The sequence below is a fragment of the Myotis myotis genome, unplaced genomic scaffold (genome assembly GCF_014108235.1).
Source record: "Myotis myotis isolate mMyoMyo1 unplaced genomic scaffold, mMyoMyo1.p scaffold_m19_p_3, whole genome shotgun sequence".
NCBI lineage: Eukaryota > Metazoa > Chordata > Mammalia > Chiroptera > Vespertilionidae > Myotis > Myotis myotis.
In genome coordinates, this window is record NW_023416335.1 from 211,939,511 (window position 1) to 212,194,236 (window position 254,726).

At 54.9% G+C, this 254,726-nt stretch overlaps 6 protein-coding genes, 2 long non-coding RNA genes, 1 other non-coding gene and 1 pseudogene across 22 annotated transcripts in view; 5 read left to right on the plus strand and 5 right to left on the minus strand.

Moving 5' to 3' along the window:
• KIAA0930 (KIAA0930 ortholog) overlaps positions 1-4,086 on the minus strand; it is a 41,930-nt gene extending 37,844 nt beyond the window's left edge. The window contains exon 1 of one of the 2 annotated variants that reach the window (XM_036297867.1): positions 3,793-4,086. In XM_036297867.1, the coding sequence (XP_036153760.1) occupies positions 3,793-4,000 (208 nt within the window). In that variant the 5' untranslated portion in view covers positions 4,001-4,086. The remainder of the gene's footprint in view (positions 1-3,792) is intronic. The other variant, XM_036297866.1, reaches the window with a different exon arrangement.
• An 11,862-nt stretch (positions 4,087-15,948) lies between these two features.
• On the plus strand, positions 15,949-24,774 carry UPK3A (uroplakin 3A). Its single transcript, XM_036302142.1, has 6 exons — positions 15,949-16,108; positions 17,646-17,801; positions 19,037-19,316; positions 20,715-20,797; positions 21,557-21,689; positions 24,469-24,774. The coding sequence occupies exons 1-6, from the start codon at positions 16,057-16,059 to the stop codon at positions 24,626-24,628; spliced, it is 864 nt and encodes a 287-aa protein (XP_036158035.1). The 5' UTR covers positions 15,949-16,056; the 3' UTR covers positions 24,629-24,774.
• An 8,132-nt stretch (positions 24,775-32,906) lies between these two features.
• FAM118A (family with sequence similarity 118 member A) lies at positions 32,907-68,382 on the plus strand. Of its 9 annotated transcripts, XR_004965905.1 has the most exons (10): positions 36,413-37,541; positions 42,578-42,633; positions 43,313-43,568; positions 46,825-47,046; positions 50,938-51,066; positions 52,020-52,305; positions 53,678-53,707; positions 54,457-54,534; positions 59,121-59,575; positions 61,086-68,382. XR_004965905.1 is itself a non-coding variant. In XM_036298326.1 (9 exons), exons 2-9 carry the CDS (start codon positions 42,587-42,589, stop codon positions 59,138-59,140), a joined length of 1,068 nt encoding a protein of 355 aa, XP_036154219.1. In that variant the 5' UTR covers positions 32,907-33,078; positions 42,578-42,586; the 3' UTR covers positions 59,141-59,617. The 9 variants fall into 9 exon arrangements, 8 of the variants coding, with proteins under 8 accessions (XP_036154219.1, XP_036154221.1, XP_036154218.1 ...); XM_036298326.1 differs by lacking the exons at positions 36,413-37,541; positions 61,086-68,382 and adding an exon at positions 32,907-33,078 and having other exon boundaries at positions 59,121-59,617; XM_036298328.1 differs by lacking the exons at positions 36,413-37,541; positions 61,086-68,382 and adding an exon at positions 32,907-33,078 and having other exon boundaries at positions 43,316-43,568; positions 59,121-59,617.
• SMC1B (structural maintenance of chromosomes 1B) lies at positions 62,192-121,947 on the minus strand. Of its 2 annotated transcripts, XM_036298319.1 has the most exons (25): positions 121,839-121,947; positions 119,803-119,991; positions 115,712-115,824; positions 115,420-115,623; positions 111,822-112,060; positions 110,281-110,536; positions 109,222-109,362; positions 104,612-104,694; positions 103,835-104,042; positions 101,473-101,658; positions 99,865-100,044; positions 96,494-96,640; positions 95,068-95,205; positions 94,661-94,777; positions 92,818-92,924; positions 83,895-84,036; positions 82,892-83,037; positions 79,004-79,157; positions 72,207-72,305; positions 70,097-70,253; positions 69,440-69,594; positions 68,255-68,406; positions 65,980-66,049; positions 63,436-63,546; positions 62,192-62,293 (listed from the first exon to the last, which is right to left on the minus strand). In XM_036298319.1, the coding sequence occupies exons 1-25, from the start codon at positions 121,945-121,947 to the stop codon at positions 62,192-62,194; spliced, it is 3,705 nt and encodes a 1,234-aa protein (XP_036154212.1). The 2 variants fall into 2 exon arrangements, with proteins under 2 accessions (XP_036154212.1, XP_036154213.1); XM_036298320.1 differs by lacking the exons at positions 65,980-66,049; positions 68,255-68,406.
• On the minus strand, positions 108,316-108,422 carry LOC118652195. The gene has a single exon (XR_004966464.1). It is a non-coding gene; the product is annotated as a U6 spliceosomal RNA (small nuclear RNA).
• On the plus strand, positions 108,724-108,878 carry LOC118652181 (annotated as a pseudogene).
• Positions 121,948-122,129: 182 nt separating the features above from the next.
• On the plus strand, positions 122,130-134,374 carry RIBC2 (RIB43A domain with coiled-coils 2). 2 transcript variants are annotated; one of them, XM_036299952.1, is made up of 7 exons: positions 122,130-122,386; positions 123,153-123,234; positions 124,580-124,924; positions 128,633-128,751; positions 130,950-131,177; positions 132,904-133,070; positions 134,266-134,374. In XM_036299952.1, the coding sequence occupies exons 1-7, from the start codon at positions 122,273-122,275 to the stop codon at positions 134,342-134,344; spliced, it is 1,134 nt and encodes a 377-aa protein (XP_036155845.1). In that variant the 5' UTR covers positions 122,130-122,272; the 3' UTR covers positions 134,345-134,374. The 2 variants fall into 2 exon arrangements, with proteins under 2 accessions (XP_036155845.1, XP_036155844.1); XM_036299951.1 differs by having other exon boundaries at positions 134,147-134,355.
• A 798-nt stretch (positions 134,375-135,172) lies between these two features.
• On the minus strand, positions 135,173-162,792 carry LOC118651241. Its single transcript, XR_004966138.1, has 5 exons — positions 162,579-162,792; positions 160,919-161,508; positions 139,432-139,643; positions 138,582-138,926; positions 135,173-137,144 (listed from the first exon to the last, which is right to left on the minus strand). It is a non-coding gene; the product is annotated as an uncharacterized LOC118651241 (long non-coding RNA).
• Positions 162,793-162,835: 43 nt separating this feature from the next.
• On the plus strand, positions 162,836-232,001 carry FBLN1 (fibulin 1). Of its 3 annotated transcripts, XM_036300227.1 has the most exons (17): positions 162,839-163,055; positions 175,430-175,535; positions 177,623-177,755; positions 179,804-179,975; positions 183,767-183,826; positions 185,053-185,154; positions 185,667-185,804; positions 186,927-187,064; positions 191,207-191,350; positions 192,644-192,772; positions 193,431-193,556; positions 195,758-195,877; positions 196,622-196,753; positions 198,416-198,539; positions 213,609-213,751; positions 216,013-216,144; positions 231,686-232,001. In XM_036300227.1, the coding sequence occupies exons 1-17, from the start codon at positions 162,974-162,976 to the stop codon at positions 231,823-231,825; spliced, it is 2,121 nt and encodes a 706-aa protein (XP_036156120.1). In that variant the 5' UTR covers positions 162,839-162,973; the 3' UTR covers positions 231,826-232,001. The 3 variants fall into 3 exon arrangements, with proteins under 3 accessions (XP_036156122.1, XP_036156120.1, XP_036156121.1); XM_036300229.1 differs by lacking the exon at positions 186,927-187,064 and having other exon boundaries at positions 162,836-163,055; XM_036300228.1 differs by lacking the exons at positions 213,609-213,751; positions 216,013-216,144; positions 231,686-232,001 and adding an exon at positions 206,620-207,063.
• On the minus strand, positions 229,354-237,250 carry LOC118651242. Its single transcript, XR_004966139.1, has 3 exons — positions 237,151-237,250; positions 230,539-230,648; positions 229,354-229,655 (listed from the first exon to the last, which is right to left on the minus strand). It is a non-coding gene; the product is annotated as an uncharacterized LOC118651242 (long non-coding RNA).
• Between the last annotated feature and the right edge of the window lie 17,476 nt (positions 237,251-254,726).

Sequence of the window (254,726 nt, forward strand, 5' to 3'; positions counted from 1 at the left end):
TTTGTGTGCGGCTCCTCTTCCAGATCCTGAACCCTGAACCACGCGGGACGTGGAGGGAAACATTTACAACACACACCCTCATACCTCAGCCTGGGCCCTTCCCCAATCCAGCCTATGCCAGGCAGCTGTGCACACCTGTATGGCCGGGCTGCCAGCGCCAGAGGACAGATGTGGGGGGCCTCACCTCTGCTAAGAGCCTGGGCTCGGACAGATTCTGGCGTTACCGGCCATGGACCCAGAGACGCGTTACTTCACCTCTATAACTGTTTCCTTATCAGCAAAGAAGAGTGCCCTATACCGGGTAAGATTATCTTGAGGACAAAAGGAAATAGTGAACATAAAACACGCCTTTCGCCCCACAGCCTTACAAACATAGATGCCCCAGGCTATCTAACAGCAGGTGACAGCCCAGAAATGCCCACCCCACGCAGGACCCAAAGACAACCAGCGTGATGGAGGCCCCACCCTCACACGCTCCGGTGGCCAGGCCATGGCCACGTGGCCTGACCGAGCGTCAGTGTCCTGCTGCCCCTGTTGGAAGGGAGCCGCCGCACAGCACGCCTGGACTGATGTCCCGGGCCCATGAGAAGGCCCAGGCCCCAGAAGGAGGGTCAGGTGACAGCCTCCTCTGGTCCAGATGTCTGCATCGCACATCTGGGCACTGGCCCCCTCATGCTTCCCAGCTGAGATCCGGAAGGCCCACAGACGCGACCTTAGCCCGCCGGCGTGGCTCATCCGCTACCTGGAATGACAAGCAGCTTCCTGTGGACAAACACCGAGATCCTGCCAGGAGGACCACAGCCCTGGCTGCTTCCAGCAGGGCCTTGGCTCCAGCACCGTCACCTGCGCGCCTGGCTTCTCCCCCGCTCACTGTGCCTCCCGCCAGGCCGGGGTCAGGGCCGCTCCGCTCCCGCACGGAGCAAGTACTCCAAACTGCGGTGCTGTTGAGTCAGGTTTGGCTCTACAAGGTGCCTTTCATCCTGACAGCCAGCTGCAGGGGGCGGTCCCTCCTCCCGGCTCACAGACACACACTGTGACTCAGAAACACAACAGCTTGTCCAGCGTCAGGCGTCTCCACCACAGCCGCCCGGACACTTTCAAAACAACCGCAGAGAACACGGCACAGTTCGGAATAACCTGCGCTTGAGTTCGACAACAAAAATCCGTGAGGTTTCCATTCATTCCCAAATGTAACAGGTTGCCACAGCTGTAGCGTGGAGACAGAGGGTTTCCTGAGCCACTGGATGGATGTACGTGGCTCGGGGCCTGCGTTCTGGGGTCGGGCTGGGTGCTCTCTCTACTTCAGGCATGAGGTCATGACTAAGCTTGCCCCTTTCTGAACATCCCATTTCTCATCTGAGGAATGAGAGACGAGGAACACGAACCCTTCTAGGAGGTTAGGGTTCCGTTCTCCTTGCCATCCATACCCTTCACTTCCCAGCCCAGAAATCAGTTCTCGCGTTTGCTGGCTAAATATTTACTGGGCCGCTGCTCTGCACGGGCCTGTGCGGGACACGGAGGAGACTCAGACTGGGCAGTGCCCGGCAGGGGTCCCTTGGTAACTAGGGGAAAGCCACACAGAGCATTACGGCGCCATAATCACCCTGAGCGAACAGCGGACACGTACCCAGTCCACGGGCACAGGCAGTGGGGCAGGGAGAGGCAGAAGGGCTCCCGGGGGCATCGCTGGAGCTGAGGCTCGAGGGGAGACCTGTAGGCGTTTGCAGGGCAGGTAAGTAGGGGTGGCCTTGCGGGTGGAGAAAACGGCAGGCCTAAGGGTGCAGCGCATCAGAGCAGGGCCGAGTTCAGGCGAGTATGGGGCAGGGTGAGGGGTAAGACAGGGGTTCCTGTGAGGAGGGAGGACTGGAGGCCGGGGGAGGACAGAGTAATCGCATGACCAGCAGGCTCTGCCCTCGGCCCATGACCAGGGGACAGTTCTCACCAGGTGCAGCACAGTAGGTGCAGCAAGGCCTGGCTGGGGCATGGGGGGAGGGGGGGTAGGGTCTGGGGTCAGACTGACTGAGGGTCAATCCCAGCTGTGCCATACATAGCCTCACTGGTTGTCCCCGGGCAAGTCTCTTGCCTCTCTGAACCTCAGGCACCTCTTGGGTGACATGGAAAGAAGATTCCAGTAGCAAACTGACAGCACACAGGAGGCACCTGGCACAGGGTAAGGACTCAGCGAATGCCAGCTGCTGGAGCAAATTGTTACTGCTCTTAGGGGATGGCCTCGGGCTCCTGGGGGTGGGGACTAACAGCAGGGAGGTGCTCAGGGGTCAGAGGGCAGTGGGAGCACCTGGACAGGGGAGAGGGGAGGGCTGCCCGGAGCTGCTGAGCGAAGGGCTGAAGGGCTAGAGCAGATGGTCCCTCAGACCCCTCCCATTTCAGACATTCTGGGCCAGGTGACAGGTGGGCCTTCAGCCTGGCACACAGTAGGTGCTCAGCGAATGTCTGCTGAATGAATTATCGCGGAGACTTCCATTTCTGCTCAAAACTACGTTGCGACACTTTTCAGAAAAGAAACCTATGTCCTTGTTCACCCCCACTTTGTAGGCACCCCACCCTCACCCCCACCCCCACCCGCACAGGAGCAAAGCTTCACTCCAGGGCGGCAGCGGGGACCTGCTCCCAGAGCAGTGTCTTAGCCTCAGCCTGCCTCTGACACAAAGGACTGGCATTCATTTCCTCTCCTCACCCACCCTCCAGGGTGTGGCCTGCGGAGGGGCCTGGGCCCCCGGGGCTGCCACGTCCCTGCTGCCTTGTGACTGTAAGGGGGCTGCGGGGGCTCCCTGGGACTCAGTTTCCCCAGGGGTGAATGAAGGGCGAGCTGGCGAAAGCTCCCAGGCTGGCATGCCTTCTCCACGCTGCTGTCGCCTCCTCAGAAATCCCCAGCCCAGACGCGGGACGAGGGTGGGGTGGGGGCGGCAGACAACGTGCTATGAAGTCATTCCCGCATGGAGAAGGGAGGGGTCTTTCCGCAGAAAATGGCAAACCCCACACCACGGGGGGGGGGGGGGGGGCTCCTCCGGATCCATCGGCACCGATGACCTCACACCCGCCAAGCCCGAGACCCCCCCACACACACACCTGCAGTCAGTCCCAGGCTCTTTCCAACAACACGGGGCACCCCCCCCCCCCCGCACGTCCGTGACCTGGGCCCTCCTGGGAGCAGAACCGCACCCCGAGGGGCCGCAGGCCCTGCTCCCTCTGCCGCGCGGGTGTGGGGGGGGGCGTTCAGGGGACCACAGCCCAACAGGTCCCCGGTTACAGCGAAGGGCCAGGCAAGAGCAGGAGGACAAAGGCTCGGGAAGCCGGGACGTGGCCTCCGTGTCGGCTGGAAGGTCGGCCAGAGCCCGCGGGGCCCCGGCTCTGCAGTGATGGGCTGAGGGGCTCCCCAAATGCAGCGTCCACACTCCCTGCGGCTTCCCCGAGGCCCCGAGAGGACTTCCTGGAGCAGGAAGGGGCCTGGCAGCGCCACGGAAGGAAGAAGACGAGCCGAAGGAGACACCGATGACCCGGGAAATGGAGAGAGCGACGGGGAGCAGAGCCGGGAGCCGCTCGGGGGACCCACGTCGGGGACGGAGGCAGAGGGGCACGGGATGACCCGGCGCGGGGACCTGGGGCGCAGGAGGGGACACGACACGCAGGGCGCCCCGCAGACACGCGCAGGGACAGAGACAGACAGAGACACGCACGGGACGGAGACGCGCAGACACCGGAGGCGCGCACAGCCCGGCCCGGCCGGGCCCCGCCGCCCCAGCTCCGGCCCCGCCGCCCGCCGGCCGCACTCACCGAGGCCGCAGACCTCGCGGCGCAGGCTGAGGCGGCCGCGCTCCTCCGCAATGGCGCGCAGCATGCGCTGCAGCGAGCGCTCCTCGGCCTCGGCGCTGCCCGCAGGCTCGGGGGCGGCGGCGGCGGGCAGGACAGGTGGCCCGACCCGGAGCCCCGCGGGCGCGGGCGCCGAGGCGCAGGCCCAGCCCGGCGGCCGCGCAGAGGCCATGCCGGGCCCCGGCTCATCGCCCGCGCCGCGCCCGCGGGGACACCCGGCGTGCCCCGCCGCCCCCGCCCCGGCGCCGCCCGCCCCGAGCGCCAGAGAAGCCACAACCGCCTTTGTGCGCGTCGCCGCCGCCGCCGCCCGCTGAGCCCAGTGAGGCGAGCGCAACTCCGCGCCGCCTCCGCCCGCGCGCCTCAGGGCCGCCGGCCGCCCCGCCCTCTAGGCCTCGCCCCGCCCTCCATGCCCCGCCCATCCTTCTAGGCTCCGCCCCACACCCTAGGCCTCGCCCCGCCCTCTAGGCCTCGCCCTGGCACTCTAGGCCCCGCCCCACACTCTAGGCCCCGCCCCGTCTCCACGCCCCGCGCGGACCACCAGGCCCCGCCCACACGGCCTCCGGGCCACTTCCCGACTCACCTCCGGCTTCCCTGACCCGCCCCCGATTCTCCAGGCCCCGCCCCTTCCTACCAGGCCCGTCCCCTGCCCGGCTTCCTCCGCCCCGAGTCCGCGCCGGCCGGTCCCTTCCCCCGCAACCCTCCCACCCGCTCCTTCTTTGGCCCCGCCCACTTCCGAGAGGCGTGCCTCCGCCGACCACTCTCTTCCTCAAATGGTCCTTGCGATCCCGCCTCGAACCCCAATCCAGGGTCTCCGGACCTTGCCTGGCCCCCGCACCCCGGTGGCTACTCACCTTCCCCAGGCTCTGGCCCCACGGCCTTTTCTTAGACCCACCTCCGCTCCTGAACGCCTCCAGCAGCTTGAGCCCCGCCCATCACAGCTTCCCGGCCTCCTACCCCGGCCTCCTCCTTCCTGCTGCTGCCCCGCGCGAGATTGGCTTTGTCACCCTCCCACCCGTTGTCAACCTCCCTCTCGCCACCAAGTTGCAAAGACTAGTTTCGCTGAGAACTTCCTGGAAGAACCCAGAAATGGGTCACACCCATCCCCCATGGAGAGGTCTCAGGGCCAGCCCTAGGCACTTCGGCTCAGCGAATAGAGCATCGGTCCTCTACTGAAGGGTCCTGGGTTCGAATCCGACCAAGGGCACATACATTGGTTTCAGGCTCAATTCCTGGCCCTAGTCGGGGTGTGTGCAGGAGGCAACCAATCCATGTGTCGCTCACATCAATGTTTCTCTCTGTTTCTCCCCTTCCCTCCACTCTCTCAAAAAAAAATGTAATGGGAAAATATCCTCTGGTGAGAATTAACAAAAAAAAAAGAGGTCTCAAGGCAGCACGATGGCAAAGCCATCCCCGCCCACACTGACTGCTCCACCTGGCATAGCGCAGGAGTGGCCAAGGGCTATGAGCCTGTTACCTCAGTTGTGCTTTATGGGGGTGTGCCCTGAGGGTTGAGTAGGGCTGAGGGGGGTGAGGGTGAGGAGGTAGGAGGTCAGCTGGGCATGTGATCCCGATGAAGGTCAAGGTCCGGCCTGGCATCCATCCATGTACTGGCATCTGCAGACAGAGGAAGACCTCGGTGAAGCAGCCAGAGGCCTCCCCCAGATCGCACCCCTGGTGGCCCACTGCAAGGACAGGGGGCGATGGAGAGGGAGGGACAGAGCTGGGTCCCAGCTACCTGAATCTCCAGTCATCCCCACAGGCACACTAGCCTCCATTCCTCAGACCCAGCAAGGACAGTCCTGCCTCCAGGCCCCACCCTGTCCCTCCTCCCATTCCTTGTAAAACTCACTTCCTCAGGTTTGGGAGACCCCTGTGTCACCTCCTCAAAGAGCCTTCCTGCTTCAGGCCTCACCTCTCATTCTGTGCCCATGTCTGGGTCCCGAGTGCTAGGCTTGGGGCTGGGGACTGGGGTGGGGGTGGGGGGTGCTCTGTAAAGAAGCGCGGAGTGAGGGGGGAATTAGTGAAGTGAATGATGGGCCGTGGGTATATATCTCTCTCCTCTAGGCCTGTGTCCCCACCTGTAAAATGGGGCACAGGCCTGAGGGTTAGGCCTCCAGTTCTGAGTCTGCACAGCTGAGATTGGAGCTGGGGGAAGTGGGAAGTGGAAAGGTCTGCGCAAGGCTCAGAGGCCGGCATGTCCAATAGCCAGAGCCCACCTGTTTCCCAAACTCATGAGTCCCAGCTATTCCCGCATCCCTCCCTCTGCTCAGCTGTTCCCCTTGCTTCACATCCTGTCTTCACTACTGTGCTCACCGTCCCAGCCGCGTTCCCTGGGCAGCCATCTGATTGGGTCTGGCCCACGCACTGTGTTCCTATCCGCTTCCCAAACTCCCTTCCTGCACCCGCTCACCCCATGGCTGCCTCCATAGACTGTGCCATAGGACCAGCATCGGATCAACGAGCCCATATTTCCTGGCACCCGGCCCAGGACAGGTGCCAGGACATATCTGCTGAATGAATACATGGACGTCACTTGGGCCCCCTCCTCCCTCCTTTTTATTTCAGTGCACGCCAGGTGATGTCCCATAGGGAATGTTTTCATGTCAACAGGCCTGGAGTTCTGTTTGGGACTCACGGGGCATGAGCAGGGTTCCTGGGGCCGCAGGGCATGCTCTGTTTCTTGATCTGGGTGCTGATTACATGGGTGTGTGTGGTCAGTTTGTAAAAATCAAGCTGCAACAGCGATTTTTTAAAAATGTAAATTCTTTATTGTTGAAAGTATTACATATGTCTCCTTTTTCCCCCATTGACCTCTCCCCGGCCACTCCTCCCTGCCTGCAATGGCAACTTATGCACTTCTCTATACACAGATAAAAATGATTTGGCCCTGGCTGGTATGGATCAGTGGTTAGGGCATCGGCCCGCACACCGAGGGGTCTCGGGTTTGATTCCCGATTAAGGGCACGTACCAGGGTTGGGGGTTTGCTCCCTGGCCCTGGCTGGAAGAGACAACCAGTTGACGTGTCTCTCTCACATCAATGTTTCTCTCTCTCACCCGCTCCTTCCTTCCTTCCTTCCACTCTCTCAGAAAAGCCCTGGAAAAATATCCTCAGGAGAGGATTAACAAAATAATAATAATAATAATAATAAAATGATTTTAAAGCCTTGATAAAAATTCTGGTTTAGCCACATTTGCCATGACAATGAAAATGTTTTCTTCGAAGAAGTGACGCGCACATTGAAAGACCGCTGAGAAGAAAGGGTGTGGGCAGACTAACGGCCCCACAGGTGTCCACCCCCCCCTCCCCCCCCAATCCTGTGAGTACACGCCACCTTACATGGCAAAATGGGGTTTTGCAGAGGTGACTACGGGGATGGCCTTGGAGATGAGAAATGACCCTGGGTAATCCATGTGGGCCCAACCTCTCACCATGGGACCTTGGAGGGCCTGGGTCAGAGCGGGCAGGCGCAGAGGAGCCCGCAGTGTGACTTCCCTGGGCCCGGGCACTTCTGCCCTTATGGGACCCTTCCTCCGTTAAGAATAATATTAATAAATAATTAACACCATTTACAACTGCTTCGATATGAAAACAGATATATCAGAGTTGTATGCTAAGATGGGTTCTTCTACATAAAAGTCCATTCTCCTTCTTCAGACTCCTACGGAACTTGCGAAAGTCCTCCGTGGGGTGGGCGCGTTCCCATAGAGCCAGCACCGCCCTGACTCCGAACCTCCCACGGGGCGCCGCCAGGGGGCGCCAGACACCACGCGCGGCCCCACTGGGCAGCCGGAATGGGAGCTGAGCAAGGGCAGCGCATCAGCAAGCTGGGTCCTACTCTGGAGGCTCCAGCACACCCACTGGGGTCCCCCGAAACCTACTCCGTGCACCTCACGGCCCTTCTACCCATTGAGGTACCACGGCCTCCAGCAAGTCTTCCTGGGCGGCAGGCTGGGCAAGGCGTCTTCCCTGGGCGCCCACAGCCTCCTGGGGCCCCGACCACACGGTCAGTCACTGTTTCCTTCTCTGAGGACAGTGGACAGTGAGTCCCCCGGCTGGGATGGGCCTGGGCCGCCCAGGGCCACTCGCGAATTGTTTTCAGGTGAATGACTCTGGGAGCGGGGAGCCCCACGCAGCTTTCCTGGGTCACTCTCAGCCTTGCGTAGGGCCAGGTGGCCACAGGCGCTCAGTAACGGGGCTCCCACCCGTCCCGTCCTCTGTCTGGACCCCCCATTCCTCTGGAAGCTCAGGACTGGCCCTCCCAGCCTGCAGGGGAGACTCATTGTCAGTTTGTGACAGTAGTAAAGTGCTCAGATGTTGGAAATTATTTTCTTACAGTCAGTGAGTCGGAGGGATGCCACTATCCCTGTCATCATCGGTTTCACGCCTGTGTTTTTATTTATTTATTTATTTATTTATTTATTTATTTATTTCCATCACCAGTTATCCTCCACCCCCTCCTCCACTTCCGTCCACCCCCTCACTCCTGTGTTGACCTTGCGGGAGGGGCGGGCCTGGCCGACGAGGTCAGAGGTCGTGTGCCTGGCCCACCAGCGGTTTGGGAAAGGCTGGATGTGAGCACTGAGCCTCCGGCTCCCCAGGGCCCCCTGGGGGCCTCAGGCTCACACCCGCACCGTGAAGGTGGTTCCTGGCACAGACGGGAGCGGTTCTGCCAGGTGCACACCCTGCTCCAGCTCGCCCCGCTGCGTGACCTGAGGTGAGCTCCGAACTGCTCTGTGACTCAGTTTCTTCTTTTGTAAAATGGACTAGGCCCGTGGTCGGCAAACTTCGGCTCACAAGCCACAGGCGGCTCTTTGGCCCCTTGAGTGTGGCTCTTCCTAAGCCTTAGGAGTACCCTAATTAAGTTAATAACAATGTACCTACCTATATAGCTTAAGTTTAAAAAATGTGGCTCTCAAAAGAAATTTCAATCGTTGTCCTGTTGATGTTTGGCTCTGTTGACGAATGAGTTTGCCGACCACTGGCCTGGGGTATCAGAGCTGGGCCGCTCCCCCCATTCTCAGGGAGACTGAGGGGACAATGGCTGCCCAGCACAGAGGGGTGCTGTGGGCTGGGACTGGGAGACGGGCCCAGGCTATCCTCTCTTCCCCTTTCGGGTTGGAAGCCAGGCTTCTACTCTCGCTGGCCCCCCAGCTTTCCGGAAGGATGCGTCCTCAGCTGTAAAAACAGGACTGTGGGGCCTGCTTCCCCCAGGGTCGGCCATGCACGTCTTGGTTCCAAACCCCTGGTGCCAGGCACAGCTCCTGGGACCCAAGCTGCCCCAGGGAGGTTGTGTTCTGGGCGGGGACACAGGTGTCACGCAGATAAGCCTCGGGCAACCCCCAACAGGTCAGGCCTGGAAGCTCTAGCACACCGGCCCCCAGGACACCCGGCCCTCGTGCCAGGCTCTGTCCTTTCTCTGCGGAGCCCGCGGCTCTGAGATTTGGGATTTCTGCTTGAGCCGCTGCCCATTCCCCAGGGCTCGGCCAGTGGGGCCCGGCTGGAGACTGCAGGGGTGGAGAGCGAGCTCAGGCCCTGCTTCCCTGCTTCTTTGCTGGGTGCGGCTGGCCTCTAGTAGATTCTCTCCTTGCCCCACACACAGACCTGGGGTAAACGTGGGTGCTGCCCGCCCGCCAGGGCCGCCGCCGCTTGCTGGCCTCCTGAGCCCTAGCAGGCCCCAGCGCCGCCTTTCCTGCGGGACCGGCATCCCTCAGAGCCCAGCAGGTCTCCGCCCTGGCGCCGTTCCTGCCCGGAGAGGGGAGAGGCCGAGCCTGCTCTGTGCTCTCAGAGCCTCTTCTTATCCGGTTGTGGCTTCATGTGATGCGGTGTGAGGTTATTGGACGACTATCTCCCCTGTCCCTCATACGCGGCGCCCTGAGGGCAGGCTGTGCTCTGTCCCTGGCTGTTGGAGGGGTTCATTCCCAGCACACAGGTGGCTCTCAGGAAAGAGGCCCACGGTGTTCATGGAGCCATGCGAACAGCTGGGGCTGAGCTAGGATGGGGACGGAACGGGAGGACTCGCTTCAGAGCTGGGCTGCTGGCAGGTGGGCAAGCGCAGGCCCTGGCGCCCAAGGGCAGGGCCAGAAACCACCAGGTCAGAGCCGCTTCCCATCTGCACTGAGAGGGGCACCGTCTGTGCGGGGGTGGAAGGGAGGGTGGCGGGGGGGGGGCCAGAAACAGGGACAGGAACAGTGGCCTGTGCCGCCCCTGCGGGGCCTGCTGGTGGCTCCACCGGGTGGGGGTGGCTCGGGCTCACACGGGCCCCTGCAGGCTGGCTAGAAGTGCCTGGGATGGACGGGGTTTCGGGGAGCAGCAGGAGTCCCAGGATCCAGCCACTACCCACGGCCTGGGGGTGCCCTACCTGCCCCCTCCATTTCCAGCGCCCACGGCCCCCAGCCCCACTCAGAACCTGAGGCCCAGACGCAGGGAGCGGAGCCCACACAGACTGGCAGCCCCGAGGCCGGTTCCGGCCCTGCCAGGAGTCGGGAAGTCACGCAGCTCAGAACCGTTCTCTCCTCTGTAAAGTGGGGTGGGGCCCCGGGGCTCCCAGGCTGCTGTGGGGTGAAGGGGAGGGTGGAGGGAGGACTCGGGGGCTGACCCACCCAGGTGGGCCGGGGTGCGGGCCCCTGTGGTGGAGGGAGAGCCGTTCTGAGCATTTGGGGCTGGGCGGGAGCGGCCCCATGCCCGGCAGCCTCCAGATCACACAGATACGGGGACATTAATGTCTAATCCGGCTTCATTCCAGAGATGGGCAAACCAGTTTGCCACCATTCAACCAGGAAGCCTCACCTGCCCCGAGGCAAGGGGAGGGGGGCGGACCCCCTGACCCTCTGCCCTTTGACCTTGACGCGGGGCTCCAGGAGCTGCTCCAGGCCCCTGCGGGTCTGTGCCCAGCACTGGGACTGGACAGCGGGCAGCACCGGGGGACGCTCGTTAAATTCACGTGGTAAATGGGTCCCCCTACCTCCTGCCACCGCTCGAGTGTCACCGGGTGGGGAGCTGCCGCCCGCTCCACAAACTCACAGAAGCCCCAGGACAGGCAGGTCCCTGGTGGATGCCACCCGGAGGGGGAAGCTCGCCGGGGTCTGACCGCTGCTCTGAGCTGCTGCTCCTGCACGGCTTGGCCCGGCCGCTTCCCCCTCTCTGGGCTGCAGAGCCTCGACGGTAAGAGGAGAAACAGAAGGTCTAAAGCCAATGTCCGGCCCGGCCAAGGCGGCTCCATGGTTGAGCCTAGAGCAAACTACGGCCGTGGGCAAACTACGGCCCGGCCCGCGGAGCCGAAAGAGCGGGGGGTTCTCTTGCTTTCCCCTCCGCTCCTTCACCAGCAGCAGTGGTAACATGTATTAGTTCACACAAACACTCCATCCATGCTTTCGTTCCGGCCCTCCGGTCCAGCTTAAGAACCCATTGTGGCCCTCGAGTCAAAAAGTTTGCCCACCCCTGGCCTAGAACTATGAACCAGGAGGTCACAGTTCGATTCCCAGCTGGGGCAGGTGCCCTGGTTGCTGGCTCCACCACGATCATGCAGGAAGGAGGCAGCCGATCAATGATTCTCATCCCTGATGTTTCTCTCTCTCCCTCTCCCTGCCTCTCTGAAGTCAATAAAGATGTATTTTTAATAACATAAGCTAAGGCTTTGTAAAGGGGCAGGGACTGGCCCAGGGAGAAGCAGAGCCAGGCCCTGGGGGAAGAGCCGGTGTGAGGGTGCGGGGATGGGTGGCTGCAGCTGGGAGCGAGGGGGGCTGTGAGCGCCACTCAGAGCTGGAGGGGGTGCGTGAGCCCCCAGGGCCAGCAGCCTGGGCTTGTTCTGTTTTCAAGTGACTGAATCTCAAGGGGCAGAAACGCTTGGCTTCCAGGACCTCCCTGATGTGGCAAACGCTGAGAGCAAGGGGTGGGGGAGGGGGTACCCCCAACTGCCCTGACTTCTAAGGAGGAGACTCGTGGAAATTGGCTCAGGCCGCTCTGACCCTCAGAGAAACATTTCTGGGTCAAGAATTTCCAGCCCATAAACCCCCAGGTTTGCATAGCCTTTCACACGCCAGAGCTTCCTGCTCCGCGGCCTCCCTCCCGCCCAGGCTTCTGGGCCAGGGTTCAGGAAGCCGGTCTGATGGACTGAGACAGACAAACAGACCGAAGTCACGCAGCTCAGGGCCCTGGAATCAACTTGATCAAAGAGGGGAAACACTTTCTTTGCAAACATTTTTTGAGATGTCCACGCAGGGGGGCAGGCCACAGTGGGAACACTTTCCACACGCCTCCTCCCCCCCCCCCCCCGCAGCCCGCATGGTGTCTCCCAAAGGACCCTGCCCCTTAATTCCTTTCTCCTGCGCTTTCCCCAAACAGTCAGCATCTGTGCAATGGGCACTTGCTCATAAATCCAAGATCTTATTTATTTATTTTTTAAATATATTTTATTGATTTTTTACAGAGAGGAAGGGAGAGGGATAGAGAGTTAGAAACATCGATGAGAGAGAAACATCGATCAGCTGCCTCCTGCACACCCCCACTGGGGATGTGCCCACAACCAAGGTACATGCCCTTGACCGGAATCGAACCTGGGACCCTTGAGTCCGCAGGCCGACTATCCACTGAGCCAAACCATTGAGGGCCAAGACCTTATTTTTGCAGACCGTTTTGGGCCTTAGCAGGTTATTATTTTAACACCCCTCCCCCCAATGTTCTCCCCATATTTGGGTGAAGCAGGGGAGCAGGGACCTTTTGCTTGTTTTTTCGTAGATCTGCCGAGTCTTGGAGAAAGGACAGCTCCCGGGCCTGCTCCCGCTCACGGGGCTTGGGGCTGAGCCGGCAGATCAGCTCTGCGGCCTCTGATAAACTCAGGTTTACACACTATCGCTGGACGAGAAATGTCAGTCCATAAACATGCTTGGGGGAACACCCCACCGTTTGCTCAAGAGTTTCTTATCTCGGGGCATTTTCTGTTCCCTGGAGATAGGATCTGATCTCCGCTCCTGGCACGCCAGTGCTGAGAGCCCTCCCCATTTCACAGGGGGGAAACTGAGGCCCAGAGAGAGGAACAGTGGGTTTCTGGCGGAGCTCAGAATCTCTTACTCCCAACATTTTAAAAAATTAAATGTTTTTATTGATTTCAGAGAGGGAGGGAGAGGGAGAAAGAGACAGAAACATCAACGATGAGAGAATCATTGATCGGCCGCCTCCTGCACGCCCCCTACTGGGGACCGAGCCTGCAACTCCGGCCTGTGCCCGGACCTGGAATGGAAACATGACCTCCTGGTTCTCAGGTCAACCGTCAACCATCAAGCCATACCAGCTGGGCCAACATTTTTACTTAAAAAAATTTCAAAGCTATAGAAACACTTGCAGAACAGCACAATGAATGCCCATATTCACCAACTGCTAACATTATGCTACGTTCTCTTTATCGCTTGCTCTCTCTCTCACTCCATATACAAGTGTGTGCCTGTTTGTTTCGGATACTGTGGCACTTCACCCATCAGACTCCGGCGTGTGCCTCTTTCGTAACCACAACGCCGTGGTCACGCCTGGGAAATTTGACATGGAATCAATACTGTCATCCAGTACACATTCCCCAATACGGATTTCTCTCACTGCCGCCCTGACTACAATAGTGTTTGTGACAGGTGACTAGTTTTTACCTGAGGACTGGTCGAGGGCCACGGGGGGCAGCTGGTCCTGTCTCCCGTTCTCCTTCGGTCCCCAGTGTTTTCCCTTGTGGTTGCCTTTGTCGGTCTTGACACTGACATTGTCCACGCATCCAGGAGCTGGCTGGCAGGAAGTCTGTTTCGCGTTGATTCGATTCAGATTTCACTTCTGGGACAAGAGCAGCGCTTCTCAGAGCCATGACCCCGGAAGCCCATGAGCTCAGCCCGTCGTCCGTCCCTTTATCGGTGATGTTAGGCTCATTTCGTCACGTTGGTGTCCCCAGATCCCCGCCAGCGTGTTCCCTAACATCCTCCCATCCTGGCTTTCACCAGCCTCCTGTGCCAGCGCCTCTGCCCAGCCCGTGACCCTCCGGCTCTCCTGTCCTTCCTCGGCTCTTCTTGACCTTTCCCGAGCCAGTCTTGGGGTCACCCCGCTCCAAGGGGCCTGGTGCCTGTCCCTGGGGAATGGGATTTCGGATCCAAGAGTGCGCAGCGAGCTCATTGCATCCACGCCCGTCCAGGAGACAGAGCTTGGAATTCATCGTTATTTTTTTCTAGCAACACTTCTAATTAAGAACACCTGGCCCCGCTGGCGTGGCTCAGTGGCTGAGCATCATCCCATACGTCAAAGAGGCCACCTGTTTGATTGCTGCCCAGGGCACAGGTCTGGTTGCAGACTCCATCCCCAGTAGAGAGCGTGGAGCAGGCAGCCGATTGGTGTTTCTCTCTCATGGATGTTTCTATCTCTCTCACCTTCTCTCTCTAAAAATCAATAAAAACATAGTTAAAAAACAAAAACAGAACATCATAGAGTTCTTCTCCCTCCTCCATTTCAATCTCCGTCATCCGCAGTGAGTGAGGCCTGGGTCCCAAGTTCCTTCAGAACGGCTCCGCCTCCCCCGGACTCTGTGACAGTCCCGTTGTCCAGAGAGCAGCTCCACCGAGGACGTGCAGGCAGCCAAGCTCGGTCCAGTCCTCTCGGACGGTCTCTTTCTCCTGTGTTCCTGAACGTGACTGTCATCAACGCAATGCACGGGGTCACTGGTTTCTATGGGGTTCAGTTCACCTAAGAATGAAAGGGCCTTTCAAGGAGGGGCACACGCATTTGTTGAGATCGATCGGGATAGCTATTCAGGGCCGTCGATTCAGGCAGGAACCCACCTCCTCTCTTATTGGGAGGCAGGCGATGGGCATGTACGTGACAGGGAAGGGGAGCCGTGGCATCCCCGGGGGGAGGCGCTTCTGCTGTGCAGACGACATAGCTCAACGCCTCAAGTTCTAACCACTGTTTCATTTCCGTCCAGGAGCCACCGGCCCGGTGCTTAGTCGTAACGGCCGCCTCGTTATGACTTTGCAGATTCTTCGGGAAGCGAGGTTGCGTGGGCCCCGTCCGAAGGTTACTTTGCCCTGTTCCCACACTCCAGGTGTGAGGTCTGACCCGCGGGCGCTCCTCTGGGATGGGGCGCTGGCTCCGTTGGCAAGGGGCTCGCTTGTATTCTGTTCGCAGTTCCAGTGCTAGTCCTCCCCATCCCTGCAGATCGACTTTTAGTGATAGATGTAAAATGTCACCTTTAAGGTGCGCTCGGAGAGGGGACGCGTCCTGGTGCTGGAAGGAGCCGCTAGTCCAGGCGGAGCTGCGTCACTGTTTTCCGGTGCTCCCCCTGGGCGGGCCTCTCCTGTTCCATCCCGTCTGAAGCTCCCGGTCTGGGCAGCAGGACCCCTGCGCTCCACCAGCTGGGCCTTTCCGGGGCGCCCGCGTGCGGCCTTGGCCTTGTGGGGAGCTGAAAGGGTCAGCCACAGACCTCCAGACCCGCACAGACCCAGGACTTCAAGGCTTACGCTTCCATGATAGCACTTAAAAAAAAAAGTTTTGAGAGAGAGAGAGAGAGAGAGAGAGAGAGAGAGAGAGAAAGAAAGAGAAACATCGATTTGTTGTCCCGCTTATTTATGCATTCACTGGTTGAGTCTTGTATGTGTCCTGATTGGGGATCAAACCTGCAGCCTTGGCCTATGGGGATGGGGATGGGGATGGTGCTCTAACCACTGAGTGCCCGACCAGGGCCCATGGCAGCGCTTCCCCTGGTTAACCTGGCTCCTCTTCACAAGAGCCAGGGAGGGTCTGACACTTAGTAGGGTCTCTATGAACAGTTGGAGGAATTAGCGTCCCCATTTTACAGGGTGGAAACTGAGGCTCAGAGAGGGGTGGCTTGCCTCCCCCCACCTCAGGTATCATTAGGCGAGAGACACGGTGAAAGCAGGCCCAGGCCTCTGCACTCAGTAGGCACTTTGGTAACAGCTCCCGCACAGACTGAGGCCTGATGCCTTCCGCAGGGCACCTTGCGGGCCGGGAGCCCGGGGCGTGGCGTGGAGGGGCGTATGTAAATAGCCCGCCAGGAGGCCGCGGATTGGCCGGAGCGGGCGGGGCGGGGCGTATGTAAATAGTCCTCCAGGAGGCCGCGGATTGGCCGGAGCGGGCGGGGCGGGGCGGGGCGCGGAGAGCTCAGGGCTGGCAGGTGTGCGGCGGGGAAGAGGCGCGGAGTTCGTCCGCTGGACCGGCCGCCCCGCTCCTTCGTGGCTCGTCCCGGGCGATGCCTTCGCTCGGGGCCTGGCTGGCCCTCGGCTGCCTGCGCCTGTGCCTGGGTAAGCGGTGATGAGAGGAGGGGGCCGAGCCCCGGGAGGGCGGCAGCTGCGCCCTGGGGCGTGTCCTGCGCCGGGACCTTCCCGAGGAGTGGGGAGAGGGGCCCGGATGGACGGGGCGGTGGGGAGGGAACTGCATTTATTCACCGGGAACGGCGGGCGCCTGCTCCTTGGCGGGCCCCGTGCCGCTCGGGGGCCCGGGATTAACCATAGCCAACACTGATTTACAAGCTTCCTCTGCTGGGGCTCCCAGGGCCCAGGGGTCGGGGGAGCCCTGTGGTGGGTGCCGCGGAAGACAGACAGGGAGTGGGGCTGTGGGGAGCAGAGAAGGCACTGGACTAGACTGGGGGGCTGCCTGGATGGGGGATGGAGGGATGCTCCCGGTGAAGGCGCAGCCGGGCGGCTCAGAGGGAGGGAGGTGGCATGGACTATCCTGGGAACCTCTCCATTGTCCACCCGAGAGGCTGGAGCTCGGGGTGAAGGGTGTGCCTAGAGGTGAGGCTGGAGACCCCGTGAAGCAAGGCCAGACCGGCCGGACCTCGCTGCCCCGCCAGAGGCAGGACTGCACTGAGGGCAGCGGGGCCAGGGAGGGCCTGGCAGCAGAGGACAGGGTCAGATGGGCACACCAGGGAGCAGGGGATGGGGAGGGCTTGTTACCAGGGCTCAGGTGAAGAAGGGGGGGCTCCATGACTGGGCTGCCGGGGAGGGGTGCTTAGGGGGGTAGTGGGGTTCTTGGTGACTGCAGGGCTGTGGAGGGAAAGAGGGGGCAGCGGTTCAGTTGGCCTGCCGGTGCCTGGCCAGGTGGCTGGGTGGGGTGTGTGTGTGTGTGTGTGTGTGTGTCTGGCTGGGTGGTGTGTGTGTGTGTGTGTGGCTGGCTGGCTGGGTGGGGTGTGTGTGTGTGTGTGTGTGTGGCTGGCTGGCTGGGTGGGGTGTGTGTGTGTGTGTGTGTGTGTGTGGCTGGCTGGGTGGGGTGTGTGTGTGTGTGTGTGTGTGTGGCTGGCTGGGTGGGGGGTGTGTGTGTGTGTGTGTGTGTGTGTGTGGCTGGCTGGGTGGGGTGTGTGTGTGTGTGTGTGTGTGTGTGGCTGGCTGGGTGGGGTGTGTGTGTGTGTGTGTGTGGCTGGCTGGGTGGGGTGTGTGTGTGTGTGTGTGTGTGTGTGGCTGGCTGGGTGGGGTGTGTGTGTGTGTGTGTGTGGCTGGCTGGGTGGGGTGTGTGTGTGTGTGTGTGTGTGTGTGGCTGGCTGGGTGGGGTGTGTGTGTGTGTGTGTGTGTGTGTGGCTGGCTGGGTGGGGTGTGTGTGTGTGTGTGTGTGGCTGGCTGGGTGGGGTGTGTGTGTGTGTGTGTGTGTGTGACTGGCTGGGTGGTGTGTGTGTGTGTGTGTGTGTGTGTGGCTGGCTGGGTGGGGTGTGTGTGTGTGTGTGTGTGTGTGGCTGGCTGGGTGGGGTGTGTATGTGTGTGTGTGTGTGTGTTAGGAGGACGCAGAGGGTGCCCGCGGTGTGGACAGTTCTGCGGGGTCAGGCCCTGTCCGCACTGCTTCCCCCAGGTGTGACCCTCCAGCCCCAGCTGGCCAGTGTGACCTTTGCCACCAACAACCCCACCCTGAGCACCGTGGCCCTGGAGAAACCGCTCTGCATGTTTGACAGCACAGAGGCCCTCAACGGCACCTATGAGATCTACCTCTATGTCCTGCTCGACTCGGGTGAGGGCCCTGCTCCCCTCTGGCCACGGCCGCAGCCACGCTGAACGGGTCTGACCTGTCCACGGAGGGGGGGGCAGGTGGAGGGGTGCTCCCTCCCTGTGAGGAAACCACCCCCGCACCTCACCAGCCTGCACTGTGTCTGCCTGAGCCAGCGCGGGGCTGGGCCCTGAGGGACACCCTGTGGGGGGCGTTATGACAGCACCGGCCTCGAGCACCCACCGCCTCATGCAGGTGCCCGGCGCCCCGGAGAGCTGATATTTACGGCTGCCCTCGAGCAGCAGGGTTTGAGCTGCATGGGTCCACTTAGATGCAGATTTTTTTCAGCAAATACTGTAACTGCGTTTTTTCTTACGACAGGTCCTTTCTCTTTCTGTATTATAAGAATACATCTGGAACAAGAAGTGTTAACTGACTGTTGATGTTATTGATAAGGCCTCCCTCCACAGAAGGCTATTGGTTAAGTTTCGGGAGTCGAAAGGGATATGCAGGTTCCCCCTGTGGCCCCCCCGCCCCCCATCGTTCAGGCATCACATGTATTAGGTTGCCCATCACAGAGCAAAGAATGAAGGCTCTGAGGGGCCGAGGGGCTCACCGGGGCCGCCGGAGCAGACGGCAAACCCAGGCTCTGGCCCTCAGGCCCAGCTCTCCCCAGGCGGCTCCAGGTCGGTGTTTCCCAGCGAACCTGCTGGCTCCGGTCCAGCCTTCCCCGGTCACAAAGGAACCCAGTGACCACCTCTTACATTTCTAGCAACTAACCACTTACAGCACCTCACTCAGGTCATCAACTTCACTTTTCCTGCGAACACTGACTGGCCGCCTGCCTGGGCCCGAGCTGTGGGCTGGCGGGCATTTCTCTCCCAGTTCCCAGGCCTCATCACCCGCTGGTCAGGAGGAGACGGAGGGCCGGTCAGGTCTGGCTGCTGCCCCTGAACCTGTGACCCTCCTTTTCCCTTTCACACCAGGCAGAATCCAGGGCTCTCGGCAAGGAAGCGACAGTGGCTGTCGGGTGGGAGGCTTACAGGCCTGTGCCAGGATGGGGTGCATCAGAGCTGCACACAGGGCCGGCACCTCCATTGTACAGGGAGCCCTGAGGGTGGGGACAGCCTGTGCGTGCCTGCGACTCGGGGCCCAGCACAGCGCTGGCTCAGAGGGTGCTCGGGGGGCGTTTGATGAATGACTGAGTGAGTGACTGAGCTGGGGTGGCCGGGACCTCACTCCCGGCACCACCCCCACAGCCGGCTCCAGGAACGCCTCCGTGCAGGACGGCGCCAACACCCCGCTCAGCTCCACGTTCCAGCAGACGGCAGGAGGGAGGACGGGCCCCTACAAGGCCGCGGTCTTTGAGCTGACCCCCTGCAGCGACCTGCCCAGCTTGGACGCCGTGGGGGATGTGGCCCGGGCCTCGGAGATCCTGAATGCATACCTGATCAGGGTGGGCGACAATGGGACCTGCCTGTCGGACCCTAACTTCCAGGGCCTCTGCAACCCGCCCCTGTCGGCGGCCACGGAGTACAGGTGGGTGTGGGCACCTGCGCGAGCCAGCAGTTGTGTCCCAGCCCCGTGTGTGAGAGGCCACATGTCTGAAGAGCCTACTACGTGCCAAGACCATCTCGGGTCCCATAAAGGGCTTCCGGGGTGTGCTGCTGGGCACAGGGCCCCGTGCTCGAAGAGCCCCCACTTGGCTTGAAATTCTTAATTTTGTAACAAGGGTCCTGAGTTATGCACCTGGTCCCGGCCCATCACCCAGGTGGCAGTCACCCACACAACCCCTTTCACTTGACGGGGAATGACATTGTGGTCCAGAGCGGGAGGGAGCCACCTGGTGGAAAGCTGGGGCCCAGCATGACCTGGAGGCCTGGCTGAAGCTTCGCCAGCTCCCAGCCCACCCTCTGCTTTTCCTGCCTCCCTCCTGCACACCTGGGTGTGGCCACCCCACCACAGTGGGTCCCTCAGCCATGCCCACAGATGGGGGCTCAGCCCCGACCCATGGCCAGGGGGCTTACCTGGTGCCAAAGTCTCTGTCGTTACCATGGAGATGCCTAGGTTGGGGTCTCCGTACCTTCCAGGCTGCACGTGGGGGCCAGGCCATCACTCACCTGCCATCCTCTCCCCTCCCTTCCTTTGGCCCCAGTCACCAGGCAGGACAGGAGCCCTGTCTCCTCTGCCCCCCTCAGCCTCCCTCCCTGCTGACCTGGACCTCTCCCTTCTCCTGGATCGCAAAGCTCACCACCTGGGGACACATCTGTGTCCCAGCCTCTTCCAACCCTGGAGAAGTGGGGGTTAGAGATTTTAAGAGTCTTATTTTTGCTTCTTTACATCTTGAGCTAGAGGCTGTCAACTTCCTAGTTCCCAGAACATCCATCATTTTAAACTGACCTTCAGTCGGCTATGGGCATTTGGTACTGTAGCTCCTGGTCTTCCTTTAGGATTCTAATGCTGGGTGGGGTTTTCTTCATGTAAAATGTAGGTCTTATCCCAGAGCCGTGGGCGTGGGAATGTATGTTATTATTCAAGCCCCGTTTGTGGGACCAACGGCCAGGCTGGGAGCAGTGGAATGCAAAAGTGCAAGGAGGACGAGGGTCAACACTCATCAGATACACTACACGCGTCATGTATGCCATAGAGGAGCAGAGGGGCTCCCGGAGGGAGAGTCTGGAGGGGACCCCTGATGCTGAGGGCTGCCTGGAGGAGGTGGCACCTGAGCTCAGGAAAGGGTCCCGGCAGTGATATGCAGCGAAGGTGCTGATGCAAAGCCCAGCACCGCCCTGTTGCCCAGAGCCCACCTGTGGCCTCCTGGATTGCCATCTAGAAGTCCCTGCTCTGTCCCCCACTCCAGCCACCCTAATCCCTCCCACCTCCAGGTGGCCGGGCTCAAGGGTGGATGGAAGTCATCCGAGCTCCGTCTCCTTTCAGGTTCAAGTACGTCCTCGTCAATATGTCCTCGGGCTTGGTGCAGGACCAGACCCTGTGGTCGGACCCCATCCGAACCAACCGGAGTGAGTGGTGGGAGTGGGCGGGGCGGGCGGGAGTGGATGGTGGTGTGGGGGAGGTTCCTCAAGGGAACCTGGGAAAGCAGACTTGGGCTGTCACTCTGAAAATGCTCCCAGACACAGGCAGGCCATTGGGTGATGAGGAAAATGCATTTTAAAACAACCGAGTCTTCCCCTGGACACTGTTTGACACTGGCCAGAGCAGGGGGAGCCCTGGGCACCTGCTCCATCGCCCAGGGCCCTCTGCTTCGCCTTTAATAGTTTGTAATCTGCATCCCACCCACCTCACCCGAAGGCTGCAGGCCTGTGTAACTGAAAGTTATGCACAAAGACAGTTAAAAGAGGGAGAGCCTGGCCAGTGTGGCTCAGCGGTTGAGCATCAACCTGTGAACCAGGAGGTCATGGTTCGATTCCCGTTCAGGGCACATGCCCGGGTTGCGGGCTCCAGCCCCAGTAGGGGGTGTGCAGGAGGCAGCCGATCCATGATTCTCTCTCATCACTGATGTTTCTATCTCTCCCTCTCCTTTCCTCTCTGAAGTCAATAAAAAAACTATTTTTAAAAAAGGAGGAAGAGACCAGACACACTCAAGAGAAAGTTGGGAATTGGGATGTGGGGACAAGCACCTCAAGGCAGGGGGAGACAGTCCCGGAACTGGGTCCCCCTCGTCCCTGGGACCTGCTGCCACCGGGGCTGGGAAGACGCTGTGCATCCTGGGAGGGCTGAGGGTGCAGCGTCTGGGGAGTCATGGGCCTGTGTCCTGCTAGTCACCCCGCACTTGGCGATCGACACCTGGCCCGGCCGGCGCAGCGGCGGCATGATCGTCATCACGTCCATCCTGGGCTCCCTGCCCTTCCTCCTGCTCCTGGGCTTTGCCGGCGCCATCGTCCTGAGCCTTGTGTGAGTACCCACAGCCGGAGGCAGGGCTCGGGACATGCAGACACGCTCCCCTGGGAGGATCCTCTGAGGCAGGAGGGGCCCAGCAGGCAAGGGAGCCGCCTTCCACCCTGGGCGGGGTGGGGCCTGGGAGGGGGGGGCCTGAGTCCTGGGGCTCCCAGGGTCAGGGTCAGCCTGGTGGGAGGGGTTTGCGGGCAGATGCCAGGTCTGACACCTACCAATGCACAAGCTTGGGCACGTATCCTATCTCTGGTGCCTGAGGATCCCCTTCCGCAGAATGCAGACACTAATAGATATTACTCTCCCTGGGGTTGTGAAGGTCACGTGAGAGGTTGTGAAGGTCACGTGAGATAATCCCTAGTCTTCAAGGAATCGCCCAGGAGTTGAACAAGTAGTGCATTTTGTTGTCATTGTAATTCATCCAACTGCAGTCCAGGTGGGGAAACTGAGGCCTGAGGGAGAAGGGTGGCCCAAGGTCCCACAGCCAGTCAACACAGGCAGGACCAGAGCCCAGTCTCCTGACTTCACTCCCAGCCGTGATGTGTGTCTGTTTGGGTCAGACTCAGCCTCCAGGGGACCTGCAGCAACCATCGGGGCTGCCTGGTGGCAGACAGGTGTGCGCACAGCCCATTGTTCCTGGGACGATTGAGCAGGGGGTGAATCATGGCAGGAGCAGGTGCTGTGGGAACCGGAGGCAGGCAGGGCAGATCCTGCCTGTGTTGTAGGCAGGAAGGGCACCTGGTGTCTGACTATGGGTCAGACCAGTCCTGGGTTCGGCAACTTCTGTACTCGGGCTCTGGCTAGGAACGAATTCAGAGCCAAGACCCAAACTGTAGGAGAACATCCCTCTATATAAAAGCCTAATATGCAAAGTGTCCCCTCGGGAGGTCGACCCTTGACCGGGAGACCGGGAGTTGGGAGTTTGCTTGCTCGCTATGATGTGTGCTGACCACCAGGGGGAGGTGTGGAACAATGAGAGGCCCCGGCTGGCAGCCAGCAGCCGCTAGGGACCCTACCCATGCACAAATTTTGTGCACTGGGCCTCTAGTCCTATATAATAAAGGGGTGATATGCAAATTGACTGTCACACCCTCACACAAGATGGCCACCCCCATATGGTCACACGATGGCTGGCAGGGGAGGGCAGCTGGGGGTGACCGGGCCAGCAGGGGAGGGCAGCTGGGGGTGACCGGGCCAGCAGGGGAGCAGTTAGGCATCAATCAGTCTGGGAGGGGAGTGGTTAGGGGGCAATCAGGCAGGCAGGCAGGCAGGTGAGCGGTTGGGAGCCAGCAGTCCCAGATAGTGAGAGGGACGTCCGACTGCCCATTTAGGCCAATCCCACCAGGGGTCTAGGTCCCCACTGATTGACTGGCCGGCACCGGGCAGGGTCATTAGTCAGTGCAGCTGGTCCTGAGGCAGCCAGGGTGTCACTTGTCTGGTTTTGCTGCTTTTGCAGCTGAGGCCCAGATGTTATCTCTAGGGAGGAAAGGTCAGGTGGTCTAAACCACGTGACCCATGATATGATTCGGGAGAAAAAGTCACCCTGGGGGTGAGGTCCCACCTTACAGTTGTCACTGGGGCTTTCCAACCTGGTGACCTCTGTACCTGGCCCATCGTCCTTGCTTTGCTTTGTCTGTCTGGCTGCCCAGCACACCTGGCGCACCAGGCGGGGCTCCTGGAGGAAGGAGCAGCAGGAGCCCTCTCTCCTCAGGACAGGGGTGGATGGAGGTCACACGCAGCGTGCTGCTCAGAGTGAGGGAGCCCAGGGGCTGTGGAGGTCCAGAGGGTGCCTGTCCGGGGGGAGTGGGCAGCAGGTGGGACAGCTCCCTGGAGTAGGTGAAATAGTGGGGCAGGTGGAAACCAGCCAGGCAGGAAAAGATGTGGGAAGGTCGGGGGTGGGGATGGGGCTGTGAACTTGAAAATCAAGTTGCCTTCTGACATTTAAGTGAATAAAAACACAGCCCTAGCCGGTTTGGCTCAGTGCATAGAGCGTCGGCCTGCGGACTGAAAGGTCCTGGGTTTGATTCCCAGTCAGGGTTGCAGGCTTGATCCCCAGTAAGGGGCGTGCAGGAGGCAGCTGACCAATGATTCTCTCTCATTGTTGATGTTTCTCTCCCTCTCTAAAATCAATAAAAATATATTTTAAAAAATTAATTAATAAAAACACAAATAATAGATGAGATTAGCCTGGGAGCAGTCAGGACGTGGTGATGTCCCTCTCTCCCTTGGGGCGACGTCCTAATCTGGCTCCAAGGCCCTGTTACGACTTTAGCCTGATTCTTCCCTTTGTCCCTGCTATCATCTCTGGCTCCAGCTGCACAGAGCTTGTCGCCTTTGCCCCAGACCCCCAGCCATTCCTATCATTGCCCGAAATGCCTTCCTGTACCCTCACTCTTCTCCTTTAGGGCCAGGTGAACTGCCGCCTCCTCCAGGAAGCCCCCCTGTGGCTCCCACCTGGAGTTGTCCATTCTGTGTGGTCATTGCTGTGGTCTGTCTCCCTGTACAACCCTAGGTCTTTAGGGATAGGGGCAATGGCCTCCAGTGTCCAGCTCAAGGTAAAACCTGTAGGTTGTTCACTTAGTTCCAAAAGGGTGACCCTTTCCTTATCCCAGGACGTGGCCCACAGTGAGTGCTCAGGAGAGACTGGTCGACTGAACGAACACATAAGACATAAGACGGCATCTGTGAAAGCAATGTCTCAGCAGGAAGGCCCCTGCGCAGCTCACGGGGTTCGGGCTGGCTCTGAACCCCTAACCCTGGCTCTCTCTATCCTCTCCGTCAGGGACATGGGCGGTTCTGACGGGGAAATCACACACGACTCCCAGATCACACAGGAGGCCGCCCCCAAGTCCCTGGGCACCTTGGAGCCTTCATACGCCGCTGTGAACCGTGGGCTGCAGCTGGACAGGGCCGAGGTGTATGGCGGCAAGCTCCCGGACTGAGCCCCGCACGGTGGCCTCAGGCTCCGCGCAGCCGGGGTCACCCCTGGCCCCACCCATGGCGGAGCAGGGCCAGGAGTCCAACTGCAGGAGCAATTTTGGTAAATTCTGCCCAAGAATTTGAGTTCAATAAATATTTACAGAAAGAGTGAGCCGATCAATGAATGAATGCACGTGTATTGAGCGCGTGGATTGTGTCTCTTGAGGGCGTGGCCGGGGGACTGATTTTCACTCAAAGCCAGGGTGGCGAGGGCAGAGTCAGGGCTGTGGGGACGTGGCCGTCCACCCTTGCCTGTGAGAGGAAGGCCAGCCCCTCTGTGACCGCCGTTAGGGCCCGTGAGCGGGCTGTGTGCCTAGCCATTGGATGTTGTTTGGGTTTGCTGGCTGCGAGGTACTGGAACCCTGGAACCGAAATGAGTCCTGGGTGCAGCCCTGCTGGTAACTCACCTTGTTACCTCCGCACTCATCTCTTTCTCTCTGGACTCAGTTTCCTCATCTGTGAAATGGGCTGATGTAAACTGTGAACTTCAAGGCCATGCAAGCCTGGGCTCCTTCACAGCTTTCCGGTCCCAGTGGGAGGACAGCAGAGGCTGCAGGACACAGAGGAGGGTGTCAAGGTCACTCAGGGGTGAAGAGTCTCTCCAGTCCCGGGTCTCTGCTCAGATGATTCAATTCTGTCTTCTGAGCCAGGTAGCAGGCCCGCTTCCCGTCGTGGAAGGAGAAGAGGTTTGTCAGAGCGGGTGGTTAGAGCAGGAGCACAGCCCAGCAGGCTGACGGGTGCTCTGGGGGGGCATGCGGGGTGCTGCGGGGGCACACGTGCACAAGAGGGACCCCCAAGCTGCAAAGGCAGGCAGCAGAGGCCGGGAGAAGGAGCTTAGGGGCTGGGAGGGGCCTGGAGAAGCCAAAGGAGTTGTGGGTCAGTCCGGGTGGTGGGAGCCACAGGAGCCCACGGGAGCGAGTCCCTGGGCCCGGGAGCAGGCGGAAGGAGTGGTGGGTGCTGTGCCCAGGCCACCTACTGGCTCCTCCAGACCGTCCCGTAGGCCCAGGAGGCTGGCCTGGGCACTGACACTCCCTTCCCATCCCGGGCCCCTCCCCAGAGCCCCCCCAGCTCTCCCTGAGATCCCGCAGCAGAGGGAGGCGGCGCTTCTCCAAGTCGGCCCTGGTTAAACACACATGCGAGCTTGCCTTCTGCTTTACAGAATGCCCGTGTTGGTTTATTTTTTAATTGGAGGTGAGAGTCGCAGGGCATACAATTACCCATTTAAAGTGAACAATTCGGTGGCATTTAGCACATTCTCAATGCTGTGTAGCTGCCATCGCTGTCTAGTTCCAGAACCGATTCCTCGCTGAAACCGGTTTGGCTCAGTGGATAGAGCGTCGGCCTGCAGACTGAAAGGTCCCGGGTTCGATTCTGGTCAAGGGCATGTACCTGGGTTGCGGGCACATCCCCAGTGGGAGATGTGCAGGAGGCAGCTGATCGATGTTTCTCTCTCATCGATGTTTCTAACTCTCTATCCCTCTCCCTTCCTCTCTGTAAAAAATCAATAAAATTTATTTAAAAAAAAACAAAAACCGATTCCTCACTCCTGGCAGTTCCTCCCCTTTTCCTGCCCCATCAATGGAACCCTGTATGTCAGCTCTCATTATTACTATTTTTTAGCCTCATCTGAGGATGTTTTTCTATTGGTTTTTAGAGAGAGTGGAAGGGAGGGGGGAGAGAGAAACATTGATGTGAGAGAGACACTGGGGTTCTTTGCCTCCCACATTCGCCCTGGGGCTGGGGCCTGAAACCCACTTACATGCCCTTGATCAGGAGTCGAACCTGGGACCTTTCCGTCGGGCCAGTGCTCTAACCATTGAGCACATGGGCCAGGCTCACCCCTCATTATTGTTCCTCCTGGATCACAGTGCCCTCACCCTGCTCTCAGCTGTCATTGTCTAAAGCAGTCTCTAGACCAGAGGTTCCCACTGGGGCACACACCCACAGGGGGGCAGTCTGATTTTTAAGGGGGCAATTCGAGAATGAGTGATTTTTTTGCATTTCTGATGGTCATAGGGGTCTCATATACAGCATATAAATACATATCGTGACATATTTATGCATCTCAGTTCTCTATTATATGTTTTGAAATTTTATTTGCTATTTTTTCACATCACTTCATATTATTATTTTTTAACAATTTCTTATTTTTTTAAAACAATTTCTTAGTGAAATGCCCTTTTGTTCTTTTATTTTTCTCTCTCATGGATGCCATGTTCTTTGGAAGCCTGTTTAGACCAAGTGAATGGCCTTTCAGGCTTCCTCCACGTGCATAGGAGTCACTTTTTGAATAATAAGAATTCTAGGTCGCAGGGAGGGAGCATCAGGAGTTAGAGATGCTTGGGTGGGGCGTGGCCACAACGAGGCTGGAACCACTGGTCTAGCTCAGTGGTCGGCAAACTCATTAGTCACCAGAACCAAATATCAACAGGACAACGATTGAAATTTCTTTTGAGAGCCAGATTTTTTAAACTTAAACTCTATAGGTAGGCACATTGTTATTAGCTTAATTAGGGTGCTCCTAACCTGGCCTTTGCTAAAAACGTCCTCAGTCTGATTGAGGAACATTTGCTGAGGTCGACCCCTTCCAACTCTCCCAGCCACACTCGTCTTGTGTACTTGCTTCGTCTCCTTTCGTCCATCCTCTCTGTATGTCCAAACCATCTCACATACCTTTCTCAAACCCCGACACTACATCTTCTTTCACTCCACAACCTTCCCTAAAATTAACTTAATAAACTTTACTTAAAGTTTTAAGTCTTAGTTAAACTATAGGTACATTGAATAAAACTTGATATCATACTTAATAACGATATTATTTATTGATAAAATTAAATTCCTTACAATTTACCTTACCATATCCATAAAATTAAATAGTGAACAATGACAAACACTAATGTGAACAATGGCCTTGCATCTCCTTGGAAAGTTTGGGCAAGTCAGGTTTGTATGTTGTTGCCCGCACGTGGTATTTTGTGGAAGAGCCACAGTCAAGGGGCCAAGGAGCCGCATGTGGCTCGAGAGCCGCGGTTTGCCGACCACTGGTCTAGACTGACTGGAGGGCAGGTTAAAGGTCGGACCCTTTTCTGTGGTACCTCCCCCTGCCCCCAGCTCAGCACGTGCCAGTAGAGGGCAGCACACCAGCCAGGCCTTCCCCCGCTCCCTGGCTGGCAGGGCCTGGGCCTGGCGAGATCCCTCCGGGGGTGCGACACAGAGAAGGCAGAGCTCAGACCCCTTCAGCCTCGGGCCTGGCAATGGGGACCCGAAGGCAGGAAGAACTCACGGGGAAGCCCGCCCTCACCCCAGCTCCCTGGGTGACCCCCTGACCCTGGCATCTGTTGGCTTCCTCAGTCCCAGAACCTCGCTGCCACCGAGACTCAGTGTCCCCTAACCCACCCCCGCCGTCTGCAGACCCGCAGCCCCTCCCCCAACCGCTGGTCCCTGTCACTGTGGCTGCCACCCAGAGGGGCGTCGGGAGAGTGGGCACCGCCCTCCTCAGTGGGCGACTGGGCAGGGGTGGGGTGGGGGGGGTAGGATGGGGTGGGGGTCGGGGGGAGGAAGTGGGGGCAAAGCCTTTGCCGACTTCCAAGCAGCTGTACCCAGCCTTCGCAGAAGGAGCCGAGCTGGCAGGCGGGCGGGTGGAGGTGCTGGGCTGGCCGCTGAGGCGTCTAATTATAACGCCCACAGAAGCCATCTCTGCAGCTCCGGCCCAGGTGCCGAGGGACGCCTCCTCGCGGGCGGCCCTTCGGAGCTGGGCTCTCCCCCGCCACCCAGATGCCGCTTCCCGTCCTCCCACACAGCCGCCGCGGCTCATCTCCGTCGCCAGGCTGTGTGACTTGGGGCAAGGAGGTCACCTCTCTGGGCTCCCCTGGCCTCATGGGGCCGCCTCCCGTTTGGGGTTATTCCAAATAGAGCTGCTGTGAACAGCCCGTCCCCCTGTGGGCACTGCTTTCACTTCTCTTTAAAAAAAAATGTTTTTATTGATTTTTTAGAGAGGAAGGGAGAGGGATAGAGATAGCAACATCGATGAAAGAGAAGCATCATGGATCGGCTGCCTCCTGCACACCCCCTACTGGGGATGTGCCCACAACCCAGGCATGTGCCCTGACGAGGAATGGAACCAGTGGCCTTGGTTCATGGGTCAACGCCCAACCACTGAGCCACACCAGCCAAGCTGCTTTCGCTTCTCCTGGGTAAATACCCAGGTGTGGGATGACTTGGTTGTATGGTATGTGTATGACTCATTTTAATTTTATTTCGACAGAAACATCCAGGTGAGAGTGAAACACTGATCGGCTGCCTCCTACCTCCCTGCCCCCTTACCCTCCCCCCCCCCCCCCCCCCCCGCCAGGAATCAGCCCACAACCGAATTGAACTGGTGACCGGCCTCTTGGTGCATGGGATGATGTCCAGATGAGCCAGGGCGGCTGGCTCTTTTTTAAAATTTTTTTTATTAAATACCCATTGGTTTTTAGTGAGTGAAAGAAAGAGGGAAAGACAGAGAGAAACATCGATGTGAGAGAGAGACATCGATTGGTTGCCTCCTGCAGGAGCCCGGACCAGGGCCCAGGCCGGGGAGGAGCCTGCAACCGAGGTATGTGCCCTTGACTGAAATCGAACCTGGGACCCTTCGGTCTGCAAGCCGACACTCTATCCACTGAGCCAAACGGGCCAGGGCCTGACTCATTTTTAAAAAAAACTGCCAAATTGTTTCCCAACGTGATTGTATCATTAAAAACAACAACTTGGTTTTGAAGCGATCATCGATTCCAAGGAAACTGCAGAAAATGTGCAGGAGGGTTGGTGTAGCCTTCCCCCAGCCTCCTCACCGCTAACAGCTCCTGTAACCAGCGCCTCAAGGCCGCACAGCCGGGAGCCAGCGCCCGTCCGCCCACAGCGCTTCCTAGTTCCGCTTACAAACACGCCGTGTGTTTCTGTGCAATCTTCTCGCCGCTGTAGGTTGTGTCATCACCACCGTCAGGTACAGGACTGACCCTTCACCACAGGCTCATTGCCACACCAGCCCCTTCCCCATCCCCTCCCTCCCCCCCCCCCCCCCCCCCCGCCCCGGCCATCACGGATCTGCTCTCCATCTCTATAATTTCGTTATTTCAACATGTTACAGGAATGAGATCATACAGTCCTTATTCGCATCCATGTGTCTGCACAGCTTCCTTCAGTGGTGTTCTGAGCGCTGCCCGCATCAGTCGTACCTTCCTTTCCATGGGTGAGTGGGGTTCCATGATAGAAACGCCCCACACTTTCCCCAGCTCCGAGAGACAAGCCGGGTGTTTCCAGTTTTTGGCGACTGTGACTGCAGCGCCTGTGAACAGTTGTGTAAGGTTTGCGCATGAACACAGCGTCCATTGTCCCGGGATAATCACCGAGTGCGATTGCTGGCTCGCACAATGAGCTTGTTTACTTTGAAGGGAAATTGCCCAACTGTTTCCTGGCTGGAAATCATTTTACAATCCTACCAGCGACCCGCGGGCGGGCCAGCTTCACCAGCGGCACCCTCACCAGCACTTGGTGTTTGGTTCCAGTCCCTCTGACAGGGGGGTGGGCCGCTCCACGTTCCCCCCCCCCCCCCCGCCCCCGCCCCGCGGCCTGCGGGAGCTCAGCTCGTCCCGTCCAGGCAGGGCTGGGATGGCCATTGGGTGGTGTGCGCTGGTCTTCTCACTGGGGCTCTGATGTGCGTAGCCTCACTGTATACTCATGTTGAGCATCTTCTCGGGTCCTTATTTGCCACCCATGTCTTCTTCGATGAATATTGTGTTCGAATATTTTGGCCAGTTTCTTAAAAATTGGGTAGCCTGTCGTATTATCCAGTTATGACTTTGCAAACATCTCCCAGTCTGTGTCTTGCCCTTTTACTTCCAAAGGTGTCCGTCTCTCACCCAACTTTCTCTTTGCGGACTCATCACGCCCAACACACGTGTGTCCTCTCGGCTTCCCCATCCACACTGACAGCTGCTAGCACAGTGGGTGCTCCTGCCCGTCCCCGGGCCTTAGCAAAGCTGGGTGGGGTGGGGTGGGGGTAGGCGGATGTGGATTGGTGAGTGGAGACCTCAGAGCAGCCTGTTGCAGACTTGCAGCGCCCAGTGAGGGGGGCTGAGCTGGAGTGCGGGTGGGGCTGGGGTGGGCTGGGGTGCGGGCCGACCCAAGATTGGAGAAGGGGGGCCAGACAGACTTTTCCAAGGGGCACAGGTCAGGCTGCCCTCCTCCCTTCTCCGGCCAGCAAAGCCTTGGGCTACCCCCACGCACCCACCTGGCTACCCCATGCAGCCGCCTGCTGCCCAGCGCCCGCCTCACAGTCCTTTCAGCCATCCGCCTAGCCCAGTGATGGCGAACCTATGACACGTGTGTCAGAGGTGACACGCAAACTCATTTTTTTGGTTGATTTTTCTTTGTTGAATGGCATTTAAATATATAAAATAAATATCAAAAATATAAATCTTTGTTTTACTATGGTTGCAAAGATAAAAAAATTTCTTTATGTGACACGGCACCAGAGTTAAGTCAGGGTTTTTCAAAATGCTGACACGCCGAGCTCAAAAGGTTCGCCGTCACTGCCCTAGACTGTGGGGCAACAGAAATGTGATACGGGATGTGTGTTTGTGTGTGTGTGTGAGTGTATGTGTGTGTCCAACAGGCTTAATTAACCCCCTTCCATTAGCATGTCTGCAGCATGTGTGTGTAAGGGGATGTGTGCACCGTGTGAGGCTGCGTGGTGTGTTGTGTGTGGCGGGTGTGGTCCAGGGCACAGGGCAGGGCGTCTGTGTGTTGGGAGGTGGACGGAAGGCTTGTCAGCTGGTCCTCTTTGGAGCAGCCCTCCTGGGGCCGCCTGTGACTCTGTCCCTTCTCTCTTTTCTGACAACGTAAAGCCCCTTCCGGAGCCACACAGCCCCTGCCAGCAATTCCAATGCCACTTTCCAGCCTGGCCCCGTGACGGTCAATCCTCTCTGTTCTTCAGTCCGTCCAAGGGGAACAGTAATACCTATTGCATGTGGTGAGTGAGGAGGAAGCTAGATGAAGAATTTAGCACATAGTAGGTGCCCACTAAGCACACACACAGACACACACAAGCATGTCCTTCCACACACACACACACATGTGTCCCTGGGCAGCACACACATGTTCACTCCTCTGTTCATTCAGTACACTGAGCACGAGGTGCTCATGCCAGCTGGATGGGGGCGGGGACGCCGACACCTACACCCTAGCATTCAGCAGCGTGTGACACACTCCCAGGCCAGTGCCCGGCCGGCCCCTTATCTCCTCTGAGAATGCTCAAGGCGGCCAGGTGGCAGAGCCTCTCTCTCAGTAACTTTCCACAACCTGAGAGAAGCTTCGTCTCACTGGGACACGGGGGAGGGGCATTGTCCCTAGGGCGCCCCTTCTGCTGGCCTTGTCCTCCCTGGGCTGAGTTTTCGGGTGGAGGGGTGAGCCTTCCAGCCTGTGCTGGGGCTGAACTGATTAACCTCCAGCTCCACCACCTGGGATGTCCCGCCCGGGGCCCCAGTGCACCTTGGCCTGGCCTCTGCCAGCACCTACCCCACAGGGCCATGCTTTCCGAGGTCCCTGCTGGGCCATGTCCCCTGCCGGTCTGGGTGCCGGCACTCAGCACGGAGCGGGTGATCATGAGCTAAACTGTATTGCGTTTCAATCCTGCGTCCAGGGCACGGCGAGCTGTATGCAGTGGTGGTTAAATGTGGGGGCTGGGCATGGCACTGCCTGGGCAGCCTGGCAGGGCCTCAGTCTCCTCCTGTCAAGTTAGAATAAGGATGGCACCTTCCTCAGAGGGTTGTTCCCAGCACTAAATGAAGGAACACGTGCCAAGCGCAAAGGGAAGAGCCTGGCCCCACACAGGAAGCCCTGTTCTGCCTTGTGCACTCCGGAGCCACTGGCCCTCAGTGTCCTGGGCTCCAGGCCCCCCAAAGTTTACAGGCTGCTGAAACTGCCCAGCACAGCTCCCCTCACAAATGGGGGGCGTCCGTGTGAGCTGGGGGATGTTAACAGCCAATTTATAAACGGGGCCGGGATACATGTGCTCAGGAGAGAGGAAACAATCCCGAGCTCTGCCGGCTGGGGCGGGCCAGGGCAGGAGGGCGGCCCAGGAACGCTGGGCAGAGGAAGTGGCTTTTGATCCTGAACAGGAAGGGCTGTTCCAGTGGCGGAGAAAGGGAGGAGGAGGCGACGGGGATGATAGGATCACTAGGGCACACTGACCCACGTGCCCGCCCTGTGCCAAGCCGGCTCATGTAGACCTCTCAACCACCCCAGGAGGCGGGAGCTGGGGCACAGATGGGCGGGGCGGCAGGTCAGAGGGCCTGACCCCATTATCAGCTTCGGAGGAAGAGTATTTGTTGACGAGGGCTGCACACTAGGAGGACACCCCGGCATTCATAAACAGGTGGGCACCCATCCTGCCCCGTTCTTGCTTCGGGGGACGCAGGTGTGGACTTGACGGACAAGACCCGGCTCTCACCGGAAAGGAGAGAGAAAACGAGTGTCCTGCATCCGGAGATAAGAACTCTGCAAGGAAGTAGCGCGGGCTGCGGGAGGGGATCAGCGATTCGCGGAGGGCAGGGGTCTTCGGGCAGCAGGGCGGCTCGGGTGCAGGAGGGCGGCGCGGGATGCTGCAGAGGGGCGCTCCCCATAGCAGCTGATGCCCGCCACGTCCCTGCCAGGAGCCCCCCCTTTGCAGCTGAGGAACCCCATTTGCGCGGCCAGTGGGGGACGTGGGGCGCCCACGCAGGTTCAGAGGGCGGGGCCTCTTCGCCCGCGGGACCCACCTGAGCCTGTGCCCGAGGGAGCGGGGCCTCCCACGGGGGCGGGGCCGGCGGCTCGGGGCAGGGCGCGCGTTCTGGCCCCGCCCCCCGCAGGACCGTTGCTTTGGGGGCGGAACCTTCGCGCGGCGGGGGCGGGCGCGCGGGGAAGGCTTTGTGGCGGCGCCGGGGCCCGCATCGTGGGAGTCGCAGCTCAGGGCGGCGCGGCGTCCGCTCCGCTGCCTCCCGGGTGCGCGCGCAGCCCCCGCCGCGCAGCCGCCCCCGCGGCCCCGCCCAGCGCCAGGCGTGCGGCCGCCGGGACCGCGGAGACCGGACCGCTGAGCTGGAGGCGGCGGCGGGGGCGCGAGCTCCGACCTGCGTCCAGGCGGCGCCGCAGGTGAGAGGCGGGCGGGGCGCCCGTCGGGCCCCCTGACACTCCCGGGGTCCCCGGCCACTTCCGAGACCCCGGCGGACTCCGGTTCCCAACAGCCCCGCTCCCCCCCCCCCCCCCCCGGGACACCCAGCCCCCAGCCTCCTCGGGGCCCGCCCCGGCTTCCTGGCCTGCCGGTCCCCGGCCACTCCGGCGCCTGCCGCTCTCAGGACTCCTCGCACCCCAGACCCGTAAGGCTTTTCCCCGGGACGACTTCCCACCACCGCAGGGCCCGGGGTCCCCCAGGAACCCCCTCCGGATGCGCTCAGGACCCTGAGACAGGCCTCCTCAGAACCCCCTGGGCCGCGGGGGCCTGGGTGCCGCCCGTCCTGAGCGCCCGGCTGGCCCCCACCCCCCACCTGCCCCGGGTTCCGGCCGGTGGGGCGCCCTCTCCACCCCGGCGGGTCCCAGGGCGGGCTTCTCAGCCGAGGCCCCGGAGCGTGGGCGTGTGTGAGTAGCCGCGGGCGTTGTGAATTCCCGGTGATAAAATACAGGCGGAGGCGCTAATAGGCCACCCGGTGACCCTTGGTTACCCCAGGAGCAGGGGCCGGGCTCTCCGCGCCCACATTCGCATGCGTGTTGACTGTTGCGGCGGCCGGAGCGGGGCGGTGTTTAACTTTTAATGCTCCTTGGCGGTGAGGAGTCTAGAGTCGGAGCCGACGGGGCGGGGGCGGGGGAGGAAGCAGGTGAGGGACTGGCAGGTGAGGGTGCCTGGGGCTTGCCTTCATCTTTCCCTCCTGGCATTAACATTGTTTCAATGCCCGATGGTTCCCAGGACTTGGTGCTGGACTTAGAGGCGACTCAGTCCCTGCTCAGGGCCCCCTTGGGGGAGGAGGGGAGGGGGGGAGGGGGAGGAAGCAAATAGGTAGTTTTTAATATGATGATGACAGTGTAGCTAGCGGCCTGAACTCAGGGGGGAGGGGTGGGTTCTCAGAAGGCTGTTCAGGAGGGCTCCTCCCAGGGGAGGAAGTGACAGGTAAGGGGCGGGCTGATGCCTGAAGGTTGCCAGGGCCATGCCAGGCCGAGGGGACAGGGTGGCACGGCAGGGAGGCAGCTACAAAGCAACCGGGTTTGGAAACCAAGAGGTATGTCTGGAGCATACATCCATCCTGGGGCGAGGTGGCTGGAGCCATATGGTCTCCCGTAAGGAAAGAGGTTCTCAGGGTGGAGTTAGAGGGGCTTTTAAAGGGCGGGGGGGGGGGGCAGCTTTGTTCCCGAGGCCCCCATGCCCTTGGACCTTTCCTTTTTTTAAATATATTTTATTGATTTTTTTTACAGAGAGGAAGGGAGAGGGATAGAGAGTTAGAAACATCGATGAGAGAGAAACATCCATCAGCTGCCTCCTGCACACTCCCTACTGGGGATGTGCCAGCAACCAAGGTACATGCCATTGACCGGAATCGAACCTGGGACCCTTCAGTCCAAAGGCCAACGCTCTATCCACTGAGCCAAACCGGCCAGGGCGGCCCTTTCTGGAATTACGGCCTCTACCATCCCCCTGAGCCAGTGACGTTCCCTGGGCAGGGAAGGGAGAGGAGCTGGTCGCTGGAGGGGGTGAGGGAAGTGTTCCGAGGAGAGACCACAATGGGAGAAACTGGGAAGTCTGGCCCAGTGCAGGGTTTGAGGCGGGCGAGGGAGTCAAGACCAGAGCATGGAACCTTCTGGAAGCCTGGAAAGGCTTACGGTTTAAGGGAGGCCGTGGGAGGGTTTAGGAGGGAGTGAAGATGGTTTTTGTGTTGTTGTTAATCCTCAACCAAGGATATTTTTCCATTGATTTTTAGAGAGAGTGCAAGGGAGGGGGAGAGACAGACAGAAACATCGATGTGAGAGAGAGACATCCATTGGTTGCCCCCTGCATGCGCCCCAACCAGGGCCGGGGATCGAGCCTGCAACCGAGTTACGTGCCCTTGACTGGAAATGAACCCGGGACCCTTCAGTCCGCAGGCCAACCCTCTCTCCACTGAGCCAAGTAGGCTAGGGCGGTGTTTGTGGTTTTGGACACTCACTGTCCGGGCGCAGGAGGACGGTTGGAGGGAGCAAGACCACAGAGAGGCGGCAGTGACCTGGGCAGGGCGGTGGCAGTGGGGCCTGGCTTCCCCTGGCACAGCTGCGCTTCAGGGTGAGCTCTCTCCTGCCTGAGCCTGCGGAGTTCTGGGCATGGCTGCCGGAGCTTTCACCCTCCTGGTCTTCATGCCAAAGGGCAGGTGGTCCCCCAGGGCCGCCTCAGGGGTGACCATCGGGTGTCCCAGGGAGCCCAGCACCCACGCAGGAGGTGCAGGCGCCGCCGGGGCTGGATGAGAGGCTGATGCTCAGAAGCAGCAGACCCTGAGGGTGTGGCCGGCGGGTCTGAGGGCGATGGAAAGCCCTTGGAAGGCAGACCTGCAGCGTGTCCGTCCGAAACGTCGCTCTGGAGGCAGTGTGGGGCCAGAGGGCTGGAGGGACAGCTGGGGGGCCCGGAGCAGAGGCAGGGGGTGTGGCAGGGAGACTTAGGAAGACAAAGCCGCAGGACGAGGTGGAAGTCTGGACTCGGGAGGGAGGGGGAGGCCAGGAGGGTGCTCACGGGAGACTGAGCTGATGCAGGGGTCGGGCCTGTGCTCCTCGCGGCTTTCACGCGTGTAGAATGTGACTAGCGTGGCCGGGGAGCAGAATTGTCAAATGCAAAGGGTTTGGTGGGAAGCAGGCGGTTCTCGGCTTGTTCTTTTAAATGTCATCTCTTTTCTCCTCCCACAGTCCTGTGAGGTGAAAGTATTATTCCTTTTGTGCAGGTGAAGGAAGCAGGGCCGATGGTAGAGCGAGGGGTGTCGGGTCGTTGAACTTCCAAGGCTGGGCTCTTTCAGGGAGACCCCACTTCCTGCCCCCAGGAGCCTGAGGGTCTTGCCAGGAGCGAGCAGTCCCGAGGGCAGCCTTGCTCCCGCCCAGCCCCCCTGAGTTGTTCCCTGCTAGGGCCCGTGACAAACGCCAAGAGCAAACAAAACTGTCCGACTCCTCGAACTCTGACATCTTCCCACCGGCTTCTCTCAGGTTTTGGAAAATGAATGGGTTAGGGCCTAACCATTAGGCAGCAGGTGGAACTGCGGATCACCCCCACTGCGGGCTTGTTACTTTAGGGTGCGTGTTCCCGAGCAGTGGTGGAAGGTTCGGTGGTAAAGGCAGAAGCTAGGGCCGTGGGTGAGGTGTTGGAGGCACCGTGGACCAGGGAATGAGCGCCCAGCGCAGTGCAAGTGACAGAACAGGAGTGAGTGGCCCCTAGTTCCGGGGGGACCTTGACCCAGTCACTGCCTTGGAGCCTCAGTGTTCCTTCTGTAAAAGGCATTTGGCATCGCATGGTCTCCAGGATCCTCCAGCTCCAGGAGTCTGTCCCTTTAAGTTGAGTCGGAGGTTTGCTTTCTAGAATCTAGAGCATCGCTGGTTTCCCGTGGGACGGATGAGTGCCGGCCTCTGAATTGGTGTGTTTGACCATTATTGGCTTATCGCTAGGAACACATCTATTTGAATTATGCAACGTGTCGGCGCTGATGGACAAACTGTAAAGCAGTTAATGATTTATCGGTTGGCAGGGTTCCCAGTAAAATGCCAAGTGTATTTGTGTGCCAGTCTGAGCCGCGCCGACATCAGGAGAAAACGTGCAGACTGTTTCCGCGGCGGTTGGCCTCCGAGAGGGTTGAGTGGCGCGGCCAGGTGAGCGGTGGCAGAGGCCACTCCTGGGTACGGAGAGGGTGGCTGGGGGGCCAGGCGTGTAAAATGCTCAGGACTTTCCCTTCACCCCAGGCAGGGCGCCAAGTGCCATCATTAATGTTGCTTTTTGAACTAAACTGTGACCTTTACATTTTTTATTCATAATTTTGTTATTTTCTTGGTTTGAGCATTTATTCCCAAGCAACTCTGGAGGCACTGGTTTCAAGAAGCAAGTGAGCACATTTTGATTATTACAAAATGAACATTCTCTCTGCCCCCATCATAATTCATTGACTCAATAAAAGTGATCGGTTTAAGTAGCATGTGTTCAAATTAAGGCTTTGTGTTTTCTGTAAATTGAAGGAGTTACATTTTATCAGAACTGTGGTTAAGTTTTTTAAAAATTCATTTTCCACCTCCATTTATTCCCCCTACATCCTCTTGCACCCCTCCTCCCCCCGCAAGTGGGTGCATTAATACGCAGTTCTAGTGACTGCGTGGGAAAGTGAGCTGCAGCGAGGGAGAGCGCTGGCTGCTGAGGCGGCCGCAGGAGCAGGTCAGCATTTATATTCAGCTCTGCGTCTGCCCACAGCGCGCCAGTGGTGTGTGCCGCGGGCTTTCCATGTGACAGATTTGGAAACCGAGGTTCAGAGCGGCCTCCCGCGGGGAAGTGGCGGGGTTTCCTCGCCTCCAGACCTGTGCTCTTCCCCGTGTCCCCGTGGGGCCCGCGCTGCTTCCAGTGGAGAGGTTGCCGTCCCTGGCAGTTCTGGAAGCTTCCTGTGGTCCCTCTGCACCTGTTTCCCGCGCAGGTGCACCTACTCATGCTCATCGAACTCCCCTGAAACCATAACCACAGCACAGGGGACGCTGGTGGTCGCGGGTGTGCTTGTCAGACGCACGTGAAGAGTTGCTCTTGTTGCCGTGATTTCTGCTCCTGTGGCCCCTCCCGAGTCTGCATGGAACCAGAGCGCCTCGAGGGCAGTTGTGGGGATGCAACCAGAGGAACGGGGGGCATGGTGTGAGGGACCTGCAGTGTCAGTGTTTGGGGGGGCTGGGAAGTGCCTGCTCCATGGTTCCCAGGCTTCCAGACCTGCCAGGTGGTTCGAATACAGTTGATGGGTTTTGGCCCCTTTAAGGACATTCCAGACCTCAGGAAGGACACCGGTTACATGGGTTACACTTAAACTGGTATCTCCAAGTCTCGGGGCTGCTGGGAGTAGCACATTTATACTGCGTAGCAGTCCCTCATTTCTGATGTGGGTCACTACTGTTTTCTTGACATTTTTGTCATCCTTCTAATCGTCATGGCTGTGGAGACGGGGGTGGCGAGTGCATCCGACACCCCCCAGGGCCTTAGCTGGTTGTAGGTTCTGTCCCTGGCTGGGTGGGGGTTGGGGGGGCTGGGTTGTCAGCTCTGGTGCTGGGGCTCACCACTGGCTCACCCTCCCAGGAGGGCAGAGTTCCAGAGTGCAGGCTCTGGAGTCAGAGCTTATCAAACTCTTTGTTGTGATGGTGGTGTTAATCCTCACCGAGGATATTTTTCCATTTTTAGAGAGAGTGAAAGGGAGGGGGGGAGGGAGGGAGAAACATTGATGTGAGAGAGACACATTGATTGGTTGCCTCCTGCATGCGCTCTGAACAGGCCTGGGAACAAACTTGCAACCCAGGCATGTGCCCTTGATTGGGAATCGAACCCATGGCCCTTCAGTGCCCAGGCTGACACCAGGGCAAAGCACTTATCAAACGCTTGCTTGCTTGCTTGCTGATATCCCATCGGCCAAAGAAGTCATATGACCAAGCCTAGAGTCAGTGGGTGAGGGGCCTATATGAGGGTATGGTTACCAGGGGGCGCAGTGGTGGGGGGGAGGTCTTTAACAGGCTAGCACAGTGGGGTAGGGAGTGGAGGGCGGGGCTTGTTTTGCCAGCTGTAAATGACAGCTGGTGTTTGTAGTTTACTCTCTCATGCATCGGGACTCAGTTTGAGGAGCATTTATTTAGTGCTGGATGCTGGGAATTCAAAGAATAAGGCAATCTCCGGCTACTCGGAAGCTAGTTCATAAAATACTCCTAATCTCACAAGTGAAGCAGAAGCGTCCTGCTAAGACTCATTTGGGCTTTTAGGTAACACGGGCAGGAGCTGCTCACGCGGGTCTGTGCCGGGGCCCGTGGTGCTGCTAGAAAGCGCCACTGGGTCCGTGGGAAGAAATGGGCTGCTGTGATGACTTGGTGTTGGCCCTGCAAGCTGTGGTGACAACAGAATCACCAAGGAAACCAAAAGATGCAGCTTCTGGAAGTCCCTGGAGGCGTTTGTTATGTTATCTGGAACCCGACTGGCCTAGAAGAGCTGGATGGGCGCACACGCGGGCTGGCTGTACGTGCTGAGCTTCTAGGGTCCCGTGCTCCGGGCTTTGGGTGTCTCCTGCTTGGCCTTGTGTGCAAACAAGGAGAGGTTTGGAGTGCTTTCTAGGGTACGGAGATGCGGCTCTGTGATTGTGCTGCTGTGGAACAGGAAATGAGGTAATGTCTTGTAAGGTCCTGTTGCACGAACCTAAATGCCTAAATATGGGCAGCTGAGCCCTCGCTGCAGTCGCGGAGCTGCGGGATAATCGGTGCTTCCAGGCGGCCCCTCAGCTGCCGGGAGACGTCAGTGCGAGCCTGGGGAGGTTCCGTGTGAAGCTGGGCCGGCTCCAGCCTTCAGCTCAGGCCCAGGGAGAGGTTGGAGCCCTTCCCCAGCAACCAGCCGGCGAAGCTCGCTGCAGGGGCTCAGTTGTCAGAGCGAGAACTTGTTCTTTCGGGAAACTCTGAAATCACTTGATGAGGAGTTAAGTCCAGCCCATAAAAGTTTCCATTGTTCGTACCTTTTTGCAGATGTGTACGTGCAATGTTCAGTTTTCAGTGTGTCGCTATAACCATGGATATATGGAGGATCAAAAGCAGTTGAACAATAATTAAAAGAATTAGAGATTTTTATGTTTTAATTAATCAATTTTTTAAAAATCAGTCACCTGAAGATATGTGTATACACACACATATATATGTATTTTTTTTTTTTACTGATTTTAGAGAGGGGAGGGAGGAGAGAAACATTGATGTGAGAAAGAAACATCTAGTGCAGGGGTGGGCAAACTTTCTGACTTGAGGGCCACAATGGGTTCTTAAACTGGACCGGAGGGCCAGAACAAAAGCATGGATGGAGTGTTTGTGTGAACTAATATAAATTCAAAGTAAACATCATTACATAAAAGGGTACGGTCTTTTTTTTTTTTTTTAGTTGTATTCATTTCAAACGGGCCGGATTCGGCCCGCGGGCCATAGTTTGCCCACGGCTGGTCTAGTGGTTGCCTCCCATACGTACCCTGACTCTGGATCGAATCTACAACCTGAGTATGTGCTCTGACCGAGAGTCAAACCCCATGTGACCCCTGGTGGGAGCGGGTGGCTAGGGCCCCGCACCTGCCTGGCTGCTACCGGGCAGCTGGCTCGCTGGGGAACGGGTTCCTCACGCTTGGAGGAAGTCGCAGACGCCTTTTGGGGAAGCTCCGAGTCCTGCCCCTGGGTGACACCTAGTGACAGAGTATAGGCGTCTTCAGGGGACATTTGTAGGCTCCGTGTGCTCTGAAGCGTAATGTGCCTAGAAACGGATCTTGGAAGATTATTTTAGGTGACCTGATTCTAACTGAGGAAAAAAAGATGACACATCTAAAAACGGTGGTCCGCGCCCCCCCCCCCCCCATGCTGGTTAGGATACTGCAGAGAGGCGCTTATGTACCCCGCTGCCCGCCGTCTGGAAGACAGCTTGGTGGCGCGAGCTGGCGTGTTTCACAGGCTCCCATCCTGTAACTCAGCAGTCCTGCCTCTCGGGAACTCCCCATACATCCCTTCAAAAGGTGGGGACACTTCGTGCACCGGGTGGTGGTTAGAGTGTCTGGCAGCGTCCTGCATGAGGGTTGGAGGCTGGGGATGCAGATAAAGGAAATGATGGCATGTCAGGGAGGCAGGGTTCCAGGGATGTGGCCGTACACTTACACCTATGCATCATGCTCATAACATACAGGAAGTGCTGTGGTTCTAACGCATGGAAAGAGGAGGGTGTGAACAGTGGTCTCAATGAGCGTGCAGTTTAAAGTGCAATGTGTGGCGGGAACATGTACCTGTAATAACAGCTGTTGCTTGTGGTGGGATTCAGGGCTTTTTTTAGACGTTATTTTTCTGTATATTTTCTTGTTTCCAGTAAATAGTTCTGGAATTAGGGGGGATGGGATTCTGGGAAAATGATAGAATGTGGAGATAGTTTGGCAATGGCGATCTAGCTGGTTAAGGTCTTGTTTTGTGTAAGTGGAGAATTGACTGTTTATTGATTTCAGAGTGAGGAAGGGAGAGAGAGAGAGTGGGACAGACAGACAGACATTGATGTGAGAGAGAAACATCGATTGGTTGCCTCCCTTATGCGCCCCGTCCGGGGATCAAATTTGCAACCCAGGTGTGTATGTGCCCTGTCTGGGAATTGAACCCGCTACCTTGTGGTGTACGGGATGGCGCTCCAACCCTCTGAGCCATCCGGCCAGGGCTTGCCCTCTGACTGCGATGATGTCTTTGGACTGGATGTCAGTATGGCTACGGGAGGCCTGGCATCTGGGAACTTGCTGAGGGTCACGAGCCCCGGCAGATGCGGTACCCGGTGCCGGTGCGGGGAGCACACAGCTCCCGCCTGCGCTGCGCTGCGCCTCGCCGGCTCTTCCTCCGGTGGAAGCTCCTCGGGAACAAGCCCTGGGGGGCAGCGTGAGGACCCAGCACCCCTCCCCAGGCGCTGCAGGCCGGCCCGCGTTCCCGTCCGGAGCAGAGGCCGGAGCCGCAGCCGCAGCCCGGGGGAGGGACGGCGGCGCAGGAGCCGCTGACTCGTGTTTTGTGCTGACGCTTCTCAGGGGCCCAGTGTTAGCGAACGCCCGGGACCCCTCCTCACCCCCTTCCCTCTTCCCGGCACTAACCACACAGCTCCATCTGGGAAATGGAAGTCGCTTCTGACTAACTTCTCTCTTCAGGATTCACAGATGGATTCACTGGAAAAGACAACACACAGAAGTGAACAAAAGTCCAGGTAAATCAAGTGAACGCCGCTGGTGCAGGTTGGTAGCTCTGTCACCCGCAGCGGCGAGAGGGAGGGGAGAAGCTGGGTCTGACGGAGCCACAGGGGCTGGTAAGCCTCCGCGTCAGCATCGGCAGTGCCCCGGGACGTGCCCAGGACCTGGTCTCCCAGGAGCAGCAGGGTCGGGGGGGGGGGGGGGGGGGGGGCCCGGCTCAGACGGTGTGGCCGCGGGGGGCAGTCTGCCATAGACCCAGGTTACGCCAGGTCGGAGGCGCTGCTCTTGCAAAGCGCGGGGATAGGTGAGTGGCAGAAAACCAGCATTTGCCAGGATTTTCTGTCACGGGAAGCAGGGATCATTTCGCCGCCATCATTGTTTCCGAGCTCTTTGCGGCTTCGGAGAATTAAATGGCTGTGCTTGTTGTTGAGAGGGCACAGCACTTACCTGTGCGCTTCCCCCTGGGACTCGAACAAGGTGCTGCTGCCCCCACGTCCCCTGTGGGATGAGGATGGAGCGTGCAGGACAGACGGAGAACACAGTGCTCCTGCCGCGGCAGCGGGACGGGCGACGTGCCTGTGCGTGTGTGCATGTGCCAGGCCGACAGGGCCCAGCACCTGCGCGTCCCCGAATGCGCTGCCTCTGTTCGGGCGCCGCCCTTTCACGCGGACTTTCATTCTCTCCTCCGTTTTTAAGCAGAAAGTTTTTAAAAAGCCTCGTCCAGAAACAGCCGCAGGAGCTGCTGCTGGTGATCGGCACGGGCGTGAGCGCGGCCGCGGCCCCCGGCATCCCCGCGCTCTGCTCCTGGCGGAGCTGCCTGGAGGCCGTCATCGAGACCGCGGAGCAGCTGGACGTGCTGCACCCCGGGGACGCGGCCCAGTTCCGCAGGAAGGTGACGAAGGACCGGGACCTGCTGGTCGTTGCCCACGATCTGATCCGGAAGATGTCACCGGTGAGTGCTGCTCAGGTGTCCCGGGGTCACTTGGCTCTGGGCCAGGTGGTGAGTCTAGCGCCTACGTGTGTCTTGCTCAGAAGCGTCAGGCTGAGGAGCCGGGAATCTTCCCCTCCCTCAGAATCCCGCCTCGAAGCAGTGACGCCAGGGACAGCCGGGGGCTCCTGACACAGCCATGTTCCGTGGAGCCTGCCTGTGGGCTGTCGGGTGTCGTCTGGCTGCGCTGGGTCGAGCCTTGTGGTTTCCTGTCACTCAGTGAGGGGTTGCCTTGAGGTGCGCTTTGGGCCGGGGCTGGCCAGCCGCATCTCTGCAGTGACAGTGGTTCCTAGAAGCACTTCAAGGTGGGAGCAGTGCTGGCTCGTCTGCAGGTGGACGTGACCTGTGACCTGGTGGAGAGAAGCACTTGGTGCTGCAGGAGGTTGTGGCTGAGTGATGCCTGGAGTCGGGGTCGGTGCAGGAGTGGGGTCACCCTGCACAGGTGTGTGGCAGGTCACCATCACACGGGCCAGCTGCAGCGCAGGCGCAGACCTGGGAAGCAGACACTGCAGGGCCAGGACAGGTCCTCTCCTCACCCGGTGTTTACTGGAGAAGCACAGCTGTGGTCTGGGAACTGGGTCAGGAGGAGGAAGGGGAGGAGGAGGAGAACGAGGCCCAGCACAGGAGCAAGTGGGGAAAGTTGGCATTGGGAGCGTTTAGGCTGCCGTGGAAGGAGACCCCGCCACGGGCTTATGTGGGATTACACTTCGTTTCTCACATAGAAACCTGCAGGCTGCCCGACTGCGGAGCCCAGCTCCTTTTCCTGCTGCGCCAACACGGACCACTTCCGTTTCCACCATGTTGGCTAGTGTCACGCGGCCACACCCATTCTTCCAGGGTCTGGGCAGCGTCCCCATTGGTGTCTGTGCCGGATGTGGGTGTTCTGTGATGAGCAGCGAGGTCCCAGGACGGGTGGCCCTCCTGCTGCCTTTCTGTACGTGCAGCTCCGTGGGCTCCAGTGCTGTGCACAGAGCTCAGCAGTGGCACAGAGACTGGCCCGAGAAGCCCAGCGTGGTTCCTCTCTGGTCCTTTAGGGCCAGATGCCGGGCCTGTCGTGGGCAGAAGGGGAGGGGTCAGTGGGCTGAGAGGTGGCAGGGCTGCTGGGCAGACCTGCCCATCCAGGGGAGGGTGTGCACTTGAGGCGAGGCCAGGTGGGCTGCCACTTGTTTAGTCTGGGAGGTGAGCTTCATTCTACTCTTCTCTTTACTTTTGAAAACTTCATAAAAAAGAGTTGTTGCCAGGCGAGTTCAGCAGGCTGAGAGCAGGCGAGGTCGGTGGGGAGCTGGGAGTCAGGGCTGGGATTTGCCAGGGAATTAGTTCCAGCAAAGCCAGGGCAGGGCAGGGGGGCTGGAAGCTCCTCAAGGTAGTGGTTGTAGTGGTTGTGGGATCTAAGCTGCTCCTGGGAGAAGCCTGGCAGCGAGGGAGGGAGAGACCAGGCCAGTGGGGGCAGGTGCCTGGCTGCAGGTCGGATGGGGTGGATGTCCTGGGAGCTGCCGGGGCTAGAGAGCGGGGCAGGTGGAGGGAGAGGCTGAGCAGAGGTTCTGGAAAGGGTAATGGTGAGGTTTGGAAGGTGGCCATGGTGGGATGGGACCAGCTCATGGCAGGAGAGAGATGGGGGCGTGCCGAGACCTTGGTGCAGTAGGATCCCTTGGCACAAGCTGAAGGAAGTACAGCGGGGAGGCGACAGTGACCGGGAGCCACCCACACCCTCTGGATCAGGGAGTGGGAGAGCCAGTTTTCAGGTGGGCAAGGCGGTGAGGATGGAGGTGTGGGGCGTACTGAGGGCAGACCCCCCCAGGAACAGTGGGAGGGTTTTCAGAATTGGGGTGGGGGTCAGAAAGGGGAGTGCCCAGATGTGCTGTGCCAGCACGGCCAAGGGTGAGCCTGAGGAGAGGCGGTGAAGGATTAAAGAAGAAAACAGAATACAGCTGGGGCCCGGTGGGTCTCCTGTGCTTGGATGAAGACACAGAAAAAACCGAGCCTCCAAGCCGAGGCTTTATTTTATAGTCAGAGCACACAAAGCAAAACACGGGAAGTGGTCAGCATGTTTACAGTGTTCTTGTGGGTTTCACCTTGTTTTGGCAGCACTTGCTGCACCTCCCACAGCCCATTAGCTACCTGGGAAGGAACTAGGGAGGGCTGTAAGGTTAAGCTTACTTATGCTAAGAGGGCTCTGCCCTCCAAGCTGGGACTTGTTTGTGGCCCTGACTTAGGTCAATCCGAGGCTTGACCCTATGGCCGCTCCCTCCACCTGGAGCCACGGCCTCGGTGGTGATCTGAGAGCCTGTGACAGCTGACATCAGCGGGCTCGGAGGGCCGGGACAGAGGTGAATTCTGAGGGACAGCGGAAGCAGAGGCGATGGAGAGGCAGAGGGTGGGCGAGTGGGTCCGTGCCAATGCACAGCCCGGCTCCATTGCCCGTGGCTGCCCTGTGCGGGTGGCTGGCGAGGGGTGCTCTTCCTGGGAGTGCATCCTCTTGGCTTCCGCCCCTGCTTAGCTGACCCTTCCCAGCACAGCTCTTCCCAGGAGTCGTTTGTTTTCCTGTCGCCAGTTGCTTACCTCTCCTCCCACACCCATCCCATGGGTCCACTGCGGCAGCTCTTATCACGGCCACAGCACCCTTGGTGCTACCCCAGGGCCACATGCATTCTCATCCTGCGGATCCTCCGCCATGTGTGCCATTGAGACACACCATTCCCTAGACCCCAACGAAGGGAACACCCGTTGTGGGCAGCTCTCGGAGGGAAAGTCTTTCCCTTGGTCTTCAAGGCCCCACATGGTCTGGTGCTGGGTCACCTCTGGCCGCACCTGCTGACAGCCCCTCATTCCTCTCCTGCGCGGCGGCTCCTTGCTCACCTTGGACCCACCTGTGCTCTACCTCGGTGCCTGCGCTTGTTCCCGCCTCCGGGGATACTCTCTCCAGAGGCCCCAGTGCCAAATGCCCCTCATCACAGAGGCCCCCCTGCCTGCGACCCACCTACCCTGTGCCCAGCAGCAGCTGCCCCTTTCCTCTTCTCGGCGTCACTTTCCCCAAAGCACTTAGCACCATTGATGTATCATGTGTTTGTAAACGGTGTGTGTCCCTCCTCTAGAGTGTAATTAACTGCGAGGTCAGGGTCCCTTTCCTCCTCCCTTCCCTCCCTCGCACCCAGAGTATTGCCAGGTGGGGCTCATGTTGCCGAGAGGTGATGTGGTTGTAACTCCGTCCACCTTTCTGTAGCGGACGGGCGACACCAAGCCCAACTTCTTCCAGGACTGCCTGATGGAGATCTTCGACAACCTGGAGCAGCACCTCCAGCACCCACAGGTGCTGCAGTCCATCCTCAGCCTGATGGACCGGGGCACCATGGTGCTGACCACCAACTACGACAACCTGCTGGAGATCTTCGGGCAGCAGCAGAACAGGCCCATGGAGTCCCTGGACCTGAAGGACAAGACCAAGGTGCAGGCTGAGGGCCCGGGGCAGGAGTGGGCGGGCGGGAAAAGGCTGGGGGTAGGTGTGAGGTCCGTCTTTGCGAGAGGCCCGTCTTTGCGAGAGGCCCTCAGCTGTCCGCTCCTGTCCACGGCGAGATACGGCCCCACTTGGTCCGGACTGTGCGCCTGTCCCTTCGCAGGCAGCCGAGTGCAGGCCTTCGCCCTCCCTCCCCGGAGCTGCTCGGGGCTGCTCTTGTCTCTGCCTTCTGTCCTGCTGACCTGGGGTTTCTCCTCTGCGTTCATGCATTGATCGTAGGAAGTCGCTAAGGAAAGCAGAAGCATGCAGTCCTAGTGCTATGAACTTTGGTTAATTTGTTTTTAAAAAATGCCACAAGGTGGGATTGCAATATATAGAAGTTATTATCCTGATCCCCTTTCCCCCCCAAATATTTTACTGTGAGCATTTTTCTGTCTTTGGCTTTTTAAATTTTTTAAATTTTTTGCCTCTGAGATCATATTTCTTTGGGGCATTATCTCGCCATGGCTGCTGCTCTATATCCTTGGCTCTGGGGGTTCTGCTCAGCGAGTCTGCAGGTGGCTCTCCAGGCTGACGGTTGTAGAATTTAGTTGTAATTTATATGTGGTCGTGGGAGGAGGCGAGCAGTGTTTATCTACTCTGCCATCCTGACCAGAACTCCATTAAGCTGTTTTTAAAAGCATGACTTTAAAGGACAGTATAATTGTAAAACTAAAGTATAATTGTTGCCTTTCCTCTCTTACTATTAGCATATTTTCACGCTGATAAATAATGCAGCAATGAAAATCCTTATACTTCTATGCCTCTCTGTTTATTTCTTAGCATAAGTCCCTAGAAGAGGTTCAGGGTCAAAGGGTATGACCTTTTTTTGTTAATCCTCACCTGAGGGTATTTTTGATACTGTTTTTCAGAAAGAGTGTAAGGGAGGGAGGAAAGAGGGTGGGGAGAGACAGAGAGAGAAACATCGATATGAGGGGGACCCATCGACTGGTTGCCTCCCCCATGCACCCTGTCCAGGGGGTAGGGAGGGACCTGCCACCCAGGTATGTACCCTTGGTTGGGACTCGAACCCAAGACCCTTGGGTGCACTGCCGCCACTCTAACCACTGAACACGCTGGCCACGGCAGGGTGTGACTCTGTTAAAGATGGTGATATAAATTACTAAATGGTTTTCCATCAAGGCTGCCAGTTTCTAGTCCCACCAGCTCCCTGTGGAGTGTAGGCAGGTCTTGCTTTACTGTGCTTGACACGTTTGCGTTTTTTACCAGTTGAAGGCAGGACCCCCACCAGCAGAAAGAGGACGGCTCGCTTATTGTGGCGCTCGCTTTACTGCGGCGCTGCGGAACCAAACCCACAAAATGTCCGAGGGACGCCTGGTTCCCTTTCTCATGTCTTGCCAATACTAGTTTTACTCAAAAACAAAATCCAGCCGAAACCGGTTTGGCTCAGTGGATAGAGCGTCGGCTTGCGGACTGAGGGTGCCAGGGTTCAACCCCAGCGGGTCCAGGGGTCCCCAAAGGCGTGGACGGAGTCGGCGAAGAAGGAATGACACGGAGACAGTGTTCAGTTGATCAGCAGGCTAGCCAGGATCTCCAGCCAGGATCTCCAGCCAAGTTCTGTGTCCATGTTGTCTTGCTAGGTTCTCCAGCCAGGTTCTCCAGGTTCTCCAGCCAGGTTCTGTAGCCATGTTCCCTCGCTAGGTTCTCCAGCCAGGTTCTGTCCAAGTTCTCCAGCCAGGTTCAGTCACCAGGTTCTAGTCAGGTTCTCTTGCCAATTTCTGTAGTCAGGTTCAGTCCAGGATCTTTTGCCATGTTCTCTCAATCTAAGTTCTGTGTTCTAAGTTCTGTGTTCTAAGTTCTGTCTCTTGCTGTCTTGTTACATCTGTATTTATACCAGTTGATTCAATCCTATCAATCTCTATTACAAAGGTTAGGGCGTTTCCTATCTCCATTCCAGGGAGTAAAGATTAAGTAGCTTAAGCATGATTGTTCGTAGTTAAAGTGGTTAATTACCCGCCTGGCACTTAGTTGAGGGGTTTTATTCCCTCCCTAACTTCAGGGGAAAATCCCTACCTGGGGAAACAACCTTTCTCAGAGAGGTGACCTTGGTTAAAACACATAGTGCCAAGAAGGTGAGCAAACATATTAAGAACAGTATGCCATATATGCCAGGTCCCTTGAAACAGCAAGGATGGACCGGCTCCCGGCATGAGGGGTCCCAGGTTCGATTCCGGTCAAGGGCATGTGCCTGGGTTGCGGGCGCATCCCCAGTGGGAGATGTGCAGGAGGCAGCTGATCGATGTTCCTCTCTCATTGATGTTTCTGACTCTCTATCTCTCTCCCTTCCTCTCTGTAAAAAATCAATAAACTATATTAAAAAAAAAAAATCCAGTACATTTCACCCACAGGACGGGTGAGCATTTGGCTTTTTTTTTTTTTTTTAAATATATTTTATTGATTTTTTTACAGAGAGGAAGGGAGAGAGATAGAGAGTTAGAAACATCGATGAGAGAGAAACATCGATCAGCTGCCTCCTGCACACCCCCCACTGGGGATGTGCCTGCAACCAAGGCACATGCCCTTGACCGGAATCGAACCTGGGACCCTTGAGTCCGCAGGCCGATGCTCTATCCACTGAGCCAAACCGGTCAGGGCAACCTTTGGCATTTTTGTTTTCCTTTTCACTCAGGTGGAATGTAGCTTCATTGAGGGACTTCTCTTCTGGCAGCCGTGTCCTTTGGTGTGTGCTCACAAGGGTGCTAGTCTGACTGGGAGCCAGTATTGCTGCTGTGCTGTCTGGTTCGCTTCATGGGGGACGGCCTGGGCCCCTCCGCACACAGGAAGCTAGAGGTCGCGACTCAGTCAGGCCTGAGTTGGCTGAGAGCGCGGCTTGCACCCGAGAGCTTCGCTTTAGGAGCCTTTCTCCCCAGCTGGGCCGAGACAGCGGCCGGGCACACGGGCCTGGGCACAGGCTGTCCACCCCGCGTGGTGCTGCACAGCTTCCCGGTGCCCTTGCCCCCTCTGGACAGACCACCTGCTGTGCCCCAGCCACCTGGTCCCACCGGGAGGCCTGCTCGCTGTGTAAAGGTGTCTCTGGGATAAATGAGATGGCAGGTAGCGGAGATGTGGCTGCCCATCTGCTTGTTCTGGGTCAGAGCTGTTACTGTCCGTCTGTCTGTCTGGGTTGTCAGCGGCGCCTGCTGCGGAGAAAGCCCCGGCATAAGCGGGAACGTACACGCCCGCGTCTGTGAAGGACCGTTGCGCTGGACGTTGGGCGGACATCACGTAGGGCTCTGCCAGTCGTTTTCCCGTACGCTGCTCTCTGGGTGGGCACGTCAGATGCCCAGCAGCCCCTGAAACGTCCCAGGGAACAAGGAAGCGAGGTCCTCCCGCCCCTGGTCCCTGGTCAGTCCCAGCGGCCACTGTGATCGCAGGCGTGGAGGGTGTTTTCCACCCGTCTCTGCCTCCAGAGCCTTCCTGATGCGATGGGACAGGAGTGACTGCGCCAGCAGCGGAGTTACTCTAGGCCTTAAAGGTATAAGCCAGTGGTCGGCAAACTGCGGCTCACGAGCCACATGCGGCTCTTTGGCGCCTTGAGTGTGGCTCTTCCACAAAATACCATCTTCTACGCATGGGCCACGAAGTTTCAATCGCACTGTACGTTCGTGCCCGCACGTGGTATTTTGTGGAAGAGCCACACTCAAGGGGCCAAAGAGCCGCATGTGGCTCACGAGCCGCAGTTTGCCGACCACTGGTATAGCAGTGCAGACACCTCACTCTTTCCAAGTAGGTGTGAAAGACCACGAATCCAGGTTAGGGGTTTCCCTCACGCCGTTTCCAGTGACGCCAGCATCCTCCCTCTGTCGCTCCGATGTCTGGCAGGTCCTCCAGTGGGCACGAGGGCACATCAAGTACGGAGTGCTCCACATCCACGGCCTCTACACGGACCCCTGTGGGATGGTCCTGGACCCCTCGGGATACAAGGACGTCACGCAAGACCCGGAAGTGATGGTACGGCCCTTGGGACTCTGTTGGCAGCCGCCTGGCTTCCAGACTCCAGGCAGTCCTGCCCTTCGGGACCTCAGGGCTGCGGGGACGGGCCTGCCTCCCGCCCTGTGCGGTCCGGGGCCCGGGCCTGCCATGCGCACAGGTGCTCAGAGGACGCTTGGCGAGGGCTCCTTACAGCAGGTCCATCCTGACTCCGCCCCCAGCTGTCCTGCGCCGGCTCAGGGACGCAGTTGAATTTCTTCCGATTGATGTGCAGACCCGCAGGGTCTGTGATGCTATTCTGTGGCCACTGCTCTCTCTGTCCATCTGCTCCTCCCTCCCTCCCTCCCTCCCTTTCTTCCTTTCATTTAAATATTTTTTTTTTTATTTCGGAGAGGAAGGGAGAGGGAGAGATAGAAACATCAATGAGAGAGAAGCATTGATCGGCTGCCTCCTACACATCCCACACTGGGATCGGGCCCCACTGCAGGCCCGAGTGACTCCACGCAGTCTTTCTTTCCCTGTGCCCACTCCCCTGGGTTGCTGTCACTGGTCCCTCCTCAGCATTGCTGCCCTCACTCCCCAACCCTATTCTCCTGACGCCAGCCTCCTGCCCCCCCAAAGTTTCTGTCTGTGATCCACTGAGACGCGTTAATTCCAGGGTGTGGCATGTGCAGTTCTGAATGGCACATTTCCATTTCATGTCCTTATTTTGTGTTTTAAAATTGTACACGATTTTAGAAAATTTGCATTGAGTGGGCACTCAGCTCAGAATCGGTGGGCAGGGTGGGCTGCAGGCTGTGCTGACTTCGGTTCGTGTAACCTGGACGTTGCCTGGGGCCTGGAGACAGGGCTGCCTCTGCCCGTTCCTCAATGGCCCTGGGGAAGGCTGCCCGGAGCGGATGACTTAGAAGCGCAGTTGTGGGCCGGGTCCTGCTGAGCGCCAGCCGTGCGGCTCACACCCCATTGTCTCCCAGGAGGTGTTCCAGAGCCTGTACCGCACCAGGTCCTTCCTGTTCGTGGGCTGCGGGGAGACCCTGCGCGACCAGATCTTCCAGGCGCTCTTCCTGTACTCGGTGCCCAACAAGGTGGACCTGGAGCACTACATGGTGGTGCTCAAGGAGAGCGAGGACCACTTCTTCAAGCACCAGGCCGACATGCTGCTGCACGGCATCAAGGTCGTGTCCTACGGGGCCTGCTTCGACCACTTCCCGGGGTACGTGCAGGACCTGGCCACGCAGATCTGCCGGCAGCGGAGCCCAGGTACGCAGCCCTCACTCTCCACGTAAAGCCACAGGCCTGCCGGCGTTTCCTTTTTTTTTAGAGATAATCCACACACCACAAAATAAAACGGAGATGTTTTTTGAGCTCTTATTTTACACACCATTAAATTCACCAGCTCTTAGTTATTTCCCCAAACTGTCCCCGTGTGCTTCAATCATGGAGGACCGGGTGACAGCGCAGTCTGCGGGGCCGACAGCTGTGCGTGGAGCCGCACACATCGGCTCAGGTGCAGAGGCCACGCTTCAAGGAGCTGCCCGGGACGGAAAGCACGTCCGGCCGATGCTGCACGCCTGTCCTTCACAGAACAGCGGGCAGAGGGCGCCCAGGACGACGGCTTCATTCAGATCCTGCCTTTCCGAGCTCGTTAACTGCCTCTCCTTGGCCCTTCTCCTGGGAGGTGCTCACCTGCCGGGAGTGACCGAGGTTGCAGAGCGACTCCTACCTCGGTCAGCTCGACACAGGGCAGCTGCCGGCTTGGAGTCTTATAAATCATGGATGACGCGACTGGAAGAGCCTGTATAGGCTGTCCTTGAAGAGTAACAGGAAACGCAGGCCCCCACACGGCCTTGGGCGCAGCACGGGGACGGTGGCAGATGGGACCAGCAGTGAGGACTAGAGTCACCGAGACCATGGCGCCCTCCAGCACCTGAGTTTCCCCACCAGCCCTTTCTGTAAATAGCAAAGTGGGCCGCTTGGAAGAGCCGGTTTCTTACCGAGGAGCAGGGAGCTGCGCTGTGGCCCGTGGCTGTGAAGGTCACATTTGTGACCCTATTCCTGTTTACGCACGGTCCCCAGTGCGGCCAGCAGCTGATTATAGGTGTGGGCTGAGCTCAGAAGTGAAGGATGTGCCTGGCTGGGGCTCAGGTGCTTTGAAGCTGGAATGGGGTCCTGGATCAGCAGGGGAACCGTCCCCCTCCCGTGTCCCTGAGCAGGGCTCTGATGGCTCTGGAGAGAGATGGCCTTCTCGCCACCTCTGCCCGACCGCCACCTCTCGCCTCCGCACGCACAGGCCCCGGGCCCCGGGCACCAGGACCTGATGTGAGCCTGCATGCGCTTGGCTCCCGGAGCGCTGGGGGCCTTGCAATCTGTGCCTCAGGGACATCTGTACTTGGTTTGTGAGGTGCCTCTCCTGGCTGGGGAGGGTGGCACACGGTGAGGACAGAAACGGTGACCACGGTGCCATCCCTGCCCCCTGCAGCGCCGGGGCTTCATGTGTGGCCCCTGCGAGGTGGAGAGCAAGGACCCTAACCAGCCTGGGGCTGACGGTGGCCACGCTGGGCAGCAGCCTCACCACCCCTGCAGCTGGAGGGGCGCACGTGCCTCCGTCTCTGACCGTTTTCCTTTCTTCCAGATGCCGACAGAGTGGACAGCACCACGCTGGGTAAGGCGCATCTTGGTTTTGCCGACACGTTCCATTGCCTTCCTGCTGCTATTTGTAAATCATAGACACGTCCTCACGTTAAACACCGGCCTGAGAGGACACAGTAGTGCCGGGACAGGCCTGCCACCGGGAAGGGGCGACAGCGCCCCCCTCCGCCGGGAGCACAGTGTAGTGGAACACGGCCCAAGGACACTCCTGTCCCCCAGCCTGGCTTGGCATCAGCTGAGGGGTGGTCATGGCCCGTCCCCTTCAGAAGTTTAACTGCAAAGGTTCTAAGCTTTAGGAAATGTTCTATTTAACATGTGTTTGAAATGCAAATGCTTTTTCTACTGCTCCACTCTGCCTGCCTCTGTCTATACACGAGGCTGCCCGCGGCCTCCTGGGGTGAGTGTGGCTCTGGCCTGCACGCTGGGCAGTTTGTGGGTCAGAAGAGGCTCAGCTGGGAGCGGGGCCTCCATGTGCAGCCCCCGCCTCCCTACTGCTGGGCTCAGTGGCCCAGACACGGATCTTCCGAGCGGTGGGCTCAGTTCAGGAAGAAAGCGGTTCGGGATCACAGCAGCTCAGGAATGACAGAGGGACGTCTGTGTGCTCGGCTTCCCGTTCCCCTGCGTCTGCAGGACACGGCTGTGTTGCTGTCTCCCTTCCACGGCCTCCAGGGCCGCCTCCTGAACCCTTGGCTGAGCGGGTGTGGCCTCCGTGGAGGGCGTGGAGCAGCAGCTTTCTAACGAGCGTCTCCTCTCTCCTCGCAGGGAGTGGGTGCCAGGACTGCGCCAAGAGGAAGCTGGAGGAGAACGGAATTGAAGCTTCTAAGCAGCTCCGGCCCTCAGGTACCCAGGCTTCCTGTGGGCCCCAGGGGGCCTGCCTGTGGGTGGGGCCGGCGCTGCCGCTCACTGCCCTTGTCCGGGAGGAGGGAAGAGAGATGCCTGTCACTCCAACTGCCCGAGGGACCCACTCCAGACACTTCTGTTCATTTACATTAACGTGTTGCTGAAAAAAATACGTAGAGAACATGTGAGGTCAGCAGTGAATTTTCACAAGGTGAATACACCCACGTATCCCATCCGGTTCCAGACGCAGAGCAGTGTTGGGGAACCCCCCACCCCCCACTTTTCAGTCACCCCACCACCACCCAAGGGTGACTGCTGTCTTAGGCGCCCAGGTTTCCTGTTGAAGAGGGTCTGGTGCAGGGGTGGGCAAACTTTTTGACTCGAGGGCCACAATGGGTTCTTAAACTGGACCGGAGGGCCGGAACAAAAGCATGGATGGAGTGTTTGTGTGAACTAATATAAATTCAAAGTAAACATCATTACATAAAAGGGTACGGTCTTTTTTTTTTTTAGTTTTATTCATTTCAAACGGGCCGATCCGGCCCGCGGGCCGTAGTTTGCCCACGGCTGGTCTGGTGCAACCCCGTTCCCAATGCTCTGTGGGCAGCCTGTCTGGGCACTTGGTGTTGAATTCCATGAGGGTGTTTTTCTGGATTCTTATGTATGCCGTGCTCCATTTCCCCGTCTCTTCATTCTGGAACAATCTGTGGCTTCCTTGGTTATGCCCGTCTTCTTCCCCCTCTTGGATTCACACTGCTGTCCACTGCTGATTTCTTTCTTTCTTTTTTTTTTTTTTAATTAAATCTTTATTGTTCAGATTATTACATTTGTTCCTCTTTTTTCCCCCATAACTCCCCTCCTCCCAGTTCCCACCCCACCCTCCACCCTCACTCCCCACCCACTGTCCTCATCCATAGGTGCATGATTTTTGTCCAGTCTCTTCCCGCATCCCCCACACCCCTTTCCCCCCCAAGAATAGTCAGTCGATTCCCTTTCTATGTCCCTGATTCTATTATAATCCCCAGTTCATTCTGTTTATCAGATTATTTAGTCACTTGATTTTTAGATTCACTTGTTGATAGATGTGTATTTGTTGTTCATAATTTGTATCTTTACCTTTTTTTCTTCTTCCTCTTCTTAAAGGATACCTTTCAGCATTTCATATAATCCTGGTTTGGTGGTGATGAACTCCTTTAGCTTTTCCTTATCTGTGAAGCTCTTTATCTGACCTTCTATTCTGAATGATAGCTTTGCTGGATAAAGTAATCTTGGTTGCAGGTTCTTGCTATTCATCACTTTGAATATTTCTTGCCATTCCCTTCTGGCCTGCAAAGTTTCTGTTGAGAAATCAGCTGACAGTCGTATGGGTACTCCCTTGTAGGTAACTGAGTTTCTTTCTCTTACTGCTTTTAAGATTCTCTCTTTGTCTTTTGCTCTTGGCATTTTAATTATGATGTGTCTTGGTGTGGTCCTCTTTGGGTTCCTTTTGTTTGGGGTTCTCTGCGCTTCCTGGACTTGTAAGTCTATTTCTTTCACCAGGTGGGGGAAGTTTTCTGTCATTATTTCTTCAAATAAGTTTTCAATATCTTGCTCTCTCTCTTCTTCTGGCACCCCTATAATTCGGATGTTGGTACACTTGAAGTTGTCCCAGAGGCTCCTTACACTATCTTCGTATTTTCGGATTCTTTTTCATTTTGCTTTTCCGGTTGGGTGTTTTTTGCTTCTTCGCATTTCAAATCTTTGACTTGATTCTTGCGCTCCTCTGGTCTGCTGTTGGGAGTCTGTATAATATTCTTTATTTCTGTCAGTGTATGCTTAATTTCTAGTTGGTCCTTTATCACAACCTCAAGGGTCTCACTAGATTTCTTGAGGATCTCACTACATTTATCGGCGGTTTCTAGAAAGTTCTTGAAAAACCTTAAAAGTGTGGTTTTGAACTCTATATCTAGTAGTTTGCTTTCCTCCATTTCTGTCATTTGTGTCCTGTTTCTTTGTCTCCACATTTTTTATGCTTCCCTGTGTTGATAAAGTGGCTTTGTGTGCTAAGTGTCCTCTAGGGCCCGCTGGCTCAGCCTCCCCAATTACCTGAGGTGGACACTCTTGGTGCACCCCTTTGTGGGCTTTGTGCACAGTCTTGTAGTTAAGCCTTGACTGTTGTAGGTAATACTGGGAGGATTTGACCTCCAGGCCAATTGGCTGTGAGAATCAGCTGTGTCTAAGGTGGGAGAACTTCTGTGCTGAAGACACCCTTCTGGGGCAAGACTTGCTTCAGTGGGGCTTTGATGCTCACTGAGTCTGCCCCCTGAGTGTGTCCCTTATGGATCTGCGGAGATATAATTGGATGGCCCCACTCTGACCACTGGGAACACTGGCTCTTGGATCTAAGGAGGTACTGATCTAGCCTCTGCCTGAGGCTACACAGCAGAAGCCAGCTGTAAAGCAATGCAAGTTGCCCTGGGGCCTTGGGCAGCTGCAGTTTGTTAAGTAATTTTCAGATTACAAAGGGCCGGGCCTTTCATATGCAAAAGCCTTCATGCATGTGCACGGCTTGGGCAGGGCGGAGCCCCAGGGGATCAACTGGGAGGGTGGAGTGAGCAGTATGGCTGCTCTCAGTCCTGTCCTCAGAGGCCCCGGCAATCGCTGTGTGTGCCTCTGAGAGAAAGCTGCCCTGGAGTTCTGACCGATGCCAGACAGTCCCGTTTCTCCCGTATGAGTCTGGGTCCCCAGAGACTTGCCTGGAACTGGAGCTCAGAGCCTGAGACTCCCTCCCGATTGAAAAAGACAACCGTGACCTCAGCCGCCAGCCTTCTCCGCATGCACCTCTGCACCTTTGTATTTCACTTCCGCACCACACCTCCTCTGAGTCTCGGTGTGCTTTTCTCTTTCCTTCTAGTTGTAGAATTTCCACTCAGCCAGCCTTCCTGTGGTTCTGGATGTTGTCCATTCCGTCTTTTAGTTGTATTTTTGAAGTGGTTGTGCGAACCAGCAATCTCCGGTGTTTACCTATGCCGCCATCTTGGTTCTCTCCCACTGCTGATTTCTACTGTCCACTCCTGTAACGTCTTCGTTTTCATTTTCTGTCTCCATTTTTTTAAAATCTTTCTGCGAGATTTCCACAGTTACCTTCTAGCCTCTGGGTTCAGTGATTCTGACAGCGTGGTGGCTAGTTTCCAGGTGCTCTTGTGTTCTGAGTTGTTCTGCCTCAGCATCTGTTATTTAGGACTGTGATACCATCTCAGGTCTCTAAGAAAACAGAGGCTTCCCTCGGTACCTGACTCGCTCCATCTCTGAAAACCCCATTGGTGGGGAGGGTTTTCAGGTAACAGTTTATTTCTTATTACTTTATAAGGAATTTCAGTAAAACACTCTAAACACCACACAGTAACCCACAGGAACTTCTGGAGCTCCACAGCATGTGCCCTGTCAGTTGCCTATTTATTTCACATTTAAACTCCCCCCTGGGTATGTTTGAGCCACACTGCGACACTGCATTTCCTTCTACAACACAGGGACCACGTACTGTTGAATAGTCTGTTGTAGATGTAAAGGCTCATAATGATGCAAATGACACTCAACCAGAGGAAGTCAACAAGCACGGCAGTTGTTGACATTGGCTGCTTGCAGGGTAGGTGGTGGCCCAAGGTAGGACTGGTGGCTGGAGAGTGGACGGTCTTCTGTCCCTCGGGGGGTGGAGGAGAGCGGGCGCTGGGGACCTCGTGGAGGACAGTAGCAGCTCCCATGGCCTCTCCTCGATTTGGTACACATTCAGGGCACTTAGTAGAAAGTCACTGTGCGGCCGCTAGAGGGAGCGTTCCTCCGTGATAGCGTTTTAGATAAATTCTTTGTGGTCTTATGGGTTGTGAATTCAGCTCGTGGAGACTGAATAAAATCAAACAAGACTAGTGTCTTCGAGTTGTGTCCTTGTGGCCAGTGTTCCTTTCCTGCGGCGTCTTCAGGGCCGCAGATGTGTGAGAGGCCGGCCCAGAGGTGGTCTCGCCGGACCGTGGGTTTCTGCTGCTGCTGTGAACACACAGCCTTTCTCGCGTGGGGGGCACTCGGAGCGGGGTGCTGCAGGCGGCAGGCTTTCTGCTGGTGGACAGGGTGTGAGCCGGCAGCGTCCACAGCCTGCTTCTCCCAGCAGCTTCTCCCTGGCAGGCCTTGGTCTCTTTCTTGCGGGAAGCTGGCCTGTCCTGCGTGCGGGTGAGTCCCAGGTTCATCTTCGCGCTGCGGGCCATCCTGCGCAGGCGGGAGAGCTGAGGGGGAGCTGTGGGCTCCCCTTGCCACAGCCGCCTCCGTCTGCACTTGACCAGGCGCCATCACATGTGCTGACACCGCCTCTGCCCCTGCGAAGGGAGGAGCACCCACGTTCACAGGCGGTTTCCACGGCTCTTACAAAGCCCAGTGCCCCGGGTGGCGCTTCCAGCACAAAGCCATTTCTGGACAGTGGCTACTGCTCCCAGCATGGAGGCGTTTTCTGAGTCTTCAGCACATGAGAAAAACAAAGTTTTCTGGACTAGAAATCCTATGGCAAATACTTTTTCGAGCTGAACCTCACATCTTGTATTCCTTTCTTTCTGTTTAAACAGATGATGCTGGCGCATCTTGAAATCTTTAAAACCGACAAACCTGCAACTTGAAAACCAGCCTTCTGTGACCACAGTGCCGTAGCGGACGATGAGGAATGTTCGAGGACTCGCACGGACCTCTCACTTCTAACCGTCATGTACCCCCCGAGAGCCCTGTGGGGTGTGGCCGTGGAGTAGGGGGGACAGTCCCACTGTGTGTCTAACTGCTCGGGGTGAAGTGCACACCTCAGGTATCCTCCGTGAGGACTGGCGGACAACTACCTCAGGGCCCGACGGTGGGAAGGGAGGGGCCTGGTGCTCCAGGCTCCCCGACACGCCCGTGGTCAGGTGGGCTTCCTAATAAAGGGGACAGTGGAGACTACAAGCAACAGTAGTTGCCAAAGAGAAAAGAAACTAGACTCTTAAATTTTATAATTTTTATGCGGAAACATGTTACCATAGAAAAAACTCTTAAGGTATGTTTGTTACGTTAAGTAAAGAATGTTCGAGGTGTTGAATCTGCCAGTGAGAGTGATACGTCTTTTAAAAGAATGTCTGATCAGTAGGGCTTCCTTGGAATGCCGTAATTGTAACTTAGTTCCAAAGAACGGCTGGTCCGTCCCTGAGGCGTTAGAGCATCCTCACGAAGAACCAGAGGCCTCTTCTTTTTCACCGAGAGGGAGGGAGGCAGGGAGAAGCATCGATCGGTTGCCTTCCGTTAGTACGTTTAATAGGGATTAACCCTCAACCTTCTGCACAGGATGGTGCTCTAACCCACTGAGCCGCTGGCGAGGGCAAAGGGCCTTTCCAGTGGTGCAGTGCAGGGCGGTGCAAGTCCGCCTTGAGGCTGATAACTGAGAAGTTACAAGTGGAGCAGAGCAGGTTTTAAACTTGCAGTTAGAGTATCAATCCCAAGCTTTCCAAGTCTCTCACCTCCCAGCGTTCTCTGCCATGGCACGTGACGGGGCAGTGTGAGGCAGGCAGGCCTGGGGAAGGGGCTGCCGCACCCGTGTCTTGCTTCCCCGCTGGCAGGTGCTCAGCTGCCGGCAGTGCTGGGGCAGAGGGTGTGGTGGGCGGTTGCTCTGTGACTGTGGCAAAGGCCCTGCTCAGTCTGCTTTAGAGGCTGCCTACTTTCATGTGACACTTCTTGCCAAGCACGACGACACTCCCCACTGATGGCGCCGGAACTCCCACAGGCACAAAGAACTAGAAACGTTAGGTTGGGATGTGTAGGTAGAGATGAGCTGGACCTGCTAAGACCTTTGTCTGCTTTCAAAAGCATGAAAAACAAACCCTTTATGCTACTCTGGTCATAAAACTGTCACTTCAACTCTGTGCTCAACTTTTCTCCAGTTATGACAAGGCTTGTTTTAATTTATTCAGTGAGGATTTTTACCATGAGTTGCCACTCAACTGTGAAATCAAGTGATTACTTGAATGTGTTTAGTGTTTGAAAAGCAAACATTAGACATTGTTTTTTTAAAGACTCACAAAGTGCGATCAGGGATGGATGTGTCTGAAGGTTGGGCAGACATGGGAGAGTGACGTGGAAGGAGGGAAGCCTGGAAAAGTGAGGCAGGGCCCCGCTCACGACCAGCTCCAAGTGCCACTCTGAGTGCCATGCCGGGGCGGTCTTGCCGTGAGGAGTGAGCCTGTCTGTAGTCAGTTCTGCCGTAACCCTTGTGTAAAATGCAGACTTAAAGCAGCATGACTGATGAATGAGGAACAATTTGCGCACACCTGCTTTGCGTATGTAAGGCTCTGTCCGTGGGAAACTAGGTCAACTACCCTTCCACCACTGGACCCGACGTTGCCCACTACACAAGCCGACTTCTGGGCATTTTCAAGATAAAGTGCCATGTGTGCTATAATATTTGTGTGGTTCTTAACCATGTAATATGTGTAAACTAGCTGTTATCTGTTTCCTATTTTGTTTTTGGAGTGTGGTGTTCCAACCCGTGTCTTGTTGTGTGGTGGTTTGCATAGAAGCTGGTTTCAGGAACGCGAGGATGCTGCCTGAGGACCTGCCGCCTGAGTCCAAGTTATGAGAACGGGCAGCCCAGGAAGAGGAAGGGGCCACAGCTCTGATGGCACTGAAGGGACATGACAGTGTTAAACTGATGTCTTTCAAGGCAGGAAAGTCGGAGATTGAGGTGCTATTGCCGGCACTGAAACAAGGAACACAGGGAGACTGAGTGGTCTCTGTTCTCCAGTTCACAGAGGAGCAGGGAGCAAGGCTGTGACTGCACGTCTGGCACAGTGCATCCTGTTTATATGCGACGTGAGTGTAGTTTGAAAGTGAGTCCGCTACTTCAGGAGCTACTCCTTGGTGGCACCTGGGCCCACGCAGTCTCCACTAGACCAGTAGCACCTCCGAATGTTCCATTCCGTCCTGAGATGGAAGTAAAGTCCTGCTGACTGTCTTTCCCACCTGGAACAATGCACTGAAATGGCAAAGTCAGTTGTTACTTGGAAAGTCTGTTCATTTCCTTCTGAACAGAAATTACATTTAGAAAATGCAGATTGCGTTGAAGTGGACATAATTCAGTTTCACCTTAAAATTTTTGTTTATAAAACTGTAATTTGGAAACATTTGAAATTAGAGTATTTTTATTGATATTTTCATACATCAGTTCCTCTGAAATAATTTCTCAAAACCCAGGTTAACACCCTATAACTAGGATATTCAGAAACCAAGACTATCCTTTAAACGTTCCTTAAATGGACAAGGCAAGACCAGAGTGAAGAGGATGTAGAATTCAAAATTTTTCTGGCTGGGCTTCAAAATGGAACTTGAAACTATGGTAACAAAATTGTACCTTTTTTTTTTTTTTTTTTTTTAAATCGTTCAAAGCTAACTCTTCCAGGAAACTTTCCCTACGGGAGCGGGGCCTAAACACTCCTAACGGAAGTGAGCAGCAGCTTCTTTGCTGGTAACGGTTCAGCTTTCTCAGACGGCACACAGGCTTGCTGCCTCCAGAAGTTGGTGACTCAACAGTTTGAACGCTAGAGTGAGAACTGAACAGTGATGACCTGACCACAGCTAACTCATCCGCTCTGAGAGCCGGCAGCTGCGCCGGGGCACTCGGACCCTAGCGGGACTCTCGCTGTCTCCTGCTGCCTTCTTCGCCTTCAGTGTCTGGATACTGAGAAAGATCTAAAGTCAGAACTCGGCTGAACATGTAGTCATCGTGCTGAAATGAAGAGCAGACAGCTAAGTTAGTCCTTCCACGAAGGAAAAGGTGCTATTAAGCCTAAAACAAGAGCCAGTAGTGAATTTGGACTTGCATTTGAAAGGAAACATATGGTATGGCCACCTCAGAAGGTATCAATGGCATTGCATCAGCTTTATTAGCTCATTTCTGTATTACCTGGACAGGGTATCAGGATGTGCCACGCCAAAATATGGCTCTGGCATGTGGACTGTTGGAGCTACTGAGATGCAGGGAAAGCTCTAACACTGGCCACAAGTCCTGCTTTTCTAAATTCACACCTTCCCTACTCTAACGACTGCTGTCAACGAAAGGCACCTATGTGATCTGCAGAGCAAACGTGGCTTGGCCACCATGCTTTCCTGGTCGCCTTCCACCTCTGCTCCCCCTCCCCCTGCTCCTTTCCTCACTTCGGCCTGAGACTGGAGAGGAGCCCACGTTCTAGCCACCCCTTTGGGTTACTCGGCCATGATGCTCCCGCTTGCTTGTCTGTCTTGCCAGTCTGATTGACAGGCCCAGCCAGAGCCGCTAAGGTGGGCAGACTGTTTCGATTGTTTTCCTCCCTTACCCCGTGTGAGAATTTTCACTTCTCTACTGCAGCACATCTCCAGTGGGCCCCCAACAATTTGTAGGCACAGGAAGCGAAATTTTTATCTTAGCATCTCATTGTCCAAAAATGGAACGATCAGAAATCCTCCATTACCTCGAGTATTTTGAATAGCTTAAGAAAGATTTGTTCACTTCTAAAAGTTACTATACAACTTGGAACTTTCAGTCAATTTCTTTGCTTTTCCCTCTGGTATTTTTGGAAGATAAATGGTTCCTTATTAGTTCTACCACAATACATTTGCTTTTGCCTAAAACATTCAAACATTACAGAAATAGGAATACAGTATTACAGCTTACTTTGTGTAAATATGCTGTTATTTTATAAAGAAAATTCTGTAATTTTCAATTTGTCTTTTCAGATCTTAAATCTTTGTACTGTCACAGAAAAATACCTGAATAGTTACTTTTAATCTTATTTAATTAAAAAATAATGTAAGCCTGTAGTTATCACTGCAGAAACCCAGCAGTATCTCCAGTCTCCAGGAGGAAAGGACGGGAAGGGTGCTCATCTTTACCTCTGGGTAGATGCCGATCAGGGCGTCAGCCTTGGCATAGAACTCCTCCTTGAGGGAGATGATTATCATCTGAAACTGTTCTTGAGTCTGCTCTTTGATGTAACTTGCTACCTGGTAGGAAGGAAAAAGCACACATTTCACCAGCAAGGAAGGCCTCGTTTCTGGGCCCGGGGCCAGTGATCCTGCAGGTCTGTTTGCCCGTTTAGGTGACAGGAACTTACTTGCCTCCCTGGTAATTTGGTAAACCCACTCCAACCACAGAAATAGCTCAGAGTCTAAAATAAGAGGTTAGGAAAGATATCTCTAAATCTATGATCTAAAACTTTAAGAATATTTTTAAGGATAAAACTCTGCCTTATCTACAATATGGTATAAAGCAAGCCTTTATTAACAGTATAAGAACTACCACTCAGATAGTTTATGAGGGTGAAGAAGGACTGGTATTTTAACTTCCAACTTCCTATTTTGCCAACTCAAAGCCTGAAAGAGGGATCCATGGCAATGACGTATTCATGACTCAGTCATGTGGGGAGAGGTGGTTTCTTCCGGAAGGTCAGTTCCCAGGACCGAGCAGAACAGGATAGTCTGCACAGAAATGGGTCTTAGTGAGCACCTGCTCAGAGCCTGGAGGGTGGTGACCTAGGACCCAAGCCACAGCTCACTGAGACGCTTCCAGCTCCCGCTCTCCCTGCCTAGGGGGGGCTTCTCCGTGTGCCCTGGTCCTGGCTGCACCCGAGATGCTAAGGACGATACTAAGGACGCAGCACCGGAGGCAGGAATGGCGAGCTTCAGGGAGGAGTGAGTCATTAGGGAGCTGAACCCTGAGGAGGGAAACTGCTTTTGACTCAGAGAAGGAACTCCAACTTGAGGGGCACAGTAGTCATCCGATGCAGGACTGAGTCCCAGGATACTGACTGGATAGAAGAGGAGGGAGGATGCAAAGACGCAGGGCGTGCGTTTTGCCTGCAAAGTTGCCTGGGTAAGGGTTGGGCAACCTGATCACAAGCAGCGGTGGAGCTGCTGCTTAGCTGTTCATACTACAAAACTGCCCCGAGTGCGCAGTGGGGTGCCAGGAGCGCACACCCCTAAGGGAAACTGGGAGCAAAGAGGCTTTTAATACACAGGGTAGGTGATGACAGGTCTTATGTTAGACCTAGTACCTGGGGATACCATGAGTACGTCTGAATTTTGCAAGAAGATACGGACATCCTAAATGCCACTGAGAAGATGCAGCCTACCAAAATAAGATGTCCCCTCACCCCCTGTAACAGAAGAGGGGATACAAAGTGCCCAAATGCCTTAAAGGGGCGATTTCTCCCAAATGAGTCAGGCCTGGACTCCAGGTAGCTGATGCGGACTGGTTGGCATTCGAGGTGTTCTGTGTTCCTAGCATTCTCTCCGACAGTCTGGCAGGGCACAGCATGTGGCTCTTGCCTGTCTGCCACAAGGTCCAGGGACCAGTGTATGGGTCTGAAGTTGTGCTGTTCTATGTCCACTGTGACATGTCCAGAGAGCAGGCTCCCAGAGAGGTGGGTTAGACGAGTGCCCCTTGGGAATGCTGAGAGGCAGCCTTCATGCCACTCGAAGGTGCCTCAGACTGTAGCTCCTGGAAGCCCTAACTCCCAAGCCTTCCAGACTTGGAAGAGAAGTCGGGGAGGTCAGCTTCAGAGACTCAGAACCTGAGTGGCACCCCAAGATCAGATGCATCTCTCAAAGGGGGACTCTCTAACCAAGCTCACAGGACTAAGGTGTAAACCAATTTACAAATGAATAATGAGAAACACATCGGTCGGCAGGACCAGGGCAGCCTCCTGGTCCATCAGCAGCTGTAAATGCAAAGCCCAGCCGCTTCTGGAGGAAGGACGCGCCTGGAAGGAGAAGCAGGAGTCTCGTCATCTATCAGAAGTGGGTTTTCTCTGCAGGAAGGAGTCTGCGGGCCAGAGGGACCCCTCCCCTGGGGAGTGATGGGTCCTGCCAGTATTTGCCTCTGTCCTGCGTCCATGCGTCCATGGTTGAACCACTCTCATGTCAAGAAGTGCGGCCTGAGAGCCCCCCAGGTGGCTGTGTCCGCACTGATCCTCAAGGCTGGCCTCAGACCGGACTCTCAAGAGCTAGCTGTTTCCTTAGCTCCCTCGTCGTCTTAAATGCTGAAAACACGGTCCTGCACAGGCGCAGCCGCTGGATAAACGTTCATAAATATAAGGGGGGACAGTTTTGAACTTCAATTCTGAAATTTTAGTTAGAGATGTTAGTTTTGGACTTTATTAAACTGATTTGGTCCTGTTTGCCCCGGGACCTATTAGTGACTCTAAGGTCCCAACCTCTAGGTCAGGAGAGGCCTGCACTGCAATCTTCCCCCAACTCCATGCAGATTCCCCAACTGTGAGGCTCCCCTACATCTTGAACGGAACTTCCCTGAACCATGTTGCTTGTAGATACTGAATTTAAATTTGATTTTTAACCAACAGTTATCAAACAATTTTTGCTCAGGGTACACTGAATTCCAGGTGTCCTGTTGGAAATTAAGTGCAGAAAGAAACTTACTTTGCCGATGTTTGTATTGTCCAGGGCTGCATCCACTTCATCCAGAACAAAGAATGGAGCAGGCCGGAAACTGGAAGAAATGAGAGGTTACCGCTTCCCATTTGTTTTACAAAGACTCAGAGGAGAGGATTAACCAGATGCAGATACATCCTCTTGGATGCTGGTGTCTAGGTCACCAATGAGCTGAACATGGCTAAATCCAATGATCAATTCTCAGTCTGTGTTCCAAGGGTCCTTTGTAGGTAGTACCTGGGGTGGTGCTCCCGCCTGTTCCTCTGATGTCAAGGGTGACAGGGTCTCTCCCTCCCCCCTCCCCCTTTACTCACTGCTCCCTCCCAGTCTGGCCTGCGAACTCCTAGTCTCTCTATTGAACACTGCTGGTGCCGGTGCCCAGGGGGCTCAATGCTCAGAGTGCTCCTCTATCTAATTAGCTCCCTGGGTGGTTTCACCTGATCCCAAGGTTGTAAGTGACTCCACGTGTGGATGGCTTCCACACTTCTGAGAGTTCTAATCTCCTGAACCAGTGGTTCTCAACCTTGGCTGCACATTAGAGTCACCTGGGAATCTTTTTAAAATCCTGATTTCTGGGCCTCATCCTCCAGAAATTCTGTGTCTTTGTTATGGGGTGAGGCCACAACATTAGTAACAAAGAAACAATTTCCGGAGGACGAGGCCCAGAAATCAGGATTTTAAAAAGATTCCCAGGTGACTCTAATGTGCAGCCAAGGCTGAGAACCACGAACTCTCACTGCACACATTTAACAGCTTCCTCAGCGATTCCACACGGGTGTCTGATAAACAGCTCAAACTCATCCAAAATCAAACGCCTCACCTGCCTGTCCAAACCGAATCCCTTCCGTGGTGTCCCTGTCCTCAGTTAATGGCAGCTGTTTCACTCCAGCTGATTAGGCCAGAACCCTTGGAGCCATCCTGACTCCTCCATGCCCCATGCTTGTCTCTGATGACCCTTCTGCTCTCACCCTGGTCCAACACTAGTTCCCTAAAGGTTAGGGACTTAACCCATGCCTGACACTGCTGCACAGTCTCTTCTCCACCGAGGCCAGGCTCACTCTGGCCGTACAGGGCCTTTGCACTTGCTGATCGTTATGTCTACATTCTTGCTCCCCTAATTCCTTTGTATCTTTGCGCAATTGTTACCTTCTCAAAGAGGCCTTCCCGGATGACTCTCTTTAATATTGCAAACCCTTCCCTACTACTATCTCCATTCCTTGCTTTAATTTTTCTCCCTATAGCATTTGCTATTTGTCATAGTCTCACATTAGAGAATTCATTTGTTAATACACCTTATTTATCAACTGTCTTCCCGCCTAGAATGAAGTTATCTTTGAGATGGATTTTGCTTTGTTCTCTGCTCTCTCTCCAATGCCTAACCACCACCTGGCACAGTAAATATATGCTTATCTGTTGAATAAGTGGGGGTGGTGGGGGTGATATCTAGAAATCATCTTATTCTGGCAAGATTTACTCAACACAAGCTCCCAGTTAGACCCTGATCGGCTTTCCCTAAGCCCCCTGCACTAATGGCATTTCTTTCCTGTAATGGCCTATTCCTCTTCCTTCTTGAGATCAATAAAAACCAGCTGCAGAACTTCCATGCTATTCTTCTTGACATGAGATAGAGGCAGCATCGTCTCCTGAGATCTTCGCCTAGTGCTCTGGATGCTGAAAGTTAATTGCCTTCATGTTGGCTAACTTTTCCTTTATTGATTTTATGAACAATGCCACCATCAGTGGAAATGAGAGGTGAAACATTTTTTTCAGAAGAAACACTTTGCTTAACATTCTTTACTAAACAGATCTCCAAATGTGGACCAGGAAAATAATATACAAGTTGTGTGCTTTTGTTTGATTGGGGTTTGTTATTGTTTCTTTTAATTCTGATGTCACATCTGGCTATTCCAAATATTTATTTTTCTTCCTCCTTTCTATAAATCTAAAATATCAGTAGCTACTGATAATAGAAATTTAATAAAAATCTGTTAAAGACTGAATTTTCTCTTAGATTATCTGTCTAAATTGTTATAGACGTAAAATATCACCTGAATTGTCTGGCTGGAGAAAACAGTTTTGTATTCACATACTGCTAAACACAACTAAAGACAAGCAATTAACAGGATTCTGTAGGACAAGCATGTCAAACTCAAAGGCTAACATGAGCCAAAGAAACGAGGCCTGCGGCGCGACATGCCTGCTGTAGGAGGTCCATTTGGTTTCTGTGCTGATACAAAAGCCCCACAGCTCACGGTGACCTCACCTGTGCACAGCGAACAGGAGCGCCAGAGCTGCCACACATTTTTCTCCCCCTGACAAGTTGTCCATCGGCATGAACCGTTTGCCGGGGGCCACACAGTTATAGCCGATTCCCTCCAAGTAAGGCTCTTCTGGGTTCTCGGGGCTAAGAAATGCCTGAAACACACGTTACTTAATTAGCAAAATCAGAAAAGCAATTAGTATATTTTAACTTGGATTTGCAACAGGCTTAACTGCAAAAATATTTTATCGGTTAGGTTTTCCTCCATTTTTTGGGAAAAATACCAATGCCTATAATGTATTTAGCTCTACATGCAGTCACAGGCAACAGGGTTGTCTGGGTGGGAGAAGAGGAAAAGCATTCTAGCATACACGAAGAATCAGGCCTTCCACACTGCCATTCAAGCCACAGCAGCACATGCCAGTCTTTAAAAAGTCTTCATTCGGTTCACTCACTGGTCCATTCATTAACCATTTATGGAACACCTATTTGGGGCCATGTACTGTAGACTCAGATGAGTCCTGCCCTCAAAGAGTTAATGGGACTTTTATAGCCCTGCTTTACTGAAACTAAGTAAATTATTTCTGGTTGAAGTTCTAAATATCTGCTCTAGGGTCAGCTCTCGGGCATAAAGGAACATCATGGAAGAGCGAAAGCAGGTCCCCAAGGCCCAATCTACATCTTTATTCCACATTCAACTCCATAGTATTTGCTGTGGATTTCGACAACGGAAGGCGTGCTTCCAGCAGAAACCACCATTACAATGGACATAACTGGGTTGGAACCCAGCCTTTGGTTCTCCCCTTCCCTCTGTTACTCAGGTCACCTTCGTAAGCCCAGATCAGCCCTTTACCAAGATCCTCTGCGTGACCCCGCCTCACTTCAGTTCTAGGAAATGAAATTAGGACCAGACAACAATTCCAGAAATAAAGGGAACTTGGAAACCAAATGACTGAACCCACTCATTCTGCAGGGGAAGAAGCAGGACTAGAGAGAGCTGGACTTGTCCAGGCTGGCGATGCCAGAGTGGGGGACCGAGCACAGGCCATAATGATAACCAGTCTTCATCAGCTGCCTTCGTCCTGTCAGTGGGTCACTCAAATAATGTGGTGGGTTCTGTTTCCATCAGAAAAAAGCACTACCAATCACAAAGCTTTTACTGCCATTTTGGGGTAAAAAGATACTTACTTGGGCACTGTTGTTCCTGCAGAGCTTCTTGTAGATTTGATCAATTGAGACTGAGATGTGCTCAAAACACTGGCTGAAAAGATCATGTCTCCTTTTTTTCACCTGTTCAAACTCTTGCCTACACATTCTGGCTTCCTTTCTGCTGGCCTCAAAAGCTAAGAGAGAATCAGTGTTGTTTACTGTAGAGACCGTGGAGGGACTTCTCTTCAACTTTAAAGCATAAATTATTTTTTAAATTAGATTTTGATTGTCTTGAATAAAATCTACATGGGAAATAACTCAATTATTAACTCCATGAATATGGCTCTTATAACTGATAAGCCCTTTTTCTGATAGGGTGAATTTTAAAATAATGACAAGTTCTAATACAGTATCTAATATGCCTATTATGCTAATATAAAATATATTACCTGCTCGAAAATAACCAATAAACTTGTTTTTTAATTAAAGCAGAACACTTTTCAAAAGGGAAGCAATTAGTGATTCAGTATTGAAAGTACATATTAATATAAGACAACAAAGAAAAATATACATATAATAAAAACAAATGTACAATCCAGGGTGGGGCTGCTGAGAAGTGTTATAGAAATCAAAACCCAAACCCCCATGAGTATGATCTTGCTAAACCCCCATGAGTATGATCTTGCTAAAGTTCACCATCTGTGGACTCCTGAAACCTGTCTCGGACAGTCTTTAGGTTCTCCAAGGCTCTGAGGTTCGGGGCTGCTGTCCTCAACAGGACTTCTTCTTGCGAGGCTACTTGTTGCAGAAGGAGTTTAAGGTGGGCCTCAACTTCCTTATCAGATTGTAGAGCCTGTTATTGGCAGCGAAGAGCAACAATTAGCACGCCTTCTAGATCCCAACCGCTAAGGGATCAGGCACAGAGCCCTGTGGGGTCTGGCCCTGTCGCCCGCCCTCCCACACGGCCCTCTCCAGGCTGACATTCAGGTGCACTGTTTGTGCCCGCTCATTGGCTTCAGTTGGTGTTACAGACACTGCTCTCTTGGAATGTGCTTCACCTCCATATTAATCTGTCTAGAAAGCAACAATTCAGCTATCACCTTCATTTACTCTTTCTTTAAAAGTACTGACCATCTATTAGACACCGAGGATGCAACAATACAAACTTGCCCTTCAGGAGCTCTCTCTCTCTCTCTCTCTCTCTCTCTCTCTCTCTCTCTCTCTCTCACACACACACACACACACACACACACACACACACACACACGGCATCTACAGCATGTGGGACCCCAGCAGGCCAGCACGGGGACTGAGGGGCAGGGAGGGCCATCCCACCCACCTGGAGAGGATCACGAAAGCTGAAAGCCAAACAACGAAGAGCACTAGCTTGAGCGAGGAGGAAAGGGAGAAGGTGGTGGTGCAGGCCTGACCTTCTGGGAAAATGAGCTTCACCCCTCAGAGGGGGTGGTGAATATATGATAAAGATGACAATTTATTGGGAAAAGAATTATTTGAAAAACGTCGAGTAAATTGCTTAACTTAGGTACCTTTTTAAAAATAGATTATTTCATACCATATCCTAAATTCAATTTCAGATGAATTAAAACGATAAAGAGGAAAAAATATATTTATTCAATAATGAAGTAGGCAGGACTTTCTAAATAATAAAGCACTAAGTAGACTACAGGAAAGACAAAAGCGTTTTTCTGATTGCCTGAAGATACCACAGTGCGGCCAGAGCCCAACAATGTAACAAAGCATATGAAGAACACACGAGATGAAAAGCCGGAGAGGACACGGCTCTCTGCGCCCCTGCATTCACCGTTTCTGCCTTTCTCGCAAGCCCACGGAGCCATTTCTCCCCATGGGTCCGTGTGCCTGGGGCGGGGTGCGAGGGAGGTAACTGGTCAGGAATGAACATGTGTCCCAATTCAGGCCACTGTGATGAGGGGCCACTTGCTGCAGCTTTGCGGGAAAAGCCTCCTTAATGGTAAGAACAGCGCCACTGCAAAGGCCTCTCCCCCTGAAGGTCCTGGTTTTGGCTGGAAAGCCAACAATGGCTGCAGTCGCTTTGCCGTCCTGAGAGCATCAGCCTCAGGACAGCCAGACACCAAGAGCAGAGCGCCCACGCCCACAGGTGGCTGAGAGCGCAGAGCTGCCCTGGTCTGTGCTCCGCAGCTGGGAAGGACGCCACCTACTGGGCACTGCCTGGGACCTGCTAGGGGACAGTGAGGATGCTGGAGCACGCTGGCTCCTTCTGTCCACTGCAGGGCTTTTCAAAGACTTTCATGCTCATGGTGAATCTCCAAGAAGGGGGTAGCCTTTTAGAAAGCTGGCGACCAAGAAACCTTTCTTCTTTGGCAAGAGTTTCATGGTACAGTGTCCTACAAAACACTCAGAGATGCTGATACACACATTTAAAATGTAACCTATCTACACGATTTCTTTTTCTTTTTTTTTTAAATATATTGTATTGATTTTTTACAGAGAGGAAGGGAGAGAGATAGAGAGTTAGAAACATCGATGAGAGAGAAACATCGATCAGCTGCCTCCTGCACATCTCCCACTGGGGATGTGCCCGCAACCCAGGTACATGCCCTTGACCGGAATCGAACCTGGGACCTTTCAGTCCGCAGGCCGACGCTCTATCCACTGAGCCACACCGGTTTCGGCTACACGATTTCTTCATAAGCCATTAGGAAACCTACCCCCTCCAGCACTTATGCTCCATGGACTAAAACTTATTCTGCTTTATTTAAATTTTCAATATACTGTTGGTCATAGACAACGAAAACCTTCCAATTACCTTCAAGTCCTCTCTCAGAGAGCTGTAGTCTATCTCAATGGCTGCTTCTCTTTCATAGATGTCCATTGTGGCCTGGCTGCTTTCCGCTTCAGTTCCCAGCTGAAAAACACAGGAGACCTTTCCTTGTTACCGGAAGTGGCCGTCTCCGCTCATCTGTCTGCTCCAGTTGACTGTTGCCTCGCTCGGAGTAGAAGTGGAAATCTTGACGATGCCGCAGGGCCACGCAGGCCTGGCCCCAGCCATCCGTGCCAGTCTCCCTGCGCCCACTCTGCTCCGGCTGCACAGGGCAGGTGCACAGCCACCCAGGCCGGCCCACTGACCTCCACCTGGACAACAGTCCCTGAGATGTCTGTGTCCCTTCGCCACTCACCTACTTACCAACTACCTTTGCTTAGGCCACCAACAGCCTCTCCATCTAAGATGCAAACCTCCCCCCACCAATGCACTCAACTCTTTCCTGCTGTTTTTTTGACCTGCACCCACCATGAGTGTTCATGTTTACCGTTTTGTGTGTGTGCCGACCTGTCCCCCACTCGCATGTGGAGGAAGGGATTCGGCACAAGTGTTCACTGTGACTGCCTAGTGCAACCCCCGGCGACACTTGTTTCAGTTTCAACACGCATTAGCCTCTGAAGGAAGGAAGGGAGAGAAAGGAGGAACACAGAAACCAGCACTTATTCAGCTGCAGGCTTCCTGTCGGTGCAGCGCTGACACCAAACACCAAGATTCACAAATTAAGAGAGAAACCTGTGTCACCATTTCTTCCTAGATATTCTCTGAAAAACAAATGAGACTATTTGGGAATTCTGCCTACGTTTGATGTAATATATGCTAAAGCAGTTCACACAGAAGTTGAACCTGAATACAAAATGTGATACTGAATCCCCGAATCTCTCCATTCCATTTATGTAATTGGACATCGAATTTTGTATTCAACTTCCATGAGTCACCTGGTGACTTGCTACTCAAACCCTGGTCATGGGCCAGCACAATGAGCCGCACCGGCAGCCGTGAGAATTGCAGACTCCTGCGCAACAAGAGCCCGGCTGCTTTAGGCCCCAGAAAATTCAGAACCAGTCATCTGGTGTGGGCTCCGCACGTGAGCATCTCCTGTGAGAACCTGGCAGGGGCAGGTAGCTCTCTCTGCGTCTGAACACCTCGAGGGGAAGGGCCACCTCAGGCTCCAACTCCAAGTGTATGACAATCACTCTGACCCAGGGCTCCTGCTCACCCTCTGGAGGACGGTTTCCGCCGCGTGCCTTTGTTATCCTGGGCTCTACAGAATACCTTGTGCAGCATCCCCATTACACGCCACTACTAGACGTCCTGACGACATTTTATTTTAATTAAATCTTTATTGTTCAGATTATTACATTTGTTCCTCTTTTTTCCCCCATAACTCCCCTCCTCCCAGTTCCTGCCCCACCCTCCGTCCTCACTCCCCACCCACTGTCCTCATCCATAGGTGCACGATTTTTGTCCAGTCTCTTCCCGCATCTCCCACACCCCTTTCCCCCCCAAGAATAGTCAGTCCATTCCCTTTCTATGTCCCTGATTCTATTATAATCCACAGTTCATTCTGTTCATCAGATTATTTATTCACTTGATTCTTAGATTCACTTCTTGATAGATGCATATTTGTTGTTCATAATTTGTATCTTTACCTTTTTCTTCTTCTTCCTCTTCTTAAAGGATACCTTTCAGCATTTCATATAATACTGGTTTGGTGGTGATGAACTCCTTTAGCTTTTCCTTATCTGTGAAGCTCTTTATCTGACCTTCAATTCTGAATGATAGCTTTGCTGGATAAAGTAATCTTGGTTGTAGGTTCTTGGCATTCATCACTTTGAATATTTCTTGCCACTCCCTTCTGGCCTGCAAAGTTTCTGTTGAGAAATCAGCTGACAGTCGTATGGTATTCCCTTGTAGATAACTGAGTTTCTTTCTCTTGCTGCTTTTAAGATTCTCTTTTTGTCTTTTGCTCTTGGCATTTTAATTATGATGTGTCTTGGTGTGGTCCTCTTTGGATTCCTTTTGTTTGGGGTTCTCTGTGCTTCCTGGACTTGTAAGTCTATTTCTTTCACCAGGTAGGGGAAGTTTTCTGTCATTATTTCTTCAAATAGGTTTTCAATATCTTGCTCTCCCTCATCTTCTGGCACCCCTATAATTCTGATGTTGGTACGCTTGAAGCTGTCCCAGAGGCTCCTTACACTATCTTCGTATTTTCGGATTCTTTTTTCATTTTGCTTTTCCGGTTGGGTGTTTTTTGCTTCTTCGCATTTCAAATCTTTGACTTGATTCTTGCGCTCCTCTGGTCTGCTGTTGGGAGTCTGTATAGTATTCTTTATTTCTGTCAGTGTATGCTTAATTTCTAGTTGGTTCTTTATCATAACATCGAGGGTCTCATTAGATTTCTTGTAGATCTCATTAAGTTTATCGGCAGCTTCTAGACAGTTCTTGAGAGACCTTAAAAGTGTGGTTCTGAACTCTATATCTTCCATTGACAATTTTGTCCTGCTTCTTTGTCTCCGCATTTTGTTTATGCTTTCTTGGTGCACCCCCTAGGGGTCTTTGTGCACAGTCTTGTTGTAGTTAATACTGGGGGGATTTGACCTCCAGGCCAACTGGCTGTGAGAGTCAGCTGTGTCTGCAGTGGGAAAACTTCTGTCCTCTGGGGAGGTGCTAATCTAGCCTTTGCCTGAGGCTATCCGGCAAATGGCTCTGTGCAGGGCTTGGGCAGGGCAGGTAGCATGGGATCCACAGGGCGGGCATAGGGAGCAGTTATGGCTGCTCTCAGTCCTGTCCCCAGAGGCTCTGCCTCTCAGAGTCCCAGCAACAGCTGCAAACCTCGGAGAGAAAGCTGCCCTTGCGTTCCGACCGATGCCAGACAGTCCTGCTTCTCCCATTTGAGTCTGGGTCCCTAGAGACTTGCCCAGAACTGGAGCTCAGGGCCTGAGCCTCCCTCCCGATTGAAAACGACAACCGCGCCCTCAGCCACCAGCCCGCTCCACGCGCACCTCCGCACCTTTGTATTTTCCGCACTGCGCCTCCTCTGAGTCTCGGTATGCTGTTCTCTTTCCTTCTAGTTGAAGAATTTCCCCTCAGCCAGCTTTCCTGTGGTTCCGGGTGATGTCCGTTCCGTCTTTTAGTTGTATTTTTGAAGTGGTTGTGCGAGGCAGCATTCTCCGGTGTTTACCTATGCCGCCATCTTGGTTCCCTGACGACATTTTAATCAGGGACTCGCCATGACAGGCCGCCCATCTTTCTAGTAGAAATTCCCCAGCTGCAGAAACCTGACTCTGGCCTCCACCATGGCCCGTGTGATCCTGCTTCGGCGCTAAGACCTTCCGCAGGAGGCCTGGGCCTCCTCACTCCCCGGTCACGTTGCTCTCACAAAGCAGCATGCTTCACCAAGTGAGTGCAGAACTCCGGTGTGGCTTGACCAGCACAAAGTGGAACAAAACTACCCCTTTTTCTTTTTAGATAATTCAGTATTAGTCCAGCCTAAGGTCTTCACACCTCACTGAACATGAAAGTGTTTCAAGCTAATACAGCAGTAAATAACTCCACACTCCTGGCGGGCAAGGTGGAGAATGACTGGAGGTTTGCCAACTGAAAGAGCAACAGGACCCACAGCGCTCACTCAGCAGTCAGTCTCTAAGTCGGCTTCCTCCTCCCCTGCTCCGTAATGAACCTCTTCTAAAATGACCCTGCCTTTATTTTTATAAAAATATTTTATTATTATTTTTTTATAGAGAGGAAGGGAGAGGGATAGAGAGTTAGAAACATCGATGAGAGAGAAACATCGATCAGCTGCCTCCTGCATGCCTCCAACTGGGGATGTGCCCGCAACCAAGGTACCTGCCCTTGACCGGAATCAAACCTGGGACCCTTCAGTCCGCAGGCTGACGCTCTATCCACTGAGCCAAACCAGTTAGGGCATGACCCTGCCTTTAAACAGACTTTCTATTGCTTCCCATCTGCTTCTGTTAGCAGACCCATCCTTTCCATCTCTGCACCCGTAAGAGTGGACACATGACCCACAGGAGCCAGAATTCCTCCCCAGGACTTTTCTGAGGTCAGGAAAGCCTTCCTTCCCTCTGGTCAGAGCTCGGGGATTCAGCTGCAGCCTATGGGGAAACTGACCTGAGAGAATAAAGCCAATAGATGCCGAGCCAGAATGAGTTCTTGACAGTGTTCAAATTCCTGGACTGAGTCATGCATGAGACCACTTCCCCTCTAGCCCTATCCATTCACTTCCCCCACCCCCAAAGCCATTTGAAGTGGGTTTACCAGGTGTACCGGTTAATAATGGTGGGTTTTGTAATCAAAGAAAACAGGATCATTTCAAGAGAAACATCAAAAGTGCTTTATTTAAAGTAATGTCCATCGCTAGCTACACAACTCCCCCATCTTTCAGGTAATTTGTTGGATACCGTCCCAATAGAACTTTCCTTGTTTTGAGCAAACCATTCAGAGACCCAATTCTCCACTTCTTCATACGTTTTGAAGTGCTGCTCAGAAAGTGCGTGTGCCATCGATTAGAACAATGGTTCTCAACCTTCTGGCCCTTTAAATACAGTTCCTCATGTGGTGACCCAACCATAAAATTATTTTCGTTGCTACTTCATAACTGTAATGTTGCTACTGTTATGAATCGTAACGTAAATATCTGATATGCAGGATGGTCTTAGGTGACCCCTGTGAAAGGGTTGTTTGACTGCCAAAGGGATCTCGACCCACAGGTTGAGAACCGCTAGATTAGAACAAGTGGTCATCTGAAGGAGCAAGGTCTGGTGAATAAAGCGGGTGGGTTAATACTTCCCAGGCAAGATCTTTTAACGTGTCTTTAGCTGGTTTTGAAGTGTGTGATGGTGCGTTATCATGAAGCAAAATTACTTTGCCATGCCTTCTGGCACATTCTGGTCGTTTCATGATCAACGTATGGTTCAAATTGATTCTTTGTTGTCGGTAGCGATCAGTATTAATTGTTTCACCTGGTTTTAGAAGCTCATAATACACCACACCTTTCTGATCCCACCAAACGCAGAGCATTGTCTTCTTTCCAAAGTGATCTGGCCTTACAGTCGATATTAATGGTTGACCTGGATCAACCCATGATTTTGTGCATTTGGGATTCTCAAAATAAGTCCACTTTTCATCGCCAGTCACCATTTGATGCAAAAAAGTCTTTCTTTCGTGCCGTTGAAGCAACATTTTACTGATGGCTTCAGTTTTCCATTTGTGTTTCATTCAGTTGATGTGGCACCCATTTTCCTTCCTTTAAAATCTTTCCCATTGCGTGTAAACGATAGGAAATTGTTTGCTGAGCAACGTTTAATCTTTCTGCAAGTTGTTTTTGAGTTTGCAATGCATCTTCATCCAATAATGCTTGTAATTGTTGGTCTTCAAGCTTTTTTTGTTGACCTGGACTTCTTTGTCTTTCACATCGAAATCATCACATTTAAAGTGTTTAAATCAGCGCTCACAAGTATCTTGAGATGGAGCATGCTCACCATAAGCTTCCCGAAGTATACGATAACTTTTCCTTCAAAATAAAATAATGAATTAAAACTTCCCGCAAATGCTCTTTTTTCGGCACAAAATTCAACATTTTTAAGCGTAAAAATATCTATGATGTTAACACCTTCAGAAAGTTTGACATGAAGTTTTGAAGCTTGTTGTCAATACAACAAAATAGCATACATATCAAATCGCATATATATCAACATATGTGTAACTCCATCTATTGAAAAAATCCGCATTATTAACTGGTACACCTGGTATGTCACTTGTGGCCAGAACTTATTTTCTCCTTTCCTTACCTCCTGTCTAAAATGTGACCTCTGCTAAAATAGAGAAAAAGACTCTTGGAGTATATTAGCACATCAGATTTATGCTAGAAGAAGTGGTCAGTGTTAGCAAGGGAAGTATGGTTTCAGAGATGCTTCATTCTGAAGATTCCAAACGATGGAGGCCTCTTCTGGAGCGGAAGGCTGGGTGGAACCGAAGGGACTTTTTCTGAGGGCAGAGCAGAAGGGGAGGGATGTGGAAAGCAGAACAGAGAAGTGGTTCACTAACATAGTAAGAACTCAGAGATGACTTGAGAGGAAAAACAAATAACTATTTTTGGCATCTTCTGGATTAGCTAATATTAAGATAGTCTTTCTGAACTACACAGTCATACCTTTCCTAACATGGGAGACAGAACTAAGGGTGCATACTTCCAATGAACCTAGAGTGATTCAAATACAGTGAGAAAAAAAGCAAACCAATGTCTACTAGTAGACCTTGCTTTATCTTCTGATTCCTTGGGGGTCCATCCTTGCTCCCCTGCCCTCTCATACGTGCATGGATTCAGAGAGGCATGTTCTTATGAGAACCACCTTGAGTTGTTGGTGAAGGTGCACATGCAATGCTACCGAGTGCAGGGAACTGCCCTGCGGTGGCCTGCGTGCTGCCTGCAGTCCCCTGGGCACCTCCCCAAAGGACCCAAATTCCAACAGCGTTAACTCTCCCATTTCTCTTGGGCATCTCTACACAGGTCAGAAACTCGGGTCCATCGTGGGCTAAAAGGCCTGGATGAGCAAGAGACAGGGGAGAACTGCACCAAGTTCCTGGTCCTCGGGAGTGATGATCGATGGTTCTCTCTGTCCTGGAAGGAGGAGGTCTTCCCTGCCTGCAAAGGGGCTTTAGAGCACAGGGACAGTCCGCAGAGCTGGGACCCACTATGCAGCGCAAGGCATGACAGTAAGTTTGACACAATGTACTCATTCAGAAAGCACTGGCTAGAATACCTCTACTTCAATGATGTCATCTAGGGACCCCAACAGAAGAAGGATTTCAATGTCTTGAACTTTGCAATCAAGCAGCATATTATGCTTCTCTAGCCGTTTCTGTTCCAGAGAAGACTGAACGATCACAACTTCTTTTTGCCGTTTTCCCACTTCCCTGCAAATACAGATATGAAAACGTGATTACATTTCACTCGTCATGTAAAGTTGCACCAAAAAAGAAAACTGTGTTATAAGCTTACATGAAATTATTTTTTTCTATGAATGCTGTAAGTCCTCAAGTGATCTCACTGACCCTAATGTGATTAGTTAACCCAAGGGAGACTATTCAATAATGAGTATTCTTCCTTCAATCAGGCTAGCAACAATACTGTTTTTTCTGCTTACTTTAATTCTAAATCTGTACAAATTTTCAAGCTGCATTTCTATTTATGTATTAAACTGAATTTAATGGGGTGACATTGGTTAATACAATTACATAGGTTTCAGGTGTACAATTCTATAATACTCGTCTGTATAACTATTCTGTGTGCTCATCACCCCAATCAAGCTGCATTTTTCCCTGAATATACGCTCTATTAGAGGCCCAGTGCATGAGATTTGTGCACGGGGCCGAGGGGTGGTCCCTCAGCTTGGCCTGTGCCCTCTTGCAGGGACCCCTTGGGGGATGTCCACAGTTGAACATCCTTAGCACTGCTGTGGAGTGGGAGAGGCTCCCGCCACAGCAGCTGTGCTTGCCAGCTGTGAGCCGGGCTTCTGGCTGAGCGGCATTCCTCCTGTGGGAGCGCACTGACCACTAGGGGCAGCTCCTGCGTTGAGAGTCTTCCCCCTGGTGGTCAGTGCATGTCATAGCCATTTGGTCAATTTGCATATTAGCCTATTATTATATAGGATTTTTCTTTTTTTTGTTTGTTTGTTAATCCTTGCCTGAGGATATTTTTTTTCCATTGATTTTTAGGAAGAGTAGAATAGAGAGGGAAAGAGAAACATTGATGTGAACGAAACACATTGATTGGTTGCCTCCTGCACAAGCCCTAACTAACCAGGGCCTGGACCAGGGAGGAGCCTGCAACTGAGGTACATGCCCTTGACGAGAATCGAACCCGGGACCTTTGGGCCTCAGGCTGATGCTCTATCCACTGGGCCAAACAGGCTAGGGCTAAGCTTTACATTTTAGAACCTCAAACCAAGAAAGTCTCTTAGCGAGAGAAATCTCTTGCCAATTAAGTCCCTGCACAGCTAACAGTCTGAACTTTTTTACTACCACCACTAATGTAATGCCTTCTGTAGTTTAAAAAATTTTTTTTATTGATTTCAGAGAGGATGGGAGAGGGAAAAAGAGATAGAAACATCAATAATGAAAGAGAATCATCAATCTGCTGCTTCCTGCACACCCCCTACCAGGGATTGAGCCTGAAACCTGGGCATGTGCCCTTGACTGGACTGGACTCAAACTCAGGACCCTTCAGTCCACAGGCCGACGCTCTATCCACTGAGCCATGCTGGCCAGGTGTGCCTTCTGTCTTAAATAAGGCCTTGAAATTTTACCAGCTGAAACAATGTATGATTTTAAAGAGAAGCTAGAAACAGAACCAGATAATGAAATAAGAATTATATGGTTTTCAAGAATATGACAATAAACAAAAATGTGGTTCTGTTTAAACTTAAAAAAAGCCAAGAGTAAACAAACTTTCACTGCAATCAAGAATCTTAGACTTGCCGAAACCGGTTTGGCTCAGTGGATGGAGCGTCGGCCTGTGGACTGAGGGGTCCCGGGTTCGGTTCCGGTCAGGGGCATGTACCTGGGTTTCGGGCACATCCCCGGTGGGGGATGTGCAGGAGGCGGCTGGTCGATGTTTCTCTCTCATCGATGTTTCTGACTCTCTATCTCTCTCCCTTCCTCTCTGTGAAAAATCAATAAAATATATTAAAAAAAAAAAAAAAAGAATCTTAGACAAAAACCTTTTTGTCTCTATCTTGTGTGGATGAAAAAGAGGCCACACACTAAACCTGACAAGCTCAGAGGAGGCCTTACAAAATCAGACTGAAAGTAACTTATGGTTTTTATGCAGGCTGTGAACGAATTCACAACTTAAAGAAGCGATGCAGAGAGGAAGTTTATTTTACTTTCTCTGAAGGGAAAGGGCAGGTGTATTGCTAATCAAGACAAGGGCAAAGAATAAAAAGCTGGTCCTCTTTTTAAAGCCTTGGCTGCTGTTGCTAGGTGACGAGGAGGATTTGGGGACTGAAATAGAGCAGGCATCAGGGCGTGGGTCTTTGTTAGTTTTTCAGGAGACAGTCCAGGCAGATGTCCTAGGGAGGTGTCTTACTAGTATTTTCTCAAAGCCTGTAAAATATGCTTAGAGCAAAAGTTATAAAGAGTTTAAAAGAGGCTTGTTTGAAGAGGAGGAGGGAAGGGAACTTTCTACCAATTATCCCAGAGTTGTAAAAAAACCGAACCAGCAAGGAGGGGTATGCAAGAATGTACTAGTAGACTTGAGAGTAATATATCTTGTCTTGCAGTTTGAATAGAGGGGCTATTTGAATTAGAGGAGCTAATAATCTTGAGTTTAATTACCAGGTGTTTTTTATAAATTGTGGACGGCCACAGCAAAGCAAAAGAAAGGCCTCCCCACCACCGCCCCCTCCCCGTCCTTACAGTAACCGTACAGGATGGTCTAAACATAAAATCCCAAACGAACAGGGAATCATGGCAGGTAGTCACCACCGAGGCCTACAGTGTCCTTGATAAAAGTCAATCTTTACCTTAAATGAGCCTGTCTGTTGTCTTTTCACATCTAAGATAGCACCCCCTTGGAATGTCAGAATATTCCTTTTCCAGACCCCTCAGGGTACAACCTCCCACCAGAGCATGAGACCAGAGAACCCCTCATTGTTATCTTGTTGCCCACATACCATCTCTGTGTTGTAAATGTTAAATATTAACTGCCCTCTACCCACCAATGTAAAAGTATGTGTCTCTCCTTTGACTTTTTATTAATCTCAGATATTTCCTTGCTTTGCTTTTTCCCACACCTTAATGCAGGGGTCCTCAAACTTTTTAAACGGGGTCAGTTCACTGTCCCTCAGACCGTTGGAGGGCCGGACTACAGTTTAAATACATTATTTGTATTTGCATGTGGCCCACGGGCCGTAGTGTGAGGACCCCTGCCTTAATCTACCTCCAATGAATTTTATGTAACCCTCTTATGTCTCCTCCAATTCATATGTATAAAATAAGCTGTAAAACCGCTATTTTCTGGAGCATTTTTCTCAATCCGTTCAGATTTCACTTTCCGGCAATTGTCATCAATTTGGCTCAAATACTGTGTCAATCATGATGGAAAGTCGATGTCATGGTAGTGCAACAAAGCCAAGTGATTCAAAGTGCTATCGTCATCATCATGGCAAATACACATGCGATCAGGTGCTGGTACTGTTCTGAGAGTCATGTAAACAATCACTCACTTAGTCCTACTACTGAGATAGGCACTATTCTCCCCATTTTACTGACGAGGCAACGAGGCGCAGTATTTAGCGGAGATGGACATGCAGCCATGTAGCCATAGCCCTCACCTGTTATGCTGTGACACACACACAGACTAGAGGAGACTCTACAACAGGAAAACTCCAATGTCAAGAGGAATGTAGGGTAAGGGACTCTATACAGCTCCATGTTTTCATCCGCCTAAAAGAACTGCTCACTCAACAGCTAAGCATCTCTCTTGGTTTTCCCCTAAATTAGAATGTTTGAAAGGTGTGATGTGGGACCATAAGTAACAAAGGACACATATTCAAATAATAAAACTTCCCATAATAAATGCCAAATTCATAGTACACATCTTTAAAACTCTGGCTATGGCCTTTCAATCTGATAAAATTCTTAATTACCTGTCAACAGCCAAGAACTTCTTCCGCTCCTCTTCAGCGTGAGCATGGGCTTTCTCAACATTGGAATTCTGGGCGGCAAATGCGTCCTGCAGTTGCTGCCGCTTCCCCATGAGCTCATCCACAGCCTGCAGACAAGTTTCTTCAACCTGGATGGAGATGATTTGCGTTGTAGATTTACCATCTTTTACATCAATGTCAATAGCTCTTCTTTTTTTTAATAGCTCATCTTCTTATCAATAAAGTCAAACCAGTCATTCTGAGATCCACCCTTACCCTGTGTGATTCCTGAGGCTCTCTCACGGAAGGGGCCCCTCACTGTACACTTCCTGGAAATTGGGGATCACGGTCCTGCCTTTGTCCTTCACTTCGGATTCAGTCCTCACTACCTGTCACCGGATTTCTCTCCCCGTTGTCTGGGAAATGTTCATGCTGCTACGAACTCTTAATTAGCAAACTAGACAGAGACTTTACTTTGTTAACTAAATACATAAATTTTACTTCCATCACTTCCTCCTTCCAGACTCTCTGGGGCTTCAAGGATATCATCCCTCTGGCTCTCTTCATAGCAGTACTGTGTGACCTTATTCCAGAATCCCATCCCTGCTCCATTGCCTTCCTCTCTGCCTGGGAGTCTCAACCACTCATATATGGTTCTAGTTTACCCCACAACCCAGCCCAGCCTTCCCATTATCTATGCGCTCTTTACCCGACAGAAATTGCTATCTAGATGTCACATGATAACTCAAGCCCCACAGGCCCAGAATTTTCTCTCCTTAACCTGCTTTTCCTATCCACCAGTTGCCCAAGTTAGGACCAGTCATTTGTGGCATCTCCTCTCCCACTTCAACATCTAATAATGCGTGAAGCTGTGCCCATTTTACTTCAAGTTATTTCTCAAATCTGCCCCCGCACCCCACCCCTCTGTAGGATTTAGGAGCACAACAAGATGCATTCAATGGAGGAAGTAATTATTTTAATGATGAGACACTTCATTATTAATTACCTTCTTCAGGTTATCAATGTCTTCTCTACCTTTCTGGATAGTTTCTTTTAATGTGTTGATCTTATTTAGTTTCTTCTTCAGCTGATTGCGACTATATTCTAGTTGAATATTAAGCCTAGTTTTTTGTTTTTCAAATTCTAACCTAGAGTAGTAAAGTCAAACGTTATAAGTGGCAAATATAGTCCTTTAATTCACTGTTTATTATGGAAAATTTCAAACAAATACAAAAGCACGAGGAGTACTATAATGAATTCCCATATAGCTACCATCCAACTTTAGTAATTATCAATTCATGGCTAATATGACCCCACTCATCACTCCCTCCCCTCATGGATTACTTGAAGCAAATTTCATACATATGTAATTTCATCTGTAAATGTTTTAGTATGTATTTCTGAAAGTGAAGTGATTTTTAATGCATAACCATACACTATTAGAGATAAAAATGATGACAATTCCTTAAATATCAAATTGTTATCATTGGCAAATTTCCCAAGTCTCACTATTTTAAAACTGGTTTGTGTGAATCAGTAGCCATACATTGCATACAATATGTTTAAGTCTTTTATACAGGTTTCCTTCCCTTTTCTCTTTTAAGTTACAGTTTTGTACTTATCCTTATTTAGTCAGTCATTTGTAATAGCTATTTATTCAGAAACTCCCAAACTTGGAATTTAAGAACGTGTTCCTTCCTTATGCACTACCGTATTACACAGGTCCTCCTTCCCGCCCCCACCCTCTTCCAGTGGCCCCCTGCACTCCCAACTTTACCAGAGTGATAAAGTCCTCTAAAGAACCCCCCTATCACAGTAGTGCACCCTTTCCATCCTCTCTCCCTCTAATATCCTGCTAACAGAGTCATTCGTTCAAGAAACATGTTAAGCACTACGTGTATCATAGATACAACTGATACAAAGACAACAACAAAAACAACTGTAATGACAAAAACAAGTACTATTTAATGACAGGTTATAAATGTTCTTGCATGAAGTAACTCACTTAAGTTGTCTGACCCTCTGAGACAGGTAATAAATGCCACTGTCCCTATTTAACTGACAAACCAAGGCAGAGAGGTGAGCCTCTCGCCCCAGGCTACCCACTTAGGAAGTGAGGGAGCCAGCAGGACACATTATGCAGGGACAACAGAGTCCCTGCGCTTAGCCACTGCCTGTAGGAGTGGCTGAGAACAAACTCTGAGGTTATTTCTGCTTCGGCAGGAAGACATACAGGCTGCACATGAGGGAAACACTGCTTTCCTGGGCTTTGGGACTCCACACTACTCTGGCTTTCCTTCCCCCTCACTCGCTGCTCCTTGAATAGTTCCTTCTCTTCTGATCTATTTGTCAACATTGCCTGGGATCTCTTTTCTACCTACATTCATTCACTTTTGATCTGATCCAGTCACATGACTCAAATGCCATTGGTATGCCAATAATTTCCACCTTTATACTTCCAGACTGGACCTCCCAGGAGCTCTTAACTGTCTATTTGACTGCCTGCTCTACATCTCCGATTGGATGGCAAAGGCATCCTGGGACACATAATGGATAATCTACTAAAAGCAATAAGTTTTAGTAAGTTATTAGATGTTAGATAATCTAAAATTTAATACCATTTTCTATATCAGTACAAGACAACCAGAAAAATATCATACAAACAGATACTATTCACAAGAGAGAAAAACTAAAAATCTAGAAATTAACTGAACAAGAACATTCATATTTCTATGGAAAATAACTTTAAAATTATAATGAAGAAAAGGATGATCAGAATAAGTGAAGAGACATTCTATGTTCTTAGTAAGAGGACTTAATATACTGAAGATGTTCTCCTTAAATAAATCTATAAATCCAGCCCTAGCCAGATAGAGTGTCGGCCTATGAACTGAAAGGTCCCAGGTTTGATTCCGGTCAAGGGCACATGCCCGGGTTGTGGGCTCGATCCCCAATGGGGTACTTGCAGGAGGCAGCCGATCCACCATGATTCTCTCTCATCATGGATGTTTCTATCTCTCCCTCTTCCTTCCTCTCTGAAATTAATAAAAATATTTAAAAAATCTATAAATCCAATGCAATCTCAATCAGAATCCCAGGTTCATTTTATGAGAAGCTCAATAAAAAACAATAGGCAGAATTCTTTACAAAGAAAATCTACTGAAATTGGACTTCAGAACAAGGAATATGACAGGGATAAAGAAGGGCATTTTACAAAGATAAGGAAATCAATTCAGAAAAAAGACAGAACAATCCAAAATATATATGCACCTAAACACAAGGCTTTAAGAGAGGTAGCCTTGGCCGGGTAGCTCAGTTGGTCAGTGTCATTCTGATAGACCAAGGTTGTATGTTCGATCGTCAGTCAGGGAACATACAAGAATCAACCAATGGCCCTGGCCAGCTTTGCTCAGTGGTTAGAGCATTGGCCCAAGGACCAAAAGGTCATGGATTTATTCCCAGTCAAGGGCACATACCTGGGTTACAGGTTCAGTTCCCAGCGTGGTCGGGGGTGGGATGCCTGAAGGAGGCAACCAATTGATGTGTGTCTCTTACATCAATGTTTCTCTCTCTCCCTCATTTTCTCCCTTCCACTCTCTAAAATCAATGGAAAAATACCCTCAAGAAGGATTAAAAACAACAAAAAGTCAATCAATGAATGCATAAATAAGTAGAACACAAATTAATATTTCTCTTTTGTCCTTCTCTTTCTAAAAAAACCCAATCAACAAAAAAATTCCAAAAAATTCATGAAGTAAAAACTGAGAGAAATTGGATGAAGAAATTGACAGGCTTGAAAGCATAGCTGGAAGTTCAGCACTCCCCTCAGTGACTGGGAGAACTAGACAGCCGAGGACGCGAGCAACATGAACCGACTCAACTGCCACTCAGAGAACACCCCATCCAACAGCAGAATGAACGTTTTTCTCAAGTGCACACGGACATTTATTAAGATAGAATACATGCTGAGAAATCAGACGAGATCGGGCGCGTTCAGGGTGGTGTGGCCGTAGACCATGCTGAGAAATCAAACAAGCCTCAGTCAATGTAAAAGGACTGAAACAATGTGGAATATTTTCCTATCACATGTAATTAAAATAAAATCAATAACAGAAAAATACCTGAATCCACCCAATATTTTAAACAACATGCTTCTAAACATCCCATAAGTCATAGAAAGAAATCACAAGGAATATTAGAAAATATTCTGAGTAGAATGAAAATGAAAATACAACATACGAGAAGTAGTATGATGTAGCTTTAGCAGTACTTAGTGAGAAATATATAGCTTAAAATGCTTATTAATATAAAAAGAAGAAAAGTCTAAAATACATTATGTAAGCTTCTATCTTAAAACCTAGAAAAAGAAGAGTAAATTAAACCCAAATAAATAGAAGGAAATAATAAAGTTAAGAGCAGAAAGCAACACTATAGAAAGACAAACCACAGAGAAAATCAATGAAGCCAAGAACTGGTCTTAGAAAAAAATTAATAAAATTAACACACTTCTAGCTAGACATTAAGAAGAAAAGAAAGGAGACAAATCACCAATATCAGAAATGAAAGAGAGAACATCAGTACAAATCCTAGACATTAAAATGGATAAAAGGAAATATTATTTAATGACTTTATATTTATGAATTTGACAACTTGGATGATACGCAAATTCCCTGAAAGACACAAACTACCAAAGCTCACTCAAGAAAAACCATATCCTGAATAGCTCTATATCTATTAAGAAAATGGAATTTGTAATTAAAAAACCTTCCCACATGTCCTGGCCCATGTGGCCCAGTGGTAGTGTCTGCCTGCGCACCGAAGGGTCATGGTTTCTTTTTTTTTTTTTTTTTTTTTTTTTTTTTTTTTTAATATTTTTTTTTTTCTTTTTTTTTCTTTTTTTAATATATTTTATTGATTTTTTACAGAGAGGAAGGGAAAGAGATAGAGAATTAGAAACATCGATGGGAGAGAAACATCGATCAGCTGCCTCCTGCACATCTCCCACTGGGGATGTGCGCGCAACCCAGGCACATGCCCTTCACCGGAATCGAACCTGGGACCCTTCAGTCCGCAGGCCGACGCTCTATCCACTGAGCCAAACCGGTTTCGGCATGGTTTCTATTCTTGGTCGAGGACATGTACCTGGGTTGCAGTTCGCTCCCTGCCCATCAGGGCAAGTGCAGGAATCAACCAGTCGATGTGTCTCTCACACTGCTGTCAGTCTGTGTCTCTCTCTCTCTCTCTCTCCCCCTCCCTCCCTTCTACTCTCTGAAAAAGCAATGGAAAAAAACATCCTCAAGTGAGGACTAACAAAAACAAACAAACAAAAACACCAAAAAAACCTCCAACAAAGAAAGGTGGATGGCCCTAGGGCAGTGGTTCTCAACCTTCTGGCCCTTTAAATACAGTTCCTCATGTTGTGGTGACCCCCAACCATAAAATTATTTTTGTTGCTACTTCATCACTGTAATGTTGCTACTGTTATGAATCATAATGTAAATATCTGATATGCAGGATGGTCTTAGGCAACCCCTGTGAAAGGGTCATTCAACCACCAAAGGGGTCACGACCCATAGGTTGAGAACCGCTGCCCTAGGGCTTCCCTTGCAAGTTTTACCAAACATTTAGGTAAGAAATATTCTTCTACAGAAACTCTCCCAGAAAAAAATACAGAGGAGAACACTTCCTGACTAATTTTATGGTCTGGCATTACCCTGATACAAAAACGCGACAAAGACATTGAAATAGGGCAACGTACTCATGAATGTAGATGCAAAAATTATTTTTTTAAATATATTTTTTATTGATTAAGATATTACATATGTGCCGAAACCAGTTTGGCTCAGTGGATAGAGCGTCGGCCTGCGGACTGAAGGGTCCCGGGTTCGATTCCGGTCAAGGGCATGTACCTGGGTTGCGGGCACATCCCCAGTGGGGGGTGTGCAGGAGGCAGCTGATCGATGTTTTTCTCTCGTCAATGTTTCTAGCTATCTCTCTCCCTTCCTCTCTATAAAAAATCAATAAAATATATTTAAAAAAAAAAGATATTACATATTTGTCCTTATCCCCACGTACCCCCTACCCGCCTCCCCCCCGCCCCCCGCTCATGCCCTCACCCCCCTGTTGTCCGTGTCTGCCGGGAGCCGGTCCATGCTTGCTGTTTCAAGGGACCTGGCATATATGGCATACTGTTCTTAATATGTTTGCTCACCTTCTTGGCACTATGTGTTTTAACCGAGGTCTCTGAGAAAGGTTGTTTCCCCAGGTAGGGATTTTCCCCTGAAGTTAGGGAGGGAATAAAACCTCTTAACTAAGTGCCAGGTGGGTAATTAATCACTTTAACTACGAACAATCATGCTTAAGCTACATAATCTTTACTCCCTGGAATGGAGATAAGAAACGCCCTAACCTTTGTAATAGAGATTGATAGGATTGAATCAACTGGTATAAATACAGATGTAATAAGACAGCAAAAGACAGAACTTAGAACACAGAACTTAGATTGAGAGAACATGGCAAAAGATCCTGGACCGAACCTGACTACAGAAATTGGCAAGAGAACCTGACTAGAACCTGGTGACTGAACCTGGCTGGAGAACCTGGACAGAACCTGGCTGGAGAACCTAGCGAGGGAACATGGCTACAGAGCCTGGCTGGAGAACCTGGAGAACCTAGCAAGAGAACATGGACACAGAACCTGGCTGGAGATCCTAGCCAGAACTTCGCTGGAGATCCAGACCAGAACTTGGCTGGAGATCCTGGCTAGAGATCCTGGCTAGGCTGCTGATCAACTGAACGCTGTCTCCGTGTCATTCCTTCTTCGCCGACTCCGTCTACGCCTTTGGGGACCCCTGGACCTGCTGGGGTTGGACCCCGGCACGTGTCCATTGGTTAGGCCTATATGCTTGCATATAAGTCCTTTGGTTGATCTTTCCCCCTTACCCCCACACTCCCCTACCTTCCCTCCAAGGCCTGACAGTCCAATCAATGCCTCTCCGTCTCTGGATCAGTCCTTGTTCATCAGTTTATGTTGTTCATTATATTCCACAAATGAGATCATGTGGTGTTTATCCTTCTCTGACTGGCTTATTTCACTTAGCATAATGCTCTCCAGTTCCATCCATGCTGTGGCAAATGGTAAGAGTTCCTTTTTCTTCTTCCTCTTCTTAAAGAATTTTAAGCATTTCATATAATGCTGGTTTGGTGGTGATGAACTCCTTTAGCGTTTTCTTATCTGTGACGCTCTTTATCTGACCTTCAGTTCTGAATGATAGCTTTGCTGGATAAAGTAATCTTGGTTGTAGGTTCTTGCTGTTCATCACTTTGAATATTTCTTGCCATTCCCTTCTGGCCTGCAAAGTTTCTGTTGAGAAATCAGCTGACAGTTGTATGGGTACTCCCTTGTAGGTAACTGTCTGTCTTTCTCTTGCTGCTTTTAAGATTCTCTCTTTGTCTTTTGCTCTTGGCATTTTAATTATGATGTGTCTTGGTGTGGTCCTCTTTGGGTTCCTTTTGTTTGGGGTTCTCTGCGCTTCCTGGACTTGGAAGTCTATTTCTTTCACCAGGTAGGGGAAGTTTTCTGTCATTATATCTTCAAATAGGTTTTCAATATTTTGCCCTCTCTCTTCTTCTAGTACCCCTATAATTCTGATGTTGGTACACTTGAAGTTGTCCCAGAGGCTCCTTACACTATCTTCATATTTTTGGATTCTTTTTTCTTTTTCAGTTGGGTATTTTTTGTTTCTTCATATTTCAAATCTTTGACTTGATTCTTGGGATCCTCTTGTCTGCTGTTGGATCTCTGTATATTATTCTTTATTTCAGTCAGTGTATGCTTAATTTCTAGTTGGTCTTTTTTCATATCCTCCAGGGTCTCACTAAATTTATTGGCAGTTTCCATAAAATTCTTGAAAAACCTTATAAACGTCGTCTTGAACTCTATATCCAGTCATTTGCTTTCCTCCATTTCTGCCATTTGTGACCTATTTCTTTGTCTCCGCATTTTTTATGCTTCCCTGTGTTGGTAGAGTGGTTTTGTGTGCTAGGTGTCCTGTAGGGCCCAGTGGCTCAGCCTCCCCAGTTACCTGAGGTGAACACTCTTGGTACACCCCCTTGTGGGCTTTGTGCACAGTCTTGTTGTAGTTATGCCTTGATTGTTGTAGGATCACTGGGAGGAATTGACCTCAGTGAGAATCAGCTGTGTGTGCAGAGGGAGAACTTCTGTGCTGAAGACACCCTTCTGGGGCAAGACTTGCTTCAGTGGGGCTTTGGTGCTCACTGAGTCTGCCCCCTGAGTGTGTCCCTTATGGATCTGAGGAGTTGTAATCTGGATGGTCCCACTCTGACCACTGGATACACTGGCTCTTGGATCTAAGGAGGTGCTAATTTAGCCTCTGCCTGAGGTTACCCAGCAGGAGCTACGAAGAGAACTGCAGATTCCCCTTCCTTTTTTGGAGTTTGGAGGTGCCCAGATGAGGCCCAGCTGTGAAGCAATGCAAGCTGTTGTGGGGCCTTGGGCCTTCTCTTGGAAGTTTTGGGTCTGTCTGGCCCAACTGCAATTTGTTAGGTAATTTTCAGGTTGCAAAGGGCCAGGGCATTCATATGCAAAAGCCTCTGCCGCAGCCTGGGTAGGGCGGGGTCTCAGGGAATCAAAGGGCAGAGCAAGCAGCTATGGCGGATCCTCAGCCCTGCCCTAAGGGGCCCCGCGTCTCAGTGTCCTGTTAATTGCTGCAAGCACCTGAGGGAAAGCTGCCCTCAAGTTCCGAGTTCTGCCTGCTGCCAGACAGTCCAGTTTCTCCCTGTATGAGTCCTGGGTCCCCAGAGACTTCCGGGAACTGGAGTTCAGAGCAGTCGGGAACTTGTGACTCCCTCCCGATTCAAAAAGACAGCCGCGTCCTCAGGTACCAGCCCCTTTCCGCGCGTGCTCGAGCCTCCGTTCCTCTGCACTTTACTTCCGCACCTCCTCTGAGTCTCCGTGTGCTTTTCTCTTTCCTTCTAGTTGTAGAATTTCCACTCAGCCAGCCTTCCTGTAGTTCTGGGTGATGTCCGTTTTGTCTTTTCGTTGTATTTTTGAAGTGGTTGTGGGAGGCAGCAATTTCTGGTGTTTACCTATGCCACCATCTTGGTTTCTCGATGCAAAAATTCTTAACAAAATTTTAGCAAATCAAATCCAAAAACATTTAAAAAGGATAATACAAGACCAAGTGGGTTCATTCTAGTTGTGCAAAGTTGGTTAAACATTCTAAAGTCAAACAATGTCATTTACAATATTAATAACCAACCCCCCCAAACCCAACCATACACTCCTTTCAATAGAGGGCAGAAAAAGTAACTGACAATCTCAACACTCCTTCCTGATAAAACATCTCAGCAAACTAGAATTAGAAGAGAACTTTGACTTCCATACAAAGATGCATTTCTCCCTCTTCTGTACTATCAAACAGTGTAATTACTGAAGGTTTTCTTAAACATTAACTGTTGAAGTTTCCTGTGTCTTAAAGTTTGCTGGGATGATTCCTCTGTGAAACCATCTGTCCTGGTGAATTTGGGGATGGGATGGGTAGAAGTTTTTTACTTTCTTTTCCTGTGGTAACTGGCCTCCTTAGAATTTTCTATCTTAGTAATATATTATTTCTTGAAAATTATCATTTTATCTACATATATAAATATTCACAGAGAACTAAGTAAATTAGTGTCTTATTATTCTTTTGATAAGCACTGTTATTATGTTCCCGTTCTTTTATTTTGCATATTTGTGTTCTCTTTAAAAAATTATGAAATGAAAGAACTAGATCTCTTTATAAGAACATGAGTAATTACTAGCTATTTCTTGATACACTGAAATAAATACCTCAGGCATCCCTTGAATTATGAAATAATAGTTATTTATATATGTGTACTTTGCTCAACAACATTTTAAACAAAAATACCTTTTTTGATCTATTTCTTGTTGCTGTTTAACATGTTTTTTCTCAAATTCACGAATATTTTCCACACCAATTTCTTCACAGAAGTGTTGAAAAATATCATCTTCAACCTTTTACATGATTTCAAAACAATTGGTTTAATAATCAATTTTAAGAAAGTATACAGACAATGCTTAAATCTAAATTTTCCTCTCTAAGGATTTCCTGGATTAGGCAAAAAACTAATCCCAACAAGCATTATTGTACTCTTTGGAGCCTGTGCTTTCTTGTTCTTCAACTCCATAAACTATGCCCATCTATTTTCAAGTTTCTTATTCTAAAAATTAAATAAGAATGCACAAAAGTAGTTCTATTAAGAGTTTTGGCTTCATGAAGTGTTTAAAATGAAAAACATTTCAATTACATTAGCCACACCAAAATGTAATATTATATATAAATAAAATATTCTTTTTACGAACAATACCACCGTGTCTTAGGCAGAATAAAGCCTGACTAGAGAAGAGAATTAAGACCCAAAAAGATTTGGAAAAACCAGAATAAGCCAAATCCAACAAAATAACATTTAACTTCAATATTTTTAAAGCCCTGCATTTATGTAAAATTATACAACAAACAGACCTATTTTTACAGCAAGACATGTTTAAAATTTTCAGATTTTAGTTGAATATAAATGAAATATGAATGTGACTGATTGGTGCAATGGTGAGCTATGATTACACAGGTCATCCAAACCATGGAAGTGACAGCTCTGTGTGGTGCTCCAGGCACTCTGTCCTGCTCAGACAGTACTTTGACATTATGCTTTGTTCTGGGCATTGACAAACAACAGAGCACCCAAGAGGATGGTTACCAGAACTGGCTTAACCTGGAAAAGCGACATTAAGGAGCTATGCAAGTATGGCTTCAAATCATGTGATAAAAGGTAGAACTAAAAGCAATGGGTGAAAATTACTGAGTGACGGTGTGATGAACAACTTTCTAGGGATCAAAGAGAAGCCACAGGGAAATGAACTAAATCAGAAAGTTCCTATTAAGAAGCAGAGGCTAGATGACCAAAGCTTTGTTTCCCCAGAGCCAACCACGGTGCCTGGCAAATACAATAAATGTTCTGGAAATAATTACTGAGCGAATCTTTTGGTTTAAATCCTCACTCAAGGATATGTTTTATTGATTTTTAGAGAGAGTGGAAGGGGGAGAAGGAGAAGGAGAGAGAGAAACATTGATGTGAGAGAAACACAGATTGGTTGCCTCCCATACCGGTGATTGAACCTGAAACCTTTTGGTGTTATGGAATGATGCTCCAACCAACTGAGCCACCGGACTAAATAAGTAATCTTAAATGATAACTCAAATGACAAAGTTCTTTCTTCCTGATGTTAACGGCAGTGGGAGAAAGAGGCGGTAACTACAATGAGCAAGGAAAGGCTGGAGAGCAGAGAGGGTAAGTATGCACTGGTCATTGTCCCCTGAGGTGGGCAATAGTGGTTCTCAAAAGACCAAGAAAGCCGAAACCGGTTTGGCTCGGTGGATAGTCGGCCTGCGGACTGAAGGGTCCCAGGTTCGATTCCGGTCAAGGGCATGTACCTGGGTTGCGGGCACATCCCCAGTGGGAGATGTGCAGGAGGCAGCTGATCGATGTTTCTCTCTCATCGATGTTTCTAACTCTCTATCTCTCTCCCTTCCTCTCTGTAAAAAATCAATAAAATATATTTAAAAAAAAAAAGACCAAGAAAATCAATTTTGCAAACCAGTAAAACTTAGTACATATTCAAGAAGCTCTAAATCTGGCATCTGGTCTAGAGCTACGCTCTACATGCCACTTAGTAATAAATATATCATTCATGACCTTGTCTATCTTTTCTTGAAATTCTTCAATCCTTTGTTGCCACTTTTTGATTGCTTCATTCAACATAGAACATCGAGAATCAATATTTAGTAGTTCACTTTGTAGCTGAGATTGCTCCTAATTACAAGAAAAAAAATCTTTTTTAGCATGGCTATTTTAGCTTTATATAGTGAAGCAAAACATGTGATAGGTATCTTTTAGAATAAAAGGGGAATCCAGGAGGTAGGATAAATTCAGGTACAATTGTATAAGATTAACAACCATAAAAATAAAGTAACTAAAGGACTATAATATAATCTCAAATCATGAAGTAGAGTGTAAAATTACATGGTGCTACCGAAATGTAACTCCTGAAACTCCATGTCCTGGCTCTAATGTCCATAGAACTTTATGTAAGTCTCTATTACCCGCTGAAAGGCAGCAAGGTGCTTTTTCTTCATCATCTCCAGTTCACTTTGCGAGTATTTGAGTCGAGTATGAGTTCCTTGCACTAGAGCCTGTATTTGTTTTAAATCTGCTTCCTTGCGAAGCATCTTCATTAAATCCTAAAGAGGAAGAGAAACATAGAGAACATTTTACAGCAGAAAAAGCACTTGCACTTTTCCAAGTGCTTTCATAAGTCATAATGTCACTGACTTTTTACAGATAGCCACAGCCACATTCCCTCTTCCCTGCTTCTGGGCTGTTAAGAATATAAGCCATCTGGAGTAACCAAGAAGCCATACAGCATCATCAAACTTACCGCATCACTCACGCTTCCTAACAGGAAGCAGGAATGAAAATGGCGGAGTGGGGACTGCGGGTTCCGCTCAGGCACATGGATGGGACCGTGTGACACACTGCGCCTGGCTTTTAGTGCACCCTTACCTTTCTGCTTGCCTCATCCACTCCCTTCTCCCTTCACTTACCCTCTTTACTCAACCAAATTAACTGCCTAGTGTATGCTCTTCTGTATTTTACTCCAAGGCCTTACATGAACATGTGTATACATATCTACCTATGTTTTTTTCTTATTTTGCAAATTAAGAATCATATTAAACATGCATTCCTGCCTCTTGCTTCTCTCATTCAATTACTCACAAAAGTCAACTTAGATAAAGCTCTAAATTCATTCTTTTAATAGTCGCGTATTATTCCAGAGTGAGTCTGTACCAAAATCATTTAACTATTCCCTACATAAGGGGCATTCACTTTGTTTCCAGGGTTTTGCGACCACAAACAATGCTGCAACAACATCCTTGAATGTCTGCCTTTACTATAAGCACTGGTGCTCCTATTTCCATGCAATCAATTCCCCAGGGTGAGATTGACGGGTCAAATGTATTCACATTCTTAATAGCTGGTACCAAGCACTTTCCCCAAGACTATAGTAATTTACATTTCTATAAATAATGTATGAGCTCACGTTTCTTTACATCTCTACCAGCATAGATATTTTTCCAAGTCTCTTTGATAGGTATGAAGTAATCTTAATTTAATTAGAATTCATCTGAGTACTCTATTCTATATTGAGCATTGTTTCATGTGCACTAGCCATATGGAGTTCTTTCTCTGAATTGTTTAATCCTATCCTTTGCCCAGGTGTTTCTATCATAATGTTGTTATTCATGTCAATTTTTAAGAAGTTCTTTGATAGTACAGAACCTACAGTATTCATTTTAAACTTTAAGAAAACATATACAATGGCTCTTTCTCCTAATTAAAATTTTTTTAACATTCAAGTAGTTTAATTTATCTGGAATTTATTTTTGTATGTTATAATATAGGGCAAATTAGTTTAAAAAACATAATTATTCTACTTAGTATTCTATAACTTTTATAATGTGGATTTACCTTTAATTCTTGCATTAGATGGGTTCTTCTGTCTCTTAAATTCTTTATCTCTTTTTCATCCCAGCATCGAGCCTTGTATTTTAAGTCACTTGAACCTCCAGAGATCACCCCAGATTTTAAAAATAATGTTCCATCAAGAGCCACTGTCTGTAAAATTAAAAATATTTTACCTTGGAGAAATGTACATGAAGAAGATAAAAGTAGGACATAATAAGGCAATTATTACAGCTGAGAATTTTTAGATAAGAAAAACCACATAAAAATCTCTAGCATATGAAAAGACACCAACCAATAAACCAAATACAAAACCCTATTTTACTCAGGCTCAAAGCAATTCTAGGCAACAAATTAGAAATTAAAAAGGTTCAAAATAAATTGTATATTAGTTCCAAACATATTCAATATTGAGAAGAAAAAACCAAGGATATTTGTATCTACTATCAAATAGTTTGCATTATGTAATGCTGTCTTTTGAAGATTTTGAAATCACATGTCAATGGCATATTTGGCTCAATGAATAAATCTTATGCATACATCCTTTCACATACATGTGAGTTTACCTATGTGAAGTTCCTAAGAAGTACAACTGGTAGAATTGCCCATCACAGAGCTGATACTAACTCACACTTTCACAGTAGTGAATGGCATAGCCTCTCTCCATGAAGTGCTGTCAAACTTTTTGATGTGGATCAATCTGAGGTGAAAATACTATTTTGGTGCACCTTTATTGGGCATTTTCCATATTTTAAGTAAGGATGCGTTTTCATATTTAAGAGCAATTATATTTCCTTTTATAAAATTTGTTCATATCCTTTGTCCATGTTTATTTTTATTCATTTTCTGATTAATTTGTAGGAAAATTTGATCTTTACTATGAGCTGCAAGTATTTTCCCTAGTTGCCATGTCTTTTTTATTTTATTCATGGTGGGTTTTGCCATGCAAAAATGTTTTATGTTTATGTGAATTTATCCATCTTTTCCATAGATTTTGGGATTTTTATCATATTGCAAAGGCCTTACTCTCTCTGCAATTTAGAAAAAATTCCCATGGTTTTTCTTAGTACCTTTATAGTTTAATTTTTACACTTTTCTAATCCACCTGGAAAGCAATCTGACATAAGGTGTGAAGTCTAGATTCAACTATATTTTATGCCAGATGGTATCCAGTTTTCCAACTTTCTGTACCTTGCATTTTTATTCTCTCTTGTTTAATGTGTATAATTTTTGAAAAAATGATCTTTTCACAAATTATCCAGCTAGTTAATGACATTTTTCTGGATTTTTTTTTCTACACCATATTAAAAAGATATATAAGTAGATTTTCCTATATATATTTTATTTAAAGTAACAGCCATCCAGTCTATCGGAAAGAAAGCAAATAATTGTTGTTTTTGTGGTGACGGGGAATAGATGGAAGCACATGTATTTAAAGAAATTCCAGCCCTAGTTGGTTTGGCTCAGCTAGAGCCTTGGCCTGAGGACTGAAGGGTCCCAGGTTCAATTTTAGTCAAGGGCACATGCCTGGTTTGCGGGGCTTGATCCCCAGTAGGGGGCGTGCATTCTCTCATCATTGATGTTTCTATCTCTCTTTCCCTCTCCCTTCCTCTCTGAAATCAATAAAAATATATTAAAAAAAAGAAATTCCAGATTTAAATATTTTGTTACATAAAATTTAAAAAACTGAATTATCATAAAAATCTTGATGACCAAATGATAGCTAGCAGAATTACTATAATTTGTATGAATAGTTTCTATATACTACATGTTGTTTAGAAACTAACCAAAATGTTATTTGGTGATGTCACTTGCAGTATTTGAATAAAGAAAATTCTAAAACATGATATCAAGTCTATGAAAAGATATGAAGTCCATGAAAAACCAAAGGAACAAATTGAAGACATGTATCTGTGAAAATGTGACATCTAGTCCAAGGTTTTACATATCCTAAAGCACAGAAAAAATTCCTGAAGTGGCATAACAATAATAGGGAGGAGATAAGGTCTCTGTAATATACTTAGGACACAAAATACAAAGCTGATTACAATTTTGAAATAACGATAAGAACAAGATGTAGCCTAAAGGGGAAAGGCATCTTATGTGAACAGATATAAACCATTAATATTTGTTAAATGAAGGAAGGAATAAACAGTCTTCATGTGAGTTCTTTAAAATGACCTCACAAATCTTCAAAAATCAATTTTACAAAATATATTTTACAAACATACAAAAATAAAATGTAACATATTTAATTAGGTAGCAAAATAAGGAAGATATCTTAGTAGCTCATTTATTCCATCTGCTTAAATTTAATATGTAGAAATCAATGACAGTGATTCCTAAGACTGTGATCACATTATCATTAAAATTATTACTGATAGGAGTACTAAAATATGTGAGAAGTTATTTATGTTAGCCAGTCAATAAAAAACTAAAAATTACTATCCTTCATAATAATAGCCTGTTTTGTGTTAACTTGCAATAGTGGGCATTCCAGATCAAATATTTTAATTCACTAGTAAATAAAAAAATGACTACAATTTCTTGAGAGTTATTTGCAAGGCACTATAGTATTTTGAATGTTATTACTTAATTTAACCCATATAACTCTATGTAATAGGTACTGTTATTTCCCCAATTTTAGATGAGAAAACTAAAATTACAGGTTTAGAAACTTGTCTAAAGTCACATAATTAATTTCTAAGCAGCATCACTGGTTTTGCTTCATGGCTTATGCCCCATGGCGCTATGTAAGCTTCATCAGGGATATACTAGTAGTTTTAAAAAAATGTATGTCAGATAATCTGAGAAATGAAACATTGTTAACTGAATACACACTCTATTCAACTGAGACTAAAACAATATTTACTTTTAAGACCAAAATTTCCTTGAAAGATATTTAGTACACTCATTTTAATTGTGCCATTTCTATAACTTCAAATGTGTTAAAACCTTGAATGTGTAAGAATTCTTCCATTAAACTATGGAAGAATTAACCCAGAATATAAAATAAGCACCTGAAAATTTTCCTGATACTCACAAACACATGTACTACACATTTAAATGCAGGTCCCATCGAGATTCAGCTAGAACATACATTGCATCTGAGCAAAAAAAATAAACTTCCTTGAAGGTATTATTACAATAAATCTAATTTCCAAAATATAATTTATGATATAGGGAAATGCTACAGAAGTGAATTTTTGAAAACTCAACTAAGCATTATAAAAACTATTGAAGCCATAACCATCTTAGGTTCTATGTTAGTTTTCCTTATTAAAAGTCATATGAAAGCATATAATAATATTTGTGTAATATATTAGTCTTATACATATTGCTTCAGATTACCCAAAAGTACAATCTAAGCATCTTACTTTCCGTCTTTCAGGTCCATCAAAGGCAATGTGCCTTGCTTCCTCCACAGTCTCACAGACAAGGCCATTTCCACACACAAACTGAATTACTTTCTTCAGCTGAGGAAACTGAGTCTTTATGACATCAATCACCATTTTACAGCCTTTAATCTCCCGCAACCTTTCATTAATTGGCTTGACCTAAAAAGTTTAAAAAGCACTTATTAGATACACTGAAATAAAAAACCAAGTACAGTACTCAGTACATTCTTTCTCAAAAAGCATAAATACGCGTGACAGTAAGAGATTAACAGTATACACAATAAAAGCTTGACAAGAACCTGTCAAACTGTATCCCACCATTAGCTTGTGTACTATTTTTAAAAAATATACTTCGTCAGCCCTAGCCAGTTGCTCAGTGGATAGAGCACCAGCCTGCAGACTGGAAGGGTCCAGGTTAGAATTCGGTCAAGTACACATACCTTGGTTGCAGGCTCAAGGCAAACAATGTGTTTCTGTCTGTCTCTCCCACTCCCATTCTCTCTCTCTCTCTTTCAAAAAAAAAAAAAAAAATCAATAGAAAAATATCCTTGGGTGAGGATTAAATTTAAAAAAATACACTTCATCAAAGTCCAGAAGATAACATTTCCAGATTCAACTCCATCACTAGCCAGCTGGGACAAAGTAATGCAGGATAAGTACTCCATGCTTTCAAAATCATAAAATCTAGTGAGAGATAACACCTGTGTGTGTGCCAGAAGTGGCACAGCATTGTGGCTCAAAAAATCCCTGAGAGCTAATTAGGAGAGGGCTGAGGTTCATACTCAGGTCAGTCCTAGTCTAGGGCATGTGCTCTTGGCCACTGCCTTCGGTTCAGGTTCTGGAAGGCAGGACCAACAGAACATTTTCTTTAGTAGCCACGAAAAAAAATCAACGAAGGATATAAATCTTAAAAAAAAAAAAAAAGTATTGATGAGAGAGAGAGAGAGAGAGAGAGAGAGAGAGAGATTTGTTGTTCCACTTATTTATGCATTCATTGGTTGCTTCTTGTAATGCCCTGACCGGAGCTGGAACCTGCAACCTTGGCATATTGATCGGGGCGATGCTCTACCAACTGAGCTACCCGGCCAGGAAGAGAATATCAATCTTGACAATGACAGAGTTCCTGCCTCAGGATTCAGACTCTCGATACCCCAAGGCCTCGCAACACAAGCCCCAAGGCTCCACATTCACCTGCTCTACCAAGACTGATGCATATTACTGGATCACTGATGCATTTTTACCGCTGAGACTCTGGTTGGCATTTCTCCGACACACCTTATGTCTTATCCATCTCTTACACTTCGCTATTGAATAAAAATATTGCTGTCTAGTAGGCTAAAACAATGTCCTCAAAAGCATCAAGGTAGAGTTATGGCAAACCAGCTATGGAAGAAATGGTATGAAGTCAGAAAGGACAGCACACACTTGATGTTATTCCTGGCCTGCCAATACATTAACACCAGCCATCTGAACGACTGGCTGGCATCCAGGCTGATTTTTTCTATCACTACCATAGTTTTAGGCAATAAAGACATACTTTAAACAAGATTTCTCACTACTAAATGCTAAACATTTTAAATTTCTTACATCAATGTAATCTAGAGCAAGGAATGTCTCAGGCTCGGCTCTTTCCTCCTTCAGAAATCGAATACAATCTCTTGCTACTTTTTCAGAGGTTACAATAATGGCCACTATGTACCGGCCAAAAAGCTTAGTGACAGCCAGCTGGTACTTCTTATGAATAGGATGACACAGGTCAAGCAGTCTTCCAAACTTAGCAGGTTTCAAAAAAGGAGAGCAAAAAATACATTCATAAGGAACATATAATTCATTGTTTTCTAATGTAACAAAGCAGCATAAACCAAAGACTAATTTGATAAAATTATAAACATCAGATTTTCATGGAGTCTCATTCAAATGGACATAAGTTTTATTATGAAATATTCATTTAGGTATGTCATATTTCACTTAAGAATAATGAGGAGGAGCTAGCCTTACCAAGGTATTAAAATATTTTTGCAAAGCCACAGTAACTCAACGGTATTCATCCATTCCCTCATTTACTAAATAAGAATTAGGAGGACCCCTCATTTCATCACCACATGCAGGTACTGAGCTAGGCACTGGGTAAACATTACTGAACAAAGCAGATACATTCTGACCTCACAGAGCTGTCTAGTAGGGAAGAAAGATATGAATAATCAGTTATTAGACACATGTACAGAATAGACTTATAATAGACACTGTGGTAAAGCACAGAACACTCTGAGAATGTATTACATGTAGGTTGACCTGAGATGCCAGGGACGGCTCCCCACAAAGAAGTGCTATTTGAGATCTTAAGGAAGCTCAAGAATTGATTAGATTCAATTCAATAAGTTTTCTTAAAAATGTCAGAACATCAACCATATGATATCAATGCTTCCTAGACTATCTGAAGATTCAATTTTATGTCTTAGACTCTTTTTTCATTTGCTTGGTTCTACTTCAGGAATACTAATTTCTTTATGATAGGATCATGATTGTTGTTAATACTTGGTATCCTGCTCTTTTTTTTCTTCTCCTTTCACCTTGACTATTAAAAATTCTTGCAGCACACTAGTTAAAAACTGCTGACCTAGAGAGTACTATGCTAAGTGAAATAAGCCAGTCAGAGAAAGACAAATACCATATGCTTTCACTTGTAAGTAGAATCTAATGAACAAAATAAACAAACAAAATAGAGACAGACACATAGAGACCAGACTGGCAGCTGTCAAAGAGGAGGGGTCTGAGGGGCTGGGCGAAACAGGTGAAGCGATTAAATAAACAAAAAACCAAACCTCATAGACACAGACAACAGTACGGTTATTACTGTGGGGGCAGGTGAAAGACCATAAAAGGGGCCTAAGTGGTGATGAAAGGAGACTAAACTTTGGGTGGTGAGCAAACAATGCAATGTGCAGATGATGTATGGTAGAACTGTACACTGGAAACCTATATAATTTTATTGACCAATGTAACCCCAATAAGTTCAATAACAAAAATAAATGCTTTAAAAGGGATATACTTCATTTTTTAAAAAAATATCCTGGATGATTACCATTTTCTGAAGTTTATGGCATTAGATGTATATGAGCCCTTGTTGGCCCAGTTTTTTTTTTTTTTTTTAAACTAGTTTTTGTCATTTTGTTTGATACTGGGGAAAGGATTCTGTGACCAAGACTTATTCCTTCATCATTATCCTGAAGTCAAGACCAACAATTAAAAGTCAGAAAGTAAAAAAGGATGGTATAAAGGAGAAGCTGGGGTGGCCAGAGATAGGAGGAAAATCATGAGACTGGTATCATAGAAGCCAATGGGCAGGGGTTTCAAAACAGTGCAAGTGGTTAACAGTGTCAAATGCTGAAAATAGGCCATCATGAAATAAGGACTGGGCAGTGAACACTGGTGTTAGGGACCAAAGTGTGAAATGCCAGACCCCAATACCAAAGGAAATAATTTTGTGAAGTTGACACTCTAAGCAACAAGATTAGATATTGCTGTATTTGGGCTAATGAAATATACTAGCAAAACTGAATGCAGGTCAGATTTAGTAAATAAAAGTTCATTGTTACAAAAGTATATCAATGATGTCTACTGAAAATATAAAAAACAAACACAGGAAGAGGTGTACGGCTGTGTGCTTTGGGGAGAGAAACTACTTCATGGCAACCAAGTCCTTGGGGATACTGGCCATAACTTGGACTTTCTGGTGATGTGTTCATGGAAAGGTTCCTCCCCCAAATTACTTATCTAGAGATACTACTGGATGTTATTTTCATCTTCACCCCAAATATTTACTATAGTTTAAAAATAAATAATAAAACAAAGATTTCTGAAATAATTTTTCTTTCAAATAATGATAACATTTTAAATCCCAAATAAGAAAGCTTAGCCTTTTTGTTTAAATTAACTGTGCATCTGTTACCACAGCGTCTGGGTAAAGTCTTTGAAGGTTTTCCAGAATCTCTGCTCTCTTTTGCTGGCGTTTTCCTTCCTGGGTATCAATCCCAGCATTCTGCAGTTCACTTCTAATAAGACTCATCTCTTCATTAATTTCCGCAATTCTTGATTTTGTTTTTTCAATTTCATCCACTAGTATTTCCTCTTGCTGTTTTTTCTCTTTCAAGCAATCCCTACATAATAATAGCAAAAATAAATTATATAGCAAAAAGTAAAACAAAAATTTAGAAATTACAAGACACAATATACTTAGGTTTGGCATTGCAGGGGAATGGAATAGTGCTCTATCAATTTTAAGTGATGAAAAATGCAATAAAATAAACCTAGCACCAAACTTGGGCAAAAGAGATTTTAATCATTCTTTAATGATTCAAAAGATACATATTTCTGGATATTGAAAAAGTAAAGATAGAGCAATATAACCAGAGCAATCATCATGGGCTTAATAAATAAATGCCAATTTAAAAAATTCTTAGTGGGAGAATACTTAGATTGTACTAGCTTTTATGACATAACTTTCATTTTAAAATGTTAATACCAAAAGAGTTTTAAGTTTCACTACTGATAAACATTTATATTTTCAAAACTTAAATATTTTATTTATGTGCTGAAGTATAATTTTTTATTATATACACTGGAAGAGTGAAAACATGATACAGTGAAAGCATTTACTTGACGAATATACCACAAATAAACCAGACCCTTGAACTATGACAGCTGCAAAACCTTTAACAATACCCACATGCATGTTTTTGTGTACTCCTCCAACTTCTCTATTCGCTTTTTATGATCTTCTATTTGTTCTTTTACTTGTTTTAGATTTTCCTAAATTAGGAAATGAAACCTAAAATCAATTACAGCAACTCCAAACAAATAAAATTGATTATTTTTCACTATCTGCTTAGAACTTACTGTAATATCCTTAGTTGTTCTGAATTTGAAATATATCAAATATAACCACATGAAAATACTCATAAGAGCAAATTTTAATTGTGAAAAGGCAGGATGGTGTAGAGCTTTGAGGTTGTAAGAATCAGGATTCAAATCCTGGCTCCACCCTTTACTAAATATCTGATCTCTACAAAGTTTACTATGGTAAACTCAAACTCCCTCCAAGGGTATTATTTTCAAACTAGAGGCCCAATGCATGAAATTCGTGCAAGGGGCTTGGCCCTTGCCGCCACAGTGGCCTCCTCTGCCTCAGCCCCCGCCACCACAGCGGCTTTGTCCGGAAGGTCGTCCAGAAGGACGTCTGGTCTAATTAGCATATTACACTTTTATTATTATAGATGATATACAGTTCTTTTCTTTTTCTCATATCTGAAATTTTTTTAGTTAAAATATTTTAAATTAGTACCAAACTGAGATGGAGTAAATAGGTCATCCACAGAGAAATAAAAGAACAATGAAATAACAATAGAATCTAATCTTACATGTGCAACTTAATTAACAACTAAAAGAAACTAAATCTCAGAAAAATAAAAACTAGGTGTCCCTCTCTGAGCAATTAAGAGAAATATTATCCTGCATTATAAAATTAGTTCATAAATGAAAAGATGCCATTTGGTAATGTTATAATATAGTATAAATTGAGTATTTCACAAGAATATCAATAATTTCTCCTGGGACTTCTCCTTTAATATAAACTATCTGTGCTTTGTTATATATAATGAATTTTTTAAAATTTATTTTTCAGTTACAGTTTACATTCAATATGATTCTGTATTAGTTTCAGGTGCACAGCGAAGTTGTTAGGAAATCATGTACTTTACAGAGTAGTCCCCCCGCACTGCTTCAAGTACCCACCTGGCCTCATACATAAGCATCCCAATATCACTGACCATATTCCCTGTGATGTAAACGATTCATGCAATAAACACTTATTCGCTGGCTAACATGGCTAGGACGTAGCGATACAAACAACAGGACACCTGAAGGGATGCTGGGTAGAGGGGGTTGGGGGGGGGCATCTGTAATACTTTCAACAAGGACACAGTCTCTGCTCTCACGGACCAATGTCTCGTGGGAGAGACAGATAACTGAATAAGTCATCCCAGCAGAATGGCTTAGTGCTATACTAGCACAGGACATAGAAGGCAACTCTAGGCAGTGGGAAGAGGGCTTCACAGAAATCCTGCTCCATTCCCATTATCACTAAATCTAAGTGCAGTGGTAGTCTCCAATCAGCTTCATGTCTTTAACCTCTCCTGTCTAATTCCTCTTGTGCACCACACAGCAAGATTAATCTTATTCCACTACTAAGTAATGTAAATCCGGGAGTGTAGAAAAGTCAGAAACACAAGTCTTTTTCAGTCTACCACACCCGGAAAAAGAAGAAATATGAAAGTTTTTAAGTGGAAAGGAACAAACACATTCTATGAAGATGCTTATCTCACTGTATTCATGTATCACACAAATTCACTGAACAAACAACTCTGCTAGGTGCCAGAGCTGTAAAAATAAGCAAGACACCGTTCATTTTTCTCTAGGACGCAAACATCTTAAAATTAGAGCTCCCCTATTGAAATTTTAATATCTCACTTAAGAATTTCGTGCAAAGAGAAAAAAACAAGGTTACTTAACAAAGGACACAAAATTTAGTCAACTAGGAAACCTGCCCCTGCCTTTACTCTGGCCACCCCCAAGGCTTGTGTCATGCCAGATGGGTTTCTTTGTGGCAATTACTTCACTGGGCAGATGCGTCTCTGAGGGATCACTCCCTGTTATACAAAGAGCCTGGAATAAATGTCAGACATGCCTTGGTTGAGGAATAGCTTTCCTGGAGGAAACGTGAAAGACCAGAGCCATCATCCCACAGGGAGGGGGTCAGGGACTGGGTGCTCTGCTGGACACATAATGGGGGAAATCAGTCTGCTGTGGTAGCAGGCATTCTGCATTTGAGATGCCAGCTGATAGTGCTAGTGTCTGGAAAACCAACCACTGCGCAGCACCTAGCCATCTGGTATCTGTGGGAAATTATGCCCCCTCCTGTCCAGGGAGGGAGTCAGGGAACTGAGTATGAATACAGATTTCTCCATCTTTCTCCACCTCAATCTATTTCTTCTCCTGTCCGTGTTTTCATATTCAAAAGACAACAGCAATTCAACCAAAACGTACTGACATGTACTAAGTACAAAATTTATAATGGACACTATTATGAATCCTGCCTTTAAGAAGCTTCCAGTCTAGCCCTAACCGGTTTGGCTCAGTGGATAGAGCGGTGGCCTGCAGACTCAAGGGTCCCAGGTTCGATTCTGGTCAAGGGCATGTACCTTGGTTGCGGGCACATCCCCAGTAGGGGGTGTGCAGGAGGCAGCTGATCGATGTTTCTCACTCTCTATCCCTCTCCCTTCCTCTCTGTAAAAAACCAATAAAAATATATTTTTAAAGAAGCTTCCAGTCTAGTAAAGCTGTACCAACTAACTGTGCTTTTCCTTCAATTGGATAAAATTCTTTAGATATAGATTAAGAATAATGAGTGATTAGATGCAGAAGAAATTATTCTCAGTGGTTTTTTTTTGGTGGGGTAGGGAGAAAAGGCAGGCTAGGTAAGGCTTTGTGCTGTGGTAACCATAGAATTTAACATGTAGCGATAAGTAAGATTTTTCAAAATTAGCATGCACAAAGGCAAACGTGTGCAATGAGAATTTGTAGCAATCAGTGTACAATTTTATAATGCAATACAAATTATTCAAGTGGTTTAAAATTAATTACTGCTATGTTACTATATTTCCTGCTTTTAAAATTTATTTTAATCCTCACTCGAGGATATATTCATGGATATTAGGGAGGAAGGGGGAGACAGGGAGAGAACACCAATGTGAGAGAAACAAATCTGTAACCTCGGCGTGTGCCGACTAGGGATCCAACCCACACCTTTTGGCGTAGGAGACAATGCTTCAACCAATCCACCAGGCCAAGGCCTTTTTTCTTAATTTTTAAAAAAATTAATTTTAAAGAGGGGAAGGGAGAGGAAGAGGGAGAGGGAGAGACAAACATCGATGTGAAAGAAAAACATCAATCAGTTGCCTCCCAGACACACCCCGACTGGGGACCAAACCCACAACCTGGGTATGTGCCTGACCGGGAATCAAGCCCTCAATCTCAGCGTACAGGACAGCGCTCTAACAAACTGAGACACACCAGCCAGAGGACATTCTTCTCCTCCACAAAAGTCCTTTCTTCTTTTTTTTTTTGTAAGTCCTTTCTTCTATTCATATGATTATTATACACTACACCAGTGATGGCGAACCTATGACACACGTGTCAGAGGTGAGACGCGAACTCATTTTTTTGGTTGATTTTTCTTTGTTAAATGGCATTTAAATATATAAAATAAATATCAAAAATATAAATCTTTGTTTTACTATGGTTTCAAATATCAAAAAATTTATATGTGACACGGCACCAGAGTTAAGTTAGGGTTTTTCTTTTCTCTTTTTTTTTTAAAATATGGAACGCTTCACGAATTTGCGTGTCATCCTTGCGTAGGGGCCATGCTAATCTTCTCTGTATCGTTCCAATCTTAGTATATGTGCTGCCGAAGCGAGCACAAGTTAGGGTTTTTCAAAATGCTGACACGACGAACTCAAAAGGTTCGCCATCACTGTGCTACACCATGAGGCATAGAGGGAAAGAGCAGATCTTGGTGCAGGATCACACTCCTTTTCATCTTATTCTACCTGCCCATCACTGTGAGGTAGACATACCTCTCCTTATTGTACAAATGAAGAAACCAAAGTCCAGACAAGTTAAATAATTTAATTACCAAGATCGCACAGGTCAGTAAGTAACAAGACTAGCTGCAAGCCAGGTCTGTCTTACTCTAAGGCAGACCATTAAAATGCTATTTTGAGCTTTGCGCGTTGGCAGTATCGTAGCCAAGGAGGTTTATCTGAGGCGGGACTATTGCTAACTGGAAAAAAAATGCTATTTTGATGGCCACTTCCCATGTAGACTATGACACTCCTCTTGGGCAATGGCCTTAATGTTTCCAAATGATTTTGCATTCACCCCTATTTGATACTTAATTGTGTCTTCCCTTTATGCATCCTCCTCCTACCCTCCCCGGGCTGTATGATGCATGTAAGAACAGAGGCTATATCGCCTGCCCATCCCTATCACTATACAGAGGCACAGAGAATGCTGATCGACTGTGCGGATGGAGGCACTATCTGTACTTTAGACCTACAGTGGCACCTATATGACAAGCAGCATAACAGGTAACCAACAATTTGTTTATTAATCGCTTATGTCTGATGTAAATCCACTTCTATATTGAAAAGCTAATATAAAAAGCTAATAACATTCCACTGAAAGTATTTGTAAATCGTGAGTGTACAAACCAAGTACCTGAGCTTCTCCATGCCTCCTCTTTTCAAATGCCAACCTTTCCTTATCAGCCTTCTGTTCCCACTGCAGTTTTTCCAGTGGTTGGGTCATTATGGCCACCTTCTTCCTTACTTGTTCCTTAAGTTCTTTATAACGATCCAGCTGTGTAAAGAGCATTTGAACATTGCTATCTCAAAGAAGCATGAGAGGGAAGTCTTTATGTGATATCCTTTATTAACGTAATTACTAACAGATATTTAATCTCATCAAAAAGTGTTTTACATAAATTAGATCAGAATTGGCCATCTTCTCCAGATAAATGTGAACATTAAATGAATGTTTTACTTAAAACAGTTTAGATACATCAATAAGATATTCAAAATCAACTCTAGCAGGTCTCTGTAAGAAATCCTTAAAAGAGAAAGGAGATTAAACCTCATTAAATCCAAAAGAGGAACTCAGAGAAAATTATGTACTTTTCCTATTTATGTAGTCACAAAATTTTAGTACCTATATTGTAATGTTAAACTATTATAAAGTTAATGAAAAAGATAAATGATAAAAATTTAGTGGAATGTTTAAAAACTGAATTACAAGTTTTTGGATATCTACCATCAATTTATTGTACGTAAATTTTATATACTACATTGGATATTAATTCATCACTTAATATTTTAAATCACATTAAGTAATCAATTTCCCTGTCAATTGTGATCATCTCTTCAAAGCCATATGTATCTGACTTTTAAGTTTTTATAATATTCATAAAAGTTATTTTAAAAACACAAGAATTACCTAACACTTATTACAAAATGATATATATAATCATCTTGAAGTATTTTCTATGACTTTAGTAAACTCAAAAATGCTATAATGCCATTTAATCTTTTAAAGAAAAATAGCCTAAAGATTAAATTTAGATTCCATATACAGGTTGCAAATTTTAAATCCTCATAATTTAGATTCTGAGGACAATCTCTTAAAGGATCAGAAAGAGAGGTCATTCTTCAAACTTTTTTTCTAATTAAAAGAAGTTGAAAGACTAGAAACGAAAGATTTCCCATGTGCTGAATTTTTCACCTGACTGGCTTCTAATTCAATGTCTCGCACTTTCTGTAGGACTTCTTCTGATTGCTTTTCAAAACTTTTCCATGCAACATCTAGATCAACCAGCTCTGTCTCTAGGGCTTTTATGTCATCTTCCTGTTTAGAACATTGTTTTTCACTGTCCTTCACAGATTTCTTAGCCACATCTAATTTCTTAAGATGGTGAGAAGTGTTTTCTTTGGCTTTAATATATTGGGGCCTCTTCTGATTTAAAAGTGCTTCAAGAGATCTAAAAAGAAAAATCAAGTCTGCTTTAAAGGAAATTAAATGTTGTGATAAATAAAGGGAAGAAGTTCTTTTGACCAGATCACACATTTAAAAACAAATTCTAAAAACTCACTTTCAGAGACTGTAAGCAGAGCAGTCATTGCCAGAGTTAGGAGGGTTGAATAGGTGAAGCACAGGGGAATTTTTTGAGTGGTAAATACTCTCTATGACACTGTAATGGTGGACACAAGACATCACACGTCTGTAAAAACCTACAGAACTTTATAGCACCAAGAGTGTACTTTAATGTATGCAAATTTAAAAAATCACTCAGAGGAGGCCAAGACATCCTAGATGGAATATAGAAAGCGGCAAAAGAATCTAACTGTATTTCATATGCATTAAACCACCTTACTGAAGGGGTGGGGATAAAAAGTGCCAGCCTAAGTAACTTTAGAAATGAGTGGCGTCTGCGAAGCTAAAAGCAAAAAAACTGTACATAAGCATCCTACTCTAGTTGATAAGGCTGCTGCCTAGGAGGGTATGATGTACAATTCCAATGCTGCCATACGTGATTCCTAGAATTGAACAATTGAGCAAATGCTGGCATCTTGTGAAAGGCAGGTTTCTCACTGTTGGAGTGGGAGGTTGTAGATGGGCAAGAAAAGGTCAATATCTAAAGTGATGTCAAGTTGATATGATGAATCATTAGGTAGATAGGTCATATAACATATGGTCTGTGGACATCCCTGATACATATAACATGATGGGAATGGCATTTTACACCTGTGGTTTTCTTTCCCAAATTCATAAACCCTGTCTAATTGTGAAAAACCTACCAGACAAATCCCAAATAAGGAACACTGTGCAAAAGAACCCTGAACAATACTCCTCAAAACTGTCAAGGTCATCACAAACAAACAAGTGTGAAAAACTGTCACAGGCAAGAGGAGTCTATGGAGATGTGATCATTAAATGTAATACGGCATTCTGGATTTTAAAAAAGGACAATAGGTAAAAACTAAGAAAATATGAATAAAGTATGGACTTCAGTTAATAGTAATATATCTGCATTGGTTCACTAATTCTGACGAATGTATCATACTCATAGTGTAAGATGTAAGTAGGAGAAACCAAGTGTGGGGAATATGGGAACTCTGTCCTCTCTCTATAACTTTTCTGTACATCTAAAGTATTCCAAAGTAAAAAACTTAAAATAATCAACTTTCAAAACATCACTTTTATTTTTATTTTCTCTATTGATCTACATAAAATCCAACTGTTAATAATTATTTTTAAAGACTCACTTTAATTCTTTTTCTGTTTGTTGCAGCTGTCTAGTTAGCATCCCATGCTCCTTTTTCTTGGCTTTCACTGTGTTTTCATGATGAGAAAGAGATTCTTTTGTGTCACTCAAATTCCTGTTCACATTCTCTAACTCAGTGTTCAGCAAATGAATTTTTCTCTCATTATGATATAGCTTGAAAAGCTGCAGTTGAATCTTATTTATTTTAAGTTCTTCAATGAGAGTCTGGTAACGTTCTGCCTATAAAACAGTAAATTCAACAAGAGTTAAAAGGAAGCATATTTAAGTTGACTTTTCATAAACTCAGCTATAATTCCAACAAATAATTTCATGTGATATACACACATGTAAAAATATTAAGAAACAAAAAAAATCACTAATAAGGAACACATCTACCTCTCATTTATTTCTTTAAATATTTTTTAATTGCCTACTATGTACCAGGCCCTGTTCTTTGTGCTGGGTATACAGTGAAGAACAAAATAGAAATAGTCCCTGGTCTTTTAAGTTTAAAATATAGTTATTCTAATAGGGGGGGAGGGTGAAGAGGAGTCATTGAGTAAACAAATAATAAACAAGATATCATATAGCAATATATGCTATAAAAGAAACAAAAGAGTAATGCAATAGCAACAGAGAGTGGGTGCTAATTTAGATTGGGGGCATGGACAGCAAATGCCTGACAGAGAATGGCTTTTTATGAAAACTTGAATGAGAGAGTATTTGCCATGCAAAAATCAGGTATACAATTACCCAGGCAGAGGAGATGGCAAAAGCTCGGCTAGAATAGAGTGTGGGTGTTCAATAAATACTAAAGGTCAATGTGGTAGGAGAGTAGAGGAAGTTAAGGCCTGAGAGGTGAATAGGGGCCAGATCAGAGGCTGGGTGGGAGACTAGATTCTTGGTGTAGTGGGAAGCACTGCACTGGAAGAGGTTCTATGCCAGAGGAAGACGGAATCTGATTTGCATTTTAAAAAGATCACTCTAGCCGAAACCGGTTTGGCTCAGTGGATAGAGTGTCGGCCTGCGGACCGAAAGGTCCTGGGTTCGATTCCGGTCAAGGGCATGTACCTGGGTTGCGGGCACATCCCCAGTAGGAGATGTGTAGGAGGCAGCTGATCGATGTTTCTCTCTCATCGATGTTTCTAACTATGTATCTCTCTCCCTTCCTCTCTGTAAAAAAATCAATAACAAATATATATATTAAAAAAAAATAATAAAAAAATTAAAAAGATCACTCTAAACACACATAATTATCAACCATACATGCGGTACTCTACTAGGCATTGTGAAGGGTACCAAGAAAATACCACAGAACAGCATTTGCAAAGTGTGGCCATTGTTTCTTAGGGGTCCCCCACACTATTTTAGGGAGTTCCTGAGGTCAAACTATTTTCAAAGTAATACTAAAACTTGCCTTTTTCATTGTGTTTATATCTGCGCTGATTGATGGTGCAAAAGCCAATGATGAATAAAGCTGCTAGGCCTTGACACAAATAAGATTTAATACAGAAACAGATGTGAGAATTCATGTCTTTTATTAAGCTAGATATTAAGATTACAAAAATGTAAAAACAATGTTACAGTTCTAATTATTTAGTTTTAGAAAAAAGAAAGCAGTTTTCTGGTGGGAATGTAAACTGGTACAGCCACTACAGAAACAGTACGCTGGTTCCTGAAAAAATTAAGAACAGTTACCACATGACCCAGCATCCCTCTTCTGTGTGTCTACCCGAAAAATTAAAAACCATTTATTTGCAAAGATATATGCATCCTTATGTTCACTGCAGCATCATTCACGGTGGCCAAGAAATGGAAACAACCAGTGTCCCTCAATAGATGACTGAATAAAGATGTGATACAGCCGAAACCGGTTTGGCTCAGTGGATAGAGCGTTGGCCTGTGGACTGAAGGGTCCCGGGTTCGATTCCGGTCAAGGGCATGTGCCTGGGTTGCGGGCACATCCCCAGTGGGAGATGTGCAGGAGGCAGCTGATCGATGTTTCTCTCTCATTGATGTTTCTAACTCTCTATCTCTCTCCCTTCCTCTCTGTAAAAAATCAATAAAATATATTTAAAAAAAAAAAAAAAAAGATGTGATACACACACACCCCCTATGGACTACTACTCAGCTAGCTGTAAGAAAAGATGAAAAACTGCCATTTGCAACAACATGGATGTACCTTGAGAATATTATGCTAAGTGGAATAAATCAGTTAGAAAAAGCTAAGAACCATATAGTTTCACTCATATGTGGGATATAAAATGAAACTCATAGACGGACAACAGAATGTTGGTTACCAGGGGGAAATGAGTAGGGCAGTAGCAGGGTAAAGGGGGCCTATTATATGGTGATGGAAGATGATTTGACTTTGGGTGGTGGGCACACAATGCAATATACAGAATCCTATATGATCCCAATAACCAATGTCACCGAAATAAAAAAAGAAATGCAGTTTTTTCACTAAAATATTATTTATGTTAACATATAATACATTACTTATACATTGATCATTAAAATATATATTTTAAGTTTCCCAGTTTTAATTTCAAATACAATAAATACTGGTAGATAGTTAATACCCACATGAACAGAAACTCTGCAGTCGCCAATAATTTTTTTTAATTCTCACCCGAGGATATGTTGTTTTTGTAATTGATCTTAGAGAGAAAGGAAGGGGGAGAGGGAGAGACAGAGAAAATCTTTGTGAGACAGAAACATCCATTGGTCGCTTCCCATATGCACCCTAACTGGAGATAGAACCTGCAGCCTTTTAGTGTGTGGGATGATACTCCAACCAACTGAGCAACCTGGCCAGGGCCCCGGTGATTTTTGAGAACATAAGGGAAAAAGAAGCAGAAGTTTGAAAGCCACTGCCGTGTAAGGCATAAACTCTTCACGCTTACTTTTAGTTCAGGTGGCCCTATTTAAGAAAACACACACACCCAAATGGTGAAAAACATACTGAAAGGCTTGTTTTTTTTTAAAAAATATGTTTTTATTGATTTTTAGAGAGAGGAAGGGAGAGGAAGAGATACAAACATCGATGAATCAATTGGCTGTCTCCTGCATGCCCCCTACTTGGGATCCAGCCGCAACCCTGGCATGTGCCGACCAGGCATTGAACTGGTGACCTCATAGTGCATGAGATAACACTCAACCACTGAGCCACTCCAGCCATGCTCAAAAGGTTTATCTTTAATGAATATTGGGCTTTATTTGTCTTATCTACACTAATAAAAGAGAAAGATGCAAATTGTACCTTCACAATGCCCACCAGCCAATCAGGAGTATGCAAATTAACCCAACAAAGATGGCGAGTTAATTTGCATATGCAGGCACTGAGCGGCCGGGGCGTTCCACACTGCCCCAGCCGCTCCGGGCCTCTGGGCAGCGTGGGAAGGCGGAAAGGCGCCTCCAGCTGGAGCGAAGGCGGTGCCAGCAGCCAGGGGAAGGAGGCCCATTTTTGCACGAATCTTCATGTATGGGGCCTCTAGTAGTATTAAAAGAGTCTCATTAGTAACCCCAAGCCAATATCTAGCAATTCTGACAGTTTTTGTATCCAACAGTAAATTGGTTACATCTTCATGACACCTTACCTCATCTTTCTCTAATTTTGCATGTTTGCGCTCTGCAGCTATGTTTTTTCTTTTATTAAAATTAAACTGTGCATCCTCTTCAGCTTTCTGTAACTTTCTTTTCTTTTCCTCATATTCTCCTATAAGCTCTCCTGAAGTGCTGATTTCCTCAAAAAACTGGGTTCTTTCTTTGGGTTTTTTCATTGAAATCGACTCTACAGTTCCCTTTTAAAAACAGTAAAGCACACCAACATGTAAAATATAGTGATGGTTTTTCAAAATCATGAATCAAATAAACTTTACAACTACTTACTTGAAAAACTAGACAGTTCCGTGCTTTGATTATTATACCTATCTTTTCCAACTCTGCTATATAAGTGGAACGACTCACAGGATTATCATCAAAACGAAATTCTGAGCAGCCTCCTAAAGTAAATAAAGGCTGTTATAGGAAGTATAAATATCCGACACATATCAACTGCTGAAAGTTTTATAAAATTATTTTTCTTATTGAAATGCCAGTTATGCAATAATATACATGTTAATACATGCATTTAGTCAGTCAACAAATACTGTATACTACATACCAATGAGTTCCCTACAGCAGTAAACAAAACAGACAAAAGTCTGACCTCAAAGAATTTATATCCCGGTAATGGAAACAGACAAAAACAAGATATGTAAGTAAAATAAATATGAAAGAAATTGGTAAGTGCTGAGTTAAGTAAAATAGAGTTGGGAAGAAGGTATGAAAGTTTCCATATGCTGGAATCACGCATTTGCAATTTTAAATAGGATGGTGCTATGGTCTGAATATTTGTGTCCCTCCTAAATTCATGCTGAAATTCTCACCCCCAAAGGTGATGATATCAGTAGGTAGGGCCTTTGGGAGGTGATTAGGTCATGATGGTGGAGCCCTCATGAATAGTACAGGTGCTCTTTTTTTGTTTGTTTGTTAATCCTAACCCAAGATTATATTTTTCCCCCATTGATATTTTTAGAAAGCGTGGAAGGGAGGGAAGTGGGGGGAGAGAGAGAAACACTGATGTGAGAGGGACACATCAATTAGCTGCCTCCTGTACTTGCCCTGACCAGGGCCAGGGACTGAACCTGCAACTCAGGCATGTGCCCTTGTCTGGGAATTGAAAGCGTGACCTTTCAGTGCATGGGCCAACACTCTAACCATTGAGTACACCACCAGAGCTAGTATAAGTGCTCTTATAAAAGAAGTCCCATAGAGCTCCCTGTCCCTTCCACTACGTAAGAATTCAATAAGAATTATAAACTTATGAACAAAAATAGATACAGAGGCAGAGCTGCCTCGAACAGACTGTCAAACTACAGCAGGAAGCCCGGGGAGGGTGGGAGGGCAGGAGGGGGGTGGGTAAGAGATCAACCAAAGGACTTGTATGCATGCATATAAGCATAACCAATGGACATAAGACACTGGGGGGTAGGGGAAGCCAGGGGATTGTCAAGGGCTGGGGGAAAAAAAGGAGACATATGTAATACTCTTTGTAATACTTTAAGCAATAAAAAAAAGAAAAAAAGAAAGTGATTAGATAAATTTGAATTTAAAAAGAAAATAAAAAGAATTCAATAAGAAGTCTGCAACCTGGAAGAGAGCGTTCATCATCATGACCATGCTGGCACCCTGATCTCAGACATCCTGCCTCCAGAACTATGAAAACTAAACTATTATTTTGTGTAAGCTACCCATTTTGTGATATTTTGTTATAGCAGCCCAAATGGACTAAGACAGATGGGCAAGGAACAAGAACAAAGCTGGAGACTTCACACTTCCTGATTTGAAAATATATTACAAAGCTACAGTAATCAAAACAGTATGGTACTGGCATCAAAACAGACATATAGAACAATAGAACAGAATAGTGTCCAGGAAGAAATCTGTACATCTATGGTCAACTGATCATCAACAAGGGAACCAAGACATATAATGGGGGAAAGATGGTCTCCTCAATAAACAGTGTTGGGAAAACTGTGTATCTACATGCAAATAAAATGAAACTGAACCCTTAGCTCACACTACATATGAAAATTAACTCAAAATGGATTAAAGACTTAACGTAATACCTGAAACTGTAAAACTAATAGAAGAGAACACAGGTGAAAGGCTTTTTGACTTTGATCTGGTCAGTAATTTTTTGCATCTATCAAAAGCACAAGCAACAAAAGCAAAAACAGATAAATGGGATTGTATCAAAATAAAAAACGTCTGCCCAGAAAAGGAAACAACCTACAGAGTGTAAAACAAAATCAATGGCATGGGAGAAAATCTTTTCAAACCACATATATGACAAGGGGTTAATATCCAAAATATATAAGGAACTCATACAATTCAGTAGCAAAAAACCAAAGTATTATAACCCAATCTAAAATGAGAAAAGAACCTGAATAGACATTTCTCAAAAGATTATATGCAAATGACCAACAGGTATATGAAAAGGTGCTCAATATCAGGAAAGATTAGGAAAATGCAAATCAAAACTACAATGATATCACCTCAAACCTGTTCCAATAAAAAAGACAAAAAGGCAAGTGTTGGTGAGAATGTGAAGAAAAGGAGAACTTTGTATATTGTTGGTGGGAATATAAATGGTATAGCCATTACAGAAAGCCATATGAAGATTCTTCAAAATTAAAAATAGAACTACCTGCCCTAACTGGTTTGGCTCAGTAGGTAGAGCGTCGGCCTGCAGACTGAAGGGTCCCAGGTTCGATTCTGGTCAAGGGCACATGCCCAGGTTGTGAGCTCAATGCCCAGGTTGTGGGCTCGATCCCCAGTAGGGGGCGTGCAGGACGCAGCTGATTAATGATTCTCTCTCATCATTGATGTTTCTATCTCTCTCTCCCTCTCCCTTCCTCTCTGAAATCAATAAAAAATATATATTAACAAAACAAAACAAAACAGAACTACCTGGTGATCAAGCAATCCCTTCTGAGTATATATTCAAAGAAAATAAAATCAGTACCTTGAAGAGCTATCAGTACTCCCATATTATTGAAGTATTATTCACAATAGCTAATAATCTAAATGTCTATCAGTGGGTAAGTAGAGAAAACACGAGAATATTATTCAACCTAAAAAAAGAAGGAAATTTTGCCATTTGCAATTTCACAGAGGAATCCAGAGGACATTATGCTAAGTGAAACAAACCATGCACAGAAAGAAAAATACTGCATGACCTTACTTATATGTGGAATTTAAAATAGTCAAAACTCACAGAAGCAGAGCATAGAATGGTGACTGCCAGGACTGGGGGAGGGGAAAATGGGGAGCTGGTCAAGGAATACAGAGTTGGTAAGATGCAAGATGCTAAGCTCTGGAGATCTATTGCATAGCAATGTGACTACAGTTAACAATACTGTATTGCACACTTTAAATTGGCTAAGAGGGCAGGCCTTAGTGTTCTCACCATACACACACAAAAGAAAACAGTAACCAGGTGAGGTGATACATGTGTTAATTAGGTTGATTATGTCACCTATTTCACAATGTATATTAAAACATCAAGTTGTATAGCTTAAATATATACATATTTTATCAATTATACCTTAATAAAATGGGAAAAACAAATGTATGGTGGTTTATTAAATAAATAGACTAAGGAATCCTTAGTGAGATGGGAAACTTTTGAGTAAAAACCAAAAGAAAGTGAGAAAACCAATGAAGATATTTAGGTAATAAAGTGGTGAAATGCTTAAATTAGACATTAAGGTACAAGTATATAAGTATTTCTAAAATTACCTGTGATTAAATTTGGGGAAAGTTAATAAAATAGTATTTATACATTAGAATATTAAAACCAAGTTCTAGTAGGCCAGAATGAAAATAGCAACAACAAACCCACCAAGAAACACTTTTATAGAGGCTCTGTAAACTCCTCCTACATACATGTATATATATGTAAGCATATATATATATATATATATATATATATATATATAGTTTACTCAGGAAACAGGGTTTCATGAATAAATCACAAAATACAAATTCAAATGTTTCACTGAAGTTGCTTTCAATGGTAGATCTTTCTATACAAACCAAAAATATGCAAATAATTAGTTCACCATTAAAAAACAAGATAAATATACATAAATAACCCCAGGAAGGACTTTTATAACTTCTCTATCTTTAAGGTGGGCTCTCCTTTATTTTAACCTAATAACCAGGTACAAAAATGCTATTTGACAATGGAGAAGTTTGAACAAATATATCTGCTTAAAGAAGAGTCCCAGTGGAGAACCAAACAGGTTCTATTACTTCCGAGAATTGTTATCCAAGAGAAAAAAAGTCTAGTTCACTATGCTAGTTGAACAGGTAATCTGACTTAACTCTGGAAAACTCAAATAACTCATAAGCAAACATCTACAAAAATATACCTCGAATAATTCTTGTAAATGTTTTCTCTTCTCCATTTTCCTCCACATACACAATTTTTACACTTGCAAAAGAAGAAACAGGCTTTCCAATATGTGCTCCATGAATAAGTTCTTGAATATGTTTCACTCTTAAATTAGCTGTTTTCTCTCCCATGACAAAACTAAGTGCATCCATGACATTAGATTTTCCTGGGGACAAAAAGAGGGGAAAGGAGAGGAGAGAGAGGAGTTATTCACTCTTAATGATAAAAACAAAAACAAAAACACCCCGCCTTGCCCAGAGGCAAAGAAACCAGGCCACCAAGGGAAGTGAAATACAGCCAACGCACGTCTAAACAGCACTGCCTTGTCTACATTAAAATCGCATGTGACTGGTTCCCTCCCCGCAGCTATGGCGGAGTATTAAGCGGCCTACATGTACGAGGCTTACTATGTAGATCTAAACCCAACTCTCTCCCATTTTTAAGCATTATGCCACGGCAAATCATTTAACTTCCCCAATTTCCGTTATACCCTTTCTATAAATATTGACTGTCACTCTTTAAACGGTTAACTATATCCAGGGTTTCTCCCCGGGCGCTGGACGAAGGCTGCTGGAAGGTTTGCGATTGGGAGGAGCTGGTGGCCAAGAAAAACCACATCGCAAGTCCGAGCCGACCGCACCTGCGAGGCCTGCTGCACCTGGGGGTTTGGATGGGGGGGTGGATCTGGGGAGGTTTCCACCCCTTTCTGGTAAGAAGGTCTCACTGTGCCTAAACGACTTGTGTAAACATAACAGCTGTCTGGACGGTTCAGCGACTCCACAGGTTTCATAGAATCTGACAGGCGTTCAGTGAATACAAACAGCACGTGGCTCACGGAGTGAGTCAGGGAGGAGGGACGCGGCGCCCAGCGCCTCGGGGAACCCCGCGGCCAGCGCCCCAACAGCCCGCGACCGGCTTCGCGGGGGGCCCGGCTTCCGGGGAAGGGGTCCGGGCAGGACCTGGAAAGGCGTTTCCGCAATGGCCTTCCGATAGGTTAGCTCACAGTGCGCGGTTTCTCGTTAGGAGAAGCTCTGGCTTTTGGAAACCAGGTGCAGCACTCAGACCCCGCCGGTCCCGGCCCTGGGACCGTAGGGACCGCGGGCGGCGGGAATCCCAGCGGAGGGCCCGCACCCCGCACGGCCGGCCCGGCTGGGGGCGGAGAGCACCGGGGCGGACCCGCGGGCACAGCGGGCACGAGGGCATTTATCCCGCGGCAGCGGCGCCCACTGAACCGCCTGCTCACACGTGTGCGCGGAGGCGACCACCCTGTGCCCCTCGCACCAGCGCGTGAGCCGGGAGCCCGCGCTGCGAAGCCCACGGCCACCGCCGCCGGTCCCTCGGCTCCCTCAGCGGCCGAAAGGCGGCAACACCCCCTCATGAGGGCAAAGGACGGGGCCCGGGACTGGGCCAAAGCGCAGCGAGCTGCGTCAGCACCGCCACGGCCGCGGGACAAGGACTTCCGGCGCCGCTCCGGCGTCTCCGGGCGAGAGGGGGGCTGCGCAGGTGCCGGGGCGGAGGGCAGCCCGCGGACCCGGGCCAAAGCCAGGCCGCGGACCCTGGGGTGGGGGTGGGGAGGCGGTCGAGGGGGGGGTCCAGGCCTGGTGGACTCGGGGGTGGGAGTGGGGTCCGGCGGGCCCTGGGGTGGAGGTGGGGGGCCCGGCGGTCCCTGAGGTAGGGGTAGGTCCGGGGGACCCTGGGGTGGGGGTGGGGAGGCGGTCGAGCGGGGTCCAGGCCTGGTGAGCCTGGGGGTGGGAGTGGGGTCCGGCGGGCCCTGGGGTGGGGCGAGGCCAGTGTTGGGCCCGGAGCGCTGTTGAAGGCCCACAGAACCATGGGGTGGGGGTGGGGGTGGGGGTGCGCGGTCGGGGTGCCGGGCGGGCGGTCGGCGAGGGTCTGAGACGGAGAGAAGACGGGGCTTGCGGGCGGCAGGGGCCCGAGTCCGGGCCGAGCGGCCACCCTCAGGTCCCCTCAGGCCCGGCGCCGCGGGCGGGCGGCGGGGGCCCAGGTCCCAGTTACCGGAGCCGTTGGGGCCGATGATGCAGGTGAACCTCCTGAAAGGGCCGATGACCTGGCGGCCTCGCCAGGACTTGAAGTTCTCCACGAGCAGCAGCTCCAAACGGCCCATGGCTGCGCCCTCCTCGCCTCCGCGGCGTCCTCACACGCGGGGCGGGAAAAGCGCGGGAAAGCCTTCACAGCATCTCGCGAGAACACGGCGAGCGCCGCCGTTCCTTAGCAACCGGGCTGTTTACGTTGCCGAGGAAACGCGGCCCCGGGACGCGGTCGCAGGAGGCTGTGTGGGAAGCCTGGGGAGCAGGCTCACTCCCCGCCCGCTCACCGCCTAGGGAGCCAGCCTCCATCGCTCGGTCGGGCTGCAGTTTGATTTTTTGTGGTCTTCTCTTCTTAACTCGTGCGTTTTAAAGGCTCTCAGAGCTTCTTGAGGATTCCCAGTCATGGATGTAGTGCAGCCCAACGACCTGGAGCAGGCCTTTTGCGTGGCCAGGAGGAGACATGCGGAGCTGTGCAGGCAGAACCAGATCTTCAACGCCAGGAACAGGATCCTGGGGGTAGGACGCTCGCTTGTCCCCACAGGGAAAGGGGCCCGGAGGGAACGTGGAGGTGCAGGTGGGAGCGAGCGGTAGGCGTGGGAGAGAGGAAGAGATGAATCCCTCCAGTGAAACTTGATCCAGGCGCAGCTGCAGATGGCAGCAGGCTGAGGATATATTGACTTTGCTGAGGATGAGAGAAACTTTAACAGAACAATTATACTCCCTCCCACTTGCCAGACAGGCAAACGGAGTCCTGCAGTGGGAGGGAGCCGCTCGGAGTTTGTGGCCAAATGGAGACTAGAATGGGGCTCTCTTCTCTCTGAGCCAGATTTTCTATTGTCAGGGGTTCCTTTCAGTCCGTCCATTTGACAAAATTCCTATTTTGTGGCAAGCCTGAACTGGGCCCAGGAGATGAGGAATAAGGCAATTCTTGACCTTCAGGGTTTATGGCCCAGTGGAGGAGGCAGACATTAAAATGGTCACGTTAAAATGTAGTGAAGGAGGGGAACACAGGCTGGGGCTGGAAGAGGGAATCAGAGAGGGCTTCCCAGAGGAGGTGATGCCTAAGCAGTGTTGTGAGGATGAGTATCTGTTAACTAAGGTAAGCTCTGAGGGAAGTTAAGAGGACAGGTTGAAGAACCAACTATAATGAAAGGCATTCAGGTATGAAAAGACCTGGTGTGAAACTAAGACAGTGGGGTGAGGATAAAGAGATAAGTAAGATTGTTAATAACGGGTTACATTTATCTAGTTTTAACTCCTCTTCCCTCGTTTTCCATTCCAGGGAGATACAAAAACCTGGGATATTCAGGTGTGCGACCGGAAGATAAAAGAAGCAACTGAGAAAGCCAGGCACGAAACGTTTGGTGAGCGTTTCCTAAACGTCTGTCTAGCAGGGTAGGGCTGCATGCCTTCGACACCAGCCCTCACTCTTCACCTGTGTGAGAGCTGGTCCTTTTTACTCTCTTCCTCCTTTTAAAATTTCACAATTGCTTGTGCTCAACTTAATGCACTGATTCTTCCTCTGTTAAAAGAAAAACAGCTATTGAATCCTGTGTGTTCTAAAAAATACATTTTGAGGATAAATGTGTTTTCCAAAAAAACCACACCAACTGGATATGAAAACCCTTAAACACACACACACTCTTCCGAGAGTTCAAGACCTTCTGCCGGGGACAGCCCTTTACACCAGATGACACACTCAGACCCCCAGCTCGCGCCCCCAAGCTGAGTCAGAACCAGACATAGTTCAAATGATAGTGTTCTTGCTTTTAGATGAAAGTTTCAAGCAGCATTCTCATCATGTGCAACACTTTCAGTTTATTTCATAAAGCACTGTAAGAGTTTTTAAAATAGGAAGACGAGGGGGCCCCATATTCTTACAGAACTCCCATATGTACATATGTAATAAATTTGGTTATTTTTTCCTTTTTTTAAAAAAATGAAAAAAAAAGCAGGGTACAAAATTTTATATACAATGGGTACTCGATTACGTTTTTAAATAAATGAAAGACATGCTTAGAAAAAGAAAGTAAATAGGCCAAATGTAATGTTGGAGTGATTAAGAGTGAAGTTTATTTTCTTTATACAGTTCTATGTTTTTTAATGTTTTCCCTTTTATGTTTTTAGTTTAAAAATAAGTCAAACTTACAAAAATGATGTGACACATACACATGCACTCACCACTAGATTAGATGTTACCTTTTTGCCAAATGGGCTTTAGATATATTTTAAGAATGATTTTTGAAAATATATGTATATTCCCCACCCTGTCATTCTTTTATTCCTCCCTCTTTAAAATAACTGGTATAATATTGAATAGATCCTTTGCGACCTTTAAAAATATTTAATTTTGTATTTTTTAAAATCCTCACTGAAGGATATGTTTTTATTGATTTGGGTTTTTTTTTTTTTAGAGAGAGAGGAAGGGGGAGGAGAGAGAGAGAAACATCAATGTGAGAGAAAAACATCAATTGGTTGCGTCCCATATGAGCCCCGACCAGGGTTCAAACCCGAAATCTAGGAATGTACCCAGACCAGGCATCAGACTCAAAACCTTTGTACATTCAGGATTCTAATCTTTGAATGGATGTTACGTTTTTGGAGGGTTGTATTCCTTTTAGAATCACTAAAAATTATTTTTTTAAGGTGGAATCCAATTGATTTTTCCCACTGAATCTTAAGCTTATGGATAACCTATATCTCTTCTAGCTGCTGAACTGAGGCACAATGACAAAATGATGTGCATATTAGAGAACCGGGAAAGAAGGGGGCGGAGACATCTCTGCAAAGCTCTCCACGACTTCCAGCAGAGCTTCCAGAAGCCGGAGTTGCGGCGGGAATTCGACCTTTCGGACCCCCTCGCCCGCAGGAGAGAGTTCCCCGCGCGGCAGGGAGACAACGATGCGCGGAATACAGTGTCGGGGATGCAGAGGTTCATGGGAGAGGATTTAAACTTCCACGCGAGGCAGAGATTCCAACAGGAACAAAACAGAGAATGGTTCCTGCAGCAGCAGAGGGAGAGGAAGAAAGCCCGGGCCGACCAGAAACGTGCAGGTGAGGAAACAGCAGCCACGGTGATTTCAGTGCGCTCTTAGCAAATCAACTCCCACTTTTGTTTTGTTTTATGTAAGTTTTATGATGTATTGCTTGGGCCGTGGAGGGCGAGAGACGTCAGAGCCTGTGGTCCAGGGCGGAAACCTCTCCAGGCACACGGCAGTCATGCAGGAAACCCTTCCTGAGCACGCGCCCTGTCTGAGCTCCTGTGGGTGCTGGGCCCCTTGTAGCTCAACACCAGCCCCTGCCCTCAGGCTGCTTACAGTCTGCGGGGAGACCAGGGGCCTCCCTGGGTCCGGCCTCTGTCAGGGTGAGTCCGCACCTGGCCTTGCTCCTCTGTCCACGGGGAGTTCTCGCACTTGCCCAGCTCCCAGCCCCAAGTCACCTTGACTCTTGTGTTTCCCTCACATGCTACATGCAGTCCAACAGAAGTCACCCAGGTCTCACTACCTTTCACCGCCTCTGCCATCGGCACTCTGGACTAAGTTGTCAGCTGTCTCAGCTGGAGTGCTGCCGTGGCCTCTGCCGGTCTCCCTGCTGCTGCCCTTGTCCCCTTGGGACCTCGTCTCTTCAGCCCGGCACCAGAACGATCCTGCTAAAAGCTAAGCTAGTGCCTTTGCTCACCGTCTTCCAATAGCTTCACATTTCACTCAGTAAAAACCAGATCTATTTCAAGGACCAACAAGGCCTTCAGTCTGACTGTATCTTCTACTAGGCCGCCCCTCATTCATCTCATCCTTGCCACACTGGTTTCCTTGCTATTCCTAGAATGTACATGTGTCAGGCTCATTTCTGCCTCAGGACCTTTGCACCTACGGTTCCCTCTGTCTGGAAACATATTTCCCCAAATATTTGCACGGTTGCCTCCTCCTTCAAGTCTTTGCTAAAATGTTGTCTTACCAGTGAGGGCTCCACTGACCACTATTATAAAGGGCAACCCCGTACTCTCCCCCACCCCATGCTCCCTGTCCCTTTCCTTGCTGTATTTTCCCCACCGCATTGCCCAGTGACATGCTGTCTGGTTATGTATTTGTCATCCCTCTCCCCAGTGTCATCTCTTAAGCGCCATGAAGGCAGGGGATCATGTCTGTTTTATCCACTGCTCCTTCCTGAGTGCCTGGCACGTGGGTAAATACCTGTTGACATGACCACTCACAGGTGCTCCATTTGTCCGTCTCTGGCTGAGCCTTTGTCTCAGCCTTGGACTTGGTCCTCGAGCTGGACCCCAGACATCTCAGTGCGCATCTCACACCATCCTGGAAACACACCCTGCATTTCTCCCTGGACTTGCTCCTCCCTCCACCTTCCTCCCTTACTCATGTCACCTCCTTCCCTTAGTCAAACCAGAAGCCTGGGCGTCCTCCTGGACCCCGTCTTGTCTCCAGGGCAACCTCAGCTTCTGTCCCTTCTTACCACCTGCAGATACTTTGGACTGTCCACGTCTCCCATACCACTGTCACCGCTGTGGTGCAAGCCCCACCTTTTTTATCTGCACGGACCAGGCTTTCTAGTTCCCCCTTCTTTCTTGCTCCTCTCTGGCCCATTCTCAACATAGCAGTCAGAGAGCTGCTTTCTAAACAGTGCCAAGTGAACAGTGCCCCCCTCGTCCCTCCAGCCCAGCTTAAACCCTCTAATGGCTTCCCATTACATACGGAATAAAATGCAAGTCTGCCCATAGCCTACAGAGCCCTGCACGCTGGGCCCCTGCCCAGCCCTCCGATGTTACCCCACTCACTGTGTCCCAGCCACTCTGGCTGACGTGCAATTCTGGGTCCCGACAAATGCTCCCCCACTTCCGAACCTCTGCACCCAGCTCCCTGCATCCCTCAGGACTGAGCTCAAGTGCCACCTCCTCCTAGAAGCTCTCTGACTCCCACCGTCCACCTGCCTGTCAGGTGCTCCCCACACCTCCCTCCCAGTGGCCTTTCCCTCCCCCGGTGCTCCCCACATCTCCCTCCCAGTGGCCTTTCCCTCCTCCGGTGCTCCCCACATCTCCCTCCCAGTGGCCTTTCCCTCCCCCGGTGCTCCCCACATCTCCCCCCAGTGTCCTTTCCCTCCCCCGATGCTCCCCACATCTCCCTCCCAGTGGCCTTTCCCTCCCCCGGTGCTCCCCACATCTCCCTCCCAGTGGCCTTTCCCTCCTCTCGGTAGCACTGAAACAGTCTGCAGTGACGCGTCTATTTCGGGTTTGCTTGTTTGTCAACTGGCTCATCATCTGGACTGTAAGCTCCCAGAAGGCACCACTCCATCCGGGGTTCCCAGCAGGGTGTGGGCCGGCCCAGTAAGGCTCGTCATACTTCTATGTTAAATGAACGGCCAGGGTAACGCAAGGTGAGAGGTGAAGCTGAAGGTGAGCAGAGGCCAGAATTCACCACGAAAGAGTTTGGTCTTTTTTCCTTTAAATGGGATTTATTGGGGATTAATTGGGGTGACACTGGTTAATACAGCTATAGAGGTTTCAGGCTGCAGTTGTATAATCCATCACCTCTATATTGGTCTTTGTTTTTGGAGACGTACAGGAGACCCCAGGCACAAACGCCGTAAGAAGAACCTTCTTTATTACTGACTTTTTAAATGTAACAACCCAGCAAAGTAGGGCCGCCCTGCCTCCCAGGAGAGGCCGGAGGCTCAGGCCGGGTGGTAAGCAGGTCAGGTGGGCAGAGCTGGGAGGTCCGGGCTGGGCTAGGAGACTGTCTGACCCAGTGCTTTACGTTGCGCCGTTGGGACGCTCAACTTTTGACCCCTGCTCCTCCTTGTCCTCCTGGCTGTCCAAGTGCTTCTGCCCTGACCTCCCTCCTCTGCGGAGCCCCAGCTGGCTCCCATGGCAGAGCTCCTTTTCGCTGGGCTCCACTATCCCTTGCGGGTTGTAAGGATGTAGGGGCCTGAGAAGTCATGGAGGGCAAGGAAACCACTGCTCCCTGTCCCAGGACCACAGCCGACACGACCAATCCACGGCAGACATTACCAATCCACAGCGACATTACCAATCCACGGCAGACTTTGCCAATGGACGGCAGGCATTTCCAATCCACGGCAGACACTGCCAATCCACTGCCAGGCATTACCAATCCACAGCCGATACTACCAATCCACGGCAGGCATTGCCAATCCACGGCAGGCATTGCTAGTCCACAGCCTATACTACCAATCCACAGCAGACATTACCAATCCACGGCAGACACTGTCAATTCACGGCAGGCATTGCCAATCCACAACCGACACTACCAATCCACGGCAGGCATTGTCAATCCACGGCAGACAGTGCCAATCCACGGCAGGCATTGCCAGTCCACAGCCTATACTACCAATCCACAGCAGACATTACCAATCCACGGCAGACACTGTCAATTCACGGCAGGCATTGCCAATCCACAACCGACACTACCAATCCACGGCAGACAGTGCCAATCCACAGTAGCGACTGCTGACCCTTCCATCCAGGCGCTGACCTAGAGCTTTACTTGAACTAGGTCCTGGGTCTCCCTGCAGCCCGAGGCATCTGGGTGGATGCGGGCGGATAGGAGCGGACACGGGGCTCCCTGCAGCCCGAGGCATCTGGGTGGATGCGGGCGGATAGGAGCGGACACGGGGCTCCCTGCAGCCCGAGGCATCTGGGTTCTGTGGATGCGGGCGGATAGGAGCGGACACAGGTTACCCCCCACACCGGGAGGGACGCGGGGCGCAGCCCTGACTGCGTGCTTGTTCCAGAGGACCTGTACACGGAGGCCAGGCTGCAGTTTGACCAGACGGCCCAGGACTTACAGCATCGGGAACGCGCCACCAGGAGGGCGGTCTCCGCAGCTGTGAAACAATTCAACAAGACCCAGGTAACCCGCGCCCGGGGCGGGGAGGACCGGCACCCACCGCTCCACCGGGCGCCAGGCTCCCTGGTCCCGGGCTCAGTCCGTCCTCTGGGCCACATCACGAACCGGAACCCTGACATGGGGGGGGTGGGGGGGTGGGGGGCCACCAGCCACAGAAACCGCTGAGCTCCAGCCCCGGCTCCTGAGCTCTGAATCTGGGTGTGAAAGCGCAAACCAGCGGCGAGTGGGGTGGGGTCAGTTCCCCTTTCTCAGCCTCAGGTGCGTCTCTAATATGAGGACAGTGACCTCTGCCCCAGGGGTGCCAGCGGGCACTGCCCTGCCGCCGTCTGGTTTCGGTTCTTCTTCACCAGCCTCAGAGTGGCTCCTCACCAGGGGCAGGTGCACAGCACTCAGGAGCGGGGGCCGCTGTGCCCATGAGGGTGCTCACTGGGCGGTCTCCTGACCGTCCCCTGCTCCCTGGGCTCCGCCGGACCCTCACAGCACCCCTCTCCCGCCCGCCATGCGGAGGGGCTTCAGGTTCTCTGGTCCTTTGGAAATTAGACTTCCCTCCAGGTTTTCTTTTTTCTTTAATTGATTTCAGAGAGGAAGGGAGAGGGAGAGAGAGAAACATCAGTGATGAGAGAGAATCACTGATCGGCTGCCTCCTGCACGCCCCCTACAGGGGATTGGGGGTGGAGCTTAAACCCCAGCATGTGCCCTTGACCAGAATCGAACCTGGGACCCTTCAGTCCGCAGGCCGACGCTCTATCCACTGAGCAACACAGGCCAGGGCCAGGTGCCTGTATTCCTTGACCGGATGAGCTGCTTGAGCAGACAGCGGTCTGCACAGTGGAGCGTGGGAGATGGTCCCTGCAGAGCAGGAGGAGACCCGGAGCGCCGCTCACCTGGCTTCCCACCCTCGTCATTTTTATCTGCTGTTTGGTTAATCCTCACCCTATGAAATTTTTTTCAATGATTTTCAGAGAGAGTGGGAGGGGGGCGGGGAGAGAAGAGAAGGAGACACACATCAATGTGAGAGAAACACATCAGTGGGTCGCCTCCAGAAGATGCGCCAACCGGGGTGGGGATCAGACCTGCAACCCAGGGACATGCCCTTGGCCGGGAATAGAACCCGAGACTCCGGTGTGTGGGCCGCCGCTCTAACTACTGAGCCATGCTGGCCAGGGCAACCTCGTCATTGTTTTATACATGTGTGTGCGCACGCGTGAGAGAGAGTTATGAAGCACATGCTATTTTTACCGCCTAATAGTACCATTTTGTAAGTGTGAGATCGTGGGATTAAACCAGGTATGCACGTCTCGTATTAGAACCTCTGGCCTGTGGTCAGACTCATCAGCATGGCCTTTGTTTTAAATCCTGGCCACAGGCAGCTGCCCTCATTCGTCACTGTGTTAACAGCCCTACAGAGGGCGGGGCGGGGCCAGCCCAGCGTCGCTGATAGAGTGAGTCTTGGGGGGGCTGACTTCCTAGGGACACGCAGCGCTGATCTGACCGGAGCCGGGCCTTCCCGACCCAGCGAGCCCAGTGTCTGATCAGCCCTCCGTGCGAGGCAGGTGCTCACGCGGTGCCATCCAGCTGCCCCCTCATGGGCGCCCAGGCGTGCCCGCACCCTGCAGAGAGCACGCCTGCCCATCGCTAGGGGACCCGGTAACGCTGGGGAACGTCCAGTCCACCTCCTGACTTGGCAGAGAAATGGCTGCAGCCGGAGAGGGAGGTGACTGGCGCCAGGTCGCAGGGCCAGGCTGTCCCCGCCATCGCCACCCTCGTGAGCAGGGGTTTGGCCAGGAGTTTCCTGGCTGCACCGGGAGCCCTGAGGTGACCGTGTGTTTCCCCCTTTAAGTCACTGCTGTTGCCAGTCCCTCTGGGTGTTCCTTGTGGCCTGCGGGCACATCGGGGTGACCGGGGCCACATCGGGGTGACCAGGCCCAGGGCGGGGCACAGAGCGGCCTGTGAGTGAGGCCCGGCCAAGGTGAGGATGGCCTTGCCAGGGAGGCTGCAGAACAGCGCGAAGACCCGAAGCAACTCTGCACACGGCCAGCAGGTGGCGCTCCGCTCCGCCCAGCCCGCAGGCCGGGCACCCGGTAGCAGGTCCCCTGAGCGCATTCTCCCTACTGGCGCCCCGGAGATGGGCCGGTGCCTCTACCTGGGGTCGCTCAGAGCATCTTCCCTGATGTCTCCCCGTCCCCCCCTCATCCCCCCAGGCCTCGGAGTTGGCGGAGAGGAAAAGTCTAGAGAAAAAACAAGAACAAGAGGACGACCTGGCCCACATCTCCAACCTGCTGCGTGGGGACCTGCTCTCTGAGGACCCGCAGCAGGCGGTCAGCTCCTTCGGGCCCCACCGCGTGGTCCCCGACCGCTGGAAGGGCATGAGCCAGGCCCAGCTGGGGCACATCCGCCTGGTGCAGCAGCAGCAGATGCAGGAGAAGCTGGTGCTGCCCCAGACCGCCCCCTCTCCCTCCATCAGTCCCACATCCCCCTCCCCCCTCCCTCTCTCCCACATCCCCCTCCCCCCCTCTCTCCCACATCCCCCTTCCTCTCCCTCTCCTCCCCCTCCCTCCCCTCCCCCCTCCCTCATCCCTCTCCCTCCCTTCCACATCCTCCTCCCCCTTCCTCCCTCCCACATCCCCCTTCCCCCTCCCTCCCGTCCCCCTCCTCCCCTCCCCCTCCCTCTCCTGCCCCCCCTCTCTCCCACATCCCCCTTCCTCCCTTCCACACCTTCCTCCTCCTCCCTCCCCTGCCCCCTCCCTCCCGGGGCCAGTTGCAGCTGCCCTCAAGGGGTTTACATTGCAGCAGGGGTGGTGACAAGGGCCAGGTGCTCGGGTGGTGGGTGCTGGGGAGGAAAGTGAGGCTGGGAGCGGGGCTGCTGGGCCCAGCGGGTCACCGGGGCCTGAGGAGTGACATTGGAACCGAGACCTGAGTGGGGGGAGTGCGAGCGAGCCAGGCAGGTGAGCGGCCAGGGCCAGCGCCACTCCCCCAGCTCAGCCGCCTGGCAGGAAGGCCACTGTCCTGAAAGCAGCAATTTGCACTGATTTCCAATTTTCTTTTTTTTTCTTCTTTTTTTTGTTTTCAACGTGTTTGTATTTATTTCCTGATTTCCAATTTTCGTGGAAAACCAGCAAACAGAAATCAAAAAAGGAATAAAACACACATTAAGTCTCACCACTCAGAACACCCCTGCCCGCAGCCCGCAGCCCCTCTGCAGGGAGCTGGGTGAGGAAAGCATGAGCCAGGGCTCAGGGGCCCGGGCCCAGCCTCAGCGTGCAGGTGGGGAAACAGGTTCACGGTGGCAGCCAACTCACTTGCCCTGCAGGTGGCCAAGCCAGGTCCCAGCCTGCCTTTCTATCTCTGGGTGAGGGCCTGGGCCCTGGTGGCTGCCCACCTCCCCTGCTCCTCTGGTGGGAGGAGGCCCTGTGCTGAGCCCAGGAGGGAAGGAGGGCTCGGCTGCAGGCCCAGCCCCTCCCTTTTGCGGAGCTGAGGCAGTAACTCTCAGGTTGGCAGGTGACACTGCCCACGCGTAGGAGTTGGACCCCCCCCCCCTCCCCAGCTGCATTCACGCCCTTTCCTCTCCTAAGAGACAGTGGGTTTTAGAGAAGGTCTGGAAGGCAATGAGGAATGAGCAGACAGCCCCGGCCAGTGTGGTTCAGTGGATAGGGCGTCGGCCTGTGGACGGAAGGGTCCCAGGTTCGATTCCTGTCAAGGGCACGTACCTTGGTTGCAGGCTCCTCCCCAGGCCTGGGCCCTGGTCATGGCTCGTCGAGGAGGCAACCGATTGATGTGTGTGTCTCACATTGATCTTCCTCTCTCCCGCTTTCTCTAAAAAGCCATGGGAAAATGACCTCGGGTGAGGATTTTTAAAAAAACGAGCTAAGATGCAGAAATTTACCTGAGATCATGAACTCATTGTAGCATCAGAAGGTTCTAGAAGCAACCAGGTGGTCCCAGTGTTCAGCCAGGAGCAGCAGCCTGCCCACTCGTGTGCCCAGTGCCTCCAAGTGTGGGATGGGGCCGGGGCACCTGGGTTTGTATGGGGGGGGGTCTCCTCTGCCCGCCCACCAGAGCCTCAGTTTCCCCATCTGTAAAATGAGAGGCCGGTTCTCCCAGCCCGTTCCCCGGGCCCCTCTGTGGGGACAGGTGGTGAGAGTCACCTCTCTCCAGAGGCTCCAGGAGGAAGAGCGCCAGCGAGACGCGGACTGGGACCGGCAGAGGGTCGAGAGGGCCCGCGCCGAGGTGCTGTGCGAGCGGCAGCAGCGGCGGCAGCAGCGCGACCTGCGCAGAGCCCTGGACGGCAGCAACCGCAGCCTGGCCGCGGAGCAGCTCCGGCAGTGCGTGCTGGGGCTGGCAGGGCTGGGGTACCAGGCGGGGGGCAGGGGGGGTATGCTGACTGGCAGGGCCATGGAGCAGCTCTGTGCTTCCCTGGGCTCCTGCCCCCCACCCCACCCCCTGCCCCAGATCTCTCCCACCCAGAGGGTCCGGGGCCTTGGTGCATCGTTCACAGGAGGCCCCGTGGTGGTGGTGGTGGTGGTGGCGGCTTGGCTCTGGCACGGCCTCCTGGCGAAGAATGCCAACAGAAAGGGGGGCAGGCCCAGAGCGAAGAAGCCAGAAATTAAGGGCTTGGCAAGCACTGGTCCCCACAGACCAGGGGACTGCGATGCCATCCAGCAGGCACCAGTGGGCATCCTGCAGACACCCCTCAATGGGCTCCTCGCCTGGGCCTGGGACCCCCAGCGGCTGGCACACGGGCGCTGGTGATGGGTACTCGGAGGGCGCCAGGAGCCCCTGGGTGGGGGGAGGGAGCCTGAGACGTGGAGGAGACGGTGCCCGCCGCCCACTGCGGGGAGCGCTGCTCTGGGCACACACAGGCCCCGAGGGTGGCTCCGGGTTCCGGCTGCCCGCTGTCAGCGCCGGTCAGCAGGGAACTCTGTCCCCAAACCCACAGTGCGATTACTTGTGTGTCTGTCCACCCACCACGCTCCTGCCTGGAACTCAGAAGGGGCCACCTGTATTTCTCCAGTCAGACGTGTGGCACCTGTTTGCCTGTGGGTCCCTCTGTCACTCCTGTGACTAACGGGGCGTAAAGACATGGTCTGAAGAAGTCTGGGGCGAGCAGACGCTCCCCAGTCACGCTGTGGAGATGGGACCCTGGAACCAGGAGGGTCCGCAGTCTAGACGCTCCGCGGTGGCGAAATGCAGCGAGGCATCCTGGGACAACAAGCGGGTGGGCTCTGCCCTAGCTGGTGCTCAGTGGTTAGCGCGTCGGCCCTCAGACTGGAAGGTCACAGGTTGGATCCCCGTCCCTGTCCGGTCGGGGCGTGTGCAGGAGGCAACCAATCGGTGTGTCTCTCACATCGGTGTTTCTCTCTGTCTCTCCCCCTCCTTTCCGCTCTCTCTAAAAATCAAGGGAAAGATATTCCCGGGTGAGGATTAACAGCAAGAAGCGGGCGGCTCTCCGCGATATCACAGAAAGGCAGGCGAGGGCGCCAGGCCTTTGCTGACGGCTTCTCCTCGTTTTATGATCAGGAGAAACTACATGAAGGAAGTCTGTACCAACCACGCCACGGACGACTACTTCACGCAGTTCAACACCAGGAGTCGATGAGAAGGACACCCCTCCCCGCCCCCGCCCCCCCGCCCCGTCATTCATGTATAAACGCCGTCGCCTGGAAGAGTCACATTTATTCAAAAAATACACTCGCCCTGCCGGAGGCTCGCTTGGCTGGAGGGTGGTCTCGTACCCCAAAAGGTTGCAGGTGTGACTAACGGTCAGGGCATACACCTAGGTTGAGGGTTCGACCCCCGATCAATGCTTCTCGTTGTTTTTCTCTCTCTCAAAAATAAAAGACACACACACAAATCCTCAGGGGGGATTAACAAACAAACCCTACTTGGCCCACAAGTCCCCTAACTTCACCTCCACTGTGGACCAAGCATCTGCTACCCTCCCCCCGCGTTTCCCCAGGAGCGGGAGCTCGGGGCAGTGCGGCTCAGAGCATCCAGAGGGGCGCTGTGGAGCCGGGGACGGGTGGGTGTGGCCCCCAGGACCATCGAGAGAGAGAGAGAGAGAGAGAGAGAGAGAGAGAGAGAGAGAGAGAGAGAGAGAGAGAGAGATGGCATTGGCCTCAGGGCTCCCGCTCGGCCGCTGCAGAGCCAGCACTCAGCCGCCTGCATCGCGTGCAGGCCCGCTCGCTGGGGAACCGGCTCCCTGGGGAACCGAGGCCGCCAGGCCCCCCCGCAGCCAGGGGTGGGACTCGACTCCTCACGCCCCCCAGGGGCGCAGCCTGAGACGCATGTTGAGTGAGTGGCCAAGCTCACGCCTTGGGCAGTGGGACCTGGGGTGGAGCCCAGGGAGTCTGCTTCCGCCCCCCACACCCCACCCCACTCCGCTGGCTCCTGGGAACAGACCCCAAACAGGAGTGGCTTCAGCAAAACAAGTTTATTGTTTTTGTAAAATCCCAAGGTGAGCGGTGCCACCCAGGAAGGCCCCAGCTGCCACCGTCAGGCCACACTGGGGCAGCCGGGAGGAGGAAAGGGGTCCGCGTGCTCCCCGCTGGAGGCCTGGCAGGAAAGCGTGTCCCCTCCGCTCCCATCCACCGGCAGGCGTTCAGCCACGTGACCAGCCCCGCTGCATGGAGGCTGGGAGACCAGCTGGCCAGCCTGCGGCTGGGCACTGATTCTATAATGGGGTGAAAGATGGACGAATACATACCAGGGGACAGCTAGCCACGGGCTAGCCTTGGAGAGCGACCTGGAATTTGCCAGGGGGAGGTGAGGGAGGTGCTTTGCGCTGGCAGGGGGCGGGGGGGGTGTGTCTGCATAATGGGGCCTCCAGCTCGCAGGCCCAGGATGACTGGGTTCCGCCCAGGCACACCTCTCCTGCACGGGGGTTTCTTGAGGGGCCGGACGCACAGGGCTGGGGACAAGCGGCAGTTGTTGGCGGCAGCTTATCATTAGCCACGACGGCCGGACAGGCCAGTGCTCGCCACCCAGCTCCCCCCTCGCTGTCTAAACGCAGCTCGCGTCCTGCCCCTGCTCACACCCGGGCACTGGCCAATGTTACCCAGCCCGAGGACTGGCATTCTGGGGGGGGCTGGGCTCCAGGCGCGCACAGGCCCTGGGGTCTGAGGGAGAAGTGACTGGACGTCCGCTGTGGTTGGCATGGGGAGGGCCTGGGGCAGCGCAGGGTGGAGTGGAGGGGGGCCTGTGGCCGTGGCCTGAGAGCCAGGCAGGGCCAGATCCAGGAGGCGGAGGACTTTAACCGAGAGCTCGTAGCCAGGGAGTAACGGTGGGCTGTGCCGTTTCGGAAACGGAAAGGCTCGAGAGAGGCCGACTCTGAAGACGGACCTCACCGCCTCCCTCCCAAGCCAGGCCCACAGGGTTCCCAGAGGCAAAGCATTTGGTCAGGTGACCAGCTGGGCGGGGCTCGCACCCAGAGTTAACCCCCAGCTTGAGATGGGGCGGCCTCGATGCTCCAGCTAAAACAGGGCTCTCCATGTTACGCGGGAACAGGCAAGTGGATTCCTTAGCGTCTGATGCGCGTGGGGCAGACGACCTCGGTTAATCTGGCACCATGAGGACTCGGAGCAGGGCCTGCCCTGTCGGACAGGCGAGGGGAGGGCGCTGGCGACCGGGTGACTCCCAGGATGCCCACGGAGCTGTGTCTGCCACCTGCAGGGCGCGCAGCTCCCTGGCCACCCTGACACGCATCCATCCACTGCGGACGCACTTCCTGCTGCTGCCCGTCCTGCGGTCCCTGCTTCCTGAGCAGCCACGGCCTGTTCTGGACGTCAGCAGCGGCGAGCACACTCCCTCTGGGGAAGCCGGTGCGGGTGTACCAGTTCCTGGGGCTGCCATGACAGAGCCACAAGCTGGGGGTTTGCAGGTGCTCACGGTCTGGAGGCCAGAATCCTCTGAGAGCTCTGCAGGAAGCTGCCTCCCCCCCCCCACCCCGCACCCTGATCTTTGGGGTTCGCTGGCTTCAGCTCCCATCTCTGCCCCGTCTCCACGCGGCTTCTCCCTGTGTGCCAGTCTGTGTCCAAACCTCCCCTTTCTGTAAGGACACCAGGCCTATTCGATTAGGAGCCCGAGTGGCCTGCACTGACCGTTTCCCAATACGGTCACAGGCTGAGGTGCTGGAGGTCAGGACGCGGTCATATCTTTTGGAGGAACACGATGCAGCCCACAAAGGGGGGACCCAGCGGGGCAACTGGCTCCACTGCCTCCCAGATGACCCCATTAGGAGCACAGGTGCTGCGGCTGGGTAAGTCAGCTGTGGGGAGCGCAGGGGTGCAGTGAAGCCCCCCGCATTGGGCAGGGACGGGAGGGGGGTTTCGAGGCGAGGTCCGCTCATTCAGGGCACGCTGATGCTCTTCACGTCCTGGAAGCTTTGCCAGGACCCCCACCTGTCGCAGGAGACACGGACGGACATATAAGCAGGTACAGAAGGCAAGGGCGTGAGGTGGGGTCACACACAGGCGATGGGCGCAGGTGAGAGGGAGGCAGAGCTCGAGGCCGCTGCGGGCGCCGGTAACACGCGGGCCGGTGTGGCCAGGCTGGCTTTACCTCGGAGCTGTGCATCGTTATAAAACAGCGGTTCTCAACCTTCCTAACGCCGCGACCCTTTAATACAGCTCCTCATGCTGTGGTGACCCCCAATTTCATTGTTACAAATTGAACATCATTAAAGCATTGTGATTAATCACAAAAATAATGTGTAATTACATATGTATTTTCCGATGGTCTTAGGCGACCCCTGTGAAAGGGTTGTTCGACCCCCAAAGGGGTCGCGACCCACAGGTTGAGAACCGCTGTTATAAAAGGTTCCCACAGGAAAGCCAGGCTTGAACACTTTGGACATCGGCCTGCTGTGAGTGCGCCCCCTGCTGGTAACCAGTGGCGGGTTCTGGCGACACCGGTGAGAGCCAGCGTCCAGGCGTGTCGCCCTCCCCACTCCTCTCCCCTGGACGGCCCGTTACCGTGTGACACAGACACACACAGCCCAGAGGCTCCGTTTTGTTGTGTTTCACTTTTTTTTACATTTGATTACAAAACATTTCAATCATGCAGGAAAGCGGGAAGAATCGTACAGCCTGCATCCAAACACCCACCACCTAGATTGTACAGTTAATACTGGCTTCATTGCTTATCTGGGCAGACGGGCTCTTTGAAATTCCAGGCGTGGGCTGCTTACAAAAGAGACGCCCACACAAAGCTGCACGAGACACGTGGTCGGGAGGTACCCTCCTTCCACAGGTGAGGAGGCTGCAGGGGAGCCGTCCCCGCTTGCCCAGGTCACACGGCTGGCGGTGGGGAGTGGTTTACAGGGAGAGAGCCTGAACCCAAAGCCCTGCTTGTCCCCCCTTACCCTCCAGTGAGCCCCCCACAACCCCACGAGCCCCCCCATTGCAGGAACCAGAAACATGTACCTGAACCCAAAGTGTACACAGTACAACCCTATGTGTGCCAAACCGAAGTGTTTGCTGGGACGGGGTGGTGGGGGCTGACTGCAAAGGAGCATGAGGTAACTCGTGTGGGCTGGTAGGAATGTTCAGGAAAAAACACAGATGCGCCCTGACCGGTTTGGCTCAGTGGATGGAGCGTTGGCCTGCGGACTGAAGGGTCCCAGGTTCGATTCCGGTCAAGGGCATGTACCTCGGTTGCGGGCACATCCCCAGTAGGGGGTGTGCAGGAGGCAGCTGATCGATGTTTCTAACTCTCTATCCCTCCCCCTTCCTCTCTGTAAAAAAATCAATAAAATAATTAAAAACAAAACACAGATGCTCCCATCCTCCCCCTCCCACCCCGGTGTCCTGACAGCAAAGGGCCGGGCCCTAACACACCTGCAACCAGAAAGTGTCGCTGCCTGCTGTGCCCTTGTCTACCAGCAGGTGGCGTCTCCGCCTCGTGTGCATCCGCCTCTGCAGGCTCCAGCGTTGGCCATCCTGCTTGCACGTGCACCTCCGGGCTCTCCAGGCAGGTAGGAGGCCTGCGTGGAGGAGGCTGTAGCTGCTGCGAGGGCCACCCGAGTGCTCCTGCAGCGAGGCGGCCGGGCCCACGCTTCTCTCGTGGTCGCGGGTGGGGACGCCGGGTGGGGTGGGGTGGAGTGGGGTGGGGGGAATGGAGCGGAGCCTCCAGAGTGCATTTTCCGGAAGAACATCTCCCCCAACTTGTCACTGTGTCGGGTCCTGAAAGACAGTGGTGAGAGACGCTGGGGGAGCCGAGTGAGGGTGAGGGAGAAGCAGCGGGGGGACCGCCCCTGGGCTCACCCCACCCACAGAGGCCCAGGCCTGCCCCAGCCCTTGTCCACCCGTCCCCAGGTTCATGCTGCCCCCTCTCTGAAACCTGGCCACCCCTCTGCCCAGAGCTGCACGGCCCGTGTCACATCCTGTGCCTGGTGGGCCCGCCTGCCGTATCTTTTGCCAAATGCAGGAGAGCCGACCTGAGCACAGAGGAGGGCGCGATGGGCGCGCGGGCAGCTGGAACGCCGCCATTCGGTGGGTCTTTTCGTCTGGCCATCGGGGAAGCTTTCCACCCGCGTCCGCTGTAACAGTGCCAGAGAGGCCCCACCGCCACCCAACACTGTGGGGCTGGACCAGCCCAAAGCCCCTTGGAGAAGGCCTGGCCGGGCCTCCCCTCCAATGGACGAATCACTCCAAGTTCCCAGGGGGCTCGGGGGCTCAACAAACGCACCTTTGCTGCCTGTTGCCCAGCTGGACCGCACAGGCCTGGGGACAGGACTGGCCGCCAGTGGGCCTTCCTGAGTCAGGCCGGGCCCCAGCCGGCCACCAGTACGTCTCTCACTCACGGTCACGCTGTCCTTGGCTTGCTCAGCTTGTAAGGCAGTGATGGCGAACCTTTTGAGCTCGGCGTGTCAGCATTTTGAAAAACTCTTAACTCTGGTGCTATGTCACATATAGAAATTTTTTTATCTTTGCAACCATAGTAAAACAAAGACTTATATTTTTGATATTTATTTTACATATCTAAATGCCATTTAACAAAGAAAAATCAACCAAAAAAATGAGTTCGCGTGTCACCTCTGACACGTCATAGGTTCGCCATCACTGTTGTAAGTGGCTTGTGTCCCCCTCACATCGATGTTTCTCTCTGTCTTTCCCTCTCTCTTCCACTCTCCCTAAAAATCAATGGAAACATGCCCTCGGGTGAGGGTTAGTGAAAGGGGGTGGCCCACAACAACAACCAGCGCGCCCAGCGAAATCTCAGGCACCTGTGGCCGCAGCTCCCTGAGCCCAGCACAACCGGACTCAGCAGGTTCGTATGTGACTAAACCCCTGGGCTCTATAATGTGTTGTCGCCCATCTCACTCCCCAGATGAGGACCTGAGACGCAGACAACAGAACTACCTTTCCCAGGAGCTGGAGCCGCAGCCGGAGCTGGTCCACCCGGTTCAGAGGGACCCAGGGCATCCAGACAGCAAGGGGGCCGAGGCCCCGGGGCCTGACCTGCGAGGGGCCCAGTTTCCCGGGACCTACAAGGGGGGCCAAGTCCTCTGGGACCCGTTCTTGTGATGACGGAGGAGCTGCCAGGGAAAGTGCCCTGGGCCATGCCAGTCCAGGCCTCCCGGGGCCTTTACTGGACCCAGCAGGCCAGCCAGCCCAGGAGCGGGGCAGGATGGGATCCCTGTCGATTCCTTGGGGGCCGCTCAGAGGAGCTGTGTGGGAGATGTGGAAAGAGCATCGGTGTTGGGATCCGGGCTTCCTGCAGTGGAATGAGCTGCACATGGTCCCGTCTCTCTGCCTCCTCTCCAGGCCCCCCTCCCTCCAGCCATGCCTGGCACAGCCACGAACTCCCTGAGGTCCGGGAGGGCCCGGGAGGCTCCTGGGGCTGGACTGTGGGGACCTGATGGAGACCTGCTGCCTGTCCGCCCTGTGTGGTCCTCATGCCCGGGTGGGGGCCAGGGCTGCAGAGGGAAGAGAAGGGCCCGGGAGGACGAAGGGGAGGGCTTGCACCGTCACACCCGGGCTCGGCCGGCAGCCCTTCCCAGGGCTTCAGACAGGGCTCTCTGCCTGTAAGTGGGATCATGACCCTGCCCTGCCCCTCAGGGTTACCGAAAGGAGTGAGTGGGTGCTCACCCCACCCACCCCTGGCCCACCTCGGCTCGCAGGACTCAGGGATGGTGGGTAAGCGGGCGTGGTCACTTTCTGGGGCTCTGCCTGTCACTAGCTGTGAACCCCTGGGGATAATGACCCGCGTTTCCCAAAGCCGCATTTCCATGTCTATGATCGGGGTAATAAGTACATTCTCACCCCAGAATTATGAGAGTTAAATGAGATAATTTGTTGAAGTGCTTGGCATAGAAGATGATCTTCCTAGATGTCAGCTATTAATGTGCAAAAAATGCACCTTCGGGCCACCCAGGACTCCCGAGGGGAGAGCACTGCACCACAATGTTCTCCGAGAGGGCCCTGGACCCTGGCCCAGGGGAGGGTAGCGCGCTCTGCCCGTCGCAGCTCAGAGCAGCAGTTCTGCGTGGCCATCTCCATTTCTGCCTCGGAGAAGCGCCTTCCCCTGCAATAAGCCGTGGACCTTTGGAAGGAAATGTCAAACGAGAAAACCCAGCGTGTTCTCGCTCGTGACCTTCAGCTGTTTTTATTTTTTTCAGTCCACAAACCCTGGGTGAGCACCATCTGTGTGCCTGGCTGGGCGTGGGGTCTGGGGACGGTGGGAGGGATGCCCGGGTCTTTGTCCCTAAGGCTTTCGCCACCAGAAGGCCCCGGACCGTCCGATGACAAGTTCCGATGAAACGTACCAAGCGGCTGGCTCCCCTCCCCTCAGAAAGGCCCTGGGCCGCGGCTCTCCGGGGGAGCGGCCAGCAGCCATTTCTTGGAATCGAAACTGTCTGAGCGGCTGCAGTCCCTCAGAGGAGCTTGTTTTCTTTCTCCGGGGAAGCCAAGGTTTTAATGCTCCATCTGGGTGAGGACCTCGCGGTAATAAGAACCAAATGTTGTCGGGGAAATGACTGGAAACGACACCGAGGAGGAGAATGTGGGGTTTTGAATTGCCTCATGGAAGGCAGGGCTGAGAAGCAAACACACAAGACGTCCTGCCTATAAATCTCCCCAGGATGTTGCAACACTCCGTCTCCTGCTGCGGCCCCTCTCCAGGCCCCTCCCCCCCCCCCTCTCCGGGCCCCTCTCCACCTCTCCCCACCCCCCTCCCCACCCCCCTCTCCGGGCCCCTCTCCACCTCTCCCCACCCCCCTCTCCACCCCCCTCTCCGGGCCCCTCTCCACCCTCCCCACCCCTCTCCCCACCCCCTCTCCAGGCCCCTCTCCAGGCCCCTCTCCAGGCCCCTCTCCAGGTCCCTCCCCACCCCCCTCCCCACCCCCCTCTCCAGGCCCCTCTCCAGGCCCCTCTCCGGGCCCCTCTCCACCCCCCTCCCCACCCCCCTCTCCAGGCCCCTCTCCCCATCCCCCTCTCCAGGCCCCTCTCCGGGCCCCTCTCCAGGCACCCGGAGCCTGGGATGGAGCAGCCTGGGACAGCGGCCCCAGCGGCAGCGACTACCCCACAGCCCCAAGAGACCGCCAGCCCACTCCTCCGTGCGCCCCTCCTCCTGCTGCTGGAATCCCCACCTGGATGTCCCACAGGCATCGCGGACTCAACGTGTTCAAACTGCTCTCATCATCTCCCCCAAACCCGCGCTCTCCCCGCACATTCCACGGTGATGAAAGGCACCACCTGGCCCCGGGCGAGCGGACACCTGGGAGCCATTCCCGGCTCCCCCGCCCCGCCGCCCATGTCAGTCAAGTGCGGGCCCTTCTTCCTTCGATTGGGTTCTAACCCGCGTGCCCGGCCCCTGTCCCGGTTCTGGGTCCTCCTCGGAGTCTGGTCACTTGTGGTGCCCTCCTGCCGCCCGCCCTGGACCGCCTGCTCCCCGCCCTCCAGCCGGGGCGGCCTCGGGAGACCCCAGCGCCCCTGGCTGCGGCCTGCTTGGGATCTGAGTTGGAACCCAAGTCCATCGGTTTCTCCACTGAACTCCACCAAGAAAACGCAAACAACAACAATCTAAACGCAATCGAGGGTCCAAAGGAGTGACCTTCCCGGGCCTGCCCGCCACCAGGGCACTCTCGGTGGCACTGTGCCCCTCCCTCCTGTCCACCACCTCCGGGTAATGAAACTGAGGAGGGGGCAAGGCATGGAGGTGACTCAGACGCAGTCCCTGCCCAGGGGGCTCTGAGGGTGGGTAGTTAGTAATGACCAAAGGGAAAGTTACCAGAAGGAGGGGCGGAAGAGGGGCAGGGCCAGCCAGAGAAGAACCCTGAGCCCTGAGGAGGCCCCAGGTTGGGCGGGTGCCATGGGCTGGGGACATGGGCAGAGCCCAGAGCTGGGCGTTAGACCCATACAGCAGGCCCCAGGCTCTCCCACACCCCCTTTCCAAAGAGCGGCCTTTTGCTTGGGCTTTGCGTTGGGAATCTGGACAGGGGGACAGGGACACCCTGAGCCCACCCCCTCACCTGGGGTGGCGCTTGGCCAGGGCCTCTCCGGGCTGCGGGCGGCGCTGGGAGGCCCGCCTGGGGCGGCCCGGGGACCCTGATGAATAACAGATTTGTGTCCATTTGCTTTGCCCCACTTTGCTCTTAGAAGGCCGCCAGGAAATAAATATTTGCTGGGTGAATGCAGACTCCCCTTTCCCTCTCACAGCTCCCAGCAACCTGCCCCAGGCGCCCAAGGGCTGCGCAAACCAGCGCTCAGCGGGTGTCACCCTCCTAGAACCGCAGCGGCAGGCCTGGCTGCGTCCCGCTCTGTCCCGGAATCCCCACGCCCGGGAGCTGCACGCCGGGTTGCGCCCTGTGGGTGAGAGGCCCCGTTCAGCTTGGCACCCGCCCAGGGTCCCGCCGGTCAGCGGGGACCAGGCAGTCCAGGCCGAGCGCGTGTGAGTCCCGTGCAGGCTCCACACGGGGAGTGTGCGCTGCTCGTCCTCTCCCAGCGCTGCAGGCCCCGACCTCAGCCCCTCCGGCAGCCTGCGGGCCCCTGGGACAGACACTGCACAAGGTCACACGGCCCGGCACAAGGTCAGGACTCGCGGGCGCTCTGCAGACTTATGCTGAAAGCTAGGAGCGCACCATTTACACAGATCCCAGCCGCCTCCGCCACCGACGGCTCCCGCCCCACCGACAGCTGCCCTCGCCGACACCAAAGACCCGGGGGCGGCTGTAAAGGGATACCTGGGAGGAGAAGTCCTGGCTCTCCTCTCGTTTTACTATAAATGGAGCCCTCACCCTTCCCAAAAGCTCCCGCTGCAGCTGCTCCCACTCCTTGGGCAATAATTTGTTGAACGCCCACGACACCCTTGGACGTTTCCGAGAAGTCATGATAAATGACGTGGGTTTTGTGGGGGGAAGGCAGGCGTGGGCGCTGGGCACGGGCGGGTCACCTGGGAGCCCCCACCCCCACTCCCCACCCTCCACCCCCGCCCAGAGGAGCGGGTCCTGCCGCCCCAGCTGAGTGGGCCCCTGGGGAGGGAGCGCGTAATTGGTTCTGCATGGCGCTGTGCTGGTTTATGTCCACATCGCAGGAAAGAATTCGGTGGGAGGCCCACAGTCGGAGACCACGTGGCCGACTCCCCACGGACGCCCCCCCCCCAAACCTGTTCCCAATTAGGCGCTTGCAGGAACTCCGGGCTGCTTCCTCTGACCAGATCCTGCCTCTCCCATTGTGGAGCCCTGCTCGCCTTTCCTTTTCAAAACGCACACGGAGAGAGGTCCTTGGAGGCGGGAGAAGGGAGAGCTGCCCCGGCCGCTGGCGGGACCGGGCGGGAAGGGCTGGGAAACGCGAAGCACGTCCCTCCGCACCCACCGGCCGTGGCGCCAGGCGCCCGGGTTTATGGGGCCGCCACTCCCGCAGCCGGACGCCTCCAGACGGGCTGGCCACCTGGATTCGAGAAAGAGCCAGGCGGACCTTTGGGCAGAAGCAGTGTTTTCGTCCCCCCGGGGCCGTGAGCCATCAACAGAAACCCCGTCGCTATTTTTAGGCCGCGCTGCTCACAGGAGGGCTCCTTTCCCTGTTTCTGGGTCGGGTTTTGCCATTTCACAGTTTCCCTGCCGCCTGGGGAAGCCATCAGGCCTCACATCCCCAACCCACTTTCCTGCTGCTGCCGAGCCCCATGAAACTCTAGTGACAGGACTGCTCCCCTCTAATCTGTGGGGGCGTAGAAAGTGCTGTGCTGCCCGCACCCGCCCCCCCCAGCATGGTGGCATTTCGGGGTGTCCGCTCTGTGCGATACTAGCGATCCCCGGGTCTGTCCCCTTCCAGCTCCCGTCTCCCAGGTGCTGTGGGTGCTGCTGGCCTCACAGCACCGTCCAGAGGAGACGGAGCCCAAGGCCGTGAGCCGCAGCGGCAGGGGCAGCCGGACACTGAGCCGAGGCCGATTCCTGGGCTGGGCTCTGGGGTGACTGTGGCGATACCTCCTCGGGGAGCGGCGAGTGGGGAGCGGGGAGTGGGGAGCCGGGGAGCGGGGAGCGGGGAGTGGGGAGCGGGGAGTGGGGAGTGGGGAGCAGGGAGCAGGGAGCAGGGAGTGAATCTGGAGCTCCTCTCTGGCCTGGCGGCTGGGTGGGGTCTGTCACGGGCGGGAGCACACAGGAGCCAGGGTGCAGGGAGAGCAGGTGACGTGTATGCTCACTGACAGCGCCGGTGTGACAGGAGCACAGCCCGTTGCCCTGAACAGCACACAGTCACTGTCTCACAGCCTGGAGGCCGGACGTCCGAGATGGAGGTGTGGGCAGGGCTGGCTCCTTCCGAGGCCTCTCTCCTCGGTGTGTTGACGGCTGTCCCCTCCCTGTGTCCTCACGTGGGCGCCCCTCTGTGCCCTAATCTTCTCTTCTTCTAAGGACCCCGGGCAGGTTTGATGAAGGTGCCCCCTAAAGACCTCATCTCAACTGAATGAACCCGTAGAGTCCCCCCAAAGTGGCGTGCCGAGGTCCTGGGCTTGGGGCTGCAGCACAGGCTTAGGGGTGGGGTGTCCACTCAGCCCCGACCAGAATGCATTGCAGTTTGATGAGGATGAGTCCAGAGAACCCGGGAAACCGGAGAGGCGATGTTGGATGTGTGTGGGGCTGTAGGGAGGCGCTTGGCTGGGGCTGGGAGTTGGGGAGGGGGAGGCAGAGATGGGAAGTGGGGCCCCAGGCGCGGGGGAGTCGGTCCAGGAGAGGGGGTGGGGGAGAAGAGCAGAGATACAGGACCAAGCACCAGGAACCCAACTCGGGAGGGACAGGAGGAGAGCAGGGGAGGGTGGCGTCACCTAAGGGACCCCAGGGCGTGGTGGCCTCCGCGTGGGGGTGGGCGCCCTTTTGCTATCAGGCGTGAACCCCGCTTCTTGATGCCACAAGGCAGTGGGCCTTGGGTGAGAGGCTGAGCTTTGCTTCTGCCCGCGTCCCCAGCACCCACCCGGGGCTGGTTCAGGAACGGAACAGACTGAGGTTTCTGTTTTCAGGAAACCAGCCACCTCCTGGGAGTTACAGAGGGCGAGCCTGTCCTGTGAGGGCAAAAGGCTGGCGCCCTCCCCGAGGCCGCGGGGCCCGGCCCGGAGCTGAAAGGAGCCCCAGACGCACCGCCCCCTCGGAAGGGGAGCAGCCCGGCTGGCGGCGCTCACTGCGGCTTTGTTTGGCCTCTGAACCCTGATTGGTCGAAGCCAGTGATGCTTTCCAGATGCGCCCTCTCCTGCAGCCAGAGTCCGCCCCGGGGCCCCGCGGGCCTCTCCCGCGGCCTCTCCCCCTCGCTCGCCTGCACCCCCCCCCCCCCTGCGCTGCGGCCCCGCTTCCTGCTGGGCGCAGGGCCAGGCAGAGGGTCCCCATGGCCCTCCCCTCCGGCTCCAGCATTCCACATGTGCCTCGGCGCTTGGAAGGCCCAGAATCAAAGCCAGGCATGCCCCCCCCCCCCCCCCCCCGCCAGCAGTACTGATGCCTTTAATTTGAAAAGTGCTTCATAATCTTCAGAAACACCCGCCACCAGTCTGTCTGAGCTGCCCGCCCAGCCCCAGCTCTCTGGGCGCTGCTGGGGTGGTTCGTGCTATTGGTTCCAGCTGATCCTTGGTGCCTTGATCCCCCCCTTGGAGGCCAGCACGAACCCCCCAACACACACAACCTACCCGCCACTCCCAGACCTGCCCCCCCACTCCCCTGCCTGCCCCCGCCTTTGGGTAAATATCTTCCTTGGATTCTGACACTTGAACCAATAGGTGAGACACCTATGTGGCAACTCCATTTGAGCTTTTAACTGCGAGGTAGTTACAGATTCACAGGAAACTGCAAAACCGGCCCAGGGAGGCCTGTCCACTTCTGGGACGGTGGGTAGAGGTGCCTTCCCTCTCCTTCCCTCTCAGCGGTTCTCAGCCTTCCTAATACCGCGACCCTTTAAGACAGCTCCTCATGCTGTGGTGATCCCCAATTTCATTGTTACAAATTGAACATAATTAAAGCATAGTGATTAATCACAAAAACAATATGTAATTATATGTGTGTTTTCCCATGGTCTTAGGCGACCCCTGTGAAAGGGTCGCGACCCACAGGTTGAGAACCGCTGCAAGTACAACAGGAAATCTGTACGTTTTGTACAAAACAAATGTAAGAAGGTTCTGGAAGGTGGAGAGAAGCAGGTGGGCTGACTCGAGACCCGCAGTGCAGGCCTCAGGGAGTCCCCTCAGTGCCCTCAGCCTCATGGGGGCCGGTCTGGGGGCTGATGAAGGGGCTGCTGGGCGCCCACAGGCAGGTGAGCAACAGCCCGAAGCCCCTCTGCAGCCAGGGACCCCCAGTGGCAGCCCAGCAGCTGCCCTGCTTCAGGGGCGCACACAGGAGCACCCCCACCTGCTCCGGGCAGTGCTCCCACCCCAGAGGGCTGGATGGGGAGCCGGGCGTGAGGCCCCTCTCGCAGGGATCAGCAGAGACGCGCAGGGAGTCAAGACTTGTACCCCAGCGTGGCCATGACAGGCACCCCTCCTTCTCCCCGTCACTCCGAGGAGGCCCAGGTCCAGGTCCCCGGGGCCCAGCTGCCACCTCCCCCTGCCCTGTGGCCCAGGGGGGAGCCGTAACAAAGCACTGCTGTCTCTCCCACCAGAGGGTTCAGGGGGCCCCTCGGGGAGCCAGACCCCACCCCACCCGGTGGGAATGAGGGGCCCCCTTCCTGGTGCAGGGGGGCCGGCAGGACACCAGCCTTCCACCTCCCCTGGCAGGAAGGGCAGGGCCGCGTCCCGCCAGAGCGCAGGGGGGATGCAGTGAGCGCGCACCCTGTTCCTTAAAGGCATGGGAGTGCCGTCCACATTCTGGAACTTTCCACTCAAAATTGTCAAAATAAGAAAAAGAAGGCCTGTTGCTTGAAGGGATGGGCCTCAGCATCGGGGAGAAATTCCTCGCGTTGAACTGGGTCGTTTCCAAACATAATGGAGCTGGGGGTCCCCGCTGCGAAGGTGTGTCCGAGGGGCGTGGCCTGCTCTGTCCCCGCTCAGGGGCCGACCCTCCTGCTGGTGACGTCGTGTTCAGAACCCTTTGCTTTGGGTCGGCTCTGAAGTCTCATGAATTCGGTGTAACTAGGAACAAATTCGTGCTGGTCTCTCCCATCTTTACGGGCGGTTTCATTTCCCAGCAAAGTGTAAGAAGTGCATTTTGCATTTTCCCTGGCTCCACAATGAGGTCATCGACCTGGGAATTGCCAACAGATGCGCGCTCGCCGGAACGCCAGCGCGTGGGGAAGTTTTATTAAAGTGATTTCATGCCCCGAGGAAGATCAGGCACGTGTGGGACCCGGGGAGGGCCTCGGGTCCCGGGGAGGGCCTCGGATTTGACCTGGGGCGCAGTTTTGCTTCGGTACCACAGTCCTTAATATGCACACACATTTCCCCCATTTTAGTCTGGGCCTGTCTCTGGCCTCGGCCCCACCGTGAGGCTACAGTGCCAAACGGCAACCTGGGGAACTGGCTTCGTTCCAGATGAGGCACAGAACGAGGAGGCCGGAGACCTCCAGTTTCGTTTCGTGCCTCTTGGATAACCTGGTTCCAATGTTGTTGTTTAAACTGCGTTTTATTGATGAGAGAAGGAGAGAAACATCGGTTTGTGGTCCCACTTATTTATGCATTGAATGGTCGCTTCCTGTGTGTGTCCAGACCCAGGACCCCGCCCACACCCTTGGTGTAACAGCACGATGCTCTAACCAACAGAGCTCCCGCAGGGCCCAGCGTTCTTCTATCAGGATAACGAGCTCCTTGGGGAGCAGGGCAGGCTGGGGTGAGGGGCGTGGGGTGGGAAACCTGCTTGTAAAGTCAACCCCGTGGGGAGGAAACTGAAAGGGCTTTGCAAAATCCTCCACCCCATGGCTGGCCCCAAATCCATCTCAGGAAATACCTTCGCCAAGGGCAGGCCTGGGACCGCCGTTCCCTCATGTCCAGTCCCCAGCTCACTGTCCGGACAGCCTTGGGTGCCTGGTGGCGGTCAGCTACATGGCTTCTTTGGAACTGCTTGACAGTCAGAGGTGTCACATGGACGGCTGGGAGGATGGCCCATGCCTCCAGGCAAGGATGCTGGACTGCCTTCACCTCCAAATTAACCTTCGGAACGCTGAGCAGGGACCCGCCTCGCCATCCAAGCAGCTGCCTTGCTTGCAGCGAGAGCCCAGAGTGCGGGAGGGGAGGGCTCCGGGCTGTGCCGCCCGCCGGCAGGGCCTGTGCCTGCTCCCTTTCCCGCAGAGCTTGCTGGGGCAATGGGTTCCCAGGAGCCGTTCTGGGGAATCCTGAGAAAAGGGACCTTCCACTCTCGGGGCCCCAGGCTGTGGGGCGGAGGTGGCATTCTGGGAGGCAGTGGTGGCGTCTGTCGGAGCAGCCTTCTCTTTTCCCAGGTGGCTCTCACCTGCTCCTCAGGCCTCCAGGCGGAGTTCGCTCTGGGAAGTCTGTGCTGCACCCCAGTCTGAGTCTCTTCTCCTGTGGGTCTCCTTGTCCCCCGCGTGTCCATCTGGCGTGAACTAACCACAAGAATTGCAACCCTGCTTCATTCCTCGCCTGTGAGCTCCTTTGGGAGGGACCGTGTCTGAAGCACCTTCGTGTCCCCGTGGTCAGCACAGGGTGTTCTTGTCCCCGCCTGCCCCCCCACCCCGCCCTGCCTCTGCCCACCCCGACTCGTCAAGGTTCTTTTGAAGATAAAGCATTTTCCTCACCTCTGCTCCCACCGCAGCTGCTTTTAAGATTTTTCTTTGTGTTTGTGTTTCTCCTAGTCTGTGCTTCAAACGTGGTTGTCTTTGTTTGCCCTGTTTGGGATCGGTTGAGCTTCTTGAATCTGTGGGTTGGCGTCTTTCATTGTTTGGGGAAACTTCTTGGCCATAATCTGAGTGTTGTTTTTGTCCCTCTGCACCTATTTTCCTGAGGCTCCGATGATAGTTAGGCCTTTTGATTATGTCCTATGGGCCTTTTAGCCTCTGTTGTTTGTTTTTATCCACTTTTGTGTTTTTTTCTGTTTTGATATACACATATTTTTACTGACTTCACTTTGACTTCCTTTTTTTCTGTGTTCTGCTGAGTCTGAATCTGTTGCTAAACCTTTCCAGTGGGTTCTAAATTTTTCATTTCTGGAATGTCCGTTTGGTTATTTGGTTCTTTTTCTCGAAAGATTCCAATTTCCAATTGGAAAAAACTACCTTTTGTTATTTTGCTTACACTTTCCTTCATTCCCTTTGACATATGAGTCATTATTATTTCAGAGTCTAGTCTGCTCACTGCCATATCCGGGTCGCCTGTGGTTGTGCATCCTTCCTGTCTTTCTCTTCGTTACTTGTCATGGTTCCTGGGCTCTTCTCATGTCTAGTAATTTTGATTGAATGCTGGACATTGTGCACGGAAAACAGGAGGCTCTGGGTGGCCCGCTCCCCCTCTCCGGGGCTGGTTCTTCCTGACCTCCTGAAAATATTCCTGCTTAAGTGAGGAAAAAGCTACACACAAAACTGTCCCTGTGAATAAATCCTTGAGGGCTTTTCATCTCAATGCAACCGGAAATGAGCCAGGGAGGGGCTTGGTGGCAGCTGCAGGCATACTTGTCTGTCTTTGGGGCAGTACCCCACGTAGTGCTCTCCTGAGCTTTTCATTGAGAAGTTGGGGACGTGGTCTCCTCATCCCTGACAGACGACAGGAGAGCCAGCTCTGTCCTCCCGAGGTCCCAGCCTGGCTCTCCCAGTTCCTGTCCGTGTAGCTTCGACATCTGGCAAATATGCGGAGAGGCGACTGGTGATGGGTTTGAGGCAGGTCTCCTCCCAGGCTGGTCTCCTGTGTCCTAAGCCCCACGCTGCCTTTCCGACGTCCCCCTGGCTCTCAGGTCCCGCACGGCGCCAGAACCAGCAAATGTGCCACCAGGAATGGGGCCGTGCGTCCGGACCCCCTCGCGTTCCCTGCCTCACTGCGGTGTGACCACGCATCGCCGCAGCCTTCTCTTTCCCCTGGCAGAGCCTCAGGGCCCAGAGCAGCCAGGCCTCAGTCCTCAGAACAAGCAATGGCTGGAGGGTGTCAGCGCGCCTCCAGGTCATCCCCCACCAGAATGTAATCTAGCCCCAGCCTGAGCGCGTCCACAGCTGTGAGGCCTTAAAATAGGGTGTTTGCAATGGACCCAGGTTTGTCTAATGCAGTGGTCAGCAAACTGCGGCCCCTTGAGTGTGGCTCTTCCACAAAATACCATGTGCAGGTGCGCACGTACAGTGCGATGGAAACTCCGTGGCCACACTCAAGGGGCCAAAGAGCCGCATGTGGCTCGCGAGCCGTGGTTTGCTGACCACAGGTAATGGATGCGATGGGACTATTGACCTGGGACGGATGATCTGCTGCTTACTCCAACTTAAAAGGTAGGAAGGAATGTCCTGCCGGGTGTGCCCATGTGCTCGCCTTGTATAAACCCGCGCTGACGGGGAAACGCCAAGCACAGGCGCATCTCTGCCGTGATCCCTGGGAAAGCCCTCGGGGTGAGCGAACAGAGGGCGGGTCCAGAAAGGAGCCTGGGGGTTGGGAGGTGGGATGGCACTGCCCCTCAGTGGTTTTAGTTCCTTTCATGTGATTACCATGTGGTTTACCGCATTTCCACAAATGTCCCTCTGCAAACCCAGGCTTGCGTGTGGCTCCCTGAGATCAGCTTGCAGGCCGGTGTCCGGGTTCTAGTCGAGGGGCCACTGTCTCCCCCTCCCCACTGTGCAACCTGAGTCACCCCTGCTCTCGGGAGAGTCCCAGACCCCGTCTGGCCCTGCCCGTCCCCGCCTTTCTCCTCCCTGAGACCTTACAGAGGTGGGAGGGTTAACCATGGCCAGGCGAGCCTCCTGGCCACTCTCTGTGCTTCAGCGGGTGGACTCCAGACAGGGAGCCAGGAGGCCGGGGAGGGGAGCAGCCTGGCCTCCCCCCGGCCGCACGGGCCTGCTGAGTCCGGCCTTGCTGAGCCCTCTCCTTGGTGCCATGGCCGATTTCCTTCTCAGGGCTGTGGGAGGCCCCGGGCCATGGCTATGGCTCACCAGGGCTGGGCTGGTCTGCATTGAGCCTGGAGTCCCTGGGTGTGAGCCACGGGGGCGGTGGAGGCCCAGACCACTGCCGGAGGGACAAGCACCTGGCCCGGGCAGGCCGGCTGACCTGATCAGACACATGCACGGGTCAGGCCTGCCCGCATTCCCCATGCTCCCTGCGACACTCTGTAGGTGCACGCAGGACACAGAACTCCTTCCCTGAGATGAAAGGGCAGCCCAGCCAGTGGCGGGGGGGGAGGGGGGAGGAGAGAGAGAGGCAGTCAGTGCTGGGCAGGCTGGCCGGGCGAAAGCCAGGGAGAGGGACCCATAGAGACCAGACGGGTTGACGGGAGGGGAAGCCAGCAGCCAACATGCCCCACAGACCACCCAACCCGTGCCCTGCGTCACCCCAAAATCCCAGAGGGAGGGAGAGGTGTTTGGTGATCTGAAACATGAGAGCACACAGAATGTGGTCATGCTGAAGTCAACCTCATAAACTGTGAAATCCAAGACGCAGGCCGCCTTCCCCCAGGCTCAGTAAATCCTGCGCGGGTTACATTCAGGCTGAGACTCACGCCACAGATACCGGGGGCCAGGGGCTCACAGAGGGCGGGCTGGGACGGGCAATGCTGAGTTGGGCCACCCTGTCACCACAGTGCTCCAGAAAGTCGGAACCACCTGGGGATGGACCCGCCAGGAGGGGAGGGCCCGCAGGGCGGGAGGGCCAGTCAGGCCAGGGAGTGGCAGCCACAGGTGGAGGGAGGGTGTTTCACATCTGAATGGGAACTCCGCCCCCATATAGCATCAGCCTCATGGAGGCAGGATTTTGTCTGTCTGGGTCACTTCTGCACCGGGGACAGTGCCTGGCGCACAGCAAGTGTGCAGTAAAGCACTTGCTGCGTGACTGGGTGAGTGAGCAACGCACCAGATACACAGAGAGAAGAGCTGAAGATGAAACAGAAGGGAACAGGCAGTGCGGAGTGTCCCAGGGCTTCCAGTGGCAGCCGGAGGCCCTGGGCGTGGTCCTGCCCACAGCAGGGAGCCAGCAGGGGTGCAGTGAGTCCCTCTGCTGGTGCCCAGCTGCCCTGGGCGGTGTGGGGCCGGCTAGAGCCTGGGCATGGCCACGGCCACGGCCACGCCACAGGCACCGTAGTCCTCCCCGCAGTCCTCCGGGGCCCTTGCAGTAAAGCTCATTGTGCCTGCGAGGCCTCTCCTGGCCACACCCACCCTGTGGCCACACAGATAGGAGCGAAGACCAGGACTGGAAGGAAGGCCAGGGGCCAGCCGGCCAGAGGAGCCACCTGGGCCCTGAACAGTGTGCACCTGGGCTCAGGGGACACTGACCCCAGCACCTGCCTCCGGGAATGGCAGCTTCCCAGCCCACGGGAACCCACAGAGCCCAGCGATGTCCCAGCACATCCATCCAGCCCTGGGTCGGGGCCCCACAAAGACGTACAGGGAAATGGCTAAACACACGATGGAGACGGCAGGCCACCGGCAGGGCCCGGCCTCTCTCCAAACCCTGCTGTTTCTCCTGCCGCGGGCGCCTCTTCCCCCTCTTCTCGGCCTGGGAACTCTTCAACTGCTTCCCAGCTCAAGGTCAGGGTCTCCATGAAGTCTCTGAGACTTCCCTCCCCGTCCCCCGTCCCCCCTTTCTCCTCCGTCGTTATAGTTACCACTTTCCATGTGCTGAGCACAGGTCTCGAAACTCCCGCTCCTTCCCCGATCTAACCCCCAACCCAGAATGAGGCCCAGATGAGTGACTTGCCTACGGTCCTCCAGCCAGTGCGAGGCCAGCAGGAGAGACACAGGTGCTGAGTCCCTGTGCGCACAGGGAACCCCAATCATGCTTCTTCGGGGTTTGCTTACATGCTTGTCTTTTTTAAAGTATTTTTAAAAATATATTTTATTGATTTTTTACAGAGAGGAAGGGAGAAGAACAGAGAGTTAGAAACATCGATGAGAGAGACACATCGATCAGCTGCCTCCTGCACCCCCCACTGAGGATGTGCCCGCAACCAAGGCACATGCCCTTGACCGGAATCGAACCCGGGACCATTCAGTCCGCAAGCCAACGCCCTATCCACTGAGCCAAACCGGCCAGGGCTACATGCTTGTCTTTACCCAGGAGGTGGGAGCCCACTCTCCCGAGAGCCAGGCTCGGCTCACCTGCCTGAACCACATGAGGCCAGGAGCGAGGCGGGCACTGCTAAACTCCGGGCTGCCACCAAGCCCCAGACTGGGGAGGCCCGGGGCCTGCTCCTGGCCAGGCAAAGCGGGCGCTTCATAAGGCTCCCAGCTACGCAGATTTTCCTAAAACATGACTCAATGTGAGAGACTGCTGAGCTCCTTTTAGAAAAACACGACCCACGGAGACTCCCTGGCCTGACCATGTCGCTTAGCAAGTCTGCGGGGCTTGGAAAGGCCCCGCGGCTCCCCCTGCCACACAGGGACTTCGGGCCTCTGATTAGAGCCCAGGTCCTTCCAGAAGGCGGGCGGGCAGCTCAGCCGACTTAGAGAGGGGCTCCCCGGAGCCGCGTGCCCTTTGACCCGCTCGCCCGACGCTGGGACGCCGTCCTGAAGAAATGATCCCCGGGGTGGAGAGGCTCAGAACAAAGGCCCGGTCTTCGCAGTATTTCTCCCAACAGCAAAGAACTGAGCTCCTCACCACCTAAGGGCTGCGCTGACGGCTGCCCGCCCGCCCGTGTTTCACCGGCCGCCGGGGACGGAGGGGACGGAGGCTTCGCGGCCGCGGAGCACGTTTACGACCGGATGTTAATGAACGGAATCAGGTTACGGGCCTGAGAGGGCCCTAGACGGGCTGAGTAAACTCTGCATGTGAAATACTGCGACTCAGCCACCACGACTCCAGTTACGGCCGGAGGATGGGATGATGGATTCCTTCCCCCTCCCTCCCCCCAGCTCTCGGCAATGTGGTTCCAGTTAAAAGCAGATCAGACGCCGGCACGGATCGAAACCAAGAAACAATGGCTGGTTTGTACAAACAAGGTCTGCATGGCCTGGGTTCGATTTTCTTTTTTTTCTTTAATGAGCAAGTAATGTTTGTGGAGACTGGAACATACCCAGTCAGAAAGATCTACAGCTCCCACTCCCCGAATGCAAATACCTTCCTGCCAACACCCCTCCGCCGTCCACACAGTGACAGGCTTAACAAAGGCTGGCCTGTGGGCATTGTGTGCCTTGCTGTCATTTTCAGTTCGTTTAGGAAACAAGGACCTCTGTGGCAACAGCCTTCATGTTTACAGACGTAAAGAGTCGCATGACGTTCCGCAGTGCGGACACGTCTTACATTTACTCAGCGTTCCTCCGTATGGCACGCTAGCTGTTGTGTTCCCGTGTGTGTGCGTGTTTCCATGATAAATCTCAGGGCAATACATGTAATTGTACATCATGTACACAGAGTTGTGCATAATGAGTCTGGAAAATCTTCCAGCTTTCCTTTATCTCGGCATTCACAAATTGGAAAACACAACGGGAGAACGCTCCGTTCAGAATTACAATAAGAAATACGGCCCTCGCTGGTGTGGCTCAGTGGATAGAGCACGAGCCTGCGGACTGGAGGGTCCCGGATTCGATTCTGGTTGGGGGCGCATAACTGGGTTGTGGGCTTGATTCCCCAGAGGGGGGGCGTGCGGGAGGCGGCCAATTGGTGACTCTCTCTCTCATCATTGATGTTTCTGTCTCTCTCTTCCTCTCCCTTCCTCTCTGAGATCAATAAAAATATATTTAAAAAGATAAATATAAAGTGCTTAGAACAAAAGAAGTAAGATGCAAGGTCTGTACTTTTTTTACAAAAAGTATTTGCCCTAGCCAGTTTGGCTCAGTGGATAGACGGTCAGCTTGTGGACTGAATAGTCCTGGGTTCGATTCTGGTCAAGAGCACATACCAGGATTTCGGGCTCAATCCCCAGCAGGGGGCGTGCAGGAGGCAGCCGATCCATGATTCTCTTTCATTATTGATGTTTCTCTCTCTCTCTCTGTCTCCCTCTCAGAAATCAATAAAAATATATTTTTAAAAATGCAGCATTTTACTAAAAGGTACAGTTCTCAAAGGAGAGGGAGCCATGGGCTGGGCTTAAGTCCCCAAAGTGCCCACTCCGTTCCACCCCTTGGATGCTCAGGACACCCATAGACCCTGTCTCTCTCCATGTAAACCTGGTTTTGCTGAACTCAACTCAAACATCTCACCCACAACTACAACTATTTTACCTCCCACCAAAGGCAACCGAAGTCACGGTCAGACCCTACATCCAGAAGCCGCGAAATGCGGGCCACTGTTCAGGGCCCACATCGTCGGGGGAATGTGCACGCCCCCTGTAAGCCTGTAACAACCTCCACATCCATCAGCACTCAGTTGTCAGGGCCAGGAACCAGCTCTGGAGGGTGTAATTAGCAAGAAATGCACTGGAACGACACTGGGCAGCCGGGAGGGTCATCAGGAACTGCAGACCAAGCCTAGAGGCTGGGCTGGAACAGGGGTGTCTGGAGTAGCCAGGGCCCCCAAACCATCCGGTGATATCACTACCGCGTGCCACGTGCCACTCAACGCCGGATGCCCCGGCTCGCTCGGCTGCCAGCACAGACACCCCAGGAATTCCACGTGTTTGCTGCCGTTGCTTCTAACCGCCAACAAACTGGATTCGCCACCAACCCTGCCCCTTTCCATCACCAGCTCCCTCCACACAACCTGCGGTCGGCGCACCTGGTGGCCGGCCAGCACCCTGGGGTGGGAGAAGGGAGAACTTCGTCTCTGCGAGGCTCCTAAGCGGGGAATTCTTCAAACAAAGGTGGAAAAACAAATAGATGCTCATTGTCAGCCTGTCTGCTGTTCTGCAGCCTCATTCCTGCACGGACGGCTGACACCAGCAGGAACGGCGCGAACAAAAGCCCAGACACACGCTGGCCGTCTCCACACGGCGCCGTCTCCACGCTCCAGGGGCAGCTTTTCCGGAACCAGAGCAGAGTTCTCTCATTTTGTCAAAACAAAACTACTCTCCCTTCAGCCCCGGGACGGCTTCTTCTTCCTAACCACAGGAGCGCCGATGCTTTTCTTAAAAAACAGTGTGTGTGTGTGTGTTTTATTGATGTCAGAGAGGAAGGGACAGGGAGAGAGGGACAGAAACATCAGTGATGAGAGAGAATCATGGATCGGCGGCCTCCTGCACGCCCCCCACTGGGGATCGAGCCGCAACCTGGGCATGTGCCCTTGACCGGGAATCGAACCGTGACCTCCTGGTTTATGGGTCGGACGCTCAACCACTGCGCCACGCTGGACTGGCACTTTTCATCTTTTTGTCAGTCACGTTTGCCACGCCCATGGGACTGCTCTTAGGACAGCTGCGCAGCGTGCCCCTCCCCACGGTCAGGCTCCCACCTGTGGCCTCTCCTGTGGCCTGGAGTGGAGGGGGTTGGCTCTCAGCACTGGGCCAGCTCTGGGGCCGGCAGAGGGCCATGTCCCTAAGCCACAGTCTCCTCAGAGGTGGTTGTGATGCTGTGTGACTCTGACCCCGAGCCCTGCGCTTGTCACTGCATCGCCACCTGCTAGGAATGCAGCTCGGCCCTCCCCGCACTCAGCAGGATGTTTGCCCGCCACGGGGTGCAGAGGCTGTCCTTCCCTCTGGGAGCCTGGAGGCCAGGGGCAGAGAGGAAGCCAACTCTTTAACAAAGAAACAGGAGGTAGGAAACACCAGGATGTGCCTGGGTCCAGGAGCCGTGCAAAGGCCCTGGGGACTGCCGCCAGTGAGCCAGGGGTATAGGGGCGGGCAGGGGCCAGGGTAGCCGCTGCCCCCCGAAAACCACCCATGGTGCGCCGCAGCCGCACACGAAGACCCACAGGACGCTGTCCTCACAGGCTGGGCGGCATCAAAGCCATTTGTTTTCTGGAGAAAAACAGGCCCCGGGTGCCAACAACGATCTTTCAAACAGACAGAGAGCTGTTTGTCCTGGAGAGCAATGGCTGTGCGGCCGCTCTGGGAGGAGGGACAGCTGGGCCGTCACAGCGGGCGTGATGAATGGCTTCCTGCTTGGAAATGAAGCCGAGGGGGTGTCATCCTGCCCCGACCGGGGTTCAGAGGGTGGGGGGCCTCCCTGGAAATCAGTCCCATCTTCTGCAAACGACACGCAAATGTGCTGTCACGTTTTGACTTACGCAGAGCTGCAGAGGGACGCGCAGCCAGGAGAATGCTCTCTCCCGGTTAAACGTCAGAAGGGGTCAGAACGTGGTTTTTACTCTGGTTGCCAAGAAAGTCAGGGTGTAGAGAGCCCCTGGGAAGGCACACGGACATTTCTTTAATAAATTGTCAGCTGAATCCAGGGCGGTAGGCAAAGCCACGTCCTGGAAACACATTTTGCCGAAAGGCAGAAGTGTTCTCAGCTTGACCTTCATTTCTGCCCAGGTCCCGGGAGTGGGTTTTATTATGTAAATCCAGCCAAACACCAGGAATCAATATGACCCCTTCCAGAACTGACATTACAAGAATGCACATAATCTCCTTTATCTTGACCTTTGATGAAACTTCCTGGTATTTGGGGTATGAAATAAACACGCTGTATCGGTGCTGGGTCCCTGTCTCTCCATCAGAAGAGGGCAGCGTTCCCACCCGGTCCCAGCTTTTCCTTCCATCTCTGTGCCTGTCTCTTTCTTTCATTTTCTCAAACCCCAGCCGCCCCTACTCAGGAACCGGACCGCTCTCTAGCCGTGATGGACGAGGAAAAGGGAGAACCCTCCACATCAGGGTCAAGTTTAGGTGCAGGAGCCCTATCCCTCCAGCCTCTGGTACACTTATTCCTCTCCACCTCAGCGGTTTCCTAAGAAAGGAAAAGAAAAAGTTCACCAAACACAACCTCCACTTCCATTTAGTTCCTTTTGATCTTTAGTTACAGGAACTGCTGTGTGGACCTGCACGTTCACATGCAATTTTGTTTTCCTTATTATTGTCATTTCTTTCCATAACATTAGGTCACGAAGCTCAGACTCCATTTAGGCCTCCGAGTGGGTCTTTCACAGGGCGCCCATGGCCGTACCGCAAGCCGGCCATTGTTGGACGAGCTTTATTTATTTATTGTTTTAGTTTTTCTGTATAATAAACAATCCTGCTGTTACGAAAACCAATGAGTGCAGGTCATGAAAGAAGTCACACAGAAAGCAATGCGAACGCTAATAAGCGCATGGGAAGCGCCGGTCGGCCTCCGTGGTGGTTAAAGACGCGCTGGAGCAACGAGACGCCCGTTTCTTTCACCCGTGGAAACGGCCCAGATTAAACCGAGTTGTTGCTCAAAGCCGGGGAGGAGGCGAGAGCCACGCTCGGCCCGTGCCTCTGCCAGCGCCGCGAATGGGTTTCTGGGCAGCGACGGCTCTTGGGGCACAGCCACGCTGGGAGCGGAGCCAGGGCTCGCGGTTTCCGCCGCTGCCTGATGGATAACCCCCAAAGGACACGGCCAAGCGAACGTGTGTGCGCACCGCTCTCATCCTGTCACTCGCCAGCTGTGCGATGCCGATTTCAACTGACGGGGGAATGTTTACGCCGTGGGGTTCAGTGACAGACAGAACCCTCCATAGGCGCCCGGGACTGGGAGACCCATGTCCTGGGTTTAAATCCCAGATCCTCTTGTCATGAGAATCTGCCCACGACCTCACCTCTCGGCCCCGGCAGAAAGGGGCCACTGAAGCCCCCAGAGCCGTGTGAGTTCTAAGGAAGTAACGTCTGAGCACCTGCCGCGCCTTCTCGGCACTGTAGCCTCTTTACGGGGCTTAAAAACACAGCTACCGCCAAGCGCTGATGAGTCCCACTTGTCTCCACCCCACAGCCAGCTGCCTGCAGGACCTCACCGCGCCTGGCCCCAGGCCACCAAAATGGACCAGGCAATCTTCCCGAGCTGCCCAGGGTCTCTGTGCCCCTCGCCTTCGCAGATGCTGTTCCCTCTGCCCAGGAAACCCTTCCCGCCCTTCTGCTCGCCTTCAGGGGCCATTCCGGGCCCCCTCTTCTGGGAAGCGCCTCACCCAGGAGGCAGGTGGCAAGGGGCCCCCGTTTGGAGCCTCGAAGTTCTGAGGCTCCTGGGGGGAGAAGAGTTGCTCCTTTTGTTTTTGGTGGTTGTTTTGTTAATCCTCACTCGAGGTACTTTTCCATTGAATGTTTAGAGAGAGTGGAAGGGAGAGAAGGAGGGGGAAAGAGAGAGAGAGAGGGAGAGAGAGAAACATCGATGTGAGAGAGGCACATGGGTTGGTTGCCTCCCCCAACTGGGGCAGGGATCAAACCTGCAAACCAGGACGAGCCCTGGACCCGAGACCCTTCCATGCATGGGCGGTGCTCTAACCACTTGGCTGCACTGGCCAGGGCCTGGTTTTGATTTTTAAATCTAACATGCATTCAGAAAAGGGCATTGCCCGGCCCGGGTTGCGGGCTCGATCCCCAGTGTAGGGCGTGCAGGAGGCAGCCGATCAATGATTCTCTCATCATTGATGTTTCTATCTCTCCTTCTCCCTTCCTCTCTGAAATCAATAAAAATATATTAAAAAAATAAAAAGAGAAGGGACATGTCATATGTGAACGGCTTGATAAATTTTCACAAATGGAGCCACTGGTAACCAATATCCAGTTAAAAAGAACAGATCCTAACCACCAGCACTCCCCTCCCCCAGCTTCCTTGTGCCAGTCGCTAACCCACCCACGGTCACCACCCTCCTGACGTGTCACCTGTTTTTGTCGTTCTGAGACGGAATTCCCATAGAGAGTTCTTTCTCGTCCGCTGTGCGGTTACACGGATCCCTGAGAGCCACGCTGTGGCTGCACGGGTGGCAGAGCTGTCGCTTTCAGAGCCGTGGGGCGCTCCGAGGTGCGTGCTGTGAGCAACGGAGTGTCCCCGGGAAAAGTCACTCACCCCCGCTGGGTCTGTCCACATCGTCCGTGTATTAGCGGAGGCCTTCCCATGAGCCAATAGAGTCACTCGCAGGTTACCCTCGGAGAGGGGAGGGGAGTGAGCGTCTGGTGGGATGTCTGGGTCACTGGCGGCGTCCACAGGTGGCGGAGGGCGTGGGTCTCAAGCCAGGCGGTGGCCGCAGCCGTGGCACCAGCACCCGTGGCACCTGCCTGGTGGGCGGGAGTCAGCAGGGCTCCGGGTGCGACTGGGGACACAGCCACACTCCAGCGTTCCTGTTACACCGTCACCTCGGTCCTGACAGCACTGGACCCGACCCCCGTGGCCACAGTGACTCCATTTTGGAACTTCCGAGGTGTCCAGCAGGCCGCTCCGCTCTGGCTCTGCACGGTGTCACTGCCCCTGTTTTCTTTTTAAATATGTTTTTATTGATTTCAGAGAGGAAGGGAGAGGGAGAGAGAGAGAGACATTAATGATGAGAGAGAATCGTGGATCGGCTGCCTCCTGCACGCCCCCTACTGGGGATCGAGCCTGCAACCTGGGCCTGTGCCCTGAGCGGAATCAGACAGGGACCCTCCAGTCCAAATGCTGACGCTCTGTCCACTGAGCACGCGGCTAGGACTGCCCGCCCCCCTTTTCATTCCACTGACTGACAATGGGCGACCCGGGGACACAGCTGTGAACACCATGGGGCAGGCTCCTGCCCTACTGTGCACAGGCAGGCGGCCTTTCTCTGGGCGCGAGGCCCACACATTCCAGACGGCTCCTGTGGGTGGCACCCCATCATCCGCACCTTCACTGCATTCCCTTCCTGTTTTTTTTTTTTTTTTTTAATAAATCTATGTATGGCTCCCACAGACGCCGGCACCACTGGTGGCTGCAGCCATGAATTCCTTCCCAAAGAAGTGGCCCCTGTTGTCCTAACTGGTTTGGCTCAGTGGATAGAGCCTCGGCCTGCGGACTCGGGGTTCCAGGTTCCATTCCGGTCAAGGGCATGTACCTTGGTTGCAGGCACATCCCCAGGAGGCAGCTGATTGATGTTTCTCTCTCATGGATCTTTCTAACTCTCTATCCTTCTCCCTTCCTCTCTGTAAAGAATCAATAAAATGTATTTTTTTTCAAAAGAAGTGGCCCCGCAGGCCCCGCGGAAGGCTGCTCCCCACCCGCAAACCCAACCTCTTTTCCTCGCGGGTGGGGTCCACGGCCCTCCACCCGCGTGGGTGGCGATGCTGGCCGAGTGCCTGCCTCTCCCGACGGGCCGTCCCGTCTGGGGCGCACCTGGGTCGGCCACCGCCCTGCACACCTCCGGGCGAACGGCGCGCGTGGGGGGGGGGGGGCGAGGGCGGGTCACCAGCAGACGGGGCGCGCGAGGCTCTGTCCCGCGGGGAGCCCCCCAGGAAACACCGCCCCTATTCCCTCCCCAAAAGGCGCCTCCGACCCCCGGGGACCCGCCCTTCCCCGGAGTCCCGCGGAGCTGACCTTTGACGCGGAGCCCGCCCTGGGCCGGAGGGTGGGTGGGGGGGTTGCACCGGCGGGCAAGGGGGGTGCCTCCCGCCCGAATGCGTCCCCCTCTCTGGCCCCACCAGGAAGAAGTTTGGGGTCCTCGCCCCCAGTGGGCCTGCGCGCCCCTCGCGGCCGGGTGCGGGCGGAGGCGGGGCCGCGAGTCCCGGGGGCGGCCTGGGGGCGGGCCGGGCGCCCGCAGCCCCGCCTCCGCCGCGCCCTCCTCGGGGCGGGATAATTGAACGGCGCCGCGGGGCTCCGCGTTGGCTGCGAGGCTCGGCCGGAGCGTGGACCCCGCACTGTCCCCGCGCACCCGCCGCGCCGCCCCGGAGCCGTGCCTGCGCCCCGCGCCGTTGTCCGCCGCCCTCCCGCCCATGGAGCGCGCGCCCTCGCGCCCGGCCCCGCGGCCGCTGCTGCTGCCGCTGCTCGCCGGCCTCTCGCTGCTGGCGGCCCCAGGTAGGAGGGCGGGAGGGCGGGGCGGGGCGGGAGCGGCGCCCCGGTCCACGGCCCCCACGGGAGTGTCCCCCGAACACCCAGCCCCGCGCCCCTGGGAAGTTCTGGAGCTGCCGGCGGTGCTCGAGCTGGTGCGCCCTCCGCGCGGCGCCCTGTGGCCCCGAGGCCTGGCCACGCTGCCGCCCCCACACCCACTCCCAGCTCCGGCCCCAAACACCTTGCTGTTGGAGGGGCTTGTTTTAAAGACGGACCCCCTCAAGCACCTCCTCCTGCAGGCTAGCTCGCACCCACGTTGCCCACCCTAGTGCCAGTGCCCACCCGCCGTCCAGGCCAAGGTGCGGGTGGGGGAGAGGAAGTGCCAGCCGGTTGCCTGCGCCTAGCTCCGTGGTGCCACGCTTTCTGCACCAGGAGTGCCCTGTGACATATCTGCGCACACACCCACCTCTGCCCCAGGGAAGGGCTGTTGTACCCAGTTTGCTGATGAGAGAACAGACTGGGAGGTGGGATTAAAGTAACTTGTCCCACAGACAGAACCTGTGGTTGGGCAGGGCGTGGACCTGAAGAAGTCAGAAAGACAGGGAGCCATCTGAGGTGTCAGGGTGACAGCTGTGTGTGGGGGAACCCCCACCTGCCCTCCCTGGACACAGGCCCCCAGACACAGGTTCTGCCAGCTCCCTCCTCAGCGGGGCTGGGGACAGGCCACTTCCAAGCCCACCCAGATGCAAGGGGATGGAGTCTCCACCAGCAGACCCTTGGCCCAGAGCCCCCCTCCCGGGACTGACACCCTAGGGATGGGGGCATCCTCAAGGCCTAGCTCCTGGGTCTGGGGGTGGGGGACCACAAGGCCCTTCCCATCAGAGCCATGACCTCTGACCTCTCTGCTGACTTATCAGCTATCAGCCAGGCCTGCCTTCCGGAGGCTTTGTTCCCCTGGAGCCAGGCCCCTTATCTCAGGCTTCGCCGAGCTGCTGGAACTCTGGTGGCCGCCCTCAGCTCCTCCAAAGTCAGGGGACCACCCTGGGGTCCCAGAGTCTTCACCTCTGAGTTTGTTGAGTTTCTCTTAACTCTCAGGTGACCCTCCTGGTCCTTGGTCAAAGGTCATTTGCCCCAGCTGTGTTGGCCTGGGGCTCAGGGAGGGGCTGAAGGGGGGGGGGCTTGGCTGGAGTGTCTTGGCTCACTGACTGTGTCCGACCTTTGACCTTTGGGGAGCTCTGGCTGTTGGGGGCACCAGCTCCATCCTGGGCATGTCCTGGGGCACATTTCCTGGGGGAGAGCGTGCAGGGAGGTGCAGGGCTGGGCAAAGACAGCAGAGACTTCCTGACCCCGCAGGGCCGCAGGCAGCTTCTTGGAGGAGGCGGTGCCTGGGCAGGAGTGAGTGGGCAGGTGGGCCGGTGGGCAGGTGGGCATTCAAGGGACCACTGGCTGGAGTGAAAGCACGGGGTGGGGGGCTCGGATTGGGGGCCACACAAGCTCCTGTGGAAGTGGAAGGGGCCTGAGACGCCTGCATTTTACAGGTGAGGCCCAGGTCCTCCATCGCTGTTCTTCCTGCCTGCGGTGCCAACAGGCGCCCCTGCGGCCTGGCCGTGCCCGCTGCGGAGGGCACCCCGGGTCTGTTAGGCGGGGGTGGCACAGTAGCCCTGACTGTGGGAACAGCCATCTTCTTCATGGAGAACGCCCTGACCTCCATGTGCAAGGAACCCTCTCCACGGCCCCGTGATGAGAACACCTGGCTGCCGCCGCCTTGTTCCTGGGGGTGGCCCTCTGAGTTTAGAGGGTGCCTCTGGCTGGGGGACACGGGGGCCGAGGACTGGGCCCCGATTCCTCCCTGCGGCTGTGAGCTCAGAGCAGTGAGGGTCCCGGAGCCCCGGGAGGGGCAGGTGACACTGTCCCACCCTTCGAGGAGTTTAAAAGCAATTCTGGGGAAAGCCAGCAAGTTGAGAGTCCTTTAGCTCATCTGCTGAAACTCATGGGGTGACCTGGCCACAAAGGTCGTGCCCAAGGGCACAAGCCGCCACCCCCTCCACCCCACCCCCTCTATCTTGGGGATTTACCGAGAGCCGGGGTGGGAGGGAGTGGAGAGGAGGGGGTTGTGCTTTTTCCAAGACTTTGTTGGCCTTTGGCTCCGCTGATTACAGAGAAAGTCCTGTAATCAGTCTCTGGGAAGGAGAACAAAGGAGCGAGGACTTGGCTTGCGAGCCCGCGGCTGCTCCGGCTGGTCCTGGAGGGCGCCCAGGAGCGTGGCGGGGGGCCAGGCGGGCTGTGGGGGCCGCAGGAGCGCCGCATGCGTGGAGATGAGACGGGGGCCTGTGGGGCGGCACCGGGACCTCTTCTGTGGGGCTCATAGCTCCAAGCCACGCCCCCTCCTGGCACTGCCCGAGCCTCCCCAACTCTGGACTGTGGTTGGGGGCGGGCATGGCTCCCTGTCTCAGGTCCTAGCAGGCACCACAGCTAACAGCCCGCGGGGTGGTTTGGAGGTTTTCTCATTGGTTAACGGAGAGAAAGGAGACCAGAGTCTCAGGTGGCCTTGAGTATGGGGGGGGGGAGAGGGTGGTGCCCCCGTGGCTGCATTATTATTCCGCGTGTTGTCCCCTTTCCTGGGAGACGAGTGTCCTTTCCCCCAAGCTTGCTCTGAAAGCGCTCGTACTAAACTTCTCCGGCCGGGAAAAGAGGCCCACAGGCCACTGAGCCGGCAGCTGTCAAATGCCACAGCCATGTTGGTGAAGGCCAGCAAAGCCCCCCTCAGGCCTCCCGTCGCTAAATATCCACCGAGGACCAGCTCTGTGCCAGAGCCATCCTAGGTCTAGGGCCTGGCCCTTCCGCCCGTGGGCGCATCCCCTGGGGGACCCAGAAAGAGTAGATAATTACAAATCAAGTTCAACTGGCAGAGAGTCAGGGAGGACGTCCTGGAGGAAGCAGCCTGCCAGCTGGGGTGTGAGGAGCAGAAGGCAGTGGCTAGGTTGGTGGGCAGAGGTGGGAGGAGGGTGCTCCAGGCAGAGGGAATGGCATGGGCAAAGGCCCAGGGTGGAGAGAGAATGTGGGACTCCAGGAAGCTTCCAGAAGTTCTGCCCCCTCCTCGAGCTTGGGGAGCACGCAGTGCTGAGGGGCGGCGTCAGCAGCCCCCCTTCCTTCAAGGAGGGGCTCTGTGAGCCATGGGTGCGGGCAGCTCTGCAGGTGAAGTTCTATGGACCAGTTCTCATAGGGGCAGTTGTTTGCCAGCACATTTCCTACAATGAAAGCTTTTCCTTTTGCAGAACAGTGAATTGTAACAGTTGGGCTTGTGTGGGCTTGTATGGCTTCTTGTCATGATCTGCACTGTGGCCCCAGAATACAGTGGCGGGAGGGCACCCGTGTTGTCAGTTTTCCTGGGATCAGAGACCCTGGAGGGAGCTCAGAGGAGAGAGGGTGTGGCTGGAGGCTAAGCCGTCTGTCCCAGTCACCCGCTGTCGCAGGTTGGGGGCCAGGGCTGGCGTCTTCTGGCCGCCACTCTTCCCACCGGCTACCTCCTCCACCCCCAGCGGGGCCGCAGTCGAGGCTGGGCCAGCAGGGGCCAGGGCCTGTCGCCCCGCTGTCCCCGTGTTGTCAGGAGGGTCCTACACTCGAAGGGGCTGGGAGACTGGCGCCCATTCTCAAAGTGACTCGCGAGAGCCTTCCGACCCCCACACCCTCTCGGCTTCTGGTTCCTTAAATACGGAAGGAACGCGTGCTCTGCGCGAGGAAGTCATTACGGCGGAAGCGGCCACTCGTGGACTCCTCAGCGTCGCAGGAGCAGGAACATGGTTACGTCCATCTGACAGGATGGACACCAAGCCCAGAGGGTCAGGCAGCTTCCCGGTCAATGCGGGTCGTAAATAGGGGACCAGGACGCGGACCCCGTGCTCCTAACCCTTGGGCCGGACAGCACTGTCTCCCAAGGCAGGCTGTGCAGGGAGAGGCGTCCTTCGGAGCGGGAGCCGCCCTGGGGCCTCTGAGGGGCTGCAGCGGGCCTGGCAGGAGGGTCCCCAGGGTGGCGGCACCTGCCTCGGTGGAGGTCAGCAGCTGAGCCTGCCCTGCTGCAGGGAGGGCTGCTGGCGGGGTGTCCAGCCCAGCGGCCGGCTCGGCCTGCCTCTCCTCGGCGTGGCCTGAGGCAGGCCCTCCTCGCTGCCCGCTGGGTGGGGCATGGAGCCCCCCACCCTCACCCCAAGGAACCGGAGGCCACAGTGCGCCTCCCGGGCACGTGGACTTCCCGGGCACGTGGGCCTCCTGGGCATGTGGGCCTCTCTGGCACGTGGGCCTCCCGTGCACATGGCCTCCCGGGCACGTGGGCTTGCCGGGCACGTGGGCCTCCTGTGCACATGGCCTCCCGGGCACGTGGGCATCCCGGGCACGTGGGCCTCCCGTGCACGTGGGCCTCCCATGCACGTGGCCTCCTGTGCACGTGGGCTTCCCGGGCATGTGGGCCTCTCTGGCACGTGGCCTCCCCGGCACAGGGGCTGCTGCCTCTGGAACTGCCCACGGGGTAGAGGGACCCTTTCCCGGCACCTCTGTGGAGGGAGGTGCGCTGGGCCGTCCGGGTCCGGATGCAGCAGGGCAGGCCCAGCACCGAGGAGGACGGCCCTGGGCATTACTCAGGTCTTGTTCCTGCTTGTTCTGGGGACACTGCCCCCAGCCTGGCCGGGTGACCCTGCCCGAGGGGGTGCGGGCGGGGGCGGGAGACTTCCGGGCCCCAGGGGGCTCGGGCGGGTTACTCCGCCCTGAGGGCCAGCCCGGAGCCCTCTCCCCTGAGGGGGATGTGGGGTGTGTGCTGTGCCCGACTGCCAGCTCCGGCCACTCCGAGGGGACAGCGCACGGGCAGGGGGGGCCCTCCAGGGCCGGGTCCTGGTTAGCGGCAAAGAACCAGGAACCAGCCTCGGGGTCCCAGGGGCCCGGGTTTATGGCGGCAGGGGGAGAATTTGGGAAGGGATGAGTCATCTCTGGGGATTGAGAAACGGAAGGGGAAGGCCAGTGTGCCCTGGGGAGGAGTGGACGGAGCAGGAGGGGTGGGTGAGGCAGGAGGGGCCTTAAGCATCGGCCTGTGGGCTCATGCTCAGTGCACTGGGCGCAGGGAGGGAGTCACTGGACTTCATGCCTGGAGGTCAGTCTGGACTGCGGTGAGGGGTGGGTTCCCAGGAGACAGGGAAGCCAGAGAGAGTCCCTCAGGGACCGGGGCTAAAGGCGCCCTGGAGGAGTGGCAGCCTAGGGGCCGAGAGGAGTGGGCAGATCTAGGGCGTTTGGTGGGCAAGTGGGCCGGACGTGCCAAGGGGCTGGGCGAGGAGGGTGTGGAGGAGGTGGGGTTCAGGCTGACCCCGTTATTTTGGCCTGAGCGCTGGGTGGACGGTGGTCACTGGTTAGCGACTAGGACGGGAAGGGCTGGGCGGGTGGCACATCAGAGTTCTGTGGGGACCCCCTCAGCGTCCTGTTGGACACCCAGGTGGAGCAGGCTGGGAGAGGACCTGAAACAAAAATGCGGGCATCTGGGCCCACAGACGGGCTGGATGAGACCTCCCGGGGGCAGCAGCGGGAGCCGGGTCAGAGCCCTGCGGGCGACTCAGGGCGGGGAGGCACAGGCCGCTCACGCCTTCAGGGTGTGCCCGCTGCAGGGGGTGTTAGGTGGCGCTCTGCTCTGAGTGTCTGCCTGTGCTTCCCGGGCCTGCTTTCCTTTCCGTGCTGGAAGCTCTGCTGCCTGCATTCGCTTCTTGTCTTGCCCGAAGGCTTCTGTCCACTTCCCACTCCCGCTGCTCTTGTCACTGTCCCCACCGCGCAGGCCAGGACGCCGCACGGAGAGGCAGGGCGTGGCCACGGGCACAGCTGCTCGGCGGCAGTGCCAGGCTCGCACCTGCAGCTGGGCTCTCACGTCGCATCCTGCAGGACCCGACCACCTCACACAGCTTCTCACGGAAAAGTCTCAATTGTTCCAAGTCCCGCTTCAGAGAAGCCACTGTTTCCTCCAGCGTCTCATTGGAGTGTGCCCAGAGTCTCATGGGGGTGTGCCCACGGACTCTCAGGCCGCTCTGGGTACCTGCTTAACCTCTCCCTGCTCCCGTTTCATGGAGCTGCTCGGGTCCCTTGAGGGCATTGGTGCAATCATTCCTTCACAGACATTCGGCGAGTGCCAGCTGGGGGCAGGCCTGGGGCCCATGCAGAATGAGACAGCCAGTCCCAGCCCTCCTGGTAGCCCTCAGTGCACACACAGTTGATTATCGGTGCTGCGTGCTGGGAAGTGCGGGCCGCAGAGACCAGACGGGAAAGGGAAAGCATCTGCCTGTTAGGGAGGGCTTCCCGGAGGAAGGGACCTTTGACCTGCCGTGGGTGTGACTGAGCCAGTGGAGGAGAGGGTGGGCCCAGGACCACCCAGCCCTGGAGGTCCAGCTTCCGAAAGCCCGGTGCAGAGCCCCCTGACAGGTGGAGGCCCATGGCCAGAGGGGCTGGGCCTGCGGGTGGGCTGCTGTGGAGATGTCGGGGGCAGGGGCGTGAGGACGGTGCTCACATCCACTGCCTTGGTCACGGTAGTTGCTGCCGGGGCCCGAGCTGCTGGAGGGAGCCATGTGGACGCTGCTCCTCCTTCCCTTCCGGGGATGAGCTGCTCTCGTGCGCCTCCTTCTGCTGGTTCTCTGTGCTAGAGCCCGTCTGCCTGTGACAGGGGCAGGCTCCCGGGTGTGAGGGCCCCGCCTCCTCCTGGGTGCCCTCACGCTAGACCTGCAAGGGATGAAGACCCACAGGGACACAACCCCGCGCCAAATGCCCAACGTCTCCCTGGCCTGTCTCCTTGTCACCTCTGCGTCCCTCGCCCCCACCTCCGAACCTGGCACTGTGAACATACAGATGAGGCCAGCCAGCCCGGAGAGCCGCGGGAAGGCCCAGGCTGGTCCCGCTGGCTGCCCAGGCTCTGAGGTCAGGGCCCCTGGAAGCGGGGGCCTGAGTGTCGCCGGTTCTGTCTGGTTGGGATTTCCCGTTGGCATCTCTGTGGTTGGCACCCCGTTGCATTTCAGGCCTCCTGGCTGTGTGGGTGCTGGGCACCGGGGGACCCGCGGACTTTTTGCTGCAGCTTTAGACAGTGCTCAATGGAGCAGCTGGGGCAGGAGCCCGCAGGACACTCCCCCAGGACACACCCGGGTGCGACCACATTCCCAAACACCGGCCTGGCCTCGGAGGTGTGAGCTGGAGCCGAGGACGCTGAGCCGAGGAAGGACCTGCTGGTGCCGCTGACACACCTCCCTCCCCGAGGCACAGAGCTGGTCAGTTTGCGCTGTCAGGTGAGAAAATTAAAACAGGAAGCAGAGACCCACTCCACCACCCGTCGAATGGCAGCAAAGCGTGCACAGAAAGGGCATTCCGCTGCCCGGGGTCTAAGGACAAGGTCTCGGAGTGGAAGGAAGCCTCGTACCCGGAGCCGCCTGGCTGTGCGGGCAGGCGCCCTTGTCCTTTTCTGTCTCATTTTGTTGCGTCCAGTGGAACCAGTGTCCGTCCAGAGCGGCTTTGGAAGGCCTGAGCGTGACTCCAGGCTGCCTCCTCCACCCACTTCACAGAGGAGGAGACTGAGGCTGGACCTGCTCCCGATGGTGGAGTTTGTGGGCCCCGGGCCTGTCCCACCAAACGCTGCTCAGTAAGCAGCCTGGCTCGTACACCTCAGCGGCTCAGGGGCCAATCATGTGCTCCCCAGAGCCCCGGGATGCTCACAGCCAGCAGGATGTTCTGGAAGCCTCCGCCCGAGGAGTGGTGCAGGATCCCTCCGACTGCCAACGGTACCTGGGCTCTTGGAAAAAACATGTCCACGTCTCCACTGCTCGCCACGCCCGTGAGCTCCTTGAACCAGGAGCGTTAGCCAAGGCTTCGCTCACCTGGAAGAAGTTGTGTGTTAGCCGCTCACACGGTGGCAAGTGGTACCTGCACCGTGACCCAGGCTGTTGCCATCCGCCTGCTCCCTGGTGACTTCGGGCAGGGTGTCTGTTTCCTGAGGAGGGTGGCGTGGGGGTGTCAGCCATTGGATTTCACGTCAGCCTGGGGGAGTGTGTGGTTCGGACAGAACAGAATGTCCTCTCCTCACGGTGCCGTGACTTTATCTTACTTTGGAGATTCTGTGGCTCTAATGGAAGCTCTTTGCCTGGGTTAGTGCACTGATCTCCCTGCCCCTGCCCCTGCCACGGAGGAGAAAGGAGGCTCTGAGGTTAAGGGGAGGGGAGCTGGGCCTGGGCTGGGCAGTTTTTAAAATATCTTTCTTCTATGTATATAAAAGGCTAACATGCAAAGTGTCCCCTTGGGAGTTCGACGGTGAGACTGGGAGTTCGATCGCTCACTGTGACATGCTGACCACCAGGGGGCGGCGCAGAATATGGAGGGTGACCAGTGGTGGCCGCAGGGCGCCGAGGGAGTGAGGGAAGGAGGAGGCGAGGAACCTGATGGGTCCTGATCGCCGACCAGGCCTAGGGACCCTACCCATGCGTGAATTTTGTGCACCGGGCCGCTAGTGTATGTGTGTGTGTATTGTGTGTGTGTGTTGATTGATTGATTTCAGAGAGAAAGGGAAAAAGAGAAACATCAATGATGAGAGAGAATCATTGACCGGCTGCCCCCTGCATGTCCCACACTGGGGATTGAGTCCACAACTCGGGCATGTGCCCTGACCAGGAATTGAACTGTGACCTCCTGGTTCATAGGTTGAACCAGTGAGCTGTGCCGGCCGGGCTGGGCTGGGCAGCTTTAACCCACACATTGCCTTCCCTTGCAGCATGGGAGTCAAGGTTTTGCACGAGTTTCTTTTTGGTTTATGTTTGGCCTTGCACTTGATGGCTCTGACCCACGGTGAGGTTACGGAACCAGAGGTTGAAAGTGCTCCGTTGAAGCTTCTCAGAAGAGAGGGACGGGATCTGAGAGGGAAGGTTCCAGCCCAGCCCGCGGCCCCACTGCTTCCTCAGGGGCACCTCCAGCCCCGGACCAGGTGGGCAGCCGCGTGCGGCCACCTGCAGTCATGTCCCAGTTCAGTCGGAGCTGGTGACTCCTGAGGCTGAAAAATCCGAGATGACAGATCCCGGGGAGGGGCGTGGGTTGGAAGTGAGGCCATTTCTGCTGGACAGTGGGCGCACGGGCCTGGCGCGGTGACAGGGGTTGAGGGGCTGAGAGGTGGTGGATGAGAGGGGCCCTCTCTGCAGGCCCATCGCGTGTCGGGGATTTATCGCCATTCAGAGGGGACGCTCTGTCCACATCTGCTCCCACATCTGCTCGTCACTGTGCAGCGAGGCTGTGGGCTCTCTCCCTGTCGGGCCCCAGGCACCGCCCCCGGGCGCCCCGCTCTGCAGGCTGCAGCCTGTGCTGCTTGCGTCCCAGGCGCCAGCGAGGACTCCCCCCTTGGCCGCCCTGAGAGGAAGGCTCTGCGAGCTCCAGAGTCCCGGGCGGAACCCTTTCCGAATGTGCCCGCGGCTCCGGGCGCAGAGCTCTCACCTGCTGAGCCGGCCTCGGGTCGGAACCTCACAGTCCAAGGGAGGCCTTGGAGCTTCCCCTCCTCCCCAGGGAGCTCCGCACCCCGAGACGGGCCATGGCTCCCCCACCTCTCCTGGGCATCGGCGAGCAAGTCCCCTCCGTCCTTGGGTCACACGATCCAGCCACTGCTGAGTGGGACGCACTGTGCACTCAGGGCTTTTCACGCTCGATCCATCTTCTCGGCAAATGTGGGGTGTTCCCAGCCCATCTCACCGCTGAGAGGCTGTGGCTCAGAGAGGCCAGTCACCTGCCCACGGCCACAGAGCAAGAACGCACTGCAGCCGGGATGGAGCCCAAGGCTGCCTGACTCCAGAGCCAGCCACTCACCTGCACGGGCTGCAGGCTAGCCCTGGGCCCAGGCGTGAAGGGCAAGGGTCAGGCCAGCTCGCAAGACATTTGTGGTCGGGAGGGCCCGGCAGATGGAGGTTGAAAATGGTGGGCAGTGCTCCACGCACATGGGCTGTGGGAGAGGCCCCCCAGGCGGGCGGTGCAGGGGGCTGCGGGGGCTGGGACTGGATGGGGTGGGCCAGGCTGGGAGCAGCCGCGAGGGGGGACCACAGGCAGCAGAGCTGGGTCTGCTGCATGGGGGTCGCAGGGGGGGCGTCCTCAGGGTCAGGCCATGTGGCTGGGTCCCTGTCGTCCGGGGGCGGGGGGGACCCGCAGCCACGTTTTATCTGACAGATAAGGCCCCCTGTTTTGTGGGTGCTTTTCTTGGATGAACTGGCGTGAGATGGAGGAAGGAACATTCACGGTCCCGTGGCCGTGGGCTCCCTGCTGGGGGGTCCCTGCTCCCTGCTCTGTGCTGGGAGGCCTGCGGCGCCAGACAGCTTTATCTGAGCCCCAGCCCGAGGCTCCCACCGTCACCAGCGGCACCGTCGGGGAACACGGAGAGGGGTCAGCTGGGGCCAGAGGACAGGCGGGCTGGCAGGGTCGCCGTCACCTTAACCAAACCACCTCGGACCCCCTCCCCAGCCTGGGGAGCCCGGGAGATTGAGGGCGGGGCCGGCCCGTCTCACTGCGGAGAGCGGCTCCGCATCCCGGTGCCTGGGAAGGGAGCCCCGGCGGCTGCTGCTGTGGGACTGGGTTTGGGGTGAGGGCCTCCTCTGTCATGTGCAGGGCCGGTGGCCAGCTCCTCCCAGGCGCTGACGGGCGGGTCATCGGGCAGCGGCGGTGTCCCCTCCCGCCCGCGGGACGTGGTCCATACTCTCTGCACGGGCCCGTGGCGTTGACCGCAGGGAGTCGAGGCCGGGGCTCCAGGAGGTCGGGCCTCGTGCTGAGCCCAGGAGTGAGCCTCCTTCCGGGGCCACCCGAGGGCCCGGCCTTGGAAGACCAATGAGCCCAAACAGAGCACCATGGCCGTCAGCGCCAAGAAACACGCCAGGCCTGGCGGGACTCACCCACAGGGCGCCGGCAGCCCAGGACACTGTCTCAGAGCCCGCTTCCAGGATGCCCTCCCCCCGGGGCCTCCCGTCCTGACCTCAGAGGCCGCAGTGCGAAGGCGCGGGCGCCTTTGTCTCCTTCCTGTGAGCAAGGCCACGGCCGCCGGGTGGCTCGGCTGGCTGTGGTGCCGTCCCGGGCCCTGAACCGCCGCGGGCTGGAATATTCAGGGCATGTTCCCGGTTGCGGGTTTGTTGCCCAGAGGCAAGCGGTGGATGTTTCTCTCATGTTGATATTTCTCTCTCTCTCCCTCCCCCTTCCTTTCTCTCTAAAATTAAAAATCAAAACAATACAGAAACTGCCCTGGACCGTGTTGCTAAGCCCAGGCCTGTGCAGGAGGCAGCCAATCAGCGTGTCTCTCACATCGATGTTTCTCCCCCCTCGCTCCCTGGTGTGCGTCCCCCACTCGCCAGGCTGCGTCCCCCCCACCCTCACATGAGAAGCCGTCCTCGGTTGTCCCACTTTTGGGCACCAGCCCTGCTGGGACCTCCAGGCCCCCCATTCTGCACTCTTCATGGTTCATGGCACCAACCATCTGGCCTGTAGGGGGTCAGTCGTGTCCTGGATGCCCTGACGCTCGGCTGGACAGCGGCTCAGTCGCGCCTCTGTCAGCCGCACCCGTCTTTCTCGCCCTCTGGACCGTGGAGACAGGGTCCCCGCCTGGGCAGGCCCATGTCTGAGTGTCCAGCGTGTGGGCGGGGCCCCGGGTACTGAGCTGCAGGCGTGGGAACTGGGTTTGGGAGATACTAGTTGAGGTTTAGGCTTTTGAGGAGGGAGTGGGGTGTGTGCGTCTGGCCCAGGGCCCGGTGGGTTTCCAGTACGAGTTGTCAAGTGACTAAAGAAATGGATGTGGCCTGGCCGGGTGGCTCAGTGGTCGTGCGTCGTCCCATGAACCAAGAGATCACCAGTTCAATTCCCAGTCAGGGCACGTGCCTGGGTGCAGGCTCCATCCCCAGTAGGAAGTGTACAGAAGGCAGCCGATCAATGATTCTTTCTCTCTATCCTTCTCCCTTCCTCTCTCTAAAAACCAGTAAAAAAAAAAAAAAGAAAGAAAAAGCCCTAGCTGGTGTGGCTCAGTGGATAGAGCATTGGCCTGCGGACTGAAGGGTCCCGGGTTCGATTCCAGTCAAGGGCACAGGCCCGGGTTGTAGGCTCGATGTCCAGTGTGGGGCGTGCAGGAGGCAGCCAGTCAGTGGTCCTCTGTCATCATTGATGTTTCCATCTCTCTCCCTCTCCCTTCCTCTCTGAAATCAATAAAAATATGTTTTTTAAAAAGAGAAATGGATGTGCACGGCCTCAGACCAGCCTGGGGCTGGAGTGGAGACCGAAGGACGGGCCCCTGGGTGGTGCTGTGGGGGGGGAGCCCCCGCCGCCCGAGGGACATGGCTCGTCAGAGGGGACCTCCTGTGGGGGCAGGTCATCGCTCTTCACCAGCCCCGTCTCCCCCACAGCGCGCGCAGACGTGCCCATGGAGGCCTGCTGTGCGGACGGACACCGCACGGCCACGCAGCACAGGGCCTGCTCGCTGCCCTACGCCTCGGAGTCCAAGGAGTGCAGGTGCGTTTCCGCGGCCTTCGCCGCACCGGCGGGTGTCCTTCAGGGCACGTGGGGCGGGGCCACCAGCACGACGATCTGGGGGGCGGTCCCCCCGCCGCAGCTCGACACTGGCCAGGTCACTGCCCGCCATGTACACGTGCTGGTACCTCCCACCTTCTCCAGAACTTTCTCACCTTCCAAACAAACTCTGTCCTGTTAAGCACCTGCTCTCACCCCTTCCCCTCCACCTCCCCTCCCCCGCCCGGCCCCTGCGCCCACCACCCGCCTTTCCGTCTGTGAATTCGGAACCGCGCACGCAGCACTTGTCCTCTGTGACCGGCTGGCTGCCCTCCGCGTGGCGTGTCAGATCCGACTGAGGGGAGGGCCTGCCCTGCTTGCGTGCTGCTGTGGGGGGGGGGGTGCTCAGGGCCTCGGGGCAGCGATTAACCGGCCGTAGGAACGTTTAAAACAGGCCCCGCTGCCTGTTTAGTCAGGGCGCTGCTCCCTTTTCCCTTAGATGTCACATAAAAAACGACAACAGGCCCTGACCGGTATGGCTCAGTGGATAGAGCATCGGCCTGCGGACTAAAGGGTCTCAGGTTCAATTCCGGTCAAGGGCATGTACCTTGGTTGCAGGCACATACCCAGTAGGGGGTGTGCAGGAGGCAGCTGATCGATGTTTCTCTCTCATCGATGTTTCTAACTCTCTGTCCCTCTCCCTTCCTCTCTGTAAAAAAACAATAAAATATATTTTTTTAAAAAACCAAAAAAAAAACAAACAAAAAAAACGACAACGGCAACACAATAGCTATCCCATATGAGTGAATCAAAATTAGACCATTTTTGGTCAGATCAGCAGAAATGCATGTTTTCTGGCCTGCCGCAGGGTTCTTGTAATCAGTCTGTGTGTGCCCTGAGGCGGGAAAGGCCGAAATCGCTGCTTTGGGGTACACACCCGGAAGTGGGGTTCTGGGTCCGGGGCGGTTCACTTTCTCATTTTCTGAGGAACCGTCGCGCTGCCGCCACCGCATGCATCCCCCTCCCCGCCCCCCGCAGTGCATGCGGTCCCTTCCCGCACCCTCGCCAGCACTTGCTTCCTGTTCAGCCAATGCTTTCGCATGAGCGGACGGACGGACGCATATCTGGTTGCTCTTCCTGACAAGTTAGTGAAATGCCTGTTATTTGCAAGCCCACCCAAAGCATGAGCAACAGGCAAGCCCATCCCAGAGCTGGAGGGCATTCTGGAACCACAGGGGAAGCAGGGTGCAGAGCCCCCAGGGGGAGGAGGAGGGGAAGGGCGGGCTGGGGCTGCTGCCCAGGGCAGAGGTGGTCTGGCCGAAGCGCAGGGAGGCTGGGGGGGGGGAGGGGTGGCCACGGTCTCCGGACAGGTGCGCTCGGTGGCCCCTCCTGCCCTGGCAGGTTTGGGCCGAAGCCGGGGTTATTTAGGGTCTGGTGGGAGCCACGCCTGTGACTTGCACACTCCTGCTCGCCTGCCCACCCCTCACTCTGCTCCTTGGGCAAGATACTCCACCTCTGGAGCTACTCCCTCCGAGTCTGGAAAGTGGGAATGAGTGTCGAGATGAATCCGACTTGGAGGAGGATGAGGGGTCTGGCCCAGAGTCAGCAGGCAGCCGCCTGCATTTTTTATTTTTTGAATCCTCACCTGAGGATATTTTTCCATTGCTTTCAGAGAGAGTGGAAGGGAGGCGGGAAGAGAGGGACAGAAACATCCATGTGAGGGGGAGACATCCATTGGTTGCCTCCTGCACGTGCCTCACCTGGGGCAGGGAGCGGACCCACAATCCTTCGGTGTGCACAGGCCGGCACTCTAACCATGGGGCTACCGGCCAGGGCAGGCTGTCTTTATTTTTTAAGCAGATGGGAATATTCTGTGGTGAGGCTCAGAGCTCAGGGAGGCGATCGGGGCTCTGGTGGGACAACTGGGTCTCCTGACTCGGCCCCAGGCACCCTGCCCCGTGTTCAGTCTTCCTAACACTCCCTGAGCACCCTGTGTGCCACGTGCTGTGTGTGTGTCAGGGTGAGAGGGGGTGGGTTGGGAGCCCCCAGCAGAGCCGTGGCCCTCACCAGCCCTCCGCCCTCCCCTACAGGATGGTCCAGGAGCAGTGCTGCCACAGCCAGCTGGAGGAGCTGCACTGCGCCACTGGCATCAACCTGGCCAACGAGCAGGACAGCTGCGCCGTGCCCGCCGCCAACGCCAGCCTGGAGGCCGTGTTCGTGAAGGTGCGCCCCTCCTGCCAGCGCGGGCCCTCCCAGCTCAGTGGCCATGCCCGTCAGCGGGCGGCCGGGCACCCCCACCACACCCCCAGCTCCGGCCCCTCTCCTGTAGAGCAGCAGGGGACCCTGCCCAGGAGGGAGGGGCACTCAAGTCTCCCCGCCTCCTCCAGTTTCATCACTGAACCCTGGGCAACACCTGGGCCCAGTCCAGCACTGGGCAAGCGGGGATGGAGGGACCCAGCCTTGCCCTGAGGACTCCGGTCCTGGGCCTTCAAGCAGAGGTCAGGGCAGGGGTCACCTGGGCTCAGGGCCTTCAGAACCTCCTCTCAGTTCAAGGCCCCCCCCCCCACACACACATACACACATTCAGGATCCCCAAGCTTCTCTCCCTCCAGGGCTCAGAATGGGCTCCCACTAAGGCCTCCAATAATATGACCTTCATAACCACCTAGAAGCGGACACTGAGGTTCAGAGAGGACCACATTCCAAAGTGGCTTCTCAGGACCCACAGGAGAGGGGTTGGTGAGGCAGAGCTGGAAGTGGGTCCATCAGGCCCAGAGAGCCCGGCACTGAGCAGATGCTAAGCTGTGACTGACCGACAGAGACCCCCCCGGGGCTCCAGGCCGGTCCTTGGGGCCTCCGCCCTGGAAGGGGGCACCTCTGCGTGGGCGTAGGGCGCTCCAGACAGTGTTCCCAGCACTGGGAGCTGCAGATAAATGAATGAGCTGCCCAGGCTGCCCCTCTCCCCCCTCCCGAGGGTGGGACCTAGACTGGCCTTGAGTTCGGGCTGGCGAGTTGCCTGGTCAGGGGCCATCGCTGGAGGTGCCCAGTGATGAACTGAATTCCCTGGAAAAAACATTTCTTGCTCCCAGTCAGGAAGCGAGGGAGTCAGGGAGCCAGATGGAAATGAAGCCTGGATCCCCAGAGGAGCTGTGTGGGCTCCTCCACACGGACGGGGGTGGGGGGTGGGGGGTGGGGGGGAGCTTTCTGTGGAGAAGGGAGGGCCCAGCGCCCCTCTGCCGCCCCCAGCCTGTTGCGCTTTTGGGAGGCAGCTCTGGTGTGAGGTAGGGGCGGTGTGGGGGAGTGCGGTCAGGCCAGGGGCCTGGGAGCCAGGGCCTGATTGACGGCCAGGGGCCCCTCCCGGGGCAGGGCTGGCTCTGCAGACGCCCTCTGCCTGGCACATAGCAGGCAGCTCGCCGTGTCCCCAGACGTGAGCAAAAGGAAGGTCCAAAGAGAGCATGGAACATTCTAGCGGGAGCGGAACAGGTCCCGCTGGCGGATGGGGGATGTGTGTTTCGGGGAAGGGTGACTCATCGGCACCAGGTGGGGGAGGGGCCACCTGCCTGGCAGCAGACGGGCTGATGGAGGACCCGCACCTCCAGGGAGGCCGGCTGAGGCCCAGCCCTGCCTCCCGCCCCCGCCCCTGCCCCCTGCCTCGTGGGCCTTTGGAAAGTTTGGCTCCTCTTAGGAGTAAAGACAGAGCAGCTCTCCATACAGCAGGGGGGACGTTGTCCCAGGCTCAGGTGTGACTTTGGGGAGTGCTGGGGTCCAGGGGGCAGGCAGCGACTCTGCCGGTCCAAAGGCTTGTTTGAAGTCCTGGGCTTTTCAAATACAGGAGTTGCTGCCTGCGCCTGGACCGCCCTGCCCTCCGGAGGGAGGAGGGAGACTTGCACATTCCCGGTCCTGGCTGGGCTCTGGGCCCAGGGAGAAATCTCAGACCCGCAGGAGCTGCAGGAGCCCCCCTGACCTGGCGGGCCCCTCTCATGCCTCCTCTTCCTGGAAGCGTGGGGCCTGCAGGGCCGGGGTGCTGGGGCCCGTGGAACAAGTCCCGGCGCTGGCCCTGTGAAGGTCCCTTTCCAGAGCGGGGCCTGGGAGATGTGTGGCTCGGCCTGCCTCGCTGTCTGCTGCCCCGCTTAGAAGAGGTGGTCAGCACGTGTCCAGCGGCCCAGGGAGCGTGGACACGGGAGTGCCGTGGGCACGGGCGGGGCGTGGGCACGGGAGGGGCGGAGAGGCCCTGGTGGGGTGTCTGACTCCTCCATCCCGCCTCTTTGCAGAGGTGCTGCCACTGCTGCCTGCTGGGGCGGGCGGCCCAGGCCCAGGGCCAGAGCTGCGAGTACAACCTCATGGTCGGCTACCAGTGCGGCCTGGTCTTCCGGGCCTGCTGCGTCAAGGGCCAGGAGACCTCGGACTTGGCCCCCGCAGACAATGGGCACCTCCAGGACACAGGTAACTCCCCTGCTGTCCCCGCTGGGCAGTGCGCTCGCCAGGGCCATCCAGAGAAACAGCCATTGCGCGGGCACGTGTGTGTGTGTGTGTGTGTGTGTGTGTGCGCGCGCGTGTGCGCGTGTGCGCGTGTGCGTGTGTGCGTGTGTGCATGCGTGTGTGTGCGCGCGCGCGTGCGCGTGTGTGTGCGCGTGTGTGTGTGTGCGCGCATGCAGAGAGAGGAGAGGAGAGACTGATTTATGCGAAGGGCTTGGCTCGCACAGCGGTGGGCACTGGCAGTGTCAGGGCAGGGCAGGCACCCGAGAGCTGAGGTTGCAGCTCCGGTGCGAAGGCCGCCTGCCTGCAGAACTCCCTCTTGCTTGGGGCGGGGGGGGGGGGGGGGGGGGGCGGGGGGCGGGGGTTAGGCTTTCTCTTACGTCCTTCACCGGATTAGACAAGGCCCGCCCCCGTTCCGGAGAGCGATCTGCTTTACTGCAAGTCTGCTTATTTGAATGTTAGTCTCACCTGAAAATCCCGGCACGGTGATGTCCAGACTAGTGTTTGACCAAACACCGGGGTATCACGGCCCCCCGAGCTGACAATAAAATTCACCGTCACAACAGGCAGGTCCGCACACACGCCTGCCGTTGCCTTTAACTCAGCTGCAAACAGATTGCAGTTGTCAGAGCAGGTTCCTGTGCGTGTCCTCCTCTGAGACCCCTGCCTGGAGGGAGGCTGAGGGCTCGGGATCTGGGTTCTGACAAGTCAGGCTCATGTCCCCTCCTGACCTGTCTTTTTGGCAAACTGCTTTATCTGGGCCTCCGTTTCCTCATCTGTGAAATGGGGACAATGACAGCCCCACTCCCTAAGGCCGCTGGGGGGTTGAAAGGGAGGACGAGTGTGAGGTGGCGTGGTGCCTGCCTGGCTCCGGACACATTTGCGGCCACAGTTCTTCCCTGTCCCCCCACAGCCCTGGGCAGAGCGGGTGGCTGGCCTTGCTCTTATCCCCGGTGAGGACCTGATGCTCAAGGTCACATGGCCGACACGCAGAGGAGAGAGAGCTGGCCTCTCTCTCCATCTGGACTCGATGATGTGCAGACGAGAGGCTGGGGTGCCACTGCCAATAGCAGGCTATGCCCTTGCAAATAACAGATACTTACTCAGCGAAGGGTGCGTGACCCCAGGAGCAGCGCTGAGAGAGCTCCCTGCCCTGTGTCCACCGGTTCTGTCTCTCCACCGTCCATCTGTCCCCAGCCAGACAAACCCTGACGCCTCCGGGCCTGGAGTTCCAGGGTGAGGAGGCCGCTGGTTGCTTAATAATCTCTTCCCCTGATGCGCGATTTCCTGTGGATGCGAATACCCCGGAGCACTGCGGGCGTGTGCTCTGCCCCAGCCTGCTGCGGGCTGTGCTGCGGGCTGTGCTGCCTTCTCACTCTGAGTCCCCCCACCTCCCCCCAGTTAAAAGTGGGGGCAGGAAGGACTTAGGAAGGAGGACTCACAGACCCGAGGTCCCTAACGCAGGCCATCCATCCCTGCGGCTTTGGGCTTAGCCGGCAGCCCAGGGTGTGGGCGAGATGGATGTCTTTCATTTTTCACTCCTGGTTTCTCATTCCCAGCCCCTCGCGGCCCTGGGGCTGATTTCGGTATCGGAGCCACATTCCAGCCGCTCCTTGACTTTTGAAACCAGAGATGACATTTTTACTTTAAACCCGAACCGTCCTCCTGGGGGAGAATTCCTTCTGGTCTCTGGGGAGGACTTTTGTTGATTTATGTCTTGTTTCGATAAATATCTCCGGCTCTTCCGCTCCAGATGTCTCATGTCTCCCCCGCCTTTTCCCAGCTTCGGTCCTTGCCCCAGGCTTTCCTTGGAGTCTCTGTGAGCACTCCCCCCACTTACCCCCGCCCCCCCCAGCTGTGCCTTCTTCCCACCTCAGGCGTTCATTGTGGGCTTACTGTGTGCTGCCTCGAGGCCACACTGAGGGCCACAGACCCCTGCTGCCCTGTGACAAAATAAGTACAGAATTGAGAGCAAGCTTTTGGAAACTTCTATAAGCATTCGATCGAGTCCATTGTGTCTGTTTAACTGAAAAAAATCAAGGCTCGAATGTCTGTTTTCCTAACTTACTTTTCCTAGTAATTCGATTTTATTACATGCTATCAGGGTATTGGCCTAAGGCTGGGAAAGAACCCTGCTCCTTTACCACGGGTGGTTGGGGAAGCCTGGTTATTCCCATTCTACAGATTGGCAGACTGAGGCTGGGGAAGTGCAGGTTCGGGATTCGTTTTCTAGCAGGGATGGCAGTCTTTCCATGGCAAGCGCGCTGGCTCCCACAGAACGCCCCGGTCATCTTGATGACCTCACACCCAGCTGACAAAGCTTCCTCAGCGGTCCTCCTGGCCTTGTCAAACGAGCCCGTTGGAGGGCGGGGGCTGGACACCCTGGCCTGTGCTTGGCCCATGAAGGAGACTTGGTCTTTGCCAGCTTGAAGGCACCAAGTGAATGGAATGTCCCTAAAAGAGTAAATGCCCTGTGTGACGGTGCCCAGCCTCCTAGCCTAGAAGAGGGGTCCACCTGCAAGGCCTTCTGCTTAGTTCCTCTCCGGGTGGAAAGTGCTCTGAACACTCTAGAGACCCTTATTGGGTTTGAATAGCTCCCGAGAAAGAATGCCTTGTGCACGGTTAGGATGTGCAAGTTACGTTAGGTTGAATTTTACAGTAGAATTACTAGTGCTTCTTCCAAATGACGGTTATTGTTCCACCGTGCATGTATCATGTGCTCGCTGTGGGCATTTAGAAGATCCAGAAAGGTGGAAGGGAGAGGACAGCCACATGGGCATGGAGGTAGACACTGTTACTATAGGAAACCTACGCAGAGATGGGTACTGTTGCTATTGGAAACCCAGTGTGGTTGTAATGGCCGCTGAGCTGTGGTTGACTTGTGACCACTGTCTGGTGGGCGTGTCCCCAGCCTCAGACGGCTTGGTTTTCACGTGTTCCTTCCCACCCTTGGCCGTGTCACCGAAGTTGGAAGGACCGATCCGTTTCTCTCCCGCCAGACGACTGGTGGGACACTGGTCTGTGCGGAGTGCTGGCCCCGAGCAGAGCTCACACACCTTTATTTCTTGAGTCGAGGGAGTGACGACTGATGCTGGCACCACGTTGAGCTTTGCAGGCAGACTGCCTAAAAGAAGTGTCTTCATGTCCCAGGACGGCAGTGATAGAATCCACGGCCTGGGTGGGGCGTAACCAGCAGGCAAGCATTGCCTCACTGTCTGTGTGTCTGGTTGTGTCCAAATGCCCCCTTTCTGTAAGGGTGCAGGCATTGGCTCTGGGCCCACCCCATGGCCTCATCCTACTTGCTCACCTGCAAAGACCCTTCCCCAGTGAGTCCACACGCAGGTGCGGGTTAGGGCCTCGGCCCCTGGGGCACACGTTCCCCCGCAGCGCAGGCTGCTCCCGGTACGTTGCTGCAGGTGTGGGGTGTGACGTGATGGACAGCGGCCGAGAGGCCTTTGCTGAAATATTCAAGTCATTTGGACAGCGTGACAGGCTGCGAGGCCGGCGGGACATTCCAGGCCCTCGGGCCCAGGCTGCCTCTGTTAGAATGGATCTGTTGGAGATTTGGCCACTGTTATGAGTCCATTCTCTTTTTAAAAGGATACAGTGAATCCTGAGCTGTTAGGGGTGGTACAGACGGGCATTACTGCCTGACGTGTCCAAGAAGACAGACTTCTCAGTGTCTCTGAGAGAAGGCGGGGCGCTGGGGCAGGTTAACGGGGCGCTGGGTGGTAACGTGTCCTTGCCTGTGCCCACAGCTAAGCTCTCGGAGGCGGAGGAGGAGCAGGAGGACCCGTACCTGAATGACCGCTGCCGAGGTGAGGCTGTCCCTCCGGCCGTGTGGCCGGCAATGAGGCGGAGTCAGTGCTGTCTGCTTAGGAGCTTGACCGCGGGTGGCGCTCAGGTTCGCCTGGAGCTGCCCGCTGGCTGGGAGTCCACTGGGTCACTGTCCTCTGCCTGGCTCCTTTACTTCCTCCCTCCTCGCTAGGGCCTGGAGAGGGGGAGGAGGAGGGGAAGGGGGAGGGGGAGGGGAGGCCTGGAGAGGGAGAGGGAGAGGGAGAGGGTGGCCTGGAGAGGGGGGGGAGGGGGAGCTGGTGTTAGAACCCCTCCGCCCACGGTGCCGCCTGCCCCTGAGCCTCCTCCCAGGCTCTCAGCCGAGCACACAGCTGCCCCGAGGCGGGAGCCCTCGGGGAGGGGTGTCACCTGGCCCCACTGAGCCATCGCTAATACCCATTTGTCAGTGGCCAGGCCTTGCAGGTCTGTTTTCATGCTAAACGGGCATTTCTCTTTCCGGGACCATTAGGGCAGGTCGCTCCCAGGCTCACGCAGCAGCTGCCCTGTAGCTGGGGTGCAGGTCAGGGAGCCCGTTCATCGCCAAGTGGTGCGGTCGCTGTACAGGAGGGCAGGGCCCCAGGAAGCCTTGGATCTGCTGGGGGGGGGGGGGGGGGGGCGGGGGGGGGCATCAGAGGGTCTCCCGGGGAGGACAGCTGCTGTGGGTGGGTGAGGGCCGGTTAGAGGGGAAAGTCACATCGCCAGGGGATTGGGGTGTCGGGAGTGGAGACGGGTGGGGGGAGGCTGGCGCAGTGGGTGACCCCAGGTGCCGGGCAGTCAGACTGTACCGGGAGGATCTGTGCCTGGTGGAGGTTCGTCCTCATGAGACTTGCTCTGGGCATCACACTGGCGGAGGCGGTCAGGGGGGAGTGGGACTGGGACTGGGGCCGGGCTGGCCTCGGAGATGTGGGGACAGAAGGGGCCTCTCCAGGGCCCGCCTCCCCGTGTGGCCTGGGCCCTCGATATCCTTGCCGGGTGGGAGCGCCCCCTCTTGTCTGCCCTGCCCCTCCCAGCTCTGCTGCAGCAACGGAGCCCGCCCTGGAGGCACCGGGGCTGGGACCTGGAGCAGCGGCCCTGGGGGTGCCAGAGCCAGACCCTGGGGTCCCCCGTGGGAAGGCAGTGGCTGCAGCCTGCCTGTCAGTCACCCGAGGGCAGAGCTGGGAACCGCGGGTCTGGCGCGTGGGGCCCGCAGCTCACGTCTGTCTGGTTGCAGGCGGCGGGCCGTGTAAGCAGCAGTGCCGTGACACGGGCGAGGAGGTCGTCTGCTCGTGCTTTGTGGGCTACCAGCTGCTGGCCGACGGCGTCTCCTGTGAAGGTAACGTCGCCGAGCTCCGGGGACAGGACAGCGGGCCGCTGCCCCGGGGGCCTCTGCTTCTGCTGACATCCGGGCAGGTCCCACGCTGTACAACTCAGGGCCCGTCCCTGGGGAACAGCCCCGGGCCGGCTTCCCAGCATCCTTGGTGTTTGTACCACGTGCCGGGAACTGGGGTTGGGTGTGGGGTCTGATCGGGCCCTGAATCCCAGATCTGCTGAGTGGCCTGGGCATCCCCCGCAGCCCCCGCAGCCCCTGTCAGGAGACGGGCCCGTCTCTGTTCCGAAGGCTCACAGGCCTCCGCCTGGCCCGGCTCTGTGCTCAGCAGGAGCAGTTGATCAGAAACTTACCAGAGGAGACACCCCATGGCTTTGCTCCCATGGTGGGTGCCCAGCTCGAACGCGCAGGCGTGGGGACTGGATGGGAGCAGGGATCCACCCGCTCTGCCTTCTGGAACTTTCCTTGTGAGAAAGCGCTGTTCCTGCTGCTGACACCGCGTTGCCCGTCTCTCCTAGATGTGAATGAGTGCATCACGCGCACCCACAGCTGCCGGCTCGGCGAGTCCTGCATCAACACCGTGGGCTCGTTCCGCTGCCAGCGGGACAGCAGCTGCGGGACGGGCTATGAGCTCACGGAGGACAATGACTGCAAAGGTGCGACCTGGTCCCAGGCGGAAGCCCTCCTCTCCGGGTGGATGTGGGGTGGGAATGGCAGCCCTGGGCTCCCGGGTCTGGGCTCCCGGGTCTGGGCTCGGGGTGCTGCGCACCAGGGGTGGGGTGGGGGTCACCTTCTTGACCCGGAGTTAATGAGCTAATGGCAGCACCCGGGCGGTTTGGGTTTCTGAAATCGCTCAGAGCGTGATCCTTTGAGACCAAGGCCAGGGCTGCACCTCAGTGCTCACATGTGCTTGCTGCAAAGTCGATGTAATATATCTCGCACAGCAGCTGCCTCCCATCTGATGCAGGCTCCCTTGAAGTTCAAAGTGCCTTCCACGGCATAAAAACATGACATTTCTGGCCGCCGGCCTCCCCGCGCTGAGCCAGCGATGCTATTTGGCAGATAAGGCTTTGATGAGGATCTGTTGGAGCATAGTTTTGTGCTGAGGGGTTCCAGCCCTTCAGACAACAAACCGCTTGTGTAAAAACGTCGGTTGAATTATGAGGCCGGCTCAAAAGCCAGGCACGCCCTCCTGACGGCTGAGGGCTGTGGCCCGGCCCGGCCGCCCACGCCACCCCTGCAGGCGCGCTGGGTGGCGGGGAGCCTGGGAACCCAGGGGCTTGGCCGGCTGGAGTATACACTTCTGAGCATTTGACAGCCTTGAACTTCAAGGGAAGGGCAGCCAACACTCAGATCCTGAGAATCACCATTGTTCATGTTTGTCATATTATGACAAGCCCGGGATGAATGAGTTTATAGAGACAGTGTTTATTGCCACGAAGATCATCGCTTTCTGATCTAAGCAAAACATGTGCGCAGCCCGAAATGAGAATCAAACGGCCACATGTTGCCAGGAGAACGGCCGGGTTATTTATTATGTAACAGAAAGCTGGTCTCCTGAGAGCCTTGGTGGGAAGCCAGCGTTTTTTAAGCCGTTAGCAGTGCCAGCCCCGCTTGGCTCCCCCGGGCCCCTCTAGTCCGTGACCTCCCTCTTGAAATGTTTGGGGTTGGAGCTGAGTAATGAGCATTTCTTAGAAACGTGCTTGTGATGTTAAAGTGTTGTGAGATGCTTCTGGCAGGACTCTTGCTAACCATTTCCTTTTTTTATGATGTACCAGATATTGACGAGTGTGAGAGTGGTATTCATAACTGCCTCCCCGATTTTATCTGTCAGAATACTCTGGGATCCTTCCGCTGCCGACCCAAGCTACAGTGCAAGAGCGGCTTTATACAAGATGCTCTAGGCAACTGTATTGGTAAGACTGCCGCCAGGCTGCCGGGTCCACAGCGGGGCGAGCCACGGCACCGGGCCCCCTAGAATGTGGGGGCTCACGGTGGATAGAACAGAGGTCGGCCAGCTTTTTCTAGAAAGGGCCGAGTCGTAAACATGTCCGGCGTTGCGGGCCAGACCGTCTCTGCTGCCACTGTGGGAAAGCAGCCACACATATGCCAACAAAGGGGCAGGGCTGTGTCCCAATAAAACTTTATTTGCAAAATCCATTGTCGGGCTGGGCTTGGCCCCAGGGCTTCATGGAAGCTTAGCAGCCGCTGGTGTGGGGCAAAGCACTCGAGCTTTGGAGTCAGGTTTGAACTAAGGGACCGGAGGCAATCGCTTCCTTCCTTTGACCCTCAATTCCTTCCAGATCCCACGGGAGTAGTCATGTCTGGCTGTGGCTCGGGGCAAGGCTTCGGCAAGGTGACTGAAGGGTCTGGTCTGTAAAAAAACTTAAAAAAAAATCATCTGGATTCGCAGTCAAATTCATAGACACAGAGGGGAAGGCTGGTGGCTGGGGGCCTGGTGGGCGTGGGGAGTTGGGTTCTAGGGCCCAGTTTCAGTTGGAGAAAATCGAAATGGATGGATGGTGGCGGCGGCCGCACAACAGTGTTCGGTTCTGAGTGCCACTCCCCTGTGCACTTAAACGTGGTGAAAACGGTGAATTTCGTTGCGTATGTTTCACCACAAGAGAAACGGCCTGTGTTGCTAGCAGGGGGGACCTGGGGGACGTGCACGGCGGTGGATCCGTGTGAGCTTAGCGTGAGGAGGAGGTGAGGCGAGACAGGCCGAGCCTGAGGAGCTGCTGGGTCACCTGCCCAGGTGAACACCTGCCCGGTCACTGTTGGCACCTGAGCCCAGCTCGGCCGCCTGCCCTTGGCCTCCGCGGTCGGACCCTTCTCCCCCCTCCGGGCTGCAGACGTGCTGGTCACAGCCCACCTCCCGGCTGCCCCTTGCCCTGAGCGAGGGCTGGAGTTCTGCCTCAGCTCCATCCCCCCTCTCTGATGAATCTGTGCTCATCTGTGTGGAAATGGTAGTTTGCATGGAGACCCCTTTTATTTAAGTGAACCCCCCCCGAATATGTCAAGAGAAATAGAGCAGAGACCCCTTAGCACAGGGCCTCCCCTGAACCCAGCCCCAGTCTTGTTCCTAAAGCTCCCCTTTCGTCCTGTGGGGGCCTCAGCTGCTGGGGTTGGCCCCAAGCCAGCCCAGCTGTGGTCGCTGAGGCGGCAGCAAGCAGAGGCCCCCTCTCCAGGGCCAGCAGGGGGAGGGCCTGCCGGGACCTGCTGCTGCTCGAGGGAGCTCTGAGGAGGCGCACGGCTGCTGGGGATGGAAACCCTGCTCATGGCAAGAGCAGCCCGAGTGGCACAAAGCAGGGCATTTTCAAGTGTCCACTCAGCCCTGGCTTCCCGCTAGGGGTGCAGCGCTGTCCAGGGGGAGGCCCAAGGGCAGCGGGAGGGACAGTCCCTCAGATGGGGAGCCCGGGCGAGGGGGAGGGGCACAGCCTCGCAGGGGCCCAGGGCCCAGGATGTGGCCGAGGCCCGCCGCCAGCGCCTGCTATTCTGTGGGCGCAAAGCCCACGGCCAGCCCTCAGCCCAGGCACGTCCTTGACCCCAAGGTTAGGATTCGTTTAAAATGATTGTTTTTATTTTGAAAGCCACATGCATTCTTATTGACCAAAAAGCTAACCCAGCCCCAGCGCTGCAAGGGGAGGCCCCGCTCGCCGGGTCTGGTCTCTGCGACTGCGTCCTCGCGGCTCTTTGTTTTTGTAGAATGGGCCACGCTTCTGCCGCTTCTGCCGCGTTAAGAGTGTCCGGGCATCCTTTTGTGTCCGTGCCTTTCAGTCGTCTTTCAAAAATGACTGAAGTAGCCTAAGAATTCTTCATGAGGAGCAAGTGCAGCAGCGCCTCCTGCTCGCACACCTCCGCCCGCAGCTCGCTCACCCCCCCACCCCCCCCCCCGCCCGCCCCGTCAGTGCGGGCAGTGGTGGGAGCACTGACCTCCCATGTACCCAGGATGCATCTTGCTGGAGCCCCTGGAAGCCTCCCTGGGGCCCATGAGCCCAGGGGCCACCCCTCCGGCCACACAGCCCACAGCGGCCGCTGCGGAGCTCGGCCCGCGGGCCAGGGCACAGGGCGGACAGGCCCCGGAGAGCAGGGCCCTCTTTCCCTATTGTAGAGCATAGAGCAGGGGTGGGCAAACTTTTTGACTCGAGGGCCACAATGGGTTCTTAAACTGGACCGGAGGGCCGGAACAAAAGCATGGATGGAGTGTTTGTGTGAACTAATATAAATTCAAAGTAAACATCATTACATAAAAGGGTACGGTCTTTTTTTTTTTAAGTTTTATTCATTTCAAAGGGGCCGGATCCGGCCCACGGGCCGTAGTTTGCCCACGGCTGGCTTAGAGAATTCTAGGACCATGAGGCTTGGTCCCCGAGGGCCTTGAGACTCACATCTTTGTGGGTTTCCTTTTCCTTCCAGTCCCTTCACGTGCTCACCGTCTCTCTCTCTGCTCAGTGAGGCCGAGGGAGTGGGCCAGGGCAGGCGGGTCTCCAATGGTCCCGGATCCCAGAGGGGTGGGGGGCAGTGAACGGTCCAAGGTCATTGGGTTAAACAGAGTGGGCAGGCCCTTTACAGCTGGTATCTGGGCCTCCCGGGTGAGGGAGGGGTGGGGCAGGGCGTTCCCAAACTCCTCAGACCTTTTTCGTGTATTTGGTCTTTGTTCGCTCACTCTCCCACTCACTCACTCACCCAGTGGTCGCCTGGTCCTCTGCCATGGAGCTCGCAGGCTGGGACCCCCTCTCTGGAGTCTCTAGGGGCACCCGGGTTCCATGGCACAGAGTTTGGGAACTGTAGGTCTTGCTGGGGAGCGCAGGGCTTCGCAGGGAGGGAGCACTGTCATTGCTAAACGTGCATTCACCCTTGACACGGGCAGAGGCCCACGTTTCTCTGTGAAGGACTAGACGGCGGCCATCAGCCTCTCCGGCCGCAGGGTCTCTGGCAGCACCTCCAGGGCAGATGAAGGACGGGCTGTGTCCAGTGCCCTGCTCTTCCCAGCAGGGTGGGAGGCTGAGACCCCGCCCCAGACTCTGAGCGGCTCCAGCCTCGAGCGGGGAGCTTCCTGTTTATACAGCGCAGATGAGAGCCCGCGCTGCCTGCGAGGGCAGCTGGGTGCTGTGTGGCCGGCAGGGGACGAGCTGGTGGGCGAGCGGCCAGCTGATCTGTCTGAGGAGGGTGGGCGTGGCTGAGGGCTGATCCCTCGTTTTGCCTTCAGCCTGGGGGCCCTGGACGGTCCTCTCACCCCGTAGGTGCTTTGTTAGTGTCTGCCTGACACTGACAAATGGAGGTCCTTTGAGAAGCCCCCCAGCGGGACGCCCAGGCGGTGGGTCTGGCACCGATTTGAGCGGGAGGAGAGAGCGGACGCGCGCAGCGCTCCTGTTTGTTTCCTGGTGCATATTGGCTGGTGCGGGTTCATCACAGGCGGACAGCCCAGGGCGCTGTGTGGGGGGCGTGTTCCGTCAGGGAGGGAGTCAGCGCAGGCCCCGAGGGCCCAGGTGGGGGCGGGCAGGAAGTGTCTCCTTCAAGGTGGCACCAAGCTGGGCAGACAGACAGGGGAGGTGGCTTCCTAAGCAGGGACCGTGTGCATAAAGGCCCAGAGGTGGGACCCGCGTGGGAGCCGGGGAGCCAGGCCAGTCACTGGAGAGCACAGAGCCTCCCCAGGGCCAGGGTGCTGGCACCGAGGGGCTGGCCCCCTGTCTCCCTTGGCCCGCGCCCGCTCAGGGAGGGTGCCCGGTATACCCGTGGAGTGGGACACGGGTGGCACCCAGGTGGCCAGGCCCACTGGCGGGACTCATAGGGGCCCTGACAGTGGAGGGGTGGGAAGACGGGCGGCAGCTTTGGACTCGGTGCTGAGGAAGGTGTAGGTGTCGGAGATTTAGGGGCTGGAAGACGGGCCAGGGAGGTGGTGTTTCAGGGGGGGTGTGCTGGCGAGATCTGGGGCAGGTGGAGGCCGCTGTGGGTTCAGGGCGGTCGTCGCACCTGTTTGTGGCGTTGCAAAGGGGAGGGGGTGGGGGTTCTTTGGTGCTCTGTGTCTAACCACGGCGTCTCTGTCTTTCCCCTGCAGATATCAATGAGTGTTTGAGTATCAGCCCCTCGTGCCCCGTCGGGCACACGTGCATCAACACGGAGGGCTCGTACACGTGCCAGAAGAACGTGCCCAACTGTGGCCGTGGCTACCATCTCAACGAGGAGGGCACCCGCTGTGTGGGTTGGTATTAAAAAGAAAACCGATTGGAACGGACTCTTCTCCTGCGCCCAGCACAACCTCGCTTCTCTGGAGGGGACAGTGCGTCCCCAGGGGGCAGCCATTGCCCGTTCCTCCATCCCGTGCTGGTCTCCAGGCACAGGCCTGGTGGGCGCTGCCTGGACGCTGCAGTGCATGCCAGCCGCCCCGCTCCAGCTCCGCCCCCTCGCTCGGTCCAGTCGTCCTGGGCTGAAAGCTCTCCGGCCCCTCCGTGCTCAGCCCCCAGTGGTGACAGAGAGACACAGGTGCCCTGCTTTTGCGCGGTCCTCCCGAGCGGCCCCCACCTCACACACCGTCTAATCCAGGTGCAGTGGGTCCTGCTGCTCCCCGAGCAGGCCTCCCTTCCCTCTTGCATTGCTCCCTCTGCCCACCTGCCCTCCATGTCCTGGATCCAGGGCCCAGACCCTGCGGGCCAACAGGGGCCTTCCTCCCCGTCACCCCCAGAGCACTCCCTCAGCGTCTCCCCGTCAGCGGGCACTGCCTGCCGTAACTAAGGTCATTGTGACCGGAGTTCCTGCGGGCAGGGGCAGCTGTCTCCCGCCCTGGGCCCCGCACACAGTAGGTGCTTGGGAAATCGTGTGGAAGCATAAACGATGCTGCTTTGTCATGTGCCTTTCAGTTTGCTCCTTCCCTCTGACCATCCTGGGGGCACACACACACTCTTACACACACACACACACACTCTCATACACACACACACACACTCATACCCTCATACCTACACACATATACTCTCTCACACACACATTCACACACACATACACACACACACACACACTCTCTCTCTCACACACACACTCTCATACCTACACACATACACTCTCTCACACACACATTCACACACACTCATACACACACAAACACACTCACATTTACACACACACTCTCTCACGCACACTCTCACACTCACACACACACTCTCACACTCACACTCTCACACTCACACACTCTCACACTCACACACATACACTCTCTCACACACACTCACATTCACACTCACACACAAACACACTCACATTTACACACACACTCTCTCACGCACACTCTCACACTCACACACACACTCTCACACTCACACTCTCACACTCACACACTCACACTCACACACATACACTCTCACACACACTCACATTCACACTCACACACACACACACTCACGCACACTCTCACACTCACACACATACACTCTCACACTCACACACTCACACACACACACACACACACTGAAGGTGTTCACTGTGTCTTTCTCTTTGCAAGACGTGGATGAGTGCGCGCCGCCCGCGGAGCCCTGCGGGCCGGGCCACCTCTGCATGAACTCCGCTGGAAGCTTCCGCTGCGAGTGCAAGGCCGGCTTCTATTTCGACGGCATCAGCAGGACATGTGTGGGTGCGTGGGGTCCTGGCCAGATGGCACCCAACAGAACCAGCCTGTGCTTCCCGGAGTGACCGTGGTCTGCTCCTCAGAGCAGGACCCTGAGTCCGGAGACCCATCCGGTTCCGGCTCTGCAGCCCCCCTACCCCCGGCCTGAGCCGGTCTCCCACCTGCACGCCAGGTGCTCCCCGTCACCTCAGACCTCCTAGTGTCTATGAGGCTCCAGCCCCTGGAAAAATGCCCCAAACATCAGTGATTTCCCAGAGATTCACTCTCTAACTGCAGGGCCGCAGGCCCTGAGCTGTGTGTGCAGCCAGGGCAGTGAGAACAGACAGCATGGCGCCGGCCCTCCAGGAGCAGGGACAGACCCTGCTGGCTCGCCTGCCCCACCCACCCCCAGGGACCCTTGGCCAGAGCCCCTGGACCCGCCCTCGGGGCTCTGGGGCAGAGAACTCAGGGGCAGGCACACACCCAGAGGCATCGTCCTGGAAAGAGCAGGGGAGCCCAGGGGGTGGGCCCAGTGCGGGGGGTGGGGGGGGCAGGCCCCGTGTGGCCCTGGCTTCCTGCTGACCTGCCCTGTTCTGGGGACAAGTCGCTTTGCCCCCTCGCCTGAGAAGGGAGCTGAGGGACACAGAGGGGAGGCCGAGCCCTGAGCCCGCCCGCTGCGTTGCAGACATCAACGAGTGCCGGCGCTACTCCGGGCGCCTGTGCAGCCACAAGTGCGAGAACACGCTGGGATCCTTCCACTGCAGCTGCTCCGCGGGCTTCCGGCTGGCGCCCGACGGCCGCTCCTGCGAAGGTGAGGCCGGGCCAGGCGGCCCGCGGGGACTGACCCACGTCCGTGTCCCAGCACGTGTGGGAGGAAGGTTCTCGGGGGACGCGCCTGTGGAAAGGTTGCTGTCAGGTGCTGCGCGAGTTTCCCTGCGTCCCGGAGGCCACGCACCTGCCCGCCCAGCCGCCCCCTGGGCGACAGGGCAGATGCGGGGAGGGTGTGGGGTCGGAGCCACAGAGCCACCAGTTCACGCGACCGTGGGGAGTGGCTGACCTCACCTGCCTTGGTGGCCTCATGGGGGAAGTGGGGTGGATGCGCCAAAGAGAAACAAAAGCCGGCCAGATGTTACGTGGACTCTGGCAGGGGAGAGACCTTGGTGTTCGCGGCTCTCGGCTCCACCAAAGGGGAGCTTTAAGTGCTGGGTGTGTGGTGTTTTAGGGGGGCTGGGGCCCTCGTCCTCAGAGGACCAGTGGAGGCTGCATGCTGAGGGCTCGGGTCTCTGAGTGCGCGGGGTGGGGTGAGGGAGGTTGGACGGGCTCCTGGTGCCGAGAGCCTGGCTTCTCAGGTGACGCTGGCCCCGATGGGTGGAGACGAGGTGGTCAGTGTGTCCAGCGCAGGGTCTGGACATGCTGGGCCTCAGCACAGGTCTCGCCTTCTGTGGGGCCGGGCTCTGAGGTCAGCAGAGAGGGAGACTGTGACAGCCCCGACGATCGCCCACGTTGCCTGGCAGGCCCTGTTCTGCGCGGGGCAGTGCCCGGGCCGGGGTGCAGCGGGCGCAGGCGCGGAGGCCCCAGGTCCCGGAATAAGAGGAAGTGGTCAGCGACGTCCGCCTGCCAGGCTGCGCTCCAGCGCGCCATCCTCAGACTGGAGGCCGACGGTGCGATGTGCTCCTGGCGCCCGCGCTTCCCCCGAGATCCTGGGATTTGTCCCCAAGAACCAGACCCAGCTGGTGTCTATTCGCAAGGAACCAGCTTCCCACTGGGGTCCTTCGGGCCTGGGTTTAAATCCCTGCTCTGCCCTGGTTGTGGTCTCAAAGGAGTCACTCGGCATTTCTAGGCCTCAGTGTTCTCGTCCGTGCAATGGGGGTGTTAGGGCCCACGGTGGAGGGGTCGTGAGGGTGAGCCGAGAGGAAGCAGATGACAGGCTATCACATGGCTGGTGTGAAGTGGGGCGCTGGCAACGTGGCGACGCTCATATCATCGTTATTATCGATCAAGGCTTGTGCCGTCCTGGTCCCCCTCAGTGACTGGAAAGTAGACACTCATATCTGTGCCCGTGGGCGATATTGTGGACACAAAACCAGGGCCCGGCCAACCTGGCGTGTTATGCCACTAGGCCTTTACAAAGCGCCTCCAAAGTGTGTAGTTAGAACATGGTTCCCGCCTTCAGGGCATCTCTCTAGGATGTGACTGACGGAGCCACGCTGGGCAGAGGCAGGTGGGCAGGTGCAGCCAGGCTGGGGGTGGGGGCTGCAGGGATGGAACATGGGGCGGGGGGGTGGTGGGAAGCGGCTAATGGATGTTCTCAGGTGCTCGGCCCTCCTGCCCTGCTAAGAATTAGCAGTAACTCACTGTGAGAAGAGACTTCTGGGCAGAGGTTGGCAAGCTTTTCTTTCTAAAAGCCACTTAGTAAATGTTTTAGGCTTTACTAGCCAAAGTCTCCATTGGAACTATTCAACTCTAATAGATCTGTCCTATTATAGGGGATAAGCAGCCTTAGATTGCAGTAAATGAATGCATGTGGCTGTGTGCCAATAAAACTTTATTTACAGAAACAAGTTGGGGGCCAATGTATGCTGATCCCTGCTCTAAGCAAAGGGAATAGATGAGCGAGAGCCCAGAGTTGCTGAGTGGCCCGAGGAGTTCTGAGCGTTGGAGTACTGGGTGTTGGGGTACCAACAGGTCATGCAGGCCCTCGGTGCAGGGGACCTTGTCTGGGACGTGAAGCCGGGAGGACATGATCACATTCCATGAGCTAGAAGGACTCTGGTACCAGGCGACGGCGGGGTGGAAGGAGCTGAGGTCAGAGGCTGTTCCTGCCGCCCAACGGGAGAGGGTGCAGCTGGAAGCAGGCCGTGGTGGGGATGGAGGATCCAGCCCTCTGTCTTTCTGGGGACCCCAGGCGACCCCCAGCCCCGCACTCAAGGATCTCCGGCTCTCTGCCTCTGTACAAGGCCCCAGGGACGCGGGCCATGGCTCTGAGGTGACCCCGGGCACCCTCTCTTTCAGATGTGAACGAATGCACCAGCAGCCCCTGCAGCCAGGAGTGCGCCAACGTCTACGGCTCCTTCCAGTGCTACTGCCGCCGCGGCTTCCAGCTCAGCGACGTGGACGGGGTCACCTGCGAAGGTGAGTCTGCTCCCTGCGGCCATCTGTGCAGCGCCTTTGCAGGCGGGCCGCTTGCTTTCCCCTCTGCCTGAGACTTACTGGGCGTCCTTTACCCGCCCTGAGAGTGAGGTTGGGAAAGAAGCTAAGCCACTCGCCACGTTTTTCGTGAATAAACACGTAACGGTGGTGATCACCGTGTGTGCCGGGACCCCCAGGGGTGAGGAGGGGGCTCGGGGCTACCCATATCCCTGACTTTTGAGGGCCCCTCACTGGCTTGGGCCCTCCTCCTCAGCATGGGGTGCGCCCCACACTCTCCCAGGAGTCGGAGGATGAACCCTGGTGATGAGTCAGAAGTGCTTCCTACAGCGCCTGGCCCAGCGAGGGTTTGGACGCTGCTGGGCTTGTTGCCGTTCCGGGAGGGTCTCCATCAGCACATTCGTAATGCTGAGCACCAGGCCCCTGCCAGCGCAGGCTCCTGAGCTGGGGTCCTTCTGAAGCCCCGCCTGTCCCCTCTGCTCAGCCCCCATCCCGCCTCCTTCCCCACATGAGCTTGCTGTGTGGCCGAGGCTAGTTCCTTCCCCTCTCTGGGCCCGTCTTCCCTTCTGATGTGATGATCTCCGACGCCGCCCCAGCCCCGGCACTTCAAGGGCTCCCGTGTCCAGCTGGCCCTGTGCGGCTGCCCTCCCCGGCCCCAGCCTGGGCCCCTGGGGACACGCGGCCCGGCCTGGGCCACACGGGCGCTGAGGGTGGGCCTTGCTGTTGCAGACATCGATGAGTGCGCCCTGCCCACCGGGGGCCACATCTGCTCCTACCGCTGCATCAACTTCCCCGGGAGCTTCCAGTGCAGCTGCCCCCCGACTGGGTACAAGCTGGCCCCCAACGGACGCAACTGCCAGGGTGAGTGAGCTGGGCTCCGCGGGCACGGGGCACGCTTGGGGCTCTGGTGTTGGGGCACCATCGGCGGGGTGCATTCAGGGAGGGGAGGGGAGGCCTCCGCGAGTACCCTGGTCTCCCACACCTGCCCCCACCCCCAGCACCCCTGACCACAGAGGGTTCTGAGCCCTCCACCCTGCCCTCGGCAGGCCCAGGGCTGGACCAGGGCTGATGGCCTGTAGGAAGAGGCCCGCCCAGGAGGAAATGCGAAGTCCTCACCGAGGACTCTTCCACAGCACGTTTGCTGAGTTCACACTCAGTCATTTGACAAACCCCAGACCTTGCTAGGTGTTAAGGGCAAACAGTGAGCAGATGGTGGAGCTAAGGTGCCCACCCCTGCCCAGACGAGGGGAGGGTGTGGTCTGGCTGTGTGACAACTCCAGGGTCTCTAGGGCTGGAAGGGTCCATTGGGGCTGGGGGTTGGCTCTGGCCTGGACGGATGAGGGGACACTGGGCTCCCATATGTGATGTGCTCCAGGGGTCATCCTGCGGCCTGTGCCTGTCCTTCTGGTCACGGGGGTGCTGAGCAGATCTTTGTGAGCGAGTGACCTGCCTGGGTCACGGCCTTACCTCCGGGATTGGCCCTGAGGCTGGATCTAGAGGTCAGATCTGTCCAGCCCCTTCCCCAGAGCCCCCACATGGGGCTGGTGACCCAGAGGCTCTGGAGGCCCCCGGTTCTGTAGATGTGATTTCTGGTTTTGAAGAAGGTGACCCTGACCCAAGGCAGCAGCTGGGCGTGTCCTGGGAGGCCCCTGCAGCTGGTCCGAGCTGTTTTCACATTTCTGAGGGAGCAGATAACATCCCTGCCCTGGCCAGGCTCCCTCATCACAGCCCCGGGGTCCTGCCAGACGCAGCAAAAACACATTCCGGAGCCCCGGCTCTGGGCCAGTGAGATTAGAAGTGTTACTTTCTCCACTGAGGTCAGGCATTCGGCCCCTCTTAAGAGATGCCCCCTGGCTCGGTGATGTCCCCGGGGCCCCACCATTTGGCTGCTCAGAGAGTTGTGGGCAGGGGGAAGGCTCCCATGTCCAGGGTCCAGCCCAGACATCGCTGACCCTGGACACCTGGCACAACGTAGAATTGCACTGGGCCTCGGTTTCCTCATCTGTCACACGGGGCTCGCAGCTTCACTCTTTCCTCGCTGGGATGTTCTGAGTCACGTAAGGTGAGGGCGATGAGCCTCGGGAGCTGCGGAGAGGCGCTGGCTGGTCAGAGCGTGGGCCCCGGCGCCAGCCTGCCCGGGTTCAAAGCTCGGCTCCGCCACTTACAAGATGTTTGACCTTAGGCCAGCTCCCCCCAAATGAGGGAAACAGTCCTTGCCTCAGTGAATTGTTAGGAGAATTAAGAGAACTTGGTGAAGCATTTCCAGGGCATCAGAGTGTTAGCTGTAATCATTGTTATGCTTATTCCAGAGATTGTGAATAATCAGTAAACACTCTATAAATTAAACGTCCTAGAAATAAAAGAGGTGGCACAGGGCGCTGCTCCAGAGAGCAGTCAACGGAGGGCAAGGATGGCCCGATCCCCACCCGACCCTGGCTGGTAGGAGGCCCCAGCACCCCTGTCTGTGGGTGGGGACTGCTCAGGTCGCCTCGGCCTTCACTGTGTTGCTTTGGTCTCTTGCAGACATTGACGAGTGTGTGACCGGCATACACAACTGCTCCATCAATGAGACGTGCTTCAACATCCAGGGCGGCTTCCGCTGTCTGGCCTTCGAGTGTCCGGAGAACTACCGCCGCTCCGCGGACACGTAAGTCCCTCGGCCGTCAGTTGTCTGTCTGTGTCGGCCTCCCTGGGGGTCCGCCGCCCAGCCTGGGCAGGTGGTTAATGAGTGTGCCCCCTGCAGGGGTCTCGGGAAACTCAGGACCCCAGATTCTCAGGCCCCTGAATGTCAGGGAGACTGGTCACAGATACCAAGGTCTCCCAGGAGCTGGAGGTCAGCGGGCCTGCTCTCCCAGCAGCCTGTGCGTGGAGCCAGGCAGAACCCAGCCCTCTTGTTTCCCAGTGGGAAACTTGGTCTGGGGCAGCTCTCTGGGCCTCAGTTTCCTCATCTGTAAGACACAAATGTCAGGATGCTCTAAATCAGGTGAAGGTGGCGACGACGCCAGGTGGGCCCACGTGACAGGTTGGGGCGTCATTATTAGGAGAACCCGTCTGAAAGCCGGACTGTGTTCAGCCCAGTGGCTGTGGGAATCGTGTGGAAGATTCCGTGGCCATATGCCATTGTGAGCCCACCGTCCCAGGCCCCTGGGCTGCCTGCAGGATGTCAGGGATCCCCCTTCCTCAGGGAGCAGTGAGGTCTCTGGGTCCACCACACACCATCCCACCTGGTTTTATTTCATCTCGGTTAGCACCATGGTCAGTTGTTTCAGGAAAAGCTCCCCGGTGGGAGACAATCTCAGGAATGTGCATACGTGAGCTGTCCTCCAGCCCCTGGACATGGCTCCAAGCCAGCACCCAGCCGGGCTGACTGTGGGCTTGGCCCCTTGACCTTGAGCCTGCTCCTCCCGCCAGGAGGATCAGTACACCAGGCCCCAGTGTCCACTTGCTCAGCCCCAGGGCCCTGGCTCCTGGTTCTGGCCTGGCCTCCAGCATGTTGAAACCCTGAGTAGGTTCCAGCCAGACTCAGACAGCCCAGGCCCTTGGCAGCCTCGCCCTCCCCCGGGGCTGCTCTGTGCCCCCGCTGTGTTTTGTCTGCTTGGAACCCAGCACCCGCTTCCTTCCTGGGCTGGTCGGGAGAGCGCTCCAGCACTGGGCTTGCGAGCAAGCAGCCTTCCAAAGAGGCTGTGGTTACGCAATGGCCAGCGGGCGGTGGCCCTCCTCTGGTTAAGGAAGCCCGTGTCCTTCATGGAGGCTGTGCTGCCCTTTGTCATTGTAAGTCCCCTCTCCCACAGCTCCGTCCACCTCTGCTGTTTGCCACCGGCCTCTAACACACAAGCCAGGAAAGTAAAAGGCAGGAGGCCACCCTGTGCGGGTCTTCACCCCTCCTGAGCTGCGGCTGGGCGGGTTGGCATTGTGCGCCGAGGTTGTGTGAAATCTGCAGACCTCCCCTCAGTTGCTGTGCGCTCTGGAAGTCCTCGCCACCCTCAGTGTGGGAGAAACTTCCTGACTTGCTTGGGGAACATTCATCGCAGGCCTACTGTGTGCAGGCACCTGGGCTGAGAGGCCCCCAGCCCCTGCCCACTAGCAGCACTGCAAAACCAGCAATGGCCAGAGTTCACGGGTGCTGAGACCAAGGAGGGCCCCCACATAGCTGGGGTGGCGGCAGGGGGCGCTTGGCTTAGGCAATGCTTAAATGAAGCAGGAAGAACTGAGGCAGGCAGAGAGGGAGGAGGTGGAGGGCACGACCACAGCGGGGTGTAGACACCCATTAAACAGGGAAGGAAGGAGCTCCCAGCAGTAACCTGGGGTGTTCAGCAAGGAGCGGCGTAGCCTCACCGAGTGGCTGATGCCCGAAGGCCTGGTCTGTCCCCACCTCATGGATTCATCGCTGCTCCCTGGGCTGGTAAAGAGGGGGATCGTCATTCTTCATAAATAAGGGCAGGACGTGGGCCCACCCACTGTAAAGGCGAGAGGCAGCAGGCGGCTCCCGGGGGCCCCTCCAGGGAAGGTGGCTGCTGTATGAATGCCCATTCCTGCTCACTGGTGCCACCCAGTGGCACAGGCGGAGAATGGAACTGAGAGGGTCCTGACCTGAGGAGGCCAGGCAAGGCCCATGACTGTTCTCACCACCTGGGATGCTGATACGGCTTTGTAGTCAGGCAGGTCTCTTGACCTTGACCGGAAGCAGGTCCCCTCATGTCCTCCATGTCCTCAGTGGTACCGGGAGTGGGGACGCCCCCCTTCTGGGCTCCTGTTGGATGACCTGTGACTGTGGGGCAAAGCCCGCTCCATAAAGCTCGCTCCAGTTCACCTCTTGCGGGGTTTGGGTGGGCACCCCAAGGCCTATTTTACTGCCAGTCTGTGGCTCTCCTGTTCCTCAGTGCTGTGGCCTCGGGGCAGTCTCTTGCCACCCAAGAGCCCTTGCTGCATCTGTCATCCCTGCTTGGCAAGGCCTTGGGGACCAGTGAGCACCGGCAGGGATGAGCCCCAGGCGCCAGCCCAGTGAGCGCTGGTCTTAGAGCACAGTGGTGGCCAGGAGGGCGGTCTGCCTGCTGGGGTTTCCTCCGGACCCAGCGTCAATGTAGAGGCTCTGCGGCCCCCCCGCAGCCTCGCTCTGGCGGCCGGCCGTGTGGCCGCTGGGTTCCTCGGCCCTCTGATGGGAAGGTGGGGCGTGGCTCCTGCAAGGCCACATGGTCACAGGGCGCCACTGCTGCTCCCAGGAATCTGTCTGGTTACAGTTCTCTCCTGTTCTGGCCCCTCTTGAGGAATCACTGACCAGCCTGGAGTCCAAGTCGAGGGCTGCCCGGTCCAGTAGGGGGCTTCCTCAGAGGCCACGGGAGCACCGATCCCTTAGTGGGAACATAGTGACAAGTCACTGACAAGTGGCATCAGTGGAATTTTCTGTTTTACAGCCCATTTCCTTCCTCCTCATAACTCCTCTTAAAGAACTGGTTCCATGACCTTGGGAAGGGGTTTGCATTAGAGCTGTACTAGGAAGGCTGGAGGCAGCCCGTCTGTGGTTGCCATTCAGCGGGAGGGCTTGTTCAGGGCCCTCGAGGGGCAAGGTCGAAGCTTCCCTCGCTCTCGCTGGGCCTCAGCCTCCCTCTCTCCATGCGGTCTCCTGGGCAGTGTCCCTGGTGACCAAGGGCAGTAGCTGGAGCATGGCCAGCAGGCTGGCCACAGACCACAGGGCCGGGCCTCGCGGACCGAGCAGGCTGTTCAGATCCCGACCACACAGTCCCCCCTGCCCGCCTGAGGGGTGTCCCCGGTCCCGGCGCCGGGGGTGGAACTGGAAATCCTCTCTCCTCCGCGGAGCCTCCTGAGACTCATGGTCTCGGAAGGCAGAGTGGGCTGGGCAGCCTTGGTTCTTGGTTGGCACGGCTCTTGGCCTGAGGGTGCAGTTGCCGGCAGACAGGGGGTGAGGCCCTGCCCTGGCGGCTCCTGGGGCTTGTCTCCAGGAGCGTGAAAGTCAGGGACAGCGGCAAGTGTCACCCAGCCTGGGGTGGCCAGAATGGCCCTGTGTCCCGGGAGAAGGACGGGCCTTGAGAACCGTTTTTCTCTGATATGTGGTGGCTTTCAAAATTACTTTTTCATGGAATATGGGGTGTTGTGACTAAAAAATTGGGGCACATTTTTCTCGTGTGCACGATGAGGTGGACACTGAGGCGCGGGGACCAGCGGCTGGCTCCCCTCTGCTCTGTGATAGATGTAGTGATGGACCCGCCTCAGTCTAGACCAGCGGTTCTCAACCTGTGGGTCGTGACCCCTTTGGCCGTCGAACGACCCTTTCACTGGGGTTGCCTAAGACCATCCTGCATATCAGATATTTACATTATGATTCATAACAGTAGCAACATGACAGTTATGAAGTAGCAACGAAAATAATTTTATGGTTGGGTCACAACATGAGGAACTGTATTTAAAGGGCCAGAAGGTTGAGAACCATTGGTAGACCCATGAAGACTGTGCCCTTCCCCGTCTGCAGGAGGTTTGCCAGAAGCAGCAGCAGGTGTTCCGGGCGGTTCGGTACGTCAGGGCACTGCTCGACAGAACAGCTGATCAGGAAAATGGGGCCATGCTGATTTGTGCACATTTGCTGAACACACAGGAGGTGCCGCGCCCATGCTGGGCATGGAGATAAAGCCAGGGTGCCCGCCACGCCCTTGGGCAGCGGGTGGCCTAGGAGTCAGGCTGAGAAATGCCCAGTGCCAGGAGGGCTGGGGGCTCTGTGACTGACTGTGGGGCTGGGACTGTGGGGACCCGTGAGCAGGAAGGCATGTCTGGCTGGCTGTGTGTGATGGCTGCGGAAGCTGTACCAGGACGTCACGCACACTTCCCGTTCCCCGCCATCCACACGTGCTGGGCCAATGTTTCCAAATCAAAACCCTGTCCCCGGAGAGGGGACAGGCCGCGCAGGTGGGCAAGCTTAACGCACTGAAGGCGACTAGCGCCACCTGCTGGCCAGGCCCACCGGGCCCTTTCTGAAGCTGCTGCACCTGCATGCGTGTGCGTGTGTGTGTGTGCGTGTGTGTGTGTGTGTGTGTGTGTGCAAGTGTGTGTGTGAGAGAGAAAGAGAGAGAGAGCGAGAGGATGCAAAGTCTTTGAAGTGGGGCTGACTTGCCTCAGCCACTGACTGCGGCCTGGAGTCATGCACTCGCGGAGCTTGTCTCCTGTCAGTACAGTGAGGAGAAGGATGTGAAGGGAAGTGAGCTGGTGGGATGGGCAGCATGAAGCCGCACCGCCCAGGTCAGGTCGCCTGGAGCGCTCCCATCGGCCTGGGCTTGGCTGTCTCTGCGGCTGGGCTGTCTCGGGCCCAGGCCGCCTCTCCTATTCTCCCTCTGCTCCGGGTTCCCTCCCAGGCATGGCTCGCTCTTCAGTGTGCCCGTTCCTCACATACCTGTAGCGCCATGAGCCCACCCCAGGGCCGGCCTTTCTAAAACTCAGGCTGGTCACGTGAGAGGGCACCATCAGTCCTGAGAGCGGCTGAGGTAGGCAGTAAAGGAGACCACGCTCACCCACCACGTGAGTGTGAAATAAGCCCAAGTAACCCAGCACGAGGATGAAAACTCACCAAGCTGGTGGGGGACGTGATGGAAGACGAGGGCGGTAGATGCTCCAACTGGAGAATTTAAACAGTCCACGTGGCAGGACTTCCTGGGCAGGTCGGCCAAGGCCTAGGCGCTCCACCTCCACTCTGGTTCCTAAGGCCGCTGTCTCCACAGTATGATGGGCCTGAATGCAGGTATCCCCTGCCGCCATCCTGTCACAGGAAGCTTTAACCTGTCCCCATCCTGTCACAGGAAGTGAGAGCCTGTCCCCATCCTGTCACAGGAAGAGAGAACCTGCCCCTATCGTCACAGGAAGCTTTAACCTGCCCCATCCTGTCACAGGAAGCTTTTACCTGTCCCCATCCTGTCACAGGAAGCTTTTACCTGTCCCCATCCTGTCACAGGAAGAGAGAACCTGCCCTTATCGTCACAGGAAGCTTTAACCTGTCTCCATCCAGTCACAGGAAGCTTTAACCTGTCCCCATCCTGTCACAGGAAGTGAGAACCTGTCCCCATCCTGTCACAGGAAGCTTTAACCTGTCCCCATCCTGTCACAGGAAGTGAGAATCTGTCCCCATCCTGTCACAGGAAGTGAGAATCTGTCCCCATCCTGTCACAGGAAGCTTTAACCTGTCCCCATCCTGTCACAGGAAGTGATAATCTGTCCCCATCCTGTCACAGGAAGCTTTAACCTGTCCCCATGCTGTCACAGGAAGTGAGAATCTGTCCCAATCCTGTCACAGGAAGCTTTAACCTGTCCCCATCCTGTCACAGGAAGAGAGAACCTGCCCTTATCGTCACAGGAAGCTTTAACCTGTCTCCATCCTGTCACAGGAAGCTTTAACCTGTCCCCATCCTGTCACAGGAAGTGAGAATCTGTCCCCATCCTGTCACAGGAAGCTTATTTAACCTGTCCCCATCCTGTCACAGGAAGCTTTAACCTGTCCCCATCCTGTCACAGGAAGCTTTAACCTGTCTCCATCCTGTCACGGGAAGCTTTAACCTATCCCCATCCTGTCACAGGAAGTGAGAATCTGTCCCCATCCTGTCACAGGAAGATTTAACCTGTCCCCATCCTGTCACAGGAAGATTTAACCTGTCCCCATCCTGTCACAGGAAGCTTTAACCTGTCCCCATGCTGTCACAGGAAGTGAGAATCTGTCCCTATCCAGTCACAAGACGTGAGAACCTGTCCCATCCTGTCACAGGAAGTGAGAATCTGTCCCCATCCTGTCACAGGAAGTGAGATCTGTCCCCCATCCTGTCACAGGAAGTGAGAATCTGTCCCTATCCTGTCACAGGAAGATTAACCTGTCTCCATCCTGTCACGGGAAGCTTTAACCTGTCCCCATCCTGTCACAGGAAGTGAGAATCTGTCCCTATCCTGTCACAGGAAGATTTAACCTGTCCCCATCCTGTCACAGGAAGATTTAACCTGTCCCCATCCTGTCACAGGAAGCTTTAACCTGTCCCCATGCTGTCACAGGAAGTGAGAATCTGTCCCTATCCAGTCACAGGACGTGAGAACCTGTCCCCATCCTGTCACAGGAAGTGAGAACCTGTCCCCATCCTGTCACAGGACGTGAGAATCTGTCCCCATCCTGTCACAGGAAGTGAGAATCTGTCCCCATCCTGTCACAGGAAGTGAGAATCTGTCCCTATCCTGTCACAGGAAGATTTAACCTGTCTCCATCCTGTCACGGGAAGCTTTAACCTGTCCCCATCCTGTCACAGGAAGTGAGAAACTGTCCCAATCCTGTCACAGGAAGTGTTAACCTGTCCCCATCCTGTCACAGGAAGATTTAACCTGTCCCCATCCTGTCACAGGAAGCTTTAACCTGTCTCCATCCTGTCACGGGAAGCTTTAACCTATCCCCATGCTGTCACAGGAAGTGAGAATCTGTCCCCATCCTGTCACAGGAAGATTTAACCTGTCCCCATCCTGTCACAGGAAGCTTTAACCTGTCCCCATGCTGTCACAGGAAGTGAGAATCTGTCCCTATCCAGTCACAGGACGTGAGAACCTGTCCCCATGCTGTCACAGGAAGTCAGAATCTGTCCCCATCCCGTCACAGGAAGCTTTAACCTGTCCCCATCCCGTCACAGGAAGTCAGAATCTGTCCCTATCCTGTCACAGGAAGTCAGAATCTGTCCCCATCCTGTCACAGGAAGTGAGAACCTGTCCCCATGCTGTCACAGGAAGTCAGAATCTGTCTCCATCCTGTCACAGGAAGCTTTAACCTGTCCCCATCCTGTCACAGGAAGTCAGAATCTGTCCCCATCCTGTCACAGGAAGATTTAACCTGTCCCCATCCTGTCACAGGAAGTCAGAATCTGTCCCCATCCTGTCACAGGAAGCTTTAACCTGCCCCCATCCCGTCACAGGAAGATTTAACCTGTCCCCATCCTGTCACAGGAAGTGAGAATCTGTCCCCATCCTGTCACAGGAAGCTTTAACCTGCCCCCATCCCGTCACAGGAAGCTTTAACCTGTCCCCATCCTGTCACAGGAAGTGAGAATCTGTCCCCATCCTGTCACAGGAAGATTTAACCTGTCCCCATCCTGTCACGGGAAATTAGAATCTGTCCCCATCTTTGCTCCGAGTCCTGGCTAGTCCTGTGACAGAGACAGGACCTGGGCCTGGAGTCAAGGCCTAGAGGGGAATGGACCTCCCGCCCAAGCATGAGTCTGGCTTCCTCACTCTGACCTTGGGAAGGCACTGGCGCTCTCAGCCTCAGTTTCCCCATTTGGACAATGGCGTCGTACCCGCTGACAGTGCAGAGGGAAGGCGTGGTGGTGCAGAGCCGAGCACTTGGCCGATGGCCGCAGTCAGGGCTGCTAGTGGGAAGACGATCCTTCCCGGGGTCCTCTCTGCAGCCCCCCAGGAGCCCTGGTGGCCCTGACCAGTGGGGCCGGGGCTCTGCCGGTGAGAAGGGGCCACCCCGCCCTCCGGGCACAGCCCTTGAGCCCAGCCCCCCGCGCCCCCCGAGGGTGTTGGAAGAGGCTAGTGCCCGAGTCCGCAGCCCTGAGGCCCACGGCACCTCCCGCAGGTGAGTGAGGGGCGCCCCTCCCCGTCCTGCGGCCCGAGGGGCGGGAGCCCGCCGCGCACCCGCTTCCCGCACTGCCCCCCGCTTGCTGGACCGGCCCTAACCCCCCTTGTCTCTGTCACTTGTCTTGCAGCCGCTGCGAGCGCTTGCCTTGCCATGAGAATCAGGAGTGCCACAGGCTGCCTCTGCGAATAACCTACTACCACCTCTCTTTCCCCACCAACATCCAAGTGCCCGCCGTGGTCTTCCGCATGGGCCCCTCCAGCTCCGTCCCCGGGGACAGCATGCAGCTGGCCATCACCGGCGGCAATGACGAGGGCTTTTTCACCACCCGGAAGGTGAACCCCCACAGCGGGGTGGTGGCCCTCGCCAAGCCCGTCCCTGAGCCCCGGGACTTGCTCCTGACCGTCAAGATGGACCTCTATCGCCACGGCACCGTCAGCTCCTTTGTGGCCAAGCTTTTCATCTTTGTGTCCGCAGAGCTCTGAGCATTCGCTGTGGGCGCGGGGCTCCCTCTTGTCGCTTTCCTCACCCTCCTCGCCCGGCTCAATAAAATTCAGCAGGCGATCCACCCGCATGCCTCGCGTGCCTTGGTTTATTCCTCGTGTGCGGGTGGGAGTCTCTGTTGCTTATCATCAGGGTGAGCCGGGTACTTGCCACGGCCTGGTGCCCCCGGGGGTGCCTGGGGCACGCCTGGGAGCGGCTGTCCATGGCGGCCACTGCTCCTTCCTCCAGGGAGCCCAGGCGAGGGCAGAAGAGGCTCCGTGTGCCCTTGCAAGTGAATTCTCTTGCCCCCTTTAAGCCCAGAGGTGATGATGGAGAAGGCCCCTCAGAGACTGATTGGTGAGCTCCGTCCCCTCTCATTTTACAAATGTGAAAACTGAGGCCCAGAGAAGGGGAGGGTCTTGGCCAAGGTTACATGGCCTGTTTGTGGCCAAGCTGGGCTTCAGGCTCCAGCTTGGTTTCCTTGCTGTGTCGCTCAGAGCTGAGCATTTAACGGAAGCAGGAAAAAAAAAGCATTTTCTGGTGGATGTGGCTCAAGTTGGCCGTCTTGTTTGTCCTGAGAAGCAGCCCGATGTGGTGGTGGGAAAACGCTGGGTGCGGCTGCAGCATCTTGATGCAGCTCTTGCCTCAGGGGGCCAGTGCCTGCGCCAAGGATGCCAGGATGCGGCCCTGCGCCCGGAGGGGCAGCGAGTGCTCTGCTCATGGGGACACCCGGTCGCATCAGGTCCTTCGCTGCATTGTCTCCACTCCTGCCAGGCAGGTGTCTCATCCTCAAGGGACACGGAGAGGGCGAGCGACTTGCCCAAGATCACACAGCCGGTGTTAAAACCCAGTTTGCTGACTCCATGGCTGACTGTGCCATTCTGTCACAAGACCTCCAGTGTGGGCTCCGACCCACCTGCCCCTCCATCTCCACCAGGATTCCAGCCGAACCACTGACCCAAGTCCCCCATGTGCCTGTCAAGGTCCTGCATGACTTAGTTCTCGGGTGCATCTCCAGGCTTAGCTCATTCTCCACCTGCTCACTCCCTGCAGGCCACACTGACGAGCTCTTTGCTGCCTCAGGCCCTTTGCACATGCTTTGCACCCTTGGTCTGAATGTTAGTTAAACTTCAGCTTAAGTGTTCTTTTCTCTGAGAGGCCTTCCTTGACCCCTGGGCTTGGGTTTCTTCTGTCATTCTTCCTTGTAATTCTTCCTTCATGATGCTGATCGCAGTTTGCAGTGGCCATTTACCTGTTTCTCGTCATCTTCCCCATAGTCCAGAAAGCTCATGAAGGCAGGGACCAAGTTTGTCTCTTTCAGAGCCCTGTCCCTCGCTCCTAGCAAGATGCCTAGCACAGAGTAGGGTGCGGTCCATGGGTTTCTGTGGAGATTAATGAAACCCCCAAGGCCATGTCTGGTACATGGTAGGCAGTCATACATGTTGGTCTCTTCACTCATTGTGAACAGTGTTCATTTGGATCTTGATACAAACAGGGAGTGAAGGTTCAGAGGGTTGGATATATCCAGGTCATTGGTATGTAGAGCTGCCTCACTTCTGGCCGAGTCATTCTACTAAACCGAGCCCCTGGGGGAAATGATAATAATCAGGATCATCATTATTAGAATGATGATAAAAACTATGGCAGCTGACGCTTATGTACTGCTTCCTGCGGGCCAGCCACCGTTCTAAGCACTTAACTGCTCCTCACAACAGCCTTGCAAGGAAAGGACTGTTATGGTCCCCACTTCACAGTGAAGACGCGGAAGTGTGGAGAGCTTTCTAGTAAGTCACTTGCCCACAGCCCCTCAGCTGGTATCAAGTGGGGCAGGGACGCAGGCCCAGGCAGCCTGGCTCTGAGTCAGCTCCGGAGCCGTGCCCGTGCTGCCTCGAAGGTTGGAAGCCGGCAGGCTGACTGGGTTAGTCAGTGCTGCTCAGGTCGTAACTGGCCTTGTCTCAGGAAGCCCTGGATACAGCCCCTTCCGTAGTTTCCAAGCACAAAACAGGACCTTTTATTCACCAGAGAAGGAGGCAGTGTGGTGAAGAGGAAAGAGCTGGGAAGGGTAAAGGAGATAATATGTGCCAAGTGTCTAGCAAAGAGATTCCGGAAGACGGAAGATACAGCACATAGTGTTTGAAGCTCTCTGGATCCCAACCAAAACCACACAATAGCCAGATAAGAAAGTGTTTAAATCCAGAGGAAACATTTACAACTACATAAGGTGAGAAGGTGTCCCCATGAGTCCCCAAATACAGTCCATGCCCAGCTGGCATCCATGCAGGAGAAAGTGGGAGATGCCAAAGTAGTCCACAAGTATTCCCTGCAAAGTCCAGTAGACCAATTTAACATGAAAGCAAAAAGCAATTTCAGAGACAAATACTCAATAGAAAGGGAAGCTAAAAATAAAAGTTTTATAAATAAAAAAACCATAACAAAAGGGATGAAAACGCTTAAAGAGAAAGTGACAGATATTGAAGGCAGGCAAAGATCTAACATACCAATAATAGAAATCTCTAAGGAACTCACCCCAAATAGGGGGGAAAGTAAATACTAACAAATAATAACTCAAAAAACTTTACGGAAACATTTTTTTAAAATTGAAATTCCATATTGAAAAAATACAACATACCCAAACATACCTACTCAGAGCAACCAACATCAAGACATAGGCCAGGTCTTTGAAGCTGCCCCTGAAGTGGCAGGAGGTAGCCACGAACCCTGCTGCCCAGAGACCAGGCAGCCCAGCAGGCTGGGCTGGATATTGAACCTGAGAGAGAAAGGGGTTCGTCGTGCGGATGGCCTAATGCGACTCCTGTATGAAAAGTTACCAAGTGCTGAAGGGCTCATGCTCTTCTGTCCGATGAGGCGGAGCGCCTGTTATTAAGGCGACCAATGATATTGCTCCAGAGCCTCCCTTGAGATCTGGTTTCTTATCTGCTCTTGCCCTTGCAACAGGCCAAAGGAGCAAACTCGGACTTTCAAAAAATGAAAGTCTCCCCTGCTATTCTAACACCAACCAGGTGGGTCAATGTAATCCTTTGCCTTTGGTGGTGAGTTTCATAGCCAGCGGCAGTGCCAATGCAGGACTGACTGTCCGCCTAGAAGAGGAGCTGGCGCCACTAGTTGAAGAATTGAGACGAGTTGGAGAAGTTTCTTAATCTGACAGTGGTTTGGTGTCTACCTCATCTTCATTATAACAGACATGATAGCAATCTTTAGACCACAATAATCGTGTGTCCTTATACTCAAAGGGCCCCTTTTCTAACTGACCCTAAAGAAAGAGTCTTTAGGTACAGCTTATGGACAGATTGATTGTTATCTATATCTATATCTATATCTATATCTATATCTATATCTATATCTATATCTATATATATGATTTTATTTTTATTGATTTCAGAGAGGAAGGGAGACGGAGGGAGAGAGAGATAGAAACATCAATGTTGAGAGAATCATTGACCGGCTGCCTCCTGCACGCCCCCTACTGGGGATCGAGCCCGCAGCCCCGGCACGTGCCCTTGACTGGAATCGTACACAGGACCCTTCAGTCCACAGGCCAATGCTCTATCCACTGAGCCAAACCAGCCAGGGCTATCTTTTCTTGTGTGGGTTTTATTTACTGAGATCTGGGGTGCCACAGAAATGGTTCCGTTTGTCACAGTTCCTGTGGAGTTAGTGCAGCCACCAGGTCTGCAAACTAAATGGTACGTGGCCCCACTTGAGCCACAAAGGGCTCCTCTTGCACAGCACAGCCGGGCCTGCAGAACGAAGCCGGTCCTTTTGATTGTGAATAATAATGAGGACATATTTTTCATGTTGTTTTCTTTCTTTGCATTGAGTGTGGGGGAGATAAAATAGCTTAGTAAAAGTAATAAAGTCAGGACCACCACTAAAAATAACATAGTCTAATAAAATTATTGGACTTTAAAGAAAAGAGAAAGCAAACTACGGGCATCGAGGCAAAACCAGCAAGTAACTTTTAAGGGAAAAATTATATTATCATCAGACTTTTTCACAGCACGACTTTTGCCAGGAAAATATGAATAATTAGAAGGCTCAAGAAAATAGAAGACTAGGACCTTATATCCAACAAAACCGTTTTGTGTACAGAGAGTACAAACTATTATCAACATGTAAGCGTTAAAAACAGCTACTCATAGAACTACAACTAGACGAGTGTTACAAGAAAAAGTACAGTAGAATTGCTATGTGCTCAGACAATGTAGATATAGCACGTCTATTTAAAATTAGAAGGTAGAACGGAGAGAACATAGTCCCCAAATATGCTTTTTAGGTAATTAATGGTGGCAATTTTACTATTGTTATTCTGAGACTACTGTGTGGGATAAACTAAATAAATAATTTTAGGACATTCTGTCATCGCCTGTGTTCTTAAGGACCAGGATTCTGATACGGAAGAGAGGAGATTCCTTTGTAAAAGAGTCGAGATTAAGGAAAATAACCGTGTGGGCCTTGTTTTTGACTCAGACGTGGTCAGTATGAACTCATGATGTATTTTATCTTCTAACATGTCCACTGCAGCCCTGGCTGGTGTGGCTCAGTTGGTTGTGCATCTTCCCGTGCACCAAAAGTTGACCAGTTCCATTCCCGGTCAGGGCACATGCCCGGCTGTAGGCTCAGTCCCTAGCAGGGGGCATGCAGGAGGCAGCTGATCAATGTTTCGCTCTCTCTCTCTCTCCCTTCTTCTCTCTAAAAATCAATAACAAATCTTTTTTTTTAATGCCCACTGCAGAGGCCTGGAAACTGACCACTCAGTGGCACTGAGTAACCCCGGTACCTGGATTGTGATTTTGAAATACCATTTCCACTAAAAAAATAGAAACAGAATTAAAAACCAAACCCGAGACTTCTTGGAGAAATCGCTGGGGCAATAAAGCCACAAGCTGAGCTGGACCACCTTGTCAGAGCAGGGTCTCCAGTTCCCCTGGGACCAATCTGATTTCCCTCTGGCAGAAGGAGAGAGCACTTGAGCTCCAACAAAAGATAATAATTGCAGTGGGTTGGAATTCATCAGATGGTTGAAGTCCTTGATTTCACACTGAGATTTAAATCACCCGTGGTTAACACCTGGGTGATGATAGCGAGCTGGCTCATGACCCTGGAAACTGGTAAACAGTGGGGAAGAATCAGGCCCAGATCTTGCTCTGCGAACCACACTCCCTGGAAACCAGCTCGCATGTGAGGGAAGTGTTTATTGCAGAAGTTTTCCAGCCAATACATGCAAAAGAAACAACAGACTCAGCACATCAGCGTTTTCCAATCCCCGGTGAATCAGTGGGTCTGGGCCCTGAGCACACACAGCTGCTGACGTCACAGAAAGGAAGACGACCAGACAACACGTGCCCCCTGACGGGAGACATGCCACCCACTACCATCTGGCCCAAGGGGCTGGGCCTGCCTCTGACCCGGGCCTGGGTCAGCGACCAGCGACCAGCGTGCCGGCAATGCAGGGGCCCCAGGAACATACTGAGCCCGCGAGGCCGCAGTCGGCAAGGCCAGATGTCGGAGGCTCTACGGCTCAGACACTTCTGTTCCTTAGCAGATCAATTGTGGGAAATGAGGATGGAGAGGAAGCCTGTAGATTAAAAAGGACTTAAAAGACATGAAAACTGTGCCCTGGCTGGTGTGGCTCAGTTGGTTAGGCATCATCCTGTGCACCAAAAGGCTGCCAGTTCAATTCCCAGTCAGGGCACACGCCTGGGTTGCAGGCTTGGACCCCAGTAGGGGGCGTGCAGGAGGCAGCTGATCAATGTTTTGCTCTCATGTTGATGTTTCTTTCTCCCCTCCTTTCTCTCTAAAAAATCAATAAAAAGACAAAAAGACATAAAAAAGTTTTGCCAGACAAGTCCAAACGACTGTGTCTCAAGATGCACACTTGTGTGATAGGAACTCTGATGAAACCCAGGGAGGCGACCGCCAGGGAGTCAGGGCGGGCTTGCTGTGGGCGCAGGAGGGGTGGCCTGGGGCACGTGAAGGCCTCAGGTGGCTGGTGAGGCGTTCTCTCTCTGGCCTGAGTGGTGACTAAGGCGTTTGCCTTATAATACCCATTAAAGTATAGCTTTGTGTATCATTTACGTTAGTGTTTTATTTTACACTAAAAAGATTTTAAAAATGTGTCTAGCACGCGGCCTGGAGCATAGACCTGTAACATACTGCCTCTCCCCCTCCTCCCCTCCCGTGAACTGTAGACTGACTGTGTGCTGAGCACCGAGCTGGTTTATATCCGCTCCCCGGTTTGTGACCCCGTGACCCGCCCGACTGAGGGCTCCATGGAGGCAGGGCTCCCCTGGTGCCCCGCGGCCTGGCCCCCGGCAGGCCCTCAGAACAGACTTGCTGCGCGAGTGAATGAATGTGTGTCCGCTGTTGTAGGAACGGGCTCAGTTCACGAGAGCAAAGCCTGGCTGGCTACCCACACACACGGGCGCGGCCCTGCCCTTCGGGGCCTGTCCAGGGTGTAGGAGGGGCCCGAGGCATCCTCAGGGAGCAGCGGGCTGTGGAGGCTCTGATGGCGCCGGCTGTGGGCCGCAGCCCCACCTGGCCACCTGCCGCCTCCCAGGCCCCGTCTCCGTGAGGACGGGGTCCAACCTTCCCACGCCTCCCGTGCTCTGTCCTCAGGCTCCACCAGGAGAAGACAGACACCGTCCGCTGCATCAAGTCCTGCCGCCCCAGCGACATCAGCTGCATGCTGGACCTGGTGCACACCGTCTCCTACACCGTCGTCTCGCTGCCCACCTTCCGCGAGTTCGCCCACCCAGAAGGTAAGCGGTGACCCCATGGCCTGGAATTGGCTTGGGGGTCCCCAGGGGAGGCCATTGTCTAGGCAAGCTCCCTGCAAGGCAGCCACTCCGGGGTAGGATGTGGGTTTGGAGTTTGAAATGTAGCCCTCTCCCCGACCCCCACATCTCCTGTGTGTCCCCAGACTGCATAGCACTGGACGGCCCGACCCCAGCCCTCTCCCGCTCCCAGGTCAGGGCCTCTTAGAGGTCAGTCACTCAGCAAATAGCGATGAAGTGTTGACTCAGTGCCAAGTGCTGGGGAATCTGGGAGGGCCTCCAGGAGGAGGTGACTTTCACTCTCGGGCCTGAGTGGTCACTAGGAGGGAATCTGGTGAAAGTGGAGAGGAGGGTGCCGAGCAGAGCAGAACCTGAAAAGGCCTGCGGGTGAATGGGGAGTGTGGGCACCTGAGGAACTAAGCCTGGTTTCCTGGCTGGAGCAGGAGGCTTGGTAAGGCATGAGCTGAAGCAGGGGAGCCTGCTAGGGACCCACCCTGGATGGGGGGATAGATGGGCTGGAGCAGCTAGATGGGTCCAGGGAGCCAGTGCTCCTGTGCCCACCCCTGCCCGCAGGGAGCTCCTGGCCTGCCCACCTGTTCACTGGGGCGGAGCCAGGGGCCTTGCCCCCAGTGCCCAGCAGACTGCGAATGCGGCCCTGCTCTGTACACTGGCTCTGGGGGTGTCACCCCCATGCCGGCGCTGGTGTGGTCTCAGCCACCCCTTCCGCTGCCGTCTCCATCCTCGGCCTCCGAGGAGCTGTCACTCAGCAAGCAGAGGCCGAGCCTCTGTGCTGGGCTCAGGGCCAGTCCCTGGGCCTGGGATGAGGACGAGCTCTCTGACCGCCCCCCCCCCCCCGCCCCCATGACCACACCCTGCGTTTCCACATGTGAGGCCCGCAGGCGACCAGGGTGCGTCGGCCTGGTGTGGGGGTGGCGAGGGCAGGACCAGCTTCTGAGGAGGCGCGGACTTGGTCGGAGCAGAATGCCGGGTCCCACCCGACGGCAGGCAAATCCCCCCAAAGCGCAGCCGCTCTGCGGCCTCATGGGGCGCGTCTAAGTCGGTTCCACAGGGAGTTGGCTGTGGCAGAGACCCTGTTGGCCTCTCGGGCCCGGAAGTCCAGACCCGGGCCTTGGGTGCTGGAAGGCCCCGTAGAGGGCACCGCTGGCAGGAGGACACTGAGCCCACAGAGGACGCCCGGAGCTGGCCCAGAGCCGGTAGCGGCGGCCTCTGCTCCAGCCCAGGGCAGCGGCCCCGCCTCTGCCAGGTGGTCTGGGAGATGGACAAGGCCACCCAGCTGCCCAGCCCTCACCGTGGGCAGGAGACAGGCTGCCCCTCGCCTCCCTGACCCTCCCCCGTCCCCTCGGGCACCTGCCTTCCGTCCCCCTGCTCAGGAGATGCGTGAGTGACCAGTTACTGCTCGGTGCTGGCCCTGACCTGGGGAAAGAGCCGGAACCTCTCCAGGCCTCGGTTCCCCGTGGGTAGGAAGCGGGGCTGGCGCTGTGACCCCTCGGCACCCCCGCCTTCTCCGTGCAGGGGGCTCGCTGCCCGCCGGCACAGGGGCCGATACGATGGCGCCGGCTCTGAGAAAAGCGAGAGCTTTCATGTGCGAGTCCGCGGGCCCGGAGGCAGGAGGCGGGCTCAGGGGGGCCTCGGGGTCCGGCTCCGGGGGGGCCTCGGGGTCCGGGGCTCCCTGCTCAGGGTCCTGCCTTCCTGGTGAGTGGGCTCGCGTGTGACTCGTGGTGGGTTCTCGTGTTCCTGGTGAGTGGGCTCGCGTGTGACTCGTGGTGGGTTCTCGTGTTCCTGGTGAGTGGGCTCGCGTGTGACTCGTGGTGCGCTTGCGTGTTCCTGGTGAGTGGGCTCGCGTGTGACTCGTGGTGGGTTCTCGTGTTCCTGGTGAGTGGGCTCGCGTGTGACTCGTGGTGGGTTCTCGTGTTCCTGGTGAGTGGGCTCGCGTGTGACTCGTGGTGGGTTCTCGTGTTCCTGGTGAGTGGGCTCGTGTGTGACTCGTGGTGGGTCCATGTGTTTCTGGTGAGTGGGCTCGCGTGTGACTTGTGGTGGGCTTGCATGTTCCTGGTGAGTGGGCTTGGTGTGACCATGAGTGGCCACGCCTTGGTCGGTTGGTATGAAGCAGGCGGGACAGCTGAGCCAGCCCCACTCGCAGTGGCGGGGGGTGGGCTCTCAGAACCGAGGGCGGATTGGAGGAGCCGCGGGCCCGGCTGCCCCCCCACACTGTGCTCCCTCCACAGAGATCATCTTCCTCCGTGCCGTCATGCCCGCGCACCCCGCCAACCACGCCGACATCATCTTCGACATCACGGAGGGGAACCTGCGGGACTCCTTCGACATCGTCAAGCGCTACATGGACGGAATGACCGTGGGTGAGTGGCCGAGACGTCCGGTCCTCCCGGCCTGTGTGCCACCCGGCGGGAAGCTTCTGGACCAGCCCAGCTGCCCGCTGAGGCCTCTTCCTAAGCCCCAGCTGGTCCCGCACCCACAGGGCGCCCAGGTGGCAGGGCTCGCCTGGGGCCCGCCTCACTGGGCGTCTCACAGCCGCGAATGTCAGGCAGATCACGGGTGAAGTGCTCATCCCAGGCTCGGCACAGCCCCCCACTCACTGTGAGCCAACATGATTTTATTCTCGGGGTACAGTGCAGGGAGTGTCACTTGGGGAGTCAGGCCTGCGCTGTGGTCTCGCCCGGAGCTGGCTGGCCTTGCCGATGTCTGTGTGTCAGTCGGAGTGTGCGTCACGGAGCCCCCATATGCGCAGCCCTCTGACGGGGGGCGGGGGGGCAGGCTGCTGGAGCCCCCTGGAGAGTCAGGACCATGGGCGCATGAAGGAGGCAGGGGAGTGGGACTGCTGGGGAGGGGACGGCAGGGCAGGGCGGCTGCAGCTGCAGGAGGTGGCAGCTGAGCAGAGTCTTGGGTGCAGAGGGAAGCTGTGTGAGTCCCTGTGTGAGCCTGGGGACCTGCTCACAGCACCTCCCAAACTGTCCCGTTTTACAGAATTTAAGCTCCGGGCACGATAACGATCGTAGCTGCCATTTGGGCTTAGAATAGACTCTGAACATTGTCAAAGCAGCTGAGCAGACAAAGGCTAGGCCCTGTCCTCCCCTGGGCCTCAGTTTCCCCATTGTGGATGGGGAGGGCCGTGGGCTTCGTGGTCTCCAGGCCCTGGATTCTCTGGGCTGGACCAGAACCTGCCTGCCTGTGGCGGCCCGGCAGCGCGCTTTGGGACACGGCCGCCAGGTGGCGCTGTTGGACCTCAGACCCGGCTCCCTGAGCCCGGCCCACCGTGGTTACACTGGCAGTTACGCCCGTTGCCAAAGGGCCATTTATAGCAACTTTACAAGCTCTTAAATGGGTTCTCGACTTGTAAACACGACTGAGTCATGGGGGGCTCCCCGCCCCCGCCTCCTCTCCCGCCGGTTGGCAGCAGGCGTAATTAGTTAATTACAATTAATGCCCCATTAGCCCGCCGAGAGCCGGGGGAGGGGTACAGTGCCCTGTCAGCAGCCATCACCGTGCTGCCCCCTGACTCAGTGTCCCCCATTGTTAAGGAAGAGACCCTGGAGGAGCCTTTAGGCACGTGGGGTGAGGACCGGCAGGAGGAAACAGGGTCGGGGTCTGTGCCGCCTGCGCCTGCGTGTGTGCTGGGAGGGAGGGTGGGGGGCACCCTGAGGGCACACACAGAAGCCACCTCGCGCCAGCCCTGGAAACCGGGTCCTGGTGGGGCTCGCGCAGCTCTGAGCGGGCCGGGCCTGCTGCCTGTGGCGCCCCGGCCGCCCGCATTCCTCCCGAGGCAGCTGTCAGCGAGCCATGAAGGATGCGGTCCAGCCGTGCGAAGGCGCCCTTAGCGCCCCAGGTTCTCGGCCTGACAAAGCCTCCTCCCCAGGCGTCCTCGCTCTGCGGCCGGCTGCAGTGGGTGAGCTCGGAGAAGGGGTGACTGACGGGGCCCGGCTGCAATGGGTGAGCTCGGAGAAGGGGTGACTGACGGGGCCCGGCTGCAATGGGCGTGCTCGGAGAAGGGGTGACTGACGGGGCCCGGCTGCAATGGGCGTGCTCGGAGAAGGGGTGACTGACGGGGCCCGGCTGCAATGGGCGAGCTCGGAGAAGGGGTGACTGGCGGGGTCCGGCTGCAATGGGCGAGCTCGGAGAAGGGGGACTGGCGGGGCCCAGCTGCAATGGGCGAGCTCGGAGAAGGGGGACTGGTGGGGCCCGGCTGCAATGGGCGTGCTCGGAGAAGGGGGACTGGCGGGGCCCAGCTGCAATGGGTGAGCTCGGAGAAGGGGTGACTGGCGGGGCCCGGCTGCAGTGGGCGAGCTCGGAGAAGGGGGACTGACAGGGCCCAGCTGCAATGGGCGAGCTCGGAGAAGGGGTGACTGGCGGGGCCCGGCTGCAGTGGGCATGCTCGGAGAAGGGGTGACTGGCGGGGCCCGGCGGCGAGGGCCACAGGCCGTGGATGATCGGCCACCGGCCCCTGGGCCCCCACGGGTGCTGGTCTTGGCCACCCTCCACCTGCCTCTCAGCACAGCCGTCCACGCTTTCCCTGAGGAGGTGACGTTCTGTCTGCCGAGGCTCGGCTCTGCCACAATGTCTGCCAGAAGCTGCCGGCGCCCAGGGGCTCGGTGCTCGGCGCGAGCGGCTTTTTAGGCACCGGTTAATGTTGGGTCCGGTCCGCCCGATCCGGCCGGTGTGGTACCCAGCAAGGTGGACTTTGCTTCTTGCGCGTCAGGCCCTCCTGTGGCGGACGTGACATGAGACCGAGGACTCGCGTGCAGCGACGTCAGCCACGTGGAGCGTGAGCAGCGGGTGGGCGAGCCGGACTGTTCCCCGCGGGGCTGCTCCCTTGCCATGGAGTAGTGCCTGAAGGTTCGCCATGGAGTAGTGCCTGAAGGTTCGCCATGGAGTAGTGCCTGAAGGTTCGCCATGGAGTAGTGCCTGAAGGTTCGCCATGGAGTAGTGCCTGGAGGTTCGCCATGGAGTAGTGCCTGAAGGTTCACCATGGAGTAGTGCCTGAAGGTTCACCATGGAGTAGTGCCTGAAGGTTCGCCATGGAGTAGTGCCTGGAGGTTCGCCATGGAGTAGTGCCTGGAGGTTCGCCATGGAGTAGTGCCTGAAGGTTCGCCATGGAGTAGTGCCTGGAGGTTCGCCATGGAGTAGTGCCTGAAGGTTCGCCATGGAGTAGTGCCTGAAGGTTCGCCATGGAGTAGTGCCTGGAGGTTCGCCATGGAGTAGTGCCTGAAGGTTCACCATGGAGTAGTGCCTGAAGGTTCACCATGGAGTAGTGCCTGAAGGTTCGCCATGGAGTAGTGCCTGGAGGTTCGCCATGGAGTAGTGCCTGGAGGTTCGCCATGGAGTAGTGCCTGAAGGTTCGCCATGGAGTAGTGCCTGGAGGTTCGCCATGGAGTAGTGCCTGAAGGTTCGCCATGGAGTAGTGCCTGGAGGTTCGCCATGGAGTAGTGCCTGGAGGTTCGCCATGGAGTAGTGCCTGGAGGTTCGCCATGGAGTAGTGCCTGGAGGTTCGCCATGGAGTAGTGCCTGAAGGTTCGCCATGGAGTAGTGCCTGAAGGTTCGCCATGGAGTAGTGCCTGGAGGTTCGCCATGGAGTAGTGCCTGGAGGTTCGCCATGGAGTAGTGCCTGAAGGTTCGCCATGGAGTAGTGCCTGGAGGTTCGCCATGGAGTAGTGCCTGGAGGTTCGCCATGGAGTAGTGCCTGGAGGTTCGCCATGGAGTAGTGCCTGGAGGTTCGCCATGGAGTAGTGCCTGGAGGTTCGCCATGGAGTAGTGCCTGGAGGTTCGCCATGGAGTAGTGCCTGGAGGTTCGCCATGGAGTAGTGCCTGGAGGTTCGCCATGGAGTAGTGCCTGGAGGTTCGCCATGGAGTAGTGCCTGGAGGTTCGCCATGGAGTAGTGCCTGGAGGTTCGCCATGGAGTAGTGCCTGGAGGTTCGCCATGGAGTAGTGCCTGGAGGTTCGCCATGGAGTAGTGCCTGGAGGTTCGCCATGGAGTAGTGCCTGGAGGTTCGCCATGGAGTAGTGCCTGAAGGTTCGCCATGGAGTAGTGCCTGGAGGTTCGCCATGGAGTAGTGCCTGGAGGTTCGTTAGGCTCCGTGGACCAACAGCCGCAGGCACGACCCCTCCCAGCAAGAAGGGCCCCGGCATGGGGCTGAGCGGGGCGGCACACAGCCTCCTACGGTGGTGCCTCTCGGCCGCTGCCCGCCTGCGAGTTGAGATTCATCAAACTCAGCGGCAGGGAGGCGCCCCCTGCAAAGGACGGCAAAGCGAGAGCGGCCCCACAGGGAAGCTGAGCCGAAGTGGCGGGTTTGCTAGCTGCTCTTCCTCGATGGAGCGGCAGTTGGGGCTTAGCCTCCGCATGGTTCACAGGAAGGCGCTGCTTTTGTTAAAACAAGTGTGGGCGCCAAAGAGGACGCCAGCGTTAGAGGCGCCCGAGGCGTCGCCCCGGGCCTCCGAGATCCCCGCCCGTCTTGCCGCTCGCACGGGGTGCGCCTGTTACCGCCGCCGGACACAGACGAACGTAGATTCATGTAGATCTTTCTCCGCGAGCTACGACCTCAGAGCAGCTGCTCCTGGGAGCAGCCCCGTCTCTATTGCCTGTCCCTCCCCGTGAGGGTCAGCTAGTGGAGCGAGGCTGCAGGGGGCTAACGCCGGCCACTCTCGTCCCTGTGGCCCGGCTTGGGAGGGGACGGCCGCGGGCTGCGGGGAGTCACAGTGGTCCGGGGCGGGCAGGCCCACAGGGCACCAGGACTCACCAGCTAACTGCTCATCTGTTCCATCTGTTCCCTCTATTCTTGATGCCTCTTGGCATCTGCTAGTGCTGGGTGGAGAGGAGGCAGCTCTGCCTCTGGAGAGGGTGACAGTCCCCAGAGAGTGACAGGAGAGGGCAGAGCCGGGGGCTGCCCCTGCCTGGGCAAATCAGGGCAGGCTGCAGGGAGGCGGTGGCACCTGGCTGAGCTGGTACTGGCCAGGGAAGAATCAGAGGGTGTTCCAGGTCCTTGTCCCCTGTGCCTGTGCACAGAGCCCTTCTCAGGCTCCTCGCTGTGAGATCCGCGAGTGGCCTCCGGGGACAGTTGCTTGGCTGGCATCACCATTAATATGAGAAAAAACTGAAGGGCCGGACCGAGGTCCCACAGCCAGCAAGTCAGAGCCGCGTTGGCAAGCAGGAGTGCGAGATCCAACTCCAATCTCAGCGGCTCCCAGGCTGCCGCGGGCCCCTGGGTCCCTGCGAAACCAGGGCTCCTGTCCTCAGCCCCGGCCAGGCCCCGCTGGCTGGCACGGTGGCCGCCAGTGCTGTGTTCAGTAATGTCTGAATGGATGGAGGGTCACATGGATGTCGGCTCCCCTCAGAGGTGGTCATCCATGTGAGGGTTGGGAGGGATATGTCCTAATTACAGACGCCAATGAATGTAATTAGGCCCACTGATCTGTGGACGCGCCTAGTAGAGACTGGCGCATAGTAGGTGCGCAGGATGTCGATACTAATGGGAACCTGGACCTTTTCCCTGAAAATGGCCCAGGTTCCCACTTCGCACCTGTCTGTGCTGAAGCACCATGTGGGGCGTCTGAATCTGACCAGAACGCAGCGCCCTCGAACGGCCCCCTCCTGCCCTTCTTAGAGGCTGCTAAGCTCTTCTGCAGTTTGAACCCGCATCCTAACCTTCACCTGTGAGCACACAAGGATGGTTACTCTACTTCGCGTTTACCGTTTGAAACTCTCAGTGGCAGGGGTGGCCCATTTGGGGGGAAACGGGACCGAGTCTCCATGCCGGGTCTCTGGCATCGCCAAGGGTTTGCCCAGACACCGACGTCAGGTCACCGCCAGGCGTCGCAGCGAGCAGGGCCCAGACCAGCTCTTTAAAGTCATTACCTCTTAAGGGGTTAACCCTGCGCGGCTGACCCCGTCCTGCATCTGCTTCGAAGGGCTTGGCCTGGGATCAGCGCACATTACGCACGAGATTCAGAAATTCCACCTAAAGACAACAGTGCGGCCGTCCCTGCCGGGCGATGAGTGATGGCCCACGTCCCGGCTTTCACAGCAAATCCCGGGGATGAGGGGCTCTCTCCCCGCCGGGAGGCACGGCCCCCCGCCCTGGGCACACCCTGGCCAGCGGCCAAGCGGTTTCCCAGGTGACAGCCGGTTGCCTCCAGGCCCGGGATGGGCCGAGGCCGACTTCACCTGGAGGCTGGCAGTGTCCCGGGGACAGGGGGAGGGGGGGGCATGTGGGGTCTCAGAGGGGTGAGGGGAGGACAGACACCTCATGCTTCCTGTGGGGCCCATGGAGCAGGGGTGGGGTTGGAGGTGGCAGGTCCACGCCATGCCGGACGCCAACCCCCGGAAAGGGCAGCTCTTGTCTCTCCAGAACCCCGTGAAGACGGCTCTCGCCCCTCGATTTCACAGACGCAGGAATCCTCAGGGGTCACCCCAGGCTCACCTCTGATAACTCCCAGGCAGCTCCCCATTTGGACTGGACTCTCAGAGGACTTGGTGGGGAACGCCCCCCTCCGGAGCCCCCGAGTGAGGCACCCAGGCCCCGGGGAGCAGAGCTGGAGTCCCCGTGCTCCTGCCGGGCAGGCCCCACTCCCAGCCCAAGCTGGACCCGCAGTGGCCTGATCAGCATTCACTCAGAGCCCAGGGCCTGTCTCTTCTGACCTCGAGCCATGACATTCACCTCCTCCTCCTCCTCTTGGTAAACTCCTAGCCACCCCTCAAAGCCCAGGTCACCAGCCCCTTCCACACGCGCTGCACCGGCTGAGTGTGCCCCTCCTTCCCGTGCACCCATGGACCCCTCTCTCCACACTCACTCCTCCAGCAAAGGGTGTATGTCCTGTGGGGACAGGCCCTGCTCCAGGACCAGACAGACAGACATGGACCTCCGCCTCATGCAGGCTTTATTCCCGAGGGTAGGAGCAGGCAGGAAACAAGTCTAATATATGCACGGTCTGTGGGTGGAGAGTGCTATTAGGGGGCTAGAGGGGAGGAGGGGAAGGCAAGAGGTGGGTACGGGAGCAGCTTTTAGTCTGGTGGCCGGAGACATTTGTCTAAGCACTGGGGGACGGAGGAAACGCACGTGCAAAGGCCCTGGGGCAGGGCGAGCCTGGTGTGTGGGGATTGTAGCGAGGAGGCCAGTGCAGCCAGTGCAGAGGGACGAGGCAGGGTCTTGAGAGGCAGGGTCTTGAGGCCGCCGTAGTGCCTCTGGCTTTTCCGCTGAGTGAGGTGGGACCCGTGTGAGCGTCTCAAGGTGAGATGACCGATGTTGTAAAGGCTCCTCTGGGTGCTGGGCTAGAAGCAGGGAGGCACCGCGGGTTGTTGCAGTGACCTGGCTGGAGGGTGATGGCGTCCGCCCCGGGGCTCCGGCAGGCGGGGTGAGCGGCAGGCAGGCTCGGGCTGTAACGGGGAGGAAGCGCCTGGTTTTGCTGGCGAGTTGGACTTGGAGTCCAGCGTGACCCTGGGTTGTCGTCAGCTGGGTGGGAAGGCTGTGACGTGGCAGCCCCGGGAGGCCCCAAGTTCACTCTGGACATGAAGTTTGAAGTGCTTGTCAGACACCCACGGGAGGCGGCGGAGAATTAGCAGGTCTGGGAGGCGTTACACGTGGATGGACGTTAGGGCCCGCGGGCGGACGAGCTCACCCGGGGGCTGCGTGCAGCGAGGAGAGGAGCCAGAGCAGGCGTGCGGCCCTCGGGTGCCCGGGAGGGGGTCGGGGGGAGGGCAGGAGGCCCAGCTCGGAGCCCTGACGCCCGGAAGAGGAGGTGTTTCCGGGGAAGCCGAGGGAGCCACGCCGGTGCTGCTGGGAGTCTAGTCAGGTGCCCGCTGCGTTCGCCATCAGATGCAGACAAGGCCCTCCCCGGGGAGACGGGCTGGAGCTGGCGGCCGTGCTGGGGTGGAGCAGGGGAAAGCTCCGGCCGCCGGCAGGTGTGCAGTCATGGCCATGAGTTTGAGCTTGACTTCCTCTTCCACTGATGGAATTCCTAGAGCAGTGGTCGGCAAACTGCGGCTCGCAAGCCACATGTGGCTCTTTGGCCCCTGGAGTGTGGCTCTTCCACAAAATACCGGCTCTTCTACAAAATACCGACTTCTGCACATGGGCCAGCCACCAAGTTTCAATCGCACTGTACGTGCGCGCCCCACATGGTATTTTGTGGAAGAGCCACACTCCAGGGGCCAAAGAGCCGCATGTGGCTCACGAGCCGCGGTTTGCCGACCACGGTCCTAGAGGCAGGAGCCTACGGGGTTCATTTGTGCTCTGTCACTATCTTTCTCCCTCCCTCTCACCGGCCCAGCACACAGGCTGCAGGATCGCACGCCTGCTGACTTCAGCGTAGCCTGGGGTTCCAGCGAGCCCAGAGCGGCCCCTGTGTGTCCCCTGCCAGGTTGTCCTGCGTCCTCTGTGTCCAGCCCAGTGATGGTGAGCCTCCTGCTGCTGTTCACCTGCTGGGAGCTGGGGGCTGGGCCGGTGAGGAGAGTTTTAGGCAGAGCCACAGCGGACCCCAGGATTGGGTTTGCGTTCTAGAAGGGGGACTCTGGCCGCAGGGCGAGGGTGCGAGGCTGGCGAGGAGGGAGGCTGGCAAGGAGGGGAGTGGCGTAAGCCTTCAGGCAGAGTCCGTGAGGCCTAACAGGAGGCAGGGGGTAGGCCAGTGATGGCGAGCCTATGACACACGTGTCAGAGGTGACACGCGAACTCATTTTTTTGGTTGATTTTTTTTGTTAAATGGCATTTAAATATATAAAATAAATATCAAAAATATAAGTCTTTGTTTTACTATGGTTGCAAAGATCAAAAAATTTCTGTATGTGACACGGCACCAGAGTGAAGTTAGGGTTTTTCAAAATGCTGACACGCCGAGCTCAGAAGGTTCGCCATCCCTGTCCTAGGCGCTCTGACATGGAATCAGCAGCCTCAGGGTGACTGCACGTGAGGCTGGAAGCCCCGGCCGTGGAGGGTGCTCCCAGCTCTCGGGCCGGGAGGGCCTGTGTCTCGGGGAGAGGGTGACTGGGGTGCGAGTTGCCCACATGGGGCATCTGGAGGGACTGAGTGGGTGATGAGGTTGGGCCTGGGGCAGGAGGAGCGGGGTGGAGGGGCTGGCGCAGGCAGGGGAGACGGAGGGGGAGAAAGGACTCCTCCTCCCGGCAGCCACCCAGCCACCGTTGGGTCACGTCGGGAGAATCAAGCAGGTGCATCAGGCGCGTCTCCTTCCAGACGCGGCCCAGGCCGTCTCCCCCGGGAGGCCGTGGGGCTGGTGGCGGGCAGAGGCCCAGGCATCGCCTCCCTGGCGCTCAGCACCCACGCCCACGCTGCCACCAGCCTGGGGTCCTGGGCCTGCGCTGAGGGCTGAGGTGGAGAGCGGAGGGAAGGAGCCGCCGCTGGTGCCGTGGGAGGAGGCGGGTTCCTGCGAGGCTGACGCTTTCTCTCCTGCGCAAGGGGCCGTGGGCGCCGGGCTGGCTCCCGCTCCCGGTGTGGCTGGGCTCTCGGGAGACGCGTGCAGGGAGCACATTTATAAAGAATGAGAGCTGGGACGGCTCTGCCGGACGGTTCTGCCGGGAAGGTTCTGCTGGGACGGTTCTGCCGGGAAGGTTCTGCTGGGACGGTTCTGCCGGGAAGGTTCTGCCGGGACGGTTCTGCCGGGAAGGTTCTGCTGGGACGGTTCTGCCGGGATGGTTCTGCCGGGAAGGTTCTGCCGGGACGGTTCTGCCGGGACGGTTCTGCCGGGAAGGTTCTGCCGGGACAGTTCTGCTGGGAAGGTTCTGCTGGGAAGGTTCTGCCGGGAAGGCTCTGCCGGGACGGTTCTGCCGGGACGCGCTGCAGGACAGCTGGTGTTTTAAGGATGCGCCCCGACGCTGCCCTGCCTGCCCTGCCTGCTGTGTGCTGGGCGCACGGCCCCTTCCCTGCCAGTTGCTGATGTGGTCACTCCAGCAGCCTTCTGCCGCGCTTGCCCTGTATCTATGACCCCGCCAAGGGCAGTGTGTTCTGGAAGTTTCCCCACATCATGCCGCCCCGAGAGGAGGGAGGAGGTGCAGTGGGTGGAAGCGGGCTCTGGTGTCAGGCCCTTCGGTGCCCGGCAGCTGCGAGGTCCGGCCATTGGCTCTCAGAGCCTCCCCGCCTCCCGTGGCAGGGGGCACACAGGACCAGCGACTCCCCTCCGTCCCCTGCGGTGCCCCTGCCTCACCCATCCGTCCTCGAGGGTTGCGCCTTGTGAGTGCTGGCAGCCATTCTCCGCGTTCCTGGCTTCCCTCCGCCTGGGTCTGTGCGGTCACCCGAGCCTGCGGGTCCCTCTCTCTCAAGGCCCGTCGGCCAGATCGCGCGGTGCTCTGCTACTTCCCGGCTGGCCCTCCTGTCGGAGTCTGGCGAGACCACGTGGGTCTCCTCGGAGCTCCCGGGTCCCCTATTCCAGCGCCTTGTCCACAGGCCCGCACTCCACCTTCCTCCCTGCTGGGGCTCTGCCTGGCAGCCACCGAGGCCCGCCCTCAGGCTGCCTCTCGTGCGTGGCCTCTCCCTCTGGGCGTCGATCCCGGAAAACCCAGTGACGCTCAGCTGGGGTCCGTTCTTCACCAACACGCTCATTTCCGGGGATGAGTTTCAACCTTATCAGCTTCGCTTTATGCTTAGATCTTGAGTTCATTCATTCACTCAACAGCTGCTGGTCGAGTGACTCCTATGTGTCAGGTACGTAGTAGGACCAAGGACCTACTATGTGCCAAAATCAGAAATTCAAGAGTGACCAGTAGAGGCAGAGCTGTTGGCCCCTGGCCTTACACGGCGGGGAGAGGGGTGGTAACCAAGAAAACAAATGGCTGGTGCCGGTTCTCAGGTGGCGGCGGTTTCCAATTCTTTTTATGATGCCAGCGTGTGGTTTCCTCACCTCACCCCTGCCTGTTCTAATGCCAATCTCAGCCTCTGAGAAGCTCAGGGAGTCTCCCTGGCAGGAGGTGCACGCGGCCTCCTGAGTCGCCCACCGCCTTCTTTGTTAAAACACGGACACCTCTGTTCACACCGGTACACGTTCCCAGTCAGAATCCCGGCCCTTCCCAGTTGGAGGCTGAACTTCAGAATGAACGGTGACGTGCCCAGCCACGCGGGGGGGTCAGGAAGGGAGCGACAGAGGAGCCCCGGCTGTGACCCAGGCTTGGGTCAGTGGCCCTCGTCCCAGAGGGCCCGGGGCTGATCTTAGCACCTCACGGACGGCCACGTGCAGCCCCGGCGGCAGGAGCGTGGGGGTGGCTTCTGGGCCCAGGACCCAGGCCACGGACCCAGAGGCAACAACGTCCCCCACTGGACCCAGGACTCCTGTGCAGGCTCCCGGGTCCCCCGCGCATCAGCTGCAATTTTCCAAGCAGAGACAGACAAGAAGGTGAAGTGCCCGAGGGGCCTACATTTTTCAAAGGGAAAAAAAGGCTTAATTATATCTTTAGAGGCACAGACACGCCGAGGAATCCCAGCGAGTCTGAGACCCGAAGCAGAAATGCCAGGACGAGGGCTGGAGGATGAACACGGTTGAACTCGGCACCACGGCCTTTTTCTTTTTTTCTTTTTCCTCTTTCCTGGGGCTCTGGCAGCCGGGGGGACGAGGCAGGCATGCGGACAGGCCCTCTCCCTACAGCTGCCATCCCAGGAAAAGCTGCCTCATCAGAGCCGCCGTGGCTCCCCAGGCCTTCGGGACAAAGTCCCATCTTCCCGCCTGGAGTGGGGGCTCCACGCCTGATGCCTTGTCTCGCCTCTCTCCTTCCTCCCCTTTCTCTCTCATCTTCCTTCCCTCCTCTTTCCTCTTCCTCTGCCTTCACCCCCCCGCTGTCATGGCCTCTCCTATGTGTCCTGCCGCCCGGGCTGGGGACAGGGACAGAGATGAGCGCGGGGCAGACCCTGCCCTGAAGCAGGAGCCCGCTGTGAAAGTTCCCTCAGGGGGCAGATGGGGGTCACAGCTGAGGGGGGCCAGGCGCCAGGGGACACAAGGTGGGACTGGGAGGCTTCACGGACCAGGTCACAGGGCCAGGGCCTGGCGCGTGGCAGGTGCCCACCTCCTGTCTGTGGAGTCAGGTGGGTGGGTGGGGACCCGGTGGGGATTCCTGATGTGTGCACAGCCCCTGATGGGCCATGCGTGCTCTGCCCCCACCCTCGCCCCCCTCCTGTTTCCTGCACGAGGAGGGCTGGCGATGGTTCTGGGAGAGGCCAACCTGGGAGGTTCTGGAAGAGACCGGCCTGGAACCGGGGGGGGGGGGGGGGGGGACAGCGGCCAGGAAGCTGCCTGCTAGGGTCCTGGTTCCCTTGAGGGGTGAGGCACCGAGCAGCCTTCTACCACCTCCTCAGCCTCCTCTGCCGTCTCTCCCGGGATTGACCCTGTTCCCAGAACTGCCTGCACCCTCAGACCCTAACCCTGGGCAGCGCCCTAGTATGAGGCGTTTACTACAACCTCGTCTGCACATTTTCTCGTAACATGTCAACCCAGGGGCCCAGCTCGCTCTGCAGCCGAGTAGGTGGCCGCACTGGACTGAACCAGGTCCCCTGCAGACACTGGGAGGCCCTGGCAGGCGGCGGTCATGGTGTGTGTGTGTGTGTGTGTGTGTGTGTGTGTGTGTGTGTGATTTGAAGGTTGCTGCCTTGAACCCCTGCTTCACAGAAGAGGAGGCTGAGACCCGGGAGGGCGTAGGCTGGGGCTGGGACTGCGGGGCCCGTCCTCCAGGCGCGCTCCCTGCCCGAGGCTTTCTCTTCCCTCTGCCCCCGGATGAGCCCAGCAAGGGCAGCTGTCACTTCCCTTCTCACGGAGCCCAGTGCCGGCACTCAGCCATGCCCAGAGGCATGTGGGTCTGCCTGTTGAGACCATTACAGCCCCCGCAGGAGCGAGGAATGTTTATTTAAATCTGTGGGAGTAACATAATCATTTTCTATTGTGATATTTATATTTTATATATAAATTTATACTATGTCTTATATAATATATGCTATATATCTTATATATTAATATAAATTTATATAAACAAAATATACAGGTACATATAAAAATTTATATAAAATTAAAATACATTATATATTTTTATTGATTTCAGAGAGAGAGGGAGAGGGAGAGAGAGATAGAAATATCAACGATGAGAAAGAATCACTGATCAGCTGCCTCCTGCACGCCCCACACTGGGGATCAAGCCTGCAACCTGGGCATGTGCCCTGACTAGGAATCGAACTGTGACCTTTATAGATTGACACTCAACCACTGAGCCACTCTGGCCAGGCAAAATACATTATCTATATATATAAAAGCCTAAGTGACCGTTCGACTGTTTGACCATTCAACCAGTAGCTATGATGCACACTGACCACCAGGGGGCAGATGCTCAACGCACAGGCATGGAAACTTGGAACAGACTGATGAATCTCAGAGGGAAAGGGGGAGGGTGGAGGGTGGGAATAGATTAACCAAAGATTTTATATGCATACTAGAGGCCTGGTGCATGGATTTGGGCACTGGTGGGGTTCCTAGGGCTGGCCTGTGGGGGTCGGGCTGAAACTAGCTCTCCAACATCCCCTGAGGAGTCCCGGAGTGCGAGAGGGCACAGGCCAGGCCGAGGGACCCCACCGGTGCACGAGCCTCTAGTATATTTATAACAAAGCATTATTTGTATACAAGTATAAATTTTATATAGCTGTATATATTTTATATTTATGAGTATACTATATCTTTACATGATAATTACACAGCACATTAAAAATAATAATAACATAGAAATACGTACCTAGAACAGTTCTTGGGCTCCCCCAGCTGCCCCTCTTTCCTTTAAGGTCCCTCCGCCTCTGAGCCTGGAGTCATGGTAACACCATTTCTGCCCCTGAGCTGAGTGAAGTCAGGGGTAACCGAGGCACCGAGGCAGGTGGGCACCGTGTGGGCTGAGACCTGGGGAGGGAGAAGGTGGTGCTGATGGGGACACAGGGGCAGGGGAGCATGGACTGCCCCACAAGGGGCCATGGGGAGCCCATGCCAGACTGTGCCCAGGGGCAATGGGTGAGGCCCAGTCAGCAGGGGCCACTGCACAGCGAGGGCGGTGCCAAGCCCCGTCTCTGCCGGGAGTGGAAGGTGCTGGTGGGGGTCCACGCAGGACGGAGCTGCCGGGCAGGGCGGGGAGAGGGGCTGACAGCACAGCAGCCGTGCCCTCTCCATCGGAGCCAGAGCCCGTCTGCTCAGAACAGCCTGGAATTCCACCCGGGCTGCGGGCATTTCCCTTCGAAACCTTAGCCCAGGGAGTGAGGGGGGCGTTCCCAGGTTCCCCTCCGAGCTTGAACTTGGTGTTCCCGCCCCGGGCTTCCCACCCTGCAGTCTGCCCAGCTCTGCCGTGTGCCTGGCAGGCACCAGGGCCGGGCGATGCCAGGCCGGGCCCACGTGCTGCTCGGTGGGGCTGGGCGTGGGCCGTCTGGCTCCGCCCGTGGTGGCCTGGGAGCCCCAGCTCCCAGCTCGCTCCCGCCACCTGCGGTGACTCCGTTGGGAGCTTAAAACCAGCCACGGAAATGGTCCCGCAGTCCCACCCTCCCCGCGTGACTCGGGCAGGTCCCACCTGGAGCATCATCGACGGAAAAGGGGCCTGAGATGGTCCATGCCTAAATGTCACAGCTGTGGGCACCTGCGCTGCACCCGGCACTGGACCAGCCTGTGGGCTCCGCTCCGCTGCCCCCTCTGCAGGGAGGGCACCTCCTCCAGGCAGCCTTTCCTGCCCCCGCCCCTCCCCTCTGTTCCCGCCTCTGCCCCCCCTGGGTGGTGTACAGCGTGGCAGCGCGGTGCCTACCCAGGTCCTCGTTGGCTGCGAGAGGGTCCATGGTTGTCTATCACGGAGCACAGCTGCTGGGGCTGGGGAGGGACGGTGCCCACACGCCTGGGCTCACACCCTGGGAGACGCTGTGGGGAGGGGAGGGGAGGGGCAGACAGAGGTCTGGATTGACCGTCCAGAGGCACAGGGTTCCTGCCTGTGGGCACAGGTGAGGTGGGGCGGGCAGGGCCTGGCCTGGAGACACAGGGCTGGCCGAGCAGGCACAGGTTTGGGGAGAGTCATGGGATCCACTCCTGCCACCCAGTCTTGCTCCCCTGCGCGTCTGCAGGGCACGGGGGTTTCTCCCACTCCCACCTGCACCCGCGCTCTCAGCCCCGGCAGGGGAGGCACCGGTCATGGCCTCTGCCTGCTCCCTGCCACCCCCAGCAGCGTCACAGCAGGTTCTGCTTCCCGGGACCTGATCCCTGCCTCCCTTCCGTCACCTGTCTCCCCTGTCATCTGTCCTCCCTCCATCGTCCCCTGTCCTCCTGATGGCCCTGCCCATCTCTGCTGCTCGGGCTGGACCCCCTCTGAACCTCTGCTTCCCACCTCTTGCAATGAGCTCAGGTGTCACCGTCCACAGAGACGTGGAGAGTGAGGGATTTGGGGGTTTGTCCCATGGGGAGGTGGGACTCTGTGCTTGGATAAGGGGATCCCAGGTCCCCACAGGAGTCCTCGATATGGCGGGGAAGAGATTCCTCCTGCTTTGTTTCTTCCTGAGGGTCCGGACTGGGCACAGTGGGCAGGAGGGAGGGGGCAGGTATCTACTGGGCATCTACCTCATGCCAGGCCCTTTTCTAGGGGAGAGGGGTAGAGGAGGAACCTGGGCTGGGAGAGAGCAGGAGCTGGCGTGGCCCCAGAGCCATCTGACTCCCCTCACAGTCCGAGCTGCGCACGATGGAAAGGCTGTTGAGCTCACTTCACTCGTCCCCGGAGGTGGAAGCAGAGCCCGGGGGGACCACTTGGGGAAGATGCTGTGCAGGGGCCTCAGCATCTGGCTCAGGGTGGGATGAGAGGAGGTCTCGAGCCCCTTCAAGTTCTCAAAATCCTCAAGAGAAAATCCTTTCCCAGACTTCCATGTGCCCACAGCCCCTGCTAACTTCCAAAACACCTTCTCTCTCCCCAGGGGTGGTGCGCCAGGTGCGGCCCATCGTGGGCCCGTTCCACGCGGTCCTGAAGCTGGAGATGAACTACGTGCTCGGGGGCGTGGTGAACCACCGAAATATCGTCAATGTCCACATCTTCGTCTCCGAGTACTGGTTCTGAGGGCTGGTCCGCGGCACAGCCACGTCTGCACCTCCAGGCCAAGTCATTGCTGCCAGCGACTGTGCCCTGCCCCTGTTTATACCGCCCAGACATTTCTTGATTTTATGTATTTGTTCGTCAGGGTGGGCTGACATCTACCTGGCGTATTTTGGTGTTGAAATAATGAATGCAATTAACTGTTTGGTTGAAAACCTTGCTTATTTTTTAATGCAAATGTTCCATGTCGCTGCCTTTACTCTCCCTGTGGGCTGGGCATGGCTAAGGATCAAGGAAAGAGAGACACTTTTCAGGGGGGCAACTACTCAGAATGCCAAGAAAAGACCCGTTTTTGCCCTCATTGTATGGAAGTTGACATTTGGTACTTTTTGGCCAATCAGCGTGCCCCATTCCACGGTCACGCTGCTGTAGACTAGCAGGTCTGGCAGGCCCCGCCCAGAAGCAGCGCGGCACTGTGCTTCACGGGACCCGGGGGAGGTAAACCGCGGTTCTGTTGCAACAGAGAAACTCCGTGTGTGGCCCCGGTATGTTCACCAGGGGAACGGCAGGGTTTTCTCTGCTCCCTGCACCCTCTTCTCTGACCACAGGTGGGAAAATAAACAGCTTTGGGACTCTCCTGATGGCCCGTGCATGGGAGTCTGTCAAAAAGGGGGCTCCCACTAGCAAAGGGCCTGGGGGGGTCCCCCCTGGCCTTCTCCAAGAACCTCCTGCCTGCCAAGGTTCTGGGGCGGGGCCTGGTGTGTGTATTGGAAAAGCTTCCCACCTACACCATTTCCGGTACCATGGCCACCCTCTGAGGAGCGTGGCTCAGGCCCACAGTCCATGCCCACGTCCAGCCCCGCTAGGACTCCCGGCGTTCAAGCTTCTGAGTGCCCCTCGGGGACCTGCTGGGAGCAATGACCATTCTCTCCAGCAGTGCGCCCAGGTCCTGGCCACTGGCAGGTGGTCCTTCATTTATTCCTCCTGGCGACCCAGCGAGGTGGGCATGGCCCTGCCCAATCAGAGATGAGCAGGCTGGGCTCAGCGGGAGGAACTTGACTGCCCAAAGTCGCAGAACTTTTTAGAGACAAAGATGGAATTCAAATTCCGATGATCAGACTCCAAACCCTGTGCCAGGCGAGAGGTGGACAGGCTGGATGTATGGGGTGTCCCAACACCACCCTCAGCCAGGGGCGCTGGATCAGAGCACCCTACCCCTGAGGCCCACTCTGCCCCCCAGGGATTCAGCACCCAGCCCTTCGTTCCCACCCCAACCGGCCCTGAGCTTAGCCCACCTGCTCCGTGTCCCATTCGCCCCCCAGGGCCTCCCTCCTCCTGTGCCCGGCCCATCCCAGCAGTCTGGCCGCCTCCAGCCTCGGGATTTCTGGCTGGTGTCATGGAAGCCTGCACGGAGCGTGGTCCCTCACCACCTTCGGAAACGTTTCTGCGGCCACTCGTGTGGGGCCCTCGTCCATCAGAGCCAGGCCTGGGCCAGCCGGGCACAGGGCCCGCCGGGGCCTGGAGGGAGGGGAAACCAGTGCGGCCGGACAGCCCGGAGCCAGTTCCTGGGACCGGAGGCCCAGGGGACACCTGAGCAGCTCTCCATGCCAGCCATGCCGGACTGGGGTTTTGCAGGGAAGGGGTGGGGCCTCCGGGTGAGGGTAGGGAATGGGGAGGCCACATGGGCTCCAGTTCCCCACCTGCAGCTTGGGAGGCACGTCTGGGGCCCAGGCCCTTGGAGATGGAGTTTTCTGGAAGCTTCCTCCTTCCGACGCCTCAGTGGGGCGGGCGGGAACACAGACGCTTCCCACGCTCAACAGGTGTTAGGGCGGGAGCTGCCATTGGTGGGCAGAGCCAAGACTCCTGCCGTGGATTGGCCCTCGGGGGGGCACGTGACCTAACTGACCAATCAGCCCTTCCTGAGGGAGGGCGCTGGGGCGTGGGAATGTCTGGGGGCGGGAGGTGTGAGCCCGGGAGCTGCCAGGGGGTTGCCAGGTGCCCAAGCCGAGGGGAGGAGAGGGAGCCGAGCTGCGGCCCCGCCTGATTCGGGAGTCCGCGAGGCAGTGGGGCCATCGTCGCGGCTGCGCTAGCAGGTGAGTCACTGCCGTCTGCCCGGCCTCGGTTTATGCATCTGCAAAATGGAGCGGCAACCCCGGCCCTCCACCTAGGACCAAGGCCGTCAGCCAGCTGTTCTGCGCTGCACTGAGGTTCTCAAGTCAGTTCAGGTGGGAAAACCCTGGAAATCATGTTGCATTTTTTTTTCCTTCCTAATATTTTTTTATGAAAATTTTCAAACAGCAAAGTTGAAAGAATTACAATGAGTAAAAAAGGGGACCCAGTCCCTGGTATTGTTATGGCCGCGCACGCTGACTAATTTATACGCGCGGCGGACGGACGGTCGGACCCACCGCTCACAGACACCGGCTGTCAGCTGCTCAGTGACTGGTATCAGTGTGGCAGCGGGGGTGGCTCTGGTGCTGGGAGTGGAAGAAGGTCCGAGGGCTCCTGGGGGCTTCTTGGTCTCTCAAGACCTCAGATAGTCTAGGCCAGAGGTTCCCAGCGTGGGCACACGCCACAGGGGGGCAATTTGATTTTTAAGGGGGGCAATTCGAGAGTGAGTTATTAACAGTGAGTTTTTGCATTTCATATGGTTTTAGGGGCCTCATATACAGCCTATAAATATGTATTTTGACATTTGTGCATTTCAGTTCTCTATTATATGTTCTAAAACTTTATTTGCTATTTTTTCATATCACTTCATATGATTATTTTAACAATTTCTTAGTGATTTCTTCCTCAGTCCTTCAACTGTCCTTTCATTCTTTTATTTTTCTCTCTCATGGGTGCCATGTTCTTTGGAAGCTTGTTTAGACCAAGTGAATGGCTTTTCAGGCTTCCTCCACGTGCATAGGGGTCACTTTTTGAATAATAAGAATTCTAGGTCACGGCGGGGGCAGAGGGGTGTCAGGATGTTAGAGATGCTTGGGGGGGGGCGTGGCCATGAAAAGGTTGGGGACACTGCTCTAGAGTCTCCAGGCATAAGATCTAACCTAAACCCACCCTCACCCACCCTCTTTTCCATATTCACCAAACCAGGATTGGCCAGACTTCTGCCCCACACCAGCCTGAAGCCCTGGCCCCCCTCCCCAGGTTCCTCTGTGCACTTAACTGGGGTTGGCAAAAACCAGGAGCCCTGACCTCTGACCTTTGACCTGACCCAAGGACCACCGTCTCCCCTTCCAATTCCATGTTGCCATGTTGTGTAAATACCGTGGACTCTGCGGGGAGAAGCGATAATAGTGCTACAAAGCCCTTGCATGACGGGTACCCCTGCAACTACGATTTAGGTTTTAGAAATGACAAGTGGGCGTCTGAGCCGGGCTCCCCACGGCCGGGTGCTGCCTTCCCGCCGGCCAGGGCAGGGCAGGGCAGGGCCAGGCGGGGTTCCGAAACAGAGGAATGTTCCTCCTGCGGCTGGAGACGCTCATCCCGCGCCTCTCCTGGCAACTTGATGTGTTCCCCACCCGCCTCGGTAATTGCTTAATCAATTGCGTGCGGGTAACTCGCCAGAGAAGGTGGTGGTTAGGCCCGGGGAGCCTGCCGCCCACCCCCTGGGCATCGCCAGGCTGGCCTCTGTGCCTAGGCCTGGCCCAGAGGAACCCCGGGAGGGTCTTCTGTGCCCAGTCTGACCACAGGAGCAGCTTGGCCTGAGAGCCGGGATCCAGGCTGCGGCCATCTGCTCTGCTGGGTCAAGTCCAAGGCCCTGCCGGGTGGTGGAGGGAACATGTCTCATCCCCTTGAGGGTGGGGAGTCAGAGGGTGTTCCTTGGGGCTTCGCCACTCCCCCTTTGGGCTTTGGAGACCCTTCTGGAAAGCCAGCCTCCACTTGCTCCCCACCATGGTCCATGTTGCTGTGCGGTCTCTCCAGAATCTGATGCCCCCAAGCCCAGCCCAGGAGCCCCGCCGAGCTGCTGGGAGCCACTGCAGCCCCTCCAGGGGGCTCTGCGCCTTCGGGGGCCAGGCCATCACTCAGCATCGCTCAGAAGGCTGTTACCTAGAGCAGGTGTGCCCTGCATGGGCCCCGGCTCCGTTGCACCCAGTGGTTTGGGTTCGAGGGGCGGGGAAATGGCCCTTAACGAACGTGATTCTTTACCCCCATCCTACCACCGTGAGCACAACTGTGGCCTCCGCTGCCTCCTCTGTCGGGCACAGAGCTCCAGGGCCCCTCCCCACCCTGCTCTCCACGTCCAGGCAGAGCAGCCGCTGGTGCTGGGGGAATTGAGTGGAGGGGTCGTCCAGGTGGTGTGAAAGGGGCAGTGGAGTTATCACCTGGGACCAGGGCCTGCAGACCTCATCTCCTGCCTCTTGCTTTCCCTCTCCCTCTGCAGAAAGTTCAGGGACAAAGCCTGGGGTCTCTCTATGGGCAGCTGTGCCCACCTGCCTGTGAGCTGGGCCCCAGCGTATGGTGCAGGAGCCTCAGCCATAGGGAAGCCTGGATCACCCTCCCAGCACCCCTCTCTCCCCACACACCTCTGCACAGACCTGGAGTGCCCTGGAACCCTGGCTCTGGGGTGTGTGGTGGGGGCAGAGGGGAGAGGTGGGCCCCTCGTGGCACTGAGAAAGGGGAATGGCTGGGGTCAATGAACTGGGCCAAGGAAGAGGGGGTCACCCGGAGGGTGGGACCGGAAGCTATTGACATGTCCCAGAACAAAGATGGCCCTCTAACGCCCCCTCACAGACCTTTGTGGGGGGTGGCCACGTTCCAACGTCCATAATGGGAAAGGCAAGCCGTTAGCAGAGCCAACTGTATTGATAGCAGCACCCACAACCCTGACCCTGACAGTGGGTTTTCTGCCCCAGACCCTCACTCGTGGCCGAGTCCCAGGCCTGGCCGCCTTGCCCAGTTCCTGCGCCTTCACAGGTCCATGATTCCGGTCACGCTTAGAATAGCCAGCAGCCGGGATCCCTGCTAAGAGGCCAGCGCCCCTCCCACCTTTCTTGTGGGCAGAGTCAGGGAGATGCTGAAGACACGCTCAGATTCCCATCCTGACCACCTTTCCTCTCTCCCGCGACGGCTGTGCACACAGCAGGGCCTTCATTCTTGCTCTAGAGACCAGAGCACGACAGGCTGCATCTGCACCACAGATCTCTTTCCACGCTGTCCCCCCCCCCCCCCAGACAGGCAGCACCCCAGGAGACGGCTTTTCCTGCGCCTCCGCCCTTCCTTCCAGCAGCATCTCCCGTTGCCTGGGGAACCTGAGCTGGCAGCCCCAAGCCCAGATGGCAGCAGAGAATGCAGTCGCTGGGGGGCCCTGGGAACCCACGCTGGCCTGCGCCCATGGCAACTTACTGTCGGTGATGTCAGTGTTTGGGGTGAACGAGAAGAGCGCCGTTGCTACATCGTTGGTCCAGTGAGGGTTCCGGGCATTTTCCACTCGCCAGACTTCTTTGGTTCTGTGGGAGGAAAAATGGGGGGCTTCTTTTTTCTTTTGTGCCACAAGAATTTGGCAGCGAATGCCAACCTAGGGTAACATGAGAAAGTGCATTAGGTGGGCCTGTGGCTCTCCTGCCGACCTCTCTGGGTGTTATACCACGGGAGGCCGATGCCAGCTCCTCAGGACGTAGGGCTGCGGCCTTCCCTCGCAGCTGGAGGTAAGGCTGGTTTGGTGCCTCCTGTGCCCAGGGAGAGGCAGGTGAGTGCGTGACCCAAGAAAGGGGCAGAGCTCGCAGATGGAACCGCCCAGCACCCATGGAGTCTTCGTACAGGTGGCAAAAGAAAAGACACTCCTGCCTGGCCGTGTGGCTCAGTGGTTGAGCGCCAACCTATGAACCAGGAGGTCACAGTTCCATTCCGGGCAGGGCACAGTTCCGCGTTGCGGCCCCCAGTGTGAGCGTGCAGGAGGTAGCCGATCCCCGATTCTCTCTCATCATTGATGTTTCTCTCTCCCTCTCCCTTCCTCTCTGACGTCAATAAAGAAATATTTTTTAAAAAACTGAAAAAAGACGTCCCCTGAAGTGGACACTGGAAACTGCCAGCCCTGGCGTCTCTGCTCTCTTTCTTGGTGGAGGGTCAGGTAGTGGCTTCCCGTTTGGTTTCCTGTCCCTCCTCCACCGGGAACGGCGTTTGGGCCTCTCCAAGGGGCCCCCGTCCTGCACGTGCTGACTCGCCACCGCGCATCCCCACGCCCGCCCGCTGTCCCCGAGCAGAGGGGCATCTGCGGGGCAGCAGGGACCCCCCCACCCCCCACAGCCCACCTCCCTCCGCCGGCCCACAGGCGCGCTGGAGAGGACCCCGTAAATGTATCTTTCAGCAGCCCCTGCGACTGTCATCACCGGTTTATTTTATCTCTGGCCTCAGGACATTCACGCTGCTTCCCCGTTATTAGTCATATTATATCATCAGCCGCAATTTTGCTTGTCAGCCGGTGGGGGAGGGGCGCTGAGGAGAGAGAGGGGCCGGCTCTCTCTGGAGAGGAAGGCGGGAGGGTGACCGCGCCCTATAACTGTGGCTGCTGAAGGCTTCCTCTGGCCAGGCCCTGGGCGCACTCCCTGCTGTCTGCGGGGGCCTGGGAGCCAGCTTTATCGAAGGCCAGCAAGGCCGGGCCCCTGCTGACTGGTGCCTGCCTCCGGGGGTCTCAGGGTGTCTCCCGAGCCGGAGGGGACCGTGGCCACTCTGTGGCTGGGCAGGGACCCTAACAACAGCCCGATTGGGTCGGGGAAGAGCTCAGACTGTGGAGCCAGACGGCCCGGCTCTGCCACTGACATGCTGTGTGACGTGGGCAAGTTGCTAAACCTCTCTGAGACTGAGGCGGGAACAGGACACCACGCTACCCACGAAAGCTCCTAGCAGGGTGCCGGTCACCCAGCCCCCTCCCCCGTCAGCGCAGGGGAGCGAGACTCCAGAGCCCCCTGGTGCTCAGCACGCCCCTCCCCCGGGGAGAAGGTGGCCTGAGCAGGACAGTGATGACCGCCCCTCCTCGGAACTGCCCGGGCGGGTGTCCTGCTGAGCGGGACCAACTCCTAAGGTCTGACTTGGATGTTCTGGCTGTCGAGTCTCAGCCGGATGATCGGCTGCAGCCAAACAACAGACGGAGATGGTAACGTGGCACCCGGGGGCTAAATAGGCGGAGAGGACCACAGGCCACCGCAGCCAGGGCCAGGCTGTCAGAGGGACAGGCGCTGCGCGGGGTGCAGGGACCAGCAGGCACCCAGCTCCCTCAGCCCCTTCGCTCCTGGAATACGAATGAGCTGCTTCCCATTGTGAGCACTGGCGAGCGCGAGGCCAGGGAGGCCCAGGCCCCACGGAACCGGCGGTGGAAACAGTGAGCCCTTCTGGGATTAGACAGTGCAAGGGAGAGCAGCCGCCGGAGCCAGTGAGAGCAAAACAAAGGGGACCCATGACCCAGCACGAGGACAGGCCACCTGTGGCGAGGAGCCGTCCCACACTCCAGCAGCTTTTTGGTCTGGGCCACACCAGAGGGGGCGAGGCAGTGTGGCTCAATGGTTGAGCGTTGACCTATTAACCAGGAGGTCGCGGTTTGATTCCTGGTCAGGGCACATGCCAGGGTTGCGGGCTCCATCCCCTGTGTGTGTGTGGGGGGGGGGGGGGGAGGAAGGGGGCATGTAGGAGGCAGCCAATCAGTGGTTCTCTCTCATCGATGTTTCTCTCTCTCTCTCTCTCCCTCTCTTTTGCTCTCTGAAATCAATAAAAATATATATTTTTTAAAAGTCTCAGAGCTCATCAGAACCCAGGCCTGGCGAGGAACGGGGTGTCCGATGGCTTCAGCAATGGGCAGCCTCCTTGATGGACAGCGAAGAGAGTGAGGAACGGTCTCTTGGCAACTCCCCAGAAGTCTTCCAAGATCTTCTTTTTATTCTCAATTGACGGATAGTTTTCTGTCATGAACAAGAATTTTATCAAATGTTTTCTGCGTCCATGGGCATGGTCATATTTTTTTTTTCTTCTCCATTTTGTTATTATGTCAAATTACACTGCTTGGTTTTCAAATGTCAAACCAACCTTGCATTTCTGGAGTAAACTCTGCTTGGTGATGAAGTAGTATCCTTTTACTATATCTCTGTATTAGATTTACTAGAGTTTCGGTTAAGATTTTCCATCCTTATTTATGAGAGGTATAAGCCTGTGAATATCTGATATTGTAATGTCCTTGTCAACTTTTAATATCAGGGTTTTGCTGGCCTCGTAAGATAAGTTGGGAGGTGTTCTTCATTAGAGTTTGTATGAAATTGGTATTATTTTGTCCTTGAATGTTTGCAAAATTACCCATGAAGCCACCTAAGACTGAAGTTTTCTTTGCGAGAACATTTTAACTTACAGATTGATTTTTAACGGTATAGGGTTCTTGGGATTTTCCATTTCTTCTTGTGGTAGTTTTGCTAAATTGTGGTTTTTAGAGGAGGTGCCCACTTATCCAGGGTGTCACTTTTATTGGCATAAAGGTTGTTCATAATGTCCTATATAATAAAAGCCCAATATGCGAAGTGACCATTCATTGGACTGTTCGACCAGTTGCTATGACGTGCCCTGACCACAGGGGGCAGACACTCCGACTGGTAGGGTAGGTTGCTGCTGGGGTCCAGCCAATCGGGACTGGGCGAGACAGGCTGGACACACCCTGGAGACCTCCTGTGGTCCCTCCCTGGCCCCGATCATGCACCAATGGGGTCCCTTGGCCTGGCCTGTGGGGATTGGGCTGAAACCAGCTCTCTGACATCCTCCGAGGGGTCCTGGATTGCGAGAGGGTGCAGGCCAGGCCGAGGGACCCCACCGGTGCATGAATCCGTGCACTGGGCCTCTAGTCTTATTATAACACTTGAAATATCATTGGGACCTGCGGTAATGGCCCCTCTGTATTTCTGATATTGGGATGAAAAATGTGGGGGTTATTTCTTCCTTGACCCGTCTGAATGGGATCATCAATTTCATTCATCTTTCAGTCACCTAACGTGGCTTCGTCATTTTCTCTATTGCGCGTCTGTTCTCAAGCGCACTGATTTCTGCTCTTGATCTCATTCTTCTTTGCGCTTTCCTTGGGCTTACCGTGCCCCCGCTGTGTGTGCTTCGGTTTGTGAGACGGGAGCTCAGATTGTTGATTTTCAACCTCTTACTTTCTGAGCCATGCGTTTAAAACCACAGTTCCCGCCGAAGCACATGAGCTACTTCTCCCAAGTTTCAATGTTTATTGCCATTATTCTCCCGTTCAAAGTATTTTTTGTAATATCCATTGTTTTCCTGTCTGGCCCCTGGGTTAGTCCGGGGCGTGTTGCTTACCTCCCCGAGGCCTGGGGACCCTGCAGCACCTCCTGTTAGTGTTTCTCCCGTAATTGCCCTCGCTCAGGGCGCTCTGTGATTTCGCGCTTTGTCCAGACCTGCTCGGCATCTGGCCTGTTGGGGAGGGTTCCAGGCGCCGTGAGCCCTGCCCTGCCCTGGGCCCGCCGGTCGCTGTGTTTCAGCGCTTGGTCACTTACTATCGCTTTAATAAGCGACACTGACATTGCCGTGTGCTGCGCCCCTTCCTGCCGCCCAGGCTGCGGGCGGCTCGCACCCTGGCGGCCCCTGCGGCTGCCTCGGTGCCAGTGCCGCTGTGCTGGTGGCCGGTGCTCTCGGCGTGTGCTTGGGCCCCTTGTTCAGCCTCGTTTCTAAGAGCAGCTTCTTCACAAAGGCTGGCGCGCGGGGCAGGGGCAGCTGTTTTCTCAGCAACTAGGAAGGCTAATCTGTTGTCTCTTTGTGTCCCAAGTAGATCCCGGGAAAGGGTCTGGGGGTTCATCCAAGGCGTCCCTGGAAATAAACTTGAACCGTGCAGGTGTTGAGACATTCAAGTAGTTGCTGGCAAAGAGGCTGCTCTCCGCAAGCTGGACCAAGGGCAGGCCTAGGACCGAAAAGACCAGAAGCTTTGAGTTCAGTTTTAAGCGTATGCAAAACATCCAACTAACTGCCGGAGGAATCGTACAGCATGACACCTATGCAGTTGCAAATCACACAGCATTTTATTACTCACAAAAGTTCCTGATGCTGCGGGTACAGGCTTGATGGGATCTCGGGGGTCCGGCAGCTAGGCTGGTCCCGTGCAGACGCAGGGGGCCGGCATTCCTCACCTGAGAGCTCGGTGCGTCTCGATCAGGAGGTACTAGCTGTCCTTCTGTCCTCTGGCAGGAAGCGGAGCGTGGGGCTGCATCGCTTGCCAGACTGACAAACGGACGTGCCTTTGTGGCTGTCTCAACAGGCGAGCACTGTTGACTGGCCAGGATCCATTTTTAAAGCCTGTTTCGTACCCGCAGCAGTTCAGGTGGCTATCAATGAATTATGTCAATGCACACATGTTAATCTCAAACAGGGCGAGGGGCTACATGTGGTTATCTGGGGAGAGTACATCACGCACACAAATGGTTATCTTCGCAAGTCACTCTGAGTCAGCAACTGAAATTCAAATCCTTGTCTATGGGGTAACACGCTTCAGAGCAGTGGGGAATGTGTCCTTAATATCACACTTTAAGTTTCAAGAAAGTTAACTCAAACATTTTAAAATCTTTTAACCATTTTTTAGACATTTTAAACATTTCTATATATTACTACAACTTGGATTCCAAAAACGTGAAGTGCCTCCCACATCTGCGTGCCACTCTTGGGGCCATGTCATCTTCCACATGTCACCCCAACGTTAGTGTGGGCGCCACCAAGAGCAGCACATAAACACTGGTCCTGCCCTTTAAAAGTTTTCCTTCCAGCTTCTCTGTTAGGTCCCACCTCCAAATGGGGCGCAGTAGAGTCCTCACACCCTCCGGGTGGTGGTATTTGGGGTCCCCAAAGGACCCCGATAAATAATGCCCTCTCCCCTCCCCCAGCTTCTGAGGAAGCCGTGCGCGCTGCAGAGCCAAAGCCCCTTTCATCCCCGACACATGGGGACCAAGCTGAGGGCGGAGGGGGTGCTGGGGACAGGACACAGCTCACCTCGGGCCCCACACCAGCCTGGGCGCCGGCCCACAGCCGTCCTCGCAGGGGGGGTTACAGCTCCATCGACAGCCAGGCCCGGGCGCTGAGGATTCAGCGCGTGGCTCCCAGGCCCGTGGGCATCGCAGCCGGCTCAGAGCCGAGCCAGCCGCCCCACGGGCACTGACCGCGTGGTGGGTTCGTTTACCGAGTGTGAGCGTCAAGCCCCTCTCCCTTGCTCACCACGCGAGCTCCGTGGCCTCTCGTCAGTCCCTGGACACTGCCACTCGCGCTCCGTGGACGCCGTGCTGTTCCAGGTCGGTGCACGGGCCCTGGCCTCCGTCCTGGCTCCGCCCACTCCTGCGGGTCTTGGTTTAAATGTTCCTTTCAGAATGTTTACTGATTACTTCTTCTTTTGTTTTGAGAGAGAGAGAGAGAGAGAGAGAGAGAGAGAGAAACATTGACTTGTTGTTGCATTTACCTGCGCATTCACTGGTGACTCCCGTATGTGCCCCAACCGGGGATTGAACCCCAATCCTGGTGTACCAGGGTGACGCTCCAGCCAACCGAGCTACCTGGCCAGGAGTTAAATGTTCCTTTTTAAAAATATATATTTTTACTGATTTCAGAGAGGAAGAGAGAGGGAGAGAGAGATAGAAACATCAATGATGAGGGAGAATCATGGATCGCTGCCTCCTGCATGACCCCCACTGGGGATGGAGCCTGAGACCCAGGCGTGTGCCCTGACCGGGAATTGTACTGTGACCTTTGGTTCATAGGTTGACGCTCAACCACCGAGCCACGCCGGCCGGGCTAAATGTTCCTTTTAAGGCGTCCATTTGGTCCCTCTCCCCATTTAAATCAAGTCCCCTTTATGACCTTTTGTCACACTCTGTCTTTTTTCTTTCTTTCTAGAACTTGCCATCTTTGTATGATCTAGAACGAGAGCGGGTCTGTCTTTCATTTGTAGACGTTGCTCCATCAGGTCCGGGAGGCGTGGGCACCTCTCCTTCGTCTGGCCGTCCTCCCGCCGGCGAGTCCTCAGCCCTCAGTGTGTGTCCCCGATGGATTCTCTCTCCCTCTCCCCACAGCTCTCCTCTTGTCCCCCAGGGGCGGGGAGCCAGTCCTCCTCTACCCCTCCCTCCATCACCCTCCCCCCTCCCCCTACACCCCTCCCCCGTCCAGTGGAGACAAGCCGGAATGCCCTGGGAGCCACGCAGGTGAGCGGAGCGGGGGTGCCGGGCGTGGCCGCACTGGCTGCATCGCGCAGGGAGGCTGGCAGGCGGCCTGGTCACATGTCCACCTGCGTCATCCTTGGCGAAGGCTGCCAGGCCCCGGACAGGACATGTGTGAGAGGCACCGCCGCGCAGCGCGCCCGCTCCTTAAAGCTGGACGAGGGCGGGCGTGGTCGCCGGAACGCAGCCTGCAGGTTGAGAGGAACCCACGTGCCAAGTATGGAGCGGGTTTCATTTGCAGGAAGCTGAGCAGAAAAGCAGAAAACCCTGCTCAGGCTCGATTCCTTTTGCCACATTTTGTCCTGTTTTATTTTAATTTTTTTAAATATATTTTTGATTATAGGAAGGGAGTGGGAGAAAGAAACATCAATGATGAGAGAGAATCATTGATCGGCTGCCTCCTGCACGCCCCCTACTGGGGGTCGAGCCTGCAACCTGGGCACCGGGAATCAAACCCTGACCTCCTGGTTCACAGGTCAACACTCAACCACTGAGCCACACTGCCGGGTTGTCCTGTTTATTAAGCCGCATCTTCACAGCTGGTTTTGGCTCCTCCAGAGTAAGGGTTCTGTATCGTTTCCTTTCTTTTTTGTCTCCCACAAAGTGCCACCCAGCGCAGGGCCCAGTGGGCGCCCAGTGGAACAGCCCCGTCACATCCCGGGGGCTTTGTGGCAAGGCCGGTCGGTGCGGGAACAGCAGGCGTCATGGACTCCACGCGTGTCAGCTCTCATCCTCACGGAGAAGTCACTTCTTGTGTGAAATTCCTATTTGATAAATGAGGAGACCGAGGCCCAGGTCTGATCAGGCAGGAGGTACGAATAGGGGAAAACAAGACCAGAAAAGCCAAAGCAACCCTCGAATGGCACTGGACGCAATCACTGCAGATACTGAAATGTAAAATGGTGAGTTCTGTACCCGCCTGTGCAGAGGCTGGGCTTGCTGACGGGCTGCAGTCACGTGCACCTTGCACCCCTCTACCTCCGCCCCCCCCAGCTACCCCAACTCTGTGGCTTCTTGGCAGGTGCATCAGCCACCACCGATGGTTCAGGGCCAGGGGGCGGACAGAGGTGAAGGCCACACCCTTGAATTCCTTTTTTAAAATTTATTTCTTTAAAATATGTTTTATTGATTTTTAGAGTGAGAGGAAAGGAGAGGGATAGAGAGATAGAAACATCAATAGGAGAGAAACATCTATGGGCTGCCTCCTGCACGCCCCCTACTGTAGATCGAGCCCGTAACCCAGACATGTGCCCTGACCGGCAATTGAACCAGTGACCTCTTGGTTCATGGGCTGATGCCCAACCACTGAGCAACACTGGCAGTCCTTCTCTGGGACTGCATTGAACAAAGCTGGTGTGGCTAGAGCAGGGGTCCTCAAACTTTTTAAACAGGGGGCCAGTTCACTGTCCCTCAGACCGTTGGAGGGCCGGACTGTAGTTTAAAAAAAAAAACCATGAACAAATTCCTATGCACACTGCACATACCTTATTTTGAAGTAAAAAAACAAAACGGGAACAAATACAATATTTATATTTGCATGTGGCCCGCGGGCCGGAGTTTGAGGACCCCTGGGCTAGAGTGTCGGCCTGCGGACTGAAGGGTCTCAGGTTTGATTCCCGTCAGGGCACATGCCTGGGTGGCAGGCTCGATCCCCAGTAGGGGGCGCACAGGAGGCAGCCGATCGATGATTCTCTCTCACCATTGATGTTTCTCTCTCTCCCTCTCCCTTCTTCTCTAAAATCAATAGAAATTTATTTTAAAAACAAAACAGCAACAAAAAACAAATCCCAAACCTCAGAGGAAACGGGGTATCACAGACCCAGGAAAACCCCTCAGTGAGGCCCGTTCGCTGTGTAGGATCCTGCCACACACCGGGGTCCCTGCTTGGACCCTGCCCCGCCCGGCACGCGGCGGTCCCCTCAGCGTGACCTGAAAGTGACTCGGGAACATGGAGGAAGGTTCACAGGTAACCGAGCTCACGTCAGCCCAAGTGGGTGGCCACCGGGTTGTGCTGGCGTCAAGGTCAGTGGTCACATGTTGTGGCAGGAATAATACATCTAGAGAAAAAATAAAAAATAAGAATCATCTGACTTGCAGGGCGTCGGTTGGTCTGAGCGCCACTCCCAGCACGCCCTGATGGGACTTGTGCGTCCCTAGAAGAGTTCTTTCTCTTTTTCCTTTTTCTCTTTTCCCGTGATGCTAGCTGGAGGCGTGTTGAGTAAAATCCCATGTGTCTTTAGGGAGATCCGGCCTATGTCGTGTAAAAATGGCTCCTGGCAGCTAGCCCCCAGGTGCAATCCCAGAGCCTGGGGGAGGCAGCTCTGCGTGCATTTGCGGGGCTGGGGCGGGAGCCGGAGCGCGGCCTGGCACTGTGCTGTTTCGGGAACAGCTGGCACCCCTGGGGGCTTCCTGAATGTGAGCTGCCGGTCCCGTGCCCTGCCGCAGCCGGGTTATCGTTTGTCACGAGTTCTCGCCATCCTAACCGGGGGGTGTCTGGTTGGATCTGATCAGATAATGGAATCACCCTCCCCTGGGAACAGACCTTAGGCCACGTCACAGCCCATATTCCCTGTCGCTTAGACCACCTTCCACTGGCGAGACCACCATCCTTCCCCTTGGACTTGCCCAGGACCCGCCCCGCCCGGAAAAAGCCGCCTGGAGTCCTTTCACGCCTCTGCCTCCCGTCCCGAACCCGGGGCTGGCGCCGGTCTGGGGCTCCGGCCCTCTGGTCCCGGATGACCTCAGGCATCTGTAATTCTTCACCATGTTCGGCCTGGAGCGTCCTTTCGGCGGCCCCCCCAGGTCTGCAGCGGGGTTTTGCTGAGCCTCCCGTTGGAGCCGGAGCTGAGGCCGGGGCAGCTGGGGTTGGTTCGATGGCCTGACCAAGGCCGCAGAGCTGGTCAGAAGCTGAGGAGCGGCAATGAGGAGGCGGAGCTGCTTTTTTGTTCTTTGCTGTTTAAATCCTCTCCCTGCCCCCCAAAGTGTGGATGAGTTCCGCCTCTGGAAATGGGACCTTCTATACCCAGTGGGTCACATGAATAGTTAGTGTGTGGCTTTCCTACCCCACCCCCCTCTCGGCCAGAAGTCAGGAGGAAGCAGACATGCTGGGACGTCCACGCAGTGGTCAGGTGGGCCACGTCCAACTGGCTGAGCCGGCGAAAGAGCGCCCGGCCTGAGGACAAGTCTTACCGTTTATTTGCGTCAAACTGACGGCCATTGCTGGGAAGCAGAATCTCAGTGGACTGAGAAAACGCCGAGAATGGCGCTGTTACAGCTCGTTTCATACGTTAGAATCCAAGGAGGAGACGGAAGGGGTTGCACGAAACTCACTGGCGGTTGAGGTGGGAGAAAGCAAAGCGGGGGTGGTGGGGGGGCGTCTCTGGGATTGGATAAAAAGTACAAGGACAGACACATGCTTCTATTTGGCGGCTGCAGGATAGTTAACAAGGAACCTTTGCAGCTCAGAGATGGTATGTGGGCAACGAGATAACAGAGGAATTCTGTGGCCTGGTGCTCTGGTGGGAGGCTGTGCCTGAGGGCTCTGACGTTCCAAGGGTGTTATCTTAGATGCAAAAAGACAACTGGACAGGGTCACCTAAGGTAAAAACCGACCTTTGTCAAGGAAGCCACAGGCCTTGGACGTGACTGGCTTTTAGTTAGGAACTTTGTGTTCAGAACTATGTATGTCTCTGCGTTTATGAGGCCACCAGCAGGCCTCCCCGGGGCCGGTGGGGCTCAGCGTGTGGCCCCTTTTCCGTCCACACCAGGCTCACTAGAGTTTGTGCACTTGATCTTGAATTGCGCCCTCCTAGATGACTCCCCTGCCCACACTCTGTTACTTTCATAGCATAGTCACACGCCCCCTAAGGCAGCGGTTCTCAACCTGTGGGTCGCGACCCCTTTGGGGGTCGAACGACCCTTTCACAGGGGTCGCCTAAGACCATCGGAAAACACATATATAATTACATATTGTTTTTGAGATTAATCACTATGCTTTAATTATGTTCAATTTGTAACAATGAAATTGGGGGTCACCAGAACATGAGGAGCTGTATTAAAGGGTCGCGGCATTAGGAAGGTTGAGAACCGCTGCTCTAAGGGGTTTTGGGAGAAAGGTAAGCCATTTGGGCTACTTAATAACGACAAGGAAAGGTGTGGAACTTGAGCTCAAAGTGGACGGATGTTTAGTTGTGGACTTTTTAACCGCATTTTGTCCTTGTTCCTCACCAGATTACCTGAGACAGCTGAACACCCATGTCTCTGAAATAGATTGTGGGGTGTGAGCATGGTGGAGGGTCACCTGTCCATTCACTTATTCATTCTGCCGAGAGCCCTGAACCAAGGATTGTAATCGAGCCACATTCCATTAGATTCACCTGAGATCCCAATTTAAAAGTTGGAGGGATGAGCCCGGCTGGCGTGGCTCAGCGGTTGAGCTTTGACCTATGAACCAGGAGATCACGGTTCGATTCCTGGTCAGGACACATGTCCAGTTTTTGGGCTTGATCCCCAGTGGGAGGCGTGCAGGAGGCAGCCGATCGATGATTCTCTCTCATCATTGATGTTTCTATCTCCCTCCCCCTCTCCCTTTGTCTCTGAAATCAATAAAAAACAAAAAAGTTGGAGGGATGAGAGGAAGGAAGCACCAGCCATCCCAGCACAGGCTGGAGCGGGCGGGAGAGAAGGGCCCACACAGGAGCATGGAGCTGCTGGTGTGGGCGGGGCAGCTGGAACACGGCAGGCAGCGCTTGGAGCCGCTGAGGACTGCAGGGTGCTCAGTCTCCGGAAGCATCAGGAGAACCCCAGAGGGGGACCCCATGGGGGTGGGGAGGGGGGAGTAAGACCAGGATTCGCTGTGTTGGAGGCGGGCTGCGGCCTCCGAGTTAGCCAGGAGACACTGAGTGGGCCTGGGGCACAGGCAAGGAAAAGTGTCGCCAGACCTTGCGGACACACAGACACAACCAGCACAGCTGCAGCTGGGCCGTACATACCTGCCTGCCAGGCAGGGGCCAGCAAGCTAGTCAGCTCTCCGTTGCCTGGCAACACAGCCACGGAGGTTCACAGAATTATAATGAAAAAGCCGCATGCAAATGAGGCAAATTGCAATTAGTGGGAATGGCACCCAGCCTGCCCTTGGGGAGGCGCTGGGTGGGGGAGGTCTGGGAGGGATCCGCGCAGCAGACAAAGGAGGGAACGAGAGAGGAGGGCTTGGTGTTGTGGGAACGTTGTGGAAAAGCATACGCCGGCCTGGGGTCCTGCAGACCTGGGTGCCTCCCTGAACTGGGGGGCCGGGGGGGGGGGTTGAATGGGGAGCGCACATCACAGCACAGACCCTGCAGCCACCGGCCTGCGCAATGCCCTTGCCGCACAGACCAGAGGGAGCAGGGCCAGCAGCTCGGTGACCCGAACCCTCTCCTTCTGGGCCCGTCTCTCCGAGATAAATCCAAAAGCTGGTTTCTAGGACAGGCAGCCGCCCACTCCTCGGTGGTGGGCATCTGCCCTCCCCCCTCCCCACCCAAATTCTTCTCCAGAGACCCATCTCCCATCGCCTGACATGTGGGAGCCGTACCCCCAGGTCCCTCCCAGCAGAAGCGGCGATGCGGCCCTGCCCACCCGCCCACCCGCCCAGGGCTCCCGTCAGCTGGCTGGTGCCTCCCTGAATTGTGAGGAACCCCCAGGAGCAAGGACAGAGGGAACCTCTGTCACTGGGATCAAAGCAAACAGGAAACAAAGGATCCCGAAGTCGCAGAGAATGAAGGAGGGAGGAGAGCTGAGGCGGCCACAGAAGCCGCCCGCGGGGCCCTGAGAGGACGGAGGAGAGGATGCGTCAGGGAAACAACAGAGGCCACTGAGTGTGGACTCGGACTCCAGGGCGAGGACGGAGGCAGCCCCGCCCCCGTGACCAACAGCAAGGAATAAAGGAACAAACGTGCTTCCTACAAGGAGGAGGCAGGACAGCGGAGGAGGAGGCGTGGGGGACAGGAGGAGCGGATTCCTGGTGCCACCTACAGGCCCTCAGAAAGGGACCTGCTACCCACTAGACCCGGCCCAGTCCTGCCTCAGTGGCTCCGGGCCCGTCCCCACCACCAGCCGAGAGGGGACGGGTCTGTCCTTTCCCCAGGGGCCAGGGCGCAGGCTGTTCGCTTGTCTGGGCCCCACCTGGCAAGCGATTCTTTATCCCGCAGCGCAGGATGGAAAAAGCAGGCCCCCAGCCCGCCTTCCCTCCGCGGGGGGTGGGGGGCGGGTGGGGCGCCCTGTTTATTTTCCTACGGGAGAGATAGCCTGGGAGCGTGCCCCAACTTCAAACCCAGGGCAGGAATGCGCTCCTATTGTTCTGTCTCAAGGAGCGACCTTAGCGTGTGGTTCAGGGTCGCCCTGGAAAGTGCTAGTCATGGAAACTGAGACGCGCCCAGGGACCGGGCTGATAAACGAACGCCTGCTAATCGCGGCTCCCGGGAGCGGGGCGCTGCCTCCCACTGGCTCAGGCCTCCGTGGACGGATGGAGGCTGGAGTCACACCAGCCCGGCCCCGCACAGGCCAAGGGCATGCAGAGCCGAAGTCCTACAATGCAGACAGCTGCGGGGAAGCTGAGGCACGGAGGGGCTGCCTGACGGAGCTGAGGTCTCACACCAGTAGCAGCAGCACCAGAATTGGCCGGGGGTTGGGGCAGGATGTGGGGGCCCCCTGTGCTCTAGGCCTTCTCAGCATGTCAGGATGTGTGTCCTCAGAGGGGCTTAGGGAAGACACTGCACGCGAGCCACCAGCTGGGGTTGGGCGGGCCTCGCCTTTCCTAAACTCCAGGTGACGTTTGCAGAACGGGGTCTGGAAGAAAAGAAAGGCTCCCAAGGGAAACACAGGGAAACGGCTGTGGCCCCGGCTCCACGGAAATCTCCCAGCCAGGCCCCCCTGGGCCGCCCACACAGCTCGGAAGGTAGGCCCCGCGCACGCGATGGTGGCAGCGGGAGCCACCGTGGTCAGCTGCAAACAGGCCCTGCTCGGGGCAGAGGGGCAGGGACCCCTCGTGCATGTGCCACTATAACCGAATAGGAACGTCCAAGTTCACCTCTTCGACCCCAGTCAGAGGCACAGCAGCCAGGTGAGGTGAGGAATGCCCTGCGCTGGGCGTTCCAGGCAGCGGTCTTTTTTTTTTTTCTTAAATAGATTTTTATTGATGTCAGAGAGGAAGGGAGAGGGAGAGAGAGATAGAAACATCAATGATGCGAGAGAATCATTGATAGGCTGCCTCCTGCATGTCCTTTACTAGGGATTGAGCCTAAACCGGGGCATGTGCCCTGACCGGGCATCGAACCATGGCCTCCTGGTTCCTAGGTCAACGCTCACCCACTGAGCCACGCTGGCTGGGCTGGGCCGAGATCTTTGTTCTTTATAAGCCCTTCGGAACCCTGCAGAGCCTCAGCCAGGCCAGAAGCTGGGGCCGTAGTTGATTCCAGAAGCTTCTACACTTTCCCGGGCCTTGCTTCTTTGCACCGAGGCTGCAGGTCAGATGCTGCTGCGTCGGAATGTCTGCTAAGAGGGGCGGCTGTTCCGGCTCCGCCTGCCTCCGCGGCTCTGAGCCCCGCTGGTCGAGGCTCCTGGCTGCAGGTGGGCTGTGTCCGTGGGGACAGTTTATAGACATTGTCGTCCACATTTTTCTGGAAAATCTGAGCGGGTGGGAAACTGGACGGTCGGCCTCACGTTCCCCACGGCTGTGCAGGCTGGCTGAGCTCCCTCCCACAGAACCTGGGTCAGGTGGTAGATAAGTGAGCGCCAAGTTTGGTAAAAACAAGTGGAAAGTTTTTGTGGTTTCTCCTGGTTTCGCCCGGGCCAGCTGGAGCCCACGGGGGAGGTTCTAGCATTCCCGCCCCACAACGTCAGATCTCAGGGACTTTCAGAAACACGGCCTCCTGGCTGTCTGTGAAATGGGCCATTTCTTTCCTTTTTAAACCTTTATTGTTGATAGTATTACATATGTCCCCTTTCGTCCCCTATTGGCTCACACCGCCCCCTGCCCCAGGCCTTCACCACTGTATTGCCTGTGTCTAAGGGTGATGCATATATCTCCCTCTGAGATAAACTGGCCATTTCCAAGTTCACCTTCCTTTTCCTGCCGTGAGCAGAGAGCTAGCGCGTTGATGGTCGGGACACTCATGACCAGCTGGCCGAGGTGTAAGCGCCAGGTCCCCACTGGCTGTGAGGACGGGAGGGAGCAAAGGGGTGATGGGCAGGTGACCTGGCCAGGTGTGTGCTCGGGTGACCTGTGCTCACACGGGAAGGGGCATGATAGGTTGGAATCTGGAATTTGCCATAAAGCAATGTCTTCTCCCCCGACCTGTGCACCTGCCGGGCCTTGCTCCACCTCTGCGTCCAGGTAACGCCTTTCCAAATGCCCTGGGCCACGGGAGCTCCACTTCTCTGTGCTCCGTCTCCATGACAGCTCCCTGTTTCACTGCTGCCCGGACTGCCAGCCAACTCGACGGGGCTTCCCAAGACCCAGGCCAGTGTCCCACCTCCAAGGGCACCCTCACTGGGGGCAGGCAAATAGCTCCTTCCTTTTTTTTTTTTTTTTTTTACATTTATTTTTATTGGCTTCAGAGAGGAAAGGAGTGAGGGAGATAGAAACATTAGTGATGAGGGAGCATCACTGGTTGACTGCCTTCTGCACGCCCCCTAGTGGGGATTGAGCCTAAACCCGGGCATGTGGCCTGACGGAGAATTGAGCCGTGGCCTCTTGGTTCATAGGTCCATGCTCAACCACTGAGCCACGCCGGCCGGAAGTGGCTCCTTCCTTGAGTCACCCTTGACTGTGACCACTGCTTCTCAGATCCACGCCACAGCAGCTGCTGCAGAAAAGGAGACACAAATAAAAGTTCGGAGGCTCATGGGCACGGGCCACTGCTCCGACCTCTCGGGTTTGTGCTCCGTGTAAACGCTGACTGTGCCTTTTCGTTGCTTCCCCTCGCCTCTGTCTCTTTTAGAATCTGTCCCCCAAGAGAAAAGTGGCAACACCCTCTCCGGAGAACACCGTGGGCGGCAGTGCTGGGTCAGGGGAAGGTGGTCCGCAGTCGGGCCAGGCTCTCCCTCTGTGAATTCCCTTCTGTGCCCAGGTCCGCCCGTCCGGCTAAGCTCCTGTGTGAGCATTTGCGCGAGGAGCTCCGATGTGCTGCCACCTGAGCTCTTGTGGTAAGTGGGTTCCTTACCCCGCACATCCGGGTCCCACCACGCTCAGCGACCAGCCCTTCGTGAGCTGGCTCAGCCGGCGGCCGGCCCGCACCCGGAGACCGCGAGGGGCCTCACGTCCGCGAAGCAAACACATCCACATGCCGTGTGTCAGCAGGAAGCGACGGCACATGCGTGTGCCGCACAGACGCACACGAGTGCGCGGCGCGCGGTGCAAGCGGCTGTTTGGTTAAGGCGGAGCGCTTTGTCGGGGAGGACGGGGGGAATTAGGTGTTGACTCAGGAGGTGTTCCCCATGTCAGGTTTCAATGGCCACGGGAAGGAAGAGGAAAGGAGAAAAATGGCCCCTTCAGAAAGTCTCAATCCATCACCTTCCCTTCGGCAAACACTGCGGAGCCGCTGGAGAGGCGCCCGCGCCCTCGGGGAGATGGAGGCGGCGATGGCGCGGTTGCTAAGGAAACGCTCTGGGCTTCGGAGCAGCAGAGCAAACAGACATCTGCGGCGCGAGTCAACCATTAATTCGTTAATATTCTTAGCGAGGGGGTCTGCGGAGACGGCGCTTTCCGCCTTGATGCCGAGTTCTCAAACGCTCCCTTTCATCGCCGAGCAAACACTCGTGGCCACTTCACGGCCATTACTCCCTCTCCGCCCGCTCAAGAGGCGGAGGCGGCTCGCGCTCCGATTCTAATGGATCAAAGAAAATGGGAACCGGCCGAGAAGTGGGCTTCGGGTTGGGTTTGGTTTCTTAATTGGCGGCGGGGTTTCTGTAGAGAGTGGAGACTGCATTAAGGGTAGTTTGACTTCAACACAAAGCGCCTTCGGGTGGGCAAACAGGTCCGAGTAGAGGCCGGGCCACGCTGGTTCACCCACGGTCTGCCTGCGCCGATGGCGGCCTTGTCAGCGGCCAGATTTCGTGGCGCAGGGGTAGGAGGAGGTGGGTGCGGAGACCCGAAAGCTCCCTGGGTGTCGATGGGACCAGGCGGCACAGGACGCCTCGGGAGGCCGCGGTGGCCACAGGAGCGGGTGTCCCAGCCCCATGGCTGAGAGGGAGTCAGCGTGGTCCCTTCAGGTGCCCACAGGCCCGGCCCCCGCAGGGTGATGGACAGGTGACCTGTCCCAGCCCGGGCTTGCCTCCGGCCCTCCACAGGGGCCCAGACCCGGCAGCTCTGGCTGTCCTCCCCGCCCCCCCCCCGACCCCCCACCCCCGCGGCTGCCTTTCTCTCTCGGACGCCAGTGCAGTCTGAGCAGCGTCCACAGTTCCCGCCGCCCAGGCAGCGTGAGGAGAAGACGGCCTCCTGCCACGGCCGCACCGGGGCCGCCGAGAGCGCGGGCAGTGCGCGTGCTTGTGGGCTCCCGGAGCTGCACCTTCCGAGCTGTGTGACCTGCGCCAATTGCTGAACCTCTCTGTGCCTTGGTCTCCTCCTCCATAACCCAGTCAGCCATTGCTCCTCCCACAAAGGGCCGTGGATGGCAGGGTCTGGAAGGATTCGCTGGCATCGCTAACGTTCCAGCAGCGAGGGAAGAGGAGGCCCCCGGGTGGTGGCTGGTGGGTGGCAGAGCTACTCCC

Bases quoted from the DNA above. Each gene is read 5' to 3' on its own strand.
- UPK3A (XM_036302142.1), top strand. From the start codon at position 16,057: ATGCCTTCGCTCGGGGCCTGGCTGGCCCTCGGCTGCCTGCGCCTGTGC. The intron at 20,798-21,556 runs GTGAGTGGTGGG...GTGTCCTGCTAG, and splicing joins CCCCATCCGAACCAACCGGA to TCACCCCGCACTTGGCGATC. The intron at 21,690-24,468 runs GTGAGTACCCAC...CCTCTCCGTCAG, and splicing joins GCCATCGTCCTGAGCCTTGT to GGACATGGGCGGTTCTGACG.
- FAM118A (XM_036298321.1), top strand. From the start codon at position 37,434: ATGCCAAGTGTATTTGTGTGCCAGTCTGAGCCGCGCCGACATCAGGAG. The intron at 42,634-43,312 runs GTAAATCAAGTG...TCCGTTTTTAAG, and splicing joins AGAAGTGAACAAAAGTCCAG to CAGAAAGTTTTTAAAAAGCC. The intron at 43,569-46,824 runs GTGAGTGCTGCT...ACCTTTCTGTAG, and splicing joins TGATCCGGAAGATGTCACCG to CGGACGGGCGACACCAAGCC.
- SMC1B (XM_036298319.1), bottom strand. From the start codon at position 121,947: ATGGGCCGTTTGGAGCTGCTGCTCGTGGAGAACTTCAAGTCCTGGCGA. The intron at 84,037-92,817 runs GTATTTTTGTTT...TTACTACTCTAG, and splicing joins CAAGAAATAGATCAAAAAAG to GTTAGAATTTGAAAAACAAA. The intron at 79,158-82,891 runs GTAATTAAGAAT...CTGTATTTGCAG, and splicing joins AAGTTCTTGGCTGTTGACAG to GGAAGTGGGAAAACGGCAAA.
- RIBC2 (XM_036299951.1), top strand. From the start codon at position 122,273: ATGGATGTAGTGCAGCCCAACGACCTGGAGCAGGCCTTTTGCGTGGCC. The intron at 128,752-130,949 runs GTAACCCGCGCC...TCATCCCCCCAG, and splicing joins AACAATTCAACAAGACCCAG to GCCTCGGAGTTGGCGGAGAG. The intron at 133,071-134,146 runs GTGCGTGCTGGG...CTAAAAATCAAG, and splicing joins GCCGCGGAGCAGCTCCGGCA to GGAAAGATATTCCCGGGTGA.
- FBLN1 (XM_036300227.1), top strand. From the start codon at position 162,974: ATGGAGCGCGCGCCCTCGCGCCCGGCCCCGCGGCCGCTGCTGCTGCCG. The intron at 163,056-175,429 runs GTAGGAGGGCGG...TCTCCCCCACAG, and splicing joins CTCGCTGCTGGCGGCCCCAG to CGCGCGCAGACGTGCCCATG. The intron at 185,155-185,666 runs GTAACGTCGCCG...CGTCTCTCCTAG, and splicing joins CGACGGCGTCTCCTGTGAAG to ATGTGAATGAGTGCATCACG.